Raw genomic sequence first — 288,358 nt, forward strand, 5'->3', positions numbered from 1 at the left:
AATACATGAAGCAATATATTAAAGTGTACTCAGGGACACAGTTATATTTACTACTTTTAAAGGGGTTGTCCACTTAACTTGTTTTGTTTTTTTCTGTTTTTGTTTTTTTTAAATGTGATTTCTAATATTAAATATAATGCCCTGATGCACTTTTATTTCCAAAGCTGTCCCTTCAGGTATGGCTTAGTCTTGACAGCTCCACTTCTGACTGGTCATGGAGACAGAAGTGTTTTCGGTGTCTACACGTGACCAATTGACCAATGCTGTGAGTGAAGGGGCTGGCTGATTGGGCTATATTTAACAGATAAGCCAACCACTTCTTCTTCTTTTTTTTTTTTTTTTTTTTTTTTTTTTTTTTTTTTACTATCGGGGTATCAGCAATGACTGAGAAGTTGGCTGGGTTAGCTACTGAAGTGAGCAGTCAGTTAGCGCCATAAAGCATTTCTCTAATGTGTGGATACTGAAGACTCCTGTGAAAAGCACAAATCAGAAGTGAAATCACTAACTTGGGATCATGTTGAGTATCTGAAAATGGTGACACATTTGGAAATAAAAGTATATTTGAATATTATATATAGTCATATTAGGAAGGTCTTCAAAAGCACAAATAGTTCATGGCCTACAAGCTTCAGCTGATGTCATCTTTGTCCTTTTCCAATGCAATGTAAATAATACAATAAATCTCAGCTGAGTATGTGTTGTCTAAATGTATTTGTGCTGCGATATGTTACAGGAATGCAGCATTATATGTATAATACTGAAGCAGAAAGAGCATTTTTAAAGGGGTTGTCCATTACTCAGACAACCACTTCTAAATCACTATCTCCCCATGGAAAATAACTATACTCCCATTTCAGAGGTGTCTGCATCTGCTCTCTCCAAGCACCTTGCAGCCGATCATCGTCCGCTTCATTCTCGCTTACTTGAGACGACACGGACGCCTGAAAGAAGGGAGCGTGTGCTGATGCGCTCTCTCTGGATGGCAATTGGTTCCGAAGGAGGTGATTGTAAAGCAGTTGCTGATTGCAGGGCGTTCCCAGCGTGTAGGCACTGATATCGCTATAACTGTGCCCGTAATGAAGGGTGTACTGTATAGCTGTTATTTTACATGGGAGAAATGGTGATTGAGGGGTTTTTCTGAGTATTGAATAGTCTTGGCAGCATGAAACACTAAAATTGAATTTGATTTAGTGTATTTCTAAAGCTTTGTCATTTTAGTACCAGTGAATACACCACAGAACAATTATTTGATAATTAAAGTGGCTATCCCATGAATACATATCAATTTGCACTTAGAATAATTTAAAACACAGGCTTATTTAATGTTTATATAATGCCTTTCCCCCCTCTCCATCTTGGGCCAGAGTGGAAAATCAGTGTGTGAACCTTCTTACCAGCCTGTCTGTAAATTGCATCTTCTGAGGGATTTGGCTGAAGTGTTGTGTGATGCCACGCTGCTGTTCTACCGGTCATTGGAAAGTGAGTTCACGCCAGTCAGTGCAATAGAAAGTGACTCTCCTGTAAATAATGAGCATCTGATGAAGAAACAGGGGAAGGGTCTTAGTGTTTCTGTAGGAGTTAAAAAAAAAAAAAAATCATTCTCCCTGATTCAGCATTCGATGTTTACGCCGATAAGGAATTAGGAGACTCCAACATGCTTCCTCATCAAGAAGAGGCGAACACCACTTAATGAATCAGGAGTATTTGACAAGTGGTATGTGCCTCCATGCACCTTGCCAAAAACTTTATAGCAAAAATGTTACTCTAGTAGTCCCTGACTGTAGTAAGAAACACCACAGTTCGTCATGAATTAGACAAGTTTTGGCGGAGTCAGGTGGAACTGGCGTGAAAACTGCAAGAAGTGAAATAATTTCATGAATCGGGACATATATATATTATCATTATTAATCTTTATCTTCAGAAAATAGCCTGATTAGTTTTATAAATGCCTATCAGGCTGATTGGGTCTGGAGACCTGCGGCAGATCTGTACATCGTGAATGCAAGTGAGGAATTGCAGAAAGAATATAGCTTCATTCATTCTCTGCGGCTGTGCTTTCAATTTGAATGCTGCACATTTAAAACAATATACCTCAAGATTGCGCTTAAATGTTGTTTTTCTCTTGGGGTTTTTTTTTAATATCCATTCTCTTTTTCAGCTGGTTTTACTTTTAATTGTTAATCAGGCTATGTGCGCACGTGTGTGCTCTGCACCGCACCTAAAAGGTGCGCTTCAGAGCGCAGCTGAAAAGCTCCGTTCTGAAGCGCATGGTGCCGGCAGAGAACGTGCGCTCTGAATGCTGCCTCTCCCTATAGACAGCATGCAAACCGCACGGAAGAAGTGACATGTCACTTCTTAGAACGCAGCGATTCGGGCAGCAGCCGAATCGCTGCGTTCTAATATGCCACGTGCGCACGGCTCCTGCACAATCTCCATAGACTGTGCAGGGGACGCAGGACGCATGCAGTTACGCTGCGCTGCAGATCGCAGCGTAACTGCATGTAATACGCACACGTGCGCACATAGCCTCAGACTGCATTTTATTTAACATGAAACAACCCAACGCATCTTGACTGATTAGCAAAAATCTGATAGAGAAATTACCGTATTTTTCGCTTTATAAGACGCACCGGATTATAAAACGCACCCCAAATTTACACGTAAAAAAAAGAAAAATGGGGTCAGTCTTCTACTCCGGTGTTCTCTTACCTTACGGTGGCAGCAGTGGTGGTGAAGCGGGGTCACAGGAGGCACAGGTTGTGCTGGCAGGCGCGGCGGGTCAGTGGCAGCGGATCTGTGGTGGTAGGAGCCGCGGGGTCCGTGGTGGCGGCAGCGGGTGAGTCGTGCAGCAGGCCGGTGCAGTGAGTGTCCCAGTGTTGGCGGTCCCGGTTCACATGATGGCTCAGTGGTGGCAGCGGCGGTGCCTTCTCAGTGGTGGAGCAGACCGAAGTCGTGTTTTCAGTATGTCCGCGGTTCCGATTCAAGTGATGTTGCCCGGAGCGGCGCATGCGCACATGGAGCTCTCATCCAAGGGCTCAATCTGCGAACGCGCTGACTCCCGGAGCAGCGCGTGTGCAGATGGAGCTCTCATCTAAGAGCTCCATCTGCGCACGCTCCCGCTCCCGGCGCCATCATTTGAAAGTGGGACCGCGGACAAACTGGGTAACTTGCTGCACAGCCGCCAGCCCCGCACGCACAGAGTGGCAGCCAGCAGGCTGCCCGCCCACACTGCATGCAAGCGGCCAGGTACATGTGCTTGCGTGCGGGCGGCAGCCAGGTGCCTGTGTGAGGGCGGCAGCCGTCTGCCGCCCGCACGGGCACCCGACCGCCGGCCGCACACAGCGCCCGGCCGCACACAGCCATGGCTACCCGGCCGCACACAGCGCCCGCACACAACCACGGGTACCCGGCCGCACACAGCCACGGGTACCCGGCTGCCACTGCACGCAAGCACAGGTACCCTGCCGCTTGCACGCAGCCACAGGCACCTGGCCGCCCGATCGCCGCACAGACAGGACCCCCAGGTACCGCTATATTCGGATTATAAGACGCACCCCCCCATTTTCCTCCCAAATTTTTTGGAGGAAAAGTGCGTCTTATAAGGCGAAAAATACCTTTTTACTATTTTCTGCCAACCTTTTGGTCTGGGGCCAGATCACACAGTTAAGCATGTTCACAGGCAGTTTGTTTCTACTGAAAATACCATGGTAAAGTCAAATTTGTAGCGCTTTTTTGTACTGTGTATTTTAGAAGTTTTTTTTCTCTTCATGCAGAAATGGCCCAAGAATTGATGTTACTGCTTTTTTCCACATCGAAAAGTTGTGAAAAAAACCCAAAACAGGCCTGTGTCCTTTCCCATTGAAATAAAAAGCATTCTGATACAAGGTCTTCGAAGTGGCTTTTCATGTGGATCAAAATCCATGTGAACCTTGAACCTGTGTTTTAATTGCTAAAAGTAGTGAGTGAGGAAAAGAGAAACCTAAATGAAATAATCATTTGGTGTCACCACCCTTTCATTTCATAACCGCATCAATTCTTGGATTTTGCAGTACTGGGCTACGTTCTAATGAGTAGTGATGGGTTGACTTGCAGGTACCCAGAATCGGCAGGTCCAACCGGGTTAAAAAAAAAAACAAAACCCTGTTTCGGCCCAGAATTGATCCCGGGTATTATGCCGGACGCCGCTTCCCATTAAAGTGTATGGGTACCCGAATCAGGCACTTTAACCCCTTAATGACCGCGGGCCGTAAAATTACGTCCTAGCGGTCATAACGTTACTGCCCACGGTCTCCTGGCAGCAGCATGCTGCGATCGGCGCACATCTCAGCTGATTTTCACAGCTGAGATGTGTGCCTGCTAGGCACGAGCAGAATCGTTATCTGCTCGTGCCGTTTAACCCCTGTAATGGCGCTGTCAATATGTGACAGCGCCATTATAAACGTGATCGCGGTAAAGTTTTACTTACCGCCCGATACCGGAAGTCACGTGTCATGATCACATGACTTCCGATGGTTGTCATGGTAGCACTGGGTCATGTGATGACTCCTGTGCTAGACATGAACTACTTTCACTTTCGCTTTCCACGGAGGCCAGGGAAACAGAAAGTGCACGTATCTGCTGTTTACAGCTGTGTAGCTGTGATCAGCAGATAGTGCAGAGCGATCAGATTGCTGATCGCAATAGCCCCCTAGGGGGACTAGTAAAATAAAAAAAATAAAGTTTTAAAAAAACCCCCAAAAAAACAGAAGTTCAAATCACCCCCCTTTCGCCCCATTGAAAATTAAAGGGTTAAAAAAATACACACATTTGGTATCGCCGCGTTCAGAAACGCCCGATCTATCAAAATATAAAATCAATTAATCTGATCAGTAAACTGCGTAGCGGCAAAAAAATTCCAAACACCAAAATGACTTTTTTTTTTTTTTTTTTTTTTTGTCGCCACAACTTTTGCGCAAAATGCAATAACAGGCGATCAAAACGTAGGATCTGCGCAAAAATGGTACAGTTAAAAACGTCAGCTCGAGTCGCAAAAAATAAGCAGTCACTGAGCTATAGATCCCGAAAAATGAGAACGCTACGGGTCACGGAATATGGCGTAAAACGTGCGCCACTTTTTTCAGACAAACTTCCGAATTTTTTTTAACCCCTTATATAAAAGTAAACCTTTAGGGCTGCTTCTCACTTGCAAGTTTCTCGCAGTAGAGCAATGCGAGAAACTCTCATTGGAATCGGACACATGTTAGTGAATTATTCAGCTCTCATCTGCGAATTTTTTTTTTTTTTTTTTTTTTTTTTTTTTTCAGTCCAAATCGGACTAAGAAAAAAATCGCAGCATGCTGCTTTTTTGCGAGTTTCTCACACCATTTGTCCCAATGATTTCCTATGGGAGGGGATTAAAAGTAGGATCACACACGCGCACCAGCATTCACATTTGCGAGTGTGGCAGTAACTTTGCTCATTAAATATTCAACAGATGAATGTGACATCACATTCCCAAAGGTAAATTAAATGACACATGTGTAATGTTGCATGAAACTAGCATCGCAAACGCGACACACACGCGAGCAAAAAGCATCGTACTTGCGTTGCACTCGCACCTAACGTGAACTAAAATCAGCCGAGTTTTTTTCAGCCCAGTCGGACCGATTTTACTCGCATAGATGTGTTTCCAGCCTTACATGTTTGGTGTCTACGAACTCGCACTGACCTGAGGCATGACACCCACACATCAGTTTTTACCATACAGTGAACACAGTGAATAAAATATCTCAAAAACAATAGTGCTATTGCACTTTTTTTGCAATTTTTCTGCATTTGGATATTTTTTGCCATTTTCCAGTACACTATATGGTAAAACTTATGGTTTCATTGAAAAGTACAGCTCGTTCCGCAAAAAATGAGCCCTCACATTACCATATTGACTGAAAAATAAAAAAGTTACGTCTTAGAATGGCAAAAAAAAAACGGGAAGCGAAAAATCGGCCGGTCGTGAAGGGGTTAAAATGGTGGTAGAAGGCATAGGGGTATTAGAGTAGGCGTGTTTTTATATTTAGTGTCCCGTGCGGCTGTAACCCTACTTCAGGGGCTGCTCATTTAATTTCATACATATGCACAGTTTCCCCAGCCCACAGGCAGGCCTGGCATCTTTTATTGCTTGCAGTCAGACATGCCCCGACCCTGTGGGACAGCATGTTTGACTGTTTCCAACCAGAGGCACTGTGTGCATGTGTATATTGGTGTAAAAATTGGTATTTGATGTGTGAACGTAGCCTAAGCAGTTTTTTTTTTTTCCATCAGGCAAAATCCGGAAAAAAAACGGATAACTGATCCGGTGCCGGATCCGTTTTATCCCCATTGATTTGTATTAGCGCCAGATGTTGACGGATCCGACGTAATTACTCAATGCAGCGGCCAGATGCGGCAAACAACGGATGCGGCCGCTGGATCCGTTTTTTTAAACTGAGCATGCTCCAATTTATTGTGAAAAAATGGATGCGCCGGATCCGTTTTTTGACAGATCCGGTATACCAGATCCGTCAAAAAAATGGATCTGGCGCATCTGTTTTTGCATATTCTGTGCCAGATCCGTTGCATCAGGCACACGCCGGATTGTGCCTGATGCCAAAAAACTGATCTGTGAACATAGCCTTATCTTTTAACTAAGTATGGAGAAAACAGAGTAGGCACTCACCGATTTTTGCTGTGTAGAAAAAAGCAGGCATTTATTCGTGCGCTGAAGTTACATATTGTGGCAAGCGGGGAGGGGGAGAGACAGGACAGCATGTTAGACGATGGCCGTTTCGCACACTATGGAAGTGCTTCTATGGGTTTATCTGTTAGACCCGTAGAAGCACTTCCATAGTGTGCGAAACGGCCGTCTTCTAACGTGCTGTCCTGTCTCTCTTCCCCCTCCCCGCTTGCCACAATATGTAACTTCAGCGCACGAATAAATGCCTGCTTTTTTCTACACAGCAAAAATCGGTGAGTGCCTACTCTGTTTTCTCCATACTTTAGTTATTGGATTTCTTGTCTGACTTTTGGAGGGAGCACCACGTAGCTGTAGTAGATTTTTCCTCAGCTGAGTCTTGCTGGTCATACCAGAATGCGGTAGGTAGCCGCTTTATGTGAATACTGACAGATTTCATAGTTGGAAGTAGTGCCCTGTATTTTTTCCTTCTTTACTCCTGCTTATAGCCTTATCTTTGCTGTGTATCAAAATAAGAGGAATTGCATGCGGCTTTTTATTTTGATACTCAGACATGATAAAGCAGACAGCTCGGAGGTGGTGTTCTCAGGCTAGGGAGGCCAATGCTAATTGCCCCCACCAACCAAGCCTACAAATAGCAGCCAGCAGCATCCAATGATTGTCACATCCATTAGATGTGACAATCCTGAAACTTTACTCGGCTCATCCCTATTGCCTTAGTGCGGAGGCAACCTGGTAATATAGGGTTAATACCAGCTCACAGCGTACTAATCTGAAAAGAAATATACAGAAAAAATCTTTTTTTTTTCCTTTCTTTAACACCCAGGTCTGACGTGATCCACACAAGATCCTAAGATGATTTGTAACTCTGCTACATTACTAAAGGCACAGCGCACAGGCATAGAACATGACCGCCCATTGTGGGAAGACAATTTTTTTTTATTTAAATTTTTTTTTATTTTTTTTTATTTACACCAATAGACATGTGCACACAGCGTCTCTGATTGAAAACATAGACACGCTGTCACACAGGGTGGGGGCGCTTCTCTCTGCAACCACAGACTCTGGGACTGCTGGTGGGTGGGGGAAGCGGTGCTTATGCATGAAGGATAATGAGCGATGAGTGGCCCAGAAACAGTGTACAACTACACAAGAGAATAAGCATAACAAGCCTACTCATTTATATTGTGAGACGAACAGCCAAAATCTGGTACAAAGCTGAGATCGTAGAAGACCGCTTTGTCACAGGTCATACACCATGGAAATACTTGGCACAGAAACAATACACAAGAAAGATATACTGCATCAGGTCTCTTCCAGGTAAAGATGTCAAAGCAGACTGGAGTTTCAAATATGGTCTGCGGACGCTCTTTTGAAGATGCACCAAGAAATGGATAACTTTAAAGATGGTGATTATGTGGTTAGTAAAATAAACTGTGCTTCTGGGGGATACTAATAATTCTTTTATTAAATGCCATGGCGATAAAGGTTTGTGTGATTATTCCGGATTGCAGGTAAACTGGGATAAGTATACTGATGCTAGTGGGTGAAATGTCACATGTCCAAGATAGAAGACACCTTTTGAGAGTGGGCAGAAAGTTTATCTAGGAATACAAATAACTTAACATTTACCAGCTTTGTGTCTTTGAACTTGAGGCCTTTGTATGCAAAATTTTGGCAAAAAAAATAACTCCTTGTGCAACCTACCATTAAATATGATAGGCTGTGCTAATCTGGTAAAGTTAAACAATTGAGATAAAGGAATCGGGTTTGATGCTGCGCTAAAAACCACAATATCCAAAGTTGTAAAAAAATCCTTTTCTTTATTTCCAAAGGTCTACGCGTTTCAAAGGCATGTCCGCCTTCTTCATCCGGACAAGGAAAAAATAAGAGGCTGTTCTTTTATTTTTTCCTTGTCCTGATGAAGAAGGCGGACATGCCTTTGAAACGCGTAGACCTTTGGAAATAAAGAAAAGGATTTTTTTACAACTTTGGATATTGTGGTTTTTAGCGCAGCATCAAACATGAATCCTTTATCTCAATTGTTTTTCTCCACGGCTTTATCGGGGCTGCAGCTTACCGCTTTCTTTACATTCAATTGTTTCGGCTTTCCCAGGAGTTGTGCCTGTCACAACCATAGCAGGTGAGTACCTGTCCTGTTGTTATATCTCCATTTATCATCGGATAAGACCCTATGTGCGCTTTTTTCCACAGTTCTTTTCTGACGTTCAAATCTGGTAAAGATGGCTTTAATGCCGCAATTGTTATATATTATACACAACGCTCCGGTTTTGCTTTGAAATGTTTTAACCCCTTCACCCCCGGCCACTAAAACACCCTAATGACGGGCCATTTTTTGCAATTCTGACCAGTGTCACTTTGACAGGTTATAACTCTGGAACGCTTCAACGGATCCTGGCGATTCTGAGATTGTTTTTTCGTGACATATTGTACTTCATGTCAGTGGTAAATTTAAACCAATAATTTTTGCGTTTATTTGTGAAAATTTAGGAAATTTTGCGAAAATTTCGCAATTTTCAAACTTTGAAAATTTATGCCCATAAATCTGAGAGATATGTCACACATAATAGTTACTAAATAAACTTTCCCACTTGTCTACTTTACATCAGCGCAATTTTCGAAACATTTTTTTTTTCGTTAGGAAGTTAGAAGGGGTCAAAGGTCATAAGCAATTTCTCATTTTTCCAACAAAATTTAGAAAATAATTTTTTTTAGGGACCACATCACATTTGAAGTGACTTTGAGAGACCTAGGTGACAGAAAATACCCAAAAGTGACCCCATTCTAAAAACTGCACCCCTCACTCTGCTCAAAACCACATCCAAGAAGTTTATTAACCCTTTAGGTGCTTCACAGGAACCAAAGCAATGTGGAAGGAAAAAATGAAAATTTTTCTTTTTAACACAAAAATGTTACTTTAGCCATAAAATTTTCATTTTCACAAGCGAGAAAAGAGAGAGTGCACTCCTACAATTTATTGTGCATTTTCTCCTGAGTACGCTGATACCTCATATGTGGTAAAAATTAATTGTTTGGGCGCACAGCGGAGTTCGGAAGGGAAGGCGCGCCATTTGAATTTTTGAACGCAAAATTAGCTGCACTCATTAGCGGACGCCATGTTGGGTTTGAAGACCCCCTGAGGTGCCTAAACAATGGAGCTCCCCACAAGTGACCCCATCTTGGAAGCCCTCAAATAATTTTTTCTAGATGTTTGGTGAGCACTTTGAACACCTGGGGGCTTCACAGAATTTTTATAACGTTGAGCTGTGAAAAGAAAATTTTTTTTTTTTTTTTTTTTTTTTTTTTTTTTACCACAAAACGGTTGCTTCAACTAGGTAGCTTTTTTTTCACAAGGGTATCAGGAAAAAATGCACCATAAAATGTATTGTGCATTTTCTCCTGAGTACGCAGATACCTCATATGTGGTGGAAATCAAATGTTTGGACACACGGCAAGGCTCGGAAGGCAAGGAGCGCCATTTGAATTTTTGAATGCAAAATTAGCTGCACTCATTAGCGGACGCCATGTCGCGTTTGAAGACCCCCTGAGGTGCCTAAACAATTGAGCTCCCCCACAAGTGACCCCATTTTGGAAACTAGAGCCCTCAAATAATTTTTCTAGATGTTTGGTGAGCACTTTGAACACCTGGGGGCTTCACAGAAGTTTAGAACGTTGAGCTGTGAAAAGAAAATTTTTTTATTTTTTTTTTTTTTTTACCACAAAACTGTTGCTTCAACTAGGTAGCTTTTTTTCACAAGGGTATCGGCAAAAAATTCACCATAAAATTTATAGTGCATTTTTTCCTGAGTACGGCGATACCTCATATGTGGTGGAAAGTAATTGTTTGGGCGCATGGCAGGGCTCAGAAGAGAAGGAACGGCCATTTGACAGCAAAATTGGTTGGAATCACTAGCGGACGCCATGTTACGTTTGGAGACCCCCTATGGTGCCTAAACAGTGGAGCTCCCTCAAGTGACCCCATTTTGGAAACTAGACCCCTCAAGGAGTTTATCTAGATGTTTAGCGAGCCCCAAGGGGCTCCACAGAAGTTGATAATGTTGAGCCATGAATACAATTTTTTTTTTTTACCACAAAACTGTCACTTCAACCAGGTAGCTTTTTTTTCCACAAGGGTATCAGGAAAAAATGTACCATAAAACGTATTGTGCAATTTCTCCTGAGTACGGAGATACCTCATATGTGGTGGAAAGTAATTGTTTGGGCGCATGGCGGGGCTCAGAAGAGAAGGAACGCCCATTTGACAGCAAAATTGGTTGGAATCATTAGCGGACGCCATGTCATGTTTAGGCACCATAGGGGGTCTCCAAACAGTGGAGCTCCCCCACAAATTACCCCATTTACCAAATTACCCCAACTAGACCCCTCAAGGAATTTATCTAGATATTTGGTGAGCCCCTTGTACCCCCAGGGGCTCCACAAAAGTTGATAACGTTGAACCGTGAAGATTATTTTTTTTTAACCATAAAATTTTTGTATCAACCAGGTAGCTTTTTTTTTTTTTTTTTTTTTAACGGTATCAGGAAAAAATGCACCATAAAACATATTGTGCAATTTTTCCTGAGTACGTAGATACCTCATATGTGGTGGAAAGTAATTTTTTGGGCACATGGTGGGGCTCCGAATAGAAGGAACGCCATTTAACTTTTCAAACGCACAGACGCGGTGCACTGATCGGCCGCTGCAGGACGCACGGTCGGATGAGATATAAAAAGCGTTGGGGATACGGAAAAAAAAAGTCACGCCAAAAATTGAGCAGGGATGCTGATCCGTTATGTGCATCCCTGATCAGCACTCGGCGGGACGCACAGACAGCTGCGATACAAAAAGCGCCGCGAATACAGAAAAAAGTCCCGCTGAAAACTGACCACGGATGCAGATCCGTTATCTGCATCCCTGATCAGCGCTTGGCGGGACGCACGGACGGATGAGGTGTAAAAATGGACAGATACAAGAAAAAAAAAAAAATTATACTCACAGTACCAAGAGGATCACTGACCAGAGGAACTGCAGAGGAACAAGAAGGCAGTGAGATGGACAGCTTTACACGAGCAGCAGGCAGGACGTTGGACAGATCAGCAGAAGGACCCAGCGATGGAGGCAGATGTGATCGGGCCAGTGAAGACCTCGGACGACCCGTGAAGGCAGGTAAGAGGACGTCGGGAGGGGGGTTGCAGAGAGGGATGTGGAGAGGGGGGGTACAGAGGGGGGGGCAGAGAGGGAGAGCAGAAGGGGCGGAGAAGCAAAGGCAGAAGGGAGGAACTTTGGAAGCAGAATAGAGATGACAGAGGAGGCAGGCAGATTGCGTGGGGAGCAGATTGGGATGCCGGGGGGTAGATCGGGGCGTAGGGGGGCAGATTGGGGGGGCACGGGCAGGTGCCTTCACGGGAGCGCGCAGGGGCCTTCACCGGAGCGCAATACTTACCATTGGAGCAGGCGCAATGACATCAAATTCGGTGTCTGCGGCAGCGTGGTACCAAAAGTACCAGCCAGAGCACGCTGCAGGCATGTTGGGGGAGGGTCCCCAGACCTGCACAGGCCTGGGGAGGGCGGCCACCTGCAGATCACACCGCCCCACTGCACACTGATTGGAGCGATCGTGCTATGACGCGCAATCGCTCCAATCAGTGCTGCAGGGGCTGGGGGCGACATGTTTGAGATCCATCTATGATCTGCTGTAGCTGCTACAATAGATCATAGCAGGATCTCACAGTATCGCACTAATTCGGGCATTATTTTTGCCGAAATTAGTGTGAACGATGTGGTTGGCGGTTCAGATTTGAACAGCCAATCACATCGATCGCCTATGGGGGGTGGCGATGCCACCCTCCCTGGGGTCAAGCAAAGGTCCCCTGCTGTAAGAAACAGCAGGGGATATCATTTGACAGCCGTTGCTATGGCCACGGCAATCAAATGAAGTTTAGGCAGTAAAATTACGTCCCTGGTCGTTAAGTCACGTTAAAATAGGACGTAATTTTACTGCCCGCGGTCGTGAAGGGGTTAAGCTATGTTCGGGGGACATTTTTGGGGAAGAAGGTATCTTGTATTATTACGTGACAAATAGGGGGGAATAAAAGAGGACAAAATAGATCTGTACAGGGAAATACAGCAGCTATACATCAAGATTACTAAGAGGGTACCACCATCATTCTGTTCTTAGAGGTGGGGTATAAAGCGAGACAATTGTGTGGGGTCCCCACAATAGTCATGATTAAGTGTTGGGAAAAGGCTAAACAACTATCTGACATAATGGGTACATTCCATTTACACCTACTGTATATAGCAGAACCCAGACCTCCTGGAAATATTTAGATTAGGCTTCAGCCCTTGGAAGAAGTCAGGCATTCTTTTTATTCACCAACTTCAGAGACTGAGTCTTTAAGAGCTTCCAACAATTTAGAGATGAATTCCTTTTATTACGTAAGTGTTTTTATCTATGTCTTCAAAGTCGTCATGTTTGGACTAAAGACAGAATTAAGTGTCTTAAGGTGAAGAATCAGTTAATATGATGATTTCGAACCAGACATACACAAAACGAGAAATCTCAAGATTTTATAGGCTATAAATACAATTCATGCTTAAACACCCGCTAAATGTTAAAGATAGATGAGAACTGGATATTGGTCACATTAGCCAAGTACATTGGGATTCAATAGTTCCTTCATTTCTGCAAGTAGTTACAAGTGAAGCTCATAGAGTATCACAATTTATTATAATTACATTGAGTTTATAGAACACCTAAATTTCTTCATAAGAGAGTACTGAGAGCAGATGATACGTGTCTCGGGTGTAGTTGGGCCAGCAGATACACTACATATGTCTTGGTCCCTTGACTCCCTTTGGAATTTTTGGAAACGCACAGCACACATTTGATATAGATATTTCTTTACAGCTATTAGTATGCGTTTTGGGATATGTAGATTGGATTCTTGAAGATGAGAAGCTAGCCATCAAAAGGATATTGTACCAAAAAGGAAAACTTAAGCCTCCGTCACATTTAGCGACTTACCAGCGATCCCAAAAACGATGCGACCTGATAAAGATCGCTGGTGAGATGTCACACAGTCAGACCTTACCAACGACTCAGTAACGATACAGGTTGCAGTAGCATCCTGTATAATGATCTCTGCTGTCATTGGGACCCTGTCACACAGTGTCAAACGTAGCGATGTGTCCTGCCCAGCAAGACATCGCCTTTGAAGAAAATAAACCAGAACAGTGAGTAACGATCAGCGATTTCACAGCAGGGGCCAGGTCGCTGCTTAGTGTCACACATAACGAGATCGCTGGTGAGACACCTATTACGTCACAAAACCTGTGACTCAGCAGCAATCTCGTTATGTGAGAAGTACCCCTTATAGCTTTTCCCTGACTAGATAACTCTCCTGCAAGATTTGGCGAGATTTTGGGGAAAAAAAAAATAAACTATTAGACTAGATGGTGTTTACAAAAAAAAAAAAAAAAGCCATTAGCAAATATGATAAGATATGGGACTGTTGGAGGGTATATCATGGTACATCAGTTCTGTCTATCTTAAATTTGACAGTCAAGGCGATAAGAATTCTGATAAGGAATTAGGCAAGAATGGTTCTTTAGTGGGAGTGATCTGTAGGTTGGTAATTGGTACTGTATTAACCCCTTAACGACCGCGGGCCGTAAAATTACGTCCTAAATGACATAATCTTACTGCCCGCGGTCCTCCGGCGGCAGCATGCCGCGATCGGCACACATCTCAGCTGATTTTCACAGCTGAGATGTGTGCCTGCTAGGCACGAGCAGAATCGTTATCTGCTCGTGCCGATTAACCCCTTATAATGGCGCTGTCAATACATGACAGCGCCATTATAAGCGCAATCGCGGTAAAGTTTTACTTACCGCCGAAACCGGAAGTCACGTGACGCGATCACGTGACTCCCGATAGTTGCCATGGTAGTACAGGGTCATGTGATGACTCCTGTACTACACATGAATTGGTTTCACTTTCGCTGTGCCCGGAGCACAGCAAAAGAGAAAGACAGCGTATCTGCTGTTTACAGCCTTCCAGCTGTGATCAGCAGATACTGCAGAGCGATCGGAATGCTGATCGCAATAGCCCCCTAGGGGGACTAGTAAAATAAAAAAAAAAAGTAAAAAAATAAGTTTTAAAAAATTAAAAAAAAACAAAAAAACCTAAAAGTTCAAATCACCCCCCATTCGCCCCATTAAAAATTAAAGGGTTAAAAAAATAAAAAATATACACACATTTGGTATCGCCGCGTTCAGAAACGCCCGATCTATCAAAATATAAAATCAATTAATCTGATCAGTAAACGGCGTAGCGGCAAAAAAATTCCAAACGCCAAAACGACGTTTTTTTGTCGCCACAACTTTTGCGCAAAATGCAATAAGAGGCGATCAAAACGTAGCATCTGCGCAAAAATGGTACCGTTAAAAACGTCAGCTCGAGACGCAAAAAATAAGCCGTCATTGAGCCTAAGATCCCGAAAAATGAGAACGCTACGGGTCACGGAATATGGCGTAAAATGTGCGCCACTTTTTTCGGACAAACTTCCGATTTTTTTTTAACCCCTTATATAAAAGTAAACCTATACATGTTTGGTGTCTACGAACTCGCACTGACCTGAGGCATCACACCCACACATCAGTTTTACCATATAGTGAACACAGTGAATAAAATATCTCAAAAACCATAGTGCTATCGCACTTTTTTTGCAATTTTTCAGCATTTGGAATTTTTTTGCCATTTTCTAGTACATAATATGGTAAAACTGATGGTTTCATTTAAAAGTACAGCTCGTTCCGCAAAAAATGAGCCCTCACATGACCATATTGACTGAAAAATAAAAAAGTTACGTCTCTCAGAAAAAGAATGGCGAAAAAAAAAAACGGAAAGCGAAAAATCGGCCGGTCGTGAAAGGGTTAATTGAATATGCTATCGCATTTCTTGAAGGGGTTGTTGAGCTGAAGCTTTATGGTTACATTTAAAAATACTATATAAATGTGGTATAACTGTAATTGTACTGACCTGAAGAATAAAGCGGTCTTAAAACTTTTACCACACGGTAAATGGTGTAAAAAAAAAATAAATATATAAATAATCCAGAATAGCTATATTTCTTGATTTTGCACCTCAAAAAGTGGAATAGAAAGCGATCAAAATATATTGTGGCCCAAAATGGTACCAATAAAAAATTCAACTAATCCCGCAAAAAAACAAGGCCTCCCTTGATTGTTGGCAGAAAAATAAAGCTATAGCCTTCAGTTCGGTGATGCAAAAAAAAAAAAATAAAATAGCATTTTTAGCGTGATAGTAGCCAAACCTAAAATAAAAAGATATAAGCCTGTAATCTCTAATTGCATTGAATGGAGGAATATGGCCTTCTAATCAATTATACCACATGATGTATGGCGTAAAAAATAGAGCTAATTCTTCTGCTTTCTAAGGTCACTGTACGAGCCAGCTCCTGTGCTCTATGCTGAGCGCTTACATTTGGGATTACCCTTAAATCTCTGAAAATCGTGACTGATAAAATTGGTAATGGAAAATTCACTATAATGAGGAAGAGGGAGTTACTTTGAAAGCCTTTCTGGCCTGTCGCCCAGCAGTGTCCATTTTTTTCACTCTTTTTCTTTTAGAAGTATACAAAAGTGCGGTCAACAACCGTTTTTTGTTCACCTTTGACAAGACAGACACCGCTGAACAGAAATGAAACTAAATCCCTAGTGACTCTGATGCCTCACTAGTGATGGATCCCTCCGGAGTTTCACCAGGATCACGTATTTTGGAGATTTATATGGGAACCCTGATGTAAGTGCTCTGCATAGAGCACAAGATAAATGTGAGCTGATCCAAAATGTTCTGTACCCCAAATTACCACCAAATGGCATTCAACTCAATCCACAAAAACACTCAATCCCCAAGTCCCCACTCAGGTCTGTCATCTGTTAACAGAAATATAGGGGGCTTTCATATTACTGGCAGCACAAAGGCTCTGTAAAAACGCTATAAATTGCAATAGAAAAAAAAAAATCAAATTCCCCCCCTCCCTTCTGAGCCCCACAATGTATCATAGTCAACATCCGCATGTTTGGAATTATTGTAGTGAGAAAGCGTGCTTAATTTATGGGAGGGTGTCTCCAAAAGCATGAGTTGGGAACAGTGTACGGGCACTATGTACTAGGATAGACCACGGCTTTATTTTCAGTTTTTAATCCTACAACATTCACTGCGTTTTACTCCATGGGTGTTTTCCAGAGACTTTATCGTCACTGCACCCATATATAAACTACCAGAGGGGTGTAATTAACAAAATCTGGTCACAATTACAGCTGGCAAGTACCAATGGTGGATGGGCTCTCATACAGAGATCTGCATCATCGTCAGGTCCCTCACCGATCCAGCTGCATTGCACTACAGGTCTCACAAAAAAGATCCGGGTACCAGTATGACTCTGCGTGAGTGATACTGCTTCCAGTCACCAGGAGCAGCCAACCACTGTAGAATGTAGGGGGACCTGACAGCGATGCAGTTGTATATATCTGATGGCAAATAAATGGGCTAACTCTTAATTGTTTGGGATCTGGTAAGTGTGATTCTTTTAGGGGGGTGTCAGCTTTCTTAACTGTACATAGAGAATAATTAATAAATTTAAGCAGGTAATTTTAAACCTTTTGTAAATATGGTATGTATCCACCGCTATGGGATTAGTTTTACGCCATGAGAATAGTAGATCAGATGATAAAATATAAATCCACAGGAGAAAGAACGCTGGTGGTGTCAGGACCCGACAAAGCGCCAAGGTGCACAAAACATTCGCTGTCGTTCCTTGTGTGCCCTGCGTCTTTGGACATATCCCGCATCCCCCTCCTGTATGTATTTTATGTTTTGAAGAAATTAAATAAAAGAAGATTTTACTAAAGGGTGAGTGCCACCAGATTTCTCTTTCTGCTCCTGTGGATTTGGATTGTGGAACTAATTTCCAGGTGAAGCACATCCCTGTTTTGTATGCCGATATTCTATGGACCCTGTCTTATAGTCTAAGAAATTCTGCGCTCCTTCCATCCTGAGCCCTACGGGATGGCCAAGCAGTACTGTACAGTCACGTGGGGTAATTGCCACATTCAGGAGAAATTGTGTACCATATTTTGGAGCTTTTTTTTTACCTATTCCACTTTAGAAAAACTCGAAATTTTCAAATTTAATTTTATACATCTATGAACCAGTTAGTCATGCTGTAAAAGATAAATAACATTTTCCCTATGTCTACTTTACAGCTACATTATCATTTTTCAGACGTCATTTTATTTTGTTAGGATGTTATGATTAAAATTTAGCAGCAATTTCAATTTAAGAAAATTTACACAACTTGTTTCTTTAGGGACCTATACAGATATCAATGGACTTTGATGGGCCTATACAGTGTGTCCACTCCACCCATATTCTGTCCACCGCCATTAACTTGAGAACAGCGGCAGCTATAGGCATAGAAGTGGTGTCTAGGTTTAGTAAAGTAGTCATGCGCTACGCAATGAAACCACCTATAGCGCCACCTGGTGGAAAACAGCGGAATTAGCATTTTTATTTCGAAAACAGAAAAAGTGAATTAAAAAATTGTAGGGCATCATCAATTCAATACGAATCGACACCTTGCATACAGAAATGCTATGATATGAAACCCAAGACCCCCCCCCCCCATAACATTGAATGGTGGTCACGCATATGGCGCGCTCATATAACTTTGATGCTCAAAGTGGCCACCATCAGCTGCACTGCACATCTGGACACTGGACAGCATACTATATCTTGCTGCACGTTGTGCAATATGGTAGGTGACACGTTTGCACAAGCATCTGGGATACGTCATCGTAGGTCCTGCAATGTTGGTGGAGGGGTCACATACACCTGCTGTTTGATGTGACCTCACAGAAAGTCCAATGGGGTCAGGTCAGGTGAGCGTGGAGGCCACTCCACACAGCCACCATATCCAATGACTTGTAGCAAGGTCTCCATGAGGTATCTCTTCACATCCACAGCCTTGTGAGTTTTACACCTTCAAATCATAGCATTTCTGTATGCAAGGTGTCGATTTGCATTGAATTGATGATGCCCTACAACTTTGTAATTCACTTTTTTCCTCTCTCGTTCCGTTTTTTAGATAAAAATGCTACCTCCGTTGTTTTCCACCAGGTGGCGCAATAGGTGGTTTCATTGCATAGCACATGGCTACTTTACTATACCTAGACACCACTTCTACGCCTATAGCTCTGCCGTTCTCAAGTTAATGGCGGTGGACAGGATATGGGTGGACACATTGTATATTAGAAACTGGTCAAATGTGATACCATTTTAAAAAACATACCCCTAAAATACTACAAAATTTGCTGTCAAGTTTTTTTTTTGTTTTTTTTTAACCCTTCAGGCGCTAAACATTAATGCAAAAAATAATTTTCCCTGTAAAATGTTGCTTTAACCCCAAATTTATTCACTTTTACAAAAAACAGCATGAGAAAATGGACAGCCCAATTTATCACCCAGTTTCTTCTGAGTGCGCCGATACCCCACAAGTGATCAGAAACCTACATTTGGACAAATTGCAGGGGTTAGAGGTAAATGAGCACCACTTCAAATTTGCAACACAAATTTGGCTGAAATAAAGTGTGGGCACCATGTCGCATTTGCAGGACCCTTAAGGGACTTTGACAGTAGAAACCCCCCACAAGTGACCCCGTTTTGTAAACTATACCTCACAAGTATTAACCCAGGGATATAGTAAGCATTTTAAACCCATAAGTAGTACACAGAATTTGATTAACATTAGGTCGTCATATTAAAAATTTACATTCCCTACTCCCTCCAAAAATAACAAAAAACTTTAGCTGGAAATGTTTCACTTTTGTAAGAACCAACATAAAAAAATGTACCCCACAGTTTGTTACCCTCTTTCTCCTGTAGTCAAAAGTTCTGTTAGTACACACAGCAGGGTTCGGAAGGGGAGAAGCAACATTTGGTGTCTGCAATCTATTCCAGTGAAATTTAGATTCCAGACACCATGTCTCATTTGCAAGGCCCCTAAGGGACCAAATCAGCCAGCAACCCCACAAGTGACACCATTTTGGAAACTAGACCCATCAAGGAATTCATCTAGGGGTGTGTTGAGAATGTTGAATCTCTAGATACTTCACACAATGTTTTAAAATGTGGATTTGAAAAGGAAAAATTCAAGGTGTTTTTTTTTTCCCCTAAAATGTTTTGGTCCCAAATTTTTAATATTTGCAATGAATAAATGCAGAGTCAGACTGAGGTGTCCATGGCCCACCAGTGGAATTGACTTTAGGGACCCACTCTATAGCTACCATAAACTGTTTTATTACATGTTCATTTTTTTGGCCTCTCTCACTAAAGTGTAGCTTTTACCAAACTATACAGTGTGCAAAAGAGCACTGTATTGTACCCTGCACTATAGCAAAGTGTTTCTTGTTAAAAGGGTGGGTCACCCATATTTTTTTATTTTCTAGATCGATATTATATTGAGAAACCATATTTCTCTCAAATACCTTATGTTGGCAATAGTGCCTGTGAGAGGCGCTATTTCAGACCGCTGTTCCCCATGCCTGACCCTCGGGCTCCGTGACCTCAGGGATTTGGTGACTTCACGTCAAGTTCCTGACACAGCGGCCGGCCGAAGTGTCCGTAAGTGATGGGCTGTGGGCGGCGTTTCACTGCTCGTCACAGCCCATCAGCTCCCTCCTCCCTCACAGCAGAGTGCTGCAAGCAGGAGACACACTCTGCTGTGACAAGCGGTGAAACACCGTCCACAGCCCAGTGCCTCAGGAAGACTGGGGTCGGCCGCAATGATGAGACGTGAGCAGGAACTTGACGTGACGTCATCCGATCCCGGTGGTCATAGAGGCAAGGGGACAGGCATGGGGAACAGCGGTCTGCAATAGCGCCTCTCACAAGCACTATTGCCAACATAAGGTATTTGAGAGAAACATTGTTTCTCAATATAATATCGATATAGAAAATAAAAAAATATGGGTGAACCACCCCTTTAAGAAACACTTTTTTTTTTTTTTATTGTAGTTAAGGGAATCTGTTATGTACAATCTAACTTATTTTTCCCCTCACATGGACATTCCTTGTCCTAGGTAAGCCAACCCAGTCCCTCAGCCAGCTTTAATATTTAAAGTGAAGCAAAATATGATCCAGCATCTTCAAATTTTAAAATTTTAACTAGAATGAATTCACCTATGTTACCATCTATCCAATTAGAGCGTCTTTCACAAGTTACTTGGGAAATACCCTAGAAGTCAATATGTGGTGGTGTAAAGCATAATCACGCCAATAAACGTTTCCATTTGGAGATGCAGGTGAACATTTTCTTCAATTTAGTCTGAAATTGATCAATTTTGTTTCTCTTACATTGTATTACTATAATGAATACAACTATGTTAACATTATTTGGGATCTGTATCATACAAATCCAAAATGAAGTCATGTGCCTAAACCTTCACACACTAACCATATGATATTCTACAGATACATAGAAAAGAAAATGTGATAAATTATTTTATTGCATAACCAAATGGGTGAAATAACATTAAATATTAAATGAAAATTTTCATCATGTTAAGCTACTAAAAGTAGTCACTAGAAACAAAGAGAAAAGAAATGACCAGAAAGCCCAATTGCAAAGGTGAATCTTTATTATGGTGTTTGGTGAGCGGCACAATAGCAAGAGGAACACTGACAACAGGGAATCCCGGATCAAACAATGTGATTATTCACCAAGTCTATGAGAATTAAATAATCCATATACACAGTATAGAAAGATGGTAAAACTATACCTAGTATAGGCACAATTGTCGATGATATCAATCAAGTATGGGTGAAACACAGCCATAAAAATCACAGGTATAAATACCAAAAAGCAATAAAAACTGAATAGTCAGAGAGTCTAACCATATAGAGAGCAGCAATGGGTGTTACATCCAAAGCCCAAAACCAAATGGTCAAAAGGGATCCAAAAGGCAAATGCCCATCATAGAGTATACATACCAGAAGAGATCTGGGGGAGACCGGGTGCCAGCGTCCACCCGACGGCTGTTTCGGCGAGAAAAGCCTTAGTCAGGAAATATACCTCAATGTTCAATATAATGAGGTAGTCCAACACTTCTTGTCCAATCAATGATCTCAATTGATTCTTTCGATTCTTTACTATTTTTTTAGTTTTGAAAACACTCACAAGAAACCTGAGTGCAAGCCAGTGTAAGTCATGCGTTGTAGACTGCCACAAGATTTGTGTATGCAGCAGAATGTAAGTTTTGATTGTATACGTCTATAAAAGAAAGGCAGTTTTCACAAGCTGCGTATCTTCCCTCACTGATGTCATCCTCACCGTCATTATCAGCTTCAATTATAGCTGCAGTAGCAGAGAATGTTTTTCTCAAGGCAGCATAGTTCTCTTGGAAGCTCAGTAGCTGAAGTTTAAGTTGTACAATATCCACATTTGCTAACTGAGCTACTGGTTTCAAAGACTTCGATAAAATGTCTGTGTGAATTTGACAAATCTTCTTGGGTGCAATTGTGATATATCATGGATGAGAGTTTCATTTTTGGAAAATTTTGCATTAATGCTGGTTATTGCTTGGTCTATGACAATATTAAATACTTGATACTGAAAGGCGTTAAAGGTGGCTTTACACGCTATGACATCGCTAAAGCGATCTCGTTGGGGTCACGGAATTTGTGACGCACATCCGGCCGCATTAGCGATGTCGTTGCGTGTGACACCTATTAGCAATTTTGAATAGTCGCAAAAACGTTCAAAATCGGTGACATGTCCCCCTCTTCCCAATTATTGTTGCTGCTGCAGTAGCGATGTTGTTCTTCGTTCCTGCGGCAGCACACATCGCTACGTGTGACGCCGCAGGAACGAGGAACCTCTCCTTACTTGCGTCCCGCCAGCAATGAGGAAGGAAGGAAGTGGGTGGGATGTTAGTCCCGCTCATCTCCGCCCCTCCACTTTGATTGGGCGGCCGCTTAGTGACGTCGCTGTGACGCTGAACGAACCGCCCCCTTAGAAAGGAGGCGGTTCGTGGGTCACAGCGACGTCACCAAGCAGGTATGTGCGTGTGACTCTGCCGTAGCGATTATGTTCGCTACGGCAGCGATGACCACATATCAGCCGTACAATGGGGGCTGGTGCTATCACGCTCGACATCGCTAGCATCGGCTAGCAATGTCGCAGCGTGTAAAGCCTGCTTAAGAGCGTCAGGAGGAGACTCCTCTTCGGCTAATTCACCAGGCATAGATTTTAACTTGCTGGTCTCCTTTGCGGTAAATTGTGTTCTACATCAGCCTTTTTAGATTGCTCACCAAAAACTGTTTCAATCAGTTTAATAAATTGATTTACCAACATTTTTAGAACTGAAAATTAATCCCTAAAGAAAAAAAAAAAAAAAATCAAACAAACTGTCCTTTTAGCATGCTCAATCACTTACCATGCATGTATAATATCCAAGTTTAATAACCAGATTTGGTGGCATTGCCTGCCCTGATCCTTGCAGTTGGGTGCCTGCTGTATTATACAGTCGGCACTTACAATGTATGGCGCACTGTCAGTGTAGCAGCCTGCTTCATGCATTCTCATCTCATTCATTTTTACTGTTTTCATGTTTTACTGAACAAGTCATTTGTTTTTTTGAGGGACAAGTTATACTTCTAAGGACACTATCTTATACTGTAATGGAAAATGGTCTTGCGTTTTGCTAATCAAGTTTTCATTATTACACACTTTGAATCTCCACTATTTTTTGTAATGTAATGGGAAGCTAGAAAAGAAATTGTCAATGGGGTAGAGTTGAGAAAAAAATCTGCCAGTTCGCCACAGCTTTAGGGGTTTAATTTTTAGGGTGTTCCCGGTAAAACTGTCCTGTTACCTTTTTAAGGCTAAGAACGCACTTTGTGTTCACCCACTTGCAGTTCTAAGCGCACGTTTTGGGCTTAATTGATTTGACCAAAGTTGCCTTTTTCAGAAATTTAGCGCTGAAACGCATGCGTATTTACCGCTTTTTGGATGCTTTTTCATCTGCATTTTGACAGATGCGTTTTGAACATCAAGACACTGCTAAATAAAGTTTAATATGTCAAACACAATGAAAAAAAAGAGAAAAAAAAGAAAACAGATTTTAAGAAATAATAAAGAAAATAGAAATATAGATTAAAATTATAGCGGTAATATACTATTTATTGCAAAAATAGCAAGAAATTATAATTTTTTAATTAATTGTCAGACTGTGTGTGTGTGTAAAGGGACATATGAAATCATTTTAATGTCCAAAAAGCATGCGTTTTGGAAGTCCAAAACGCATGTTTTCTGCACTGAAAAAGCAGGTAAAATGCAGGAATTTGAAGGAATCTTGGTTTTTGCCATTTCTCATTGACTTCAATGTTAGCAAAACGCACCCAAAATGGCAAAAACTGACATGTTGCTTCTTTGAACTCATGGTTTTTGCCACAAAATATGCAAATTAAACGCAGCGTTTAGAAACGCAAAGTGCGGTCTTAAAATCCCCCTTTTCCATAGACTTTGCTGGAAAATCAAAACGCAAGCCTTTTGGCATGAAAACGCTGCAGTTCAAAACGGACCTAAAAAGCACCTGAAATGCAGGTGAAAACGCAAAGTGCGATCTTGGCCTAATTCATTACGTCAGTCCAAATACAGCGATACTAGAGCCACAGGTATAAAGTTTCGTTTTTTAAATATTAAAAAAAAAATGCAGATAGTGCAGGACCACGATCTGACTTCCATAAATTGTTTTAATTCCACCTACTGAGCAGTGTGACTGAGCTCATTTTTTGATGAGTGACCTGGTGCTTTTATTGATACCATGTGTTGTGAAGTGTGGCAGGCTCTTCTGTTTAAGAAGAGCTGCACAGATTTCACAGGATCTGCAAATTTCCTGATGCAGCCAGATACTCCCATTGACTATAATGTAAGGCCACCTAAATCTACAAGCAAGCTGGCAAAACGGCTGGACATCAAATCTCAGCATGGTGTGGTTTTCAACTGCCTGTTTAGCTGGCGCGCGATCGCCCTCCCATTATAGTCAATGGGAGCATTTGACTGCATCAGGAAAGTTTTTTGGATTGTGTTAAATCCATCTAGCTCTTCCCAGATAGAGCCTGCCGGATTTCACAACGGAAGTGTGAAAGTAACCTAAAGAGTACTTTACATGCTGCGACTTCGCTAGCGATCTCGTTAGCGATGTGAAATTCTAGATCGCAAGTGCGATCTTTCGGGAGCGCACATAGGTCATTTTACGCATGTGCGATCTCGAAAGATCACACTTGCGCTCTAAAATTTCACATCGCTAACGAGATCGCTAGCGATGTCGCAGCATGTAAAGTACCCTTTAGGCTATGTGCGTGCTATGACGTTTTTGCACTTCTCCAAAACACTGCGTTTTTGGCCGCAAAAAAACGCACCCACGGCAAAAATGCAGAGCTTTTTTGGCTGCGTTTCTGATCACTGCACTTTGCTGTGTTTTTCCAATGCATTACATGGGTGGAAAACGCAGGAAAGAATTGACATGTCCATTTTTATTTTTAGCTCAAAAACGCAGCTAAAAGAAAACTTTGTGTGCGGATAGCAAAAATGAAAAGTCATAGACTTTGCAGGGGAAATTGAGTCCAAAAACGCACAAACGCTGTGAAAAACGTTCAGTGCGCACATAGCCTTAAAGTGTGAATGACTGTTGTTGCGGCAAGTTCAGATGCAACACCTGTCCGCGAAACATCACTTCAGTAACAAAACTACAACTCCCAGCAGGCGCTGAAGGTTTGACTCTGACAGGGCTTGCTGGGAGTTGTAATTTTCGGAGGGGAAAGCAGTACAATTTGAAATTATTATAATACATTTTTTTGCAGTATATACCAGGCTTTATAGATATAGTCTCTCAGTATGGGGGCAGTCCGGTTTGCTTCTTCCCTGTCTCCTCAGTTAGGAACACACGAGAGTGAAATCTAGCCGCCGTGATCTGCAGACTGGGGGCAGGCCACGGGGATCTTCACAATGCCTTGTGAGTAGCAAGAAGAGGAAAAAGTACACATCAGGAGGTGGTCCCAGAATTGAAGCGCGTGGAATCCACTGTACTGAGGCTGTCGCACTGTCAACGACGCAGGATGCCCAGCCGGCTCACGAAACTGAAGTGGCGAGATAACAACAGTGATCCCACCGTGAAGATCATCTCACCATTCGCAACTGTAATGTGCTGTTGGAAAAATGGTAGCAAGCAGGGTGGATAAAAATCAATGTTTTTTTTAAAAAAAATAAAAAAAAAAATCGATTTTTTTCAATAAACTGCTTTTTGAGGAAAATATTTTACCATCCAAAGGTTCTTCCATCATGAGATAAAGCTGAGTTGTTTAACTCAGTAGAATAAAGGCTGTATATGTGTAACATTCACAATGCCATGCTCTTCCAGAGGTTTCTGTAGGACTAGTGGGCAGTTTCTCTCCTATATTATCACAGACGCTCGCTTTACTAACGCAGTTCTCAAAACTGAATTTGACTCCGCAGAGGTCCCAGCCTCTTCTTCACGGCAAAAATATTACAACATGAACAGAGTTGAGAAAAATACCTTAATCCTATTGTTCTACAAACCTATGAATACAGAATCAACCCCTTCAGTGCCAAGTCCAAGAAGTTAGACAATATGTTTCTGATTGTTTGGAGTGGAATAGATCTGCACAACACAAGAAGAATGTGAATCTAAGTGTGAGGAGGAGGAAGGGCAAGCGGACAAGAAAATGAAAGTGAAACTTTGAGCACAATACTGCAGCATAGCCACAGACAAGTCTGGATCTGTTTGTGTGTACGATCTGAGGTTTATTACATTCTTTCCTTATAATGGCAGCAGGCCGTAAAAGAGACCCAGTTTGGGAATATTTTAATGAAGCTCCTTCGCCTATCTGTAAAGGTACCTTCACACATAACGACTTACCTGCGATCCCAAAAACGATGCGACCTGATAGGGATCGCAGGTAAGTCGCTGGGAGGTCGCAGGTGAGATGTCACACAGTGAGATCTTACCAGCGATGCAGAACAATACAGATCGCAGTAGCGACCTGTATAACGATCTCAGCAGTCACTGTGACCCTGTCACACAGTGTCAAACACAGCGATGTGTCCTGCCCAGCAGGACATCGCCTTTGAAGAAAATGGCCTGGACCGTTCTGCAACGACTAGAGATCTCACAGCAGGGGCCTGATCGCTAGTAAGTGTCACACATAACGAGATCGCTAACGGGATCGCAACTGCGTCACCAAAATGGTGACTCAGCTGCGATCTCGCTAGCGATCTCGTTATGTGTGACAGTACCTTTTAGGCAGGCATGCGTGCAAAATGCAAACGATGCAACAAAGAGATGCAAGGCCTGGTGGTGCGAATGAGGCAACATCATGAGAAGTGCGGTGATGAAGATGACCAAAGAAACACTTCTGAACGGGCAGGATCTTCAGGTTGGTAAACATTTTTATTGAATCCTATTTCTAAAGACTGAACTGTCATGTGTGAGAAAAATTATATTTCTTATTATTACTGCATGTTACTGTCATTTGGTACAGTTATGAAGAAAAACAAATATTCCTTTTGGGGCAGGGGCAGTGATGTGTTGTGTACAATAAGCAGAAATTGTATAATAAACAATAAAATAACAGCATTGACTTTTTTTGTTTAGGGGAATTCATGGATTCTGGAAACTATCCACCTCCAAGATCACCATCATCCTGTTCTACAGTTTCAGAGTTATCCATCCAGGATAGTGCTTCATTAGCAGCAGCATCATCATCATCATCATCAGACACCCACAGCCACATATCACCATCACCCAAAAGGAAGAAAAAACCTTTACCTCCTGGAACCACCATAGATAGGTTTGTGATAAGAACTAGCAGATTAGAAAAAGAGTTGATTGATGAAAAAATTGCCCAGTTTATTTATGCAACGAACTCTTCTTTCCGTCTGACTGAGAACCCACATTTCATTAATATGGTTCAGTCACTGAGACCAGGATACAGTCCACCCAGCAGAGCTGATGTTGCAGGGAAACTGCTGGATCAAGTGTATGACAGAGAAATGGAGCAATGTGCAACAGCTCTGGAGGGTAAAATTGTTAACCTAAGTATTGATGGGTGGAGTAATGTCCACAATGATCCTATTGTATGTGCTTGTATAACAACAGAAGAAGGTAAAGTCTTCCTTGCACAAACAACTGATACGTCAGGAAATGCACACACAGCAGAATACTTACAAGAAATGGCAGTAAAAGCTATAACGACATGTGAACAAAAATTCAAATGTCTAGTACGCAGTTTGGTCACTGACAATGCTGTAAACGTATCCAAGATGAGAAGAGATTTAGAAGAGCAGGGAGGGAATACAAAGCTGCTAATAACATATGGTTGCAGTGCTCATTTGCTGCACCTCTTAGCCAAAGACTTAAGTGTTCCAGAAATACGTAATTACTTACCGGTAATGTGTTTTTTCTGAACCCATGACGGCACCACGATGTAAGGGTGCCGTCATGGGTGCTGGAAAAATACGTAATTACTTACCGGTAATGTGTTTTTTCTGAACCCATGACGGCACCCTTACATCGTGGTGCCGTCATGGGTGCTGGAAAAATAAAGGCTAATGTTGTTGAAATTGCTAACTACTTCCGTAATAATCATTTTGCTGCAGCAGCTCTGAAAAGGATGGGTGGAACCAAACTAACGCTCCCACAAGATGTTAGATGGAACTCTGTGGTGGACTGTTTTGAGCAGTATATCAAAAACTGGCCTATTCTGATGACACTTTGTTAAGAAAATCGAGATAAAATAGATGGCACTGTCACAGCCAAAATCCTCAACATTGGGCTTAAGAGTTGAACATATGCTGACTTCCTGAAACCCATCTCTCAAGCTTTAAACAAAATACAGAAAAATAGCTGTTTTATTGCGGATGCTGTTGAAATTTGGAAGGAACTGAGTGAACACTTAAAAACAGAACTACACATGGACAGAATTAAATTACAAGCAGTAAACAAACGAATGGGACAAGCACTGACTCCAGCTCATTTTTTGGCAAATATTGTCAATATCCAATATCAGGGTCAAAAACTAAGTGCTGAGGAAGAGGAGTTAGCTATGACATGGGTATCCAGCAATCCTCCATCTTTAATGCCAACTATAATAAACTTCAGAGCTAAGGGGGAACCATTCAAGAAATATATGTTTGCTGAAGATATTTTAAGGAAGGTCACACCAGTAAATGGGTGGAAGTCACTTAAGCGCTTGGATTTAGAGACTGTTCAAGTAATGATTTCACTTTTAACAGCAGTAGCTTCTTCTGCAGGCGTTGAAAGAATATTCTCTTCCTTTGAACTCATTCATTCTAAATTGAGAAATCGGTTGGGACCCAATAAAGCAGGAAAGCTTGTTTTTCTTTTCCAGATTATGAATAGAAACAAAGAAGAAGATGATGATGATGATGATGATGAAGATGACGACAAGTGAGCTACAGAGGACAGCAGGGACAGTAGTATTTAAGTTTTTCATGTGTCGGCTGGGCTGACAGTCTAAGTTTCTTAAAATATATATATATTTTGTTTAGCCAAATTAGTTAACAAACATGGATGTTTGTTTAAGCAAATAACTTATGCTGTAATGTTGTTATTGTTTCAGTTGAATAAATCTATTTAAATTGTTAAGGTCAGGATTATTTTTCTCCTTCCTAAGTACAACAGAACAGTGGTGTCCAAATATGAATGATTAACCCATTAAACTGGGGAGAAAAAAAGTCATATAAAAAGTGATTCTAAAAATCTTCATCTACTTGCATGTTAAAGTAGCAAGAACTAGTTTAGGTAGAAACTTTGATTTAAATCACTGATTTTTAAATCAAGCCTTACTGACTAGTGATTTAAATCGTGATTTAAATCAGTTAGATTTAAATCAAATCCACCCTGGTAGCAAGCTTTTTATATCTAGGCAATACCAAAAGCTGATTCTGGGATGACTTTCTCATTTCACTCCAGTTTTTCCTCAGGCTGCTTTCACAAGTGGAATCCTAAGGCTATGTGCGCACTTACCGGATTTTGCCGCGGATTTTCCGCGGATTTGCTGCTTGTTTCGCTGCAGAAAATGTTCATAACATCTCTGCAGTGAATCACCAGCAAATCCTATGGAGAAAAAAAATCCTGTGCGCACTAGGCAGAATTTGACAGCTGCATGTTTTGCTGCGGAAATCCCGCAGCAAAAACAAGTGCATGTCACTTCTTTTCCGCAGGTAGCTGCGGGTTTTCCCTAATCTAATGTAAAAATCACGCAGGGAACAGCTTGCGGAAAAACCGCACCAAATCCGCACCAATTCCGCACCAAATCCGCAACAAAACGCGACAATCCGCATGCGGATTTTGGTGCGGATTTTTTCCGCAGGTGATAACATCTTTGAGAGCCTGCGGAATTTACGCAAGGAAATTTCATTTCCCAGTGCGCACATAGCCTAATAGCGTAAAAAGAAGAATGACATTTTTGGTGGGTGTCAATCACTGATTAAACACTAAAATATTTGAATAAATATATGTCAATGCACACACATAGTCTAGACCAGTGATCAATTTTCAGTATCTTTCAAACTTGCTGCTTTATTTCAATGTAAAACGTCTGCAGTATGTCTATACACTATGGTCACAACTGACACATTACTCCAGTGCAGTAACCACTGCAGCCAATCACAGGCCTGTAGTAGATGTGGAACTGTTAGGCTATGTCCGCACGTTGCTTTTTACCTGCTTTTTTGCTGCTTTTTCAACTGCAGCGTTTAATGCCAAAATGGTTGTGTTCTGCTTTTCAAGCAAAGTCTATGGGAATTTGGGTTTCTTGTCCGCACTTTGCAGTTCAAACTGCAGCCTTTTTGTTGCAGAACTTTGGTCAAAAACTCAGCTTTGCAGGGCAAAACCCAAATGGCAAAAACAATTCACATGTCAATTGTTTTTGCCATTTGGGTTTTGCACTGCAAAGCTGAGTTTTTGACCAAAGTTCTGCAACAAAAAGGCTGCAGTTTGAACAGCATAGTGCGGACAAGAAACCCAAATTCCCATAGACTTTGCTTGAAAAGCAGAACACAACCATTTTGGCATTAAACGCTGCAGTTGAAAAAGCAGGTAAAAAGCAACGTGCGGACATAGCCTAACCGTGCTGCTGAGTATCCAGTTATTCAGCAGCGTATAAAACTCTGCAGCAGCTTACTACATGCTTTAATTCTGGTTGAGTAACATACAACCCCAGAAGGTGAGCACATTCCCTTCTCACTCTTATATATCCATTGGGTAAAACCGTATTGCGCTTTTTCCCTTCAGCTTTTAATCACAGGCACAAGCAGTCAAATCAGCTAAGAATGAACCAACATCACTTCCGGTCCTGGCACAGACAACGTATAGGACCACTACTAGGACAACCCTTTCTCATTCACTGTTTGCCTCTGTTAAAATAAAAACGCTCCTACTTCCCTCCCGTGCATGTATCATTCCAGTAGAGTTGGCTCTCTTGTTCCCAGGTCTCACATGAGGTTATGGCGACAGGCAGGCCCGTCACCCAATCACCTCCAGCTTCTCTCTCCCTTCAGATGGAAGAATAATCAACAGGAAGTGATCAGCCACTCATTTCCTGTTAATTAAACATCTGAAGGCAGGGAGAGAGAACCCGGCAGTGCTTGGCACAGGGCCCGCGTGATGTTACAACCTCATGTGAGCCCTGGGAACAAGAGAGCCGACACTGCTGGAATGGAACGTGCATGGAAGGAGAGTATCAGCTTTTCTTTATGTTAATTGAATAAAATATGGGGAATGAGAAAGTGTTGTTCAAGTGGTGGACAACCCCTGTGCTTTATTACCAAGGTTTAGAGTGGGTAAGTTTGTCTCCGTTTATTGTTTTAAAAGGAGTCAGCAAAGAGTTAATGTTCAAATAAAGTACAAGCAATCGGTACATGGCAAGGCCAAACATTTACATGCACCTTCCCACCTATCTCTTCCCTTCTCATGCTCTGTGAAGCCAGAGCTGTCAATCAAAGAAGAATGGGGGAGGAGATAGATGAAAACCAAGCAGATGGGGAGGTGCACGTAAATGATTGGCCCCGCCATGATGCACAGAGCTCCTGGACTTGGTTTGAAGTCATTCTGTGTGGACAGAGTCCACTTAAAAGCATCACTATAGTTTCTAAATTAGTTTTAGAGTAGATCAAACCTTTACTAGTCCAGTTTATTCTGACATTACTGCATTTCTCTGCTTGTTTGAGCTATTTACCTGCTCATTGATTGTATCCAAATTCATGTATTTACTCTGCTACATACAGTAGGTCATAGCCTGTCCTGTTAATATTTGTTTCTGGTCAAGGAATCATGTTGTATACACTGTCAATGTATATTTACTAATCCGTATACTGTGGGATTGTGTGTTTCCTGCTGGGATACATTGATTAAAATACCCCCCTTTTTGGGCACTATGTTTAGATGCTTTTAAATAAATTTTTGTTAGTTTGTGTATTTTAAACCGTGTACATTAAAATTTATATCTTATTTACTGGTGATCCCAATTATTTTTATACACCGCTCTTTCTTCTTCTTGTCCATTGTATTTAGTGGTGTGTTACTTGGTTCAGATCCCAATATATATTTGTGGTGCCCTCAAAAAATTCCTAGTTCCTTTCAGCATCATATGTCCCACTCAGGCATCTCACTCCTCCAAATCCCATCACAGGCATCGCATGCCCCCTCAGGTGCCCTCCCAAGATTTGTACCGTACCACCCCCCCACCCCAAAATCAGGCATCAGCCCAACATCGTACACCCCCCTCAGCATTGTACACCTCCCCCAAATCCCACTAAAGGCACCACCCGAGTATCATATCTCCCCCTCAGGCATCCCTCCCCAGCATCATTCGCCCCCACCAGCATTGTATGGCCACCACAAGCATCTATGCCCCAGCATTGTACATCCCTCCTCCTCCTCAGGCATCCCTGCCCCAGCATTGTACATCCCTCCTCCTCCTCCTCAGGCATCCCTGCCCCAGCATTGTACATCCATCCCCTCCTCCTCAGGCATCCCTGCCCCAGCATTGTACATCCATCCCCTCCTCCTCAGGCATCCCTGCCCCAGCATTGTACATCCATCCCCTCCTCCTCAGGCATCCCTGCCCCAGCATTGTACATCCCTCCTCCTCCTCCTCAGGCATCCCTGCCCCAGCATTGTACATCCATCCCCTCCTCCTCAGGCATCCCTGCCCCAGCATTGTACATCCCTCCTCCTTCTCCTCAGGCATCCCTGCCCAAGCATTGTACATCCCTCCTCCTTCTCCTCAGGCATCCCTGCCCCAGTATTGTACATCCATCCTCTCCTCCTCAGGCATCCCTGCCCCAGCATTGTACATCCCTCCTCCTTCTCCTCAGGCATCCCTGCCCCAGCATTGTACATCCATCCCCTCCTCCTCAGGCATCCCTGCCCCAGCATTGTACATCCCTCCTCCTTCTCCTCAGGCATCCCTGCCCCAGCATTGTACATCCCTCCTCCTCAGGCATCCCTGCCCCAGCATTGTACATCCCTCCTCCTCCTCCGGCATCCCTGCCCCAGCATTATACATCCCTCCTCCTTCTCCTCAGGCATCCCTGCCCCAGCATTGTACATCCCTCCTCCTTCTCCTCAGGCATCCCTGCCCCAGCATTGTACATCCCTCCTCCTTCTCCTCAGGCATCCCTGCCCCAGCATTGTACATCCATCCCCTCCTCCTCAGGCATCCCTGCCCCAGCATTGTACATCCCTCCTCCTTCTCCTCAGGCATCCCTGCCCCAGCATTGTACATCCCTCCTCCTCAGGCATCCCTGCCCCAGCATTGTACATCCCTCCTCCTTCTCCTCAGGCATCCCTGCCCCAGCATTGTACATCCCTCCTCCTCAGGCATCCCTGCCCCAGCATTGTACATCCCTCCTCCTCCTCAGGCATCCCTGCCCCAGCATTGTACATCCCTCCTCCTTCTCCTCAGGCATCCCTGCCCCAGCATTGTACATCCCTCCTCCTTCTCCTCAGGCATCCCTGCCCCAGCATTGTACATCCATCCCCTCCTCCTCAGGCATCCCTGCCCCAGCATTGTACATCCCTCCTCCTTCTCCTCAGGCATCCCTGCCCCAGCATTGTACATCCCTCCTCCTTCTCCTCAGGCATCCCTGCCCCAGCATTGTACATCCATCCCCTCCTCCTCAGGCATCCCTGCCCCAGCATTGTACATCCCTCCTCCTTCTCCTCAGGCATCCCTGCCCCAGCATTGTACATCCCTCCTCCTTCTCCTCAGGCATCCCTGCCCCAGCATTGTACATCCCTCCTCCTTCTCCTCAGGCATCCCTGCCCCAGCATTGTACATCCCTCCTCCTTCTCCTCAGGCATCCCTGCCCCAGCATTGTACATCCCTCCTCCTCCTCAGGCATCCCTGCCCCAGCATTGTACATCCCTCCTCCTCCTCAGGCATCCATGCCCCAGCATTGTACATCCCTCCTCCTCCTCAGGCATCCATGCCCCAGCATTGTACATCCCTCCTCCTCGTCAGGCATCCCTGCCCCAGCATCATACGCCCCCTCAGACATCCCACCCCCAGCATTGTACTCCCCCCTCAAATCCGAGCACAGGCATCCCCCTCAGCATTGTACATGCCCCCTTAGGCATCATCTATCGGCATCATACGCTGCCCACAAGCATCCCCCCCAGCATTGTACACACACTCTAATAACACGATATGCATCCCCCCAGCATTGTTCGCCCCCTCAAATACCGGTATAGGCATCCTCCCTTTGAAGAAAATAAAAGAAATTTAAAAAAAAACCTATTGTGCTTTTGTCACCATTTTCTGAGACCTGTAGCGTTCTAATTTTTCAGGATCTGGGGCTCAGTGACAGATTAATTTTTGCATCATGAGCTGATGTATTTAATTATACCATTTTGGTGTAGATATCATGTTTTGATCACCTCTTATTGCATTTTATCACAATGTTGTAGCAACCAAAATAAACATAATTCTGGCTTTTTTTATTGATTTTTTTTTTCTCCTTTTTACTGATAATGAATTTATTTTATATTTTGATTGGGTATTTCTGAACTCCGCAAATGTGTTTTTTTTATGTATAGATTATAGGGTAAAAAGGGGAATGATTTTAACTTTCTTTTTTTCTTCATTGTTTTTTTAAAAAAAGTGAACACTTTGTATACACTAGTGCCTTAGAGGACTTGAAGATACCCCTCAGCATTGTACATGCCCCCTGGCATCATCTATCGGCATCATACGCTGCCCACAAGCATCCCCCCCAGCATTGTACACACACTCGAATACCACGATATGCATCCCCCCCAGCATTGTACACACACTCGAATACCACGATATGCATCCCCCCCAGCATTGTACACACACTCGAATACCACGATATGCATCCCCCCCAGCATTGTACACACACTCGAATACCACGATATGCATCCCCCCCAGCATTGTACACACACTCGAATACCACGATATGCATCCCCCCAGCATTGTACACACACTCGAATACCACGATATGCATCCCCCCAGCATTGTTCGCCCCCTCAAATACCGCCATAGGCATGCTTCCTTTGCATCGTGCGCCCCCTCAGGCATCATCCCAGCATTGTACAACTCCCCGCCCCAGAGTCGAATGCCCCCAAAATCCTACTACCACCACAAAACTACACAATGAGGACCACCTTTCGCCCCTCTTCATCTGCAGCGCATCAGTGAGGCTGGCGTCACACCTGCGGGACTCGGGCGAGGATCGCATTGTACTGACGGACAGGAGAGAACAGCTTCATGTATTCCTATGCAGCTGCACGCTCCTGTCAGGAGAGAAGCCAGCCCGTGCACAGTGCGCTGGGATGAGAGCCACGCACTACTCTCCTACCACGCTGTATAACACGCTGAACGTGAGAACACGCCCACAAGACATTACGGAAGTGACGTCACACCGGACAGGAGCCCATACAGTCTAGCATCTACCTTGGATTTAGCCTGTACCGGCCGTCGCTACGTTGCAGACCGAGTCCTGTAAGTTATCAGCCTTTATAGTCACCGCTCGGTATATCCCCAGTGAAAGCTATAGACGTCTTATGTGCTGGGCTGTCTATAGGTATTTGTATTTCTTTCCAGTGCAGGATCCCATCACTATACAGAATGTCGTCAGATGCCAAGAAGAGGAAGCCCAAGGTGATCCGGAGTGAGGAAGGGAAGCGGAGCCGCCATGAGGAGCAGGTAATGCCCACCGTCAGAGGCCCGCCTGTAACCCCTTCACCCCCGAGCGAGTTTCGGTTTCCATTTCTCTCCCCTGCTTCCAAGAGCCATAACTTTTTATTTTCCCTTTACTATAGCCATATGAGGTCTTGTTTTTTGTGGGACGAGTTGTAATTTTCAATGACACCATTCATTCTGTCCAATATTGTACTGGAGAATGGGGGGAAAATGCCAAGTGCGGTGCAATTGCAATTCCACAATGTTTAGTTGTTTGTTTTTTGTTTTTAATTTACTAAGTTCACTCCATGGTAAATCTGTCCGGGCAGTGTGACTCCCCAGGTCAGTATGAGTTCGTAGATACCAAACATGTACGTTTTTGTTGTTTTTTTTTTTTTTTATCTAAGGCTGGTTTCACACTACGTCTTTTTAACATCCGTTGAAAACGTTATTTTAGCGGAAGTACGGATCCAGTGCAAATGCGTTTTCATTTCAATGCATTTGCAATGGACTCGCGTTAACATCCGTTCACCTGCGTTCACCTGCGTTTGCGTGCGTTATAGTGCGGATCCGGTGACTTGCAGTTTTTTAACATGTTTCAAAAACGCTACTTGTAGCGTTTTTGAGCTGCGTCAAAATACTGCAAATTGCTGGATCCTGACTAAACAGCACGCAAACGCAGGTGAACGCTGGCGTGCTGATAGGCAGGATCCTGCTTTTGTACTGAGCATGCCCAGAAAGTACTGAGCATGCCCAGAACCAGTCTCGCGTGATCTGTCTCTCTCTCCTCCTCCCTCCCTCACCCTCTCTCTCTCTATCTATGTCTTTCCCCCTTCCTCCCCTTCCTCTCTCTCCCACCTGAGAGCTGCGGACACTCGTAACCAAGGTAAATATCGGGTAACCACTTCTCTTAGTTACCCGATGTTTACGTTGGTTACGCGTGCAGGCAGCCCTGCTCCTAGCAGCTGCAGACACTCGTAACCAAGATAAATATCGGGTATCCGAGGCCGATGTTTACCTTGGTTACCAGCGTCTGCAGCTGTCAGAAGCCGGCTCCCAGTCTAGTTCCCCTCACTCCCGATCACATGACTCCAATGCCCGCCCCTAAACATCCAGTGCAGGATCCTGCAAAATAACACATGCGTTTGCATACGTTATTTGCTGTAAAAGCAGGATCCGTACTTCCGCTAAAATAACGTTTTCAACGGATGTTAAAAAGACGTAGTGTGAAACCAGCCTAACTGGTGACAGAAAATAAGAAATAAAAAACAAACAACAATTGCGCTTTTGTCACCATTTTCTGAGACCTGTAGTGTTCTAATTTTTCAGGATCCGGGGCTCAATGACGGCTTATTTTTTGCATCTTGAGCTGATGTATTTAATTATACCATTTTGGTGTAGATATCATGTTTTGATCACCTCTTATTGCATTTTATCACAATGTTGTAGCAACCAAAATAAACATAATTCTGGCTTTTTTTATTGATTTTTTTTTTTTTTTTTTTCTCCTTTTTACTGATCATGAATTTATTTTATATTTTGATTGGGCATTTCTGAACTCCGCAAATGTGGTTTTTTATGTATAGATTATAGGGTAAAAAGGGGGATGATTTTAACTTTTTTTTTTTCTTCATTGTTTTTTATAAAAAAAAAAAAAGTGAACACTTTGTTTACACTAGTCCCTTAAGGTCCAGTCACACTAAGCAACTTACCAGCGATCCCAACAACGATAGGGATCGCTGGTAAGTTGCTAGAAGGTTGCTGGTGAGCTGTCACACTGCGACGCTCCAGCGATCCCACCAGCAACCTGACCTGGTAGGGATCGCTGGAGCGTGGCTACACGAGTTGCTGGTGAGCTCACCAGCAACCAGTGTCCAGCCCCCAGTCTCCTAGTTACAGCACACATCAGGTTAATTAACCCGATGTGTGCTGCAGCTAAATGTGCACAGAGCAGGGAGCAGCGCACAATGCTTAGTGCTGGCTCCTTGCTCTTCTAGTTACAGCACACATCGGGTTAATTACCTGATGTGTGCTGCAGCTACATGTGCACAGAGCAGGAGCCGGCACTGACAGTGAGAGCGGAGGAGGCTGGTATCAAAGGTAAATATCGGGTAACCAAGGACAGGGCTTCTTGGTTACCCGATGTTTACATTGGTTACCAGCCTCCGCAGAAGCTGGCTCCCTGCTCACTGCACATTAGTTGTTGCTGTCTTGCTGTCACACACAGCGATCTGTGCTTCACAGCGGGACAGCAACAACTAAAAAATGGCCCAGGACATTCAGCAACAACCAACGACCTCACAGCAGGGGCCAGGTTGTTGCTGGATGTCACACACAGCAACATCGCTAGCAACGTCACAAAAGTTGTTCGTTACCAGCGATGTTGCTAGCGATGTTGCTTAGTGTGACGGGGCCTTTAGGGGACTTAAAGATCACACAGTCTGATCACTTGTACTGTACAGAGCAATGCTTCAGCACCGCTCCGAACAGCAAAATTGCTGATCTCCTGTGAATGCCAGCGCTCACAGGAACTACGCCATGAAAGTGACAGGGGTCCTTCAGCTGTCATCACAACCCATCGGCATCTTATCATAGGGCTGCTGATGGTGTTAGGCAGTGGTGCGCTCCCCGCCAGAGAACATTAAATCCCGCTGTCAAAGATTAATAGTGCGATTTAACTAGTTAACAGACGCGGATGGGTATCTGATCCAACCGCACCTGTTAGCTGCATGTCAGCTGATCAGATCAATTGACATATGCGGGGAAATGTGGGCTTCCTGCGGGAGCCAGCATTAAAGGGACACACACAACCTTGGACGTACCAGTATGTCCATAGTCTTGAAGGGGTTAAAGGGAATCTCGACAGGTTTTTCCCACCTCACCTGAGAGCAGGTTAATGTACAGAAAGGGATCCTGATTCGAGCGATGTGTCACTTATTAGGCTGCTTGCTGTAGTTTTAATAAAAATCTATTATCAGCCGGAGATTATCACTAGAGGACTAGTAAACCTGCTGCCTTGTAGTCCTCCATATTCATGAGCTCTGCATAACCCATTTCTTCAGCGCTCTATTGGGAGACCCAGACGATTGGGGTATAGCTACTGCCCTCCGGAGGCCACACAAAGCACTACACTAAAAAGTGCTAGGCCCCTCCCCTTCTGGCTATACCCCCCCGTGGTATCACGGGTACTCCAGTTTTCAAGCTTTGTGCGAAGGAGGTCAGACATCCACGCATGGCTCCACAGATTTTAGTCAGCAGTAGCTGCTGACTATTTCGGATGGAAGAAAAGAGGGCCCATATAGGGCCCCCAGCATGCTCCCTTCTCACCCGTTGATGGTGTTGTAAGGTTGAGGTACCTATTGCTGGTACAGAGGCTGGAGCCCCACATGCTGTTTTCCTTCCACATCCCCTTGTAGGGCTCTGTGGAAGTGGGATCCTGCCGGCCACAAAGCTCTGACGCCGGGCTCCATCCACAGACCCATAGAACCTGGTGGATGCCGAGCAGGAGTACCATCAGGGACATGGCCCTGCATCATACAGGTACTCTGTGTCCCCGGCAGGCACAGACACACTCCGGGCTGGCTGGGTGTTGTAGTGCGCCGGGGACCGTAACGCTAGAGCTAGTGTTCCTACAGTTTAACTGGGGGACTTTTTTCTGTGTGTGGGAACGCAGCGCCGACCCCCACTGGATCGGGCGGCGCTGCTGTGACTTTTAGTTCGCCGGGGACACGCCGACCGCGCTTTTACGGCGGTGGCGTTTATAAATCTAGTCCCCGGCTTTTGCGGCCTAGGACGCCGGCAGCTCCGATTCGTTCCCGCCCCCCACCCTGTCAATCAGGGTAGGGGAGAGACGCTGTTTCACGGCAGCGACGAGGGCTGGAGCCTGATTTACATGCTCCAGCCCTCTCACTAGGCACAGAGGGAAGCAGGCTTCCCGCTCTTAGCCAGGAACGCCCAGGGCCCGCCCCCCCTCCTCTCTCAGGACGCCGGCAGCCATTACATGCATGTCTGGCTGGAGGAAGGACGCAAGGCTCTGGGAGACCTGGACTAGGGGGCTTTGGAGATCACACACCCGCTCTTAAGCGGGCGGTAAGCGGCTTTTCAGCTGGCCCCTCTAGTGCCTCAGTGTGTATTAGTGTACTGTGTCACTGGACATATATATATTTCCTTATTGCTTGCACTGTGAGGTCGCTTCCTGGCTGTATACCCAGATCACTCTGAGGAGGCAGCAACATGTCATCCGCAAAACGCAAGGCTGCCAAGGCTAGGGCTGTGTACACTGCGTGTGCTGCATGTGGGGCTGCTCTACCAGCAGGCTCCAAGGACCCCCATTGTGTGCAATGCTCAGATCCCGGTGCTGCTTCGCCAGCCGGAGTCAGGAGAGATAGTGACCCAGGCTGAGACGCCTGTAAGTCCTGCCCCGGTGTCAGGGACAGACTTTGCAGTTTTTGCGGGTAGTATGTCTGTGACTATGGCAAAAATCCTTGAAACTTTGCAATCCATGCCTGGGGCTCAGTCTATGGACACGGCGAGGTCTCTGTCCTCTAATCCCCCTCAGTTGGATTTAATCCAGACTGCAAGGGGGTCCCCGGCTTCACAGGCTGAGTATTATGACTCAGATGATAGCCCCAGCCACCCTAAGCGAGCTCGCTGGGAAAGACCCTCAACGTCATCACACTGCTCAGGGTCTCAGCGCAATCAGTCTCCCTGTGATGCGTCTGATGAGAGTGATCAGGAGTCTTATCCTGGAACCCCTCTCAATCTGGATACCCCGGATGGGGACGCCATGGTAAACGATCTTATCTCAGCCATCAATAGACTGTTAGATATTTCTCCCCCAGCCCCTTCAGCAGAGGAGGCAGCTGCAGAGCAGGAGAAGTTTCGTTTCCTCTATCCCAAGCGTAAATTAAGTGCTTTCTTGGATCACTCTGACTTCAGAGAGTCAATCCAGAAACACGACGCTCATCCAGAAAGGCGTTTCTCTAAACGTTCTAAGGATACACGTTTTCCTTTTCCCCCTGATGTGGTCAAGCGCTGGACCCAGTGTCCAAAAGTTGACCCCCCGATTTCCAAACTTGCAGCTAGATCCATAGTTGCAGTGGAGGATGGCGCTTCACTTAAGGATGCCAATGACAGACAGATGGACCTTTGGTTAAAATCTGTCTATGAAGCTATCGGCGCGTCGTTTGCTCCAGCATTCGCAGCCGTATGGGCACTCCAAGCTATTTCAGCTGGTTTAGCAAAAGTGGATGCTATCTTACATCCAGCGGTGCCGCAAGTGGCGTCCCTTACCTCGCAGATGTCCGCGTTCGCGTCTTACGCTATCAATGCGGTCCTAGAATCTACCAGCCGCACCTCAATGGCGTCCGCCAATTCGGTAGTTTTGCGCAGAGCCTTGTGGTTAAAGGACTGGAAAGCAGATGCTGGTTCCAAAAAATGTTTAACCAGCCTGCCTTTATCTAGAGATAGACTGTTTGGCGAACCATTGGCTGACATCATTAAACAGTCCAAGGGTAAAGACTCTTCTTTACCCCAGCCCAGAACAAGCAAACCTCAGCAGAAAAAGTGGCAGCAGAGGTTGCAGTCCTTTCGAGGTTCGGGCAAGACACAATTCTCCTCGTCCAAAGGGACTCAGAGGACGCAAAGAAGCTCAGATTCCTGGCGGGCTCACGCGCGCCCCAAGAAAGCAAATGGAGGAACCGCTTCCAAAGCGGCCACCTCATGACTTCCAGCTCCCCCCCTCCGCATCTCCGGTCGGGGGCAGGCTCTCCCGCTTTTCCGTCATTTGGATGTCACAGGTCAAAGACCGGTGGGTGACAGACATTTTGTCGCGCGGGTACAGAATCGAGTTCAGTTCTCGTCCTCCAGCTCGGTTCTTCAGAACCTCCCCACATCCAGACCGAGCAGATGCCCTGCTGCAGGCGGTGGACTCCCTAAGAGCGGAAGGAGTAGTGGTTCCTGTACCGCCTCAGGAACAAGGGCGAGGGTTTTACTCCAATCTCTTTGTGGTTCCAAAAAAGGACAGCTCGTTCCGTCCTGTTCTGGATCTAAAGCTGCTCAACAAACATGTGCACGCCAGGCGGTTCCGGATGGAAACCCTCCGCTCTGTCGTGGCCTCAATGTCTCAAGGAGACTTCCTTGCCTCAATAGACATCAAAGATGCTTATCTCCACGTGCCAATTGCTACAGAACATCAACGTTTTCTACGTTTTGTGATAGGAAACGAACATCTTCAGTTCGTAGCTCTGCCATTCGGTCTGGCGACAGCCCCACGGGTTTTCACCAAGGTCATGGCGGCAGTGGTAGCAGTCTTGCACTCTCAGGGACACTCGGTGATCCCTTACCTAGACGATCTACTTGTCAAGGCACCCTCTCAAGAGGCATGCCAACTCAGTCTACATGCTACACTGGAGACTCTACAGACGTTTGGATGGATCATCAACTTTCCAAAGTCGAATCTGTCTCCGACACAGTCACTAACGTATCTTGGCATGGAGTTCCATACTCGAGCAGCGAGAGTGAAGCTTCCGCTGAACAAGCAGCGGTCACTACAGACAGGGGTGCAATCCCTCCTTCAGGGCCAGTCGCACCCCTTACGGCGCCTCATGCACTTCCTCGGGAAGATGGTGGCAGCCATGGAAGCAGTTCCCTTTGCGCAGTTTCATCTGCGCCCACTTCAATGGGACATTCTCCGCCAATGGGACGGGAAGTCAACGTCCCTGGACAGGAAAGTCTCTCTTTCCCAGACGGCCAAGGACTCTCTACAATGGTGGCTCCTTCCCACCTCATTGTCTCAGGGAAGATCCTTCCTGCCCCCATCCTGGGCAGTGGTCACGACAGATGCGAGTCTGTCAGGGTGGGGAGCAGTGTTTCTCCACCACAGGGCTCAGGGGACGTGGACTCCGCAGGAGTCCACCCTTCAGATCAATGTTCTGGAAATCAGAGCAGTGTATCTTGCCCTACTAGCCTTCCAGCAGTGGCTGGAAGGAAGGCAGATCCGAATTCAGTCGGACAACTCCACAGCGGTGGCATACATCAACCACCAAGGGGGGACACGCAGTCGGCAAGCCTTCCAGGAAGTCCGGCGGATTCTGATGTGGGTGGAAGCCACGGCCTCCACCATATCCGCAGTTCACATCCCCGGCGTAGAAAACTGGGAAGCAGACTTCCTCAGTCGCCAGGGCATGGACGCAGGGGAATGGTCCCTTCACCCGGACGTGTTTCAGGAAATCTGTCGCCGATGGGGAGTGCCGGACGTCGACCTAATGGCGTCCCGGCACAACAACAAGGTCCCGGCATTCATGGCGAGGTCGCGCGATCAAAGAGCTCTGGCGGCAGACGCATTAGTTCAAGATTGGTCGCAGTTCCGGCTCCCATACGTCTTCCCACCTCTGGCACTCTTGCCCAGAGTGTTACGCAAGATCAGATCCGATTGCAGCCGCGTCATACTCGTCGCCCCAGACTGGCCGAGGAGATCGTGGTATCCGGATCTGTGGCATCTCACGGTCGGTCGACCGTGGTCACTGCCAGACCGACCAGACTTACTGTCCCAAGGGCCGTTTTTCCATCAGAATTCTGCGGCCCTGAACCTGACTGTGTGGCCATTGAGTCCTGGATCCTAGCGTCTGCAGGATTATCTCAAGGAGTCGTAGCCACAATGAGACAGGCTAGGAAGTCAACGTCTGCTAAGATCTACCACAGGACGTGGAAGATTTTCTTATCTTGGTGCTCTGCACAGAGAGTATCCCCTTGGCCATTTGCATTGCCCACCTTTCTTTCCTTCCTGCAATCGGGGTTGGAAAAGGGCTTGTCGCTCAGTTCCCTTAAAGGGCAAGTCTCGGCACTGTCTGTGTTTTTTCAGAAGCGTCTAGCACGTCTTCCTAAGGTGCGCACGTTCCTACAGGGGGTCTGTCATATTGTGCCCCCGTACAAGCGGCCGTTAGATCCATGGGATCTGAACAGAGTACTTGTTGCTCTGCAAAAGCCGCCCTTCGAGCCTCTAAAGGACGTTTCCTTTTCTCGACTGTCACAGAAAGTGGCGTTTCTTGTCGCGATCACATCGCTTCGGCGAGTGTCTGAGCTGGCAGCTTTGTCATCCAAGGCTCCTTTCCTGGTGTTCCACCAGGACAAGGTAGTGCTGCGCCCCATTCCGGAGTTTCTCCCTAAGGTCGTATCCTCGTTTCATCTTAATCAGGATATATCCTTGCCTTCCTTTTACCCTCATCCGGTTCACCGGTATGAAAAGGACTTACGTTTGCTAGATCTGGTGAGAGCACTCAGAATCTACATCTCCCGAACGGCGCCCATACGCCGTTCCGAGGCACTTTTTGTCCTTGTCGCTGGTCCGCGCAAGGGATTGCAGGCTTCTAAAGCCACCCTGGCTCGATGGATCAAAGAACCAATTCTAGAGGCCTACCGCTCTGCGGGGCTTCCGGTTCCTTCAGGGCTAAAAGCCCACTCAACCAGAGCCGTGGGTGCGTCCTGGGCATTACGTCACCAGGCTTCGGCTCAACAGGTGTGCCAGGCAGCAACCTGGTCCAGTCTGCACACTTTCACCAAGCATTATCAGGTGCATACCTATGCTTCGGCGGATGCCAGCTTAGGTAGAAGAGTCCTGCAGGCGGCAGTGACATCCCCGTAGGGGAGGGCTGTTTTTTTGCAGCTCTAACATGAGGTATTTCTTTACCCACCCAGGGACAGCTTTTGGACGTCCCAATCGTCTGGGTCTCCCAATAGAGCGCTGAAGAAGAAGGGAATTTTGTTACTTACCGTAAATTCCTTTTCTTCTAGCTCTTATTGGGAGACCCAGCACCCGCCCTGTTGTCCTTCGGGATTTTTTTGTTGTTTGCGGGTACACATGTTGTTCATGTTGAACGGTTTTTTCAGTTCTCCGATGTTTCTCGGAGTTAATTTGTTTAAACCAGTTATTGGCTTCCTCCTTCTTGCTTTGGCACTAAAACTGGAGTACCCGTGATACCACGGGGGGGTATAGCCAGAAGGGGAGGGGCCTAGCACTTTTTAGTGTAGTGCTTTGTGTGGCCTCCGGAGGGCAGTAGCTATACCCCAATCGTCTGGGTCTCCCAATAAGAGCTAGAAGAAAAGGAATTTACGGTAAGTAACAAAATTCCCTTCTTCCCACCACTGATTGTCAGCTTTCTTCCTATGGAAATTACAGCAAACAGCCCAGTAAAGGCTCCTTTACACACTGCAGCATCGCTAGCGATATCGCGGTAACGTCACCGGTTTTGTGACGTAATAGCGACCTCCCCAGCGACATTGCAGTGTGTGACACGCATCAGTGACCTGGCCCCCGCTGTGAGGTCGCTGATCACTACACATCTCTCAGGCACATTTTTTGGTCCTTTGTTTCCCGCTGCGCAGCAAGCATCGGTGTGTTTGACACCGTTACAACAACTTAGCGACTTAGAACCCAGCGTACTATATCGTCCCCTGCTGTGTGACACGTCCCCAACGACCAGCGAGGTCGTTCTGCAGGTCCGTATGGCTGCTGCGTCGTTGGCCAGATTTGCCTGTTTGACAGCTCACCAGAGACTTTCCAGCGATCCCGGCCAGGTCGGGATCGCTGGTGGGATCGCTAGAAAGTCTCAGTGTGTAACGGAGCCTTAAGTTATCACTGACATTGGGCTCTCCATCCTTACATCATGCTGTTCTCACATGGGTAATAAAAACCTGCTGACAGATCCCTTTAACCCCTTCAGCCCCGGGGCACTTTCCGTTTTTGCGTTTTTGTTTTTTGCTCCCCTTCTTCCGAGAGCCGTAACTTTTTTATTTTTCCGTCAATCTTGCCTTATGAGGGCTTGTTTATTGCGGGACAAGTTGTACTTTTAAATGAAACCATAAGTTTTACCATATAGTGTACTGGAAAACAGCAAAAAAATTCCAAATGTGGAAAAATTGCAAAAAAAGTGTGGTGGCACAATAGGTTTTGGAATGTTTTTATTCACGGTGTTCACTATATGGTAAAACTGATGTGTGGGTATGATGCCTGAGGTCGGTGCGAGCTTGTAGATACCATACGTATAGGTTTACTTGTATCTAAGGGGTTAAAAAAAATTCACAAGTTTGTCTAATAAAAGTGGCGCACGTTTTGCGCCATTTTCCGAAACACGTAGCGTTCTTATTTTTTGGGATCTATGGCTCAGTGACGGCTTATTTTTTGCGTCTCGAGCTGACGTTTCTAATGGTACCATTTTTGCGCAGATGCTACGTTTTGATCGCCTGTTAATGCATTTTGCGTAAAACATGCGGCGACCAAAAAACGTAATTTTGGCGTTTGGAATTTTTTTGCCACTACGTCGTTTACCAATAAGATTAATTGATTTTATATTTTGATCGGGCATTTCTGATCGCGGCGATACCAAATATGTGTATATTTATTTTTTAACCCTTTAATTTTCAATGGGGAGAAAGGGGGGTGATTTGAACTTTTAGGTTTTTTTTTTTTTTTTTTTTTTTTATTTTACTAGTCCCCCTAGGGGGCTATAGCGATCAGCAATCCGATCGCTCTTATCTATCTGCTGATCGCATCTATACCGCTGTAAACAGCTGCTCCGTGCTGAGGGAAAACGAAAGTGAAACATCATAGCTGCAGGCGTCATCACATGACCCTGTGCTACGATGGCAACCACCGATAGTCACGTGATCACGCACGTGACTTCCAGTGGGGGCGGCGGTAAGTAAAAAACATGGCCCAGCGCATATAGATCTTGCTGCCAGACTTTGGCAGCAAGATTTAAGGGGTTAATGGCCGCGGGTGGAAGCGATTCCACCCGCGGCTAGCAGGCACACATGTCAGCTGTTGAAAACAGCTGATGTGTGCCGACCGCCGCTGCCTGCCTGCGGCAGGGGGCGGGGCTTAACGGGACATGCTCCATGACGGATATATCCGTCCATGGTCGTGAAGGGGTTAAAGGGAACTTGTCACCTGAAATTTCGCTATGAAACTAAAAGAATCCCCTTCTGCAGGTCATGGGCTGCATTCTAGAAAGGTTCATCTTGCTACTGGCCCCCCTTTCACACCTAAATAAACACTTTATAAAATCTTACCTTTTGGTATGCTAATGAGGTTTTCTGGCCACGAGGGCGGGCTGTATTGTGTCCGTTATTCCCCCTCCTTCCGCTGTTCGCCGTCCCACAGTATTGATTGACAGATGACGCCGCCGCTCTCCTGTTACTCAGGGCTCCTGAAGTCTCGCGCATGTGCAGTGGCAGTATCGCGGGACTGAGCACAGTTTAAATTGCGAGCGACGGTGATCGTATTGCGCAGGCGCGAGATTATGGGCAGGTACTTGAATGACGCTGGTAATGACAATGTCATCGCCAGCATCATCCAAATAGCCGCCCATAATCTCGCGCATACCAAAAGGTAAGATTTTATAAAGTGTTTATTTAGGTTTGAAAGGGGGGGCCAGTAGCAAGATGAACCTTTCTAGAAAGCAGCCCAGGAGCTGCAGAAGGGGAATCTTTTAGTTTAATAGCGAAATTTCAGGTGACAGGTTCCCTTTAAATGAAGCCAAAAAGGAACTGTTAATTCAGGGGAGAGACTGCCCTCTTCTGAAGCTTCAGTGTAAAGAAAAGCAAGAAATAACACTATACTTGTGAAGGTATCCTGAGTTGGGATTCTCAGACACTTGTGGAGAGGGGGATCTACTTTTCTTTCCTCTTGCCCTTTTTGGATCCCTCCTACATATTGCTTGCCCCCCCAACCCTCCAGTCTTAGGGGCTTGTTTCCCCTATGAGCTGTTCTCTCCCTTTCGGTCAGCACCATGTTGTAGAACAGCGGGAGCAGAGCAGATCTATAAACAGTTTAGTGGAGATGCTTCAGTATACATTGTATTATTCATTTAGACAGTCTTAAATGGACGAAAATCCAGCATCATGGTGTGTGGATAGAATAGAAATGTATTGAAAGCCCATCAAAGGTAATATACAGACCTCAATGTCAATAGAAAAACTAAAAAAGAACTACGTTTCTAACAATAAACATTCTTACTCATGTAGTGTCAAGTTTTAGTTTGTAAAACCCTTTTTTGCCATTTATTTCCATTGGACAGGAAGGCCGATATTACAATGAAGATGCAGAGGTAGAGGTGCGAGACCCCAAAAGAGACTACCAGCTTTACAAAGAAACCTGTGAAGATCTGCAGAGACTCATGGCTGAAATTCAGGATCTTAAAAGCAAGGGCAGCAAAGACATGGTAACCATTTCCTGATAGTTACATCATTTTACAGATTTGATTTAAAGGGGTAATCCGTCTCTGCTCACTTCCACATCAGAAAGTGAGAAAGCCATTCGCGTCACATCCACCCGTCCTTTTCATTATCTGTAGGCTTGATGTCATCAGCCTCATTCGTTTCCCAGTGCGGTAATGGAGCTAGATTGCCCCTTTAAATTGTATTTACGTAATTTTTGAAGACTCTTTCCCTACAGAGTGTTTATAATATTTGACAGGAAAAATATCCATGACTGTAGTCCTAAATTATATGGGGAATATAAAATACCCAGTGGTTCAAAAGTAACTTAATTCACAAATCTGAGACTGGTCTATACCCAGATTAAAAGGAGCGACATAGTACTAAGTTTAAAAAGGAATTTTTATTAGGATATGTTAAATAAAAGAAGATTAAAAAAGATATCATTAGTGTCTACTAAAATTGTGGACGTGGACTGTATCTAGTAAGTATATTACAGTACAATTAGAATATAGAAGACATACAATTAACACCAGAAAATTCATAAATATAAATTGTCAAAATATAAAATTGTCAGTGTCTCAATAACTTGTCATGTGGCCTTGATCATCATTACAGTTTGACGACGACGTCTCCTGCTGCTCACAAGTAGTTATTGTCTGCTGAGGCATGGGATCCCACTCTTCTTGATGGGTGGCTCTCAGGTCATTGAGATTCTGGGATACAGAGTTACAAGCCTCTACATGGTGACTCAGCTGATTCCATAGGTTTTCTATAGGATTCAGGTCTGGAGAAAGTGCATGCCACTCCATTTGAGGTATCCCAGTATCCAGCAGCCATTCCCTAATGATGCAACTTCGATGAGCTGGAGCATTGTCGTCCATGAAGATGACGTTAGGCTCGTGGAGTTCATGCAGAGGCACAATGACTGGATTAATGAGGTTATTCTAGTAGTAGGGGCTTGTCACTGTTCCATTCACACAGTGTAGGGCAGTTCTGTATTGACTAGACACAACTGACAACAATGTAACACCATCACCACCAAAGGATCGTCTGGTGACTACAGTGGTTGATGCATAGCACTCTTCTTGACATCCCCAACATCGTTGGTGGCCATCATTTGTGTTCAGCGTGAATAGACTTTTGTTGGTGAACAGCACTGAGACCTACTAGTCCCTCGTCCAGGATAAATGCTCCCTGGCCCGTGCAAAACAATGAAGTCTGTACCTGGTGGTGTGGTCAGGTACCTTGCAGGTCATCTAGCACGCAGAACACGCTGATATAAATGGTTTCTAATAGTCAGAAGTGACACTTGGCTGCCTCTCGCCTCCCTTAAATATGTCTGGAGATGTATAACATTCATCATCCAGTTCCAAATGGCATTGTTCACAATAAAGCAGTCAACAGTGTGGGATTTGGCTAAAGGACGTCCACTTTTATGCCTTTCTGTGACTCTTCTGGTCTCACTGGATCTCTGTTGCAACCTGCAGATGACACTCTACGCTCAGTGGCCACTTCCATCTGAGGACATCTTGCTTGAAGCCTCGCAATGGAGAGGTATTGTTGATCAATTGTTAAGTGCCGTCTTGGTCCCATAATGTCAAAACATGAACAGCATGATGAGGAGGACAATTTAGATAGCAATTCTAATTCAACCACGAAATGCATTGAGCAATTCCCTTAATATTTCTTCAGTTTTTTGGTGTTAATTGTATGTATTCTATATCCTAATTATACTGTAATTTACTTGCTGGATATAATCCTCGTCTCCAGTCTTAGTAGACAACCATGCTGATATAGTTTTTAATCTTGCATTTTAACATATCCTTATAGTAATAAGTTTAAAAAGTATTTTTTTTATCTCACTTCTTTTAATCTGGGTATATACCATTCTCAGATTTGTGTATTAAATCCTCTTATAAGTCACTTGAGGTCTGCTGGGCATCGGTTGTATCTGTCCTACAATGGATCAAACACGCTGTTGTGTCTATAGTCATAACAAAAGCCGTAATGTGTATGTGTGCACTTCGCCTTCGTGCATCCAATAGTAGTATATGCCTTTTCAGTAAATATATCAGTTTTGACATCTTGTTTTCAAGGGAACCTGTCACGTCTGATAACTATTAATCTGCAGAAATGGGGTTAATCTGCAGGATAATAGCATTAGGAAGATGCCTGGGAGCCGCCGGCTTTCAGTTATACGAGTGTGCCAGAGCATCTACGTTTGCATCCTTTCAGCTGCTACTGCTGTAGTCTACGTAGTCTTAAAGCCGCTGCACACAATGCCGTTGGCGGTGTCTGTAGCTGCATCTGCACGCCTGTCTGACTGAAAGCTGGCATTTCCCAAGAGCAGTGCTTTCAGTGCTAATGCTATTAACATGCAGATTAATCCTGTATTTGCAGGTTACCAGATGTGACAGGTTCCATTTAATGAGAAAAAAAGTAATGCATAGCAAAATGTTCTTTTTCTAAATGACCAATTTATTTTCCCATTTGTCACCTTATTCTCCTTATTACCTGTCTCCTGCATCAGTCTGCCGAGATCGAGGAAAGACGTATCCAGAGCTGTGTACACTTCATGACCCTGAAAAAGCTGAATCGCCTAGCTCACATCCGACTAAAGAAGGCCAGAGATCAGACTCATGAGGTACATGGCTCTTAGCTGATTGTTTGTCCTTGTGATTTTAATATATTAACCCCATTACGACCGCGTTACGTTTTAAAACGGCACTAAAAAAGGGTACTTATTCCTTTCTGCCGTTTTAAAACGGCGGTCGGAAAAAAGGGTCTAGCGCCCCCCAGAGTCAGAAAATTTCCGGGGTCTCAGCTGCCGGGGGTAGCTGAGACCCTGGAGATCATGATTCGGGCCGGTTTTTCCGGTCCCCGCTCACCTGATGACCGGTATACACCGTATACCGATCATCAAGTTATAGTAAATGACCGCGCCGGTAAAAAATCATTTATCTCCCATCTGGCATAAACAAACATGCCAGATGGGAGATAAAAATCTTTTTCCCGGTTCCCTCCGGTCCCCCGGTATCCCCAAAGTGCCCCCCCCCGACCCCCAACCCCCTCCCGAAAATCCAAGATGGCCGCGCGCATCGGAGAGCACAGCAGCGCGCCGGCCGCATTTACAGTGTTCCTATGGTTTCTGTCGTATGTGCCATAACACATACGACAGAAACCTGCTCCCTAGGCCCTGCCGGGTCCCCCCCTACCCCCCCCTGGTGTCCCCCCGGTGTCCCCCGGTGTCATACATACCGGAGCGCTGATCCCCCGCGGCCCCCTCCTCCTTCTCTGCAGACGCCGGTCACATGTGCCGAGCAGATGACAGCTTCCTGTGTTCAGGACGCTGGCTGCTGATGCTGCTCAGCACTGTGCAGCTGTGACCCGGGGAGGGTGGGTGCAGCTTTTTGCACCCACTCTCCTCAAATGGAGGGTCTGCCCTCCTAGAAAATGGGGGATACGTTCCCTGAACGTGTCCCCCATATTCTAGAAGGTCCAGAGGCGACGTGGGACATCCAAATGGATTATAGTGGATTTTTTTTTTTCTTTTCAATAAATTGGTCAATCAGGGAATGTTTGGGGGAGTGTTTTTTCAAATAAATTTTTTTTTGTTGTCAATTTTTTTTCTTATTACTGTCAATTAGTTATGTCGGGTATCTGATAGACGCCGTGACATAACTAATTGCTGGGCTTGATGCCAGGTGACATTACACACCTGGTATCAACCCCATTCATTACCCCGTTAGCCAACGCACCAGGGCGCGGGATGAGCTGGGGCGAAGCGCCAGAATTGGCGCATCTAATGGATGCGCCACTTCTGGGGCGGCTGCGGCCTGCTATTTTTAGGCTGGGAAGAGTCCAATAACCATGGCTCTTCCCATCCTGAAAATACCAGACCCCAGCTGTCAGCTTCACCTTGGCTGGTGATCTAATTTGGGGGGACCCCACGTTTGTTTGTTTTTTTTTAATTATTTATTTATAAATAATTAAAAAAAAAAAAACAGCTTGGGGAGCCCTCCAAATTGATCACCAGACAAGATGAAGCTGTCAGCTGTGGTTTGCAGGCTACAGCTGTCTGCTTTACCCTAGCTGGCTATCAAAAATAGGGGGGACCCCACGTCATTTATTTTAATTTTTTTTTTTTTTTTTTGGGCTAAATACAAGGCTAGGCATCCTTTAGTGTCACATGAAAGGCACTAAAGGGCGCCAGCTTAGAATATGCAGGGGGGTGGGACGTTATATATGTTTGACATCTATCCATTCATCCACTGTAGCATTTTACGCTGTGTGCCCACAATCAGGGTTTGCAGCGTTTTGGGCGCAGAGTGTTTTCCTTGCGTCCATAACGCTGCGTTGTGCAGTAGAAGCACAGTGGCAGGATTTTTAGAAATCCCGTGCCCACTGTGTTTCTTTTCTCCGCAGCATAAACCGACCTGTGGCGCAGCTTCCCGAGCCTCAGCATGTCAATTTATGCTGCGGAGATGAGTGTTCTTTGCAGGTAGAATAAAACTAAAGTCCACAGCAGCCTGAACCCAAATCGTGGGCATGGGCAGCTGCGTTCTCCCGTGGACAACACTCACATTTCTGCAGGAGGCTGACACTGTGTACTAGACGCCGTGTCGCTGGATCATGGCCACATAGCCTAAAGGCTACTTTACACGCTGCGATATCGGTCCCGATATCGCTAGTGTGGGTACCCGCCCCCATCTGTTGTGCGACACGGGCAAATCGCTGCCCGTGCCGCACAACATCGCGCAGACGCATCACACATACTTACCTGCCCGGCGACGTCGCTGTGACCGGCGAACCGCCTCCTTTCTAAGGGGGCGGTCCGTGTGGCATCACAGTGACGTCACTGAGCGGCCGCCCAATAGAAGCGGAGGGGCGGAGATGAGTGGCCGGAACATCCCGCCCACCTTCTTCCTTCCTCATAGCGGCCGGGAGGCAGGTAAGGAGAGGTTCCTCGTTCCTGCGGCGTCACACATAGCGATGTGTGCTGCCGCAGGAGCGACGAACTACATCGTTACTGCTGCAGTAACGATAATCGAGAATGGACCCCCATGTCACCGATGAGCGATTTTGCACGTTTTTGCAACGATGCAAAATCGCTCATCGGTGTCACACGCAGCAACATCGCTAATGCGGCCGGATGTGCGTCACCAATTCCGTGACCCTAACGACTCCGCATTAGCGATGTCGCAGCGTGTAAAGCCCCCTTAACAGTGAGAAATTTGTTGCTACAGCAACATTTTTGTGAAGTACCTGTGGATTCAAAATGCTTACTATACTCCTGAATAAAATCCTTGAGGGGTCCAGTTTCCAAAATGAGGTCACTTGTGGGGGGTTTCTGATGTATAGGTACCCAAGGGGCCCTGCTAATGTGACATGGTGCGCGCAATTTACTTCAACTTTTCCAAAATTCAAATGGTGCTCCTTCCATTCCAAGCCCTCCCATTTATCCAAACAAAGGTTTTTGGCCACATGTGTGGTATCCCTGCGCTCACAAGAAATTAGATAACAACCTGTGGGGTACACGTTTTGTTGTTGCCTCTTGAAAAAGTGAAAAATGTGTCGCTAAATCAACATTTTTGTGAAAAAAATGAAAATTTCAATATGGCAACCTAAGCTTATCAAATTCTGTGAAGTATTCGTGGATTCAAAATGCTCAATATACACCTAGATTAAAGCCTTGAGGGGTCTTATTTCCAGAATGGGGTCACTTGTGGGGGACCTCCACTGCTTAGGCACCTCAGGGGCTCTCCTAATGCAACATGGCGTCCGCTATTGATTCCAGCCAATTTTGCAGTCAAACTGCACTCCTTCTCTTCTGAGCCCTGTAGTGTGCCCAAACAGTTGATTTCCACCACATACAAGATATCAACAAACTCAGGAGAAATTGCGCAATAAATTTCATGGTGATTTATTTCCTGTTACCCTTGTGAAAAAAAAAGCTACCTGGTTGAAGTAACAATTTTGTGGTAAAATTTTATTTTCTTTTTCGCTCCTAATTGGGAGACCCAGACAGTGGGTGTATAGCTACTGCCCTCTGGAGGCCGCACAAAGAACTACACTTAAAAGTGTAAGGCCCCTCCCCTTCTGGCTATACACCCTCCCGTAGGAGTACAGATTCCTCAGTTTTAGCTTTGTGCGCAAGGAGGTCAGACACGCACGCATAGCTCCATTGTTTTTAGTCAGCAGCAGCTGCTGACTATGTCGGATGGAAGAAAAGAGGGCCCATACAGGGCTCCCAGCATGCTCCCTTCTCACCCCACTGTATGTCGGAGGTGTTTGTAAGGTTGAGGTACCCATTGCGGGTACGGCGGCAGGAGCCCACATGCTGATTCCTTCCCCATCCCTTTTTACAGGGCTCTGGGTGAAGTGGGATTTACTGGTCTCCAGGCACTGAGACCGTGCTCCATCTACAGCCCCTGGAGAAGATGCTGGATGGAGCGGAGTACATCAGGGACATGGCCCTGCTTCCTCAAGGTACTCTGTGTCCCCGTGCATTTGGCGCTCACACCGCAGCATGCTGGGTGTTGTAGTGCGCCGGGGGACATCAGCGCTACGGCGCTTGTGCCATGGCCTCATTCAGCTTCGCTGAAGCAGGCACACTTCTAGGAATCGGTCGCGCCGGCCGCTGGGACTGCGGCGCGGCTGGCACTTGTGGTGCGCCGGGGACTTCAGCGCGGCCCGCGCTTTTACGGCGGCCGCGCTGATAACTCGAGTCCCCGGCTTTTGCGGCCTGCTTCCGTTCGTTCCCGCCCCCGGACCTGCCAGTCAGGAGAGGGGCGGGACGCTGGCCACGTCTAGGAATCGGTCATGCCGGCCGCTGGGACTGCGGCGCGGCTGGCACTTGTGGTGCGCCGGGGACTTCAGCGCGGCCCGCGCTTTTACGGCGGCCGCGCTGATAACTCGAGTCCCCGGCTTTTGCGGCCTGCTTCCGTTCGTTCCCGCCCCCAGACCTGCCAGTCAGGAGAGGGGCGGGACGCTGGCCAGGGCATCAGCGCTGAGGGCTGGAGTCGTTTTTACATACTCCAGCCCTCACAATCGGCACAGAGGGGACACTGTTTCCCGCACTTTTGTTTGGGAACTCCCACGGACCGCCCCTCTCCACAGACGCCGGCAGCCATTCCTGCTGACACGCTGAGCTGCAGAGGGGAGCCGGGGAGACCCAGACAAGGAATTCTGCAGCCTCTTACCCGCTATTCAGCGGGCGGTAAGCAGCCCTCAGGGCTCACCCCCTCTTGTGCCAGTAGTATTCTTAGTATTTTGTTTCTACAAATACTTTGTATTGCATAGCGCTGGTCGCCCTTTGGCTATAGACTCTCTCACATTGCAGAGAGCCAGCAGCATGTCGTCCGTAAAACGCAAGGGTGCCAAGGCACAGACATTATATGCTTCCTGCACCGCATGTGGGACTTTTCTACCGGCAGGCTCCACGGACCCCCATTGTGTGCAGTGCTCGGCCCCTGCGGCGCTTGCACAGTCGGGACCTCTGCTGGACGTGACCCAGGGTGTACCACCTGTGAATGCTGTCCAGGTGACAGGAACTGAGTTTGCAGCTTTTGCTGACAGAATGTCTCTCACTATGTCACAAATTCTTGACACATTGCGAGCTAGGCCTGTACTTCAGGCCACGGACACTGTGCAATCATTGCCCCCTGGTCCCCCTCAGCTCCAAGCTCCGGGACGGGCATATACACCTCAGGGTGAAGACTCTGACTCGGACGATGGCCCCGGGCAGCCTAAGCGGGCTCGCTATGACGGGCCTTCACATTCATCTCAATGGTCAGGATCCCAGCGAGATGAATCTATGGGTGATGAGGCGGACGTAACTGATCAGGATTCTGATCCTGGGACCGCTCTCAATCTAGATACACCAGATGGTGACGCCATAGTTAATGATCTTATATTTAACATCAATAAGATGTTAAATATTTCCCCACCAGCTCCTCTTGTGGAGGAGTCAGCTTCGCAGCACGAGAGAATCCATTTCAGATACCCTAAGCGTACTTTAAGCACTTTTCTGGACCACGCTGACTTTAGAGACGCAATCCAGAAACCCCACGCTTATCCTGAAAGGCGTTTTCCTAAACGGCTTAAAGATACACGCTATCCTTTTCCCCCTGAGGTGGTCAAGGGTTGGACCCAGTGTCCAAAAGTGGATCCTCCAATTTCCAGGCTTGCAGCTAGATCCTTGGTTGCAGTTGAAGATGGAGCGGCACTTAAAGATGCCACTGACAGGCAGATGGAGCTCTGGCTGAAATCCATCTATGAAGCGATTGGAGCGTCATTAGCGCCTTCTTTTGCAGCCGTATGGGCACTCCAAGCTATCTCAGCCGGGCTTGCGCGAGTTGACTCAGTCACACGTGCATTTGCCCCGCAGGTAGCACCATTGACCTCGCAAATGGCGGCATTCGCGTCGTACGCGATTAATGCTGTTCTTGACGCTACAAGCCGCACGGCAGTGGCGTCAGCCAACTCCGTTGTTTTGCGTAGGGCCCTTTGGTTGAGACATTGGAAAGCAGATTCTCATTCCAAGAAGTGCTTAACCAATTTGCCTTTTTCTCGTGACCGATTGTTTGGAGAGCGTTTGGATGAAATCATCAAACACTCCAAGGGTAAGGACTCATCCTTACCGCAACACAGACAAAACAGACCCCAACAGAGGAAGGGTCAGTCTGGTTATCGGTCCTTTCGAGGACCGGGCAGGTCCCAATTCGCCTCGTCAAAAAAGACTCAAAAAGACCAGAGACGCTCAGATTCTTGGAGGTCTCAGTCACGCCCAAAAAGGACAGCCGGAGGAACCGTTGCCAAGACGGCGTCCTCCTGACTTGCGGTCTCCGATTCCACACCCGCGGTCGGTGGGAGGCTTTCCCACTTTGGCGACATCTGGCTGTCACACGTCAAAGACCGTTGGGTGAGGGATATTCTGTCTCACGGGTACAGGATAGAGTTCAGTTCTCGTCCGCCAACTCGTTTCTTCAGAACTTCTCCACCACCAGACCGAGCCGATGCTCTGTTGCAGGCGGTGGCCGCTCTAAAGGCGGAAGGAGTGGTGACCTCCGTCCCTCTTCAGGAACAAGGTCACGGTTTTTACTCCAATCTGTTTGTGGTCCCAAAAAAGGACGGATCGTATCGGCCCGTCCTGGATCTAAAGTTGCTCAACAGACACGTAAAAGTCAGGAGGTTCCGGATGGAATCCCTACGCTCCGTCATAGCCTCAATGTCTCAAGGAGATTTTCTAGCATCAATAGATATCAAAGATGCGTATCTCCACGTGCCGATCGCACCAGAGCATCAGCGTTTCCTACGCTTCGTCATACACGACGAACACCTGCAGTTCGTAGCGTTACCTTTCGGTCTGGCAACAGCCCCCCGGGTCTTCACCAAGGTCATGGCAGCAGTAGTAGCTGTTCTGCACTCGCAGGGTCACTCGGTCATCCCGTATCTAGACGACCTGCTTATAAAGGCACCCTCTCAAGAGGCATGCCAACACAGTCTGAAGGTGGCACTAGACACTCTCCAGAGTTTCGGGTGGATTATCAACTTTCCAAAGTCTCATCTAACCCCGACCCAATCTCTGACTTATCTTGGCATGGAGTTTCATACTCTCTCAGCGATAGTGAAGCTTCCACTGGACAAGCAGTGCTCGCTACGGACTGGAGTGCAATCTCTCCTTCAGAGCCAGTCGCACTCACTGAGGCGCCTCATGCATTTCCTAGGAAAGATGGTAGCAGCAATGGAGGCAGTCCCGTTCGCGCAGTTTCATCTGCGCCCTCTACAATGGGACATTCTACGCCAATGGGACGGGAAATCGACGTCCCTCGACAGGACTGTCTCCCTCTCTCAGACTGCCAAGGACTCTCTGCGTTGGTGGCTTCTCCCCACCTCATTGTCACAGGGAAAGTCGTTCCTTCCCCCGTCCTGGGCAGTGGTCACGACGGATGCGAGCCTATCAGGGTGGGGAGCGGTGTATCTCCACCACAGGGCTCAGGGGATGTGGACTCTGGAAGAGTCCACCCTGCAGATCAATGTTCTGGAAATCAGAGCAATCTATCTTGCCCTGCGAGCCTTCCAACAATGGCTGGAAGGCAAGCAGATTCGGATTCAGTCGGACAATTCCACGGCGGTGGCGTACATCAACCACCAAGGGGGAACACGCAGTCGCCAAGCTTTTCAAGAAGTCCAACGGATTTTGACGTGGGTGGAAAGCAGAGCGTCCACCATATCCGCAGTTCACATCCCAGGCGTGGAAAACTGGGAAGCAGACTTTCTCAGTCGCCAGGGCATGGACGCAGGAGAATGGTCCCTTCACCCGGACGTGTTTCAGCAGATCTGTTGCCGCTGGGGGACGCCGGACGTCGATCTGATGGCGTCACGGCACAACAACAAGGTCCCAGTTTTCATGGCACGGTCTCACGATCACCGAGCACTGGCGGCAGACGCCTTGGTTCAGGATTGGTCGCAATTCCGACTCCCCTATGTGTTCCCACCTCTAGCATTGTTACCCAGAGTTCTCCGGAAAATCAGGTCCGACTGCCATCGAGCCATACTCGTCGCTCCAGATTGGCCAAGAAGGTCGTGGTACCCGGATCTGTGGCATCTCACGGTAGGCCAACCGTGGACACTACCAGACCGTCCAGATTTGCTGTCTCAAGGGCCGTTTTTCCATATGAATTCTGCGGCCCTGAACCTGACTGTGTGGCCATTGAGTCCTGGATCCTAGCGGCCTCAGGTTTATCTCATGAAGTTGTTGCCACAATGAGACAGGCTAGAAAACCATCCTCAGCTAAGATCTATCACAGAACGTGGAAGATATTCTTAGCGTGGTGCTTGGCTCAAGGGTTTTCTCCCTGGCCATTTGCATTGCCAATTTTTCTTTCCTTCCTGCAGTCTGGGTTGGAAAAAGGTTTGTCGCTTAGCTCTCTTAAGGGTCAAGTCTCCGCGCTATCCGTATTCTTTCAGAAGCGCTTGGCACAGCTTTCTAAAGTACGCACGTTTCTCCAAGGAGTTTGTCATATCGTTCCTCCTTACAGACGGCCATTGGAACCCTGGGATCTGAACAAGGTTCTCATTGCTCTCCAGAAGCCGCCTTTCGAGCCTTTGAAAGAGGTTCCCCTTTCTCGGCTTTCACAAAAGGTAGTTTTTCTTGTGGCGGTCACGTCTCTTCGAAGAGTGTCCGAGCTAGCGGCGTTATCTTGCAAATCTCCCTTCCTGGTGTTTCACCAAGACAAGGTAGTACTGCGTCCAATTCCAGAGTTTTCTCCCAAGGTGGTTTCTTCCTTTCATCTCAATCAGGATATCACTTTACCATCTTTGTGTCCGCATCCAGTTCACCAATTTGAAAAGGGTTTACATCTGTTGGACCTGGTGAGAGCACTCAGGATTTACATTTCTCGCACGGCGGCTCTACGCCGTTCTGATGCGCTCTTTGTCCTAGTCGCTGGTCAGCATAAGGGATCGCAAGCTTCCAAATCCACCCTGGCGCGGTGGATCAAGGAACCAATTCTTCACACATACCGTTCTGCTGGGCTTCCGATTCCATCTGGACTGAAGGCCCATTCTACCAGAGCCGTGGGTGCGTCCTGGGCATTGCGGCATCAGGCTACGGCTCAGCAAGTGTGCCAAGCGGCTACCTGGTCGAGTCTGCACACGTTTACCAAACACTATCAAGTGCATACCTACGCTTCGGCAGATGCCAGCCTAGGTAGACAGGTCCTTCAGGCGGCGGTGGCCCACCTGTAGGAAGAGGCTGTCTGACAGCCCGTTCATGTGGTATCTTTTTACCCACCCAGGGACTGCTTTTGGACGTCCCACTGTCTGGGTCTCCCAATTAGGAGCGAAAAAGAAGAAGGGAATTTTGTTTACTTACCGTAAATTCCTTTTCTTCTAGCTCCAATTGGGAGACCCAGCACCCGCCCTATTTGTTCTTAGGGTTTCGTTTTTCGGGTGCACATGTTGTTCATGTTGTTTCTTAAGTTCTCCGATCGTGTTATCGGATTGAATTTGTTTTTGAAACTGTTATTGGCTTTCCTCCTTCTTGCTTTGGTACTAAAACTGAGGAATCTGTACTCCTACGGGAGGGTGTATAGCCAGAAGGGGAGGGGCCTTACACTTTTAAGTGTAGTTCTTTGTGCGGCCTCCAGAGGGCAGTAGCTATACACCCACTGTCTGGGTCTCCCAATTGGAGCTAGAAGAAAAGGAATTTACGGTAAGTAAACAAAATTCCCTTCTTTTTATTTTCATGGCTCAACGTTATAAACTTCTGTAAAGCACCTGGAGGTTCAGGGTACTCACCAAACATCTAGATAAATTCCTTGAGGGGCCTAGTTTCCAATATGGGGTCACTTGTGGTGTTTTTTTGCTGTTTACGTACCTTAGGGGTCCTCCAAATGCGACATGGTGCCTGCAATCTTTTTCAGCCAAATTTCCTTTCCAAAATTCAAATATTGCTCCTTCCGTTCCAAGCCCTCCCATTTCTCCAAACAAAGGTTTCAGACCACAAGTGAGGTATCACCGCGCTCATAAAAAAGTGGGTAACAAACGTTGGGGTCAAATTTTTGGAATTACCTCTTGAAAAAGTGAAAAAATTGATGCTAAAGCAACATTTTTGAGAAAAAAATGAAAATTTTCAATGTGACAACGTAACGTTATCAAAATCTGTGAAGTACTTGTGGATCCAAAATGCTCACTATACCCCTAGATAGAAGCCTTAAGGGGTCTAGTTTCCAAAATGGTGTCACTTGTGAGGGGTTTCTGCTGTTTAGGTACCTTAGCGGACATGTAAATGCAACATGGTGCCCGCAATCTATTTCAGCCAAATTTGCTTTCCAAAATTCAAATATTGCTCCTTCTGTTCCGAGCCCTCCCATTTGTCCAAACAAAGGTTTCTGACCACATGTGGGGTATTGGCGCGCTCATAAGAAAGTGGGGAACAAGTTTTGGGGTTCATTTTGTTGTGTTATTTCTTCTAAAAGTGAATAAATTTGGGGTAGAGCAACATTTTAGGTAAAATTTTATTTTTTGCTTTTTTTCATTCCACTTTGCTTTAGTTCCTGTGAAGCACCTGAAGGGTTAATAAACTTCTTGGATGTGGTTTTGAGTACTTTGAGGGGTGCTGTTTTGAGAATGGTGTCACTTTTAGGTATTTTCTGTCACTTAGGCCTCTCAAAGTCACTTCAAATGTGATGTGGTCCCTAAAAAAATGGTTTTGTGAATTTTGTTGAAAAAATGGGAAATTGCAGATGAACTTTGACCCCTTCTAACTTCCTAACCCCAAAACATTTTGTTTCAGAAATTGCGCTAATGTAAAGTAGACATGTGGGAAATGTTATTTATTAACTGTTTTGTGTGACATAACTCTCTGGGTTAAGGGCATAAAAATTAAAAGTTTGAAAATTGCAAAATTTTCAAAATTTTCATCAAATTTCCGATTTTTTCACAAATAAAAGCAAAAAATATCGTTCTAAATTTATAACTATCATGAAGTACAATATGTCACGAAAAAACAATGTCAGAATCACCGGGATCCGTTGAAGCGTTCCAGAGTTATGACCTCATAAAGTGACACTGGTCAGAATTGCAAAAAATGGCCTGGGCATTAAGGACAAAACTGGCTTCGTCCTTAAGGGGTTAAATACTCAAACTGAAATATCAACACCAGGAAGGAAAACCAAACTGGCGTTACAATACTCTACAGTATATTATTAGTGTATACACTCCTCAACATTGAAATTGCAACATCAAGAAGAAATGTTCTGCATTTATGGAAATCACAGGCTGGATAGATATATTAATGATATGCAAATTGTGAAAAAATAACAACGACATTTTTAAAATGTCTCGATTTGCTCACTATCTGGTATGAGCACCACATGCAGAAATAAGGGCACTTATACACCTTGGCATGTTGTTATTAGGGAGGTTATTTATTAATGGTTGTCTGAAGAAAGTTCTGCTATGCTGAATGCACTGGGCCAAACAAATCAACAAGATCCACTGCTGGCCGCTACCCTTGCAATTTCCAACAAATGATGCGCTCGATGGGAGACAAGTCTGGAGACCCTGCAGGCCATGGTAGCTTTGTCGACCACCAACCGCTCACAGTAGCACAAGGTACTTGTGTTTTGGCGTTGTCATGTTGCAGAATAGCACCTAGATCAATTTTGAGAAATGGCCGTATCACTGTTTCCACTGTCAAATCAATCTAAGTGGAATGGAGTGGGACGGCTCTGGTGTTCCCTTGTGTATGCCACTATATGGCGTCCATGCGTCATCATATTTGAAGATTGGCGTGTATTCATTTTATATTGCAAATCAAATTGGATATCAGTAATGATGGGTGAGCATGCTTGGCACTGCTCGGTACTCGATCAACCATATGGGTACTCGTATTGCAGGTGCTCGAATGTATAGTTCGTGAAACAAGGAACACAAAGCACAGGCACGCTTCACTGAATGATGTGACACAGAATTTCTTAAAGAAAAAAACCCGTACCTACACACAGAAATCAGTAATGACCATTAGGTGCAATTCAATAATAGCTATGGTGTAGGGGTTTAAAAGGACCGATAAGACCATTCGGTATTAAACATTAAACCGAAAAAAGGAAAGCCGAACAAAATGTAAAAAAAAACTATCTTTATTAGATTTACATAAAAAATATATATTTCTTTGTCGCTCTATTGGGAGACCCAGACAATTGGGTTGTATAGGCTGTGCCTCCAGAGGCCGCACAAAGTACTACACTTAAAAGTGTTAAGTCCCTCCCCTTCTGCCTATACACCCCCCGTGCTCCCACGGACTCCTCAGTTTTTTGCTTTGTGCGAAGGAGGTCAGACACGCACAGCACAGCTCCACAGATTGGTCAGCAGCAGCTGCTGACCATGTCGGATGGAAGAAAAGTGGGCCCATATAGGGCCCCCAGCATGCTCCCTTCTCACCCCACTCTTGTCGGCGGTGTTGTTAAGGTTGAGGTATCCATTGCGGGTACGGAGGCTGGAGCCCACATGCTGCTTTCCTTCCCCATCCCCCTCAGGGCTCTGGGTGAAGTGGGATCCTATCGGTCTCCAGGCACTGAGACCGTGCTTCATCCACAACTCCTGTGGAGCCTGATGGATAGGAGCCGGGTACCGTTCAGGGACATGGCCCTGCTACGTGAAGGTACTCTGTATCCCTGTGGGGACCGCGCACGGCAACACCTCAGCTTTGCTGGATGTGCTAGTGCACCGGGCCGCGGCGCTGACCGGGTTAAATGTGCCATTACACACTCAGCGTCGCTGAGTGTGTTTATATGTAGGGGCTACCGCGCTAACCGCCGCTGCCATGGGAAACTGCGGCGCGGCTGGGACTTGTAGTTCGCCGGGGACTTCGGCGTGTGCCGCGCTTTTACGGCAGCCACGCTTATACTCGAGTCCTCGGCTTGCTTGCGGCCTAGTTTTCCCTTTCTCCCGCCCTCAGCCCTGACAGGCAGGGGGAAGGGCGGGACGCTGCACGGAACGAGCAGCACTGAGGGCTGGAGTATGATTTGCATACTCCACCCCCCCTCACTGTGCACAGTGCGGGCACCAGTTCCCGCACTTTCTCGGCCACGCCCACGGCTCCCTCCTCTCGTCAGGACGCCGCAGCCATTCCTGTCAGCTCCTCCGACGCTGCAGAGAGGGACAAACCCTGGGAGACCCAGACACGGTCTCTGGTGGCCTCACAACCGTTTTAAAGCGGGTGGTAAGCAGCACCTGTTGGTGCTAGCCCCAGGGTGCTGTAGTGTATTGATACATTATTTGTTTATAGTATATACTCTACACTGTATGAGCACAGTTCATTCTGGCTATATACCCTATTGTGTTACACAGGGAAAACAATAGCATGGCGCCCACAAAAGGCAGGGGTGCCAAAACACAGGCTTATTATGCTGCCTGCGCCGCATGTATGACCCCACTACCGGCAGGTTCCACTGACTCTTATTGTGTGCACTGTTCGGCCCCTGTGGCACTTATTCAGCCAGAGCCTCTGCTAAGAGGGGCCCAGGGGGAGCCACCTGTTGACACTGTCCAGGTGACGGGGACTGAGTTTGCAAAACTCTCTGAGACTATGGCTAAGATACTAGAAGCCTTGCAATCCAGGCCGGTATCTCAGCAAAGGGACTCTGTTGAATCATTGTCCCCTGACCCCCCTCAGTTGGTCCAACAATGTCCTCCCGGGGTATCTCATACATCCCAGGCTGAGGGTTATGACTTAGACCCCAGCCCCAGACCGAATAAGCGGGCTCGCTTAGAATTTCCCTCGACATCATATTGTTCAGGGTCTCAGCGGGGGGAATCTCTGGTTGATGATGCGGAGACAGCTGATCAGGATTCTGATCCTGAGGGCGCTCTCAATCTTAATACTCCAGACGGGGACGCCATAGTGAACGATCTTATTGCGTCCATCAATCAAATGCTGGATATCTCTCCCTCAGCTCCTCCGGCGGAGGAGTCAGTGTCTCAGCAGGAGAAATTCCGTTTCAGGTTCCCCAAGCGTACACCGAGTATGTTTCTAGACCACTCTGATTTCAGAGAGGCAGTCCAGAATCATCATGCTTGTCCAGATAAGCGTTTTTCTAAGCGCCTTAAGGATACACGTTATCCTTTTCCCCCTGACGTGGTTAAAGGTTGGACTCAGTGTCCCAAAGTGGATCCTCCAATCTCCAGACTGGCGGCTAGATCCATACTAGCAGTGGAAGATGGGGCCTCGCTCAAAGATGCCACTGACAGGCAGATGGAGCTCTGGTTGAAATCCATCTATGAAGCTATCGGAGCTTCTTTTGCCCCAGCATTCGCAGCCGTATGGGCGCTACAAACTATTTCAGCAGGTCAGGCGCAAATTGAAGCGGCCGCGCCACAAGTGGCATCCATTACCACCCAGACCTCGGCAATTGCGTCTTACGCTATTAATGCTGTCCTGGACTCTGCGAGCCGTACGGCGGTTGCGGCCGCCAATTCGGTGGTACTCCGCAGGGCCTTGTGGCTACGTTAATGGAAGGCAGATTCTGCTTCCAAAAAGCGCTTAACCAGTTTGCCAATTTCTGGTGACAGGCTGTTTGGCGAGCGTCTGGATGAAATCATCAAACAATCCAAGGGAAAGGATACATCCTTACCCCAGCCCAAACAGAACATACCCCAACAGAGGAGAGGGCAGTCGAGGTTTCGGTCCTTTCGGGGCGCGGGCAGGTCCCAATTCTCCTCGTCCAAAGGGTCTCAGAAGGAACAAAGGAACTCTGATGCATGGCGGTCTAAGTCACGTCCTAAAAAGACCACCGGAGGCGCCGCTAACAAAGCGGCTTCCTCATGACTTTCGACCTCCTCTAGTAGCATCCTCGGTCGGTGGCAGGCTCTCCCGCTTTTGCGACACCTGGCTGCCACAAATAAAAGACCGCTGGGTGAGAGACATTCTGTCTCACGGTTACAAGATAGAGTTCACCTCTCGTCCCCCGACTCGATTCTTCAGGTCATCCCCGCCTCCCGAGCGAGCCGAGGCTCTTCTGCAGGCGCTGGGCACTCTGAAGGCGGAAGGAGTGGTGGTCCCTGTTCCTCTTCAGCAACAGAGCCACGGTTTTTACTCCAACTTGTTTGTGGTCCCAAAGAAGGACGGGTCTTTCCGCCCGGTCCTGGACCTGAAACTGCTCAACAAACACGTAAAAACCCGACGGTTCAGGATGGAATCCCTCCGCTCCGTCATCGCCTCAATGTCCCAAGGAGATTTCCTGGCATCGATCGATATCAAAGATGCTTATCTCCACGTACCGATTGCTCCAGAGCACCAGCGCTTCTTGCGCTTCGCCATAGGAAACGAACACCTGCAATTTGTGGCACTGCCGTTCGGCCTGTCAACAGCCCCACGGGTTTTTACCAAGGTGATGGCTACTGTAGTAGCGCTCCTACACTCGCAGGGTCACTCGGTGATTCCGTATTTGGACGATCTGCTGATCAAGGCACCCTCTCAAGAGGCATGTCAACGCAGCCTCGACGCTACCCTGGAGACTCTCCAGGGTTTCGGGTGGATCATCAATTTTCCAAAGTCAAATCTGACACTGGCCCAATCGCTGACATATCTTGGCATGGAGTTTCATACCCTCTCAGCGATAGTGAAGCTTCCGCTGATCAAGCAGCAGTCACTACAGAAAGGGGTACAATCTCTCCTTCAAGGCCAGTCACACCCCTTGAGGCGCCTCATGCACTTCCTGGGGAAGATGGTGGCAGCAATGGAGGCAGTCCCTTTCGCGCAGTTTCACCTGCGTCCCCTTCAATGGGACATCCTACGCAAATGGGACAGGAAGCCGACGTCCCTCGACAGGACCGTCTCCCTCTCTCAGGCGACCAAAGCTTCCCTTCGGTGGTGGCTCCTTCCCACTTCATTATCGAAGGGGAAATCCTTCCTACCCCCATCCTGGGAAGTAGTCACGACGGACGCGAGTCTGTCAGGGTGGGGAGCGGTTTTTCTCCACCACAGGGCTCAGGGTACGTGGACCCAGCAAGAGTCCTCGCTTCAGATCAATGTTCTGGAAATACGGGCAGTGTATCTTGCCCTGAAAGCGTTCCAGCAGTGGTTGAAGGGCAAGCCGATCCGAATTCAGTCGGACAACTCCACAGCGGTGGCATACATCAACCACCAAGGCGGCACACGCAGCCGGCAAGCCTTCCAGGAAGTCCGGCGGATTTTGATGTGGGTGGAAGCCACGGCCTCCACCATATCCGCAGTTCACATCCCAGGCGTGGAAAACTGGGAAGCAGATTATCTCAGTCGCCAGGGCATGGACGCAGGGGAATGGTCCCTTCACCCGGACGTGTTTCAGGAGATCTGTTGCCGCTGGGGGGTGCCGGACGTCGACCTCATGGCGTCCCGGCACAACAACAAGGTACCAATGTTCATGGCACGGTCTCAAGATCCCAGAGCTCTGGCGGCAGACGCCTTAGTTCAGGATTGGTCGCAGTTTCAGCTCCCTTATGCGTTTCCTCCGCTGGCACTGTTGCCCAGAGTGTTACGCAAGATCAGGGCCGAATGCCGCCGCGTCATCCTCGTCGCTCCAGACTGGCCGAGGCGGTCGTGGTACCCGGATCTGTGGCATCTCACGTTCGGCCAACCGTGGGCACTACCAGACCTACCAGACTTGCTATCTCAAGGGCCGTTTTTCCATCTGAATTCTGCGGCCCTCAACCTGACTGTGTGGCCATTGAGTCCTGGATCCTAGCGTCTTCAGGGTTATCTCAAGACGTCATTGCCACTATGAGACAAGCTAGGAAACCAACGTCCGCTAAAATCTACCACAGGACGTGGAAAATTTTCCTGTCGTGGTGTTCTGCTCAGGGTATTTCTCCCTGGCCTTTTGCCTTGCCCGCTTTTCTGTCCTTCCGTCAATCTGGACTGGAAAAGGGTTTGTCGCTCGGCTCTCTTAAGGGACAAGTCTCAGCGCTCTCTGTGTTTTTCCAGAAGCGCCTAGCCAGACTTCCACAGGTACGCACGTTCCTGCAGGGGGTTTGTCACATCGTCCCTCCTTACAAGCGGCCGTTAGAACCCTGGGATCTGAACAGGGTGCTGATGGTTCTTCAGAAACCACCATTCGAGCCAATGAGGGATAATCCTCTCTCACGCCTTTCGCAGAAAGTGGTTTTTCTAGTAGCAGTCACTTCACTTCGGAGAGTGTCTGAGCTAGCAGCGCTTTCATGCAAAACCCCTTTCCTGGTGTTTCACCGGGACAAGGTGGTTCTACGTCCGGTTCCGGAATTTCTCCCTAAGGTGGTATCCACCTTTCATCTCAATCAGGATATCTCCTTACCTTCTTTTTGTCCTCATCCAGTTCACCAATGTGAAAAGGATTTGCACTTGTTAGATCTGGTGAGAGCACTCCGAATCTACATTTCTCGTACGGCGCCCCTGCGCCGCTCGGATGCACTCTTTGTCCTTGTCGCTGGCCAGCGTAAAGGGTCACAGGCTTCCAAATCAACCCTGGCTCGGTGGATCAAGGAGCCAATTATCGAAGCTTACCGTTCGGCTGGGCCTCCGGTTCCCTCAGGGCTGAAGGCCCATTCTACCAGAGCCGTGGGCGCGTCCTGGGCTTTGAGGCACCAGGCTACGGCTCAGCAGGTGTGTCAGGCGGCTACCTGGTCGAGTCTGCACACTTTCACGAAACACTATCAAGTGCATACCTATGCTTCGGCGGATGCCAGCCTAGGTAGACGAGTCCTTCAGGCGGCGGTTGCCCACCTGTAGGAAGAGGCCGTTTTACGGCTCTCTTACGAGGTATTATTTTACCCACCCAGGGACTGCTTTTGGACGTCCCAATTGTCTGGGTCTCCCAATAGAGCGACAAAGAAGAAGGGAATTTTGTTTACTTACCGTAAATTCCTTTTCTTCTAGCTCTAATTGGGAGACCCAGCACCCGCCCCTGTTTTTTTGTGTACACATGTTGTTCATGTTGAATGGTTTCAGTTCTCCGATATTCCTTCGGATTGAAGTTACTTTAAACCAGTTTATAATTCTTTTTCCTCCTTCTTGCTTTTGCACCAAAACTGAGGAGCCCGTGGGAGCACGGGGGGTGTATAGGCAGAAGGGGAGGGGCTTAACACTTTTGAGTGTAATACTTTGTGCGGCCTCCGGAGGCATAGCCTATACACCCAATTGTCTGGGTCTCCCAATTAGAGCTAGAAGAAAAGGAATTTACGGTAAGTAAACAAAATTCCCTTCTTCTTCATCGTTCCTTATGGGAGACCCAGACCATGGGTGTATAGCTTCTGCCTCCGGAGGACACACAAAGTACTACACTAAAAAGTGTAGCTCCTCCCTCCGAGCATATACACCCCCTGGATGACCACATCTAGCCAGTTCAATGCTTTGTGTTCAGGAGGTCACACACACATGCATTCTCATCTGATTTTTGATTTCAAAGAGTTGGAAGAAAAGCGGGTCCAAGCTGGACCCCCGGCATGTCCCTTCACACCCCACTGTTGCGGCGGTGCTGTTAAGGTTGATTTACAAGGCTGGAGCCTTACATGCCGCGCTCCTTCACCATCCCTCGGGCTCTGGCTTGAAGTGGGAGCCATCACAGTTCTCACTGCTTTGCAGGAGACCGGTCTCCATCCGCAGCCCTTTCAGGACCCTGCCGGACGGAGCGCTCACCCCTCAGGGACCTGGCCCTGCGTCTCATAAGCTAAGTATTGAGACGTTATTCAAGGGTCCCTTGTGCATTTATTGTGGGGAGAGTGTGTTATGTCACTGTGCTGTGATTTCCGTCCGGTTCTCTGGTTTTCTCCTGAGAAACGCGCCGAGGGTGCCTGCTCGTCGGCCGCATGGGAAAATTTAGGCCCCGGCTTCGGCTGCGGCCTAGTTTCGTTTTCACTGCCCCTGCATGTCAGTCATGCAGGGGGACAGTGCGGCGCCGCCCACCGGCCGTTCAGCAGAGGGGAGGACACTCCTCTCTGAGGAGATGTTTCCCTCCCCTGTATATCCCCTTGGCCCTCCGGTTCCCGCTCTTGGAGTAATCCTCCGCCCCCCCTCCTCACTCCGGCGCTATTTTATCAGCGTTCACACACTGATCGGCGCTGGCTGTTGCAGCTCTGCATCTGTCTGGGGGTTCAAGCTGTGGAATCCGGAGGGCACACAAAACGGTCTGGTAAGCCACAACCTCTGGTTGTGGACTTTCTTGTACTCTCTGGGGGTCATTCTGAAGGAGTGTGTTCTTTACTGCAGAACCTCCACCTCAGCAGCATGTCTCTCACTAGGAGCAAGGCTTTACTCTATATGCACTGCATGTCAGCTCATACTGCCTGAACCGAGCACATATCCACATTGTGATGCCTGCTTTAACATGGTGGTGCCTCAGCCTGGAGTCTCCCCAGGGGTCCCTCCGGCTGCTCCGGCCCCGGTGGCTGAACCCCCGGCTTGGGTAGCTTCGTTTTCTAAAGCTATCTCCCAGTCCCTTGCCGACTCCATGGGACAGCTGTCCCGGACTCTGCTGACCATGCATCAGCCCCCTTCTCAGGGCGCCTCTGCTGCTCCGACTCGCTCTGAGAGCTCACAGAGGATTTTTCATCTGTTCCCGTCCTCCTAAACGGAGACGCAGGGACTCTTCTCCTTCCTCGTCCAACGGCTCTGATTCACGAGCTGAATTGCAGAGCGAGGAGGATGCCTTTACTGTGGGCTCGGACGCTACCTCTATGTACCCCATTGATTTATCTGAAGGGGATGCGGATGTTAGTGACTTGATTGCGTCCATTAATTCCGTACTGGACCTCAATCCACCAGTGTCAGAGGAACAAGCCTCTCTGGTAGAAAAACACCAGTTTACCTCACCTAAGAGAGCAAGGAGTATGTTTTTTAACCACTCCAGTTTTCAGGCCACTGTGACCAAGCCCAGGGCCTGTCCTGACAAACTCTTCCCAAAGCGTAGTTCTGATGAACGTTTTCCCTTTCCACCAGAGGTGGTCAAGGAGTGGCATTCACCAAAGGTAGATCCTCCAGTGTCTAGAGCCCGGACAGTTGTATCTGTGGCCGATGGCACCTCACTTAAGGATCCCACTGACCGCCAGGTTGACCTTCTGGCCAAATCTGTATATGAGGCGGCAGGGGCCTCGTTCTCCCCGTCTTTTGCAGCGGTGTGGGCTCTTAAGGCCGTCTCTGCCTCTCTGGAGGAGATGCATTCCCTCACCAGGGACTCTATGCCGAAATGGTTGCCTTAATTTCCCAGGCTTCGGTTTTTTCATCCTATGCCATGTCTGCCATTCTGGAGGCTCCTCACCGCATGGCGGTGGCTTCCGCTAATTCCCTCGCGCTCCGCAGGATCTTGTGGCTTCGAGAGTGGAAAGCAGACGCTTCTTCTAAGAAGTACCTTGCTGGGCTCCCCTTTGCTGGGTCCCGGCTGTTCGGTGAACAACTGGATGAAATTATTAAGGAAGCTACTCATGGGAAGAGTATTTCCTTGCCACAAACTAAAACCAGGAAACCTGTCCAGGGCAGGAACCAGTCGAGGTTTCGTTCCTTTCGTTCCTCTAACTGGTCATCCTCTAAGCCCTCAGCCTCGTCCACTAACTCAGCCAAGGATCGAAAACCCAGCTGGCGCACGAAGCCGCGTCCTCAGAAAAGCGGAGGAGCCGCTGCCACTAAGGCAGTCTCCTCTTGACTATCTGGCTGCGCCAGCAACGTCCTTGGTCGGTGGCAGGCTCTCCCACTTTGGCGACGTGTGGTTCCAACTCGTCTCCGATCAGTGGGTGAGAGATATAATCTCTCACGGCTACAGGATAGAATTTTCTTCCAGCCCGCCAAACAGATTTTTTCTGTCGGCTCCCCCCTGCTCCAAAGCCGCCGCCTTCTCTCAGGCCGTGGCTTCCTTGCAGGCCAACGGAGTAATTGTACCGGTTCCCGCCCGGGAACGGTTCAGAGGTTTCTACTCAAACCTCTTCCTAGTCCCCAAGAAGGACGGTTCCTTCCGGCCCATCCTGGATCTCAAGCTTCTCAACAAGCATGTTCAGGTGCGGCACTTTCGCATGGAATCTCTGCGATCGGTCATTGCCGCAATTACCCAAGGAGATTTTCTAGCATCCATCGACATCAGAGATGCCTATCTGCATGTGCCAATTGCAGTTTCACACCAGCGTTGGCTACGTTTTGCAATCGGAGAGGAACATTTCCAATTCGTGGCTCTCCCCTTCGGGTTAGCCACGGCCCCTCGGGTATTCACCAAGGTCATGGCAGCAGTCCAGGGGTTGGCAGTGATTCCTTACCTGGACGACCTTCTAGTCAAGCCTTCATCCAGTGCAGACTGTCAGCGCAGTGTCTCGCTCACTCTCACCACTCTAGTCCAGTTCGGGTGGCTTGTCAATCTACCCAAGTCCACTCTGACCCTGACCCAGGAATTTACGTACCTAGGGATGCAATTCGAGACTGTGCCGGCACTTGTGAAGCTGCCCTTAGTCAAACAGCAGTCCCTTCATCTGGCGGTACGCTCTCTGCTGAGGCCCCGCCGTCATTCCATCAGGCACCTCATGCAGGTGCTGGGTCAGATGGTGGCGTCAATGGAAGCGGTTCCCTTTGCCCAGTTCCATCTGCGTCCCCTGCAGCTGGACATCCTCCGCTGTTGGGACAAGCGGACCTCTTCCTTGCACAGGCCAGTGGCTCTGTCGCCACAGACCAGGAGCTCTCTTCAGTGGTGGCTTTGGCCTCTCTCTCTGTCCCAGGGACGCTCCTTTCTGGCCCCGTCCTGGGTGATTCTCACCACGGACGCCAGTCTATCCGGCTGGGGAGCAGTGTTTCTCCACCACCGAGCACAGGGCACTTGGACTCCGTCCGAATCAGCCCTCTCGATCAATGTGCTGGAAATCAGAGCTGTGCTCCTAGCTCTCGTATTCTTTCACCACCTGTTGGCGGGCAAGCACATTCGAGTCCAGTCAGACAACGCGACAGCAGTTGCCTACATCAATCACCAGGGCGGGACACGCAGCCGCCTGGCAATGTTGGAAGTTCAACGTATCCTTCAGTGGACGGAAGACTCCAAGTCCACCATATCCGCAGTCCACATCCCAGGTGTAGAAAGCTGGGAGGCAGATTATCTCAGCCGTCAAACCGTGGACAGCGGCGAGTGGGCCCTGCATCCGGCAGTGTTCCGGTCAATCTGCCGCAAGTGGGGCACTCCGGAAGTGGATCTAATGGCATCCCGGCACAACATCAAGGTCCCGGTTTACGTGGCTCGCTCCCACGATCCTCAGGCCTTGGCGGCGGACGCGCTGGTTCAGGATTGGTCCCAGTTTCGTCTGTCTTACGTGTTTCCCCCTCTAGCTCTCTTGCCCAGAGTCCTGCGCAAGATCAGAATGGAGGGCCGTCGGGTCATAATCATTGCTCCAGACTGGCCCAGGCGAGCTTGGTACCCAGACCTGCTCCGTCTGTCCGTAGAGGTGCCGTGGCATCTCCCGGACCGCCCAGACCTTCTCTCACAAGGTCCGTTTTTCCGCCAGAATTCTGCGGCTCTCAGATTGACGGCGTGGCTCTTGAGTCCTGGATCCTGACGGCTTCAGGCATTCCTTCCGAGGTCATCTTCACTATGACTCAGGCTCGGAAGTCTTCCTCGGCCAGGATTTACCACAGGACTTGGAGAATTTTCCTGTCCTGGTGTCGCTCTTCCGGCCATGCTCCTTGGCCGTTTCCTTGCCGACCATCCTGTCCTTTCTACAGTCCGGTCTGCAGCTAGGACTATCCCTCAATTCCCTCAAGGGACAGGTCTCGGCTCTGTCTGTGTTGTTCCAGCGGCGTATCGCCCGACTGGCCCAGGTGCGCACCTTCATGCAGGGCGCATCTCTCATCATTCCGCCTTACCGGCGGCCTCTGGATCCCTGGGACCTCAATCTGGTCCTCACGGCCTTACAGAAACCCCCTTCGAGCCTCTTTGGGAGGTTTTCTTTGTTTTGTCTTTCACAGAAAGTGGTCTTTCTAGTGGCCATAACTTCTCTCAGGAGAGGCTCTGATTTGGCTGCGCTCTCTTCGGAGTCACCCTTTTTGGTTTTTCACCAAGGCAAGGTGGTTCTCCGTCCGACTCCGGACTTTCTCTCTAAGGTGGTGTCTCCTTTCCACCTTAACCAGGACATTTCATTGCCTTCCCTTTGTCCGGCCCCTGTGCATCGCTTTGAGAAAGCGTTGCATACTTTAGATTTGGTGCGGGCGCTCCGGATCTATGTGTCACGCACCGCTGCCCTTAGGCGGTGCACCTCTCTTTTCTGCACACCTTTTCGAAGCACTACCAGGTGCATGCTCATGCTTCGGCAAATGAGAGCTTGGGCAGACGCATCCTTCAGGCGGCTGTCGCCCATTTGTGAAGTTAGGTTTTGCCTACTTCTCAGTTTCTGTTTATTTCCCACCCATGGACTGCTTTGAGACGTCCCATGGTCTGGGTCTCCCATAAGGAACGATGAAGAAAAAGAGAATTTTGTTTACTTACAGTAAATTCTTTTTCTTATAGTTCCGACATGGGAGACCCAGCACCCTCCCTGTTGCCTGTTGGCAGTTCTTGTTCCGTGTGTTTTCACCGGCTGTTGTTGTAGACAGAGTAAAACCCGGAATAACCGGAACCTCTATCTCTACTTGTGGGTGGATGTCCTCCTTCAGCTTTTGCACTAAACTGGCTAGATGTGGTCATCCAGGGGGTGTATATGCTCGGAGGGAGGAGCTACACTTTTTAGTGTAATACTTTGTGTGTCCTCCGGAGGCAGAAGCTATACACCCATGGTCTGGGTCTCCCATGTCGGAACTATAAGAAAAAGAATTTACGGTAAGTAAACAAAATTCTCTTTATTTTGGGTTTTATAATGGCACAAGCAATTGGCTGGAATGAAAGGAGCGTCACAAATAGAAAAAACCTGCATGATGCACAATAGATGGGTACAATTTGCAATAATAAATATAAATAACCGCTATGTACAAAGGAATTGCAGAAAGTACCAATATTGATAAAAAAAAACTGAAAAAAGTGTCACATGCCAGGAGGTATTATTATTTGTAAACAAAATTATATATATATAATTAAACACACGAAATATAATTGCTACCATAGTAAGTAGCAATAATGAAACCACAAAGTAGTGGTAAGAGGCACTGGTACACTGTGCACCAACAATTACTGACTTCATGTAGTTGTGAGAAGTGAAATCATGTGCCAGCTACATGTAGTTCCAGGTGTGTAGCACAATGAAAGGCTCCTCCACTAGTCAAAGGGCACAGATAATGGCCGTAAGACAAAGAAGGGTGAATAAAGATAAACAGAGGGTATTTACCAGGATGTAGCAGGAGCACCAAGCCAAGGATGTGACACTCACCCTGATGCGCGCATGTTTCGGTGCAATCTTCTTCAGGAAGTTGAAGAAGATTGCACCAAAATGTGCGTGCGTCGGGGTGGGCGTCACATCCTTGGCTTTTCTTTGCTGGGGGAAGGAAATGCATGCATTTAGGTGCACCTTTGTGACCTCAAAAATGTACCAAAATTGCATTAAAGGATCCAGTGTGGGAACTTACCCTTACAGCTCAAGATTACATTGATTCATTCGGTAGGGGAACCAGTGGTACAGTCATTCCTCCAAAGTGTCCTGGTAATCGTTTTTCAACACTTTTATGTGAGGCTGCATGTTGCTTATGCTCCTGTGACTGGCCTAAACTTGCTTTGATTGGCTGCAGCATTTTTAGGCTTGTCTCTAATCAAACACATTTGGGACGTCCTTGGTCAGCAGTTACAAAGGCAGCTGCCAACAGCGGATCTTGATGATTTGTGTGCCCAACTGCATTCAGCGTGGCAGAACATTCCTCAGATAACCATTAATAACTGTGATGTTTGGAAAATTTTGTTTGCATTTTTTAATCTATCTATAGATTTTGTGTATAAATCCTGTGATTTCCACAATTTCACGACTTTTCCTTTTTGATGTAATTTCAATGTTGAAGAGTTCATACGATTAGTATATTGTTTAGTATTGTAATATTAGTTCATATGCATTAATAGACTCTATGATCCAATTATAGGATCGGTATCAACATTCACTACTCGTTACTTTTCTTTCCCTCTAAGCATTTCTCTCATGTTCCCAGTGGATGTGGTAGTCTGGTCTCTTCAGCCCAATCTTCATGTTTTCATTGATTTTGATGGATCATTCCATACACATAGCATTCCATTCTGTATTGATGTACTTCTCTGTTCTCTACTGGTGTACCAACAGTGATCTAAAATGTATTCCCCATCTTGTGTATAGGTGATGATTAGTAAAGAGGTAAGCGGGGTTTACACGCTGCGACATCGCTAGCATCGGCTACCAATGTTGAGCGCGATAGTCCCGCCCCCGTCGTACGTGCGATATTGTCTGATCGCTGCCGTAGCAAACATTATCGCTACGGCAGTGTCACACGCACATACCTGCTCTGCGACGTCGCTCTGGCCGGCGAACCGCCTCCTTTCTAAGAGGGCGGGTCGTGCGGCGTCACAGTGACGTCACACGGCAGGCGTCCAATAGAAGCGGAGGGGCAGAGATGAGCGGGACTTAACATCCCGCCCACCTCCTTCCTTCCGCATTGCCGGTGGAGGCAGGTAAGGAGATGTTCGTCGCTCCTGCGGTGTCGCACACAGCGATGTGTGGTGCCGCAGGAACGAGGAACAACATCGCTAATAAAAAGAAAACGTTTTTTGTTTCAGGACGACCTCTCCGCGGCAAACGATTTTGACCGCTTTTGCGATCGTTTAAGGTTGCTCATAAGTGTCACACGCTGCAATATCGTTAATGACGCCGGATGTGCGTCACAAACACCGTGACCCCGACGATAAAACATTAACGATATCGTAGCATGTAAACCCCGCTGTAGTCTGCTTTGTTGTTAGAAGCTCTAAACGATAAACTAATGGTCCGGTGTGCCATGGGTGGGAACCAGATCAAGATCCTTGGGGATGATACATCGAAAAAAAAGTTTTGTTATTACCACTTTGCCTTGTTCACTCCTACCATTTTGTGCCTGCATCTCTTATATAGACAGTGTCTTCATGATTACAGACCTCATACAGTGATACTCCCTTACATCTATCTGCTTTACAACATGCTTCCTACATAAAGCACTCAATTTAGAGGTTTTAATGACCCTCCTCCTTTTTTCTTTTTTTTTCACTCGTGTCAGTAACTTTTGCTTTGCTTTATTTAGCAATTACATATATATTTTTTGTATTTCCGTTTTTCACTTACCAGGCTAAACAGAAGGTGGATGCCTATCATCTGCAGCTGCAGAATTTGTTGTATGAAGTTATGCACCTCCAGAAGGAGATCACCAAATGTCTGGAGTTTAAGTAATCCTTCCCTGTCTATGAATACAAATACACATCTTTCAGTTTTTCAGGCCTTCATGTAATGATTTGCAACTCTACTTTCCTTCCAGATCCAAGCATGAGGAAATTGAACTTGTAGGTGTGGAAGAATTTTATCGAGAGGCTCCTCCAGAGATTAGCAAACCAGAGACCACATCAAGTGACCCACATCAGCAAACGTTATCTCGCCTGGACTGGGAGCTGGAACAGAGGAAGAGGTTAGATCCAGTTGTTCTGCGCTGATCCATCTTGCTACCGGCAGCTTGCTACCGGCAGCTTGCTACCGGCAGCTTGCTACCGGCAGCTTGTTACCGGCAGCTTGTTACCGGCAGCTTGCTACCAGCAGCTTTCTCATACATGTTGGGAACATTTATTTGTTATATTTGTCCATAATGTTGTCATTCTAGTCCATAATGCTCTTCGTATTTTGTAAAACCATCATTCATTTTTTATTCCTGGCCATTCTTAGGTTGGCAGAGAAGTATAAGGAGAGTTTGGCCAGCAAGGAGAAGATTCTAAAGGAGATTGAAGTTAAGAAGGAATATCTGAACAGCCTCCAGCCACAGCTACACAGCATTATGCAGGTTATTTGCCCAAATAACATCACAACATTGACTTTTCATATCCTTCTAGATTGTGCCGCCCTGCTCAGTTACTTTTAAAGGGAATCTGTCAGCTGGTTTTTGACACCTAATCTGAGAGTAGTGTAACTTGGGGGCAGAGACCCTGATTCCAGCAATGTATCCCATACTGAGCTACTTTTAGTGTAGTTTTGATAAAATCAGTGTAATCAGCAGTAGATTATCACTACAGGACTACTTGTTGTACTGCCAGGTAGTCCAGGATATTCATGAGCTCTGTGTAACTGCTAGATCTGCAGCAGAAAAAACATTGATTTCATCAAACAGCTCAGTAAGTGACACATCGCTGTAATCAGGGTCTCTATCTCTACATTATGCTGCTCTGATATGGGAGAGCAAAACCCTGGTGACAGATTCCCTTTAGTAACCTGCTCGCTGTTCCTCCCACTGCATTCCAGTTCTTTTACTACTTATTGCCTTTTTGCAGCCAAAATTAGCATTTGTCGCATAATACCTATTCCATAGACTTGGTTATCAGTCTATGATTGACTCATCTATGCTATTCACTGCTGAAAAATAGGAAACCCTCCCCATGTCACTTGCCTGTAGTTCAAGAACAATAAAAAAAAAAAATAATGGCTGACTTTGATATAATCGTTTTCCTACCTATCCCTTTCATATATCGTTCCAGTTATGGTGAAAGCTGTAATCCCATATCACAGTATTTCTATGGTCAGCAGATGTAGTTTAATAGATTAAAAGGGTTGTTCATTCCTGGTTTACTGTGTATGTTTTTATGTTTGACCTTTTCGTTTTATGCACCTGTTTGGTCTATGCTTATCTATGGGAACTGCTGCAGATGGGTCCGGAGGTCCCCGCTTGCTGCCCCCTGCTGTTACATATGTGTACTCACCCTTATGGCGAAGGAGGTTAATATAGTGGCCTGGAATGTGCGAGGATTGGGTGAAGCCACTAAAAGATGTGCAGTTTTTCTGTTTCTACAGCAGCTTAAGCCAGACATAATATTCTTATCAGAAACGCACTTGGTGAAGGAGCGGCTCCACTTGCTCCACAAAAAATGGATAGCCCATGAGTACCACTCTGTATATACCACACATTCCAGGGGGGTGAGTGTCCTGGTACACAGGACAGTGCCGTTTGAGTGTCTTAAAGCTTCTGTGGATCAGGAGGGTAGATTTGTATGTCTTTACTGTGTCCTTCATAATGTGCGCTGTGTTCTAGTTGCAATTTATATTCCGCCGCCATACACAGGGGAACCATTGAAACGTATCCTCAATTTTGTTGCTTCCCTCCCTGAGGTCCCCACCCTATTAGTAGGAGACTATAATAATTACTTGCACCCGTATTGGGATAAGTTACATACAGGGAATATCTCAGTGGGGGCGGCAGCTACATCCCTTGCCAGACTGATGGAGGAGGTGGGATATGTAGATATTTGGCGTATTAGAAACCCGCAGGTCCGGCAGTATTCATGCTATTCTAGTTCTCATCATTCACTGTCCCGGATTGACCTGGCCATTGGAAATGCTCAGCTGCTGCCTTGTGTAGCTTCAGTCACGTACCTGGCCAGGGGGGTGTCTGACCACTCCCCACTACAGGTCCGTCTAAGGCTTGGGGACCCGGACCGGCTGGCGGGGATACCTTGGCGGCTCAACCCTTTTTGGATACAACTGATAGGGGGCACTCTGACTGACACTATACGGGAATATTTTGTGACAAATGACGGTACGGCATCTAAACATATAGTGTGGGACACAATGAAGGCGTATGTTCGTGGGACATATATTAGGGAAATTTGCACCCGAAAGGCGAAAACAAGAGAGCGCACTAAGTATCTGACGGACACTTTAGGTGATGCAGAACGACTTCTTATATCTAACCCTACAGATGATGCCAAGCGGGACTTAGAGAGGGCACAGAGAGCTCTGAGAGACCATATGACTTCCTTGGCCACTAACAAACGCTTTTTCCTTAAGCAGCGGTACTTTACGGAGGGGGAGAGTGTGGGACATCTCTTGGCTACAATTGCTAGGGCGCAGGAGGGATTGACCTATATCACCAAATTGAAACTTGACACTGGAGAGGAGGTGAGGGACAGCGGGAGGATTGTGGAGGTCATGCAACAGTATTACACCCAATTATACTCCTCTAAATCGCATTATGGGGATGAGGAACTGCGGGACTTTGTGGAGGAGATCACTCTCCCCAGTCTGTCAGATAGTGAGAGAGAATCCCTGAATAGAGATATAGACCTGGAGGAGCTGGAGGAGGCGCTCGGTCAAATCCAAAATGAAAAGGCCCCAGGTGCGGACGGACTCCCGGGTGAATTCTACAAATTATATACCCATCTGCTGCTGCCAAGACTCTTGGATGTGTTCAGAGATGCTGAGGAGAAGGGATCCCTCCCTGCATCCATGAGGGAGGCTATTATTGTTCTGATTTTAAAACCCGGGAAAGATCCGACCGCGCCTGACTCCTATCGCCCAATCTCGCTGCTTACATTAGATATTAAATTAATCGCTAAAATTCTAGCTAACAGGTTGTCCCGGGTGATCACGTCAGTGATCCACGAGGATCAGACTGGATTCATCCCCAATAAATCTACTTCCATTAATTTGCGACGTTTATTCCTGGGGATACAGCTAAGTTCTGAGGGGAGAAACAAGGAGAGAGCAGTCCTGTCATTAGATGCAGCCAAAGCCTTTGACAGTATTGAATGGAATTTCCTATGGGTAGTTTTGGAGAAATTGGGTCTTGGCTCCAGATTTATTGGCTGGGTCAAATTGTTATATGCCTCTCCGCGGGCCAGGATTCGAGTTAATCGTTGTACCTCCTCGTCTTTTAATTTGGCCAGGGGCACGAGACAGGGCTGTCCTCTCTCTCCATTACTATTTGCAGCGGCAATTGAACCATTGGCGGCTATGCTTCGTGCATCCGCTGGCGTAAAGGGGTTTGAGATAGGCGGTCTGGAGCATAAGGTTTCCCTCTATGCGGACGATTTGTTGCTGTATCTCAGGGAGGTGGGGACATCGGTGGGCCCAGCAATAAATAATATTATAGAATTTGGTAGGCGCTCGGGACTCCTAATAAACTGGAAGAAATCGGCCCTGCTCCCTATAGATCCACTCCCATCTAATTTTAGTACTCTGGGGCTGCCAATTCCGACGGTGGATAAATTTAAATACCTGGGGATTGTGGTTAGTGCCCGACCGCGTGATTACTACTCTCAAAATCTGGAACCAGTGTTGGCTCAGTTTAGGAACAAGATAGATGCCTGGTGTCGACTCCCACTGTCCCTTATGGGCCGTGCTAATCTACTAAAAATGGTACTGATGCCCAAACTTCTGTATCTTCTCCACAACGCCCCAATATGGATCCACTGGAAATTTTTCCGTAAAATCAACACTTTGTTTCGGGAACTCTTGTGGCAAAAGCAGCAGGCTAGAATCCGCCTTGAGACCCTGCAGAGAGGGAAGGAGGATGGGGGTCTGGCAGTCCCCAACCCGTGGGTTTATTATGTTGCGGCACAGATGCAGCACTTCAGGGGGTGGGGAAAGGATGAGGCATATGACGCTGGGGGCAAATTGGTGAGGGGCCTTGCAGAATGGGGACACCCAGTGGCTTTTTTGGATGCAGGATACTCACCCAGAGGAGGAACATTATATCCAACATTATCATTGATGTACAAGGTGTGGGATAGAGGGAAGCAGTTGCTGGGAATATCAGGAATGACTGAGTACTGGCCCTTATGGCATAATCGTGGACTGGCGGAGCTGCAGAGACTCCCGGGTTGGAGAATGTGGGTGAGCAGGGGGGTGCATCAGGTGTCTCAGATTCTTCAGAATAATATACTTAAAAGATTTGACCAGCTTCAAGCTGAGTTTGGGATACCGCACAGTTCCTTTTACCAATACCTGCAGCTCCGTCATGCCTATGAGACACAGACACGTCGTATGGACATTAGGATAGAGCGGAATCACACTCTTACTGAATTGTTGACATCTGATCGCTCCGATGGTATTATTTCTAGGTTGTATACAGTGATGTTATCTAGACACCTCGACAAATTCCCTTTGCAGGCTAGAGAGAAGTGGGAGAGGGACCTAGGCCCTATGACAGAGGAACAGTGGGGTGAGGTCCTGTCTCAGACTCCAAGCCTTGCTGTATCTGAAGGCCAACGACTGTCGCAGCTATTCCTGTTACATAGAGTATATAGGACACCTAGTCTATTGCATAAGATGGGAGTTAGGATGGATGATCTGTGTCCTAGGTGCGGACAGGAAGGTGCGAATCTGATGCATATGATGTGGTCCTGTGGGAACATTGAAGATTACTGGAGGGCAGTACTAGATTTGGTTAGACAAGTTTTCAATATCCGTCTACAGCCAAGACCTATTATATGTATCCTGGGTCTACTGGAGGGGGGGGTGGACTTGAGTTCGCCGGTAATGGTCGGTATTACACGTCTCTTGTACCAGGCTAGGAAACTGTTGGCCTACCACTGGTTGGACCCAGCGCCTCCGGTCATCGGGGATTTTAGGGAAAGAGTAAACGCTATACTTCGACTGGAGAGAGGAGTATACCTTAAAAGAAATGCATTGAAAAAGTTCTATAAGATCTGGGGGGCATGGTTGGATACCCCAGGCCTTCCCTCCTCGGCGTTACTGCAGGACAGTGCGAGCGACCAGGTCCTTCTCCTTCTGACCGGTTAACAAATTTCCTCAAATAGGGTGATATGCGTACTGCTGGAAGGTGTGTGCATGTATATGTGTGTGCATGTATATGTGTGTGCGTGCGTGCGTGCGTGCGTGTATGTATATGTGTATATATATATAATGTCATAATGATGCTGGGTAAGCTATACTATGGAGAATATATTGGGAAATAATATGCACTTTGAGACCCATATTGAAATGAGACGTGGACTGCGGGTGCATTGTTTATTATGTTATTTGTGTGGTTTTTCTTATTGACTAAAGGTTTTTTCCCTTTCTGTGATATTTCTATGGAGGGAATTATTTTATGTGTTGTATAATTTTGATGTTAAATAAAAATGAACCTGATTTAAAAAAAAAAAAAAAAAAAAAAAAAAGGGTTGTTCATATTGATCTATGGTTCGGATAGATTGTCAGATTGATGGGGACAACACTCATCAACCCTGCTGTGACGGAAGAACACAGTGTATGTGGCCGGAACGCCCCAGCGTAGCGCACTGTGTAGTGGGCATATTAAGGCACTGCAGTTCAGCTCCCATTTACTTTAATAGAAGCAAAGCTGAAGTATTAGAGAATGGCCACTACTGAATTTACAGAACTGTGGTGGTCCTGCTCTATACAACATGTACGTTTGATCCTCACAGCACCATGTATCCGCTGACTAAACCCCCTCTTATCTAATATTGATACCCTATCTTCAGAATCCTGTTCCTGGACAACACCTTTAAGGTTCAGTGGGAGAAATGGATTGCCATCTCGGATCGTGATGGAATGGGAAAATACATTTTTGTTTAGATGTGATCTTGTACCACAGTATAGGGCTGTGCATTTTGCTTTGAAAGCTTGAAATGTTAATTTTCTCTCCTCAGGCCTCTTTGCCAGTGCAGGAATATCTATCAATGCCGTTTGACTGCATGCACAAACAGTATGAGATCGCACGGCATCTACCGGCACCCCTGTATGTGCTCTTTGTTCAGGCCAGCGCCTACAGTCAGGCATGTGGTAAGTGAGGCTTCCTAAAAGACTTTACTTTTTATGTTTTAAGGTCAGGTTATTATTTTAAAGTAAATCTGTCACCAGCTTTTTGCCACCTAATCTGAGAGCAGCATAATGTAGAGACAGAGACCCTTATTCCAGCAATGTGTCACTTACTGGGCTGCTTAGTGTGGTTATGATAAAATCACTGTTTAATTAGCAGAAGATTATCATTAGAGGACTACTTGGCCTCCAGCATATTCAGATCTCTGTATAACTGCTAGATCTGCAGCAGAGAAAACATTAATTTTATCAAAATGACAGCAAACAGCTCAGTAAGTGACACATCGCTGGAAACAGGGTCTTTGTTTACCTTTTGCTGCTCTCAGATAAGGTAGAAAAAAACCTGCTGACAGATTCCCTTTAAAGCCATGCATTTACTATAATTACATAATGTTTGTGTGGTAAAATTGAATTATGTTGCACGTGTATTTTGTATGAGCTTCAATAATGGAGATTATTAGCTGTCTGTCATGTTGTGTTATGTTATGAGCTTTACACTGTGAATGATTTCTCCACAATCTCAGTAATTGGGATACACAGGTTGGCCATTTTTCAGGTAAAGGGTTTGTGTAGTTCCTCTTTCCATTCCGCATGTGATATTCACACGCTCCTGTCTGACATCCGACAGACATTGTGTACTTGTTCTATTAGTTGGCTTACCAATTGTGCCATGCTATGGGCCACACCACAGGTCTTGTTTGCCGGCTGTGAGAACATGAGGCACTGCACAACCCCTATAACACTAAAGGAATAACATGACAATTTCTGCAAATACACATAAGATCTTCGATTTGTCTCCAGCTATGTGTACACAGGGGGTCTCCTACTGTAGCTCCACAAATGGAAAGTTCATCCTTTATATTTTTGTCTTTATTCTTTAAAAGGAATCTGTCATCACATTTGAGCTATTTAACCTATTAATATGGGTATACAGATTATAGACTGCTGAACAAAGTCATACCTGTATGTCTCATATCAGATGGCCTCTTGGTGAAAAATCAGCGCTTATTCCTTTATTTAAATGAGCTCTTCCAGGCTATGGGGCGGACGCGGCCAGGAAGATAACTCCGCCTCTGTGCTTGATTAGCTTAGCCATCTCCTCCTATCCGCGTCACTGTGTCCCAGTGACATCTGCTTCTTGTCCTGAAATCACTTATCTGCGCCTTGCAATTTCCGACGTTACACTTTATTGTTCCACCTTCCTATGGGTATAGGCCTTACGTTCCCTCTGTGCAGGTGCCGGAGATTACAGCTACTGGGAGTGGAAGTATCAGTGATCTCTGGCGCTTTACACGCTGCAATATCGCTAGCGTGTGTACCCGCCCCCATCGTTTGTGCGTCACGGGCAAATTGCTGCCCGTGCACAAAATCGTGCGGACCCGTCACACTACTTACCTGCCTAGCGACATCGCTGTGACCGGCGAACCGCCTCCTTTCTAAGGGGGCGGTTCTTTCAGCGTCACAGCAACGTCACTAAGCGGCCACCCAATCAGAGCGGAGGGGCGGAGATGAGCGGTGCGTAACATCCCGCCCAGCTCCTTCTTTCCTTCCTCATTGCGGGCGGCGGCAGGTAAGGTGAGGCTCCTCGTTCCTGCAGTGTCACACATAGTGATGTGTGCTGCCGCAGGAACGACAAACAACATCGTACCTGCAGCAGCAACGATAATTGGGAATGGACCCCCATGTCACCGATTTAGCGATTTTGAACGTTTTTGGGACGATTCAAAATCGCTCACAGGTGTCACACGCAAAGACATTGCTAACGCGGCCGCATGTGCGTCATGTGCGTCAAATTCCGTGACCCCAACGACATCGCTTTAGTGATGTCGCAGCGTGTAAAGCGGCCTTTAGTCTAATATGTATGACTAATTTGTTATAGCTTTTAAAATGTTAGGCCTCATTGTCTTGAGTTGCCATAAATGACCCACTTGTATATGGCAGATCCATTCAGTTCGTGCTAGTGATTTGTTCATAGGGCTTTTCTGACTGATTAGACTGCACACTAGTAATATAAGGCTCATCAGAAGAGCAATGGTACTATGTTACCTGTACTAGATTTTTTAGCTGGTGTTTTTTTCATTCTCTTGAGGCTTTGTACAAGAAACCCACTCTTCTTTGTCGCTCCATTGGGAGACACAGACAATTGGGTGTATAGCTTCTGCCTCCGGAGGCCACACAAAGTATTACACTTTAAAAAGTGTAACCCCTCCCCTCTGCCTATAAACCCTCCCGTGGACCACGGGCTCCTCAGTTTTATGCTTTGTGTGGAAGGAGGCACACATCCACTCATGCATTCTCATACTTAGTTATGTCGGTTGGAAGAAAAGAGGGCCCCCACGGGGCTCCCGGCATGTTCCCTTCTCTCCCCACTACGTCGGCGGTGTTGTTAAGGTTGAGGTACCCATTGCGGGTACAAAGGTTGGAGCCACATGACGTCTCCTTCACCATCCCTTAGCGGCTCTGGGAGAAGTGGGATCCTAAGCGGTCATCCATTTACTGGGACCGTGCTCCCTCCGCAGCCCCTGTGGGAACCTGCCGGACCGGAGCCTCTTCAACCTCAGGGACCGGGCCCTGCAACTCAAAGGTACTCTGTGTCCCCATTGGGGACTGTGCAGGGAGCGCACCGTCTTCCCGGAAGCTGCGGCAGCTGCTGAATTGAGAAGGCCGGGGGACTTCCGCGCCGACCGTGCCTGCTTGTCGGGCGCGGTCTCAAATTTAGTCCCCGGCTGTCAGGGGTAAGGGCGGGATTACCGACCTGACGTCGGATGTGAGGGCTGGAGCATCCTGCATGTTTTCCTCCCCCCTCACTGATCACTGTGGGGACCCCAGATTCCCGCACTTTCCTGGCGCCGCCCACGGCTCCACTCCTCCCCTGAGAGCTCCGGCAGCCATTTTTTGGGCATTCTGCCGGTGGAGGATTCTCAGTGAACAGCTCTGCAGCTCCGGGGGACCTAAGGCAGGGAATCTGGAGGACACACTCCGCTTGTTAGCGGTCGGTAAGCCACACCGGTCACCCGGTGCTGGTCCCCCTAGGGTGCCGGAATAGATACGTGTATATATATATATATATATATATATCTATCTCTATATCTATATCTATATCTGTTCGGTCGGGCTGTATACCCCTTCTTTCCCATATACCCTCAGTGATCACTCTCCTAGGAGACAACAGCATGTCGTCCACAAGGGGCAAAGCTGTTAAGGCACAGGGTTTTTTTGCGGCCTGTACCTCTTGTGGGGCTATGTTATCTGCGGGTTCCACCTACCCTCACTGTGAGCAATGCTCGACCCCTGTTTCGCTTGCTCAGCCGGAGCCTCGGTCACTAGTGGGCCCCTCAGCTCATGTAGACCCCCCCTGCTCCCCCTGTCCAGGCTGCAGGGACAGAGTTCGCCTCTTTTGCTGAGAAACTCTCTGAGTCACTTTCACAATCCATGGCTCAGTCTATGGACAAATGGTCTGCCAAGCTGCTAGAAGCTTTGCAGTCCAGACCGGTCCTTTCACAGGCCCCGGCCCCTGTTGGCTCGTCGCCTCCAGGCCCCTCTCGGTCCACGCCGCAGCGCGCTCCCAGGTTGGCCCCTAGGTCTCAGGCGGAGGACTCCTGCCCGGACCACAGTCCTAGACCGGCTAAGCGGGCTCGCTGGGAATCTTCCCCGACTTCTTCACGCTGCTCGGGTTCCCAGCTTGAGGACTCTCTGGAGGACGAGGCGGACGTCGCAGCTCAGGGCTCTGACCCTGACGTCGCCCTTAACCTTGATACACCTGAAGGGGACGCCTTAGTGAATGATCTTATCTCGTCCATCAACCAGGTGTTGGATCTCTCTCCCCCGCCTCCTACTGTAGAGGAGTCGGCGTCTCAGCAGGAGAAACACCAGTTTCGGTTCCCCAAACGTACACACAGTGCGTTTTTCGATCACTCTAACTTCAGAGACGCTGTCCAGAAGCCCAGAGCGGTCCCGGACAAGCGCTTTACTAAGCGCCTCACTGACACGCGTTACCCCTTCCCATCTGAAGTCGTTAAGGGTTGGGCTCACTGTCCCAAGGTGGATCCTCCAGTCTCTAGATTGGCGGCTAGATCTGTGGTATCGGTTGCAGATGGCTCATCGCTAAAGGATGCCACTGACAGGCAGATAGAGCTCCTGGTGAAGTCCATCTATGAGGCTACGGGCGCGTCTTTTGCCCCGGTCTTTGCAGCCGTGTGGGCACTCCAAGCTATCTCGGCTTGTCTGGCTGAGATTAATGCTGTCACACGTAATTCTGCTCCGCAAGTTGCGTCTTTGACCTCTCAAGCGTCAGCCTTTTCATCCTACGCCATGAACGCAGTCCTGGACTCTGCTAGCCGTAAATCCTCTTCATCCAGCAGGCCGGAGAAAGGCCAGAGGAACTCCTATGCGTGGCGGCCCAAGTCACGCCCCCAAAAGGCCGCAGGAGGCACTGCCTCCAAGACTGCCTCCTCATGACTCTCGGCCTCCCCTAGCCGCATCCTCGGTCGGTGGCAGGCTCTCCCGCTTTGGCGACGCCTGGTGGCCACATGTTCAAGACCGATGGGTGAGAGACATTCTGTCTCACGGTTACAGGATAGAGTTCAGCTCTCGTCCTGCAGCTCGTTTCTTCAGAACCTCTCCGCCCCCCGCTCAGGCCGACGCACTTTTTCAGGCAGTGGACGCTCTGAAGACAGAAGGAGTTGTGATCCCCGTTCCCCTTCAGGAACGTGGTCGCGGCTTTTACTCCAACTTGTTCGTGGTGCCAAGAAAGGACGGATCATTCCGTCCAGTTCTGGACCTCAAGCTACTCAACAGACATGTGAGAACCAGACGGTTTCGGATGGAATCTCTCCGCTCGGTCATCGCCTCGATGTCACAAGGAGACTTCCTAGCATCGATCGACATCAAGGATGCTTATCTCCACGTGCCGATCGCACCCGAACATCAACGTTTCTTGTGTTTCGCCATCGGGGACGAACACCTTCAGTTCGTGGCATTGCCTTTCGGCCTGGCGACAGCCCCACGGGTTTTCACCAAAGTCATGGCATCCGTCGTGGCGGTCCTGCACTCTCAGGGCCACTCGGTGATCCCCTACTTAGACGATCTCCTAGTCAGGGCCCCTTCTCGGGTGGCGTGTCAACAAAGCCTTACCGTCGCTCTGGCGACTCTCCAGCAGTTCGGGTGGATCATCAACTTCCCGAAATCCAAGTTGACACCGACCCAATCACTGACTTACCTCGGGATGGAGTTTCATACACAGCCAGCGGTAGTCAAGCTACCGCGGGACAAACAGCTTTCTCTGCAGGCAGGGGTGCAATCACTTCTTCGGAGTCAGTCACACCCCTTAAGGCGCCTCATGCACTTCCTGGGGAAGATGGTGGCAGCTATGGAGGCAGTGCCGTTCGCGCAATTCCATCTACGGCCACTCCAATGGGACATTCTCCGCAAATGGGACAGGAGGTCGGCTTCCCTCGACAGGAACGTCTCTCTTTCCCTTGCAACCAAGACGTCACTTCAGTGGTGGCTCCTTCCCAATTCTCTATCGCAGGGAAAATCCTTCCTACCCCCAACCTGGGCTGTGGTCACCACGGACGCGAGCCTGTCAGGGTGGGGAGCGGTTTTTCTCCACCACAGGGCTCAGGGAACCTGGACTCCGATAGTCTTGGCAAATCTTCTTATCCTGGTGCTCTGATAACGGTTTTCCTCCATGGCCGTTTGCCTTACCCACTTTTCTTTCATTCCTTCAATCCGGAATGGACAAGGGTTTGTCACTCGGCTCTCTCAAGGGCCAAGTATCGGCGCTCTCCGTATTTTTTCAAAAGCGCCTAGCCAGGCTTCCGCAGGTCCGCACGTTTCTGCAGGGAGTTTGCCACATAGTCCCACCTTACAAGCGTCCGCTGGAACCCTGGGATCTTAACAGGGTGCTAACGGCTCTTCAGAAACCACCTTTCGAGCCGCTGCGGGATGTCTCTCTATCACGTCTTTCGCAGAAGGTGGCCTTTCTAGTGGCAGTCACATCACTCCGGAGAGTGTCTGAGCTTGCAGCGCTGTCATGCAAAGCCCCCTTCCTGGTGTTTCACCAGGATAAGATGGTTCTGCGTCCGGTCCCGGAATTTCTCCCTAAGGTGGTATCCCCTTTTCATCTCAATCAGGATATCTCCTTGCCTTCATTTTGCCCTAATCCAATTCACCAATGTGAAAAGGATTTGCACTCTTTGGATCTGGTGAGAGCACTCCGGCTCTACGTGTCTCGCACGGCGCCCCTGCGTCGTTCAGATGCGCTTTTTGTCCTTGTCGCTGACCAGCGTAAGGGTTCGCAGGCTTCCAAGTCAACCTTGGCTAGGTGGATCAAGGAACCGATTCTCGAAGCCTACCGTTCTTCTGGGCTTCCGCTTCCTTCAGGGCTGAAAGCCCATTCTACCAGAGCCGTGGGTGCGTCCTGGGCATTGCGGCACCGGGCTACGGCTTAGCAGGTGTGTCAGGCAGCTACGTGGTCTAGTCTGCACACTTTCACGAAACACTATCAAGTGCATACCTATGCTTCGGCAGACGCCAGTCTAGGTAGGCGAGTCCTTCAGGCGGCGGTTGCCCACCTGTAAGAGGGGGCCGTTTTTTTTTTTCGGCTCTTGTTTATTGAGGTATTCTTTTACCCACCCAGGGACTGCTCTTGGACGTCCTAATTGTCTGGGTCTCCCAATGGAGCGACAAAGAAGAAGGGAATTTTGTTTACTTACCGTAAATTCCTTTTCTTCTAGCTCCTATTGGGAGACCCAGCACCCGCCCCTGTTCCCTTTGGGCTGGTTGTTCTTTTGTGTACACATGTTGTTCATGTTGAATTGTTCTTTTGGTTCATGGTTTCAGTTCTCCGAACATCCTTCGGATTGAATTTACCCTAGACCAATTTATAAGTTTTCTCCTTCCTGCTTTTGCACCAAAACTGAGGAGCCCGTGGTCCACGGGAGGGTGTATAGGCAGAGGGGAGGGGTTACACTTTTTAAAGCGTAATACTTTGTGTGGCCTCCGGAGGCAGAAGCTATACACCCAATTGTCTGGGTCTCCCAATAGGAGCTAGAAGAAAAGGAATTTACGGTAAGTAAACAAAATTCACTTCTTTTCTAGGAGGTTAACATCACACTTTTTTCCTTATGGTATGGACATCGCTTATCACACATCTATTCTTATTGGCATAGCACAAGATATCCCCACACTCTATTCTTTGCTGTCAGGGCACAGGATATCCCCACACTCTATTCTTTGCTGTCAGGGCACAGGATATCCCCACACTCTATTGCTTGCTGTCAGGGCACAGGATATCCCCACACTGTATTCTTTGCTGTCAGGGCACAGGATATCCCCACACTGTATTCCTTGCTGTCAGGGCACAGGATATCCCCACACTCTATTGCTTGCTGTCAGGGCAGAGGATATCCCCCACACTCTATTCCTTGCTGTCAGGGCACAGGCTATGCCCACACTCTATTCCTTGCTGTCAGAGCACAGGATATCCTCACACTGTATTCTTTGCTGTCAGGGCACAGGATATCCCCACACTGTATTCCTTGCTGTCAGGGCACAGGATATCCCCACACTCTATTGCTTGCTTGTCAGGGCACAGGATATCATCACAGTCTATCCTTTCTATCCCATCATACAATCTCTGGACCCTTTTTACTTTCTTAATTTATGTCTTGCTCTTTCTCTGTCTGTTTTCCCTCTTGCCCTGATGTCAGCCCACATGAAGAGTTACTCCCAGCCCTATCGGCAGGGTGAGTATATATAGCTTCTGTTCAGTGTCATTTTGCGTATGGTATGAAGGCTTTTGACTGTGAATGCAGTGACGGCGATGCTGTGGCGGTCGCACAGCTCGGGGGTGTCACTTTACTGTGTGCTGACTTTTGAGCTTTTGCTGTTTTATAAAATGTGCTTTTTGGTCTGGGGCTTAAAGCATTACCAGTGGTGATTGCATGACTCCTGCATGCCAGAATGTTCTTAGAAATAATTTTATCCAGAAAAATCAATATTGACTTGCTTCCTATATATATTAATGGCACCATTTTCTTAATTGGCACATGTATATCTACATTAGGGCTACACTAAATGCCATTTATTTGTATATACTGTACATTGATGGCATAAGTCACAGATTTTGCCTTTTGCTTCTCTTTGTATGTCTGATTGATGAATTCTCCCATCTTGTGTTGTAGACAAGAAGCTTGTGGTCAGCATTGAAGGGAGTGTTGAAGAAGCTAAGGCTTTATATAAACCACCTGAGGATTCTCAAGGTATGTGATCGAACATGGTATAATGTATGGTTGTCTTTTCTACGCAAGTGTTACTGTATTCTATCAACATTAAAAGAACTGCTATAAGAGTGCCCGCTATTCTAGCTAATATATCAAATCTGTTAATTCCCCTGCAGAGGCATTAAATTGCATGTGCATTTATGACTTTGCTACTAAGATATTGCACTGCTTGTTTATTTTGTACTTGGGTAATGCAGTTCTAAAGTGTGACAAGATAAGTCGCAATACAGACCCAGCCTTAATCATGTTACTCTTGGGGAATTCTGCATGTAAAATCCATTGTCTGAGGTCTTTTTTGCGGCTTATTTTATTCCCACTGCTCCCCTGAGTATTCCATGTTATGTTTTACATGTTTCCACCTTTCTTGAATCTGCTATATGGTTCCAGAGACATGGGTGTTTTTATATATTGATTCTCACAGGGTCATTCTGCAGACTTGACCCCAGAAGAGAGTCCTGTAAGTCAAAATCTCTTTTTAAAGACAATAAAAATTAGCAATAAATGAAAAGGCTATCTCTGGAGCTGTATAGCGGAGTGTAAAATCTTGCCACTTATGACCTAGTGACAAGTTTGCTTTAAATATTATATCTTTTGGTTTATAAGATGCAGCGGATTATAAGACGCACACCAAATGTAGCGGAAAAAAAAAGGGGGGGGTCCGTCTTATAATTTGGTGTCTTAAGGGGCGGGGGGCCCGCATCAGTGGCGGAGCAGGGTCACAGGGGGTGGTGGTGAACCAGGGCGATGCGGCGTTTGTCCCATATGCTGTCCCAGAATCTGGCGCCCAGAGTCATTGCATGCGTAGATTGATCTATCTGCTCAATTACATGCTGAGATCTCATCTGCGCACATGTCACCTCCGGGTGCCATTTTTCTTAACTTCGCTGCCGGGAGATCAGTAGGCCGGAGGCGGCGTGTGCACGGATGAGATCTTTAGCTGAGAGCTCCATCTGCGCATGTGCCGACTCCAAGCGCCATTATTTGAAGCCCGCAGCACAGCGCCCCCTGCATCTCCCCTATCTCCTGCTACCCCTCTCTGTCACCTCCCGTTAGCTACATTCAGATTATAAGATGCACCCCTCATTTTCCTCCTAAATTTAATGAAAGGGAATTACTGAGAAGTTGAATGGAAACTTTATATGTTTCTGATCACTTTAAGGGCTCGCTCATAGGAGCGTAGAAATTGGGCTAGTGCGTGACAAGTGAGAAACAATCGTCTAATTTCTGTGGATAAGAATGGGACTGATTAATTTGTTTATTTAACATGCTTGTGTGACCCCAGCCTACGCAAAATACGTCTGTTTCAAAGGCAAAAACGAACCGGCACAAAATGTATAGCAGTCCTGTTCTACGTTAGTGTAGGCATTCATATTGCGGCTCTGTTTTCTCGTAGATGATGAAAGCGATTCTGATGCCGAGGAGGAGCAGACAACGGTGAGAGATTTTATTTGTTTATTTATTTTAATAAACCTTCAGTAATAAGTAAGGGTTGCTGTTGACTGGTTTCAAGGCCAGTTTGGTCTTTTTTTGCGGTTAATTAGTTAACATAAAAATGTGTAAACTTTAAATACATATCCATTTTAAGGAATTGGGGAAAAAACGGTCTCTAGAGTAAAGAATTAGAATGAATAATAATGTTATGAGATAATACACGTGGCTAGTCAGGAAAAAGCCGGCCTGGGAGCTTCTTCTCAGGAGCTTGGTTATTTCAGGATAATGTGGTGGCTACGTCCTGGTTGCTTCTATGGGTTTCCTGTATGTCAGGTCTTAACTGTGCTGATGTTGCTTCCAGAGAGCCACATGTGAAAGTTTATAGTAAATGTAGAAAAGCTTTACTTGGGCTGATCTCAGAATTTGCCATACTTGGTGGCAGGGCTGTGGAGTCGAAGTCTGTGGTCATTTTGGTGGAGTCTGTGGTCATTTTGGTGGAGTCTGTGGTCATTTTGGTGGAGTCTGTGGTCATTTTGGTGGAGTCTGTGGTCATTTTGGTGGAGTCTGTGGTCATTTTGGTGGAGTCTGTGGTCATTTTGGTGGAGTCTGTGGTCATTTTGGTGGAGTCTGTGGTCATTTTGGTGGAGTCTGTGGTCATTTTGGTGGAGTCTGTGGTCATTTTGGTGGAGTCTGTGGTCATTTTGGTGGAGTCTGTGGTCATTTTGGTGGAGTCTGTGGTCATTTTGGTGGAGTCTGTGGTCATTTTGGTGGAGTCTGTGGTCATTTTGGTGGAGTCTGTGGTCATTTTGGTGGAGTCTGACGGTATAAAATGGACCAACTCTGACTCCTAAAATATATAATAAATTGGATACAGTAGTACAATGCAGAATTTGCTGAATATTTTTTCATAGGAATTTGGGAAAGTTATATGTCCTATAAATGGCTGTTCTATTCCTGATCTAAGGCTACATTCACACACAGCGTTTTTGCTGTGTTTTTTTGAGGATACGTTTTTCAGCTGCAAAAGCAGATCAGCTTTTTAAGAAAACCGCATCACCTGAAAGGTTTTTGAGCTCATAAATAATGCTTTCAATAGCAAATGCAGATTAGAAAACCGCCACAAACTGACATGCTCATTCTTTGTGAGGATCCTCACAAAACGATGTGTCTGAATGTCTTGAAACCCATTGACTTTGCTGGGATCCCAGAGTCACTGCATTTCACTTTAAAAAAACAGATCCGCAAAAATGCTGTGTGTGAATGTATGTAGCCTGAGGATCTAGGCTTTGTCTGAGTTAAGTCTGTGCTGCACTTGAGCACCAGTGAAGCTCCTCCTCTACAGGCAAGGGTAAAAAGGGGCCTAGGGGGTAGGCCCTGCATCCTTGTGGGGATGCAGAACCTTGTAACACCCTGATGGTTTCAGGGGTGCTACATACTTTTGGGAGGATAGCTTCTATACAATATACATACAATATACAGGGAAAATACAGCAACAGGATTGATGAGGACCTGTATAGAAGATAAAACATCAAGTTATTAGCTCTGTTATCAGTTTCTTTGTTCCTGGAGTATGATACACAACAAACTTGCTCCCTCCCTCCTCCCCTCTTCATAGACTGAAGCAATCTGATGTGAAACATTTAGTGAGCTGTACCTAAGAAAAGCCTGAGATTGGAAATTCAAAGTAAAGCTATCTAATGACATATTTCTTTGTCGCTCCATTGGGAGACCCAGACAATTGGGTGTATAGCTTCTGCCTCCGGAGGCCACACAAAGTATTACACTTTAAAAAGTGTAACCCCTCCCCTCTGCCTATACACCCTCCCGTGCATCACGGGCTCCTCAGTTTTTATGCTTTGTGTTGAAGGAGGCACACATTCACTCAAGCTCCCATTTTAGTCAGCAGCAGCTGCTGATTGTATCGGATGGAAGAAAACAGGGCCCCTAACAGGGGCCCCCGGCATGCTCCCTTCTCACCCCACTAAGTCGGCGGTGCTGTTAAGGTTGAGGTACCCATTGCGGGTACAAAGGCTGGAGCCACATGCCGTTTTCCTTCCCCATCCCTTAGAGGCTCTGGGAGAAGTGGGATCCTAACCGGTCATCCAGGCACTGGGACCGGGCTCCCTCCGCAGCCCCTGTGGGATTCTGACGGACAGGAGACTGAGTATCATAAGGAACAGGCCCTGCATCATAAAGGTACTCTGTGTCCCCTTGGGGACGGTGCATGGAGCACTTGGCCTCAGACGCTGCAGCGGCTGCTGTTTTTGTGTGACGACCGGGACTACCGCGCCGACCGTGCCTGCTTGCCGGCCGCGGTATTAAATTTAGTCCCCGGCTTTTGCGGCCTAGTGCATTAAACTCCCGCCCCCGGGCCTGCCAGTCAGGGGTAAGGGCGGGACGGTCGGCCTGACGTCGACAGTGAGGGCTGGAGCATACTTTAGTGTCCTCCTCCCCCCTCACTCATCACTCTGGGGCACCAGATTCCCGCACTTTATTAATCACGCCCACGGCTCCCTCCTCCCCTTAGAACGCCGGCAGCCATGTTTTAAACACATTCTGCCGGTGGAGGACTTCTGGCTGCAGCTCTGGGAGACCCAAGGCAGGGAATCTGGTGGACACACACCGCTCCGGGCGGTCGGTAAGCCACACCGGTCACCCGGTGCTGGTCCCCCTAGGGTGCCGAACTATATATATATATATATATATATATATATATATATATATATATATATATATATATATATATATATATATATATATATATATATATATATATATATATATATATATATATATATATTATATAATATATATATATTATATTATATTTGTATACATTTTCTAGGTTCGGCCGCAGTGTTTAGCCTTTGGCTATATACCCTCAGTGATTACTCTCCTAGGAGACAACAGCATGTCGTTCACAAGGAGCAAGGGTGCCAAGACACAGGGTTATTTTGCAACCTGTACCTCTTGTGCGGCTATGCTACCTGCAGGTTCCACCTACCCTCACTGTGAGCAATGCTCGGGCCCTGTGGCACTCACTCAGCCGGAGCCTCGGGCACTGGTGGGACCCTCGGCCCAGGTAGAACCGCCGGCCTCCCCTGTCCAGGTTGCAGGGACAAAGTTTGCAGTTTTAGCTGAGAAACTCTGAGTCACTTTCACAATCCATGGCTCAGTCTATGGACAAATGGTCTGCTAAGATACTAGAAGCCTTACAGTCCAGACCGGCCCTTACACAGGCCCCGGGCACTGCGGGGTCATCGCCCCCAGGCCCCTCTCGGTCTGCGCCGCAGCATGCTCCTGGGGTGGCCCCTAGGTATCACGTGGAGGACTCCGGCACGGACCGCAGTCCCAGACCGGCTAAGCGGGCTCGCTGGAAATCTTCCCCGACTTCATCACGCTATTCGGGGTCTCAGCTTGAGGACTCTCTGGAGGATGAGGCAGAGGTCGCAGCCCAGGGCTCTGACCCTGACGTTGCTCTCAATCTTGATACACCTGAACGGGACGCCATAGTAAATGACCTTATAGCGTCAATCAACCAGGTGCTAGATCTATCTCCCCCGCCTCCACCTGTGGAGGAGTCGGCTTCACAGCAGGAGAAACACCAGTTTAGGTTTCCCAAACGTACACGGAGTGCTTTTTTCGATCACTCTAACTTCAGAGATGCTGTCCAGAAGCACAGAGCTTTTCCGGACAAGCGCTTTTCTAAGCGCCTTAATGACACACGTTACCCCTTCCCCTCTGACGTAGTCAGGGGTTGGGCTCAATGTCCCAAGGTGGATCCTCCAGTCTCTAGACTGGCGGCTAGATCCGTAGTAGCAGTGGCTGACGGTTCATCGCTCAAGGATGCCACTGACAGGCAGATAGAGCTCCTAATGAACTCCATCTTTGAAGCCACAGGCGCGTCTTTTGCCCCGGCCTTTGCAGCCGTGTGGGCACTCCAAGCTATCTCAGCTTGTCTGTCTGAGATTAATGCGGTCACACGTACCTCTGCTCCACAAGTAGCGTCTTTGACTTCTCAGGCGTCAGCTTTTTCGTCCTACGCCATGAACGCCGTCCTGGACTCTGCTAGCCGTACAGCGGTAGCATCCGCCAATTCGGTGGCAGTCCGCAGGGCCATGTGGCTACGCGAATGGAAGGCAGACTCTGCTTCCAAGAAGTTCTTGACCGGTTTGCCTTTTTCTGGAGACCGATTGTTTGGCGAGCAATTGGATGAAATTATTAAGCAATCTAAGGGAAAGGACTCGTCCTTACCCTAATCCAAGCCAAAAAGACCTCAACAACGGAAAATTCAGGCGAGGTTTCAGTCCTTTCGGCCCTCAGCCAGATCCCAATCATCCTCGTCCAACAGGCCACAGAAGAGCCAGAGGAACTCTTCTGCATGGCGGTCTAAGTCACGTCCTCCAAAGACCGCCGGAGGCACCGTCTCCAAGGCGGCCGCCTCATGACTTTCGGCCTCCACAAACCGCATCCTCGGTCGGTGGCAGGCTCTCCCGCTTTGGCGACGCCTGGTGGCCACATGTCCAAGACCGATGGGTGAGAGACATTCTGTCTCACGGTTACAGGATAGAGTTCTGCTCTCGTCCTCCGACTCGTTTCTTCAGAACATCTCCGCCCCCCGAGCGAGCCGATGCACTTGCTCAGGCGGTGGACACTCTGAAGACAGAAGGAGTTGTGATCCCCGTTCCCCTTCAGGAACGTGGTCGCGGTTTTTACTCCAACCTGTTCGTGGTGCCAAAAAAGGACGGATCATTCCGTCCCGTTTTGGACCTCAAATTGCTCAACAGACATGTGAGAACCAGACGGTTTCGCATGGAATCCCTCCGCTCTGTCATCGCTTCGATGTCACAAGGAGACTTCCTAGCATCAATCGACATCAGGGATGCCTATCTCCATGTGCCGATCGCACCAGAGAATCAACGCTTCCTGCGTTTCGCCATTGGGGACGAACACCTTCAGTTTGTGGCACTGCCTTTCGGCCTGGCGACAGCCCCACGGGTCTTCACCAAAGTCATGGCATCCGTTGTGGCGGTCCTAAACTCTCAGGGCCACTCGGTGATCCCTTACTTAGACGATCTCCTGGTCAAGGCACCCTCCCGTGTGGCATGTCAACACAGCCTGGCCGTTGCTCTGGAGACTCTCCAGAGGTTCGGGTGGATCATCAATTTCCCAAAGTCAAAATTGACTCCGGCCCAATCACTGACTTACCTCGGGATGGAGTTTCATACTCTCTCAGCGATAGTCAAGCTTCCGCTGGACAAACAGCGTTCGCTGCAAGCTGGGGTGCACTCTCTCCTTCGGGCCCAGTCACACCCCTTGAGGCGCCTCATGCACTTCCTGGGGAAGATGGTGGCAGCAATGGAGGCAGTCCCCTTTGCGCAGTTTCATCTGCGTCCACTCCAATGGGACATTCTCCGCAAATGGGACAGGAGGTCGACGTCCCTAGACAGGAACGTCTCCCTTTCTCTGGCAACCAAAACCTCTCTTCAGTGGTGGCTTCTTCCCACTTCTCTGTCGAAGGGAAAATCCTTCCTGCCCCCATCCTGGGCTGTGGTCACGACGGACGCGAGTCTGTCAGGGTGGGGAGCGGTTTTTCTCCACCACAGGGCTCAGGGAACCTGGACTCCGACAGAGTCCTCCCTTCAGATCAATGTTCTGGAGATAAGGGCAGTGTACCTAGCCCTAAAGGCGTTCCATCGGTGGCTGGAGGGCAGGCAGATCCGCATACAGTCGGACAACGCCACGGCGGTCGCGTACATCAACCACCAGGGCGGCACGCGCAGCCGTCAAGCCTTCCAAGAAGTTCGGCGGATTCTGCTGTGGGCGGAGGCCACAGCCTCCACCATCTCCGCAGTTCACATCCCGGGCGTAGAAAACTGGGAAGCAGACTTTCTCAGTCGCCAGGGCATGGACGCAGGGGAATGGTCTCTTCACCCGGACGTGTTTCAAGAGATCTGTTGCCGCTGGGGGACGCCGGACGTCGACCTCATGGCGTCTCGGCACAACAACAAAGTCCCGGCATTCATGGCACGGTCTCAAGATCACAGAGCTCTGGCGGCGGACGCATTAGTTCAGGATTGGTCGCAGTTTCGACTGCCTTATGTATTTCCTCCTCTGGCAATGCTGCCCAGAGTGTTACGCAAGATCAAGTCCGACTGCCGCCGCGCCATCCTCGTCGCTCCAGACTGGCCGAGGAGGTCGTGGTACCCGGATCTGTGGCACCTCACGGTGGGTCAACCGTGGGCACTCCCAGACCGACCAGACTTGCTGTCTCAAGGGCCATTTTTCCATCTGAATTCTGCGGCCCTCAACCTGACTGTGTGGCCATTGAGTCCTGGCTACTAGCGTCCTCAGGCTTATCTCAAGATGTCATTGCCACTATGAGACAGGCCAGGAAACCATCGTCCGCCAAGATCTATCATAGGACTTGGAGGATCTTCTTATCCTGGTGCTCTGATCAGGGTTTTACCCCCTGGCCGTTTGCCTTACCCACTTTTTTCTTTCTTTCCTTCAATCCGGAATGGACAAGGGGTTGTCTCTCGACTCTCTCAAGGGACAAGTATCGGCGCTATCCGTATTTTTTCAAAAGCGTCTAGCCAGGCTTCCGCAGGTCCGCACGTTCCTGCAGGGAGTTTGCCACATAGTCCCACCTTACAAGAGGCCGCTGGAACCATGGGATCTTAACAGAGTGCTAAAGGCTCTTCAGAAACCACCTTTCGAGCCACTGCGGGATGTCTCCCTTTCACGTCTTTCGCAGAAGGTGGTCTTTCTAGTGGCAGTCACATCGCTCCGTAGAGTGTCGGAGTTGGCAGCGCTGTCATGCAAAGCCCCCTTCCTGGTTTTTCACCAGGATAAGGTGGTTCTGCGTCCGGTCCCGGAATTTCTCCCTAAGGTGGTATCCCCTTTTCATCTCAATCAGGATATCTCCTTACCTTCTTTTTGTCCTCATCCAGTTCACCAATGTGAAAAGGAGTTGCATTTGTTAGATCTAGTGAGAGCACTCCGGCTCTACATTTCTCGCACGGCGCCCCTGCGCCGTTCTGATGTGCTCTTTGTCCTTGTCGCTGGCCAGCGTAAGGGGTCGCAGGCTTCCAAGTCAACCTTGGCTCGGTGGATCAAGGAACCGATTCTTGAAGCCTACCGTTCTTCTGGGCTTCCGATTCCTGCAGGGCTGAAAGCCCATTCTACCAGAGCCGTGGGTGCATCCTGGGCATTGCGGCACCAGGCTACGGCTCAGCAGGTGTGTCAGGCGGCTACCTGGTCGAGTCTGCACACTTTCACGAAACACTATCAGGTGCATACCTATGCTTCGGCAGATGCCAGCCTAGGTAGGCGAGTCCTTCAGGCGGCGGTTGCCCACCTGTAAGAGGGAGCCGTTCTCGGCTCTTTTTATTGGGGTATTCTTTTACCCACCCAGGGACTGCTTTTGGACGTACCAATTGTCTGGGTCTCCCAATGGAGCGACAAAGAAGAAGGGAATTTTGTTTACTTACCGTAAATTCCTTTTCTTCTAGTTCCTATTGGGAGACCCAGCACCCGCCCCTGTTCCCTTCGGGCTGTTGTTCTTTTGTGTACACATGTTGTTCATGTTGAATTGTTCTTTTGGTTCATGGTTTCAGTTCTCCGAACATCCTTCGGATTGAATTTACCTTAGACCAATTTATAACTTTCCTCCTTCCTGCTTTTGCACCAAAACTGAGGAGCCCGTGATGCACGGGGAGGGTGTATAGGCAGAGGGGAGGGGTTACACTTTTTAAAGCGTAATACTTTGTGTGGCCTCCGGAGGCAGAAGCTATACACCCAATTGTCTGGGTCTCCTAATAGGAGCTAGAAGAAAAGGAATTTACGGTAAGTAAACAAAATTCCCTTCTTTACAATCTTTATATTTGTCATCTGTACTATTGATTTATGCAAAGTTTTTTTTTCTTTGTCGCTCCATTGGGAGACCCAGACAATTGGGTGTATAGCTTCTGCCTCTGGAGGCCACACAAAGTATTACACTTTAAAAAGTGTAACCCCTCCCCTCTGCCTATACACCCTCCCGTGGATCACGGGCTCCTCAGTTTTATGCTTTGTGTGGAAGGAGGCACACATCCACTCATGCATTCTCATACTTAGTTATGTCGGTTGGAAGAAAAGAGGGCCCCTACGGGGCCCCCGGCAGGTTCCCTTCTCACCCCACTATGTCGGCGGTGTTGTTAAGGTTGAAGTACCCATTGCGGGTACAGAGGCTGGAGCCACATGCCGTCTCCTTCACCATCCCTTAAGCGGCTCTGGGAGAAGTGGGATCCTAAGCGGTCATCCATTTACTGGGACCATGCTCCATCCGCAGCCCCTGTGGGAACCTGCCGGATTGGAGCCTCTTCAACCTCAGGGACCGGGCCCTGCAACTCAAAGGTACCTTCTTCCCGGAAGCCGCGGCGGCTGCTGAATTCAGGAGGCCGGTGGACTTCCGCGCCGACTGTGCCTGCTTGTCGGGCGCGGTCTCAAATTTAGTCCCCGGCTTCATCGCGGCCTAGTCGCAAAAATCCCGCCCCCGGTCCTGCCTGTCAGGGGTAAGGGCGGGATTACCGACCGGACGTCGGATGTGAGGGCTGGAGCATCCTGCATGTTTCCTCCCCCCTCACTGATCACTGTGGGGACCCCAGATTCCCGCACTTTGCTGGCGCCGCCCACGGCTCCACTCCTCCCCTGAGAGCTCCGGCAGCAATTTTTTGGCATTCTGCCGGTGGAGGATTCTCAGTGAACAGCTCTGCAGCTCCGGGGGATCCAAGGCAGGGAATCTGGATGACACACTCCGCTCGTTAGCGGTCGGTAAGCCACACCGATCACCCGGTGCTGGTCCCCCTAGGGTGCCGGATTAGATACGTATATATCTATATCTATCTGTTCGGTGGGCTGTATACCCCTTTCCCATATACCCTCAGTGATCACTCTCCTAGGAGACAACAGCATGTCGTCCACAAGGAGCAAAGCTGCTAAGGCACAGGGTTTTTTTTGCGGCCTGTACCTCTTGTGGGGCTATGTTACCTGCGATTTCCACCTACCCTCACTGTGAGCAATGCTCGACCCCTGTTTCGCTTGCTCAGCCGGAGCCTCGGACACTGGTGGGCCCCTCGGCTCATGTAGACCCCCCTGCTCCCCCTGACCAGGCTGCAGGGACAGAGTTCGCCTCTTTTGCTGAGAAAATCTCTGAGTCACTTTCACAATCCATTGCACAGTCTATGGACAAATGGTCTTCTAAGCTGCTAGAGGCTTTGCAGTCCAGACCGGACCCTTCACAGGCCCCGGCCCCTGTTGGCTCGTCGCCTCCAGGCCCCTCTCGGTCCGCGCCACAGCGCGCTCATAGGTTGGCCCCTCGGTCTCAGGCGGAAGACTCCTGCCCGGACCGTAATCCTAGACCGGCTAAGCGGCCTCGCTGGGACTCTTCCCCGACTTCCTCTCGCTGCTCGGGATCCCAGCTTGAGGACTCTCTGGAGGAAGAGGCGGACGTCGCAGCTCAGGGCTCTGACCCTGACGTTGCCCTTAACCTTGATACACCTGAGGGGGACGCCTTAGTAAATGATCTTATCTCGTCCATCAACCAGGTGTTAGATCTCTCTCCCCCGCCTCCTCCTGTAGAGGAGTCGGCGTCTCAGCAGGAGAAACACCAGTTTCGGTTCCCCAAACATACACGCAATACGTTTTTTGATCACTCTAACTTCAGGGACGCTATCCAGAAGCCCAGAGCGGTCCCGGACAAGCGCTTTACTAAGCGCCTCACTGACACGCGTTACCCCTTCCCATCTGAAGTCGTTAAGGGTTGGGCTCACTGTCCCAAGGTGGATCCTCCAGTCTCAAGATTGGCAGCTAGATCCGTGGTGTCGGTTGCAGATGGCTCATCTCTAAAAGATGCCACTGACAGATTGAGCTCCTGGTGAAGTTCATCTATGAGGCCACGGGCGCGTCTTTTGCCCCGGCCTTTGCAGCCGTGTGGGCTCTCCAAGCTATCTCTGCTTGTCTGACTGAGATTAATGCTGTCACACGTAATTCTGCTCCACAAGTTGCGTCTTTGACCTCTCAGGCGTCAGCCTTTTCATCCTACGCCATGAACGCCGTCCTGGACTCTGCTAGCCGTACAGCTGTAGCATCCGCTAACTCTGTGGCAGTCCGCAGGGCCATGTGGCTGCGCGAATGGAAGGCAGATTCGGCTTCCAAGAGGTTCTTAACCGGTTTGCCGTTTTCTGGCGACCGTTTGTTTGGCGAACGATTGGATGAGATTATTAAGGAATAAGGAAAGGATTCCTCCTTACCCCAGGCCAAACCTAAGAGACCTCAACAGCGAAAGGTTCAATCGAGATTTCGGTCCTTTCGTCCCTCCGCCAAGTCCCAATCCTCTTCGTCCAACAGGCCGGAGAAAGGCCAGAGGAACTCCTATGCGTGGCGATCCAGGGTGGCGTGTCAACAAAGTCTATCTGTCGCTCTGGCGACTCTCCAGCGGTTCGGGTGGATCATCAACTTCCCGAAATCCAAGTTGACACCGACCCAATTACTGACGTACCTTGGGATGGAGTTTCATACCCAGCAAGCGTTAGTCAAGCTTCCGAGAGACAAACAGCTTTCTCTGCAGGCAGGGGTGCAATCCCTTCTTCGGAGTCAGTTACACCCCTTAAGGCGCCTCATGCACTTCCTGGGGAAGATGGTGGCAGCTATAGAGGCAGTCCCGTTCGCGCAATTCCATCTTCGGCCACTCCAATGGGACATTCTCCGCAAATGGGACAGGAGGTCGGCTTCCCTCGACAGGAACGTCTCTCTTTCCCTTGCAACCAAGACGTCACTTCAGTGGTGGCTCCTTCCCAACTCTCTGTCGTAGGGAAAATCCTTCCTACCCCCAACCTGGGCTGTGGTCACCACGGACGCGAGCCTGTCAGGGTGGGGAGCGGTTTTTCTCCACCACAGGGCTCAGGGAACCTGGACTCCGATAGTCATCCCTTCAGATCAATATTCTGGAGATAAGGGCAGTGTATCTAGCCCTATTGGCTTTTCATCGGTGGCTGGAGGGCAGGCAGATCCGTATCCAGTCGGACAACGCCACTGCCGTCGCATACATCAACCACCAAGGCGGCACTCGCAGTCGTCAAGCCTTCCAGGAAGTCCGACGGATTCTGCAGTGGGTGGAAGCCACAGCTTCCACCATCTCCGCAGTTCACATCCCGGGCGTAGAAAACTGGGAAGCAGATTTACTCAGTCGTCAGGGCATGGACGCGGGGGAATGGTCTCTGCACCCAGACGTGTTTCGAGAGATCTGTCGCCGCTGGGGAACGCCGGACGTCGATCTCATGGCGTCACGGCACAACAACAAAGTCCCGGCATTCATGGCACGGTCTCAGGATCACAGAGCTCTGGCGGCGGACGCGTTAGTTCAGGATTGGTCGCAGTTTCGACTGCCTTATGTGTTTCCTCCTCTGGCGATGCTGCCCAGAGTGTTACGCAAGATCAGGTCCGACTGCCGTCGCGCCATTCTCGTCGCTCCAGACTGGCCGAGGCGGTCGTGGTACCCGGATCTGTGGCATCTCACGGTGGGTCAACCGTGGGCGCTTCCAGACCGCCCAGACTTGCTGTCACAAGGCCCGTTTTTCCATCTGAATTCTGTGGCCCTCAACCTGACTGTGTGGCCATTGAGTCCTGGCTCCTAGCGTCTTCAGGGTTATCTCAGGATGTCATTGCCACCATGAGACAGGCCAGGAAGCTTACGTCCGCCAAGATCTATTATAGGTCTTGGCAAATCTTCCTATCCTGGTGCGCTAATAACGGTTTTTCTCCATGGCCGTTTGCCTTACCCACTTTTCTTTCATTCCTTCAATCCGGAATGGACAAGGGTTTGTCACTTGGCTCTCTCAAGGGCCAAGTATCGGCGCTCTCCGTGTTTTTTCAAAAGCGCCTAGCCAGGCTTCCGCAGGTCCGCACGTTCCTGCAGGGAGTTTGCCACATAGTCCCACCTTACAAGCGTCCGCTGGAACCCTGGGATCTTAACAGGGTGCTAACGGCTCTTCAGAAACCACCTTTCGAGCCGCTGCGGGATGTCTCTCTATCACGTCTTTCGCAGAAGGTGGCCTTCCTAGTGGCAGTCACATCACTTCGGAGAGTGTCTGAGCTAGCAGCGCTGTCATGCAAAGCCCCCTTCCTGGTGTTTCACCAGGATAAGGTGGTTCTGCGTCCGGTCCCGGAATTTCTCCCTAAGGTGGTATCCCCTTTTCATCTCAATCAGGAATCTCCTTGCCTTCATTTTGCCCTAATCCAATTCTCCAGTGTGAAAAGGATTTGCACTCTTTGGATCTTGGGAGAGCACTCCGGCTCTACGTGTCTCGCACGGCGCCCCTGCGTCGTTCAGATGCGCTCTTTGTCATTGTCGCTGGCCAGCGTAAGGGCTCGCAGGCTTCCAAGTCAACCTTGGCTCGGTGGATCAAGGAACCGATTCTCGAAGCCTACCATTCTTCTGGGCTTCCGCTTCCTTCAGGGCTGAAAGCCCATTCTACCAGAGCCGTGGGTGCGTCCTGGGCATTGCGGCACCGGGCAACGGCTCAGCAGGTGTGTCAGGCAGCTACTTGGTCTAGTCTGCACACTTTCACGAAACACTATCAAGTGCATACCTATGCTTCGGCAGACGCCAGTCTAGGTAGGCGAGTCCTTCAGGCGGCGGTTGCCCACCTGTAAGAGGGGGCCGTTTTTTTCGGCTCGTTTTATTGAGGTATTCTTTTACCCACCCAGGGACTGCTCTTGGACGTCCCAATTGTCTGGGTCTCCCAATGGAGCGACAAAGAAGAAGGGAATTTTGTTTACTTACCGTAAATTCCTTTTCTTCTAGCTCCTATTGGGAGACCCAGCACCCGCCCCTGTACCCTTCGGGCTGGTTATTTTTTTGTGTACCCATGTTGTTCATGTTGAATTGTTCTTTTGGTTCATGGTTTGCAGTTCTCCGAACATCCTTCGGATTGCATTTACCCTAGAACAATTTATAAGTTTTCTCCTTCCTGCTTTTGCACCAAAACTGAGGAGCCCGTGATCCACGGGAGGGTGTATAGGCAGAGGGGAGGGTTTACACTTTTTAAAGTGTAATACTTTGTGTGGCCTCCGGAGGCAGAAGCTATACACCCAATTGTCTGGGTCTCCCAATAGGAGCTAGAAGAAAAGGAATTTACGGTAAGTAAACAAAATTCCCTTCTTTATTTCTATAAAAATGTACTATAATAAATTTTTCATTTAAATATAAGCAATATATGTCGGAGTCGGTGCAAGGGTAAATTGAGGAGTCGCAGGTTTGACTTGCTGACTCCACAGCCCTGCTTGGTGGATGATAAGACTGTAGTTTAGAACTGTTAAATGTTTGAGGTGTTGACCCTTATTTAGATAATATCGGTAATACAAATTTACCTGGCACCCCCAACAGTCCAGATCTACCAGCAGGATATATACAGAGTACAACTCCAGAACAGCACAGCTCCATGTACTCTGTAGTGGCCAATCTTTGGTACTGCAGCTTAACTCCTATTCACTTCAATGAGATCTGAGCTACATCACCTGGGTGCAGTCACTACACAATGTTTGGAGCTGTCTTGTTCCTTCACTGTGCATATATTCTGCCACCTAAGCTGCAACCAGTTCATTACTGATCTGCAATGACCTAAATATTGGAGAATCCACTACTACACCCACTGATCATGAACCCGATGTTCTTAGATCCCTGTATGTAATTGAGCCACTGTCACACATACACACTACTGCTGCTCTACTCATTATCTATGGAGTTGGTAGAAATTTGGAAGCGCTTGTCCCACAGACACTGGTTGTATGTTATTGCAGCTCAGCCCCGTTCACTTCAATGGAGCGAAGCTATATCATCACTCATTGTTCATTGTAGAGAGCAGCCTTGTTTTGCTTGTGTCACTTGGAGCATAGCACTCTGTCTGGGGCAATAGAGAATTTATTTTTTTTTTTTTGCTTTCAGGGTGATATGTAGAGGCATTCCAGATTTATTACCACATAACACGTCAGAATTGAAATATTTTTCCTATTCAGAATGATGAAAACTGATTTTGCCAGAAAAGGGTTAACGGTGACTTATTCCTCTTAATTCTTCTTTAAATGCTCTTGCAGAAGCGTCGGCGCCCCACGCTTGGCGTACAGCTGGATGATAAGAGGAAGGAGATGTTGAAGAGACATCCGCTCTGTGTTTCTCTTATAGTGAGATGCAAAGGTAATTTATTACTGACTTTTGGATGATAGCGGGATATTGCTGGATCTAGAATATTGCATGTCGTAGATAGGTTCCATTATTTTTAGAGAAATAAATTGCAGCTACTACTTTGACTTTTTCCAGTAAAAGTAGACCCTATGATGAAAATCTGACAGACCCCGCTATAGTTTGTGGTCCGTTACCTGCTTTAAATTCGTCCTTGGCATTCCATTTTTCTGTTCCTAATACACACCAGAAATATTGAATTCCTAATGTTGAACCTGTCCTTAGCTGGTAAAAATGTGTAATTTTCTAATTTACAGATAACAGCTTCTTGAATCTTACTTTCTACTTCCTTATGAATCTCAATATACTCACTGTGAAGGCAAAAGTGGTGCCAGTTTCTGAACTGGCGGGCGCCATCAGTGCTGGGTAAGTGGCCATAAGCCTATAGAACATGGATATTCAAGTCCGTTATTAAAAGGAGTCCATCAACAGTTTTTTGGTATGTAATTTGACAGCAGCATGATGTAGGGGCAGAGATCTTGATTCAAGTAATGTATTGCTTTATTTACTGGGTGCAGCAGTTGTGATAAACGAACAATTTTCTCAGAGCTTAACATTCAGAGCTCTGCTAGATCTGTGTAACCCCTAAGCAACTTTCTGTGTACATTTAGGCCCCAAGTCATCAAGTCCGGCAATTTTTTTGCCGGCATGGAGGAAGGCGCATGGTAGAGTCAGACACTCCTGAGTCATGAAGCGGTGCATGCCTTTTTTTGTATCAAATGTGTCTGAAGAGTGGTATGCGCCGCCAAGTGCTACGCCCGAAATCTTGGGGGTACTTTGCACGTTGTGACATCGCTATCCGATGGTAGCGACGCTGCAGCGATAGTACCCGCCCCCATCGCACATGCGATATCTTGTGATAGCTGCCGTAGCGAACATTATCGCTACGGCAGCTTCACACGCACTTACCTGCCCTACGACGTCGCTTTGGCCGGCGACCCGCCTCCTTCCTAAGGGGGCGGGTCGTGCGGCGTCACAGCGACGTCACACGGCAGGCGGCCAATAGAAGCGGAGGGGCGGAGATGAGCGGGACGTAAACTTCCCGCCCACCTCCTTCCTTCCTCATTGCAGGCGGGACGCAGGTAAGGAGATGTTCCTCGCTCCTGCGGCTTCATACACAGCGATGTGTGCTTCCGCAGGAACGAGGAACAACATCGTACCTGTCGGTGCAGCGAAATTATGGAAATGACCGACACTACACAGATCACCGATTTTCAACGGTTTTTGCTATCGTTTATCGGTGCTTCTAGGCGTTGCGACGTCGTTACCGGCGCCGGATGTGCGGCACTTTCGATTTGACCCCTACGAGATCGCAGTAGCGATGTTGCAACGTGCAAAAGTACCCCTTAATCTAGTCAGGGAATGGAGTGAGGTTTCTTGTCACGAATTAGAAGCGTTTTGGTGTCACACTACCTCCGTGCCTCATGTCTCGCCCCGGCTTCACTAAATTGGGGAGCTGAGGTGTAGAAACTTGCATAAAAGCAACAAAAGTTCAGGGTTGCACCAAAATATTGCAACTTTTCACACAGCCTAGTAATTCACACAGCTATAATCAGGGTCTCATGCCTTACATCATGATGCTCTTAGAATACATAGCAAAAACCTGCTGACCAGATTCCCTCAAGTATCTCTAATATCAGTCTCTGTTATATTTGCTTTACCAGTGAGCTACTCTGCCCTGACATAGTTCTTAGCTGCCTCTACCCTGGAGATGATGGGAAGAAAACTCCAAACCCGGCTAACCAGTATCAGTTCGATAAAGTGGGGTGAGTTATACCTAATTACTGAAGGATGTTGTAATTATAGTGAACCATCAGCAGTTATTCCAAATTTACATGCAGGACATCTTTTAAGTATATGGTTGATCAGACCGCTGTCTCCCTGTAATCTGCCTATAGACGGCAGTAAGTGCAATACTTGGTTGTCTCTTGTTTAAACCAGTTAACTGCCCTGTTAAATTTTGCGTTAACATTTTTCCCACTATCCTTACAGTATCCTGGATCTGAGTGACTATATATCAGAGCTTGGCCACCCCTATATGTGGGTACAAGCAATGGGGGGACTGCATTTTCCAACCGACCAACCACAGGTAAGATTATATAACCTATAGTGCCATTGCCTTTCTTGCCTATCGGCACGTGTAAACACATAATGTGCCTCTCCCACAGCAGTCAATCATCGCAGACAACACTCTAAGTGCCAGTCACATGGAGAAGACCATTAAGTTATTGAGGTCACGACTGACGTCTCGTTTATCCCTGCACAAACAGTTTGCTTCTTTGGGTAAGCGACCTAGGCCTTTTCCATCTCCTTTCCCCCAGATGTTGCACTTTGTGTTGTGACCATAGTGATTTATTTTACAGAACATGGAGTTATTCCAATTTCTGGTGAATGCCAGAATCTTTTTCCTGCAAAGGTCGTATCCCGTTTAACCAGATGGAGCATGATGCCGTATGAGGATTACGTGGTAAGTTGAAGTTTATCTAATATAGTAATTAAAAGTATATACAATTTGTATGTAGATTGTGGATATTATTAAGGTTCTGCAATATCACATGCTTCCTTATGCTAAGTAAAGTTAAACTATGTATTTTAGTTAATATTAAAAGGGTATTAGCAGCTGCAGATCCCACCAATTGATCCTGTATCTATCTCACGAATGGGACTTTGACATACATTTTTGGCAGCAGAAAGGTGGTCATTCATTTGTTTCAGAATTCCAGCCACCACTTCACTTCAAAGCTGCGTGTGACAGACCACCATTATAGAGACCAAAGTCTGTCCACTTGGTGGAATCCTTACCTATACACTGTGTGCAGACTTATTAGGCAAATTAATGAATACAATATTCATGGAAAAAGTGGGGGAAAGCATGTTAAAATCCATCATCAAGTGCTAGTGCACATATATTCCCCCATAACTGGAAATAGTAATAGGATCAACTCCTACAATAATATACAAAAATGTGAAAAACACACAATGGAGTGTAAAATCCACTTAATTTATTAAATATATATTACACAGACATACATTAGAGAAAGAACTCTATGAGTTAATACACAGTAAAAAAGGAAGCAAATAGCAGGGAGGTAGTAAACCTCAACAAGGTGGGGACCAAGTGACTACAATAATAATCATTATCTGGGGAGGTCTGGGGGAGCAAAAAGCAGTAAGAAACAAGTAGAGTGTGGACACTCATAAGCCCACCTTCCACAGACCAAAAATTTTCAGTAATATCCCACTAATAAACGGGGGCTATCCCCTTAAACTACTGCAGGTCCCTATCTCATACAATACATTGGCAGAATTTTCAGTAGTATTTACCTTAGGGACACACAGGATGAAATGTAAAAAGCCCTCCTGATAGATAAGCAGGATCACGTAGTCACTGGTCAGAGCCCGACGCGCGTTTCGTGGTCCTTCAAGGGCCACCACACGTAGGCAAATGAGTATTTTGATCATATGATACTTTCTTCATCGTTCCTTATGGGAGACCCAGACCATGGGTGTATAGCTTCTGCCTCCGGAGGACACACAAAGTACTACACTAAAAAGTGTAGCTCCTCCCTCCGAGCATATACACCCCCTGGATGACCACATCTAGCCAGTTCAATGCTTTGTGTTCAGGAGGTCACACACACATGCATTCTCATCTGATTTTTGATTTCAAAGAGTTGGAAGAAAAGCGGGTCCAAGCTGGACTCCCGGCATGTCCCTTCTCACCCCACTGTGTCGGCGGTGGTGTTAAGGTTGATTTACAAGGCTGGAGCCTTACATGCCGCGCTCCTTCACCATCCTTCGGGCTCTGGCTTGAAGTGGGAGCCAGCACGGTTCTCACTGCTTTGCAGGAGACCGGTCTCCATCCGCAGCCCTTTCAGGACCCTGCCGGACGGAGCGCTCACCCCTCAGGGACCTGGCCCTGCGTCTCATAAGCTAAGTATTGAGACGTTCTTGAAGGGTCCCTTGTGCATTTATTGTGGGGAGAGTGTGTTATGTCACTGTGCTGTGATTTCCGGCCGGTTCTCTGGTTTCTCCTGAGAACCGCGCCGAGGGTGCCTGCTCGTCGGCCGCATGAGAAAATTTAGGCCCCGGCTTCGGCTGCGGCCTAGTTTCGTTTTCACTGCCCCTGCATGTCAGTCATGCAGAGGGACAGTGCGGCGCCGCCCACCGGCCGTTCAGCTCAGGGGAGGACACTCCTCTCTGAGGAGATGTTTCCCTCCCCTGTATATCCCCTTGGCCCTCCGGTTCCCGCTCTTGGACTAAACCCCGCCCCCCCTCCTCACTCCGGCGCCATTTTATCAGCGTTTACACACTGATCAGCGCTGGCTGCTGCAGCTCTGCATCTGTCTGGGGGTCCAAGCTGTGGAATCCGGAGGGCACACAAAACGGTCTGGTAAGCCACAACCTCTGGTTGTGGACTTTATTATACGCTCTCTGGGGGTCATTCTGAGGGAGTGTGTTCTTTACTGCAGAGCCTCCACCTCAGCAGCATGTCTCTCACTAGGAGCAAGGCTGCAAAGCTTTACTCTATATGCACTGCATGTAAGCTCGTACTGCCTGAACCGAGCACATATCCACATTGTGATGCCTGCTCTAACATGGTGGTGCTTCAGCCTGGAGTCTCCCCAGGGGTCCCTCCGGCTGCTCCGGCCCCGGTGGCTGAACCCCCGGCTTGGGTAGCATCGTTTTCTAAAGCTATCTCCCAGTCCTTTGCCGACTCCATGGGAGAGCTTTCCCGGACTCTGCTGACCATGCATCAGCCCCCTTCTCAGGGCGCCTCTGCTGCTCTGCAGAGCTCACAGAGGATTTTTCATCTGTTCCCGGACCCCGTCCTCCTAAACGGAGACGCAGGGACTTTTCTCCTTCCTCGTCCCACGGCTCTGATTCACGAGCTGAATTGCAGGGCGAGGAGGATGCCTTTACTGTGGGCTCAGACACTACCTCTATGTACCCCATTGATTTATCTGAAGGGGATGCGGATGTTAGTGACTTGATTGCGTCCATTAATTCCGTACTGAACCTCAATCCACCAGTGTCAGAGGAACAAGCCTCTCTGGTAGAAAAACACCAGTTTACCTCACCTAAGAGAGCAAGGAGTATGTTTTTTAACCACTCCAGTTTTCAGGCCACTGTGACCAAGCCCAGGGCCTGTCCTGACAAACGCTTCCCAAAGCGTAGTTCTGATGAACGTTTTCCCTTTCCACCAGAGGTGGTCAAGGAGTGGGCTCATTCACCAAAGGTAGATCCTCCGGTGTCTAGAATCTCAGCCCGGACAGTTGTATCTGTGGTCGATGGCACCTCACTTAATGATCCCACTGACCGCCAGGTTGACCTTCTGGCCAAATCTGTATATGAGGCGGCAGGGGCCTCGTTCTCCCCGTCTTTTGCAGCGGTGTGGGCTCTTAAGGCCGTCTCTGCCTCTCTGGAGGAGATGCATTCCCTCACCAGGGACTCTATGCCCGAAATGGTTGCCTTAACTTCCCAGGCTTCGGCTTTTTCATCCTATGCCATGTCTGCCATTCTGGAGGCTTCTCACCGCACGGCGGTGGCTTCCGCTAATTCCCTCGCGATCCGCAGGATCTTGTGGCTTCGAGAGTGGAAAGCAGACGCTTCTTCTAAGAAGTACCTTGCTGGGCTCCCCTTTGCTGGGTCCCGGCTGTTCGGTGAACAACTGGATGAAATTATTAAGGAAGCTACTGGCGGGAAGAGTACTTCCTTGCCACAAACTAAAACCAGGAAACCTGTCCAGGGCAGGAACCAGTCGAGGTTTCGTTCCTTTAGTTCCTCTAACTGGTCATCCTCTAAGCCCTCAGCCTCGTCCACTAACTCAGCCAAGGATCGAAAACCCAGCTGGCGTCCTCAGAAGAGCGGAGGAGCCGCTGCCACTAAGGCAGCCTCCTCTTGACTATCTGGCTGCGCCAGCAACGTCCTTGGTCGGTGGCAGGCTCTCCCACTTTGGCGACGTGTGGTTCCAACACGTCTCCGATCAGTGGGTGCGGGATATCATCTCCCACGGCTACAGGATAGAATTTTCTTCCAGCCCGCCAAACAGATTTTTTCTGTCCACTCCCCCCTGCTCCAAAGCCGCCGCCTTCTCTCAGGCCGTGGCTTCCTTGCAGGCCAACGGAGTAATTGTACCGGTTCCCGCCCGGGAACGGTTCAGAGGTTTCTACTCAAACCTCTTCCTAGTCCCCAAGAAGGATGGTTCCTTCCGGCCCATCCTGGATCTCAAGCTTCTCAACAAGCATGTTCAGGTGCGGCACTTTCGCATGGAATCTCTGCGATCGGTCATTGCCTCAATGACCCAAGGAGATGTTCTAGCATCCATCGACATCAGAGATGCATATCTGCATGTGCCAATTGCAGTTTCACACCAGCGTTGGCTACGTTTTGCAATCGGAGAGGAACATTTCCAATTCGTGGCTCTCCCCTTCGGGTTAGCCACGGCCCCTCGGGTATTCACCAAGGTCATGGCAGCAGTGGTTGCGGTTCTGCACCTCCAGGGGTTGGCAGTGATTCCTTACCTGGACGACCTTCTAGTCAAGGCTTCATCCAGTGCAGACTGTCAGCGGAGTGTCTCGCTCACTCTCGCCACGCTTGTTCAATTCGGGTGGCTTGTCAATCTGCCCAAGTCCACTCTGACCCCGACCCAGGAACTTACGTACCTAGGGATGCAATTCGAGACTCTGCCGGCACTTGTGAAGCTGCCCTTAGTCAAACAGCAGTCCCTTCATCTGGCGGTACGCTCTCTGCTGAGGCCCCGCCGTCATTCCATCAGGCACCTCATGCAGGTGCTGGGTCAGATGGTGGCGTCAATGGAAGCGGTTCCCTTTGCCCAGTTCCATCTGCGTCCCCTGCAGCTGGACATTCTCCGCTGTTGGGACAAGCGGACCTCTTCCTTGCACAGGCTAGTGGCTCTGTCGCCACAGACCAGGAGCTCTCTTCAGTGGTGGCTTCGGCCCCTCTCTCTGTCCCAGGGACGCTCCTTTCTGGCCCCGTCCTGGGTGATTCTCACCACGGACGCCAGTCTATCCGGCTGGGGAGCAGTGTTTCTCCACCACCGAGCACAGGGCACTTGGACTCCGTCCGAATCAGCCCTCTCGATCAATGTGCTGGAAATCAGAGCTGTGCTCCTAGCTCTCGTAGTCTTTCACCACCTGTTGGCGGGCAAGCACATTCGAGTCCAGTCAGACAACGCGACAGCAGTTGCCTACATCAATCACCAGGGCGGGACTCGCAGCCGCCTGGCAATGTTGGAAGTTCAACGTATCCTTCAGTGGACGGAAGACTCCAAGTCCACCATATCCGCAGTCCACATCCCAGGCGTAGAAAACTGGGAGGCAGATTATCTCAGCCGTCAAACCGTGGACAGCGGCGAGTGGGCCCTGCATCCGGCAGTGTTCCGGTCAATCTGCCGCAAGTGGGGCACTCCGGAAGTGGATCTAATGGCATCCCGGCACAACAACAAGGTCCCGGTTTACGTGGCTTGCTCCCACAATCCTCAGGCCTTGGCGGCGGACGCGCTGGTTCAGGATTGGTCCCAGTTTCGTCTGGCCTACGTGTTTCCCCCTCTAGCTCTCTTGCCCAGAGTCCTGCGCAAGATCAGAATGGAGGGCCGTCGGGTCATAATCATTGCTCCAGACTGGCCCAGGCGAGCTTGGTACCCAGACCTGCTCCGTCTGTCCGTAGAGGTGCCGTGGCATCTCCCGGACCGCCCAGACCTTCTCTCACAAGGTCCGTTTTTCCGCCAGAATTCTGCGGCTCTCAGATTGACGGCGTGGCTCTTGAGCCTTGGATCCTTACGGCTTCAGGCATTCCTTCCGAGGTCATCTCCACTATGACTCAGGCTCGGAAGTCTTCCTCGGCCAGGATTTACCACAGGACTTGGAGAATTTTCCTGTCCTGGTGTCGCTCTTCCGGCCATGCTCCTTGGCCGTTTTCCTTGCCGACCATCCTGTCCTTTCTACAGTCCAGTCTGCAGCTAGGACTCTCCCTCAATTCCCTCAAGGGACAGGTCTCGGCTCTGTCTGTGTTGTTCCAGCGGCGTATCGCCCGACTGGCCCAGGTGCGCACCTTCATGCAGGGCGCATCTCACATCATTCCGCCTTACCGGCGGCCTCTGGATCCCTGGGACCTCAATCTGGTCCTCAAGGCCTTACAGAAACCCCCCTTTGAGCCTCTTAGGCAGGTTTCTTTGTTTCGTCTTTCACAGAAAGTGGTCTTTCTGGTGGCCATAACTTCTCTCAGGAGAGTCTCTGATTTGGCTGCGCTCTCTTCGGAGTCACCCTTTTTGGTTTTTCACCAAGACAAGGTGGTTCTCCGTCCGACTCCGGACTTTCTCCCTAAGGTGGTGTCGCCTTTCCACCTTAACCAGGACATTTCATTGCCTTCCCTTTGTCCGGCCCCTGTGCATCGCTTTGAGAAAGCGTTGCATACTTTAGATTTGGTGCGGGCGCTCCGGATCTATGTGTCACGCACCGCTGCTCTTAGGCGGTGCACCTCTCTTTTTGTGCTGACCACAGGTCAGCGCAAGGGTCTCTCGGCTTCTAAACCGACCCTAGCTCGTTGGATTAGGTCGGCCATATCCGATGCCTACCAATGTTCTAAGGTGCCCCCCCGCCGGGAATTAAGGCGCACTCGACCAGAGCTGTCTGTGCCTCTTGGGCTTTCATGCACCAGGCTACGGCTCAGCAGGTCTGTCAGGCTGCCACTTGGTCTTGTCTGCACACCTTTTCGAAGCACTACCAAGTGCATGCTCATGCTTCGGCAGATGCAAGCTTGGGCAGACGCATCCTTCAGGCGGCTGTCGCCCATTTGTGAAGTTAGGTTTTGCCTACTTCTCAGTTACTGTTTATTTCCCACCCATGGACTGCTTTGAGACGTCCCATGGTCTGGGTCTCCCATAAGGAACGATGAAGAAAAAGAGAATTTTGTTTACTTACCGTAAATTCTTTTTCTTATAGTTCCGACATGGGAGACCCAGCACCCTCCCTGTTGCCTGTTGGCAGTTCTTGTTCCGTGTGTTTTCACCGGCTGTTGTTGTAGACAGAGGTTCCGGTTATTCCGGGTTTTACTCTATCTCTACTTGTGGGTGGATGTCCTCCTTCAGCTTTTGCACTAAACTGGCTAGATGTGGTCATCCAGGGGGTGTATATGCTCGGAGGGAGGAGCTACACTTTTTAGTGTAGTACTTTGTGTGTCCTCCGGAGGCAGAAGCTATACACCCATGGTCTGGGTCTCCCATGTCGGAACTATAAGAAAAAGAATTTACGGTAAGTAAACAAAATTCTCTTTTTTTTTTATACATGTTGTCCTACTCCAAGCTGTATAGGCTTGAGAGCCAACTTACCAATTAAGTAAATCAGGTGATGTGCATCTCTGTAATGAGGAGGGGTTTGGTGTAATGACATCAACACCCTATAAAGGGGTGCATACTTATTAGGCAACTTCCTTTCCTTTGGCAAATGGGTCAGAAGAGAGATTTCACGGGCTCTGAAAAGTCCAAAATTGGGAGATGTCTTGCAGAGGGATGCAGCAGTCTTCAAATTGCCAAACTTTTGAAGCGTGATCACCGAACAATGAAGCGTTTCATGGCAAATAGCCAACAGGGTCATAAGAAGCGTGTTGGGCAAAAAAGGCACAAAATAACTGCCCATGAATTGAGGAAAATCTAGCGTGAAGCTGCCAAGATGCCATTTGCCACCAGTTTGGCCATATTTCAGAGCTACAATGTTACTGGAGTATCAAAAAGCACAAGGTGTGCCATATTCAGGGCCATGGCCAAGGTAAGAAAGGTTGAAAAATGACCACCTTTGAACAAGAAACATAAGATAAAACGTCAAGACTGGGCCAAGAAATATCTTAAGACTGATTTTTCAAAGGTTTTATGGACTGATGAAATGAGAGTGACTCTTGATGGGCCAGATGGATGGGCCAGAGGCTGGATCAGTAAAGGGTAGAGAACTCCACTTTGACTCAGATGCCAGCAAGGTGGAGGTGGGGTATTGGTATGGGCTGGTATCATCAAAGATGAATTGTGGGACCTTTTTGGGTTGAGGATTGAGTGAAGCTCAACTCCCAGACCTACTGCCAGTTTCTGGAAGATAACTTCTTCAAGCAGTGGTACAGGAAGAAGTTGGTATTGTTAAAAAAAAAAAAAAAAAAAAACAAACATGATTTTCATGCAGGACAATGCTCCATCACATGCATCCAACTACTCCACAGCGTGGCTGGCCAGTAAAGGTCTAGAAGATGAAAAAATAATGACATGGCCCACTTGTTCACCTGATATGAACCCCATAGAGAACCTGTGGTCTCTCGTAAAATGTAAGATCTGCAGGGAGGGAAAACAGTACACCTCTCTGAACAGTGTCTGGGAGGCTTGGGTAGCTGCTGCACGCAATGTTGATCGTAACTGACAGAATCTATGGATGGTAGGCTGTTGAGTGTCATCATAAAGAAAGGTGGCTATATTGGTCACTAATTTTTGGGGGGTTTTGTTTTTGCATGTCAGAAATGTTTATTTCTAAATTTTGTGCAGTTATATTGGTTTACCTGGTGAAAATAAACAAGTGAGATGGGAATATATTTGGTTTTTATTTAAGTTGCCTAATAATTATGCACAGTAAAAGTTACCTGCAGAAACAGATATCCCCCTAAGATAGCCAAATCTAAAAAAAAACCCACTCCAACTTCCAAAAATATTAAACTTTGATATTTGAGTCGTTTGGGTTGATTTAGAACATACGGTAGTTGTTGATCAATAATAAAAAAAATCCTCTAAAATACAACTTGCCTAATAAGTCTGCCCCCAGTGTACATTTATGGCATTAACGGTGGCTATAACATAGAGCGGGTGAAATATTTCAATAGGTTCTACTGACATGAAATTCTCACCAGATATTAGTATGATCCTATTCAAGCCACACATGCAAAGAAATCAAACCATAGATGTCCATGAATTATGTGTTATAATGAGAAATAACACAGGAAAAGAGTATTGACACATGTAGAAAGAGAGGTGCAAAAAGCCATATAAATTCATGACACCAGCTGAAATCTATCAGTAATTAGAAAGCAATGCTGCCAGTTAGTGAAAAATATTAGCCGGTTCAACTGATGTTAAAAAGGTGTCTCATTACTAAGGTGCTACACAAGAAACATCCCATGATGGGTGAAACCAGTGAGCACTGTTGGGGCCATAATCCGGAAGTGGAAAGAACATAATTTTACTATAAAACTGACCATGACCAGGTGCACCCCAAAAGATTTCAGACATAGGAGTGGTGAAAAGAATTATCAGAAGAGTTGCCAAAGACCACCTGTGGAGAGCTACAGAAACACCTAGAATCAGCAGGTACAATTGTTTCAAAGAAAAGAATAAGTAATGCACTCAACCTCCATGGCCTATATGCACACTCACCATGCAAGACTCCATTGCAGAACAAAAAGCATCTTCAAGGGCGTTTAAAGGTTGATCAACAACATTTACAAGCCAGTGAAATACTGGGAGAATATAGTCTGGTGATTATGGCACCAAAATTGAACCTCCCCCTGGACAAGGCGATCGCTCTTCAACAAGCGGTACGCTGCCTTCTACGTCCTACGTCTCGCTCCATTCGATTCAGCATGAAGGTACTCGGCAGGATGGTGGCGGCTATGGAAGCAGTACCCTTTGCTCAACTGCACCTCCGCCCACTGCAGCTAGCCCTACTAGCAGCCTGGGACAAGAGCCCCTTCTCCCTGGACAGACATCTTCACCTGACGCCTTCAGCCAGGTACGCACTCCGCTGGTGGCTTCGGTCCTCATCCCTATCGAATGGGAGATCTTTTCTCCCAGTGAACTGGCTGGTCCTGACCACGGACGCCAGCCTCCTAGGCTGGGGAGTAGTGTACCGGCACCACACTGCTCAAGGACGTTGGACGCCCCAGGAGTCTTCCCTACCCATAAACACCCTGGAAATCCGCGCGATCTTCCTCGCGCTCAAGGCGTTCTGCCCTCTGCTAGCGGGTCGTCAGATTCGAGTCCAATCGGACAATGCGACATCTGTAGCCTATATCAATCGGCAGGGTGGCACCCGCAGCAAAGCGGCTTATCTCGAGGCCCACCAGATCCTCAGCTGGGCCGAATCGACGGGATCAGTGATATCAGCGGTACACATACCAGGGGTAGAGAACTGGGCAGCAGACTTTCTAAGTCGCCAAGGCCTGGCCGCCGGAGAATGGTCTCTCCACCCAGAAGTGTTTCTACACATCTGCACTCGCTGGGGCACACCAGATGTGGATCTAATGGCCTCAAGGTTGAACGCAAAGGTACCCGCGTTCATAGCCAGTTCACGCGACCAGCAGTCATCGGTGCGGATGCTCTAGTCTGCTCCTGGCACCACTTCCGCCTGCCTTACATATTTCCACCTCTACCCCTGCTGCCGCGGGTAATCAGGAAGATCAAGGCAGAGGGAGTCCCGGTGATACTGATAGCACTGGACTGGCCCAGGCACGACTGGTACGCCGAATTAGTACAAATGCTCACAGACGCACCGTGGCGCCTTCCAGACATCCCAGACTTGCTGACCCAAGGGCCCATTTCCCATCAGAACTCCAGAGCCATGAAGCTGACGGCATGGCCATTGAGACCAGGGTATTAACAAGAGCGGGATTCTCCCCCGTGATTATTTCCACCATGATCGGCGCCCGAAAGCTTGCTTCATCCCGCATTTACCACCGTATGTGGAAAAATCTTCCTTTCATGGTGCAGGGAAATTAACGTGCAGCCTATGCCTCTGGCCATCCCCAGAATTCTCGACTTTCTACAGGTTGCTTGCAAGCGGGGTTGGCTCTCAGTTCCCTTAAAGGGCAGATCTCAGCGCTCTCAATCTTCTACCAATGCCGCCTGGCTCAAAAACCGCAAGTCAAGACCTTCCTCCAGGGCGTTTCCCATCTAGTTCCCCCGTACAAACGGCCGCTGGACCCATGGGACCTCAATCTCGTTCTGGACGGTCTCCAGAGGTCTCCCTTTGAACCTCTCAAGGAATCCTCCCTTGCTCTTCTGTCCTGGAAGGTAACATTCCTGGTGGCAATTGCGTCCATCAGACGGGTTTCGGAGCTGGCAGCACTCTCTTGCCGCGAGCCTTTTCTGATCTTTCACCAGGACAAGGTGGTTCTGCGTCCCCTTCCGGATTTCCTTCCAAAGGTTCTTACCCCGTTTCATTTGAACGAGGACACTGTTCTGCCTTCCTTTTGTCCACACCCAGTTCATAGGGTGGAAAGGTCTCTGCATTCGTTAGACCTCGTCAGAGCTCTCAGATATTACATATCCAGGACAGCCCCCTTTAGGAAAACGGACTCTTTGTTCGTCATTCCTGAGGGGCCTAAGAAGGGACAGGCAGCTTCAAAGGTGACTCTGGCTCGCTGGATTTGCTCTGCGATCCAGGAAGCCTACCGCTTGCAACTCAAGCCCATTCCTAGTGGGCTGCGGGCTCATTCTACGCGATCAGTTGGCGCTTCGTGGGCCATTCGGCATCAGGCTTCAGTGGAACAGGTGTGTAAGGCTGCGACCTGGTCTAGCCTACATACGTTTTCAAAGCATTACAGAGTCCATACCCAGGTTTCAACTGAGGCAAATCTGGGTAGGAAAATTCTGCAAACGGCAGTAGAGCACCTCTCTCAGTAGGTGCTCCAGACTGTCTGGGACTGGTTCCTAGTCCTTGCGTTGTGTTGTCTTCTTTTATGTTTCCCACCCATGGTCTGCTTTAGGACATCCCATGGTCCTGTGTCCCCCAATGAGGCGTCAGAGAAAAACGGATTTTTGTGTACTCATCGTAAAATCGTTTTCTCTTAGCCATCATTGGGGGACACAGCACCCACCCTGTTGCCCTGTTGGGCCTTGGTTCTCTCAGTACCTTATTTGGTTATGACTCTTCTTTTCTCATGTTCCTATGTTTAGAAGTTTTTACTGGTTTTTTTTTTCTCCTACTGCTTGTGTACTAAAACTGAGGTTGCCTGGCCCGGCCAGGGGGTGTATACTGCAGAGGAGGAGCTATGCTTTTGCATCTACTTAGTGTCCTCCTATGGATAGGCAGCATAACACCCATGGTCCTGTGTCCCCCAATGATGGCTAAGAGAAAACAATTTTACGGTGAGTACACAAAAATCCATTTTTTGCAAGCTGAAACCCTCCCAAATTTGGTTTAGGTTATGAAAATAAAGTTGCTGCAAAGCTGAAAATACTGATCATTTAATGAACACAGAAAGGTCAGATTTTGGCAAGACGAAAGTTTTGTCGCCTTGTCATATAATGCACCCAATCCTTGTTTAGATCCTCACCTGTGCTCACTAAATGGTTAATTAGTGGGTGTGTATAAAAAGAAACCCAGCACCCCAGACCTTCACTTGAACTGCAACTTGACCTCTGAAAACATGCCAAAAATCCACCCTGCAACCAAAGCCTTGATTATCAAGAGGCTGAAGACCAGATCCACTGCAGAGGTGGCTGGCACCTTTAATGTGTCTCAGCGTCAAGTACAAAGAATTAAAAAAGATTTGAAGAGACTGGTGATGTTTTTTGGCAAGCCCAGGCCCGGCAGACCCCGCAAGACAACTGCTCAGGAGGAACGTTTGTTGGTTAGAAAATCCAAAGCCAGCCCCTCTTCCACTGCAGCAGAGCTGCAACAGGCCTGGTCGCTTCAAGTCCCTGTGTCAACTAGAACAGTTTGTAGGATTCTGCCTCGAAGTGGCCTCCATGGTCGAATCAGTGCCCAGAAGCCAGCACTATACAAAAGGCAATTAAAAAAACGTGTGGCATTTGCCAAGTCCCACAGCCTGCTAAACAGATGGACGCTGGAAAAGTGGCAGAAGGTGGATTTCTCTGATGAATCTTCAGTTGAATTACACCACAGTCGCCGCAAATACTGCAGGAGACCTACTGGAGCCCGTATGGATCCAGAAAACAGTAAAGTTTGGTGGTGGAAAGATAATGGTCTGGGGTTACATTCAGTATGGGGGAGTGCAAAACATTTGCAAGGTGGAAAGCCATATCAATAGCTTAAAATATCAAGAAGTATTAGCTACCTCTTACATTCCCAATCATAAAAGGGGTCAAATTCTGCAGCAGGATGGTGCTCCATCTCATACATCCATCTCTACAACAAAGTTCCTCCTGACAAAGAAGATCAAGGTGCTGAAGGACTGGCCAGCTTAGTCACCAGACATGAACATCATCGCGCATGTTTGGGTAGGATGAAAGAGGAAGCTTTGAAGACAAAACCAAAGAATCTAGATGAACTCTGGGAGGCATGTAAAACTGCATTCTTTGCTATTCTTGATGACCTGATTCCGTACTTTCACCGCACTCTGACCCGCTCTTGCAGTCCACACAAACACACACAAGCACGCACAAAACACACACAAACAAACACGTACGCACACCCATACAGTATTATGCTCACCTTATCTTCCGTTCCATCGCCAGCCTCCTGGTTCTTGTAGTTCGCCGGTACATCGCGACGAGGGAGGAATCCTCGCGGCCAAGTACAAGACCCAGGAGGCCGGCGATGGAAGGTAAGGTGAGCATAATATGTATATCTTCCGTTCCATCGCCGGCCTCCTGGGTCCTGTAGTTCGCCACTCTAGGATGTGTATCCGCAAGCATTTCGACGAGGGAGGAACTTCCGCTGTCAGCCGCTACTCAAAGGCAGCGCGCTGACCAATCAGAGGCAAATGGCTCCTGCCTTTGACGTCAGCACTCTAGGTGCGGAAGTTCCTCCCTCGTCGTGATGGTTACCAGATACACAGCCCGTACTAGCGAACAGCAAGTAAAGGAGACCGGCGATTAAACGGAAGGTAAGGTGAGCATAATATGTGCGTGCGTGCTTGTGTGTTTGTGTGTGTTTGTGCATGTGTGGAATGGCACAATAGGGGACCAGGATGGGACATTTAACAAGTTGTGGAACGAATTGTCTGCATTGTAATGATTTCCTATGGGAAATCTTGCTTTGCTGAACGAGTAACTTGGTTAACAAGCACAGTCCCACAACGGATTGTTCTCGTTAACCTAGGTTCCACTGTGTGTAAAATATGTATGTATGTGTATGTGTGTGTATATTTTATAATATATTATACATACACAATGTGGGTGTTTGGGTTTACCAAATTTTACTCTTATCCTTCTTCATCATGAATTCCTTAGTTGCATATTATATACTTTTGATGTACATAAGTATTTACTGTGATTGCTTCTCTGTATTACAGATCCTCCCCTATACTAAGGAAATTGTAGAATGTGGGTTAACACAGGATACTCATCTGTATTACTCACTAATGATTGAAAGGGGCACCGGTAAGTATTAATGTTATAGTAAAATATCGTAAAGTGGTTATTGTGAGATCGTCACATGTGGCTGGTAGACTTCAGTATACGAGTTTCTCTACCGTTCTGTGCCAAATGAGCTTGTTAAGGAAAGACTGTACACACTAGCGCCGCAAGGTAAGGGATAAACATTCATGCCGGACATACATAGAAGATCGTGTGCGCACCAAAATAACAAAATCATTTAATGCCATGAAATATAAAAAATTGCAACACAACACTCAAAATGACTTGCTTTGCATATAGTCTGACTTTAACTTCTTTTTACCACTTTAGGCTATAAAAGTCATGAAGCGGCACTATAAAATATATATATTATGCGACGCTACGGGAAAACACCAGTGGTATTATCCTATAGCATCTTCTGCCTCAAATTATGTGTAGGTGCACCAGCGTCTACATATACCCTACTTGGCCAAAACCGCAGCATAATCATCCTGAATGGGGAATCCCACAATATAAGCATATCAGTCTGACCCATAATTGAGCAATGAGCTTGTAACAACCCAAACAGAGCAAATAGTAAGGTATCAAGCCAATAAAAGGTACTAGTAATTACACTTTACACTTTAAGAAAAATTTAAAAAAGTTTATTAAAAGTTTTTTTCTTCGGCGCTCCATTGGGAGACCCAGACGATTGGGTGTATAGCTACTGCCTCCGGAGGCCACACAAAGCATTACACTAAAAAGTGTAAGGCCCCTCCCCTTCTGGCTATACACCCCCCGTGGGATCACGGGCTGCTCAGTTTTCAAGCTTTGTGCGAAGGAGGTCAGACATCCACGCATAGCTCCACTGTTTAGTCAGCAGTAGCTGCTGACTATATCGGATGGAAGAAAAGAGGGCCCATATAGGGCCCCCAGCATGCTCCCTTCTCACCCCATTCCTATTGGCGGTGTTTGTTAAGGTTGAGGTACCCATTGCGGGTACGGAGGCTGGAGCCCACATGCTGCTTTCCTTCCCCATCCCCCTGAGGGGCTCTGAGGAAGTGGGATCTTACCGGCCCCCAAGCCCTGAGGCCGGGCTCCATCCACAGACCCATAGCACCTGCTGGATACGGAGCTGGGTACCGTTCAGGGACAAGGCCCTGCAACATTCAGGTACTCTGTGTCCCCGTATGGACAGGCCGCGCACACTCCAGACTTGCTGGGTGTGCTAGTGCGCCGGGGACAGTAGCGCTGCGCGCGGGGGTTACAGTCACTGCAGCTTCTCTGAGGGACTTTATGTGTTGGGGACCGCCGCGCCGGCCGCCCCTGGAGCGGCGGCGCGGCTGAGACTTGTGGTGCGCCGGGGACTTCGCGCCGACCGGACGGCGGCGCTTATAAATCTAGTCCCCGGCTTTTGCGGCCTAGCTCCGCTTCGTTCCCGCCCCCACCCTGTCAATCAGGGAAAGGGAGAGACGCTGTTCTATAGTCAGCGCCGAGGGCTGGAGTCTTCTTTACATACTCCAGCCCTCTCACTGGGCACAGTGGGACGCAAGTTTCCCGCTTTTCGTCTGAACACACCCAGGGCCCGCCCCTCTCCACAGGACGCCGGCAGCCATTCCTGCATGCAGTCTGGCTGGGGAACGGACACAGGCTCTGGGAGACCCAGACAAGGGATTCGGGCGACCACACACCCGCGTTAAGCGGGCGGTAAGCAGCACATTAGTGCTGGCCCCACTAGTGCCACAGTGTTATATTGGTGTATTTTTTTCTCTGTACCATATATATATATATATATATATATATATATATATATATATATATATATATATATATATATATATATATATATATATATATATATATATATATATATATATTGCACTGTAAGGTCGCTTCTTGGCTGTATACCCTATATTGCTCTGAGGAGACAACAACATGTCATCCGCAAAACGCAGGGGTGCCAAGACACAGGCTGTATACGCTGCTTGTGCCGCTTGTGGGGCTGATCTACCGGCAGGTTCCAATGACCCCCATTGTGTGCAATGTTCGGTCCCTGTGCCACTTCGGCAGCCGGAGTCTATGGTGGTAGTGGCCCAGGCAGAGTCACCGGTGAACCCTGTTCCGGTGACTGGGACAGAGTTTGCAGTTTTTGCTGACAAGATGTCTGTGACTATGACAAAAATCCTAGAGACCTTGCAGGCCAGGCCAGTTACTCAGACCATGGACACTGCTGTGTCAATGTTCCCCGGTCCCCCTCAGTTGGAGCTAATCCGTGCTTCTAGGGGGTCCCAGGCATCTCAGGCTGAAGGCTCTGACTCGGATGACAGTCCCAGGCAGCCTAAGCGAGCGCGCTGGGAGAGACCCTCCACGTCATCACGCTGGTCAGGGTCTCAGCGAGACGAGTCTCTGCATGATGAGACAGAGGAGGGTGGTCAGGAGTCTAATCCTGAGACCGCTCTCAATCTGGATACTCCTGATGGTGACGCCATGGTAAATGACCTTATAGCGGCCATCAATAGACTGTTGGATATTTCTCCCCCAGCCCCTTCAGCAGAAGAGGCAGCTGCACAGCAGGAGAAGTTCCATTTCAGGTATCCCAAGCGTAAACTGAGTACTTTTCTGGACCACGCTGACTTCAGAGAATCAGTCCAGAAACACCATGCTTATCCAGACAAGCGTTTCTCCAAACGTCTTAAGGATACACGTTATCCCTTTCCCCCTGACGTGGTCAAACGCTGGACCCAGTGTCCAAAGGTGGATCCCCCAATCTCCAGGCTTGCGACTAGATCCATAGTTGCAGTGGAGGATGGGGCTTCACTTAAAGATGCCAACGACAGACAGATGGACCTTTGGTTGAAATCTGTCTATGAAGCTATCGGCACGTCGTTTGCTCCAGCATTCGCAGCCGTGTGGGCACTCCAAGCTATTTCAGCTGGTCTGGCGCAGGTGGACTCTGTCATACGTCCATCAGTGCCGCACGTGGCGTCCTTGACCTCGCAAATGTCTGCGTTTGCGACTTACGCTTCAAGCAAACCTCAACAGAGGAGGTGTCAGTCGAGGTTTCGGTCCTTTCGAGGCTCGGGCAAGGCCCAATTCTCCTCGTCCAAAGGGACTCAGAAGGAGCAAAGGAGCTCAGATTCCTGGCGGCCTCAGTCACGCCCCAAGAAAGCAACCGGAGGAACCGCTTCCAAGGCGGCTGCCTCATGACTTTCGGCCTCCTCCCTCCGCATCCTCGGTCGGTGGCAGGCTCTCCCGCTTTGGCGACATTTGGCTGCCACAGGTCAAGGACCGGTGGGTAACAGACATTTTGTCTCACGGGTACAGGATAGAGTTCAGTTCTCGTCCTCCGCCTCGGTTCTTCAGAACTTCCCCACATCCCGACCGAGCAGATGCCCTTCTGCAGGCGGTGGGCTCTCTAAGAGCAGAAGGAGTGGTGATCCCTGTTCCTCTTCAGGAACAAGGGCAAGGTTTTTACTCCAATCTCTTTGTGGTTCCAAAAAAGGACGGCTCGTTCCGTCCTGTTCTGGACCTAAAACTGCTCAACAAGCATGTGAACGCCAGGCGGTTCCGGATGGAATCCCTCCGCTCCGTCATTGCCTCAATGTCTCAAGGAGATTTCCTTGCATCAATAGACATCAAAGATGCTTATCTCCACGTGCCGATTGCTACAGAACACCAACGTTTTCTACGTTTCGTGATAGGGGACGACCATCTTCAGTTCGTAGCTCTGCCATTTGGTCTGGCGACAGCCCCACGGGTTTTCACCAAGGTCATGGCGGCAGTGGTAGCAGTCTTGCACTCTCAGGGACACTCGGTGATCCCTTACTTGGACGATCTACTTGTCAAAGCACCCTCTCAAGAGGCATGCCAACTCAGCCTGAATGTTGCGCTGGAGACTCTCCAGACTTTCGGGTGGATCATCAACTTTTCAAAGTCAAATCTGTCACCGACTCAATCACTAACGTATCTTGGCATGGAGTTTCATACTCTCTCAGCGATAGTGAAGCTTCCGCTGGACAAGCAGCGGTCACTACAGACAGGGGTGCAGTCTCTCCTTCATGGTCAGTCGCACCCCTTAAGGCGCCTCATGCACTTCCTAGGGAAGATGGTGGCAGCAATGGAGGCAGTCCCGTTTGCGCAGTTTCATCTGCGCCCACTTCAATGGGACATTCTCCGCCAATGGGACGGGAAGTCAACTTCCCTGGACAGGAAAGTCTCCCTTTCCCAGACGGCCAAGGACTCTCTGCAATGGTGACTTCTTCCCACCTCATTATCACAGGGAAGATCCTTCCTACCCCCATCCTGGGCGGTGGTCACAACAGACGCGAGTCTGTCAGGGTGGGGAGCAGTTTTTCTCCACCACAGGGCTCAGGGTACATGGACTCAGCAGGAGTCCACCCTTCAGATCAATGTTCTGGAAATCAGGGCAGTGTATCTGGCCCTACTAGCCTTCCGGCAGTGGCTGGAAGGGAAGCAGATCCGAATTCAGTCGGACAACTCCACAGCGGTGGCATACATCAACCACCAAGGAGGGACACGCAGTCGGCAAGCCTTCCAGGAAGTCCGGCGGATTCTAATGTGGGTGGAAGACACGGCATCCACCATATCCGCAGTTCACATCCCGGGCGTAGAAAACTGGGAAGCAGACTTCCTCAGTCGCCAGGGTATGGACGCAGGGGAATGGTCCCTTCACCCGGACGTGTTTCAGGAAATTTGTCGCCGCTGGGGAATGCCGGACGTCGACCTAATGGCGTCTCGGCACAACAACAAGGTCCCGGCCTTCATGGCGCGGTCTCGCGATCAAAGAGCTCTGGCGGCAGACGCCTTAGTGCAAGATTGGTCGCAGTTCCGGCTCCCTTATGTGTTTCCACCTCTGGCACTCTTGCCCAGAGTGCTACGCAAGATCAGATCCGATTGCAGCCGCGTCATACTCGTCGCTCCAGACTGGCCGAGGAGGGCGTGGTACCCGGATCTGTGGCATCTCACGGTCGGCCAACCGTGGACACTACCAGACCGACCAGACTTACTGTCCCAAGGGCCGTTTTTCCATCGGAATTCTGCGGCCCTGAACCTGACTGTGTGGCCATTGAGTCCTGGATCCTAGCGTCTTCAGGATTATCCCAAGGGGTCGTTGCCACCATGAGACAGGCTAGGAAGTCCACTTCTGCTAAGATCTACCACAGAACGTGGAGGATTTTCTTATCCTGGTGCTCATCACAAGGAGTATCCCCCTGGCCATTCGCGTTACCTACTTTTCTTTCCTTCCTGCAATCTGGGTTGGAAAAGGGCTTGTCGCTCGGCTCCCTTAAAGGGCAAGTCTCGGCACTATCCGTGTTTTTTCAGAAGCGTCTAGCACGACTTTCTCAGGTGCGCACGTTCCTGCAGGGGGTTTGTCATATCGTCCCTCCGTACAGACGACCGTTAGATCCATGGGATCTAAACAGGGTACTAGTTGCTCTCCAGAAGACGCCTTTCGAGCCTCTGAGGGATGTTTCACTTTCTCGACTCTCACAGAAAGTGGCCTTTCTGGTAGCGGTCACGTCTCTTCGGAGAGTGTCTGAGCTAGCAGCGCTGTCATCCAAGGCTCCCTTCCTGGTGTTCCACCAGGACAAGGTAGTGCTGCGCCCCATTCAGGAGTTTCTCCCTAAGGTGGTATCCTCTTTTCATCTTAATCAGGATATTTCCTTACCTTCCTTTTATCCTCATCCAGTTCATCGATATGAAAAGGATTTGCATTTGCTAGATCTGGTGAGAGCACTCAGAATCTACATTTCCCGCACGGCGCCCCTGCGCCGCTCGGATGCACTCTTTGTCCTTGTCGCTGGTAAGCGCAAAGGGTCGCAGGCTTCCAAAGCCACCCTGGCTCGATGGATCAAAGAACCAATTCTTGAAGCCTACCGTTCTGCTGGGCTTCCGGTTCCATCAGGGCTGAAGGCCCACTCAACCAGAGCCGTGGGTGCGTCCTGGGCATTACGACACCAGGCTACGGCTCAACAGGTGTGCCAGGCAGCTACCTGGTCGAGTCTGCACACTTTCACCAAACATTATCAGGTGCATACCTATGCTTCGGCGGACGCCAGCCTAGGTAGAAGAGTCCTGCAGGCGGCAGTTGCCTCCCCGTAGGGGAGGGCTGTCTTTGCAGCTCTAACATGAGGTATTTCTTTACCCACCCAGGGACTGCTTTTGGACGTCCCAATCGTCTGGGTCTCCCAATGGAGCGCCGAAGAAGAAGGGAATTTTGTTACTTACCGTAAATTCCTTTTCTTCTAGCTCCTATTGGGAGACCCAGCACCCGCCCTGTTGTCCTTCGGGATTTTTGGTTGTTTTCGGGTACACATGTTGTTCATGTTGAACGGTTTTCAGTTCTCCGATGTTACTTCGGAGTGAATTTGTTTAAACCAGTTATTGGCTTTCCTCCTTCTTGCTTTAGCACTAAAACTGAGCAGCCCGTGATCCCACGGGGGGTGTATAGCCAGAAGGGGAGGGGCCTTACACTTTTTAGTGTAATGCTTTGTGTGGCCTCCGGAGGCAGTAGCTATACACCCAATCGTCTGGGTCTCCCAATAGGAGCTAGAAGAAAAGGAATTTACGGTAAGTAACAAAATTCCCTTCTTCTTTGTCGCTCCATTGGGAGACCCAGACAATTGGGTGTATAGGCTATGCCTCCGGAGGCCGCACAAAGTATTACACTTAAAAGTGTTAAGCCCCTCCCCTTCTGCCTATACACCCCCCGTGCTCCCACGGGCTCCTCAGTTTTTTGCTTTGTGCGAAGGAGGTCAGACACGCACGCACAGCTCCACAGATTGGTCAGCAGCAGCTGCTGACCATGTCGGATGGAAGAAAAGTGGGCCCATATAGAGCCCCCAGCATGCTCCCTTCTCACCCCACTCTTGTCGGTGGTGTTGTAAGGTTGAGGTATCCATTGCGGGTACGGAGGCTGGAGCCCACATGCTGTTTTTCCTTCCCCATCCCCCTTAGGGCTCTGGTGGAAGTGGGATCCTATCGGTCTCCAGGCACTGAGACCGCGCTTCATCCACAACTCCTGTGGAGCCTGCTGGATAGGAGCCGGGTATCGTTCAGGGACATGGCCCTGCTACTTGGAGGTACTCTGTATCCCGGTGGGGACCGCGCACAGCAACACTCCAGCTTTGCTGGGTGTGCTAGTGCATCGGGGACCACGGCGCTTTTACGGCGGCCGCGTTTATTACTAGAGTCCCCGGCTTTTTGCGGCCTAGTTTCCTTTCCTCCCGCCCACAGCCCTGACAGGCAGGGGAAGGGCGGGACGCTGCACAGAACGAGCAGCACTGAGGGCTGGAGCATGCTTTGCATACTCCACCCCCCTCACTGTGCACAGTGCGGGCACCAGTTCCCGCACTTTCTGGGTCACGCCCACGGCTCCCTCCTCTCCTCAGGACGCCGGCAGCCATTCCTGTCAGCTCCTCGGACGCAGCAGAGGGGGACAAAGTCTGGGAGACCCAGGCAGGGACTCTGGTGGCCTCACAACCGCTTTAGGCGGGTGGTAAGCAGCACCTGTGGTGCTAGCCCCATTGTGCAGTAGTGTAACATTATATGTTTATGGTATATATGTTTTACACTGTATGGTGCACAGTTGATTTCTGGCTATATACCCTATTGTGTTACTCAGGGAAGATAATAGCATGGCGTCCACGAAAGGCAGGGGTGCCAAAACACAGGCTTATTATGTTGCCTTAGCCGCATGTACGACCCCGCTACCGGCAGGTTCCACTGACCCTCATTGTGTGCACTGTTCGGCCCCTGTGGCACTTACTCAGCCGGAGCCTCTGCTAAGAGGGGCCCAGGGGGAGCCACCTGCTAACACTGTTCAGGTGACTGGGACGGAGTTTGCAAAACTCTCTGAGACTATGGCTAAGATACTAGAAGCCTTGCAGTCCAGGCCGGTATCTCAGCACAGGGACTCTGTTGAATCTTTGTTCCCTGGCCCACCTCAGCTGGACCAACAATGTCCTCCCGGGGTATCTCATGGATCCCAGGCTGAGGGTTCTGACACAGACCCCAGCCCCAGACCGACTAAGCGAGCTCGCTTAGATTTTCCCTCGACATCATCATATTGTGCAGGGTCTCAGAGGGGGGAATCTCTGGTTGATGATGCGGAGACAGCTGATCAGGATTCTGATCCTGAGGCCGCTCTCAATCTTGATACTCCGGACGGGGACGCCATAGTGAACGACCTTATTGCGTCCATCAATCGTATGTTGGATATTTCTCCCTCAGCTCCTCCGGTGGAGGAGTCAGCTTCTCAGCAGGAGAAATTCCGTTTCAGGTTTCCCAAGCGTACACCGAGTATGTTTCTGGACCACTCTGATTTCAGAGAGGCAGTCCAGAATCACCATGCTTGTCCAGATAAGCGTTTTTCTAAGCGCCTTAAGGATACACGTTATCCTTTTCCCCCTGACGTGGTCAAAAGTTGGGCTCAGTGTCCCAAAGTGGATCCTCCAATCTCCAGACTGGCAGCTAGATCCATACTTGCAGTGGAAGATGGGGCTTCACTCAAAGATGCCACTGACAGGCAGATGGAGCTCTGGTTGAAATCCATCTATGAAGCTATCGGCGCTTCTTTTGCCCCAGCGTTCGCAGCCGTATGGGCGCTACAAGCTATCTCAGCAGGTCAAGCGCAAATTGACGCAGCCACACGCACGTCCGCGCCACAGGTGGCGTCCATAACCACTCAGACGTCGGCATTTGCGTCTTACGCTATTAATGCTGTCCTGGACTCTGCGAGCCGTACGGCGGTTGCAGCCGCCAATTCGGTGGTACTCCGCAGGGCCTTGTGGCTTCGGGAATGGAAGGCAGATTCTGTTTCCAAAAAGCGCTTAACCAGTTTGCCAATTTCTGGCGACCGATTGTTTGGCGAGCGTTTGGATGAAATCATCAAACAATCCAAGGGAAAGGATACATCCTTACCCCAGCCCAAACCGAACATACCCCAACAGAGGAAGGGGCAGTCGAGGTTTCGGTCCTTTCGGGGCGCGGGCAGGTCCCAATTCTCCTCGTCCAAAAGGCCTCAGAAAGATCAAAGGAACTCTGACGCATGGCGGTCTAAGTCACGTCCTAAAAAGGCCACCGGAGGTGCCGCTACCAAAGCGGCTTCCTCATGACTTTCGGCCTCCTCACTCCGCATTTTCGGTCGGTGGCAGGCTCTCCCGCTTTTGCGACGCCTGGCTGCCACGGGTAAAAGACCGTTGGGTGAGAGACATTCTGTCTCACGGTTACAAGATAGAGTTCACCTCTCGTCCCCCGACTCGATTCTTCAGGTCATCCCCGCCTCCCGAGCGAGCCGAGGCTCTTCTGCAGGCGCTGGGCACTCTGAAGGCAGAAGGAGTGATGGTCCCTGTTCCTCTTCAGCAACAGGGCCACGGTTTTTACTCCAACTTGTTTGTGGTCCCAAAGAAGGACGGGTCTTTCCGTCCTGTCCTGGACCTGAAACTTCTCAACAAACACGTAAAGACCAGGCGGTTCCGGATGGAATCCCTCCGCTCCGTCATTGCCTCAATGTCCCAAGGAGATTTCCTTGCATCGATCGATATCAAAGATGCTTATCTCCACGTACCGATTGCTCCAGAGCACCAGCGCTTCTTGCGCTTCGCCATAGAAAACGAACACCCGCAGTTCGTGGCACTGCCGTTCGGCCTGGCAACAGCCCCACGGGTTTTCACCAAGGTTATGGCTACTGTAGTAGCGGTCCTCCACTCTCAGGGTCACTCGGTGATCCCTTACTTGGACGATCTCCTGATCAAGGCACCCTCTCAAGAGGCATGCCAACACAGCCTCGACGCTACCCTGGAGACTCTCCAGAGTTTCGGGTGGATCATCAATTTTCCAAAGTCAAATCTGACACTGGCCCAATCGCTCACATACCTTGGCATGGAGTTTCATACCCTCTCAGCGATAGTGAAGCTTCCGCTGATCAAGCAGCGGTCACTACAGACAGGGGTACAATCTCTCCTTCAAGGCCAGTCACACCCTTTGAGGCGCCTCATGCACTTCCTGGGGAAGATGGTGGCAGCAATGGAGGCAGTCCCTTTCGCGCAGTTTCACCTGCGTCCTCTTCAATGGGACATCCTACGCAAATGGGACAGGAAGCCGACGTCCCTCGACAGGAACGTCTCCCTCTCTCAGGCGACCAAAGCTTCCCTTCGGTGGTGGCTTCTTCCCACTTCATTATCGAAGGGGAAATCCTTCCTACCCCCATCCTGGGAGGTGGTCACGACGGACGCGAGTCTGTCAGGGTGGGGAGCGGTTTTTCTCCACCACAGGGCTCAGGGTACGTGGACCCAGCAAGAGTCCTCGCTTCAGATCAATGTTCTGGAAATACGGGCAGTGTATCTTGCCCTGAAAGCGTTCCAGCAGGGGCTGGAAGGCAAGCAGATCAGAATTCAGTCGGACAATTCCACAGCGGTGGCATATATCAACCACCAAGGCGGCACACGCAGTCAGCAAGCCTTCCAGGAAGTCCGGCGGATTTTGATGTGGGTGGAAGCCACGGCCTCCACCATCTCTGCAGTTCACATTCCAGGCGTGGAAAACTGGGAAGCAGATTATCTCAGTCGCCAGGGCATGGACGCAGGGGAATGGTCCCTTCACCCGGACGTGTTTCAGGAGATCTGTTGCCGCTGGGGGGTGCCGGACGTCGACCTCATGGCGTCCCGGCACAACAACAAGGTACCGACGTTCATGGCACGGTCTCAAGATCCCAGATCTCTGGCGGCAGACGCCTTAGTTCAGGATTGGTCGCAGTTTCAGCTCCCTTATGTGTTTCCTCCGCTGGCACTGTTGCCCAGAGTGTTACGCAAGATCAGGGCCGACTGCCACCGCGTCATCCTCGTCACTCCAGACTGGCCGAGGCGGTCGTGGTACCCGGATCTGTGGCATCTCACGGTCGGCCAACCGTGGGCACTACCAGACCGACCAGACTTGCTATCTCAAGGGCCGTTTTTCCATCTGAATTCTGCGGCCCTCAACCTGACTGTGTGGCCATTGAGTCCTGGATCCTAGCGTCTTCAGGGTTATCTCAAGACGTCATTGCCACTATGAGACAGGCTAGGAAACCAACGTCCGCCAAGATCTACCACAGGACGTGGAAAATTTTCCTGTCGTGGTGCTCTGCTCAGGGTTTTTCTCCCTGGCCTTTTGCCTTGCCCACTTTTCTGTCCTTCCTTCAATCTGGACTGGAAAAGGGTTTGTCGCTCGGCTCCCTTAAGGGTAGTCTCAGCGCTCTCTGTGTTTTTCCAGAAGCGCCTAGCCAGACTTCCACAGGTACGCACGTTCCTGCAGGGGGTTTGTCACATCGTTCCTCCTTACAAGCGGCCGTTAGAACCCTGGGATCTGAACAGGGTGCTGATGGTTCTTCAGAAACCACCATTCGAGCCAATGAGAGATATTTCTCTCTCACGCCTTTCGCAGAAAGTGTTTTTTCTAGTAGCAGTCACTTCACTTCGGAGAGTGTCTGAGCTAGCAGCGCTGTCATGCAAAGCCCCTTTCCTGGTTTTTCACCAGGACAAGGTGGTTCTGCGTCCGGTTCCGGAATTTCTCCCTAAGGTGGTATCCCCCTTTCATCTCAATCAGGATATCTCCTTACCTTCTTTTTGTCCTCATCTAGTTCACCAATGTGAAAAGGATTTGCACTTGTTAGATCTGGTGAGAGCACTCAGACTCTATATTTCTCGTACGGCGCCCCTGCGCTGCTCGGATGCACTCTTTGTCCTTGTCGCTGGCCAGCGTAAAGGGTCACAGGCTTCCAAATCAACCTTGGCTCGGTGGATCAAGGAGCCAATTCTCGAAGCCTACCGTTCGGCTGGGCTTCCGGTTCCCTCAGGGCTGAAGGCCCATTCTACCAGAGCCGTGGGCGCGTCCTGGGCTTTGAGGCACCAGGCTACGGCTCAGCAGGTGTGTCAGGCAGCTACCTGGTCGAGCCTGCACACTTTCACGAAACACTATCAGGTGCATACCTATGCTTCGGCGGATGCCAGCCTAGGTAGACGAGTCCTTCAGGCGGCGGTTGCCCACCTGTAGGAAGAGGCCGTTTTACGGCTCTCTTACGAGGTATTATTTTACCCACCCAGGGACTGCTTTTGGACGTCCCAATTGTCTTGGTCTCCCAATGGAGCGACAAAGAAGAAGGGAATTTTGTTTACTTACCGTAAATTCCTTTTCTTCTAGCTCCAATTGGGAGACCCAGCGCCGCCCCTGTTTTTTTGTGTACACATGTTGTTCATGTTGAATGGTTTCAGTTCTCCGATATTCCTTCGGATTGAAGTTACTTTAAACCAGTTTATAATTCTTTTTCCTCCTTCTTGCTTTTGCACCAAAACTGAGGAGCCTGTGGGAGCACAGGGGGTGTATAGGCAGAAGGGGAGGGGCTTAACACTTTTGAGTGTAATACTTTGTGCGGCCTCCGGAGGCATAGCCTATACACCCAATTGTCTGGGTCTCCCAATTGGAGCTAGAAGAAAAGGAATTTACGGTAAGTAAGCAAAATTCCCTTCATTAAATCGATGCACTTGGATGAAGCAAACTGTGTATTATAATCTCACTGTATTGGATATTGCTAAAACTTAACCTTTTAATGAGCAACAATTAAAACATTTTTGACTCTGTGTCAACTATTGCTTAATGCCTAATGACTATTTATTGAGACTAGGAATTAGTATCAACAAAACACACAAACCCATTGTTGTAGTATACCAGATTTTTCACAAAAAATTTCACAAAATGGTATCAACGCGTTTCGTTGTCGTAATAGCATCTCTTCAGGAGACCCAAAAAGAATTTATACTTGAAGACAGAAAAACCCTAAAATCATAAGAATGGGTCTGCACTCCATCAGCATACTGATCCTATAAAAATTAATTAGCGGGTGAAGCATTATTATAGATGGGGCATTAATATTAGTGAGTGCTGGGTTAGGGGCAATTTAAAGCTGTGTTGTTGAATTTTGGATTGGTGGCAATATGGGGTATATAGTGAAGTACTGTTGTGCGCCTTAAATAGTTCTGGAAGGGTGCCCCCATATATTAAATGTGTGTGCCACGTTAGTGGGTGTAACAGAGAATACGTAGACCCACTAATGGTTTTAGGGCTTTTTTTTAAGTATAAATTGTTTGTGTCTCCTGATGAGTTGCTATTACAGCAACGAAACACGTTTAGACCTCCGTTTTATTGTAAAAAATGAAGTATACTTAGGCTCTGTGCGCACTAGAAATGAGAAGTTTCTCAAGAAAATTTCTTGAGAAACTTCTGGGAGTGAAAGATTTCCGGACCTCCGGAAAAAATCCGCACCAAATCCGCATGCGGATTTGACGCGGATTTGCCGCGGAATAGCCGCGGAATTGCCGCGATTTTCCCGCGGTTGGTTCCCTGCGGATTTTTGCAGGCTGTACTGCCGAAATCCGCAGGGTACCTGCGGAAAAAATGGACATGTTCATTTTCTCAAAGTTTCTCGAGAAATTCTTCTCAAGGAAATTTCTTGAGAAAAATCCGCACCAGTGCGCACAGCTTTTTTTTTTTTACCATAGAATTTGCTGGGAAATGTCTGCACAAAGATTGCAGACATTTCTCAAGAAATTTCCGCGGGAAAAACGCACTAGTGCGCACATAGCCTTAGACGTTGGGTTTTTGTTTCTTTGTTCTGTTGATTCTAGTTCATGGTCTCAGGAAATCTTTATTAAGCAATAGTTGACACCGGGTCAAAAATATTTTATTGTAATTCATTAAAGGATAAGTTTTAATATCTCATACAGTGAGATTTTTAGGGGGTATCAGTGATTTCTACACTGAGTGTATTGACCGGTCTTCACGCACTTCTAGCCTGTTTCCTTATGTGTTTTCCAGTAGATTTCTGTTTCCCCGAAAATAAGCCCTAGCAGGAGTTTTCATAATGTTTGGCATAAGGCTTAAATTTAAGCCCTACCCTGAAAATAAGCCCTGGTCGCGGTTCAATAATGAAGTGTCCATGCAGCTAAAAAGGTGAAAGAATATTGCAGGACACTTCATTATAGAAAGCAGACACCCCCAAAAGAGAAAAGACAGAAGACCCTGTGATCATACTCACTAGATACCGAACGTGAGGACCTGCAGTGGATTGCACACCCAACCAGATTTCAGATCACACACCCACACACATCAGATCAGATCACACACTCACCAGATACAGCGATATCGATTTGCTTCTGCCCAGCATAAGGACCTGGGACGCAGTGCAGTGGAGCATGGAGGACTCGGCGGTGGAACACATCGATGTATTCCACTCGCAGATCATCGTGCTCCCAGGATTCTCTGCTGGCCGGAAGCAATCGCTGGATGTGGTATGTGTGTATCGGCCAGAAGCAGAGGACGGCGTGCAGAATGCCTGCTGGGAGCGCCAACCGAAGATCGCAGGAGGACCTGGCAGCTATTCAGATACCCGTGGTTTGGTAAGTAGGAAGGAAGAGGGGTTGTCTGCACTTTTTGAGGCAAATTTTCCCCCAACCGTGTTTCCCCAAGAATAAGCCCTACCCTGAGAATAAGCCCTATTTATGCTATTTTTATTCGGTGACACTACTGCCAGTTCTAATATGTGCAGACTGTTTCATCTTAATCTCACTGATGGTATTTGTCTCCCAGGCTTTTATGTTCACTATGAGATGAACTTATTAATTCTTTGTCTTGAGCAGTTTCATTCGTAGATAGACTTCTTAACCGTATTTAACTTCTATTGCAGCTAAACTACATGGAGCAGTCGTTCTTAACCCTAGTTATTGCTTGATCCCTCCATTGTTTAGTCTTTGCCTGAACTGGAAGGGTGAGCGTAGTTCCAGAAATGATGAGAACATCAGAGTAAGTAGACTGTTGTTGACGATTAGAAATATTGAGACTGTGTGACAGTGACATGATATATAGCGCCAACTAAATGTCCAAGTACTTAAAGGGGGTTTCCCACAAACAGTTAATTTTAATCAATAGATATTGGAAAAATAATAAGTTCCACAACCGGAAGTGTTTTAAAAAAAAAAAAAAAAAATGTTCCTGTGCTAAGATCTTATGTATGTGCTCCTGCTATGTGCTGTGTAATGGCTGTGTCTGACCGCACAGGGACATGACCTGATCATACCACATCTCCTGGGCAGAGGAGGGCATAAGAGCAAGTATAAAGACATAACAGCAGAGGATCACAGTGGATTCTTTTTGTGAGGTAATGCATTTCCCTGTCCGCTTTTTTTTTTAATATTAAATGTTTTACCTCAAAGAGAGAATTATTTGTGATCCCGTCCGTAATTTCTGTATACTTTATTACTTTCTCTCCTTTCCAGGAGAAGTGGTATGATTAGATCATGTCCCTGTACAGTCAGACACTGCCATTACACAGTACATAGCAGGGGCACATATATAAGATTATCTCAGCACAGGAACATTTTTTTTTTAACCTCATGCAGTTGTTGTTCCAGGATCTATTGATTGAAATAAACTTTGTTCGTGGGACAACCTCTTTAAAGGAATAGGATGAAATTACTTTGTGCAGTTTTTCATATGTTGGTCTTTAGCCAGAGTCCATTGGAATAAATTGTTAGAAATGTATCAAGAGGCTGGTTGTAGAGCAGCTATCACAGAGCCTCCAAACTGGAGCTCTGTAGTGCTCCTTCTCCCTGTAAAGTCCTTGTGAGAAGGGTGAGTGCGCAGTAACCCCGATCACAGTAGGACTAGTAACACTTACTGTAAATATTCACATCATTGTTCTAAAACCCATAGCCATTTAATATTTACATCAATTAGCCATATTATGAGGGTTTGAGTTGGTTTTTTTTTGAGATGTGTTGTATTTTTACATTTTAATTTATACACAATACTCATATTTTAATTTATTATATATATATATATATATATATATATATATTATGAAATATTATTATTTTTTTTATTTATGTAAATCATTTGGTTTTGGGGCACCATGTTGTGAGCTATATCTTTTTATTCTCCCGTAAGTGGAATTGTGTGAGGGCTTCTTCTTTTTTGTGGGATGAGTCTCTGGCGGGGTCTAATAGCACCCCTCTGTCGTGACGACACATTGGCACATGCTACATATCCTTCCCAGCATTCTAACCACTTGGGTGCTGTGATATTTATTGACAGCTGCATCTGAAGTGTTCAACAAAGGGACATTTTCACTGAATCCTGGAGTTTCAGCAACAGCTATTTGTTGGGCTCCTTCCTTGCGTCCAGAAGCATCACCTGCGAGATCTGTATAACCTATCTATTCATGAATCAGTCCGTATTAACTGCTGCTCATTTTTATGTATATATCTAATCTGATTATCCATTTCTTTAAAGGTTATGGAAAGTGAGATCAATGTCTTCTACAAGGAACTCAGTGGACCTTCCCCGGGTTTTCAGCTTCTGACAAATCAGCTTCAGCGATTGTGCATGTTGTTGGATGTCTACTTGGAGACTGAATGCCATGATAACAGTGTCGAGGGTCCACATGAATTTACTCCAGAGAAGATCTGTCTTCGTTTAGTCAGGTATCAATAACTGGCCTGATTCATAAAATATATTAAGCCAATGCTCTGGCATAAAAAGCTTTGACAAGTCACATAACTTTGGCGCAGTGGGTGATTATGCTATAATGATGTGGCTTTTGGTTTTCTTATGCCTTTTTCTTTTTCGCTCCTAATTGGGAGACCCAGACAGTGGTGTATAGCTACTGCCTCTGGAGGCCGCACAAAGAACTACACTTAAAAGTGTAAGGCCCCTCCCCTTCTGGCTATACACCCTCCCGTAGGAGTACAGATTCCTCAGTTTTAGCTTTGTGCGCAAGGAGGTCAGACACGCACGCATAGCTCCATTGTTTTTAGTCAGCAGCAGCTGCTGACTATGTCGGATGGAAGAAAAGAGGGCCCATACAGGGCTCCCAGCATGCTCCCTTCTCACCCCACTGTATGTCGGAGGTGTTTGTAAGGTTGAGGTACCCATTGCGGGTACGGCGGCAGGAGCCCACATGCTGATTCCTTCCCCATCCCTTTTTACAGGGCTCTGGGTGAAGTGGGATTTACTGGTCTCCAGGCACTGAGACCGTGCTCCATCTACAGCCCCTGGAGAAGATGCTGGATGGAGCGGAGTACATCAGGGACATGGCCCTGCTTCCTCAAGGTACTCTGTGTCCCCGTGCATTTGGCGCTCACACCGCAGCATGCTGGGTGTTGTAGTGCGCCGGGGGACATCAGCGCTACGGCGCTTGTGCCATGGCCTCATTCAGCTTCACTGAAGCAGGCACACTTCTAGGAATCGGTCGCGCCGGCCGCTGGGACTGCGGCGCGGCTGGCACTTGTGGTGCGCCGGGGACTTCAGCGCGGCCCGCGCTTTTACGGCGGCCGCGCTGATAACTCGAGTCCCCGGCTTTTGCGGCCTGCTTCCGTTCGTTCCCGCCCCCGGACCTGCCAGTCAGGAGAGGGGCGGGACGCTGGCCACGTCTAGGAATCGGTCACGCCGGCCGCTAGGACTGCGGCGCGGCTGGCACTTGTGGTGCGCCGGGGACTTCAGCGCGGCCCGCGCTTTTACGGCGGCCGCGCTGATAACTCGAGTCCCCGGCTTTTGCGGCCTGCTTCCGTTCGTTCCCGCCCCCAGACCTGCCAGTCAGGAGAGGGGCGGGACGCTGGCCAGTGCATCAGCGCCGAGGGCTGGAGTCGTTTTTACATACTCCAGCCCTCACAATCGGCACAGAGGGGACACTGTTTCCCGCACTTTTGTTTGGGAACTCCCACGGACCGCCCCTCTCCACAGACGCCGGCAGCCATTCCTGCTGACACGCTGAGCTGCAGAGGGGAGCCGGGGAGACCCAGACAAGGAATTCTGCAGCCTCTTACCCGCTATTCAGCGGGCGGTAAGCAGCCCTCAGGGCTCACCCCCTCTTGTGCCAGTAGTATTCTTAGTATTTTGTTTCTACAAATACTTTGTATTGCATAGCGCTGGTCGCCCTTTGGCTATAGACTCTCTCACATTGCAGAGAGCCAGCAGCATGTCGTCCGTAAAACGCAAGGGTGCCAAGGCACAGACATTATATGCTTCCTGCACCGCATGTGGGACTTTTCTACCGGCAGGCTCCACGGACCCCCATTGTGTGCAGTGCTCGGCCCCTGCGGCGCTTGCACAGTCGGGACCTCTGCTGGACGTGACCCAGGGTGTACCACCTGTGAATGCTGTCCAGGTGACAGGAACTGAGTTTGCAGCTTTTGCTGACAGAATGTCTCTCACTATGTCACAAATTCTTGACACATTGCGAGCTAGGCCTGTACTTCAGGCCACGGACACTGTGCAATCATTGCCCCCTGGTCCCCCTCAGCTCCAAGCTCCGGGACGGGCATATACACCTCAGGGTGAAGACTCTGACTCGGACGATGGCCCCGGGCAGCCTAAGCGGGCTCGCTATGACGGGCCTTCACATTCATCTCAATGGTCAGGATCCCAGCGAGATGAATCTATGGGTGATGAGGCGGACGTAACTGATCAGGATTCTGATCCTGGGACCGCTCTCAATCTAGATACACCAGAGGGTGACGCCATAGTTAATGATCTTATATTTAACATCAATAAGATGTTAAATATTTCCCCACCAGCTCCTCTTGTGGAGGAGTCAGCTTCGCAGCACGAGAGAATCCATTTCAGATACCCTAAGCGTACTTTAAGCACTTTTCTGGACCACGCTGACTTTAGAGACGCAATCCAGAAACCCCACGCTTATCCTGAAAGGCGTTTTCCTAAACGGCTTAAAGATACACGCTATCCTTTTCCCCCTGAGGTGGTCAAGGGTTGGACCCAGTGTCCAAAAGTGGATCCTCCAATTTCCAGGCTTGCAGCTAGATCCTTGGTTGCAGTTGAAGATGGAGCGGCACTTAAAGATGCCACTGACAGGCAGATGGAGCTCTGGCTGAAATCCATCTATGAAGCGATTGGAGCGTCATTAGCGCCTTCTTTTGCAGCCGTATGGGCACTCCAAGCTATCTCAGCCGGGCTTGCGCGAGTTGACTCCGTCACACGTGCATTTGCCCCGCAGGTAGCACCATTGACCTCGCAAATGGCGGCATTCGCGTCGTACGCGATTAATGCTGTTCTTGACGCTACAAGCCGCACGGCAGTGGCGTCAGCCAACTCCGTTGTTTTGCGTAGGGCCCTGTGGTTGAGACATTGGAAAGCAGATTCTCATTCCAAGAAGTGCTTAACCAATTTGCCTTTTTCTCGTGACCGATTGTTTGGAGAGCGTTTGGATGAAATCATCAAACACTCCAAGGGTAAGGACTCATCCTTACCGCAACACAGACAAAACAGACCCCAACAGAGGAAGGGTCAGTCTGGTTATCGGTCCTTTCGAGGACCGGGCAGGTCCCAATTCGCCTCGTCAAAAAAGACTCAAAAAGACCAGAGACGCTCAGATTCTTGGAGGTCTCAGTCACGCCCAAAAAGGACAGCCGGAGGAACCGTTGCCAAGACGGCGTCCTCCTGACTTGCGGTCTCCGATTCCCACACCCGCGGTCGGTGGGAGGCTTTCCCACTTTGGCGACATCTGGCTGTCACACGTCAAAGACCGTTGGGTGAGGGATATTCTGTCTCACGGGTACAGGATAGAGTTCAGTTCTCGTCCGCCAACTCGTTTCTTCAGAACTTCTCCACCACCAGACCGAGCCGATGCTCTGTTGCAGGCGGTGGCCGCTCTAAAGGCGGAAGGAGTGGTGACCTCCGTCCCTCTTCAGGAACAAGGTCACGGTTTTTACTCCAATCTGTTTGTGGTCCCAAAAAAGGACGGATCGTATCGGCCCGTCCTGGATCTAAAGTTGCTCAACAGACACGTAAAAGTCAGGAGGTTCCGGATGGAATCCCTACGCTCCGTCATAGCCTCAATGTCTCAAGGAGATTTTCTAGCATCAATAGATATCAAAGATGCGTATCTCCACGTGCCGATCGCACCAGAGCATCAGCGTTTCCTACGCTTCGTCATACACGACGAACACCTGCAGTTCGTAGCGTTACCTTTCGGTCTGGCAACAGCCCCCCGGGTCTTCACCAAAGTCATGGCAGCAGTAGTAGCTGTTCTGCACTCGCAGGGTCACTCGGTCATCCCGTATCTAGACGACCTGCTTATAAAGGCACCCTCTCAAGAGGCATGCCAACACAGTCTGAAGGTGGCACTAGACACTCTCCAGAGTTTCGGGTGGATTATCAACTTTCCAAAGTCTCATCTAACCCCGACCCAATCTCTGACTTATCTTGGCATGGAGTTTCATACTCTCTCAGCGATAGTGAAGCTTCCACTGGACAAGCAGTGCTCGCTACGGACTGGAGTGCAATCTCTCCTTCAGAGCCAGTCGCACTCACTGAGGCGCCTCATGCATTTCCTAGGAAAGATGGTAGCAGCAATGGAGGCAGTCCCGTTCGCGCAGTTTCATCTGCGCCCTCTACAATGGGACATTCTACGCCAATGGGACGGGAAATCGACGTCCCTCGACAGGACTGTCTCCCTCTCTCAGACTGCCAAGGACTCTCTGCGTTGGTGGCTTCTCCCCACCTCATTGTCACAGGGAAAGTCGTTCCTTCCCCCGTCCTGGGCAGTGGTCACGACGGATGCGAGCCTATCAGGGTGGGGAGCGGTGTATCTCCACCACAGGGCTCAGGGGATGTGGACTCTGGAAGAGTCCACCCTGCAGATCAATGTTCTGGAAATCAGAGCAATCTATCTTGCCCTGCGAGCCTTCCAACAATGGCTGGAAGGCAAGCAGATTCGGATTCAGTCGGACAATTCCACGGCGGTGGCGTACATCAACCACCAAGGGGGAACACGCAGTCGCCAAGCTTTTCAAGAAGTCCAACGGATTTTGACGTGGGTGGAAAGCAGAGCGTCCACCATATCCGCAGTTCACATCCCAGGCGTGGAAAACTGGGAAGCAGACTTTCTCAGTCGCCAGGGCATGGACGCAGGAGAATGGTCCCTTCACCCGGACGTGTTTCAGCAGATCTGTTGCCGCTGGGGGACGCCGGACGTCGATCTGATGGCGTCACGGCACAACAACAAGGTCCCAGTTTTCATGGCACGGTCTCACGATCACCGAGCACTGGCGGCAGACGCCTTGGTTCAGGATTGGTCGCAATTCCGACTCCCCTATGTGTTCCCACCTCTAGCATTGTTACCCAGAGTTCTCCGGAAAATCAGGTCCGACTGCCATCGAGCCATACTCGTCGCTCCAGATTGGCCAAGAAGGTCGTGGTACCCGGATCTGTGGCATCTCACGGTAGGCCAACCGTGGACACTACCAGACCGTCCAGATTTGCTGTCTCAAGGGCCGTTTTTCCATCTGAATTCTGCGGCCCTGAACCTGACTGTGTGGCCATTGAGTCCTGGATCCTAGCGGCCTCAGGTTTATCTCATGAAGTTGTTGCCACAATGAGACAGGCTAGAAAACCATCCTCAGCTAAGATCTATCACAGAACGTGGAAGATATTCTTAGCGTGGTGCTTGGCTCAAGGGTTTTCTCCCTGGCCATTTGCATTGCCAATTTTTCTTTCCTTCCTGCAGTCTGGGTTGGAAAAAGGTTTGTCGCTTAGCTCTCTTAAGGGTCAAGTCTCCGCGCTATCCGTATTCTTTCAGAAGCGCTTGGCACGGCTTTCTAAAGTACGCACGTTTCTCCAAGGAGTTTGTCATATCGTTCCTCCTTACAGACGGCCATTGGAACCCTGGGATCTGAACAAGGTTCTCATTGCTCTCCAGAAGCCGCCTTTCGAGCCTTTGAAAGAGGTTCCCCTTTCTCGGCTTTCACAAAAGGTAGTTTTTCTTGTGGCGGTCACGTCTCTTCGAAGAGTGTCCGAGCTAGCGGCGTTATCTTGCAAATCTCCCTTCCTGGTGTTTCACCAAGACAAGGTAGTACTGCGTCCAATTCCAGAGTTTTCTCCCAAGGTGGTTTCTTCCTTTCATCTCAATCAGGATATCACTTTACCATCTTTGTGTCCGCATCCAGTTCACCAATTTGAAAAGGGTTTACATCTGTTGGACCTGGTGAGAGCACTCAGGATTTACATTTCTCGCACGGCGGCTCTACGCCGTTCTGATGCGCTCTTTGTCCTAGTCGCTGGTCAGCATAAGGGATCGCAAGCTTCCAAATCCACCCTGGCGCGGTGGATCAAGGAACCAATTCTTCACACATACCGTTCTGCTGGGCTTCCGATTCCATCTGGACTGAAGGCCCATTCTACCAGAGCCGTGGGTGCGTCCTGGGCATTGCGGCATCAGGCTACGGCTCAGCAAGTGTGCCAAGCGGCTACCTGGTCGAGTCTGCACACGTTTACCAAACACTATCAAGTGCATACCTACGCTTCGGCAGATGCCAGCCTAGGTAGACAGGTCCTTCAGGCGGCGGTGGCCCACCTGTAGGAAGAGGCTGTCTGACAGCCCGTTCATGTGGTATCTTTTTACCCACCCAGGGACTGCTTTTGGACGTCCCACTGTCTGGGTCTCCCAATTAGGAGCGAAAAAGAAGAAGGGAATTTTGTTTACTTACCGTAAATTCCTTTTCTTCTAGCTCCAATTGGGAGACCCAGCACCCGCCCTATTTGTTCTTAGGGTTTCGTTTTTCGGGTGCACATGTTGTTCATGTTGTTTCTTAAGTTCTCCGATCGTGTTATCGGATTGAATTTGTTTTTGAAACTGTTATTGGCTTTCCTCCTTCTTGCTTTGGTACTAAAACTGAGGAATCTGTACTCCTACGGGAGGGTGTATAGCCAGAAGGGGAGGGGCCTTACACTTTTAAGTGTAGTTCTTTGTGCGGCCTCCAGAGGCAGTAGCTATACACCACTGTCTGGGTCTCCCAATTGGAGCTAGAAGAAAAGGAATTTACGGTAAGTAAACAAAATTCCCTTCTTTACCCAGCTCTGGCAAAGTGGGCTAAACTGGGACAGGGGCTTGTCAAATTCATGAGAAGTGGCAGTGTTCGCTACAGCACAAATCTTACTCTAACAGACACTGGAGTAGGAATTGTGGTGAGACTCACACAAAGGTGCACACTACCCGTCCGCGGTTCATCTCTTCATCAAGAATGGCATGAATAACATATGTCATATCAATTCTAGTTGATTTTTCTCATTACAAACTCTATCTATAGATAGTTTTGAATGAGGAAAATCAACTGGAATTGATATAGATCCAGCGGGCAGTGGCATAACTAGAGTCATAGGGCCCCCTGCAAAATTTGGACCTGCCCCCTTACCCTATGTATTGGTCAGATGCACGGGCCCTTGTAGCATTTTAAGTCCTATAAAGACATATGAGTTGCCGCCCTCCCTCTTCATTATGTAGTAATGTCCCCCATCCTGGGATACACCCTGGTAAATATGTCCCCCCCCCATTCTTGGCTACATCCTGGTAAATATGTCCCCCACCCTGGGCCACATCCTGGTATATATGTCCCCTATCCTGGGATATATTTTCCCCATCCTGGTATGTGTGTGCTCCATCCTGGAATATATGCCCCATCCTAGGTCCATTCTAGTGTATATGCTTTGCATCTTAGTGTATATATCAGCCTTCCTGGTGCATATGTCCCCCATTTTATTGTATATGTCCCTTATCCTTGGCCTTACTTGGTACATATATTCACTGTTCTGTCTCCAAATCATAAAATAAAATTTACTCTCCTTCCCTGGCTCCCACGTGGTGTCCTCTGTAGCTGGCGCAGAGGCTGGCAGCTGACATCTGCGTGCTTGCTATAGTAATGCATGATGTCACTTACATCCAGCTGAAGTAGGCGCTGAGGTCTGCAAGTCCCCTGCACCCCCGTTCCTGGTCGTGTTCGCGACCTCTGTGACCATGATTGTTACGCCTCTGCCCCAGGCCACATGGTGAGGTGGTGGACCAGATTTGGCCCTCGGGCCTTGAGTTTGACAAACCTGGTATGGAATTGACACTTGTTACAGCTGATCTCTAGGGTTTCAGGAAAGAGTAGGCACCTTGTAAACAACTTGTTGAACGATCTGTGTAGCAAAAATTGATTTATCAAGGGCACACATCTCCTTTTGATAATCAATTATTCAGGGGGAAATTAATATAATATGTTACTCCTTTTCCCAAGATCTAAAATATCCTTAACGTTCTATGATGATTAAAGTCTGGTTTTGGTAAAATGAAGGGTTTGAGTGTTGCCACTTTATGGCTATATACACACGCTGAGTATTTGGTGCAGACATTTTTGCACCAAATCTGCATCTCCTGGTAGAAAAAAAATGCTCTTACTTATTGAATTTTTTTTAAAAAAAATTTTCCCCTGTGATTTTCATGCATTTGAGGGGGAAAAATGCTGAAAGAATTCACATGCTGCAGTTTATCTGCTGCAAATCTGCAAGGGAAAAAAAGCAACATGTGCATAAAACTTCAGAATTCTCATTGGCTTTGCTGGCATAAGGTTTTGCATACAGTTTTGTGACAAAACTGCACTAAAAAAAACGCGTTAACGTTTTGTAATAAAGACTCACTGTGTGCACATAGCCTTATAGAGCTTTCCAGAACTGTCCTGTAGCGCTAATAAAAACAAAACCTAAATAAAGGAGCCCTTATTTGCTGAATGGGAATTAATTCTGCATTCTTCTCTTCATTCTCCTCTTTGTTTGCCACAGAGGACCGAGCCGTATGAAGCCTTTCAAGTATAATTATCCACAAGGATTTTTCAGCCACCGCTGAAACATTCATCCCAGTTTTTATTTGCATAGCAGTTTCTTTCCCAGCACCGCATTATTGGAAACCGTTCGCATAATAGTGTGAAATAAATAATGGACTAAACTCAAGTTGGAAAATGTTTTTAATGTTGCAATATTGGTGATTGACTGAAATGCCGAGCCTTTTATAAATTGCAATGATCCTCCAAAAAATGTGGAGTTTTCTTCCAATTATTTTGTTGTGCATACTTAGCTAAAAATAAAAATCTGACTTATAGTATGTATTAGTGTGGAGTCTTTATTTTGTAAGCTCGTCCATTCTTGCTCCAGACTTTCTTTAGTCTGTGACTCAAGAATCAGCCATTTTCTAACAGCCATAAGTTAATCTATTTTTCTTTGTCAGCAACGGTGACTTCTAGTCTGTAAGTACATTTTTCCCAGTCCCAAGACAGTACCACATAGAGAAAAAGAGGATCTGCCTCTCCTCCCCGCTTCAGTGGTTTCCAGTCCTTGGAAGAAGACCTACAGGCCTTTGTTAGACCAGGGGGTAGCTACCTACTTGGGAGACGTTGCTGCCGGGTTCTGTTTCAGGATGTTGGTAGTGTCAGTACAGACCTCGGGGGTGAGGGGGGGTTCTCTGAAGAATGTGTGACCACCAGAAGATTGCTCTGTGCAAGAGGGGTCTGTGTTCCTTTCTCGTCCCGAAAGGCGCGATGGGGGTATCTCAAGTGTGGCACAGAGAGAGCTTGGAATCACTTCCTGGAACAAGGCATTGTGAACATTCGTGTTCCAGGTATCTTCTGGGGTAGAGTGCTCATGCACTGATATGGCCCGAGGCTGGAGTATCTTAGATCTCTCTGAAACGCAGCATGGCGAGTGTGAGGGTTCCAGGAAACTGCAGGCTTTAGGGTGCTTTACACGCTGCGACGTCGCTAGCATCGGCTAGCGAGGTCGCGTGCGATAGCACCCGCCCCCGTCGGTGGCACGATATGTGGTGATTGCTGCCATAGCGAACATTTTCGCTACGTCAGCGTCACATGCACATTCCTTCTCTGCGACGTCGCTCTGGCCGGCGAACCGCCTTCTTTCTAAGGGGGGGGGGGGGGGCGCGGTTCGTTCAGCGTCACAGCGACGTCACAGCAGCGTCACTGAACCGCCGCCCAGTAGAAAAGGAGGGGAGGAGATGAGCGGCCGGAACATGCCGCCTACCTCCTTCCTTCCTCCTTTTCAGGTGAACGCAGGTAAGGAGATGTTTATCATTCCAGCGGTGTCACACATAGCGATGTGTGCTGCCGCAGGAACGACAAACAACATCGTACCTGCAACAGCAATGATAATTGGGAAGAGGGGGGCATGTCACCGATGAGCGATTTTGAACGTTTTTGCGACAATTCAAAATCACTCATAGCTGTCACACACAACGACATCGTTAAAGCGGCCGGATGTGCATCACAAATTCCGTGACCCCAACGACATCGCTTTAGCGATGTCGTAACGTGTAAAGCAGCCTTTAGTCACCCCGTAGCTTGGTTTTCACCTTCATGACGAGCCTTTTTTTTTTTTTCTCTTTTCAATTCTGACCAGTGTCACTTTGAGGTTATAACTCTGGACCACTTCAATGGATCCCAGTGACTTTGAGACTGTACTTCGTGATAGTGGTAAATTTAGGATATGTTTTGCGTTTTATTTCTGAAAATCCACAAAGAACTATATAAAAAAAACACCAAAAAGGAGCCAAGACAAATGATATGTGCACACACAGAATGTGGTGAGCCTTCCTCATAAAGATGGCTGCAGCCAAGGTGCAAGATGCTGATGTCACAGCCACTCAACCTCCACACTAGAGGGGAGGGGCGGCTGCGTTTTTCTCTACGTCCACATGTCCCGTTGTGGCATCCATCCGGACCGCCCTTCCCCCACTCTGCAAAGCGTGATCCGGACGCATACGCCCGACAGGGCCATTCACTGTTATGGAGCGCACTGCGTTAGCTTGTGCTCCGTTTTGTGCATATATACGTTTCTGCAGACTGACACCCGAACGTAGGTGGTCTACGTTCGGGTGTCCGTCTGCAGAAACGTATATGTGCACAAAATGACACAAAACGGAGCACACGCTAACACAGTGCGCTCCATAACAGTGAATGGCCCTGTCGGGTGCATGCGTCCGGAGCACACTTTGCATAGTGGGGGAGGGGCGGTCCGGACGGATGCCACAACGGGACCTGTGGACGTAGAGAAGAAAAACGCAATGTGAAAGGGGCCTAAGTCACATCTCCTTTCTGACAAAAAAAAAACCTGTTTAGTGAATACAAAAAAGTATCATGAATACTTAATAAACATGATGCAGGGAAATTAAGAGTTTTATGGTGTTTCCAGTGTAGAATATCTTGATCACCCATGGCTGTTCTTACCAGGACCACTTTTGGTAAATACTATCCACTTGGATCACAAGCTCTGCCATTTTGGAGAACGCTCGAAGGCTGAGTTCACATGTCCTGTAATCAGAACGTATCCTGCAGAGATCCGTTGGCAAAATATTGTCGTCTGGATCCATTTTTTTTTAAACATGACAGTCTATGGAGAACGGATTGGTTAAATGATTAACTGACTATTTAAATGGATCCTGTAAGAAAAAAAAATTATCACTTACAAATACAAGAATAACGGATGACTAAATAGTAATCCATTCTCTATAGACTCCTATGTTAAAAAATTAGATAATTCAGACATCAGTTTTTTAACAATGGATAAAAAAAAAGTTGTGTTTTCAGAACTTTTTTCCCAACAGATCTGTAGCATGATTACAGGACATGTGAACGCAGCCTTACCCAGTCATCCAGCCATCACAATTTTACCCTTGTCTAAATTGCTCAAATTCACTTTGCCATTTACACATCTTTCAACACATCAACATTAAGAGCTGATTGATCACTTTCCGTATAATATATTCCACCTCCACATCAGTGGTTCTAATACTCTGGCTGATTGATCTACTTGGATCAAATTTTGTAACTCAATAAAACAGGAAGATAAATTGAAGGCTTGACATGTATTTCTTGTGGATTGAACACATTCTGCACAGACATTGTATTGGGTCCCGCCTCACACACTGATACATTGTATGCACATGTTGGCACACACTGCTGGCAGCACACTATGCTATAATATTATAGAAACCTCCTCCCTAGAGAGAGTGACACACACACACACACACACACACACACATACACTAACACACACACACACTAACACACTAACACACGCTGCATATCACTCATACATTAAACACTTTATCCTACACACTTCGCAAACACTGATCGGAGTGCAAAACTCCAGCCCTCCATTGCCTTCTAGCTGAGAAGTAGAATATGGGCACCATCGGTATTAGCCGCTCCCGCTGTCTGGTTTGATCAGTACCCATGCAGTTGTGCTGCTAGAAGCTATTGAAAAGTTCAAGTAAAATTGATTGATTTTGTCTGTCCCTTGGACTTTGGTAGTAGAGATTGTTACATGCATTGGTTCCGAAACTGTAACGCCTGCCTGGATCAACAGACTCAGATGGGATGTAATGGACAGGCTAGAGGGAAGCCACTCACCAAGCAGGATCCCCAGAACCCTGAAACCCTTTAACCCCTATACAGGGATTTGGAATTACACAGGGCCCTGGAGATCACTACCTGTGGAAGGCTGCAGTCCGATGAGAGTAGTCGTCAGGCAGGGTCAAACCAGGAATAGCAGAACAGGGACAGAATCGGCAGGCAAGGACCTAATCAGAAAACATAGCAGAGGTCAAATCCGGATCGGGCAGCAAGGTACAAAAACAGCAGGCAGAAGGGTAGTCAGAAAACACGCAGAAGTCAGCACACAGGAATCACAAAACAGAATAGGGCAGATCAGGAGCCAAGAAATCAGAATTATCTCTGGCAGAGGTCAGCAGACAGGAGGCGAACTAAGAAAGGTGTGGTGTCTTCCCATTGGCTGTAGCTGAACGCTGGCAACTTCAGCTGGAAGACACACGCCACCCACAGTCAGCCAGTGGTACTGCAGATCCCAAGATAACCCAGCCCAGTGGATGATCGGAGCCTGCACCCACCGGTGCCGCTGGCATCGACTCCTCTCCCATCACCAGCACCATCCACGGCAGGAGCACGGCGTCGCCTAGCGATCGGAGCAGAAGTCGCTGGAGCGGACTCCGGTGATGACGTAACAGAAACGGACCAATTCATAATCTATTTGTGGTATTGGACGAATTCTAGAAATATTCAGTGAAGACTCTTTCCAAAAAAAAACAGATTACATGTCATACTTTGTAGAATAGTTTTATTAATATATATCTATATATTGCACAAATCGGTAAGCAAGATAATCGAGACTACAATAGTGCATTGGTAATCACATTTAAGCCATACATCTTACACCACAAACCATTTCAGCTGTTACTTCATGTCCTGCTGTTCCTTCTTCGTTGAAACAACCTGCACATAATTAGTGTCTACCTTCACTAGGAGTACCTGCAGTTACCTCTAATATCCCTCTATCACAGATATTGCACTCATAAGAATCTAAAATGTGAGAAAAAGGAAAACTGAAGAGTCTCCAGTTTGGAGCTGCAATAGATGGCAGGTGATTTTCTTAGCCTAAGGGTACGCTAAGGGGTACTTTACATGCTGCGAAATCGCAAGCCGATGCTTGAGAGGCCGAGCGCGATAGTACCCGCCCCCGTCGCAGGTGCGATATCCTGTGATTGCAGGCGTAGCGAATATTATCGCTATGGCAGCTTCACATGCACTCACCTGCCCTGCGACGTTGCTGTGGCCGGCGACCCACCTCCTTCCTAAGGGGGCGGGTCATGCGGCGTCATAGCGACGTCACACGGCAAGCGGCCAATAGCAGCGGAGGGGCGGGGATGAGCAGGATGTAAACATCCCGCCCACCTCCGTCCTTTCTCATTGCAGCCGGGACGCAGGTATAAATCGGACGAGTGCAATGCGAGAAAATCTCACATTGCACTCTACACCATGTAAGACAATGCTGCAGCTCAGATCAGCGATTTTTTTTTTTCTCAGCCCTAATCGGACTGAGGAAAAAATCGTAACATGCTGCGATTCTCTGCGAGAGCCATATCACTCACACCAATTCAAGTGAACGGGTGCGAGAGAAACATCGGATGCACTCGGATGTTATCCCAGTGCTGTGCGATATACGCACAGGCTGACAATGGAGGGGATGGGGGGATTAACCCCTCCCTCTCCTCCGCAGCGCCCACCCTCAGCCTCGCCGCTGTGACCCAATCTCAAGATCGGGTCACAGTCATATGACACTCGGCTCACGCTCGCACCAGAGCCTGAGCCGAGGGTCATTAGCTTATCGCATCTGTTGCTCTCGCATCGGATGCCATACACTAATGTGTCTGCAGCCTTAAGGTGCATTCTAACATTCGGGTGCTGCACAATTGTTTTTGTAACTGGACAGCACACTTGACCCATTTAATAAACTAGCTCTATTTAGACATCTGATAAAGGGAATCTGTCACCAGGTTTTTCCTGTGTAATCTCAGCAATGTATCCCTTTGCTGGTATGAATGCTGTCATTTTGATAAAATTAATGTTTTCTCTGTTGCAGATCTATCAGTGCTCTGACTGCTGTGCCATATATAACCTTGCCCATACCACTGATTGACAGATTTATGTGTATACTGTTCATAGGCACAAAGCTGCTAATCAGTGGTTACACAGAGCAGTTGATTAGGAGGTTTAAGACACCTTGTCGTATAATGATAATCTCCTGCTGATAAAACAGTAATTGTATTGAAATAGCAACATACCACCTAGTAATCACTGGAATTAGGCTCTCAGCCCTTACAATGTGCTGCTCTCAGATTACATAGTAAAACTCTGCTCACGGATTCCCTTTAAAATTACAGACCCAAGAATGAAATCCTTGAATCTAGAGCATGTCCTATGCTGATCTGAGTCTGAGAATCAGAATAGAACATATTTGAATGGATCTGTGTGCTGTCTAATAAAAAAAAAAATCAGACTGCACACTGACAATCAATAAGGATGTGTGAATACAACCTTATTAGCAAAGTTGCTCTATTGGGTATATTTTTCTCCATGAAGGGGGTCTCCAAGAATGAGATTAAAGGGATTCCCTGATATAATTCAAACTGCCGCCCCCCCAGTCATGTGTCAGTATGGGTTACAGTTTGAAGACTTACAATTTCCAAAACCTGAGGTTCATCTGAGAAGAGCTGTAGCACATATACCTCAGTCAGAGAGCAGGAGATGAGCTCTGATGTGTAAAGAAATGTTTTAACCAATATTGGGCTGGACAAGTAGATTTTCAGCTTCATCCTCTTCCATCAATCTGACAGCTTTATATCATTAAGGAGGATGACCCTGGAGACATCCCTGGAGATCATCCCTGCTGTGCTCAGCAGGAAAGTGACATAGTTCTTTACACTTGAAAGCCCTGCTGCATACTGACAGAGGTATAGTTGATATGGTTCTTAAGACTTGAAAGAAGCTGTATATCTTCAGTGTCAGCCCACACTGACACATGGCTAGGATGGGCTGCAGTTTAAATTATATCAGGGACTCCATTTTATCTCATTCTTGGAGAACCTCTTTAAGCAGCCCTTAAATGTATGTACTCTATCAAACAATGACCTAAATCTTAGCTTCCGGTACCCTCTTAATATGAGAAACAAAGAAAAAAATGATATCCGCTCACGTATAGCCGAGGGGGGACCCACCGCTTCCAGGACTCGTGCACGGAAAGGGAAAACCGCAAACCAGACTGTAGAAAAGGAGAATTCCAGCAACAAAGTCCAACGGATAGTAAAACCAAAAATCTTTATTAGTTCATATTAAAAATCCATAAAAGTATCCAAACAGGGTCCTGTGCAAACAGAGGACGCGTTTCAAACCGAATGGTTCTTAGTCAGTCTCTAGCAAAGACAATAACGATGAAGAGAAAACACTGAAAAATACGTTTCGTGTTGAATCAAAGAGGCTCTGTATGTCCAATAGTGAATTACGCGCTTAATGGATAGTATTAATCCAGGGAAAAGATGGTGAATCCTGTACTCTGGATCAAGGTGGAAGGAGCAAATGGCCCTGAGCAATGTGATACAGCGCCTGCAGTGGTGGCTGGAGTAAGGGTGAGAAGCGCTTCTCACCCTTACTCCAGCCACCACTGCAACACGAAACGTATTTTTCAGTGTTTTCTCTTCATCGTTATTGTCTTTGCTAGAGACTAACTAAGAACCATTCGGTTTGAAACGCGTCCTCTGTTTGCACAGGACCCTGTTTGGATACTTTTATGGATTTTTAATATGAACTAATTAGGATTTTTGGTTTTACTATCCGTTGGACTTTGTTGCTGGAATTCTTTTCTACCCTCTTGATATGAGAGTAAGATATTGAGGTTAACTGGGTAGGCCTAGTTTAAAACAAGTTACCACGAAGAAGGATGTGTGACTGGATCATGTGAAATGGTCACAATAAAAGCTCTGTAGTACTGTACCCATAGCTGACAAGAACAAAGAGTGCAAGTGTGTTTAAAGTGTCTACTTAATGACTGCTTTCATATGGCTGTTAAAATACACTTATATTACTTCCCTGAAGTTTGATATCACTACATTCATTATTTTTCTAAGAAGGCATCTTGTACTGGAAGAGTTTTCTGGCTCAGGTGTCTACAGGCAAGTGCGGTACATCTGTGAACTGATAGTAGGGGATGTGTCCTGTAGACGCAGAGCAGTTATACATGGCTTCTATGCTTGCATTAACTATCATATTCCATATGCTAAAATAGAAATTATTGCATGTGTCCCCTGACGCACTTAATTCAACCTTCCTGATCATGTATTATATAACTATTAAGGGTCTTGGTTATTATATTCTATTATACCCCCAAATCTTTGGTGTGTTTACTAGAACAATAGTCTGGAAACGTAATTGTTCCAATTGTTTACTGGTTTAATAAAATAAATCAAGTAGGGATTACTCTCCGTAAGAAGACTAGGTGAGATTGTTGAAAGGTGTTACAAAGAATCCTACATAGCCATATAACAGGATCTCCAAATGTGGTAAGATTTACCTCTAAATATCCCCTCACTATATCTTCATTAACATACCCATAATCCATTGTATGCATTACCTTACGTTTACTGTATATGCCTAATAAGATCAATTTCAAGTGTATTCCTACTATATCTTACTTTCAAGACTCTAATAGTTACTACAGTGGAAAAAAAAAAAAAGAATGCATTTGTCATATTGCTATTAACCCCTCTATGTGACCCTTGGGTTATACCTCTCAAGTGTATTCTACATGTTGAGTAGTACATAGTGTTACGGATTCTCAAGAATAGAACTGGACCACTGGACTAGAGGAACCTGCAGAGCTGCTATTGCTCCTGATCACTCTAGTAAGCGGCTGGCTTTTTGTCCATGTTCTGCTCAGCAGTACAGTGGGGTTCACCATCAAAGCAGTGTCTCTGAGATTGACAGTTCCAGAGCGACGTTCTTGGATCTCTTTTGACCTCTTTGGTGGTTCCTACCATCTGTGTGCGCTGGTGTTTTTATAAGCTAGTTTACTTTTCACTTTTCTTTGTTTCTCGAGAGGGCTCACTTGCTATCTGATCTGTACCAGAAGACTTCTCACTTTTTTCAGGCTTAGTTTTTGTACCTTGAGTAACACCTGCACTAGACTGCTTTGAAGTGCTTGTGTCTTTGACCTTTTTTGGTAATTTTGGACTATCTCCTTTTTCTTTCATCTCTTTAGTAGGTTGCTCTGTCTCTGGGGTTTTCACCTTTTTAGGCACCTTGTCTGTTTTTACCTCACTTATTTTTTTTACTTTTTCTTCTGCCTTAACAGGTCCATTTTCTTCTTTGACTAGCTGCTTTTCTGCTTCCTTGCTCAGCTTCTGTTCTAATTTAGATGCTTTTATATCATCTTCCTTAGCAGACTGTTTTTCCTCTGGTTTCTTCTCAGCCTTAGGTGTTTTTTTCTCTTCTGTCTTTGTCTTTTTTCCATCTTCCTTAACTGCTTCCTTAGTTGATTTATGCTCATCTTCATTTTGTTGTTTCTTTTCCTTCAATGGCTGCTTATCCTCTGACTTGTTGGTAACTGATAGCTTTTCATCTATTTTACTTGATTTCTTATCCTCTTTCACAGGTTGCTTTTCTTCTCCCTTAGTTGTTTTCTTTTCTGTTTTAACAGACTTTTTTTCCTCTTCCTTCACTGGCTGCTTCACTTCAGCCTCAGATTTTGTTTTCTCCTCTGCCATACTTGGTTTTTCTTCTTCTCCTTTTGATGATTGTTTCTCCTCTTTCTTAGTTGTTTTTTTTTCCTCTGCTTTAGGGGTTTTCTTTTCCACTTCCTTTACCTTCTGTGTTTCCTCTTTACTTGCTGGTTTCTTCTCTTCTTCTTTGGATGGTTTCTTTTCTACCTGTTTTTCTTTATCTCCTTCTTTAGTTGGTTTAACCTTTTCTTCTATATCTTGCTGATTTACTTCCGCCTTAGCTGGCTTTTTTCCCTCTTCCTTTATTGGCTGCTTTTCCTTAACTTGAGCTGGTTTCTTTTCTTCCACTTTAGATGGCTTCTGTTCCTCCTCTTTCACGGGCTGTTTTTCAGCAATCTTAGATAGTTTCTTTTCTTCCACATGTTTTTTTTCTTTCACAGGTTCTTTTTCCTTTTTTACCTCCTCTTTAGCTGGCTCCTTTTCCTCTTGTTTTCCTTTTGATTTTACCTCAACGGTAGGCGTTTTCTTCTCCTCCACTTTCGTTGGTTTCTTTTCCTCTTCTTTTACTTTTGGCTTTTCCTCGACCGTAGGAGATTTCTTCTCCTCTGATTTATTTGGTTTCTTTTCCTCTTCTTTTACTTTTGACTTCTCCTCAACCTCAGTCTGTTTCTTCTCTTCAACTTTAGTTGGTTTCTTGTCCTCTTTTTTTACTTTTGACTTTTCCTCCGCCTCAGTCAGTTTCTTGTCTTCCACTTTAGTTGGTTTCTTTTCCTCCTGTTTTACTTTTGATTTTTCTTCAACCGCAGGTGGTTTTTTTGCCTTTTCCTCAACCACAGGCAGTTTCTTCTCCATTTTAGTTGGTTTCTCTTCTTCGACCTCTACTTTTAGCTTTTCGGTGACCTTTGGTGGTTTCTTTTCATCTTCTTTTACTTTTGGCTTTTCCTCAACCATAGGTGGTTTCTTCTCCTCCACTTTAGTTGGTTTCTTTTCTTCTTCTTTTACTTTTGGCTTTTCCTCCATCTTAGGTGGTTTCTTTTCCTCTTCTTTTACTTTTAGCTTATCTTCAACTATAAGCGGTTTCTTATCCTCCACTTTAGTTGGTTTCTTTTCCTCTTCTTTTACTTTTGACTTCTCTTCAACCATTGGGGGTTTCTTCTCCGGTACTTTAGTTGGTTTTTTTTCTTCTTCTACTTTTTGCTTTTCTTCAACCTTTTGCAGTTTATTTTCCTCATCTTTTACTTCATGCTTTTCCTCCAACTTAATTGGTTTAGCTTCCTCTTTTACTTTTGGCTGTTCCTCAACCTTAGGAGGTTTCTTCTCCTCCAATTTGGATGGTTTCTTTTCTTCTTCCTTCATTGGATGCTTTTCTTCAACCTTAGTTGGTTTCTTCTCTTCTGTAGGTTGAACTTTGACTTTTTCCTTCACAGGGTCCTTTTTTTTCTCATCATCTTTAGTTTGCTCTTTTTCCTCTTCCTTATGTTGCTCCTTTTCTTCTGCCTTGGGTGGTCTCTTTTCCTTTGGTGGCTTTTCATCTTCAGTTACACTTTTAATTTTGTCTTGCCCATTATCAGGTTTTTCTTCTTTTTTTTTATTTTGATCTTCATCACCAGGTTTCTGTGCTGCTTTAGCGTCTTCTTTACTAACTGGCTTTTTATTTTCTTCCTTAGAAATATCACTGTCTTTACTTTTGATGTCAGTTGTTTTTTCTTCTGTTTTAATATACTCTCCCTTTTTTGTTGACTTTAATTTTTCTCCTTCCTTATCCTCTCCCTTCCCTTCGTTCTTGCTGACTATTTGCTTATCTTCCTTTTTTCCTGAATCTTGTTTTATTTTATCTTCTTTTTTATTAGTGTCTGTTTTTTCTTCATGGCTAACCATCTTTTTTTCCTCTTTCTTGTCTGTTGTTTTTTGTTCATTTTTAGGAAGTTCATCTTTTGGTTCTGGTTTTGCATTTTTCTTGGACGTTTTTTCATGTTCTTCACTTTGTTCATCTATTTCTTTTTTTGCTGCTCCAGGTTTCTCTTTGTCATCCTCTTCTTCATTTTTGATTGGTTTGCTTTTTTCTTGTTTCTTTTTAAGTTCATCTTCACTCTTCCCTAATTTTTCTTGTTCTTTGTCTGCAGATTTATCTTCTTGTTTCTTGAGGATAGTCTTATCTTTTTCATTTGTTTCACCTCCTTTGTCTGATATATGATTTTCTTCCTCCTTTCCTGGCTTACTATCTACTTCTTTTTCTTCATCTTCATGACTTTGTGTTACCTCATTTTCTTCATGTTCTCCTCCATCTTCTTCCTGGTCTTCTACTTCTTCCTCTTCTGTTACATCAGTTTCTGCTTTTTCTTCTGACAATTCATCAATTGTCTTCCCATCTTCGTCTTCTTCAGGCTCCTCAATTGGAGATGTGATCACTTCTTCCTCTGTCACCTCTTCAGTCACATGAGTTTCTTCTGTCTGTTTCTCTACAATTACTGTTTCTTTGTCTGACTTTTCCACAATCTTGATTTTTTCTTCCTTTTTCACTTTAATATGCTTGGGTGTGCTTGGCATCCTTGGGCTTCTTGCATCAAAAGGAAAATAGTCAAAACCTGTTCCAATACGACATTCTTCTCCTTCAAGTAGCTTTCTAACAACGAAAAAAAATATTTTTTTTAATTACTCAAAGAATAATGTTCTTGAAATTACCTTTTATTTGTTTCAACATGTATAAATAATGCAGCAGCAACAAATACTTTACATTATTTTTTGTACTGTAGTTGTCGATCAATCAATAAAAGAAGATTCATTGGTTATCATTTCCGTGGCTATGTTATGTTAAATATTCTAGAAAGTCTATCCAGACTTGTGCTTTAAGCGAAGAAATTTATAAATGTCAAAAATCTTATCTATAAGGTCTTATAAATCTCAAACTTATTTACAACATGCTAACTAAGGCTATGATCAACACAGGGCATTTTTGATCTGTTTTTTTTTAGCATGGTTTTTGCCTTGGTTTTATGCAAAACCATGCTAATAAAACTCTGCCTTAACAGTCGCAGCAAAGTCTATGAGATTCCAGAAATCTCATGCACACACAAACACCTGTGTTTTTTCCTGACTGTTTTGACAACCTCCTTAGTTTTGGCTATGTTTTTGAAAAAAATGATCATGTCAATTCTTTTCAGTGTTTTTGTCATGGTTTTTGACCTTACGAGTCATTGAGGAGGTGCAAAATACGCAGTAAAAAAAAGCAGCAAATACGCAGCAAAAACGCCATAAAAACCGCACCAAAGTCTGAACCAAAAAGGCAGAAAACCACCAGGAGACTTCATGTCACAAGAAAAGGTTTTGCTGCAGAAAAAAAACGCACTAAAAACGCCCTGTGTGAACATAGCCTTAAGGTCTCATTTATTTACTATAGAGATAGAATATATTGTTCCCTTGCATTTACAATTTCTTGTACATAACATAGTTTAAGGAGGAAATTATACAAATCTGATTAGATAGTGGTAAATTTTACTTTACTATTAGCTAATTACCAACTAAAGTATAATAAATTCACAGAAATGAGGGTTTTTTATTGTTTAAGTCTGTAAAGAAAATATGTTTCTTTAAACAGTACCTGTCCACTCTCGTACATAAAAAAAATACTTTAAAGGGAATCTGTCACCAGGTTTTTACTACCCATATAAAGACAGTGACCTTGATTCCAGCAATGTGTCATTTACTAGGCTGTTTGCTGTCATTTTGATAAAATCACTGTTTTCTCTGCTGCAGATCTAGCAGTAAGGGTACGCTCACACGAGCGTGAAAATCGGACGAGTGCAATGTGAGAAATTCTCGCATTGCACTCTGACCAATGTTAGGCAATGAGGTTGAGCTGTCGGTCAGCTTTTCTCGCATCCAGATTCTGGATGCGAGAAAAGCGGCAGCATGCTGCGTTTTGCTGCTACCGCCGTATCTCTCGCACCCATTCAAGTGAATGGATGCGAGAGATACATCGGACTGCACTCGGATGTTATCCCAGTGCAGTGCGATATACGCACAGGCTGACAGTGGAGGAGATGGGGGGATTAACCCCTCCCTCTCCTCCGCAGCGCCCACACACAGCTTCACAGCTGTGACCCGATCGCAAGATCGGGGTACAGTCGCATGACACTCGGCTCAGTCTCGCAGCAGAGCCTGAGCCAGGGGGCATTAGCATATCGCATCCGATGCTCTTGCATCAGATGCCATACGCTCGTGTGAGTCCAGCCTTATACACAGCTCATGAATATGCTGGACTACCTGGCAGCATGCCAAGTAGTCCACTAATGATAATCTACTGCTGATTAATCAGTGATTTTATCAAAACTACACTAAGTAGCCCAGTAAGTGACACATCGCTGGAATCCGGGTCTCTGTCTCTACATTACGCTGCTCTCAGATTACGTGGCAAAAACCTGGTGACAGATTCCCTTTAATGCCTCTTGAAAAAACATGTTTGAGCTATATTTTTTTTAATAGAATCCTGTGTTGTGCCATTCATCTGTTTTTCCTCCTAGAAATGTAATAAAATAAGGGAGAAGAAACAGCCAGGAGACCAGCGGGGTAGGGGGGGACATAGTGTAGAGTATGGAATGGTGGGGTTTTTTTCCCTTTACCCTTTTTTTTTCGCACCACTCTGGGCCCAATTGTAAATAGTGGACAACCCCTTTTATTTGTCCCATTTCTCTTTTCCCTACCTCTTGATCACTTATGGTACTGATAAAAATGCCAGGATTACCTACAAAACAGTTGTCTTCATAAGAATTTCCCATAATTTATATGAATGAAATATTATTTTTCATGATAAATTCTTAAAGACAAACTTTTTTTTTTTCCTTTTACTTTTTAGAAAAAAGTCAGTGGGAATTTTGAAGACACCAAATACGTATAATGGGTTTCTGGATTATAGTTAAATTGTGTAACCAGGACCACCCTTACCTATATGCAGCAATCTCAATATCCAGAGCCATCTTGACATTCAGCAAGTCTTGGTACTCTCGTATCTGAGCAGCCATTTCCCACTTGGTATTCCTTAGTTCATTTTCCAATTGATGTAAAGTTTCCTGGATTGAAGAAATGATTTTATGAGTTGATTACGATATTGGTAACAGTAATACAAGGTTATATCAGTAAAAAATTCCATAGTGAATACTCACAGGTGTCTTGTGCATAGTTGGATATGACTGTGACCTTACAAAGTCTGATATTTTGTTATGTCGGTCAGGCCACGTATTGTTAAAAAAAAAAGTGTAACAATAATAATGCCATGAGATTTGGCAAATGAGGTACCCTGATCTGCAATAAATAATTTTGTAGGCTAATTAAAAGCTAATTTATTTCTTTTTTTTGTGGTGGGGGTGAGCCATACAGTTGTATAGCTATTGCAGTACAACATTTGCCATGAATTTAGATTTAGAGATGGCTGTATTGGTGGACTTTTGGGTGAATTTTTTTTATACCATTTGGTCTACTGGTAGACAAGTGTCATGACCAAAAAGGTGATTTTGTACAAAAAAAAAGACATAACATCAGATATTTTGTTATAATTTTTGCTTAGAGTTGTTTTTTGTTTTGTTTTTTTTAACTTCCACATCCCAATCTGGACGGAAGAGACGTTGTGGGCAATTGCTCTGGATGGCACTGGTATTGTTTAGCCATAGATGCTAGTGTGGCTGGGAAATGTGGTGATGCCCAGTCAGGTAGGATATGTGGGTGGGTGTGCAGCTCAGCAGAAGCAATCATCTCCGAACTGTAGCCTATGGACAGTACTGCACCCTACATAAACCCCAGAATTCTGCTCAGAGTTGCCACTTAGTGTATTTTTACCTGACTTATTTGATCCCTGTTGCTGACTCTTTAACAGTTTACTAACTTAACCCTCTGTCTGATGATTCGACTGCTGATTCAATTTACCTGGTTCTGACCTTGGCTATCCTCCTGATCTCATCTCTGCATCATGATTTTGTCTAGGACCTGCCCTCTATGGTTTTGACACAACTAGTCAACTTTCCTTGCCAAGTTGTGCCACTGGCCAGCAGCTTCTCCGGTGAATACAACAAAGGCGTCCATGTTATAAGTTCAGATTGCTGTACAGGGAACTAGAGGCTGGGGTATCTCTGAGACTTGCTAAGTGCAGTCTGTTCATGGAAACCGTATTAAAAGTCTTGCACGAAGAGGTCACCTTTACAGTAAAATTATAGAAATAATATTGTTCTGTACAGGTAGTAGTCACGATGTGGCGGTATTATTTCAGCCTAGTTTCAGTATAGTTGTATCATTAGAAATGTTGGTCTTTTATAGAGTGTTTTTCTCATTAAAAAGTTATTCCCAACATCAAAGGATAAAGGATAACTTGCAGATCTTTGAGGGGTAGCAAATGCCTCCATGGAATGAAGGAATGTGTAGCACCAGCATCTCTGCAGAAACGCTGACTTACAGCCCCAGCTGAATCGTGTCCTCCCCACACTCCCCCAGCCAGCCACGTGTGCTGCTTTCTCCTTCCCCTCTCGGGCGCTGTACATGCCACCCATGGTGCAGCTAAGATGCGTGCACACCGGCCCTCCTCTTAAAGAGACGGCGTGCTATTTACAGAAAATGCACTGCTGAGAGGCACAGTCTATTTAAGGCATTCTCCCATTAGAAGAGGTGCTTGTGCAACACATTCAGTTAGTCAGTATACCAGTCTGCTAGCTAGTAGTCAGGTCCAGTTAACCCCGTGTCTGTCTCCAGTACCTGCCTTCCCATACCTGTGTAACGGGGGCAGGGGGCACCTCAGGGGGTGTAGTCGGGTCCCCTCGCCTTGTGGGCCGCAGGCTGAACCCCGGCCCGGCCGTTACTTGCAATACAGGTGTGTTGTTGGGGCAGAGTGTGGATGCATGGGGCCCATTCATGACAGCGTTCTTTCTGTGCTCTCCAGCTCCTTCTTCACTTTCAGGAAAGAGACAATTGCAGGCAGCGGGTAAACCAAACACCGTTTTATTAAACAAAGCTTCCATCTTTCTGTTTGCAGCAGGTTTACTTTAGTACATTACAAGTTACAAGTCCTTTTCTACAAAAACGGTTTCCTTTTTCTCTACGGGCACTTTCCTTTGCCTGCAGGGGCCAATTGTTATCCCCCTAGCAGTGGTACTCCTATCCCGATTTTAGTCCAGCCCTTTCCCAGGGATTTGTATTGAACTAGGGGACGGCTCCAGTACTCACTACCGGCTCCGGATTAGCTGCAACTTCTTCGCTCCACTGCCACAGCACCCACTCCTGCACTCTGCCCCGGCACTTCTGACTGAGCTTGCTTGCCTCTCACATCTCACTGCACACTGGACTCTGCATTCAGAACCCTTCCTTCCCCACCTAGGCTGCCCTGCCCCTTCCTTCCCTGCCACTGTTACCAGGGGAACCACTGCTCTACACTGGCACCTAGTGGGGAAACAGTTTATGACAGGTAACATTTTACCATCAACATTTACAATTTGCCACCATACTACTGTGGCGTCTTCAGGGGGGGAAAAACGCTCCTTCACTACCAGGGGTCTGACTACCCCTTACATTCCTCCCCTCTTTAACCTCAGCCTCCTGGCGAGGTTCGTACCTGCAAAACAACACATGTAGGAAAACACACAGACTGGCACACAAGTTTGGAGCCCGGAGTCCCTCCAGGGAAGCTCCCGGTCTTAGTCGCACATCTGCCCGGAGGCCCTCCTCAGGCGCTCCCGGTCTTAGCTGACCTTCTGCCCGGAGGCTATTTCCAAGCGCTCCCGGTCTTTGGGTGGGCAGAAAACAACAGGACAACAAGATTCCTTCTTAACAGTCACGGAAGGAGTCCACGCACAGTTCTGCATTAAGCTCCTCCCGGGCTCAGTACTTTTAACGTTACTGTAACTGGAAACATTCACCGCCTTTCAACAGTACCGGTTTTCAACGGCAAACAAATCACTCTCTTCCGGACGATTACCTCTGGTTCTGGGATATCTTGCCAGTACAGGGCCTTAACTCCTGAGGGGGGCAGAGGGCCTACCTTAACAGACGCGGGTGCCTCCGGAATCTGTACGGATGCTCCTGGTGGCCCGCTCCCCAGAGTCAGCCGGGACTTGTAGGTGGCCCGGACTTCCGTCGTCGTTTCCCCGGTAACGGCATCCCATGAGGTAAAAAACGTGACCTTTGCTGGTTTCTCCGAGACTCCAGTCACGGCCGGTATCATGCTTGCCGGCAACGTGATGGTGGGTAACTCTCCCACCGAGCTCTCCATCAGACGTTCTCTTCTGCGTCCTAGGGGCACCAGCGCGCCCGCTACGGCTTGCTTGTCTGTCCTGGCCTCCATTCTGTTTAGCGCAGGTAACTGGAACTGTTGCTTCTGCTGCTGGGATTGCAATGGCGCCGGGGAGGGTGGAGGCGGTTCTTCTTTTCCCGCTTTAGCACACACTCCGCCCCCGGCTTCACCCACCAGGTCTGCATAGCGTTGATGACGCCTTTTCTTTCTTGCGGCGCCGCCCACGTCTCTAGACCTCTGCAGCTTCTTGGGGCAGGTACCTCCCCTCTTTGGGCGGTGCACTCTGGGCTTCTTCCTCCCAGGCCAGCCCAGCGTTTTTCGTTTGGCGCCAACTTTTCGTGCCTCTGCTGAGTCCATGAGGACGGCCGCCATCTTGCCGCCATCTTGTGGCCTGTTCAGCACGTCAGGCACCACTTGATCTTTCTCACAGTCTCTGGTCAGGGTTTCTTGCATGCAGGCTTGATCCTGCCGACTACGCCAAAATGTAACGGGGGCAGGGGGCGCCTCAGGGAGTGTAGTCGGGTCCCCTCGCCTTGTGGGCCGCAGGCTGAACCCCGGCCCGGCCGTTACTTGCAATACAGGTGTGTTGTTGGGGCAGAGTGTGGATGCATGGGGCCCATTCATGACAGCCTTCTTTCTGTGCTCTCCAGCTCCTTCTTCACTTTCAGGAAAGAGACAATTGCAGGCAGCGGGTAAACCAAACACCGTTTTATTAAACAAAGCTTCCATCTTTCTGTTTGCAGCAGGTTTACTTTAGTACGTTACAAGTTACAAGTCCTTTTCTACAAAAACGGTTTCCTTTTTCTCTACGGGCACTTTCCTTTGCCTGCAGGGGCCAATTGTTATCCCCCTAGCAGTGGTACTCCTATCCCGATTTTAGTCCAGCCCTTTCCCAGGGATTTGTATTGAACTAGGGGACGGCTCCAGTACTCACTACCGGCTCCGGATTAGCTGCAACTTCTTCGCTCCACTGCCACAGCACCCACTCCTGCACTCTGCCCCGGCACTTCTGACTGAGCTTGCTTGCCTCTCACTGCACACTGGACTCTGCATTCAGAACCCTTCCTTCCCCACCTAGGCTGCCCTGCCCCTTCCTTCCCTGCCACTGTTACCAGGGGAACCACTGCTCTACACTGGCACCTAGTGGGGAAACAGTTTATGACAGGTAACATTTTACCATCAACATTTACAATTTGCCACCATACTACTGTGGCGTCTTCAGGGGGGGAAAAACGCTCCTTCACTACCAGGGGTCTGACTACCCCTTACACCTGTGTGCCCCTGCCATGCGCCCCATTCCTGTCTATACCTGCCTATCTAGCCTGCCTCAGTCACCCTGCCTGTATCCGTCTATTCCTGTGTCTGTCATCTGTCCTGGGGGTCAGCTGCCACGGTCCTGGTCACTGCCCTGGGAGTGGTACCGGGCGTCCACCTCGCAGTGGGCGCTTAGTTAAGCTCCCACTAAGGAGTAATCCCAGATCGTCCCTGTGGTCCAGTGGGTCCACTCATCCCGCTCACTGCCTCTACACCGGCCATGAGCATTACAGAATGACTCCTCACTCTATTTTTTCCTCTATGGCGCTTCAAGAGATCACTGAATATAACACTGTATCTCCAGCAGTACCCTAAAAAATGAATGGAACGGTAGTATGCATGCGCTTCCACAGCTCTGTGCTGATGGGATTTCAGAGCCCCGTTGTTGGGAACACTAAGGGTCTTAGTGAATGAACCTCATCCGATCCCCAAGTTATCACCTATACTATTTAGTAAATGTGTATATTCCTTCAACAGTATGAAAGTAACATTTAGTCATGGGTATTATTTTTTCTGAATGAGGACTGAGAGAATTCTAAGCTGTTTTTTGTACAGTCAGCTCCTTTTCTTCCTGCTGGCAGTGTCATTTCTGGGGGATGCTGTGTTTCTGGAGTGGTCTCTAGAGATTCTGCATTAATTCCTGACTAGGCGTAATAGCTGCAGAGTCAAATAACAGCCTACTGTCCCACCCCTGTGAGCTTCAAGATCATTCATGGTTTCAGGGGCTTGCAATGCACTAGACAAAGAGATAAAGAGGATTCTGCTTTTTGTCAATGAAAATACAATAAAAACTTGATCTTTCACTGTTCTGTCCCACACTCTTCTCTGATGGACCAACTTGTCATCTGGACAACAGCTAGACATTACAGTACAAGTTGTGATGGCATGACCTACATGAAGATGCTGTAAAAGCCGTAAGACAACAGCGGTACACTTAGAGGCACTATGCTGTATGTGTGTCCAGTATATGGGGATATTAATTGTTTGCAAATTAAAAAGATTTTTTTTATCACCAAACTATAAAATCCATATCCGTGATTTCCATGGGTGACACAGAAGACTGCGGGTATAGGCTACTGCTATGGGCAGGGACAGACAAGACTAGTGTGGGGAAGAAAAAAATCATAGTGCACCTGGAAGGCTGGTAAAGTGCAGAACAGTGCTTGAGGAGCATCAGAGAATGGAGAAAATGTAATGTCTAAAGAAAAGAGGAGAGCTGAGAGTTGGAGAAAGAGTCTTGCCGTCTTGCCTCTAGTGCAGTGCATCAATCAACTAACCATGTGGATCAGGAGGATGAAAGATATGTTGGACAGATTTGAAGAGCTGTAACCATATGGTATGGGTAAATTTCAATGAATACATAGTTGAAGGAGAATTGCAAGTCATAATAAAGGACAAAAGAGATAAGCAGCAGATATAAAATGTCAACTGAATCACCATTTGGATGACAGCCACCAAAGAAGGCTTCGTACCAGAAAGAATTTGAGGAAAAAAGACTGCATTGATCACAGACGAGATTGAGGTCTTAGCGATTTATTGGGAGATGATAAGTCAAGCTGGTTGGCCAACTGATTGAAGAAAATTCTGCACATTAGGCTCAAAGTTCAAAGATCACGAAAAAAAAATGCTTTTGCTGAGATTTCAGGACTGTGGTTAAAGACTTAGCGAAGCAGATAATGGAAGACCGAGCCCTTAGGAAGTACCTTGACTTCAAGGAACAAGGCCAATTCAGTGGCCAATTGGATTTGTAGTATGCCCGCTGCCTTAAACTTCCTGACTAAATCTAAAGGGAAGAGACAAAGGAAGGACATAGATAGAGGGTTCAACTAAGACAGGTGTTGATCTACTTGTGTCTACTGCTAAGTCAAAGGATATTAGTACCAGTCTCCTGGGTCCAGATGTTTTATGCTGTCTAGTCTGTTCACTCCTAGGCTATGAACAGCTATCAAATATCACCACACAGTAGAGACCTGGCTACTTTTCACAACCCTACTGGGTAGCATGTTTCATTTTGGTTCAAGTCGACAACTGCAGTGGGATTTGTCTGTTCCATAGCAGAACACCTGTCAACTACAAAAGCCGGCTGGGGGTGGTGCCGGATTTGTCTCATCTCTGGTTATGGTCCCTGGATCCATTCTCAAACTATAACATAACCTCTCTATAAAGCTGGAGGGTTTCAAAGAAAAATATACTCTACAATTGTGTAGTCACGCTCTAATTCATGCTGCCCGTGTTTGGGCAGCATGAATCGTATCACAGGTTCCCTTTCAGTGGAATCTAGAGTGATTCTTGGCCTACAGCAATAAGACTTCCCACTATGAAAACCAGAAAACCAAGCCTGTTAGTTGCAGCATCCAGGGTACACACACTTAGTTTAGCTATAACTGCATAATAATGTCATTTACAGGGTCTTACATTAGCACAATTACTCGCTTTATGAAAAGAGATAATTTAACTGTTTGGTGTTGGCAGTCACTAGGCAGCCATGAGATTACACATGGGAACGATGGTAAACTGCAATAAGAGTTTCTATAGTTATATAATAATGTACAGGTATAGCTCAGAGTAAAAGGAAAGAATGCCAGGTTGGTCCGATTACAGCTGCAAGAAGAGGCAATTTAGTAACCACTGAAACAGAAATGTGGAGACAGGCTTCCACCACCCATGGAAGGCAATAATTAAAACTACCTATTATAACAATGTGCCAAAGGGGAAGGAGGAAGGCAGACTGAGGCTGTGCAGATGAAAGGAGAGAAAATAAAACATTTACTTTCCTTCTCCAAACAAATCCTTTGTAGGCTGCAAATGAGATGGTGCTTAATTAAAAAGCACTACCAGGCTTCGTTATTATGTGCCTTGACTTTTAATAAGGCACTATGGAGCTGACACCTATGGGAGGGGTTGAGGCAGAGTGCAGTTTGACAGGCTACTATGACCCGAAGCCTAAATTTGATCGTTGGGTCTTTTTTTTTTGAACTGGCAAAAGGGGAGGGTGTAGCCTAGTAGGCCTCAAAAAGCTGGAAGCTAAATTTTGCCAACGTTATAGGTGGACCTAGCCTGGAGAAAAAGGAAGAAGCTGCCCAGAAGAAGAGGGCAGCTGTGGAGGATGAAGGTAGCTTGAAGGCCAAACAAAAAAGTGAAAAGAAGAATGGTAGGGTGGGTTGTATGGGGGAGACACAACAGAGGATGCATCAATGAGCCATGGAGTGGTAAAGGAAGGGAGGACCGGTCTGTAAGAGGTCCTCTCTTTCCTCCAATGCCAAAAGCAATACATTTATATATACAGTTTATGGAGGTATAATTTGTACAGATACATATGACTATGTACTGTACATGTACAACTTATATAAACCCTTACTTTTTGGTTTGATCCTAGATGAAAGGAGGGGGCTCTGTGTAAAGTCTGCTTGGCCTTGTTTCTTTGTACTTTAGAAATGCAATTCCTACCCAATTCTACTCAAAATGGATAACCCCAGCTGCCAGGGTATACCCGAGTGTTTCATAAATCTCTATTGTATAAAGCAATGCTCTTAAATGTGAAAAGAAGCAAAGGTTTCTAAATTGAGACATGATGATTACACTGCAGAGGAGAGTAACAAAAGCCGTCACGAGTGATGGATGAGCGGTTGTTAAAGCTTAGTACCTAGTGATGCTGTAATAGAACAAGAATTTATTACACATCCTATAAGCCATATGTTGGATCTGATCAGCAAAGTATATTTTATTTATAACACATGGTTGAAATTCAGACATCTATAAGGCGCAGTAGCAAAGTTGGCCAACACTACCCTTAGGCCCTGTGTGCATTAGACATTTTTGCTGTGTTTTTTGCGGCGTTACCGTGTTTTTCTGCTGAAAACGCTGTGACATTGCTTCCCCAGCAATGTCTATGGGTTTTTAGAAGTGCTATCCGCACACAGCGTTTTTTTGTAGCTGCGTTTTTGTGGTGACCACAAAAACACAGCATGTCAATTATTTCTGCGTTTTTCACTGCGTTTTTCACTCATTGAATGCAGTGCACAAAAACGCAGCCAAAAACGCAGTAAAAATGCGTGTGTGTTTTTTGCGTTTTTGTGCGTTTTTGCGGACAAAAACGCACATAAAACGCAGCGTGAAAAAACGCCTAGTGCGCACATAGCCTTTTAGTTTACACTCAGTATTTTTCATTTATCACTGTTCATTTTCACTATTGAAAACTGATATTAAATTGCTGCAAACAGCCCTCCATCTGCAAAAAGCATGAAAAAAATTCAGAGTAAATGATTTTGTCTGTAATTATCTAAGTTTTTCTAATAGTCTTTGAATAACATCATTATAACAGCTGTATATGTTTCAGTTGATATGGAGATCCATCCATAGGTCAGATCCACGTCTTAACCAAAGTAATAGAATTGTAAAAGAGCATGGTGGGTACCAAATACATGGTGTGTGTTGATCCAGCTAGATCTTGCCAAAAGCAGTAGACTGTTTCTTCAGAACACATCGGCTTAAAGTTGACTAGCCTTTTAATTTTCTTGGCAAGTAATGATTACTTAATAAGCCAATATCTATAGCATTGTCAGGGGCTCAATAGTGACAGCCCAAACTGGACCCTAGGCTGCCATTAAACAAATTATTAGATTTCCGCAATTGCCAATGAGATAGGGACACCCCTCCTCTCTCTAGTCTCACCAATTAGGCTGTGTGCCCACACTGCGTTTTTACTGCTCTTTTAATGCGTTTTTTTTCTTGCAGATTTTAATTAATACTTCTAGGAAAACCCATCCCAGCAAAGTCTATGAGAATCCTCACTTGCTGTGCACATGTTGCAGACTTCTTCTTTGCAGATTTTGGTGCAGAAAAAAATCTGCATCATGCCTTTTTTTTCCTGTGTCTGATATAATCCACTGCAATGCTTGTGCTCAGATCTGTCTGTGCTGCACTCGCAGCACCAACACTTCGCCTCACACATCATGCAGGCGGCATGGTCTGTGAGGCCGTCCATAACCCAAGTAACCCGGGATTGTCATGGTGACGACCCAGGGTTGTCATAGCAGTGATCGGGTCCCTGTGACCGCATTATAGGGACCCAATCGCCTGGGAAAGGTAAGCGATTGCTCTCCCTGCCTCCGGAATGCTGCGATCTCATTGATCACAGTATTCAGGGGGTTAACACTAGAACTACTGGACTCGTGACACCTATATAGAAATACATGGTGCAAAGTAGTCAAAATGACTACCTCAGTAGTTCTAGTGTTAAACTGCCAGGCACCGCTCCAGACAGTGAGAGCTGGGTCTCAACTGCAACATCAGCTGGAGACCCAGTGACGATCGTGGGGGTACAGCACAGGAACCCCCATCATTGCTATGACGTAAAAAAAAACATGAATGCATAAAAAAACCCCTAAAAAACAGTGGGATTTTCCTGCTCTGTTTTTCCTGCAAAAAAATAAAGTTTTGGGTGGAGGAAATCTGCACACAAATCTGCTACGTGGGCACATAGCCTTAGATGCCACGGTTGATGCCCACCTGACACATTGGAGCTAAACCTCTGCAATTAGATCTAGAACCTGTCAATGCTATTACTATCAGCATTCTACTGAGTTCTGCTGTGTCTATACAGACAATGTTGGAAGAAGTGGGTCGATGACAGGCAGCTGGTTGGGCCTTTTGGTCATAGCCATAAAGTGGCCAGTCATCATTGCCATTGTTGGCAGAATGTCTCAGCTTCCAGTTCTGTCATCTATCAATAACAACTCTTTTCATCTCACACTATAGCTACAAGCCATAGTAAAATGCAGCCCCGGAGTGTGATACAATTCCACGGTGAGAATGAAGTGATGTGCCAGGGAGGCCTTTGGCTGTGTAGTCGTGGCTTCAAGGCACATCCCTGGTTCCATCACTCCTTTCATGTTGGGGGCTAGCTTGCTGAGACAATGGAGATCAGTATCTTCGTCGGAGAGTGTACAAACAGTCCTCAGGCAGAAGTTGCTTGCAATAAAAGATAACATTTATTGGCACCATACAAATCCGGACAGCAAATACGGCAGTTTTCTGTGGAGCTGGGGACAACCTGTCCAAACGCGCCCTCTAGTGGGGATATGCCCTGGGTACTCCTCTTCTCCGGGCTCCCACTCCTAGGTCAAGCACACACCGGACCCACACCAGCGGAATCAGACCTCTGAGGTTGCGTACTCCTCCGTTACTCCGGCGTCCCCTGATGTTCCGCTCATACACACTGCCACCGATGGTCACACACTGCTGTCCCGGATCCGACTCTCTTCCACACACACAGACCTTCCCTAGTCATACAGCCGACTCCTCCTCCCCGGTGGCAACAGCCGTCCCACCCGGCCACTAGGGGGTGCCCTAACATTAAAATACAATACAATACAATATAAAAGAATATAACACTTTTAATAATAACGTTTCCGGGATAACTATGCTTTCTTTTGCAGGGGGTCTGCTCACCCACTGCATACCTCCCCTCTTAAAACCCGAGCCTCCCGGCAAGGCTCTTAAGTATAAACACACATTAAAACAAAAACCTGTTAGGTTAGTCCACAACAACAGCGGCACCAGTTCAGCGGCGCTCCCGGTCCTTGGGGCGCTCGGAGGCGCAGCAGCGCTCCCGGTCTCTAGGTAGCGCCCGGAGGCTCAACAGCACTCCCGGTCTTAGATGGCGCCCGGAGGCTTCAACAGCGCTCCCGGTCTTTAGGTGGCGCCCGGAGGCTCAACAGCGCTCCCGGTCTTACGATGGCGCCCGGAGACGCAACAGGAATAACAACTTTGCAACAGAACTTCTGCCGGTCAAACAACAGCACCGGACTTCAACAACAGGTGGACGGTAGGGACTTACTCTGGGGGCCAGGCCCGCTTCCACTCCTCCGCTTGTGCCTGGATGTAAGCTCCCAGAGACTGTCCCGGCTGGCGGCGGATCCTCCGAAAGGACACGGGGGCAAACGGTGGCTCCGCTGACGCAGCTGCTTCTGCTCCCGGTGGTGGTGGTGGCGTCGCTGCCCGGGGTGGTTGTGGTGCAGGTGGCGGCACATCTAAAACGATGACCGGCTTGTTGGTTACACTTTGGGTCACCGCTACCACTGGGGGAACCTTCTCCGGGTCAGCGGCCGGGCCGGATGATGTCTCCGGGGCAGCGGACAAGGTGCGCCGGGGTTGAGAGGGTGCGGACGGGACCGGTCTTGGATGGCTCCGGCGCCGCTCCTGCAGTTCCTCCCACTCCAGCTCCTGCTGCCACTGTTCCGCTTCCTGGGCGGTCGGCATTCGGGAGACGCCCACAGCAAACAGGCCGCGGCTTCCTGCGTCCGGCAAGAACTGAACTTTCTCGCCCGGCCAAAGAGTATGGAGTCGTTTGGGCAATCCTTCCACGTCCAGATGAACTCTGTTATAGAAGTAGTCATCTCCGGTCTCTACTTCTCGGATAAACCCATATCCCTCCTGCTGGTTGAACTTTACGACCACTCCGGTGGTCATCTGTAGAGCCAGCTCTTCTCCGCCGGGACCGGCCAACATCTCCCGGAATGTGGTTTCGGCCACCAGACGTTCCCGGACAGGGTCAGGCACCGGGGACGGAGCTCTGGGGTAGGGTACGGAGGGTGGAACGATGACCGGCTCCCAGACAAAGCCCAGGTGGTCCACTTCCAACTGCTCAGCGAGCTCTTCGGCCGGCACTCCATATGAGGTGGTTGGAGTAGCAGCGGCGGCACCCGGTTGTGGAGGATCCCAAGGGGCGTGCGTCGCATATGTGGCCCGGACCTCCGTGATGGTGCCCCCGGTCTTTGCATCCCACGTTGTTTTCCAGGATACTTTCTCAGGCTGTGTGGAACCTCCCGGTCCGATTGGCAGGTCCACAAGAGAAGCTTCGCTTGCAGCCGCAAACCTAGGCCGTCCCCGGCCTAGGCTGACCAGAGCCATGGTGGTGGCCAGCTCCTCTGGTTGCCCCGACATGTTCATCTCTGTCTCCTGTATGTCCAGTAGCGACGGAGTCGATGCTGAGTCTGAGGAAAGAGGAGGCGGGCTTTCGTTTCCCGCTCTTAAACAGAATCCTCCCCCAGCCTCACGCATCATCTTGACTCCTCCGCGGCGGTACTTCTTTTTCTTCCGAACACCGCCCACTTCGTATGTCTTCAATGCCCTGGAACTGGCGCCTCCCCTCTTTGGGCGGAGTACTCCGTGCCTCTTCCTCGGCACCGGCCAGCCCCAGGCTCTTCTTTTGGCGCCAACTTTTCGCGCCTTTTCTTCCACTTCACAGATAACGGCCCTTTCGCCGCCATCTTGTACCCGGTCCAACGCCTTGGGTACTTCTTCATCCCACCATGGGACTGGAAATCTTCGCTCATAGCCCGGATACGGTACACTCGGCACCACTTGATCTCCGGCTTCTTGGGTCCCAGGCAGGGGAATCGCATCCTGCCGACTACGCCACATGAAGTGATGTGCCAGGGAGGCCTTTGGCTGTGTAGTCGTGGCTTCAAGGCACATCCCTGGTTCCATCACTCCTTTCATGTTGGGGGCTAGCTTGCTGAGACAATGGAGATCAGTATCTTCGTCGGAGAGTGTACAAACAGTCCTCAGGCAGAGGTTGCTTGCAATAAAAGATAACATTTATTGGCACCATACAAATCCGGACAGCAAATACGGCAGTTTTCTGTGGAGCTGGGGACAACCTGTCCAAACGCGCCCTCTAGTGGGGATATGCCCTGGGTACTCTTCTTCTCCGGGCTCCCACTCCTAGGTCAAGCACACACCGGACCCACACCAGCGGAATCAGACCTCTGAGGTTGCGTACTCCTCCGTTACTCCGGCGTCCCCTGATGTTCCGCTCATACACACTGCCACCGATGGTCACACACTGCTGTCCCGGATCCGACTCTCTTCCACACACACAGACCTTCCCTAGTCATACAGCCGACTACTCCTCCCCGGTGGCAACAGCCGTCCCACCCGGCCACTAGGGGGTGCCCTAACATTAAAATACAATACAATACAATATAAAAGAATATAACACTTTTAATAATAACGTTTCCGGGATAACTATGCTTTCTTTTGCAGGGGGTCTGCTCACCCACTGCAAGAAGAATGTCAGTATTTTATTTTTAATTCGTCTTATTAAGGCAATTACTGTTTGTATTAGCTCAGTGATCAGCCTAGTCCACTATTGTTACCGCTCAGTAAAGCTGCCTCTGCCGTACATTTTTCTGCATTCTGGCAAATTAAATAAATAGCCAACCATATAATTCATGGACCTGCACGGTCCTTCAGAGAAAAGACTGGAATACGGAATGAGGCAATGCACTTAAATCACAGTTAATTATTTCTCCTTAATATATTTGTGTTTTCTCCTTTTTTTGTACTAGCATGGATTATGTCTTTCTAAGGCAGGGGTCTCAAACTCGGCTGGGTGTATGGACCGCACAGAGGAAAAAAAATAATTTGGGGAGCCGCATTCTTTGCAGGACAAAGTGTCATTTTTATTGGTACCATATATATTTATTTTTATTACACACCTTTGGATCACTGATTTTGAACATTTTTCATTTGTTTATTATAACAAATGTACACATTCTTTGTTTAAATATAAAAAAAAATTTGATGCTAAAAAAATGTCATCTCTTATTTTGTTTTGTTTTTTTGTTTTTTTTTTACATTTTATCCCTTTTTTGTAACTGATAGTGTTTCAATTATCACTATATAGAAATTTTGGCCAACATCTTTTAGTAATGTTCCCCATCTTGTTGTAATGTGCCCACCCTTTTCCCCTTGTAGTATTGTGCCCCATCCTACAGTAATGTGCCCATCCTGGTCCCCTTGTAGTATTGTGCCCCATCCTATAGTAATGTTCCCCATCCTTGTCCCCATCTTGTAGTAATGTGTCTCATCCTTGTCCCCATCCTATAGTGATGCGTCAACCTTGTCCCCATCCTATAGTAATGTCCCTATCCCACAGTAATGTGCCAACCTTGTCCCCATCCTATAGTAATGTCCCCAGCCTTGTCCCCATTCTATAGTAATGTCCCCATCCAATAGTATTGTGCCCATCCTTGTAATGCCCCCATCCTTTAGTAATGTCCCCAGCCTTGTCCCCATTCTATAGTAATGTGCCCACCTTGTCCCCATTCTATAGTAATGTGCCCACCTTGTCCCCATTCTATAGTAATGTCCCCATCCAATAGTATTGTTCCTATCCTTGTAATGTCCCCATCCTTTAGTAATGTCCCCAGCCTTGTCCCCATTCTATAGTAATGTCCCCAGCCTTGACCCCATCCTATAGTAATGTGCCCATCCTATAGTAATGTGCCCACCTTGTCCCTATCCTATAGTAATGTGCTCACCTTGTCCCCATCCTGTAGCAATGGGTGGGAGGGCAGTGGCGGCGGCTGAAAGGAGGCAGTGGCGCTATAACTTACCGAGCGCTCTCCTCAGCTTCCACAGACGCCGGAGGAAAGCTGAGGGGAGCGGTCTCCGGCCCCAGATCCACAGTGATTGGAGAGATCGGTCACGAGGCTGGTCTCTTCAATCAGAGCTGGGGGCAGGTGAAACAGAGGTCACCCAGCTCAAGCCAATGATCAGTGCTACAGCTGCACTGATCATGGCTGCATTTCAATGTTTTAGCCATTTTCAATAGCTGAAACATTACAGTGGCTGTGATTGGCTGAGTGGCGTTTGTCAGCCAATCACAGCCTCCGTAGGTCCGGGGAGGAGACACCACCCCTCCTGAAGTCAGGCAGAGGTCCCCTTCTCCCCGAATCTAAGGTATTTGCAAAGCGATGGCAGCAGCCACCGGGGCTCCGGGGCTGCGATTTCGCCATGATGTACTGGGTACGTCATGGGTCCTTAAGTACCAGGGAGCCATGACATATCCAGTACGTCATAGGTCGCTAAGGGGCCATGCTTCACATACACATACACAAAAAAAAATCACCATTCTTCTCACCTGTCCCGCGTTCCCTCGGCTGCCTCATCTCTGCTTCTTCATGTCTGCAGGCCCGTGCCCCCGTTGAGTATCGCGGCAGCTGCAGGGGCCATCAGCGATTTATGTCAGATGATTGTTTTGCCGGGGCTGCGAGCGCAGAGTAAAGCTCTCTGTGCACAACGTTTCCTATGCAGCCGTAGTGGTTCGCCAATCAGAGGTAAGCAGCTGAGGTCAAGCAGTTTCCATTGGAGGAATAGTTGTGCACCGAGCGCTGTACTCTGAGAGCGCAGCGCCGGCAAAACAATCATCTGACATAAAGCGCAGACAGTGACAGCGGCCCCCGCACCTGCCGCGATAGTCAACAGGGCCACATGAAGCAGTCCGAAGGGCTGCATGCGGCCCGCGGGCCGCGTGTTTGAGACCTCTGTTCTAAGGCCTTGGTTCCACTTGCGATTAACATAGACAAGTGCAATCAGATAAAACATCGGATTGTACTCGCACCAATGCAAAACTATGGGGCAGTGTCCATCTGCGATTGATTTCTCTTGCCATAGCGGCATGTGGCTGAATCGCAGCATGCTGCGTTTTCGCAGCGAGTCTCGGCTCACACACCCCCATACAAGCCTATGGGAGCATGTGAAATATCACACTGCACTCGCATGTCATTCGACTACAGTGCAATGTACACAGACTCAGGCAGCAGAGGAGATGGGGAGAAAGTGCTCCCTCCCTCTCCTCCGCAGCTGTGATCTGATTGCAAGATCGGATCACAGTCGCATGACCCTCAGCTGACACTCACAGCAGAGAGTCATTAGCATATCACTTCCGATGCTCTCACTTTGGAAGCTATGCGTAAGTGGAATCGAAGCCTAAAGCAGAATCTAGATGACGTGTCTCCACCTGGAAATTAAACCAGTATTAGAGATTGTAATTTATTTTAATTTTTAACTTTTTTTTTGTCAATTCAAGTCTTATGATGAACCCCAGTTATTGTTTAGGTTTAGAGGGAAACGTGTTGGACATGCCACAAAATTGAGGGACTCTATAAATACAGTTGATAACTGTGCTCTGTTTTATAATGGAAATGGACATTATGATATTTATGTTAACAAAGTTTGTAATTTTTTCAATTCACGCTGTACATAGGGTACCATGCTTCGCAGGTGAGGACTATAGGGTTTCCTAGGATATGATATATAAACATTTAGCCTTTCACTTCTTCTGATAACGATCTTATTGATTTGTTTTTATACCATTACTATTTTTAAGGGCCTTAATAGACCTCATTACTATATTGTGCAAATAGCTATAATGACTCAATTAATATATTAATGCATTTGTAGTTATACTGGCCATATAGTTTTGGCCTAAATTATGATATTAGAGAATTATTTAATGATTACCATAGTACATCATTAATAAATGACTGTATGCTCACTTGTGGCATCCCTTATCCTGTCCCGCTATTATTGCGGGTTATATCTGGATATATCTAATAAATATCTCTGCCGACTAATTCAGCGTATTTTAATGCTAGTGTGGCTAGATTGATGGACCCTAACGGCAGTCCCATAGGATATGATAACATTTTTAGACTAAAGGCCCCGTCACACTAAGCAACATCGCTAGCAACATCGCTGCTAACGAACAACTTTTGTGAAGTTGCTAGCGATGTTGCTGTGTGTGACATCCAGCAACAACCTGGCCCCTGCTGTGAGGTCGTTGGTTGTTGCTGAATGTCCTGGGCCATTTTTTAGTTGTTGCTGTCCCGCTGTCAAGCACAGATCGCTGTGTGTGACAGCGAGACAGCAACAACTAAATGTGCAGGCAGCAGGAGCCGGCTTCTGCGGAGGCTGGTAACCAATGTAAACATCGGGTAACCAAGAAGCCCTGTCCTTGGTTACCCGATATTTACCTTTGATACCAGCCTCCTCCGCTCTCACTGTCAGTGCCGGCTCCTGCTCTGTGCACATGTAGCTGCAGCACACATCGGGTTAATTAACCCGATGTGTGCTGTAACTAGGAGAGCAAGGAGCCAGCGCTAAGCATTGTGCGCTGCTCCCTGCTCTGTGCACATTTAGCTGCAGCACACATCGGGTAATTAACCCGATGTGTGCTGTAACTAGGAGAGCAGGGAGCCAGCGCTCAGTTTGCGCTGCTCCCTGCTCTCTGCACGTGTAGCTGCGTGCGCTGGTAACCAAGGTAAATATCGGGTTGGTTACCCGATATTTACCTTAGTTACCAAGCAGCATCTTCCACGCGGCGCTGGGGGCTGGTCACTGGTTGCTGGTGAGCTCACCAGCAACTTGTGTAGCGACGCTCCAGCGATCCCTGCCAGGTCAGGTTGCTGGTGGGATCGCTGGAGCGTCGCAGTGTGACATCTCACCAGCAACCTCCTAGCAACTTACCAGCGATCCCTATCGTTGTTGGGATCGCTGGTAAGTTGCTTAGTGTGACTGGACCTTTACATTATTATCTTGGGTTTAAGAAATTAATACTTAATAAAGATCTTTGTTTTAATTGGTTGTAATTGGGTTTTCTAGTGTGTAACTAAAAGCCGATCTAAAGCATCATGAATGATATTATTCCTGATGTTTCAATCTTCCAATTTTATATTGTATCTGCTTGCTTTTCCTTTTGTTGTTAATATAAAAAGGTTTTCAGTCATATTTCCTGATCCTCCATTCTTCATTACTTCTCCTAAGGGCTCTACACATTTGTCTCATTAATTCCCTTTAATCCCTCCATCAAACGTCCATCTTTCATGTGTATATTGTAAAAGTGCTTTTCATAGATAGACAACAATCCCATTACGGACAGTCTACAGTTCTTTTCACACGTATATGTTTATTCTTTTTTTTTCAGGACCATGTGTCTGTACAAAATCTAATAGACTTGTCCATTTATGATCCGAAACAGATCAAAATTCCCCATATAAGTCTACGGGTGCATGAAAATGAAAAAAAAAAATATAAATAAATATGATGAAAATCAGATGTCTGAAGTTACACAGGATAAGTTGTAGCATTGAATATTATATCTATTTGTGAAACAATTCATACAAGTAGAAGGAAAAAAGTTTGCAGTACTATTAAAGTGAACCTGTCAGGTCCCCAGTGCAATCCCTGCCTAACTGTCCCAGCATTTACTAGCACACATAAACAGATCATTAGAAAAAGTATTTCAAAATATCGTTTATGAGATGCTAATGAGGCCAGGGACTAGTTGCAGAAGCGTTAGTTCCCCTGGCTAGTTGGCCCACTTAGCATGTTATCACACCCCTGTGAGCGTGATGACATACTTTACAATGCCCAGCGTAATCTGCAGCGTCATGGCAGTGCGATGCAAAGCCGCGCATGCGTGCAGCTTTGTAAGTTTTAGCATTGAGCGTCTCTGAACGTATGTGTCCCGACTTCAGAGAGGAGTAGTGTGCATGTGTAGCACCCCTGAAAGCCTCAGAGCACTACAAGGAACTGCATTCTCTAGGTGATGCAGGACCTACCCCCTGGGACCTGGAGTACCAGTGCCTTTTCCACCTACATACATCTAAATCCTAGTTCTCCTCTCCACACTGGGCATAGAGGGTTAACCATGTAAGGGGATGGTCGCCATGGGAACGAGTCCCTGGGTATAGCCAGCCTGGTGAGAGGGGTCAGTCAGTTAGTGGCAGTCAGAGGAGTTGGGAGCACACAAGAAAGGTGTGCGGGCGTGGGTGAGCTAGGTCTGTGTAACAGTGACCCTGGGACACAGGAGAGAGGTCGCCAGGATGGGTACCGAGATATCGCTGGGACCAGAGCATGCACGGGGCACAGGGCCCTAGGTCAAATGTCAAGTTTCAGTGGTTTGATAAATACCTGCACGGTGAGGACACCTTCACGGACCTCATTGAACCAAATAATCTGGGGGCATAAGCAGTAAACTAGGATCGGGGTTCGGACACTTACCTCTCCGCAGAGTCCGCACTGTTCGCAGTATGGAGGAGACTGTACCCCAAAGGGACAGTCGGGGTTCCCAAATGCTTCACGCTACGGGGACTCAATCTACAGAGAGTGCTGGGGATAGAGCAATCTGGGTCACTACATTGGCACTGATACTCCTGGGACCAGAACCAGCAAGCCGAGGGTCCATGTGAGTAGAGACTGTTAAAGTTACCATCATTATACACCATACACTCCCAGGCACAGCCCTACCTGCGGAGGACCTACCACCATAGCTGACACTACCACCATCCCTGGGAGTACCCACATTGAGCAGCGGCGGTTCTCCATTCTTAACCGCAATCCGCAGGTGGCGTCATGAACATTAACTCATTATCCCCTTTAAATACCCCCTTTTATTAAGTGTCCCCAGGGCACGGGACCGGGCAACGGCTAACTGAAGTGACATTCCCATTTGCAACCGCCCAGGACTGAGTACCCCCTTCCCTGGGCGACACACATACCGGCAATGTGGACGACTTTCAATCATGGGCAGTGAGCCTCTCTGAAGCCAAGGTGCATGCACCTGACATTCAGAGACGTTCAATGCAAAGAGGTACAAAGCCGTGCGCATGTGCGCTTTTTATCACCCTCCCATGATGCTGCAGATGACGCTGGGCATTGTAAAGCATGTTATCATGCCCACAGGGGCCTGATAACATGCTAAGTGGGCTGACTAGCCAGGGAACTAACTCCCCCTGCGACTAGTCAGAACCCTCATTAGCATCTCATAAACGATCTTTAGAAATACTTTTTCTAAAGATCTGTCTATGTATACTACGGTAGTATATGCTGGGACAGTTAGGGAGGAATTCTAGATATGCACACAGAACTGGTAGTGGTTCTGGGTGCACTGGGGACCTGACAGGTTCTCTTTAATAGCAACTGCACAATGTATGAAGCTGTAGCACATCTCATGCTCTACGGCACCTTACATGAGCTGATCACTGGAGGTACTGGAAGTCAAACGCCATAAATTTGATATTGATGATCAATCCCAAAGACAGGTCTTCAATCTTAAAGGGAATCTATTACTAAGATCAACCATCCTAATCCATCTATATGGACACGTAGGTCATAAGAAGCTAAATAAAATTATATTTTGATATCTACCATCCGATGTTTTATTCCAGAGAAATGTTTTTCGTATATGTAAATGAGCTGTTCCAGACTATGGGCCGGACACTGATCTTGAGAATCTTCCTACAGATATCATTTTAATTAAAAGGGGTGTTACCAGTGTGATGTGTGATGGCCGCTCTCTGCTCTCCTGATCTCTCTGCAGAGCTGTGTGTGATTATGGCTATGTGCGCACATTGCGTATTTTCCCACGTTTACGCAGCGTTTAAAACAGCAGCGTAAATGCATGCGTTGTGCTTCCCCAGCAAAGTCTATGAGAAGTCGGTAAATTCCATGCACATGTTGCTTTTTTAAACGCAGCGTTTTGGATGCCAAGTATTTGACAAAATCGATGCGTTTGAAAAAGCTGCATGTCACTTCTTTTGTGCGTTTTGGTTGCATTTTCCACCCATTGAAATCAATGAGTTGTGTCAAAACACAACCAAAATGTGCTTGCACTGCATTTTTGTTGCGTTCTGCTTGCTTTTTTGACAAACAGAACGCAGGTCTTTCGGTCTCTCGCTCTCTGTCGATGTCGGTCTCTCTCTCAGTCCATGTCAGTCTCTCCCTCTCCCTCCCTCTCTCATACTCACTGATCACTGACCGATCACCGGTGCGGCGCTGTACGGCTGTCACAAAGCTCCGGCGGCTTCTCCTGCTTTTGAAATGCCGGCCGCTCATTATTCCATCTCGTATTCACTGCTTCCCTTGCCCACTGACACCTATGATTGGTTGAATTCAGACGAGCCCCCACACTGAGTGACAGCTGTCTCACTGCAACCAATCACAGCCGCCGGTGGGCGGGTCTATGTAGTGTAGTAAAATAAATTAATAAATAAATAATACAAAAAAAAAAAACGGCATGATGTCCCCCCCAATTTTGATACCAACGAGGTAAAGCCACACGGCTGAAGGCTGGTATTTTCAGGGCGGGGAGCCCCACGTTATGGGGAACCCCCCAGCCTATATCAGCAAGCAGCCACCCGGAATTGCCACATTCATTACATGTGACAGTACCGGGACTCTACCCGGCTCATCCTGAGTTGCCCTGGTGCGGTTGCAATCGGGGTAATAAGGAGTTAATGGCAGCCCATAGCTGCCACTAAGCCCTAGCTTAGTGATGGCAGGAGTCTATGAGATACCCACATCACTAAACGGTACTGTACAAAAAAAACCACCCTCTTTTACCACTTTATTAATCCCTCAAACACATGTAATCCACACAAGGTCTCACGCCGTTTAGCACTGCTACATCGGAAGATGACAGAAGCGGCCAGAGAATGACTGCTCTCTGTCAGCTCCAGGGGGCAACTGAAGTGAGTCGCGCTATCAGCGGTGATGTCACTCAGGTTACCCGCGGCCACAGCTCTCAGGTGAAGGACTCCAGCTGGCAGCTGACAGCACCGCTGATCGTGTGGCTCCCTTTAGTCACTCAGGAGATTTGCGATCACAGGTGAGTCTTTCACTTGTGATCGCAAATCATCCCACGACACAGAGACAGACTTGTTTGAAGTTCATCCGAGTTCATTCTCATCGCGCGGCTCTCTGTGTCTGCTGTCAGCGGGCATGTAACAGAGCTGAATCTCCGTGGGACGCACTGTCAAAAATGCATCCAAAACGCATGCACAACGCATCCAAAATGCATGCGTTTTGGTTGAATTATTTTTGGCAAACGCATTGTCCAGTCTGCCAGAGGGTGTGTTTTTTTTCTGCACCTCACAGAACGCAACGTGCGCATATAGCCTATAACTGACACACCTGCAGGTTCCTCTCAGCTTCCATCTCACAGGCAGACAGTGCTGCAATATTTGTGCAATACAGCAGAGTTGTGAGAGATGCAGCAAATGTGCTTGTAAGAAGACAAAGTTCAGTTCTTCTGTCCTGGGTTAGTTTCATAGCACACAAGTAACAAATGCTCTCATTTAAAATAATCGCAGGAGGCAGATTCCCAAGGAGATAAGTGTCCGGCCCATAGCTCTTTACAGCTCTTTTACATATAAGAAAAACATGGATTTCACTGGAATAAGCACATTGGGTCGCAAATATCAATGTATCGTTTTTACAGCTTTCTATGACCTACATGCCCGTACAAACAGCTTAAGAGGATTGGTCCTCCTGATAGATTACCTTTAAAATTCTGGAAACCCTTTTAAGAAATAAAGGTAATTGAATATCTCAAATCTTTCCTGATATGTTATAAACCACAGTGACATTGATACTGCATACTCATCAGTATATCCTACATATTTTGGGCAATAACTAGAATATACAATGTGTCCACCCATATCCTGTACACCGCCATTAACTTGAGAATGGCGGCAGCTATAGGCATAGAAGTGGTATCTAGGTATAGTAAAGTAGCCATGTGCTACACAATGAAACCACCTAGAGCGCCACTTGGTTGAAAACAACAGAGTTAGCATTTTTATCTCAAAAACGAAACGAGACAGAGAAAAAAAGTGAATTACAAAGTTGTAGGGCATTATCAATTCAATACGAATCGATACCTTGCATACAGAAATGCTATGATTAGAACGTGTAAAACTCACAAGGCTGCGGACGTGAAGCAATACCTCATGGAGACCTTCCTACAAGTCATTGGGTATGGTGGCTGTGTGGAGTGGCCTCCACGCTCACCTGATCTGACCCCATTGGACTTCTTTCTGGGAGGTCACATCAAACAGCAGGTGTATGCAACTCCACCAAAATTGCAGGACCTACGACGACGTGATTTACGACCTAGTAATAATATGTTACCTGGTAAGATGTCAGCTCTGCTTGGTGCCGATCCTCTAAATCCATGCATTGTCTCTCCAAAGACTGCTGAGATCCTTTCAGAACTTCAAGCTGGGTGATTTTACTTTGAAGTTGATGTCGATAGCTAGTTATTTCATCACTAGCAGAGCGAATAGCTTGGGTATTCACATTGGAAGCCTCATTTAGTTTTTCCAGCTGAACTGTTTATAGAAATGAAGAGAAACTCTATGTAAAAATATATAGTAATGTAAGATTTTAGAACCTATAGTATATCACAAGAGTGAGTTACACCCCTCACATTTTTATAAATATTTTATTATATCTTCCATGGGACAACACTGAAGATATGACACTTTGATACAATGTAAAGTAGTCAGTGTCCCGCTTTATAACAGTGTAAGTTTGGTGCCCTCTAAATAACTCATCACAGCCATTAATGTCTAATCTGCTGGCAACAAAAGTGAGTACACTCCTAAATGAAAATTTCCAAATTGTGTCCAATTAGCCATTTTACCTCCCCGTGTCATGTGACTCATTAGTGATACAAGGTCTCAGGTGTGAATGGAGAGCAGGTGTGTTACATTTGGTGTTATCGCTCACACACTCTCTCATACTGGTTACTGGAAGTTTAATATGACACCTCATGTGAAAGAATTATGTGAGGATCTGAAAAAAAATAATTATTGCTTTACATAAAGATGGCCTAGGCCTAAGATGGTTGCCAACACCCTGAAACTGAGCTGCAGCATGATGGCCAAAACCATACAGCAGTTTAACAAGACAGGGTTCACTCAGAACAGGCCTCACAATGGTTGACCAAAGAAGTTGAGTGCACATGCTCAGCGTCATATCCAGAGGTTGTCTTTTTAAAACAGATGTTTGAGTGCTACCAGCATTGCTGTAGAGGTTAAAGGTGGGGGGGGCAGCCTGTCAGTATTTAGACCATATGCCACACACTGCATCAAATTGGTCTGCATGGTTGTTGAGCCAGAAAGAATCCTCTTCTAAAGATGGTGCACAAAAAATTCAGCCACCAGTTTGCCGAAGACAAGGAGACTAAGGACATGGATTACTGGAACCATGTCCTGGGGTCTGATGAGACTAGAATAAACTTATTTTGTTCAGATGGTGTCAAGTGGCAACCAAGTGAGAAGAACAAAGACAAGTGTGTCTTGCCTACAGTCAAGCATGGTGGTGGGAGTGTCATGGTTTTGGCTGCATAATTTCTGCCAGCTATGAGGAGCTATAGTTCATTGGGGGAATCATGAATACTAACTTGTACTGTGACATACTAAAGTAGAGCATGAACACCTTCTTTGAGAAATGGCTGCAGAGCAGTAGTCCAAAATAATGACCCCAAACACCTCCAAGACGACCACTGCCTTGCTAAAGAAACTGAGGGTAAAGGTGCTGAACTGGCTAAGCATGTCTCCAGACCTAAATCCTAATTAAGCATCTGTCGGGCATCCTCAAATGAAAGGTGGAGGAGTGCAAGATCTCTAACATCCACTGTCACCGTGATGCCAATGTGACGCCCTGGCCTATCAGGTCATCACAAGGGTGCCGTTAAAATCTGCCCTTCTGCATGGTACCCGCTCCTCCTTGGTTACGGGTCCTGTCAATTTGGCGTTGCTACAAACAGGTATACCTAAATCCTGAGGACCACTCTGCACCACACCCACCAAACAAGCATTGGGCAGCCATCATCGAGTCCCGGGACACCACTCCCCCTGCCCACTCCCCCTGCCCACGAAGGGGTTAACATCTCGAGCTGCCACCACATCGTCCCCGGGCTCCCCCCCTCACGTTACCACACACCCTTGGTGGCGTCACGAACAGGGCCGGATTATAGGCGGGGCAAGCGGGGCTCCAGCCCAGGGGCCCCCACCAAAAGAGCTTCTAAGGGGGCCCCCACCACCAGGGCCATACTTGTCAGCATTTTTTTTTTCTTCACACCCTCTCCCCCTCCGTAAAGACAGTCTAATAAATCAGCTGTGTTTTCGGAGGGGGGGGCGGTGCACTGGCATTTATTTGTATCTGCGTCTTTAAGACGCAAAAACAAACTGCGGGCACAGGACGCTGAATGACCCCGGAAGTACCAGCGATTGTACTTCCGGGGTCAGAGGTGTGCCAATGAGCTTCCTGCTATGTGCTGTGGCCGTCATGGGCGTACCCAGCGAGGGGCACCTAACCCCCCCTTCCTAGAAGCAGGGGCACGGTGTAATGGGCCACTGTATATGCAGCCACGCTCCTCCGCAGTGTGTGCATGCAGGCCCGACATACTAGCTGCAGCAGGAGGCAGCGCTGTGCTGTGCCGGCTCTGCTGTGTGCTGTGTGCCCGGCATGCACACAATGCAGAGCGCAGCGGAGCCGGAGCCAGTGCTCGCAGCTTCCTCCTTCTTCCTGTTCAAATGTATTTGCGTCTTTCAGACGTAAATACATTTGAACAGCGCGCCGGGACTGGGCCCCGCCCCCGACGTGCAGCAACGTGATGAGATCAGCACCTTGCTGACGTCATCACAGTGCTGCGGGCGCCGGCACACAGGGGAGATCAGATGGTAAGCGCTCCATGAAGGAGCTGAAGAGACAGGTTTAATTAATGATGATGAGTGGGGAGGGACTGAGGACACATAAAGGGGAACATCTGTGAAGGAGCCACAGCTTTGTGACAGGCAGAGGGGGAGTACTGTATTCCGAGGGAGGGGGTAGGCAGGAGTGTGTAGGGATGGGGCAGTGTGATTTGTGTGTGTAGGGGGTGATGAGGGTTGCATTGTATTGTGTGTGGGGGGAGGGGTAATGGGGGGTGCATTGTGTGTGTGTGTGTGTGTGTGTAGGGGGTGATGGGTGGGTGCATTGTATTTGTGTGTGTAGGGAGGAATGGTGGGTGCATTGTATTTGAGTGTGTGTGTGTGTGTGTGTGTGTGTGTGTGTGGGGTGATGGGGAGATGCATTGTGTGTGTGTGTGTAGGGGGTGATGGGTGGGTGCATTGTGTGTGTGTGTGTGTGTGTGTGTGTAGGGGGTGATGGGTGGGTGCATTGTATGTGTGTTTTGTGTGGGGGGAGTAATGGGGGGTGCATTGTATTTGTGTGTGTGTGTAGTGAGGAATGGTGGGTGCATTGTATTTGAGTGTGTGTGTGTGTGTGTAGGGGGTGATGGGGAGATGCATTGTGTGTGTGTGTAGGGGGTGATGGGTGGGTGCATTGTGTCTGTGTGTGTCTGTGTGTGTGTGTGTGTGTAGGGGGTGATGGGTGGGTGCATTGTGTGTGTCAGAGCTGTGTGTGTCAGAGCTGTGTGTGTATGTGTGTCAGAGATGTGTGTGTGTCAGAGATGTGTGTGTGTGTGTGTGTCAGAGCTGTGTGTGTGTGTGTGTCAGAGCTGTGTGTGTGTGTGTGTCAGAGCTGTGTGTGTCAGAGCTGTGTGTCAGAGCTGTGTGTGTGTGTGTGTGTGTGTCAGCTGTGTGTGTATGTGTCAGAGCTGTGTGTGTGTGTGTGTCAGAGCTGTGTGTGTGTGTGTCAGAGCTGTGTGTGTGTCAGAGCTGTGTGTGTGTGTCAGAGCTGTGTGTGTGTGTCAGAGCTGTGTGTGTGTGTGTCAGAGCTGTGCGTGTGTGTGTCAGAGCTGTGTGTGTGTGTCAGAGCTGTGTGTGTGTGTGTGTGTGTGTCAGAGCTGTGTGTGTGTGTCAGAGCTGTGTGTGTGTGTGTCAGAGCTGTGTGTGTGTCAGAGCTGTGTGTGTGTGTGTGTGTCAGAGCTGTGTGTGTGTGTCAGAGCTGTGTGTGTGTGTCAGAGCTGTGTGTGTGTCAGAGCTGTGTGTCTGTGTGTGTCAGAGCTGTGTGTGTGTGTGTGTGTGTGTCAGAGCTGTGTGTGTGTGTGTCAGAGCTGTGTGTGTGTGTGTCAGAGCTGTGTGTGTGTCAGAGCTGTGTGTGTGTGTGTCAGAGCTGTGTGTGTGTGTGTCAGAGCTGTGTGTGTAAGAAGCAGTCTGTGCAGCCCCCCAGAACTATATGGTTCCCCCAGAGCGCTATGTCACCCATCCCAGTAATGAGCACACCACCAGAGCTGTTTGCCACTCCAGTAACGTCTATGCCCCCTGCCCCTCCTGTAATGTATATATTGTAGCCCCTAGCCCCTCCTGTGATGTATATACAGCAGTGCAGTCAGTGTGCAGTCATGTCTGTTAGTGACAGCCATCGTGAAACACAGCCACATGTACTGAAGGAGCTGGACGGAAACAAGCGGGAGAGGTGAGTGAGGCTGCTGGCGATTTCCCCATATTAATACCTGTAAGGGCTCATGCACACGTAACTACTGAATATTCTGCAGCGATTTGACAGCACATGTGCGCGTCAAATCGCTGCAGAAACACTGCATAATGGATGCAGTTTTTCTTTACAAAAAAAGCCGATTTCATGCGCTCTGGCTGCTTCCCCCACCATAGACAGAGCGGGAGCTGCATCCATAGCGCACGGAATAATTGACATGCTCATTTTATGAACTCACAGATTTGGGTCAACATTTTAGCACCCAAATCGCTGCGTTCATAAAAGCAACGTGCGCACGTCTCATGCACAATCTACATAGCTTGTATAGGGGACGCAGGACGCATGCATTTACACTGCAGTGCTATACGCAGCATAAATGCATAGAATTACGCAACGTGCGCACGAGCCCTAATGCGTCTGTGTCTGCATGTATGTCAGTGTATATGACCGTGCATATATTTGTCTGTTTATATGTATTTTTCAGAATTTGTCTTCAAATATGTATATATACGTATGCCTGTGTGTGTATGTGCGTGTCTGTGTGTGGATGGGGCCCACTGAGACTCTTTCACCCGGAGGCCACAAAAACCTGGAGCCGGCCCTCGCTGCCTTAACATTGGGATCAATAAAAAATATGTGAGTAAGGTTCTGTACGCATGTTGCGTATTTGCATGCAGTTACACTGCGATCTGCACCGCAGCGTAACTGCATGCGTCCTGCGTCCCCAGCACAATCTATGAAGATTATGCAGGAGCCGTGCGCACGTGGCATATTAGAGTGTAGCGATTCGGCTGCTGCCTGAAGTGCTGCGTTCTAAGAAGTGACGTGTCACTTCTTTCATGTGCTTTGGATGCAGCCCCTGCTGTCTATGGGAGGGGCTGCACTCAGAGCGCATGAAATTGGCTTTTCATTACAGACTCTTTCTGTAGCGATTTGAAGCGCATGTGTGCTGTTCAAATTGCTGCAGAAATTTCTGCAGAGACAAACGCAACGTGCGCACATAGCCTAACACTACTTTCTGTGTATAAGTGACTGCTGTGAGTTATCCTGGACTGTGTCCGTATTGTACTGTGTGTATAAGTGACTGCTGTGAGTGATCCTGGACTGTGTCTGTATTGTAGTACTGTAAATCTGAATGTGGCAGAACAGGATGAGATAAATGTTCATTGGATTTAAATCTAAATGCTACGGTTCGCGCTCTACTGTTATAGCTAAAAATGTTAACGTTATGGGGCTCCCACCAGATTTTCTGCCCAGGGGCCCCCACCAACCTTAATCCGGCCCTGGTCACGAACATTATCCCATTGACCACCCAAAACATTCCCCCCTTTTTATTCCGGGTAGCCGCGCGACCCCGTCTCGGATCCGGAGACCCCTCGAGCCACTGTGGATCCGGGTCCGAGCAGCCCGTCTGTTGGCTGTTGCAGGGGCGGCACACCGTCATGGAGGAATGAAGCGTTTGTGCAGCTTTAGTGAACTCCTTGCGTTAAGGCAATGCTTGAAAATAATGGTGGCCACACAAAATATTTACACTTTGAGCACAATTTGTTCATTTTCACTTAGGGGTGTGCTCACTTTTGCTGCCAATGGTTTAGACATTATTTGCTGTCGGAGTTGTTTAGAGGGCACCAAACTTAAGGCCGCTTTACACGCTGTAACATCGCTAGCATCGGCTAGCGATGTCAAGTGTGATAACACCCGCCCCCATCGGTGGCACGATATGTGGCGATCGCTGCCGTAGCGAACATTATCGCTACGGCAGCGTCACACGCACATACCTTCCCTGCGACGTCACAGCAGCGTCACAGAACCGCCGCCCAATAGAAAAGGAGGGGAGGAGATGAGCGGCCGGAACATGCCACCCACCTCCTTCCTTCCTCCTTTTCCGGTGGACGCAGGTAAAGAGATGTTTGTCGTTCCAGTGGCGTCACACATAGCGATGTTTGCTGCCGCAGGAACGACAAACAACATCGTTACTGCAGCAGCAACGATAATTGGGAAGAGGGGGGCATGTCACCGATGAGCGATTTTGAATGTTTTTGCGACGACTCAAAATCGCTCATAGATGTCACACACAACGACATCGCTAAAGCGGCCAGATGTGCGTCACAAATTCCGTGACCCCAACGAGATAGATTTAGTGATGTCGTAGCGTGTAAAGCCACCTTTACACTCTTATACAAGCTGTAGACTGAGTAATTGACATTGTATCAAAGTGTCAAATCTTCAGTGTTGTCCCATGAAAATATATAATAAAAAGTTTACAAAAATGGGAGGGGTGTATTGTACTCACTTTTGTGATTTATTGTATATTTGGTACTGCTCTAGTGTAATAATTGCTGCAGAGGGACAAGCAGAAACAATGGTGGATTGTCCATATTATAAAAATTGAGGTGCCATTTTTTTTTTACATATTATCTTTATCTTTTTGTCCTAATTAAAAAAAAATACCAATGAGGTGGAATGCTAAGCTGGGAGACACTTTGTGACCATTTATCTCCAAATGATCCTACTAACGAGTGGAGATTATCCATGGTGATGAAACCTTTGAAGGATGAGTGCAATGCTTTTAATATATGTGTGTGTGTGTGTGTGTGTGTGTGTGTGTGTGTGTGTGTGTATATAATATATATAAAATATATATATATATATGTATATATATATATCAGAAAAAAGGGGAACAGTCGCACACTGTTTAGTGTAGGACCCAGCAAAGGAGAGTGCTGTGAAGGGGCGCTGGGCTAGTGTTACAATAGCCATTATAATATTCCAAATACCTCCATTTATGTTTTAAGGTAGAATTTATTTTGTTTTTTTTCACAGTGCGCGACTGTTCCCCTTTTTTGACTTATATTTACACATCACCCAGATACGCACCGGATACGCACGTGTCCACAATTGTAAAGGTGCTGCCAGTCTGGTTTGAAGTCAGGTTAGTACCAGCGTGGGAAACCAGCAAGGGAACCCCTGTTTCATTCGGGTTTTTTTCATATTGTATATATAATATATATATATATATATATATATATATATATATATATACATATGATTACCTTGGCTAATATAGATTTTGTAGTCTAACAAGTAAAATGCACAGATAAAAATACCACAAAAATATCTACTAGGAATAAGGCCAGTTCTCAACAGCTAAAATAGCAATATTATTAGTATATATACAGTATGTACTACATATATGAATTTTAGGATTGCGTTAATGATTGGAAATTAGCATCAATGTGGTCTATTGTAGCACACGAAAGGACAGAGAACAAGAAGACGTGCAGAGACTAATATGGAAACCAAACATGACTCAGGAATTTCAAGTGCTAGGACGTAACCTCTTCCTAGCCAGAAGGTAAGATTGCATCCCTTGAATTATAATTGTTATCTACTGGAATATAACCTATGAACCACAGACTAAACAGCACATTAGATGAGTTCAATATACATCATGCAGTCATATGTTTGGCAATAAGAAAATAATATTTTTCTAGCCCCAATCAATATGTAATGAAAGTTATAGTGATACATGCAATGTAATACAATGAAGTTATATAAAAATAATGTATGTACGTGTTTGGTATCAGTCGATGCTGCTAATTTTAAGACTAATGAATGTCAGATTGATGTAGATGTCTGGTATGATATATTCTTACCTTGGAACCAGTCTTGGGTCTGTACGTTATTTCTTCCTATATGGCCTTCCAACTGAGATCTGATTTCCTTCAGAGCAGATGCCAGGTCCACTCCAGGCATTTCTCCAAATTGCTGTGTTGACACTTGACTGCTTTGTATCTGCCTAAGCATCTCTTCCACATCTTCTTGGTGACTTTTGCACAGGTGGCTTACTTCATCCTGCAGAGCCTGGACCTTCCTCCCAATCTGTTCGCTTTCTAGGGTACAGTCCTGTAGGTATTGCCTAAGTGCCCTCTCAGCAGACACAGCTTCTTCCTTCGTTCTCTCCTCTTCTTGTGTCTTTAACCTCAGTAACTCAATGTCCTCATTAAGTCGATTTGCTTCCAACTGTTCTTGACCATTTTCAGAGTTTATTTTCAGGAGCTGATTGCGAATGTCCTTTATCTCTCTTTGATACAACTGTCCAATAGCCGAGATGCCAGCCTGCTGCTTCCTTAGGGCTGCTGCCTCTTGTTGTAAACTCTGGTTCTGTTCTTCCAGTCTCCGAACCTTGTCTATGTAGCCAGCAAATCTTTCGTTTAGCCCATGCAAGGCCTCCCTTTCATCCCTTGGTCCATTCAGGGCCTCAGGACTTTCACTGTAAGATGGACCACTTCTACGACTCCGAGACTGAGATTGAAAACTACTGCTGCCACTTTGGGTTAGAGAAACAGAACTTGATCTAAGGTAGCCATCCGTAGGTCTTCTGTAGGTAACAGGACCTACTGATCGATCCATACCGAAGCTGAGCATGATGAAGTAACAGAATCAGGCAGCTGGAAGGTACAGAGAGAAGAAGAAATGCAAAGAGTCAAAAATGTCACATGCAATGGAAATGGGAACAGATAGGCAGGCAACAGAATCACACAGAGTGTCGACTCATGCACAGAATGGAAGATTATGTAGATGTATGGAGCTCTCCGCGGCCTAGAAGCACACACTAGGAGAGGGATGCAGGGCACTGCGGCAGATAGAGGACAGCATCAGCTTTTATACTGCAGCAAAGTTCTCAACTCAGCAAAGCAGAGACACCACCCCTGCATCACACTCATCATCTTACACGCTGACTCCGAGCGAGCACAGCATTACAGACTGTCACTACCCTACACCAACATATCCTATATACAGCACTGTGCAGGGAGAGATGGCTACATATGTACATTTCATATTAACTCAGGGATAAATGCTTTCACTTACAGAATATAGAATGCATAATAATACACACAGAATGCTGATGACAGCTATGGGGCAATATTACATGCTACGCCGCATAACAATATATCCTAGCATAAGACCGTGCTTGAAAAATAAAACTGCACAGTGCAGTAAAATATTGAAAGTCTGATACTGACCATTTATATTTTGTGTAATATATTATGTCCTCCCCAGGGTAATGCAGTCAGTGATTTAGGTTTATTTATTACAATACGGGCTACAAATACTAACAAGAGAGAGTTTATGGATTTTCTTAAATTCTACAATCTCTACTCTTAGTATTAGAAAGCATCAATAACCTGCATGCTTGAGATTAAACTTATTTTTTTAGTCACCCATTATCCAGTTTGTATCTTTAACAAATTTACATTTAAAATGAGTTAGCAGGATGTGACAAAAGTAAAAAAAAACGTATGTTAAGTCTTGTGTCTGCTACTAACATTAGTGAAACTGGAAGGTACCAATAATTACCAAACAGTGAATAGACTGAAGAGCAAAAGGGTAACAATGTTTTGAACTTTTCTCTTTCAGGCTCCATGTCTCACCACCCACTACAACTTTGAAAGTGAAACTACCATCATTTTATAGACAATCATCTTGGTTATCTCATACATAAATTTTACCTGCAACTATTTAGCATATGATTAGTTATGCTGATTCTTGTCATGTCACTGCATTGTTACTGGTTTGCTCTAAAAATCTAAATTTTATTATTTAGTTAGTATTTTGTAAATCCACTTTTGGCTTTCAACACTGCCTGAATCCTTCTGGGCATCTCTCAATCACTTTCAAGCATGTCTCAACCAAAAACTGATCCCAGGTTTCATCTACACGTTCCCAGTGTTGGTACATACTGGTCAACTCACTTGGGTATGTATACAGCTTTTTCATCAACTCTGCCCACAAGTGTTCAATTGGGTTGAGGTCTGGAGACTGTGGGGGCCAATCTAGCAACTCTACTTCATTGTAATTGAACAATTTATTTGCCAAACTCAACGTATGCTTCGGATCGTTGTCCTGCTGGAACACTGTCTTCCTTTTCATACCCATAGTACTCGAGTGTTCGAAGTAACTTGTCTTGTAGGATACCCTCATATAGCTCAGCATTGAGATCACCTGTGGTCAAGTATCCAACACCTTTAGCTGTGAAACAACATCATATCATCAGTTTTGTTTCACCAAACTTGTCAGTTGCTTCAATTTCTCAATTCCTTAGCCCTATTTTTCCAGACCCATTTGGTCCCATCAGAACCTAGTCTATTGACTTTCATCTCATTGCTCCAAATAACCCATTTCTAATCTTCTATTGTCCACTTTTTGTACTTTTTTGTAAACTCAAGCCAACAATTTTTATGATGATATTGAAATATTGAAGTTGAGGCTTCTTCAACTTTTTTGTAACTTCTGTAATGTGCGTTGCACGGTGCTTGCATGGACGTCTGTGATCTCACTAGTATGAAGCATATGAGCCACCTCCACTGCCGTGTTTGTCGTGCCAGAACTGATAGACCTTGTGATGAGCCGACTTGTTGACTCCGATATTTAGCCTGGACATCCACCCGTTGGCTTTTGAATGGATGAACGGACTTCATTTTGTACTCTTCCAACTGTCATGGCACTCACATGATGCAATTTAGCAATTTTCTTAGCTGAGAAACCGCTATCAATGTCCTGGATGATTCTGTTTCTCTTTCCTTGGGAAATCTTCTTCATGGCTGCTCCTTGATTATAACCAGTGAGTTTTCACTTAGGAATCAACCTAATAACACACTGAGCTGTAAAGTAATGTGAGAACAGGTTGTAATTTGTTGTATACAGGAAGATAAAGATTCTTCCACCACCAGGAGCAAAACAGTAACAATGCAGTGACATGACAAGAATATGCATAACTAATCATATGCTAAATAGTTGCAAGTCAAATTTATATAAGAGATAGCCAAGATGCATTTCTATAAAATGAAGGTAGTCTCACGTTCGAAGCTGTAGTGGATGGTAAGGTATGGAGACTGAAAATCAAAAGTTCAGAACATTGGTAATTTAATTTCATACATTTTTGCTTGTAAATGTATAACTATAAAACTGGGAAGTTGTACAGAATAATGGTGTATTTACACAAATCGAACTTTATGGACATGATGCAAATTATTTAACAAATTAATAAAAAGTTAGTTTGTCAAGTGATTAGATTGTTTATGCCAGCATAACAAAAAAAAAATTGTTATCAGGAGGATGTTCTACAGTTGGTATGACGCAGAACACATGGTAGTGTTCACCTTTTCTTTTTTCGGGCAGTCATTCTTCCAGTTGTCCAAAAAGTCTGAAGGGAACTTCTTCAGGAGTCCTCTTCAGTCCAAATCTTTTAATTCCTGCAAAGTTATATCTTGAAGAAACCTCCTTCAGACTGTCTTGGACATCTGGAAGAATGACTGGAGAAGAAAAGGTGAGCTCTACCATGAGTCCTGTGTCATGCCAACAGTAACACATTCTCAGACTTTCACATCTAGGGATGCTTTTCATCCAAGGGAGTGCGCTCAAGTTTGCCTAAAAACACTTTCATGAATAAAGATGGTTTCTAAACATCTTCCAAAAGAAACTTCTCCGTAAGATCCAGGAGAAATTTGCTAATTAATAATGCATTTCCTAACATGACGCAGCACCAATTCACAGGGCAATTGTAATAACTAAGTGGCTCAGTGATTAAAATGCTGACACTTTTCTGTCCATAGCTGGGAAACTTCCCAGATGTCAATCCCATTGAGAACCTGTGGTCAATCCTCAAAAAGTGTGTGGATAAACAACATCACAGAAATTGTAATAAACTCCAAGCACTGACTAGTATGGAGTGCCATCATTCAGAATTTGGCCCAGAAGCCGATACCAACCATGTCAGGGCGAAGGGCAGAAGTCATGAAAAATGAGGGCCAACAATGTAAATATCGATTCTTTACATAAAGTTGATGTATTTATCAATAAAAGTCCAAAAACGTATGAATTACTTATAATTGCATTTCAGTAACAATAGAAATATCTGACTAAAATTCTAAAAATTCTGAAGCAGCAAACTTTGTGGAAATTAAAATGTGTGTCAATCTCAAAAATTTCGGCGATGACTGTACAATAATTTTTAGTGATTACTGTAGTTCATGCATAAAAAAGCCTGTTTGAATGCTGGTCATAAATGCTTGAAAAAACTGTCCAGGTGACTAGCAAGTGAGGGATTCAGAAATGCTATCATTTTCATAAAAGACATGACATATGTAATGCAGATGTGAATCTGTATCTGCATATTTATGCAAAGAAAATAAGAATATAATCTGTATGTTTATTTGTCATGCTAGGTACGGGGACAAACCAAGCAAACGGCAAAAGGGAAGGGAAACCCTGTGTCTAGGGAACAGAGAGATATGACTCCTGACCAAGCCTACCGCTGGACCCTGGGTTCCCTCACTGCCCTAGATATGTTCCGCACCTATGCACCAAGCTGGATACCTGGCCCTAGGCTGACCCTGATCTGGGCCCTAGGAAGGAAGTGCCACCCCAAAATAGGTTCTGCACCTAGGCACTAAGCTAGATACCTGGTCCTAGGCTAACCCTGATCTGGGCCCTAGGAAGGAAGCGCCACCCCAAAATAGCTTCTGCACCTAGGCGCCAAGCTGGATACCTGGTCCTAGGCTAACCCTGATATGGGCCGCAGGTAGAGAGTGGATGGAATGAGCTCTTCGTCAACTCCACTAGGCACTAAAGGACAAAAAGGGATAGCAAAAAAGGGAAAACAATAAACAACTTATCTCCAGTTGACTCAGACAGTCAAACTGCAACAACCACCAAGATTCTCCAGATATATACAAAACGACTACGTGCAATGAAGACTAGATAAAGGCATATAAAGTATCACCAGCACGAGTAATAGGAAGTGAAGGTATATAAAGACACAAGAGAAGTACTGATGAACAGCACCTGACAGCCTGAGGAACTCCGCAGGGTCCGAAAGGGAAAGGGATGAAAACCAAGCAGAAATAATAGAAGGTCAGAGAGTAGTTTGCACAGCCAAATTCTGTGACATTCTATAGTCGGACACCACAGGAATGTCTGACACCCATGACACACCCGTGACATTATTTCTTCATGGTATCTACTTTTAGAAAGTAGGTACTTTAACATTTGTTTGCTGTCATATAAAAGAACAAAACCAGACAGTACCCTCTCCTGATTCCTTGCCGCTCCTCTGGAATCTGTCTTTTGGCTGCAGCTGCGACGTGATGACTACCGCATACATCGCCGCTGCAGCCAATGATTGAGCTCATCACTCAGCCGGGTGATTGGCTGCAACGATGATACACACTGTAGTTGTGACGTCAAAAACAGAGACCTTGAGCAACAGTGGGAAGCCAGCACTAGACTGACAGAGGGAAAGTACTATCTGTCTCTGTTATTTTAAATGTCCATAAATGTTTGGGGACTACTTTTCTTAAAGTGGAAAACTGCCTTTAAGGCCTGTTGCAGACATCAGTGATTCTGGTACATATGTGTTAGTTTTTATACGTACCAGAATCACGGACATACGCAGACCCATTATAATCAATGCGTCTGCGCACACATCAGTAATTTTTCACTAACTGTGTCTCCGTGCGGCGTACACACGTGTCCGTGATTGCCGCACAGAGACGTGTCCGTTTCTCTCTGGCATCACTGATGTCCCACGGGCCACACTATGGTGTGATCTGTGAAACACGTACCAGACAAACACATAGATAGAAAATAAAAAACATTTTTAACTCACCTTCTCCAGCCCTGCTTGTCTCCGGCCTCTGCTGCCTCTGCTTCAGAGTCGGCTCATTACTGCATGCATACTCATGTATGCACGGAACAGCCGATCTGGAAGTAGATGTAGCGGAGGTCAGCGCCGGCCGTAAATCTCAGCAGAGCCGGAGAGATCAGCACCACGGACAGCAGGAGCGGGGACTGGTGAGCAGCGTCAGACTAGCTACCAGAGCAATCTCCAGTAATGCCAGGCTTGGATTCAGGTACCTGCATTGCACTGCGGAGCTCTCACCTGAGCTCCGGAGTGCAGCCTAGACTGTACCGCGAGCGCCGAGTGATTGATTTCGAGCGCTTGCGGTTCAGTTCATGACAACTGCAGACAAGCCGGGCTGATCTGCGGAGTTCAGGTGAGAGCACAGGAGATCACCCCAGCCTGTCTGAAGCTAACATGGACTGAACCGCAAGCACCGGGGAAGTCTAGGCTGCACTCCGGAGCTCAGGTGAGAGTTCCAGAGTGCAATGCAGGTATCTGAATCCAGGCCTGGCATTACTGGAGATTGCTCCGGTAGCCAGTCCGATGCTGCTCACCTGTCCATGTGCAATCACGGATAACGGAGCATGTATCATGGATTGCACATGGACAACCCATGTGTGCTGTGAATCACGGCACACGGAGGAACATATGCATTTTTTACACGTCAGTGAAAAACATCTGTGTTTTTCAGTGACGTGTGAAACAGGCCTAAGAGGTATGTTGAAATCTTACCGCTTTAACTAGAAAAGCAAATAGGCAGAGAAGGTACGTTGATATTTATCTTGTGCTGTGGTAGAGCTAAGGTGGTAATATACATACAGTAACTGTCTGCTAACAGCTTGTTGTATTGCTTCCCAAAAGGAAACCTGACAGCTATAAAATCGAAGGCAGCATGTATCAGGCACTGCCTGGATTATGCCAGGTAAGTATGTTTGACTCTGAAATGCTGCGGCGTTTCAGAGAAAAGCATATTTTAATAGTTGGATTAAAGACTTTTTGAACAGACGGGCCGCCAACAACTTCTCCATGCCCTATGACAGTGACTGATAGGTCTCTGCCTATGTGCACGTATGGTGCATAGTGATCAGTATGGTGGTATTATCACTGCTGTATATACTAGCAATATTAGGTTATGGTCTGGTGGTATTATTTGTATATTACACTTCTCAACATTGAAATTGCAGCAGGAAGAAGGAAATTATGAAAATCACAGAATGAGTGGACATATTTTTTATATGCAAATTATAATAAAATGGACTAAAACTCATCTAAATGTATTCATTATTGAGAATAAGGACCAAGTGGAGAAATACATTCTATTGGCATATTATCAATGAGGTTGTTAATGCTTGTCTGGGGAATGTTCTGCCACGCTGAATGCACTCTAGCATGCATATCATCAAGATTCACTGCTGGCAGTTCCCGCTGCAATAGCTAATCAATGACATCCCAGGTATGCTCGATGGGAGACAAGTTCCGAGACACTACAGGCCATAGTAGTACGTTAAGGTCATGTAGACTGCTCACAGTACCACGAGCAACGTGGCATGGAGATGTATTGAAAAAGTCTTTGACACTATTGAAAATTTGCAATATCATTGGTTCAATGATTGATCCATTCTGTATTACAAGGTAAATTGGACGTTACTTACAAAGCCTAAAGCGTCAGTGTCTACACAACCAATCCAAAGGCGTTTGCATGACATTGGGCTATGAGCCCGATATCCAGTAACAGGTTCTATTGAGCTCAAGCCACTGCTACCAAAGACTATCATGATTAAGGCAAGATGGCAATTGAGGCTTGGAGGCTATCCTCTTTAGCGATGAGTCCCACTTTTGTCTTGGTCGCAAGGATAGCCAATGATTTGGTCTGGAAACCACATGCTGATGCTACTGTGAGTTGACTGCATAACATGTTACCTTGGTCTGCAGTGGTTCTGAACTTGCCTCCCATTGAGCATGTCTGGGATGTAATTAGTTGGCAATTGCAAAGGGGTTCCAGCAGCAGATCTTGATGATTTGCATGCCCAAATGCATTCAGTAGTGCAGAAAATTCCTCAGATAAGCACTGAAACTTAAATGTTAAGGAGTTTATAGTGCAGCATTGATGTCAATATTGGTTTTGGTAAAGTCATGTTGTTTAAAGAGTTGTACACTTCTGAGTACCATACATTTTTGGCAAGCAGTGCAACTTGCCGAATCCTATTTGTATGTAACATATACACTGTTAGGATTCATGTGACTGCAAGTATAACTGACCAGACACGTTCAGCTTCAGTTAATAGAAGAGAATTGAGAAAAGTCAGATAAGTCTAGTTGGCATGTGACTGCAGTTATGCAAATCACATATATAAGGTTCTATGACTTCAACATTCAGCTTGAGGATCTTGTGTCATTGCAGCACCTATTTTGCACAAATGTCTACAACACAGATTTTTCCAAGCCTTAATAAAAAGAAGGGTTACCATTAGGGATGATTGAATACCTCAAATATTCGGCTTCGCGGATATTTGCCGAATAGGTCGCCGCTATTCGACTATTCGCAAATATTTGATGCGCAATGTAAGTCTATGGGAAACCCGAATAACAACTATTCGGAACTATTCGGGCATCCCATAGACTTACATTGCGCATCGAATATTCGCATAGCGGCGACCTATTCGTCGGATATTCGTGAAGCTGAATATTTGCGGTATTCGATCATCCCTAGTTACCATTGTAGAAATGTGGGCTTGTTTGTGGTTTCCATGGCAGATTATTTTGACAGAAAATTTGAGTCATAAACTCTTTGTAAACATATACTTTTTTTAACCAAGATTCCAGTTTTGGCTTCTCCTCCAGACAAGCCCTTAAAATTAAGGCAGCACCAGCTGGCCTTAACGAGTAGAAAAAGTCATCTGAACCTGCATATATGATGGCTGGTTAATATGCCTGACCCAAGCATTGATTTTTTTTTTTGTATTTGTTTTTATTGAAGATTGAAGAACAGCATTCAATAATATACATGTACATAACAAAGCACTTTGCAGTATAAATTATAAATACAATGTCAGTATAGGATATGAAAAACAAACATATGGACAATGTAAGTGTCTAAAACTTTAACCCCTTACCAACTGATGACATATTGCCATCATCGGCCCCTGTCTGTCAGCAGGTTTTTACTATGTAATTTGAAGACAGTAGGAGATAGAGGCTGATACACAGAGCTCAACTATTTATTACCCTTCTGCGCTGTTGTTTACTTATAGTGAAGGTTTTTAGCACCTAGGGTTGTCATTGCCTGGACTACACTACTCCAACCATGCCCCCTCCCCCTTTGATTAGCACCTCTCTGTCTATAGACTTTGTACATAGAAAAATATTTAAAAAAACCTCTCAAGAATAGACAATAGGCAAGATGCCATTTACAAGAGTAAAACACCATTGAGCATAGAAATTTAAAAACATAATTTATATTTATAAAGATTAAAATATTTTTATAAACAAATTTCCTGTTATAGTTACTGGGAACAATATACGCATAAAGACAGGGTCACTCCAATAAGGCAGGAACAGATGTACTTAGTAAATAAATGACCACTGAAGGCAATAAATAGCTACTTATTAGGCTATATAAGAGTAGTTAAATGCAAACAACAAAAAAAATGAAGAAATGGAAAAACATAAATGCCCATAAAGTGCTTATCTAGAAAGGTGCATTTTTGTTCCAATGATAATAATTTATAGTGTATATTTTAATGAACAAACTTATGCCCTAAATGACAGGTATCAATAAGATAACAGTGTAATAGTGGTTTGAAAGAACAGCAGGCCGAATGTCACCGGCTTGAACACTAAACCATAATCCACTAGGTGAAGCAATTAAAAGGATGGTAAAATACCTTATACCGAATCTGTAAGGTCCATCCGCCTTCTTCTTGACGCGTGTTTCGTCATCTATCTGTCTTCCTCGGGAGGGTAGTGTGACGACATGGACTCTGTCAGTGCCTAGCATGGGTTAAGTTTCTTAAAATTCAGCCAGACATGATGATAGTTTGTTTATAAACGGGGGATAAGCCACTCGTTGTTTCTACAAGACTCTTAGGAGTGTTAAGGCCCCTTTACACACTGCAACATCATTAGCGATATCGCTGTAACGTCACCGGTTTTATGACGTAATGGCGACCTCCCCAGTGACATTGCAGTATGTGACACGCATCAGAGACCAGGCCCCCGCTGTGAGGTCGCTGATCGCTACAAATCTTTCAGGACCATTTTTTGTCCCTTTGTTTCCCGCTGCGCAGCATGCATCGGTGTGTTTGACACCGATACAACAACATCGTTAGTGACTTAGAACCCAGCCCGTAGGCGTGCTATAGCGTTCCCTTTCTCACCCCTGCTGTGTGACAGGTCCCCAACGACCAGCAAGGTCGTTCTGCAGGTCCGTATCGCTGCTGCGTCGTTGGCCAGATCTGCCTGTTTGACAGCTCACCAGTGACTTTCCAGCAATCCTGGCCAGGTCGGGATCGCTGGTGGGATTGCTAGAAAGTCTTAGTGTGTAAAGGGGCCTTTAAAGTTCTTGTTGACTCATGTAATTGCCTTGGCCAGTGAAGGTCAGATACCCAGACAAATCAAGTATGCCAACCTCCCATTGCATTACTATGTGTATTGCTAGATGTGATGTAACTTAGCTGTCTCTCCCTCATCTCTGCCAGAGACCATTACTACTAGGGATCTTTTGTATACAGCTTGAAATCTAGCCAATAAGAGCCCAGTCTTATCCACCAATCGTGAAGACACCAATGGTCTGAATGGAGAGATCAGGGGTATAAGAAGGAGGACTGTCCATTGCCCAGGTAGACTCTTGCTACATGATACCAATCTAGGATCTGCGGATCCGATTGGCAAGCCATAATCGAACCTGGATTATAATACTACATGGACATCAGCATCGAATGCAAGGATTCGGCTGAGATCTGAAGGACTACCTAAGGAAGGAATCCAGCTTGGGACAATCCAGTCACCTGACTACAGGCTTTGTGGTCCTCAGCCAGCTTCCTAAATCCGGCGTTATTCCATTCTCAGTGGGTGCCCGCCGAAAGTGGGGTGCTGCTGGTTTGGAGTAAGTAGCCCTGGAAGCTCTGAGGCATGAACATTCTAATCCCTGGTGAGCCAGGGGAAGGGTGAGAAACTGTTGCCGGTTACATTCTGTGGTTTTGCTGGTTATGTGTCATATGCCGTTAATTATTTGGGGATTCAATAAAGTCTTAATATTGTGATTCCCTCATCCTGTGTTGTCTGAGTAGTGTTCCGCCCACGATTAACTAGCTCGGGCGTTCAGTTGGAATGAGCCGTGGGCCATGCTGTCTTTCTAAAGGCGGCCGGATCAGCGGACGAGAGCACCCACTGACCCCCGTGTCTCCACAGGTAGTATAAGAAGTCTCATACTACATATGTTCTGATTCTTGTGAGATATTATCGCTCCGACAGTTAATTTCATCACAACAAACTGTTTGCCAATTGCAGATTCAGTCTTCCCAGCCTGGTGCAGGGTTACAATTTTTTTTCTGGTGTCCTTCGACAGCTCTTTGGTCTTCACCATAGTGGAGTTTGGAGTGTGACTGTTTAAGGATGTGGACAGGTGTCTTTTATACTGATAATAAGTTTAAACAGGTGTCATTACTACAGGTAATGAGTGGAGGACAGAGGAGCCTCTTAAAGAAAAAGTTACAGGTCTGTGAGAGGCAGAAATTTTGCATGTTTTTAGGTGACTAAATACTTATTTTCCTCCATAATTTTCAAATAAAATCTTGTCAAATCAGACAAGGTGATTTTTCTGGATTTCTTTTCTCATTTTGTCTCTCACAGTTGTGGTCTACCTATGGTGTCAATTACAGGCCTCTATCATCATTTTAAGTGGGAGAACTTGCACAGTTGGTGGCTGACTAAATACTTTTTCCCCCCCACTGTATATTGAAAGCGTGAAAAATTAAAAGTTGTAAATTAAAGCATGCAGGTAAAGTGCCAGAAGTGCAAAAGACAGTCCCGCCAGGAATGATGGTTGTTAGACAGGCGTGGTGTCACTTGCAATCTGTAAGGACCTTAAATTGTCTAGACCTTTAACAGGGCATGTGCGAGCGTCCCGGGCACCCAAAACACAGACGTGATGATGTGAGACACTGCGCGCATGAAGGGGAGCGGGGACGTGTCTCCATGGCTCCTGATAATGCACACATTTGACGATTAGATGTCACATCCGCCTCCGCCCACGCATGCGCACTGCACCCTCAATGGATAGCTCATAGAGAAAGCATAAAAATGTAGTTTCCAACCACTAGGGGCATAATATTTTCTTCAACCAGACCAGGAAAATCCATAAACATAGTAACCAAATATCTCTTTATCTGCAATGAGGCTGCATAGCAGCTCCGAAATTCAGGCAAAAGGATGGTGGCAGGCATTCAGTATTCATGGTTACAGGACATTGAGGGTGAAATAAAGTGCAAACCATTAGAAATGGATATAAAAGCAAAGAAAAATGGGGAAGACTGGAAAAAAGGAGAAGGGGAAAAAAGGAAGATAGTAAAAACAAAATGGTGAGGGCCTACTACAAGAAAGATGTGAAACTCAAAGACTCATTATGGCAATGAGGAGTCATGGTCCTCAGAGCGACAATCCACTTTTCTCCCTCTGTGTCTGTACTTGTAGAAATTCTGGCTGGTGGCCGGTCCATGCAGCTGTACTTGAATCCCCTACTATTCTACTTCTACATAACACAACTGATGGTCCCAACCCCATTTATAAGGCAAGAAAGATCATCAAGAGAATGTCAAAAGTGTGCAGAGCAGTAATCAAAGCAAAAGGTGGCTACTTTTAAGAATCTAGAATATAAGACATATTTTCAGTTATTTCACACTTTTTTGGTATTTCATTCCACATGTGTTAATTCATAGTTTTGATCCCTTCAATGTGAATCTACAATTTTCAGAGTCATAAAATAAAGAAAACCCTTTGAATGAGAAGGTGTGTTTGTACTGTATACATTCATTTAGGCCTTGTAAACTAGGGTCTCCATTCCTGTATGGTACACTTATATAGTGCTGGGCAGCCTGCCTAGTCTAATAGTATGGGTGTCATCAATAGGCTGTAAGCCAGACATTGTGCACCTACATGTGTAAACGGCGCCCGATACAAGCCATTTGTGTGCAATTTTAATATTAAGCAATCACCCCTCTATAGTATGGCAGTGTGTGAGTGGTTTTCCCATCAGTGTTTTGCACCTGTTGCCTCCATCTTTATTAAAGGGTTTTTCTGCATCCTGTGAGTGCATTTGTTTCTGTGGCCCGGGCAAGTTAGGCTACTTTCACACATCCGGTTTTTGCTCTGCGGCACAATACAACGCTCTGCAGAAAAACCGCAACCGTTTTTTTTTCCGCCGGTTGCGTTTTTTTTTTTTGCATAGACTTACATTAGTGCCGTATTGTGCCGCAGGGGCTTGCGTTCGGTCCGGTTTTTGCCACATTGCGGCAGATTTAGCCGATGCCGCGGCCGGATGGAACGTTGCCTGCAACATCTTTTGCTCCGGCAAAAAAAAACGCATCGCGCCGCATTCGGCCGCTGCGGAGCATTGTTCAATGCATGCCTATGGACGCCGGATGCGGCGCGATGCGGAAAATAACGCATACGGCCGCCGCATGCGGTTTCTTCCACTGCACATGCTCAGTAGCGTGCCGCAACCGGAAAAAAACGGACGGGTCGCATGTAAAAACTTATGCAAAGGATGCGGTGTTTTCGCCGCATCCGTTGCATAGGTTTCACAGCCGGATTGAGCCGCACTGCTCAAACCGGATGTGTGAAAGTAGCCTAAACATTATTGCTCTTTCTTGGTGTGAATTTTTGTATTTATAATTTAGTCTGATTTGCAGTTATCATTAAGTGTAGATCAGAATAGACTTATTTATAGTTTTATCTGACAAGTCAGGATTTGGTGAATCCAGAATGTAGGAAGCCAACAAATGCTATTAGAATAAGATAGTTATCTTTATTGGTTTACAATGAAAATAATATAAATAAAATTACAATTTCAGCAATAGTGTCAGATGACAGGAGACATGGTGTGAGTGCAAAGCACTATGATATAACAGGTAAAGTGGCAATGTAACACTAGTCCATACAAATATTGCAAAATATAGTATCCTATATATCACAAACACAGAGGTAGAAGGTTATAAATACTGGAAGGTAATAAATACAGGTGCGTATGAAAAGTAACATCGATATAGTTATTGCATATTGCTCTTGGAGTTGTCAATATCATACACTGATGTAAGGGACAAAAGAATTGTTTCCTACCCCTATAAAAAAAAAAAAAACTTTAGGAGGAAGCAACTGATTGAAACACATATAGTAAAAAATATGTATTATTGCACATTTCCAACTGGAGTAGTAATAAAATAAGAAGTAATAAAATGAAGTGATGTTAAAGTCAAAATTACCTGATATTAGAGAGATAATGATGTGCTGAGTACTGATGGGTGAACCTGAACTGTAAAGCTCTGGGTCCGTACTGGACACCGAACATGGGCTTTTCAAGGATGACTATGCTACTGTTCAGGTTTTTAGACCCAGATAATGATAGAAGTTAAAAATTAAAAAAGGAAAAAGAGAGAAAATAAGTAATAAAGCAGAACCTTTACACTTTCCGACCTTCCCCGCAGCTGCAACACTACTTCCGGGTCTGATCCTTAGCTCTCATACATATTCACTGCTTCCCCCGCCACCATCAGTCCCAGCGTTTGATTGATTGCAGTAAGACAGCACCCCCACCCTGCGTGACAGCGTCTGTGATTGGTTGGGATCACACACGCTGTCTGCATCCCTATAGTGGTGTACAAATAAATAAATAATAAAAATGGCATAGGGACCCTCCAAATTGTGATACCCACTGCAGATAAAGCAGATGGCTACAGGCTGCAGCCCCATGCTGTGTGCTTACCTTGCCTGTGTATCAAAATAAGAGGGACTCTATGAGGCTTATTTTTAATTATTTAAATAAATAATAAAAAAACTCTATTTTGATACCCAGCCAAGATAAAGCCAACAGATGGTGGCTGGTATTCTCAGGCTGGGGAGGCCCATGGTTATTGGGGCCTCCCAGGCTAAAAATAGCATTCCAAAGCTGCTCAGAATTGTCACATCCATTAGATCTGACAATTCTGGCACTTTACTTCTCATCCTGATTGTCATGGTGTAGTAGCAATTGGAATAATATAAGGGATTAATGAAAGTTCACAGCTGCCACTGGGTGCTAGAGTAGTCATGGCTAGGAGACTATGAGACCCCCCCATTACTAATCCTGTAAGTGAAAAGAAATAAACAAACACTGAAAAATGTTTTATTTTGAAATAAAATGCAAAAAAACATTCTCTTTCTCCAATTTATTAACCCCCCAAACACCCAAGTCTGACGTAATTCACATGAGGTCCCACGACGATCCCGGCTCTTCTACATACTGAAGTCGCAGTGGAGGGGCACATTAGAGAACATGACCACTCGCTGCGGCTTCAGGCAGACACTGACTGAGCCGCAACTGTGAGCAGTGACATCACTGAGTTTACCTGCGGTCACAGCTGAAGGTTCCCACGGTACCACACCTGTGACCACAGGAAAACTCACCTCAGGTGAACTCATTGAACTCAGTGACTTCACCTAAGGTGTGAGGAGATGTAGATTTGGTGCAAACATTTCTGCACCAAATCTGTATCTCCTGACAGAAAAATATGTTTTTTGCCAAAGATGCACATTTAGTGATGGAATTTTTACTCCAAATTCCTGCAGCAATACTGCATCTCCTGGCAAAAAAAAATAATTAAAACGCGATGTGATTTTGATGTGTTTTTTTTGCCAGGAGATGCAAATTTGCTACTGAAATTTACATACCAAATTCCTGCACCAAATCTGCATCTTCTGGCAAAAAAAATGCATCAAAACGTTACTTTGTTAGCAGTCCCTTCAATTTTGCATGTCACCTTCTACGTTCGTATAATGCACTGATTGCATTTTATGTGTTTCTCTTTGTCACTATTAATTTTCTGCAAAGTTAATATACATTCAGTTTTGCAAACTATTACTTCCCATCATGAATTGATATTTTATTTATGGCTATTAGTATACTCAGATTGTAATCTGCCATTTAATATGCATAAGTGTTCAGTTATTGTGCTGTTTGTGCTATATTGCTATCTTGTGACCCTTTTTTTGCATACCTCCTCCAGCTTTGCTGTGCCCCTCAGTTATCTTGATCACTTTTGTCTACCTTGAATTTTATTTTTTCCAATAAGGATTTAATGTTTTATCATCTCATTTCTTTTCATTATCCCTATTTTAGATTGGTTCTCATGCTTTCATTTAGATATAGTGGAGCCTTGGTTAACGAGAACAATCCTTTCTGGGACTGTGCTTGTTAACCAAGTTACTCGTTCAGCAAAGCAAGATTTCCCATAGGAAATCATTGCAATGCAGACAATTCGTTCCACAACTTGTTAAATGTCCCATCCTAGTCCCCTATTTTGTCATTCCACACACGTACAAACACACACACACACACACACACACAAACACACACACAAGCACGCACGCACACGCACATATTATGCTCACCTTACCTTCCGTTCCATTGCCGGCCTCCTGGGTCCTGTAGTTCGCCGCAAGGATTCCTGAACTACAAGAACCATAAGACCGGCGATGGAACGGAAGGTAAGGTGAGCATAATACAGTATGTGTGTGCGTGTGTGTTTGTGTGTGTTTGTGCGTGCTTGTGTGTGTTTGTGTGGACTGCAAGAGCGGGTCAGAGCGCGGTGGATGTATGGAACCGGAAGTGTGTGCGGTGAGTATTTTGCTCGTACAGCAAAGCTTTCTCGTAAACCGAGTTACAAATTTATAGAAAGCTTTGCTTGTTAAGCGAAATTCTCGTTAACTGGGTTACTCGTTAAGCGAGGTTTCCCTTTATAGCCTTTCACTTAATGTATTATGCTTGGGTGCAGGAATAATCATTACATACTATTAATTATCAGCACCTGGTTTGGCGCATAATTGTTTGTCATTAGGAGAGAATTAGAATTACCTCCTGTTTAGGTATTAACTTCCAAACTTCTGGGGCTGTCCTGAATATCTCTCTGAGATGGTTGCAGTTCCATCTTTGTAACATTTTTGCATCACTTTTGCTACAATATTCTGACTGATAAGTAAAGCTTTGCTGATCTTTTTATAGCCTTCACCTTTCCTGCCCAAATAAATTATTTTATTCTCAGGTCTAGTAAAATTTCTTTTCCATGTGGTTCCATTGCTGACAGTATGAAATGGAAAGCGGTTTTCTTTGTTAAGTCAACTGTCTGCTGCACACCTGTTTGATCAATAATTAGACTTCCCTGTGATTGAACTTTTTGTTAGTTAGAATTTCGTAGTTTAAACTTTAGCTTTACTCCTAAGACTTTTTTTGATGTGCAAAATAACAAATCTTGTTTGCAATCAGTCATCAACACTTGTGGAAGTATTTTGCGGTATGGTATCCCACATAAAATGTTGATTCAGAAAAGAAATTAAAGGTTTTCTAACAAATCTGTTGGAGTGTACTCATTTATGCTAAGAACTGAATATGATAACCGTTATTCACTATTAACATATGTAATCTCTCACATATGATTACATTGGACTTTTGGTAGTCTCCTGCAGAGGATTTAGGCGGGCTTTGCACGTTGCGACATCGCAAGCCGATGCTGCGATGTCGCACGCGATAGTCCCCGTCGCAGGTACGATATCTTGTGATAGCTGGCGTAGCGAAAATTATCGCTACGCCAGCTTCACATGCACTCACCTGCCCTGCGACCGTCGCTCTGGCCGGCGACCCGCCTCCTTCCTAAGGGGGTGGGTCGTGCGGCGTCATAGCGACGTCACACGGCAGGTGGCCAATAGCGGCGGAGGGGCGGAGATCAGAAGGATGTAAACATCCCGCCCACCTCCTTCCTTCCGTATAGCCGCCGGCGGCAGGTAAGGAGATGTTCCTCGCTCCTGCGGCTTCATACACAGCGATGTGTGCTGCCGCAGGAACGAGGAACAGCATCGTACCTGTCGCGGCAGCGTAACTATGAAAAAGTCGGAGCCTGCACCGATGATACGATAATGACGCTTTTGCGCTCGTTAATCGTATCATCTAGGATTTACACACAACGATGTCGAAAGTGACGCCGGATGTGCGTCACTTTCGATTTGACACCACCTACATCGCACGTGCGATGTTGCAACGTGCAAAGCCGCCCTTAGGCTATGTTTACTTTTGCATTGTGGCTTCCATTTATTCTGGCAACTACAATGATCAGCGAGAGCTGGTGCAGGATGGAGACACCTTTTTAGCTGTAATATCTTACACTTAAGAGACCAAATAGTTTTAAACCAAGTATACAATAGTAATAATAATAAATTGCTACTTGGATAAAGACCTGTATCATGCCTGTCCTCAGGATGTCAGTTGCTGCAGATGTCTGCATACCAGCATTTTTCCTTGCTATAGTGACTTTGAACGTCTTTGAACAATGCACAATATTAAGCAGTATTTGAACCCTTTCCTTTATGCTGTCACACAAAATTGATTATATCCGGTCTTTCTGCCTGATGTATTATGTTATGTAGCCTAAAATATGAATGTACAAAGTCTTCTGCAGAGTCCATTCTTCTGCAGAAGTGCAATTCTGTCCTATTTCACATTGTAAATTGTGATTGGTCCTTAGAAGGCTGAATGGTTGGATATGAGGGGGAAACATTCCCCTTAGGCCATTTAGGCCTCACTCAAAAGTCAATAAATTGTTCCTGTTTGTATAAAAAAAAAAGTCTGCTTTTCCATCAATGTTTTGGATCAGATTTAATCAGTACTGTATTAGGCTATGTGCGCACAAGAAAGTGACTTTTTCTTAAGAAAAAAACGGACCCTCTGAAAGAATCCCGCACCCGCGGTAAAAACCGTGGGAAAACTGCACCGGATTTCCCGCAGGTTGGTCCTTGCGGATTTTTACCATTGTCTATGGCAAAAAACGCAGGTACCTTCAGAAAAGAAGTGACATGCTCATTAATTCCGCAGTGGAAATTCCGTAGGTACATCCGGGGGTATAAAAAAACGCAGTGTGCAAACAGCATTTTTTAAGACCCATAGGATTTGCTGGGGAATGACTGCAGCAATGTTAGACACATTATCTGCAGCAAATCCGTGGCAAATCAGCGGCAAAATCTGCGGTAACGTGCGCACAGGGCCTTAGACCTCTTTTACACATACGTGTATCATCCATGTCATATCATCCGTGTGATCTTGTGACACGCCCATGTGACATCCGTGTGACCCATACTTGAAAACCACATGATACGGAAAGTAATGTTTTTTTCATGTGTAAAAGATGTGCAACGCCAGAAAAATTATAGATAAATGCTAGATTGATCGACAGACAGACAGATACAGCTATTTAGCAGAGTTAATAAATAATGTAAGAAAAAAATTACTTGGGGACCCCCTTAATTTTCATAACCAACTCTCAGGTACAGCAGCAGGTTTCTGCCAGCTGTTTTTTTTCTACCTCATCTGAAAGTAGCATGATGTAGACAAATAGATCCTGAATCCAACGATGTATCTGTAATGCTGCCACCAAGGGGAGCCAGAGCTCTGTAGCATAATACACTACACAGAGCAATGAGAACCAGGAAGTGAATTCACAGCGTTCTCATACATTACCTCAAAGCACAGCTGAGAAGCAGAGCTGCAGAGCATGCAAGGAATAGTCAGACAGGCTGGGTCAAACAGTGTACGGGCAGAAGCAGGACCGGAGGAACGAGCAAAAGCGGAGTCAAAGTCAGGCCAAGGTCAGTACCGGAGGAAGCAACCAAGTGGGGAAATAGGAGAGGGGACAGAGGACAGGAGGGACGACCAGGGGATGGAACACAGACAAGGGCACGGGGGCACAGGAACAGACAGATCAGGATATCACTCACAGGACCAGCAATCACAGGCAAAGCAGTGCTAAGCTTATAGCCGGCACTGGTTCACTGGAAATGCCAGCTTTTAAGGCATCCAGGGTCTGGAAGTGAGGCTCGAGAGAAGGCTCCACCCCCTAGCCATGTGGACAGGGAGGCGAACCATGACAGTATCACTTAGATTACTGGGTGCAGCAGTTCTGACACAATCAGAACTTTTAGATTTAACCATGTAGCAGCGCTGAGACAGCTGCCCCCGGCCACATCAGATTCTCTATAGAGACTATATATTGACAGTGAGGTGTCAATTACAGGAGGGACGTGCCGGATTGCTATGCTTGTGACATTGTAGTCTGAGCAATGATAAGTCCTGCTGCTTAAACAAACATAGCAAATAAATAGCAGATCGGATCTTGACAAGACAGGCATCCATGAATTCTCAGTTTTAAGGTACCGTCACACATAACGAGATCGCTAGCGAGATCGCAGCTGAGTTACGGTTTCTATGACGCAGTAGCGATCCAGTTAGCGATCTTGTTATGTGTGACACCTACCAGCGATCAGGCCCCTGCTGTGAGATCTCTAGTCGTTGCCGAATGGTCCAGGCCATTTTCTTCAAAGGCGATGTCCTGCTGGGCAGGACACATTGCTGTGTTTGACACTGTTTGACAGGGTCACAGTGACTGCTGAGATCGTAATACAGGTAACCTGTATTGTTCCCCATCGTTGGTAAGGTGTGACTGTGTGACATCTCACCAGCGACCTCCCAGCGACTTACCAGCGATCCCTATCAGGTCACATCATTTTCGGGATCGCTGGTAAGTCGTTGTGTGTGACTGGGCCTTTAGCCCTTGCAGCATGGGATCTACAAATTAACATAACAAAAACCTGCTGACAGATTCCCTTTAGCCTATTGTTGCAGGAAAGAGGCTAAAACATATTCCTTATCATCCCAGGTAGGACTACATTATCAGGTAAACATTCACAGCTTGTAACACAGGATCTGTCATCCACAATATGTGATGTTACACCTGAGCCTTCTTTTCACAATCACTAGTGATGGGCAGACCCGGACTGTAGATGTCCTGATCAGCGTGATTTCCAACGTAATCGAGTGCCGAACCCGTGTCCAGAGTTCTCAGGGAATTCCAGCTAATGTCATCGTAGGACCTCGTGTCGATTACGTCTGACCTGCAGGGGTGTTTTGGGGGTCAATATAGTGGTGAAAGAGAGTGCTTTTTTGGGTTTTATTTCAAACTAGCTGTAGTACCCGGGCGTTGCCCGGGATAGTAACTGTCTTTCTGTCTCTCTCCCAGTCTCTGTCTGTGTGTCGCTGTGTGTCTTTCTCTCTGTCTGTCTCTTTCCTTGTCTATCTGTGTCTATGTCTCTGTCTGACTATTTCTATCTCTGTCTGTATTTGTATCAGTCTATCGGTCTCCATCTCTGTGTCTGTCTGTTTCTCTCTATCTCTGTGTCTGTCTCTATGTGTGTGTGTCTGTCTCTTTCCCTGTCTGTCTCTTTTCCTGTCTGTCTCTTTCCCCGTCTGTCTCTTTCCCCGTCTGTCTCTTTCCCAGTCTGTCTCTTTCCCGGTCTGTCTCTTTCCCGGTCTGTCTCTTTCCCTGTCTGTCTCTTTTCCCATCTGTCTCTTTCCCCGTCTGTCTCGTTCCTCAGCTGTCTCTTTCCAGGTCTGTCTCTTTCCAGGTCTGTCTCGCTCCAGGTCTGTCTCTTTGCCTGTCTGTCTCTTTTCCCATCTGTCTCTTTCCCGGTCTGTCTCTTTCCCCATCTGTCTCTTTTCCCGTCTGTCTCGTTCCTCAGCTGTCTCTTTCCAGGTCTGTCTCTTTCCAGGTCTGTCTCGTTCCAGGTCTGTCTCGTTCCAGGTCTGTCTTTTTCCCCTTCTGTCTCCTTCCCCGGCTGTCTCTTTCCAGGTCTGTCTCTTTCCCTGTCTGTCTCTTTTCCTGTCTGTCTCTTTCCCCGTCTGTCTCTTTCCCTGTCTGTCTCTTTCCCGGTCTGTCTCTTTCCCGGTCTGTCTCTTTCCCTGTCTGTCTCTTTTCCCATCTGTCTCTTTCCCCGTCTGTCTCTTTCCAGGTCTGTCTCGCTCCAGGTCTGTCTCTTTGCCTGTCTGTCTCTTTTCCCATCTGTCTCTTTCCCGGTCTGTCTCTTTCCCCGTCTGTCTCTTTCCCCATCTGTCTCTTTTCCCGTCTGTCTCGTTCCTCAGCTGTCTCTTTCCAGGTCTGTCTCTTTCCAGGTCTGTCTCGTTCCAGGTCTGTCTTTTTCCCCTTCTGTCTCCTTCCCCGGCTGTCTCTTTCCAGGTCTGTCTCTTTGCCTGTCTGTCTCTTTCCCCGTCTGTCTCTTTCCCCATCTGTCTCTTTTCCCATCTGACTCTTTTCCCGTCTGTCTCTTTCCCCGTCTGTCTCTTTCCCCATCTGTCTCTTTCCCCATCTGTCTCTTTTCCCGTCTGACTCTTTTCCCGTCTGTCTCTTTTCCCGTCTGTCTCTTTTCCCGTCTGTCTCTTTCCCCGGCTGTCTCTTTCCCCGGCTGTCTCTTTCCCCATCTGTCTCTTTCCCCATCTGTCTCTTTCCCCGTCTGTCTCTTTTCCCGTCTGACTCTTTTCCCGTCTGTCTCTTTCCCCGGCTGTCTCTTTCCCCGGCTGTCTCTTTCCAGGTCTGTCTCGCTCCAGGTCTGTCTCGCTCCAGGTCTGTCTCTTTGCCTGTCTGTCTCTTTTCCCATCTGTCTCTTTCCCGGTCTGTCTCTTTCCCCGTCTGTCTCTTTCCCCATCTGTCTCTTTTCCCGTCTGTCTCGTTCCTCAGCTGTCTCTTTCCAGGTCTGTCTCTTTCCAGGTCTGTCTCGTTCCAGGTCTGTCTTTTTCCCCTTCTGTCTCCTTCCCCGGCTGTCTCTTTCCAGGTCTGTCTCTTTGCCTGTCTGTCTCTTTCCCCGTCTGTCTCTTTCCCCATCTGTCTCTTTTCCCATCTGACTCTTTTCCCGTCTGTCTCTTTCCCCGTCTGTCTCTTTCCCCATCTGTCTCTTTCCCCATCTGTCTCTTTTCCCGTCTGACTCTTTTCCCGTCTGTCTCTTTTCCCGTCTGTCTCTTTCCCCGGCTGTCTCTTTCCCCGGCTGTCTCTTTCCCCATCTGTCTCTTTCCCCATCTGTCTCTTTCCCCGTCTGTCTCTTTTCCCGTCTGACTCTTTTCCCGTCTGTCTCTTTCCCCGGCTGTCTCTTTCCCCGGCTGTCTCTTTCCAGGTCTGTCTCGTTCCAGGTCTGTCTCGATCCAGGTCTGTCTCTTTCCCTGTCTGTCTCTTTCCCCGTCTGTCTCTTTCCCCGTCTGTCTCTTTCCCCGTCTGTCTCTTTCCCTGTCTGTCTCTTTCCCCGTCTGTCTCTTTTCCTGTCTGTCTCTTTTCCCGTCTGTCTCTTTTCCCGTCTGTCTCTTTCCCCGGCTGTCTCTTTCCCCGGCTGTCTCTTTCCAGGTTTTTCTCTTTGCCTGTCTGTCTCTTTCCCCCTCTGTCTCTTTCCCCGTCTGTCTCTTTCCCCGGCTGTCTCTTTCCAGGTCTGTACAGGTGCTAGAGGTGGGGAGACAGAAGGCGCAAATAGGGTCTTACCCGGTATGACTGGAGATGACAGAAATAAGAGTACACTCACCTGATCTGGTTGTGCCAGTCACAACTCCTGAGATCGCATGTGAGTGTCAGATTGGTTTGAAAGCAGCGGCCCCGTGGCTAGCAATTGTCAAATATATAGAAATAGGAAGACGGGTTTTAGCCGCGCTGAAAAACCACTGGTACAGGATTAATGAAGAGGTTTCTTTTTATTTCAGCATTTCCAACGCGTTTCAGAGACTGGAACCGTCTCCTTCCTCAGGGAAAAAAGAAATCATGCAGCTGTCTAACAGTCAAATGTTATAAAGGAGGATGAAGACTGCCACGTTGACAGCCATGACGTCATCCACCCACTCTGTTGCAGGGCAATGACTCATAGACACGTGGAGAACATACAGGAAAAAATCACAATCAAATACATCGAATTATTGTAAAACACAAATAACTGCATGAGATAAAAATAAAAATTATTTAAAAGTTGTTAAAAAAAGTTTTTTGTGGTCCATTTGTGACATATAAAGTTTTAGATTTGCAGGTATAATTTATAAAAAAAGACTAAAAAGAGAATGGAGAGGTGCGAACCTGTGAACAGTTACTAGTATGCGGGGGATTAGCCACCGTACCATTCCTCCAAATACATCTAGTGAACTTGGTAGAAATGGGGATGGGATGTCATAAAGTGACTCAGAAGGATCAGTTAATAAAGGCAATCGCTCTCCAAGAGACGTGAAAATTTAATAAATATTTGTATATATATAAAATATAGATCTGTGCAAGTGCATGTACATGATAAATATTAAATCCATTAACCGTATCAAGTTTTACTGTTTAGAAAAATAAATTATCAAATGAAAACCAAAGCGAACAATTTGGGTGAATCAAAGAGGGGCTAGTGTGGGATAACTGAACGTAAGGTGAAAAAGAACCGCATCTATGAAAGAAGGAAGCGAGTGCCAGTGGGGACGGGGTGAAATAAGTTCAGACCGTGGGAAAAAAATAGACTGCGCAAGCGCATAGGGAAAGTAAAACCCTCCTGGGGTGACGAAAGTTCAGACCGCAAGGAAATGTGCTCAGTGGCATAGAGTAATGGGTGAATACACAAGTGAAAGTGCACTGTGCAGGGCTGAAGGGTGATCGAAACTAGTGATTATACTGATAAAAATATCAGGATGACTAATGGGTGCCTGGAAAAACAAGGGGAGAGAAATAACTTGTGGATTTAAAACCACTTTAAGAAGGGCTATTAAACTGAGATAACAACAAAACAAATGTGTACCATGCGGAGATAAGAAGTGTACGGGACTAGCGTTAATCCCGACAACATATCTAAAGAAGAGAAATAAGAGAGGGACCAAATGTGTTTATAATTATAAAATATTTAAAATTATAAAATGATAACAATAAAAAGGTATCCATTAATACCAATCATTATTATCATTTAATATTCTTGGAAGGGGAAGATATTGGATATTTATTGATACCTTACAATCAGGGCCAGATTAAGGTTGGTGGGGGCCCCTGGGCAGAAAATCTGGTGGGGGCCCCATAATGTTAACATTTTTAGCCGTAACAGTAGAGCACGAACTGTAGCATTTAGATATAAATCCACTGAGCATGGATCGTATCCTGTTCTGCCACATTCAGATTTACACTTATACACAGAAAATAAAGTTACTCATATTTTTTTATTGATCCCAATGTTAAGACAGCCAAGTAATAGTAAAAATAAAGGGAAAGTTCTCACTGGCAGCAATGGTTGCTGAAAATCACAATGTGCTCTCTATTGTATTGTCTCCGGAGTAGTACATAGCAGCTGATGTCTGTACACAGTATACCATACACAGTATCAGAGGTGGATCTAGGTTTTCCTGTCCATGGAGTAGGAGTTCAGTTTGGCGCCCCCTTCTATACACGGCTTATGCGGTTTGAGTAGTTGTCATGTGACCGCTCATACGCCATTTTCACACGTGCCGATGAGCTGCTCTTCCTAATTCTCTCGATGTTCAGTGAAATACTACAGCCCATAAAGAGAAGCAGGAAGAGAAGCTAATTGTGACTCAAAGTATTAAAATGACCTGCAAGTGGTCATGTGACCACTTCTAAAATTAGCAAGCAGAGCTGAATCCTTACATTGAGTATATTACAGGTTGTTGGGTTGGGCATGCTACGGGGCTTACTTTTATTATTAAAGGGGTTGTCCAGCTCAACAAGGAAAATTTGTAGTTATATGACTGCAGACTTCTGAATTCTCACAGCTTGCGGACTGCACACTGTCATGATTTTCCCGTGCCATGAGCAAGTAGTCATGGGACTGCAAGTATGCGATTTGCTTACTTCCGGCCACATTCAAATTAGACGTCTGCAGCCTCACTCAATAGTTACATGCCCTCAAGCTCTCACTGCTGGCATCGGAGATTCCTGACTGTGTGCAGTGTGCACACTGAGGATTCAGAAGTCTGCAGTCACATAGAAACTTTCATCACAAACCTGGACAACCCCTTTAATGCTACTAACATAATGTAGAAACCCTTGCGGTCATGTAATTTTACAAATCATGGCTTGCTACATGTGTACAGGATCAGAATCAGTAAAATGTACATAAATACACTGTGTGCAGAATTATTAGACAATTGAGTATTTTGCTCACATGATACTTTTATACATGTTGTCCTACTCCAAGCTGTATAGGCTGAGAGCCAACTACCAATTAAGTAAATCAGGTGATGTGCCTCTCTGTAATGAGGAGGGGTGCGGTGTAATGACATCAACACCTTATATAAGGCGTGCTTAATTATTAGGCAACTTCCTTTCCTTTGGCAAAATGGGTCAGAAGAGAGATTTGACGGGCTCTGAAAAGTCCAAAATTGTGAGATGTCTTGCAGAGGGATGCAGCAGTCTTGAAATTGCCAAACTTTTGAAGCGTGATCACTAAACAATCAAGCGTTTCATGGCAAATAGCTAACAGGGTCGCAAGAAGTGTGTTGGGCAAAAAAGGCGCAAAATAACTGCCCATAAACTGAGAAAAATCAAGCATGAAGCTGCCAAGATGTCATTTACCACCAGTTTGGACATATTTCAGAGCTGCAACATTACTAGAGTATCAAAAAGCACAAGGTGTGCCATACTCAGGGACATGGCCAAGGTAAGGAAGGCAGAAAAACCACCACCTCTGACCAAGAGACATAAGATAAAACCTCAAGACTGGGCCAAGAAATATCTGAAGACTGATGTTTCAAAGGTTTTATGGACTGATGAAATGAGAGTGACTCTTGATGGCCAGATGGATGGGCCAGAGGCTGGATCAGTAAAGGGCAGAGAGCTCTACTCCGACTCAGACGCCAGCAAGGTGGAGGTGGGTACTGGTATGGGCTAGGATCAGCAAAGATCAACTTGTGGGACCTTTTCTGGTTGAGGATGGAGTGAAGCTCAACTCCCAGACCTACTGCCAGTTTCTGGAAGACAACTTCTTCAAGCAGTGGTAGAGGAAGAAGTCGGTATCGTTCAAGAAAAACATGATTTTCATGCAGGACAATGCTCCATCACGTGCATCCAACTACTCCACAGCGTGGCTGGCCAGTAAAGGTCTAAAACATGAAAAAATAATGACATGGCCCCCTTGTTCACCTGATCTGAACCCCATAGAGAACCTGTGGTCCCTCATAAAATGTGAGATCTACAGGAAGGGAAAACAGTCACCTCTGGGAGCAGTGTCTGGAGGCTGTGGTGGCTGCTGCACGCAATGTGGATCGTAAACAGATCAAGCACTGACAGAATCTATGGATGGTGGCTGCTGAGTGTCATCAGAAAGAAAGGGGGCGATATTGGGCACTCATTTTTTGGGGTTTTGTTTTTGCATGTCAGAAATGTTTATTTCTAAATTTTGTGCAGTTATATTGGTTTACCTGGTGAAAATAAACAAGTGAGATGGGAATAGATTTGCTTTTTATTAAGTTGCCTAATAATTCTGCACAGTAATAGTTACCTGCACAGACAGATATCCTCCTAAGATAGCCAAATCTAAAAAAAACCCCACCCCAACTTCCAAAAATATTAAGATTTGATATTTATGAGTCTTTTGGGCTAATTGAGAACATAGTTGTTGATCAATAATAAAAAAAAATCCTCTAAAATACAAAATGCCTAAAAATTATGCACACGGTGTACAGCACCAGAACCAAAAGCAATACCAAAATACATCACTAGCACCCTCATCAGTAAACGAATATATCACCAGAACCACCAATACATGACTACAGTACCAAATTTACTACAACAATATATTGTAATGTCACATCCCCATATACATTTGTATCACATGAATTAACAACTCCCAGTATGTCCTTAACAATTGTGAGAAAATGCAGGGCATTGTTATCAGTATTTATCAGACTTTGGACCATACAGGAACCACAGTCCTGATGAGAAGCATTGAGTATCACACACATACATTCAGGTACCTTGTAGGTGACATCTTCCCTTATCGGAGTCATCTTATTCTTTCTTCTCCATCTTGTCCAGACGTCATGATGACTATTCACATCCACAGCTCCTCTCTGCAGACCTCCCGGGCCTTCTGCAGCACATCTCGACATTATGCCCTTAAAATAAATAGCAGAATGATTATAATGCTCCTAAATATAAATATATGACCTACGCTGTGCGCCTGAATAAATAATTGCCCCTCACTGTGCTCCCTGCACAAAATGACCCACACAATGTCATTCTTATGGTACATGGCCTCTTCTTTCAGTACTGTGCCCCCTCTTCACACCGTCCTGTACAATGTGTACCCACTATACTTCCAAATGTCTATACTGTGCCCCCTCCTCACACTCCCCCTCCTGAGCTGTGCCCTCACAATGTCCCCCATGCTATCTCCTCTCTATACTGCCCTCACCCTCAGTACCAAAATCACTGAAAGTGCAACTCAATCTCACATTCCCCCTCCTCAGCATACTGTGCCTCCATACTGTGCCCTCACACTGGCTACCATGCTGCCCCTTCTCTATACTGCCTACCTCCTTCACTATACAGTCACTATACCGCACCTCAGTCTCACATTCCCCCTCCTCAGCATACTGTGCCCTCACACTGGCTACCATGCTGCCTCTTCTCTATACCGCACCTCAGTCTCATATTCCCCTCCTCAGCATACTGTGCCCTCACACTGGCCACCATGCTGCCCCTTCTCTATACTGCTTACCTCCTTCACTATACAGTCACTATACCGCACCTCAGTCTCACATCCCCCCTCCTCAGCATACTGTGCCCTCCATACTGTGCCCTCACACTGGCCACCATGCTGCCCCTTCTCTATACTGCCTACCTCCTTCACTATACAGTCACTATACCGCACCTCAGTCTCACATTCCCCCTCCTCAGCATACTGTGTCCTCACACTGGCCACCATGCCGCCCCTTCTCTATACTGCCTACCTCCTTCACTATACAGTCACTATACCGCACCTCAGTCTCACATTCCCCCTCCTCAGCATACTGTGCCCTCACACTGGCCACCATGCTGCCCCTTCTCTATACTGCTTACCTCCTTCACTATACAGTCACTATACCGCACCTCAGTCTCACATCCCCCCTCCTCAGCATACTGTGCCCTCCATACTGTGCCCTCACACTGGCCACCATGCTGCCCCTTCTCTATACTGCCTACCTCCTTCACTATACAGTCACTATACCGCACCTCAGTCTCACATTCCCCCTCCTCAGCATACTGTGTCCTCACACTGGCCACCATGCCGCCCCTTCTCTATACTGCCTACCTCCTTCACTATACAGTCACTATACCGCACCTCAGTCTCACATTCCCCCTCCTCAGCATACTGTGCCCTCACACTGGCCACCATGCTGCCCCTTCTCTATACTGCCTACCTCCTTCACTATACAGTCACTATACCGCACCTCAGTCTCACATTCCCCCTCCTCAGCATACTGTGTCCTCACACTGGCCACCATGCTGCCCCTTCTCTATACTGCCTACCTCCTTCACTATACAGTCACTATACCGCACCTCAGTCTCACATTCCCCCTCCTCAGCATACTGTGCCCTCACACTGGCTACCATGCTGCCTCTTCTCTATACCGCACCTCAGTCTCATATTCCCCTCCTCAGCATACTGTGCCCTCACACTGGCCACCATGCTGCCCCTTCTCTATACTGCTTACCTCCTTCACTATACAGTCACTATACCGCACCTCAGTCTCACATCCCCCCTCCTCAGCATACTGTGCCCTCCATACTGTGCCCTCACACTGGCCACCATGCTGCCCCTTCTCTATACTGCCTACCTCCTTCACTATACAGTCACTATACCGCACCTCAGTCTCACATTCCCCCTCCTCAGCATACTGTGTCCTCACACTGGCCACCATGCCGCCCCTTCTCTATACTGCCTACCTCCTTCACTATACAGTCACTATACCGCACCTCAGTCTCACATTCCCCCTCCTCAGCATACTGTGTCCTCACACTGGCCACCATGCCGCCCCTTCTCTATACTGCCTACCTCCTTCACTATACAGTCACTATACCGCACCTCAGTCTCACATTCCCCCTCCTCAGCATACTGTGCCCTCACACTGGCCACCATGCCGCCCCTTCTCTATACTGCCTACCTCCTTCACTATACAGTCACTATACCGCACCTCAGTCTCACATTCCCCCTCCTCAGCATACTGTGTCCTCACAATGGCCACCATGCCGCCCCTTCTCTATACTGCCTACCTCCTTCACTATACAGTCACTATACCGCACCTCAGTCTCACATTCCCCCTCCTCAGCATACTGTGTCCTCACACTGGCCACCATGCTGCCCCTTCTCTATACTGCCTACCTCCTTCACTATACAGTCACTATACCGCACCTCAGTCTCACATTCCCCCTCCTCAGCATACTGTGCCCTCACACTGGCCACCATGCCGCCCCTTCTCTATACTGCCTACCTCCTTCACTATACAGTCACTATACCGCACCTCAGTCTCACATTCCCCCTCCTCAGCATACTGTGCCCTCACACTGGCCACCATGCCGCCCCTTCTCTATACTGCCTACCTCCTTCACTATACAGTCACTATACCGCACCTCAGTCTCACATTTCCCCTCCTCAGCATACTGTGTCCTCACACTGGCCACCATGCTGCCCCTTCTCTATACTGCCTACCTCCTTCACTATACAGTCACTATACCGCACCTCAGTCTCACATTCCCCCTCCTCAGCATACTGTGTCCTCACACTGGCCACCATGCTGCCCCTTCTCTATACTGCCTACCTCCTTCACTATACAGTCACTATACCGCACCTCAGTCTCACATTCCCCCTCCTCAGCATACTGTGCCCTCACACTGGCCACCATGCCGCCCCTTCTCTATACTGCCTACCTCCTTCACTATACAGTCACTATACCGCACCTCAGTCTCACATTCCCCCTCCTCAGCATACTGTGCCCTCACACTGGCCACCATGCCGCCCCTTCTCTATACTGCCTACCTCCTTCACTATACAGTCACTATACCGCACCTCAGTCTCACATTCCCCCTCCTCAGCATACTGTGCCCTCACACTGGCCACCATGCCGCCCCTTCTCTATACTGCCTACCTCCTTCACTATACAGTCACTATACCGCACCTCAGTCTCACATTTCCCCTCCTCAGCATACTGTGTCCTCACACTGGCCACCATGCTGCCCCTTCTCTATACTGCTTATGTTCCCCACTACCCAGTCTCTATTCTATGCCCCTCACACTTTTCTCCACCAATACTCTCCACTTACAATTTTCTCCCACCATACTGCTGCCTCACACTTTTTAATGGTGCCCCCCTGATTGCCGTGCAGGGGAACATATGCCGCATGCCCCCCAAAGGTACGCCCCTGTACAGTGTACAGGAGAATACATAACTGGTACACAATATACTGTGATACAGACATCAGAGGTTATACAATATACACATTATTATATACCATCTGATGTGTATCACACTACTCTCTCTGTACGCTGGATGTGGTATTCCATGTGCACAGATATACAATCCCCTGCACTGATCACACCTGGGCCTACAGGACAGGATGTAACATATTCTATATGTAATATGGGCCATATAGTGTAATGTGTGCTGCAGGCTCAGATGTGATCACTGCAGGATTCTGTGTAGTGATGTTTGTGCTGGAGATCAGTGTGAGTTATTGCAGGGGAGGGATGAGGCCGATGACCCGGCACTGACAGCCCGACCTGATCTGCAGCAGCTCACACTCCTGCAATAACTCACACTGATAGCAGAGTGGCCGCTGACACTATGGAATCCGGTCTGGAGTTATCAGCGGCGTCCTGCTCCCTCCTCACTGCAGTCTCCTGCCCGGCCGGCACCATGATTAATACCTCCGGTCCTCCCACAAGCTCCTCTACGGCAGGAAGAAACAGCAGCGCGGTGACGTCATCCTGGCAGACGCAGCCCACACAGCGTGCAGTGGGCGTGTCTGCAGTGTACAGTAATGGCCGGGATTGAAATACCTTAAAGGTACAGAGCGATCTTGAACCACTGTGGCATTCATAAAATGGCGGACACACAGATGGTGGTGGGGGCCCCCTTAGAGGCTCTTGTGGTGGGGGCCCCTGGGCTGAAGCCCCGTCTGCCCCGCCTATAATCCGGCCCTGCTTACAATTAAAATGGAAACAACGCTGGATAAGAAAGCAACTAATAAATCATGTAAAACAAATAAAATCATGTAAAAAATCGTGCCAAAGGACACTTAAGGAGATTAACTCCCCTTTGCACATAGGAAAGAACATTTGCCTCTTTTTGTATTTCAACTTTACCATTCAAAGGGCTGCACCATAAGAGGTTTTTAAAAAATGTATGACAATTTTGCCCATAACAATGGGTCACAAAAATCTAGGGCAGCGTACATTGCCCGGGCTATGAAGGACTTGAAAAGGACCATAAAACACTGATTTTAAATTAGGCTAAAAAGACACTGACATCGGACATAAGTGAATTAAAACAATAAATTGGCATAAAAATAGGCTAATAAAATAAATCAGAGACTTCATTAAGGCCAAAAGGTTTCAGGGTATTCAATTTATATATCCAGAAAGTCTCTTTCCTGCTGAGAGTTTCAGCCCAGGTCAATCTGTTCAATCGGTGTGATTTTAAAATCAGGATTTTTATTATGCTGTAGAACACAGTGTTTAGAAAGGCCATGTAAAAGAAAGCCCGTTTTTATATTGTGGCGATGCGAATTCAATCTGTTATGCAGTGCTTGGCTTGTTCTACCTACATACTGTTTGCCGCATATACAATCCACCAGATATATAACAAAATTTGATTGGCATGTCAAATGATTTTTTATCTTAAACAATTCCTTCCCATTGGACGCGCTTAATGAAGTTCTTCCATGGTGAATGATTTTGCAGCACAAACAGTTCCTAGAACCACATCTAAATACACCCACTGGGGCTGAAAGAAAGTTATTTGGGGTGGGCTTTGTCCTTAATTTACTGGGGGCTGATTCACCCAAATTGTTCGCTTTGGTTTTCATTTGATAATTTATTTTTCTAAACAGTAAAACTTGATACGGTTAATGGATTTAATATTTATCATGTACATGCACTTGCACAGATCTATATTTTATATATATACAAATATTTATTAAATTTTCACGTCTCTTGGAGAGCGATTGCCTTTATTAACTGATCCTTCTGAGTCACTTTATGACATCCCATCCCCATTTCTACCAAGTTCACTAGATGTATTTGGAGGAATGGTACGGTGGCTAATCCCCCGCATACTAGTAACTGTTCACAGGTTCGCACCTCTCCATTCTCTTTTTAGTCTTTTTTTATAAATTATACCTGCAAATCTAAAACTTTATATGTCACAAATGGACCACAAAAAACTTTTTTTAACAACTTTTAAATAATTTTTATTTTTATCTCATGCAGTTATTTGTGTTTTACAATAATTCGATGTATTTGATTGTGATTTTTTCCTGTATGTTCTCCACGTGTCTATGAGTCATTGCCCTGCAACAGAGTGGGTGGATGACGTCATGGCTGTCAACGTGGCAGTCTTCATCCTCCTTTATAACATTTGACTGTTAGACAGCTGCATGATTTCTTTTTTCCCTGAGGAAGGAGACGGTTCCAGTCTCTGAAACGCGTTGGAAATGCTGAAATAAAAAAGAAACCTCTTCATTAATCCTGTACCAGTGGTTTTTCAGCGCGGCTAAAACCCGTCTTCCTATTTCTATATCTTTCCAGGTCTGTCTCTTTCCAGGTCTGTCTCTTTCCCTGTCTGTCTCTTTGCCCGTCTTTCTTTTTGCCCGTCTGTCTCTTTCCAGGGCTGTCTCTTTCCAGGGCTGTCTTTTTCCAGGCCTGTCTCTTTCTCCATCTGTCTCTTTCCCCGTCTGTCTCTTTCCAGGGCTCTCTCTTTCCAGGTCTGTCTCTTTGCCCGGCTGACTCTTTTCAGGGCTGTCTCTTTCCCCGTCGGTCTCTTTCCCCGTCGGTCTCTTTCCCCGTCTCTTTCCCCGTCTGCCTCTTTCCCCGTCTGTCTCTTTCCAGGGCTGACTCTTTCCCCAGCTGTCTCTTTCCCCGGCTGACTCTTTCCCTGTCTGTCTCTTTCCCTGTCTGTCTCTTTCCCTGTCTGTCTCTTTCCAGGTCTGTCTCTTTCCAGGTCTGTCTCTTTCCAGGTCTGTCTCTTTGCCCATCTGTCTCTTTGCCCATATGTCTCTTTGCCCGTCTGTCTCTTTGTCCGTCTGTCTCTTTGCCCGTCTGTCTTTTTGCCCGTTTGTCTCTTTCCAGGGCTGTCTCTTTCCAGGGCTGTCTCTTTCCCCATCTGTCTCTGTGTCTGTCTGTCTTTTTCTGTCTCTCTATCTATGTCTCCACCGACATCATATAACCTCACGCATAAGCTTCAACTAACAGTTTATTTTGTTCCTATAGCAACCACTGACAGTTGCTATTAATAACCTATAGCTCCCACCTCCATTCAGTTTAATGGCAGCAGGATTTTAGAGACTAACTGTAAAGCACGGGGTTAAATTTTTCTGTCAAAACATAGTCTAAGACGCTCCCTGGGTCACATGAGGCGCCTGTGCAAAATTTCGTGATTGTAAATGCGACGGTGCGGATTCCTTTAGCGGACATACATACACACACACACACACACACACATACACTCAGCTTTATATATTAGATAAAGGATTTTTTGGGTGTTTGTGTTTATTTTTTTTCACTTACAGATTAGTAATGGAAGGGGTCTTATAGACGCCTCCCATTACTAATCTAGGGCTTAGTGGCAGGTGTGAGCTGACATTAACCACTTATTACCCCAATTGCCACCACTCCAGGGCAGTTGGGAAGAGCTGGGTAAAGTGCCGGCATTGTCTTATCTAATGGATGAGGCAATTCTGAATGGCTGCTGGCTGCTCTTTTTAGGCTGGGTGGGCCCCAATAAACAAGAGTCTCCCAAGCCTGAGAATACCAGCCTCCATCTGTCGGGCTTTATCATGGCTGGGTATCAAAATTTGGGGGACCGCACACTGGTTTTTTAAATTATTTAATTTTTTTTTTTTTTAAATAAAACCCGCATGCGGTTCCTCTTATTTTGATACACAGCCAAGATAAGAGCACAACGTGCGGTTGCAGCCTGTAGCTGTGTGCTTTATCTGTGCTGGGTATCATAATATGGGAGAAACTGCACCATTTTTAATTTATTTATTTTTACGCCACTCTACCGTCACCCGCAGACAGGGCCTCTGATTGGTTGCAGTCAGACGCACTCACACAGGCTGGGGGCGCGTCTGACTGCAACCAATCACAGACGTCAGGAGTGCTGGTGGGCATGAGAAGCAGAGAATATGGATGAGCAATTATCAGTGGCCCCAGAAGAAGAATGAGCGGCCGCGGGAGCACTTACAGCAGCGCCAGAGACTCAGTCAGTATGAAGTGCTTGCTCCAATTCCCCTATCCCTTCTACCACCATTTTTATGCGCCGGATTCTGGTCCCCATAGACTATCCAGATATCTAGATATCCGGGATCAATTCCAGGCTGAAAGCAGATTTTTTTTTTAATCCAGTTAGGTCCGCCGATCCCAGTTATCTGGGAGTCCACCCATCATTAACAATGACCTTTGCCCATGATCCTTAGAAGCTTGGAGCATGTCTAATGCTATTAGTTTACATGTGACTTTCATGTAAGAACAGGAAGTTAGAGTCTAAAATAGCCAGTTTGAAAACTGCAAGATTTCTTTTTTTTATTTTTAAGACAAATCTTAATATGGTAGAAAAAAAAACAATAGAAAAGAGAAAAAATAAATTGACACAAAATCTGGTATTAAACAATAGGTCATTTTTATATAACAGATTCCCTATAAGGATGCAGCTATTTTGGGCCTTGATGATAAACGTATTTTCTTAAAGGTACCATATGGGGGAACATATTATATTTGGAAAATGTATAATTCTGCTATTTAATTTCACAATGTTCACTGCAGAAATAAACATGACTTGATAGTAACCGTATTTTATTGGTCAGTACGATTACGGTAATGCATAATTTATAAAGTGTTTCAAACATTAAAATATATCTTTTTTTTGGGGGGGCATCTATTGATTAAAAATAATAAACAAATGCATATTAATCTTCCAGCACCCCTGTGGATCCAGTGCAGGCCTCTCTAGATGGAAGTAGCTGGCTCCCACTAGTTGCTGCCAGATCTGAGCTGATGGCACTGCTAAACATCTTCCACTTTTGAAGGGAAAAAGCATGATTTGACTTTCAGTTGCAGAATAAACTTGGCCAACCACGGTATCTGCAGTCCTCAATGTTGCTCATTTCCTGGAGCCTCTTCAAAAGAACCTAAACAACACCTCTTGAAACCCCAGTCTGATATGCAATCTTTGTCTGGGAGAGACCTTGCTGATGCAGTATAACTGCCTTGTGTTTTGCTTCTGTGCTCAGTCCATGTTATATTACAGTTGGCAATAAACTCTTTTCCATAACCTCACCCTGGTTGCAGAGTTTGGACTGTTCCTCACCCAGTTTTGAGCCTCCTACACTGCTTTCTATATTGGTTAATGGCTGTGTTTCAAACTACATATGAAAATGATGATCATTATCACCTATCTGGTTTAATATAGCTGTATATTTATTTTTTCAGTATCTTATGTAAGATGTTGGCAGTATATACAGTCATATCCAAAAGTTTTGAGAATGACACCAAAATTATTTTTTCACATGATCTGTTGCCCTCTGGTTTTTAATTGTGTTTGTCTGATGTTTACATCACATACAGAAATATAATTGTAATCATATTATGAGTACCAAAAGGTTATATTGACAGAATGAGTTAATGCAGCAAGTCAATATTTGCAGTGTTGACCCTTCTTCTTCAGGACCTTTGCAATTCTCCCTGGCATGCTCTCAATCAACTTCTGGACTAAATCCTGACTGATAGTTGTCCATTCTTGCATAATCAATGCTTGCATTTTGCCAGAATTTGTTGGTTTTTGTTTGTCCACCCGTCTCTTGATGATTGCCCACAAGTTCTCAATGGGATTAAGATCTGGGGAGTTTCCAGGCCATGGACCCAAAATCTCTATGTTTTGTTCCATGAGCCATTTAGTGATCACCCTTGCTTTATGGCAAGGTGCTCCATCATGCTGGAAAAGGCATTGTTGGGCGCTCTTGGACAGTTGGGAGAAGTTGCTCTTGGAGGACATTCTGGTACCATTCTTTATTCATGGCTGTGTTTTTAGGCAATACTGTGAGTGAGCCAATTCCCTTGGTTGAGAAGCAACCCCACACATGAATCGTTTCAGGGTGCTTAACAGTTGGCATGAGACAAGACTGGTGGTAGCGCTCACCTCTTCTTCTCCTAATAAGCTATTTTCCAGATGTCCCAAACAATCGAAAAGGGGATTCATCTGAGAAAATGACTTTACCCCAGTCCTCAGCAGTCCACTCCCTGTACCTTTTGCAGAATATCAGTCGGTCCCTGATGTTTTTTATGGAGAGAAGTGGCTTCTTTGCTGCCCTCCTTGAAACCAGGCCTTGCTCAAAGAGTCTCCGCCTCACAGTGCGTGCAGAAGCACTCACACCAGCCTGCTGCCATTGCTGAGCTAGTTCGGCACTGCTGGTAGTCCGATCCCGCAGCTTAAACAGTTTTAAGATACGGTCCTGGCGTTTGCTGGTCCTTCTTGGGCGCCCTGGAGCCTTTTTGGCAACAATGGAAGCTCTCTCCTTGAAGTTCTTGATGATGCGATAGATTGTTGACTGAAGTGCAATCTTTGTAGCTGTGATACTCTTCCCTGTTAGGCCATTTCTGTGCAAAGCAATGATGGCTGCACGTGTTTCTTTAGAGATAACCATGGTTAACTGAAGAGAAACAATGATACCAGGCACCAGCCTCCTTTTAAAGTGTCCAGTGGTGTCATTCTTACTTAATCATTACTGATTGATCGCCAGCCCTGTCCTCATCAACACCCACACCTGTGTTAATGGAACAATCACTAAAACAATGTTAGCTGCTCCTTTTAAGGCAGGAATGCAATGATGTTGAAATGTGTTTTGGGGGTTAAAGTTCATTTTCTTAGCCAATATTGACTTTGCAAGTAATTGCTGTTAAGCTGATCACTCTCTATGACATTCTGCAGTATATGCAAATTGCCATTGGAAAAACTTAAGCAGTAGACTTTGTAAAAATTAATATTTGTAGCATTCTCAAAACTTTTGGCCATGACTGTATAATAACACGTGATTTTTTAATAGGATTTGGCCATTTATTTCGTTAACAGTTTAGCAACATATAAGGACCATGCTGGACTTTATCTATGTGTTAGGGCCAGGTGGACGGGCAGACCCAGGATGTGGATCCACTGGGCTGAACACCTCACCGAAGGCAAGGTGTCCGGTAGCCGGAGCACTACAGGTAGCAGGACAGTCCGTTGAAAGGGGTGGAGTGTAGAAGTCCCTGGGACCACGGAGTCACTGAAGGTAGTCCGGGTGACGGAGCTCAGGTTCGGAGGCCGAGATGTTGTCAGGCAGAGTCCGGAACCGACGGAGCGAGAAGACGGGTCACCACAGGGATCAGAGATGATATGTACTGACGGGATGGCGGACAGTCACCGTTCGGGGTTTGGGAATCGTCAGGACCGGATGGCGAGGCAGGAGCGGCTCTAGGAGAGAGATAGGTAAGTATACCAGAAGACACAAGGAGACCTGACTCCTAGCTTAGCAAAACACGAAGAACAGGCCCCGTCCACTTGGAAAGGATCCCCCTATATACCCAGTACCTGATCCTTCAATATCCTGTTGGAGGACACTGGCCCTTTAAGAAAGGGTCAATGACCGCGCGCGCCCTAATGCGCATGCGCGAGGCCCGGGTGCCAGAAGCCAGGGCAGGGAGCGGTGAACAGGAGGCAGGAGAGCCGGGCTGGAGCAAAGCTGCCGACTGGCGCCGGGAGCGGGGACCGGGCCGCCTGGGGACTGCAGGTGATGGGGCCTGGAAGCTGTGGAGCGGTGGACGCCTGACAGAGGAACTGGGGAGCGAGGCAGGGAAGCCGGGGAGCGTGGCAGGGGAGCCGGGGAGCGAGGCAGGGGAGCCGGGGAGCGTGACACTATGTGAGAAAACAATGTAGCATTGGTGATATCTATTTCAATGTTTTGCCCTACATCATGAAGCTTTGACTTTTCCCCTAATCATTTTACTCTTTCCTATACTTATCTGCACAAAAAGTAACTTGATAGTGTTATTTAGGATTTCACCATTTTCTATCAAGTCATCATTTAAACAGTTGAGCTCAAACAAAGGTCAGTATTTTTAATTAGCTATATTTTAAAATATTTCTATTGGATCTAATTAAAAAAAAGAGTTGTTACTGTGATTACGTCTGTTGCTTTCCAAATCTGAATATTTATCAGGGTGCCCAATGCCTCTCATTATTGAGAAGGGTTAAATTATGCTTTGTTTAAAAACAGCGCCACACATGTCTACAGGTTGTGCCTGGTATTGCAGTTCACCTCTATAGAAGTTAATAATACTGAACTGTAACAACAGTAAACTGTTGAGCCAACAGATGGATCATTCTGTGAAGGTAGAATGAGTTAATATTTGGTAAATCATTCTCTGTGACTTATCGCCGATTTCAGTTTAGGCTGGTACAGGACTATTGGCACGCTACCGGATAAATTACATTTCATAAAACCTCTGCCTGCATCATACAAGAAGATTATTTGTATATGTAGAAATGAGAAAGTCCTTGTATCTACTGAGAGCATTAAATGAAATAGAAATATTTCATTTATATGTAAATAATATTCTACCCGCATCTGAGGACGGATCAGTGTACATAGACTACTGAGTATGTAGGTCCAAGATTTGACAACTCAAAACGAGCGATTATTTTTATAGCTCTACATAGACAACAAGAAAAAAAGAAAAAACTGAATCTCCAAATAAAACATAGCAAATGTGAACAGGTGCCAATTGCTATAACTACACAAAACATAAACAAAAGGATACAGCAGTACTCTGTAAGTGCCAAGACATATAGAATATATGAAATTTAAACTGCATTAATGCTATATAGAATATACTAAGAAAAATGACAGTTCCTAGTGCAAAAACCTGAGAGTTATTGTATGCCCATCAACCGTGGCAAGGTGACCTTTCTTTGATGGTACCCACAGTCAGACAGAATAGGAGGCTGTCTACATCTCCAATGTATACTGAAAAAACAACAACCTGCATCTCCAAGTAAAACATAGCAAATGTGAATAGATGCCAAATTCTATAACTACACGAAACACAAAAGAATACAGCAGCACTCTGTGAGCGCTAAGACATATGGAAACATAGAATATATGAAATGTAAACTGAATTAATGCTATATAGAATATACTTAGAAAAATTAAGGTTTTTTTGCTCAAAAATTTGCCATTTCTTCTGTGTCCGTCAACCAAAGCAAGGTGACATTTCTTTGATGGGACTCTATACTAGTGTCATGTCTCTCCTGAACTAAAAGTCTACAAATATAGTGCCCAGGAGAGAAGGGCCATAAAATCTTTGAAAACCAGCAAAGAAATCATCATTAAACCTGCAGACAAGGGGGTGACGGGGGTGCAATAGTCATGATGAACAAATCAGACTACATGAAGGAAGCACACAGACAACTGATGGACACACGCCACTATAAAAAATTGGAGTCTGACCCTACACAGGACTATTACAAGGAACTTAACAAGTTTGTCTCTTGTCTGCCTGACATATCCTCAACAGCTGATGAACTGATACCGGTAAGTCCAAGAATAGGCACATTCTACATGCTTCACAAAATTCACAAATCTGGAAACCCAGGAAGACCCATCATTTCATGTGTGGGCACCCTCACTGAACAAGTCTCTGGATGGGTAGAGGGTTTCCTTTAACCCTTGGTAAGGGATACAACCAACTACATCCAGGACACTACTGACCTATAGAAAAAATTATCAGCAATAGGTCCTCTACCAGAGGGAACCATCCTTGCCACCATGGATTTGGAATCCTTGTGCTCGAAAATTCCACATCATGGATTGAATGCCTGCAAAGTCTTCCTGGAAAATACAGGAACTGATGCCGATTCTGTAGTGAAGCTTACAAAATTCATCCTCACCCATAATTACTTTACATTTGACAATAACATATATCTACAGGAGACTGGGACTGCAATGGAAAGCAAAATGGCACCACAATATGCAAATCTTTTCATGGCCAAGCTTGAGAGTGACTTTTTATCCTCTTGTCCTATCAGGCCTCTGTCCTACTATCGTTACATTGACGATATTTTAATCATCTGGACAGAGACTGAGGAGCAGCTGAAGACCTTCCATGAACACTTTAATCAGTTTCATCCCACCATCAACCTAACACTCCTGCACTGAAATCAACTTCTTGGACACTATCATTAACCTACGGAACAATGAAATAGAGATATCCCTGTATAAGAAGCCAATTGACCATCCAACATACCTGAAATGGGACAGTTTTCATCCAAAACACATAAAAAACTCTATTGTATACAGTCAGGCCATCAGGTACAATCGGATATGTTCCAACAGTACACATAGAGACAATCACCTTGAAGGCCTCAGAAAGACCTTTCTGAATCAAGGCTACCACCCAAGAACAATTGAAAACCAGATTACAAGAGCCACCAGAATATCAAGAAACCATCTCCTACATTATAATACTAAAGAAGAAAACAACCGGGTCCCTCTTGTAATCACCTACAATCCACATCTGGAGGTGTTAAGAGGAGCTACACGGAAACTACATCCATTACTGCAAAAAGATGCCCGGTTAAAATCTATTTTTCCAGACCCCCCACTTCTGTGTTTTAGACAGCTCCCAAATATAAGAAGCATCATTGTCAGAAGCTCCCTGTCCCCTCCAACAACAAGAGGAACACTTCCCTGCAACCAGAAAAAATGTAAGACCTGTCCATTTACCGTATTTTTCGGACCATAAGACGCACTTGTTTCCCCCCAAATGTTGGGGGAAAGTTGGGGGTGCGTCTTATGGTCTGACTGTGGCTGCGGGGAATGAGGTGCTGCGGTGGAGCGGGTCATCGGGGGCACAAGCAGGCTATGGCAGCCTGCTCGTGACCACGTGAGCCCGCTCATTACATATGCACGCCCATCCTCCCGCCCATTTCTCAGCGCAGAAGCCGGCGCTGACAGGTGGGCGGGAGGACGAGCGGGGACGCGCGCATAGTAAAGAGCCGACCCGCATGATCACCCCTGGGAATTACAGCCTGGAGTGATCATGTGCGGCTGTATTCACTGCCCCCCGCGCGTCATCATCAGCGCGGGGTGCAGTGAATCAGTGCACTCACCCGTCCCAGTGTGTGGAGCTGTTCCCCTGCAGCACGCAATGTCTTCCTGTCTGTGCCGGTCAGGTGATCTGTGCTGGTCAGCTGATCAGCACAGACAGGAAGACATCGCATGCTGCAGGGGAACGGCTCCACACACACAGGTCAGTGGTGCAGAGAGGAAGATGATCGGCTGCAGGGAGTGAGGAAAAGGTGAGTATAAACGTTTGTTTTTTTTTCTCTGTGCTATAGGATACAGGCCATATACCAGGATGGTATATGAGCACGATGGGGGCATATAGCAGGATGGGGGGTATATGATCAGGATGGGGGTATATGAACAGGATGGCAGTATATGAACAGGATGGATGGGGGAATATGAACAGGATGGATGGGGGGTATATGAACAGGATGGGGGTATATGAACAGGATGGGGTATATGAACAGGATGGATGGTGGAATATGAACAGGATGGGGGTATATGAACAAGATGGCAGTATATGAACAGGATGGATGGGGGAATATGAACAGGATGGGGGTATATGAACAGGATGGATGGGGGGTATATGAACAGGATGGGGGTATATGAACAGGATAGGAGTATATGAGCAGGATGGCAGTATATGAACAGGATGGATGGGGAATATGAACAGGATGGGGGTATATGAACAGGATGGCAGTATATGAACAGGATGGATGGGGGTATATCAACAGGATGGGGGTATATGAACAGGATGGGAGTATATGAGAAGGATGGATGGGGTATATGAACAGGATGGGGGTATATGAACAGGATGGGGGTATATGAATAGGATGGGGGAATATGAGCAGGATGGATGGGGGAATATGAGCAGGATGGATGGGGGAATATGAGCAGGATGGATGGGGGGTATATCAATAGGATGGGGGTATATGAACAGGATGGGGGAATATGAGCAGGATGCTGGTATATAAGCAGGATGGGGTATATGAGCAGGATGGGGGTTTATAGCAGGATCATATACAAGGCAGGAGGATCATTACCAGGATGGGGTACCTTAGTAGAGAATTTGGGGACATTACCCCCATAATAGTGTCAGCAGCAGATCCTCGCCCCATAACAGTGTGTCATGACCACATTTTTTTGCTTAAAGTTTTTTTTCCTATTTTCCTCCTCTAAAACCAGGGTGCGTCTTATAGTCCGGTGCGTCTTATAGTCCGAAAAATACGGTATATTGACAACGGACAAGATAAAGATTCCCAGATCACATAAGGACTACAAGATCCCAGGTACCTTCAGCTGCACCACAACTAATGTGGTGTACTTAATTATATGTACTTAATGTCCAACTGGGGGTTTGTATGTAGGGAAGACAGGACAACAGCTCAGGATAAGGATGAATTCTCACCGCCACACAATTAGAGAAAAAAGGATAGATCTATCTGTGGCCAAACATTTTTGTAACCCAGACCACAGCATCATGGACATTAAATTTCTGGTATTGAAAGGAAATTTCAAGTCCCAGAGAGATAGGAGACTATGGGAGTACAAACTTATGATGACCTTTGACACATTCAGAGCAGGAATGAATGTGTCACATAGATTCATGTCTTTTTACATCAATTAAGAGATGTGCTCCTCAAACCATCTGGAGGCATCACAGCTCTGGACCAGACCCTAATCAGAGGACAATAAAACTTTCACACTGAACTGTAGCAATATTTATGGCCACAACAGTTTGTCCTCTTGCCATAGTGATAGTTCTGCTTCACATAACTTGTTTTATTTATTGCCCCATTCTATGTGCTGTTGTGTATAAATATGTGACTCTTCAGATTTTGTGTTATATTGAGCCTGAAAAAGAGACCTGAGTAGTCTCGAAAGCTTGCTATTATTACCATCTTTTCAGTTAGCCATTAAAAGGTATCAACCACTGAGGACTTCAGTTCTTTTAAACAATTTTTTTACAAATATATAGGCAGATAGAATCTGGCTCTAATGGGCGGAGAGCACAGTCAGAATAGGAGGCTGTCTATGCCTCCAATATATACTGCAAAAAAAAAACAACAACTGCATCAACTAAAGCAAAGCAAGTGTGAACAGGTGTCAACTTCTATAACTACTCGAAACACAAACCAAAGAATAGGAAAATATATACTGCAAAAAAACCACCATCTCAAAATAAAACACGGTCCAAGATTTGAAAAGTCAGTAGGAGCTACTATTTTTATAGGACTACATACAATAGGAGTTGTGTAATAATAACCAATGACATCTATAAAAGGTCCCCCTTCTGCTCTATGTAATGTATAATACTGTTGTTCTCTTATATGGCAGAGTGGCCTTTGAGTCTCCTTGGCCATTGAAGGTCAGGGTGCGAATTTTACCTTCGATCCCCTCTGGTTCCTCCAAGCAAACGTTTCTCCCACCATAACAGGACACGATGGTCTAGTTTGTTACCTTAGCCCTATAGAAGTCGCCCAATACTTTCTTATTTGGAAAGGTATAACCCTCAGAGAGATTGACGATATCTGTGCTGGGACCCACTCTGTCACATCAGATGCATGGGCTGCCCTTCACCATACACAAGCAAGGTCATATACTTGAAGTTACCTATAAATATTAGTTGTAATGTTCTGTACTAAGATTTGCCTTGTGTCCAGCATTGCAATGACTCGTTATTTTCTCATGTGCACACTCCGATTAGCAATGCTTCCTCAGTTACTGATTCCCTTGTGACTATACAAAGTCAGTCAATGATTTCTAAGGCACATGTTTCTGTTTCCAAGTGAATACCAATTCTTGGCACAGTTCTATTTTAAGATTCTTGTATCTACCTTATCCATTCACATCCCCTGACTTCTAAGGTGCTGTGATGCATAATGTCCTCCTCCTCCCCTAATCCTGCAGCTGTCCTACTCTCTGCATCACCACTGCAGCATTCTCATCACATACACACCCATCCTGCGTCCTGGCCTCTCATCTTCGTGGAGCTCCTCTTATTCTAACTCGTCAAAAGATGCTTTTGCGGCATGTCAGTCTTGTTTCACTAACGCAGAAAACCTACACAGGGATAGGTCTGCTTGTTATGCAATATTGCAACGTCTCCCTGTGGAAGGCAGAACCTTGATCATTTCTCATGGTGTCATTATTTTTTCACATTAACCCCTTGACTATCAGATGAGACAGTAATTTGTTCCATAATATTTAGCATGCCCATTTACTAAAATACATAGGAAAGTTTGAAGTTGGCCATTCTCCATGTCATTGCCAATTAGGATGACATTGCACCATAAATCTCCGCATCCTGTAGTGGATATTAAATCAATGTGTCACATTTGATTTTTGCTGGTCATTTCATGCCCGCGATATAAACCACAAAAAAAAAATTCAGCAGCACAATGTTAATGGTTAAGTGATATTCGATACCAGGTAGAACCTCTTGACTACAGATTTTCCCTTGTCATTCGAAGATCTACAGGGTGGTGGAGAAATACTAAAATGATATGGTAGAGAATGTAGTAGAAAGCATTTCTGTTGTTATACTGTATAAAATAGGTGATACATAAAAGCTTGCTTATAATGCAATGCATAAAAGAAAGCAGATGTCACACAGTTTCAGACTTGACAAGTACCAGCATGGAAAACGAAAAGAATGAAACAGCATTGTACGTAATGTATCCAGTGTATTCACATCCAAGATGCAACTTTTCGGCTACATTTCAGTACAGCCTTCATCAAGCATGATGGACAGTCAGGACTGTGGTCTGTCAGGTTGCTTGTGCCCTATTTTTTCATAGGAGGACTAGTAGTGCTGTTCTTCTTTTTTCTTTAAGTACCAGTATGGGAAACTGGCGGGGAATATCTGGTTCCGTTGACATCTCCATAGAAGACAAGACTTATCATCATCATAGTTTTTAAGGTTGAAGGGAGACTCTAAGTCCATCTAGTTCAACCCGTAGCCTAACATGTTGATCCAGAGGAAGGCAAAAAAACCCCAATGTGGCAAACAAGTTCCAATGGGGAAAAAATTTCCTTCCTGACTCCACATCCGTCAATCAGACTAGTTCCCTGGATCAATACCCTGTTATAAAATCTAATATACATAACTGGTAATATTAAATTTTTCAAGAAAGGCGTCCAGGCTCTGCTTAAATGTTAGTAGTGAATCACTCATTACAACATCATGCGGCAGAGAGTTCCATAGTCTCACTGCTCGTACAGTAAAGAATCCTCGTCTGTGATTATGATTAAACCTTCTTTCCTCAAGACGTAGCGGATGCCCCCGTGTTCCAGTCGCAGGCCTAGGTGTAAAAAGATCTTTGGAAAGGTCTCTGTACTGTCCCCTCATATATTTATACATTGTGATTAGATCTCCCCTAAGCCTTCGTTTTTCCAGACTAAATAACCCCAAGTTTAATAATCTGTCTTGGTATTGCAGCCCACCCATTCCTCTAATAATCTTGGTCGCTCTTCTCTGCACCCTCTCCAGTTCAGCTATGTCCTTCTTATATATCGGTGACCAGAATTGTACACAGTATTCTAAGTGCGGTCGCACTAGTGACTTGTACAGAGGTAGAACTATATTTTTTTCATGAACACTTATACCTCTTTTAATACATCCCATTATTTTATTAGCCCTGGCAGCAGTTGCCTGACACTGTCCACTAAAGTGAAGTTTACCATCCACCCATACACCCAAGTCTTTTTTTGTGTCTGTTTTACCCAGTGTTCTACAATTAAGTACATAATCATAAATGTTATTTCCTCTACCCAAGTGCATGACCTTACATTTATCTACATTAAACTTCAATTGCCACTTCTCAGCCCAATCCTCCAATTTACATAAATCTCCCTGTAATATAAAATTATCCTCCTCTGTATTGATTACCCTGCAGAGTTTAGTATCATCTGCAAATATTGAAATTCTACTCCGCATGCCCCCAACAAGGTCATTTATAAATATGTTGAAAAGAAGCGGGCCCAATACTGACCCCTGTGGTACCCTACTATGAACTGAGACCCAGTCCGAGTACGTACCATTAATAACCACCCTTTGTTTCCTATCACTGAGCCAGTTTTTAACCCAGTTACACATATTTTCCCCTATCCCCATTATTCTCATTTTATGTACCAACCTTTTGTGTGGCACCATATCAAAAGCTTTTGAAAAGTCCATATACACAACATCCACTGCATTTCCCTGGTCCAGGCTTGAACTTACCTCTTCATAGAAGCTGATCAAATTAGTTTGACAGGATCGATCCCTCATAAATCCATGTTGATACTCTGTCATAAGGTTATTTTTCTTGAGATACTCCAGTATAGCATCTCTCAAGAAACCCTCAAGGATTTTACCAACCGTAGAGGTTAAACTTACCGGCCTATAATTTCCCGGCTCAGTTTTTGTCCCCTTTTTGAATATTGGCACCACATTTTCTATGAGCCAGTCCTGCGATACCGACCCTGTTATTAAGGAATCTGAGAAGATTCAAAATAATGGTCTATCTATCACAGAACTCAATTCCTGTAGTACTCTGGGGTGTATGCCATCCGGGCCCGGAGATTTGTCAACCTTAGTGATTTCGAGGCGGCGGCGTACTTCCTGCTGGGTTAAGCAGGTAATATTCAAGGGTGAATTTATGGCATCACTGGTCATGTCATTTGCCATGGCATTTTCTTGTATAAAAACCGTAGAAAAAAAGTCATTCAGCAGGTTGGCTTTACCCTCATCCCCTTCCACCATTTCACCAAGACTATTTTTAAGGGGGCCAACACTATCACTTTTCAGTTTTTTACTGCTTATGTAGTTAAAGAATATTTTAGGATTATTTTTACTTTCTCTCGCAATGAGTCTCTCTGTCTCAAACTTAGCTAACTTAATTTGCTTTTTACATATTTTATTTAATTTTCTATAATTATATAATGCCTCATCACTACCTACCCTCTTTAATTCTTTTAAGGCTTTCTGTTTTTCTTTTATTGCTTCCCTTACAGCTCTATTTAGCCATAGGGGTTTCCTCCTATTTCTAGAATGTTTGAGATTCTAGAAATCTCAATGGGACTTATTGAGCCAGTGGACAAATCTCAATGGGACTTATTTCCCATGAGAACTTTTAATCTGTGGAGTACCTTACCTCAGAACCTGGTGACAGCGAAAAAGTCTTAAATGTTTTTCTAGAAGAAAATATCATAAATGATTATGTAAATTTATACATTTCTTTTCTGAATATTTGAGCTAGTGAATCGACAATTGAGATTAGGAGGGAAAGATTACCTTTTCTGGAGCAGACCATATCATGCAGTGTGGTTCTACATATATCCTTTCCTTTTATCCTTTCACATCCCTCAGAAGAACTTCATGGAAATTTGCCCTCTTTCAACCATATAAAGAAAAAAAATAAAATATGTATATATTAAACTCTTCAATTATTGTGCACTCACTACCGATCGAGCACATACTCTTAAGGGCAGATATGAGGTCAACCTCTACCTGCTGGGAGGCACGATCACCGCCTGCAATACATTATGGTACCACGACATACAACAAATAAGGTACGGGCACCTTGATATTTGAGTATGTAAGCCTTCCAACCACTATCACACCATCTTCTGTAAGACCAACTGCTTTGGAAGATGCCTATACGGTACTCACCCAACAAGAAAAGAGGCTGCTCGACACTATCATGAATACATGAAAGGAAAATGCCCAACCGAATATCATGGGGTGGACGCAATCTGGTCTGATCAAGATAGCATTGTCCCTTTGTAGTTGCTGGTGTCTCGAAAACATACCAGTTCTGGCTCAGATTTATCCTCAATAACTATACATTTATCGTGCACCACCCTCAACATAATATCTGACCACACTTAAATGAGCTCAGGGAAGAAAGTTAGCAATCTCTCAAAAGTCAGATGTTACAAGTCAACAGCTTCCCCATTCACTGAAAGTATAAGTCAAACATCCCCTACCCTGGCCAAAAATATATGTTTTGAACCATCTAACCTGCAAGCGGATAGTTTTATTGTCCAATTTCAAAGACCCTTAAAGAATAACCCACTAGAGCAATTTACAAAAGGGGTAAAGAACCTCTTAAACTCTAAGGGCCCTAAAAAATGCCCGACAGCTCCCAAAAAGAGAGTTGCATAAAATGGTGACAAAGCCAGTGGCATGTAAAAGTTTGGGCACCCTTGGTCAAAATTACTGTTATTGTGAAAAGAGAAGCAAGTTGAAGATGAAATGATCTCTAAAAGGCATGAAGTTAAAGAAGACACAATTAATTTGTATTTTTGAAAAAAAAAAAATCTTTAATCTTTTACATTTTTAAATTAACAAAAAAGGAAAATGGGCCGATGCAAAAGTTTGGGCACCCAGCATGGTTAGTACCTAGTAGCACCCTCTTTGGCACGTATTACAGCTTGTAAACACTTTGTGTAGCCAGGCAAGAGTCTTTCCATTCTTGATTGAGAGATTTTCATCCATTCTTCCTTGCAAAAGTCTTCCAGGTGTGTGAGATTCCTGAGTCGTCTTCCATGCACTGCTCTTTTGAGGTCTAGCTACAGATTTTCAATTATGTTCAGATCAGAGTACTGTAAGAGCTATTGTAAAACCTTCACCTTGTCCTTTTTGAGGTAGTCTGTTGTGAATTTTACTGTGTTTAAGATCCTTATTAGAGATGGAACTCAAATGCTCGGGTGCTCATTACTCGAGTCGAGCAGGTCAGACGCTCTGAAAGGGCTCAACTCAAGTAACGAGTATAATGGAAGTCAATGATTGGCTCTACGCCCACATACAGCCAGCCATATACAGAGATTAAATTTGGGGAGGGCTGTGTTTTTTTTTTATTTTGGACACTACATCCAAAAACATTGTTTTAACCCCCAGTGCAAGAGCCATTCAAAGACTGCAAATAGCTCACACTGGGGTGCCTGCTCACATTATGCAGTGAAGCAAGCCTGTGCTTTGTGTTCGTTTTTTCCAAGCACCCTTGATATTTTGCTGAGCACCCCGACACTCAATCGAGTGTCCAGCAGTGGTGAGCATGCTCACCCATCATTAATCATTATCCACTTGTAGAACCTTTAAATCTTCAGCTTTTTTACAGATGGTGTTTGCATCAAGAATTTGTTGAAATTTCATTGAATCCATTCTTCTTCCCTCTACCTGTGAAATGTTCCCCATGCCATTGGCTAATTGGCTACAACACAACCCCAAAGCATGATTGATCCACCCCCATGCTTAACGGTCAGCGAAATGTTCTTTTCCTGAAATTCTGTGCCCTTTTTTCTCTATATTGTGGCCAAAGAGTTCTATTTTAACCTCATCGATCCACAGAACTTATTTACAAAATGCATCAGGCTTGTTTAGATATTCTTTTGCATGCTTATGATGCTGGTTTTTATGGTGAGGAAGCAGGAAAGGTTTTCTTTTGATGACTTTTCTATGAAGGCCATATTTGTGCAGATGTCTCTGGATAGTAGAACAATGTACCACAACTCTAGAGTCTGTTAAATCTTCCTGAAGTGTTTTTTTGCAGTCAAGAGGGGGTTCTGGTTTGCCTCTCTAGTAATCCTATGAGCAGCTCTCACAGAAATTTTGCTTGGTCTTCCAGACCTTATCCTGACCTCCGCTGTTCCTGTTAACTTCCATTTCTTAATTACATCTTGAGCTGGGGAAAGAACAACTTGAAACCACTTTGCTATATTCCTATAGCTTTTTCCTGATTTGTGGTCCTCGACAATTTTCATTATCAGAGTGCTAGGCAGCTGCTTAGAAGAACCAATGGCTGCTGTTTTGTGGCACAAGGTTAAAGGAGGCGGAGTTTTATAAAGCTGTGAAATTAGCCTCACCTGGCCTTTCCTAATAATGATAGTGAACAAGTCATAATCCTAACAGGCTAATTAAGGTCCGAAACCTTGGTCAAAGTTATATGAGCACAGAAATCTCCAAGGGTGCCCAAACGTTTGCATTAGCCCATTTTTATTTTTTTTTATTTTTAAAATGTAAAAGATTAATTTTTATATTTTTTTGCCTAAAATAGAAAGGAAATGTGTTATCATGTAGCCTTAACATTGCATGCTATGAAGTCCTTAGAAAGATTAGTGCTTGCTCACTTGAGTCCTAGGGCAAGGGCTTTTGCGGACCCCCTACAGTTTGCTTACCGGAATACATTGGGGATGGACGATGCTGTTATGTCTCTGTTACTTACAGTACAATAATTTTTGGACAATGATGGAACCACTGTGATTGCAATGTTCTTTGATTTCTCGATTGCATTTAACATTCTACAGCCACTCTTACTACGCAAAAAGATGAAAGATATGAATATGGAGGAGGGGATGAGAAATCGGATAACTGACTACCTGTCAGACAGGCCACAGTTTGTGCACATGGGAGTGGCACTGTCACGTAGATTATTGAGCAGTGTTGGTGCCCCTCAGGGAACGGTTTTGATGTCCTTTCTAGTCACGCTGTATACAGCAGATTTTCAGTATAAATCTGACTTTTGCCATCTTCAGACATTCTCGGATGACTCCATGGTAGTTATGTATTAAGAGGGACCTGGGTGATGAGGAATATAGAACAGTGGTGACGGGTTTTGTGGACTGGTACCATGCAAACTATTTACAGCTAAACATAAAGAAAACTAAGGAGTTGGTGGTGAACTATAGCAGGAGAAAGATGGAATGTTTACCTGTCACTATTGGTGGTTACAAATTTTTGGGGGTCCACCTGGACAGCAAATTAGATTGGAGGTGCCGTACAGAGAGGGTCTACAAGAAGGGGATGAGCAAACTGTGCTTTCTAAGTAAACTAAGGTCATTTAATGTGTGAGGCAAAATGTTAGAAATTTCTACCAGTCTGTAGTAGCAAGTGCCATCTTTTTTGTAATTTCATACTGGGGAAGTAGTGTGTCTGATGCTAATAATCTCAATAAGCTCATCAACAAGGCAAAGTCGGCAGTGGGACGCCATCTTGACACTTTTGAGGAGGTAGTGAAGAAAAAAGTCTGAAGAAATGTATGGTGGTAATGAACAATAATGCCATTATTATATGACCTGTTCATGAGACACAGGAGCACAGTAACCGTCTAATCCTTCTAAGGTGTAAGGAAAGATACAGGAAATCGATTGTGCCGACTGCTATGGGAATGTACAACAATTGCCTAAGTGTGAATTCATCAAAATGAATGTTGTTTTATTAGTTTACCAATGGCGTATGACATGTAATGTATAATATTGTTATGTCAACTCTACCGTCTTGTTTTGTTAATTAAGTAATTCATGTTCTGGTTTATGTTGTGCAGCTGTGATACTATAATTTCCCTCGAGATTAATAAAGTGTATTGAATCGAATCGTATCTTTAACTTCATGCTTTTTAGAGATCATTTCATCTTCCACTTGCTTAACTCTTCACAATAACCGTAATTTTGACCAGGGGTGCCCAAACTTTTACATGTCACTGTATATACAGTATATCACAAAAGTTAATATACCCCTCACATTTTTGTAAATATTTTATTATATCGTTTCATGGGACAACACTGAAGAGGTGACCCCTTGATACAATGTAAAGTAGTCAGTGTCCAACTTGTATAACAGTGTAAATTGGGTGCCCTCTAAATAACTAAATACACAGCCATTACTATCTAAACCACTGGCCACAAAAGTGAGTACACCCCTAAGTAAAAATGGACAAATTGTGCCCAAAATAGCACTTTTTTCTCCCCGGTGTCATGTGACTCAATGCTGCTACAAGGTCTCAGGTGTGAATGGGGAGCAGGTGTGTTACATTTGATGTTATCTCCATTACACAGTTTGAGGGCTACTGTGGGACCATCGTACAGCAAGAGGGCCATTGTACAATATGATAGGCATGTGGGGCCATTATAAAGTTTGAAGTTTACCTTGCGGGGCCATCCTATATTGTGGTGACTACCGTAGTGTCCATTATATAATATGGGAGCTTATGCGGGGGCCATTAAACAGTATGAAGGCTACTGTGGGTGCTATTGTACAGTGTTGTGGTCATCACATTGTGCGTTGACTACTGTAAGGTCATTAGACTGTGTTTTGAGGAGCTATGGGCTCACCATACTATGTATAAGGGAGGTGTGGCCCCATAAACCTGCATGAAGGGGCGCTGTGGGGAAATCATACTGTGTATTGGGTGAACATTTAAGAAGCATTATTGCTATAGTATTGTGAAGGTCAACGGTGCACAGGAGCATTATTATTTTTCAGTGGAAAAATGTGGGTACAGTTTTCTAGGGCACTTGCACAAGTCATTAATATTTTTGGAAAACTTTTACCATCTAGGGGACACAAAGGAGGAATTTTACTATATAAGAGCAGTGATGGGCATTATTATGTGGGACAAGAGGAGCACTGTTATTGTACCACACACAGGTGCAGTAATATGGGCACATACAACAGCAGTAACTCAATATTCGGTAGCAGCAGGATGAGGAGTTTGTGCAGGTTGGTAATTGATGGGGACGGTGCTGAAAATTTGAAAACTCAAATGTGTCTTTGTTGTAATCTCTGCAGATCATTTGTGGCCAGAGAAGTTGTCATGTCGATCTGGGCCAGATGAAAGAAATGGGAAAAGTGAACAACTCCATCAGATAAAACATCAGTTCTAATCATCTATAACTGTAATGCAATCACTTACATGTTTTGCAGCACTAATATCCACCACTACATGGTCAGCATATAGCGGAATTTGTATACAGATCTATTTCCAGTAACAGCATTGTCATCTGCTGAGGTTCACCTATATCTATAGTTAGGCTGCGCCACCATAGCTGTGATCAGAGTTACCTGGTTAAGGACCCACTCAGATGTTCCCAAAGTGTTTGTACAGCCATTTTTCATCATTGAAATTGCAATATGAAGATCACAATATCAATATTTTACACCTGTTAGGCAAGTTTCACACTTGCGTTGAACGGTATCCGTTGCATTGCGTTGTGGGACGGATGCAACGGATGTGTTGCATATAGTGGCACAACGGATGCAATGGATGCTGCAAAACAACGCAATTCGTTTTGTTTTTTTACAGTTTTACCGTCGGCAGACTACTGTGAACGATCAGCTGATCACTAACAGTAGTCGGCCGCCGGGTGATCAGCCGATCACTCACAGTAGCCGGCCGCCGGGTAATCAGCCGATCACTTACAGTAGCCGGCCGCCGGGTGATCAGCCGATCACTCACAGTAGCCGGCCACCGGGTGATCAGCCGATCACTCACAGTAGCCGGCCGACGGGTGATCAGCCGATCACTCACAGTAGCCGGCCGCCGGGTGATCAGCCGATCACTCACAGTAGCCGGCCGCCGGGTGATCAGCCGATCACTCACAGTAGCCGGCCGCCGGGTGATCAGCCGATCACTCACAGTAGCCGGCCGCCGGGTGATCAGCCGATCACTCACAGTAGCCGGCCGCCGGGTGATCAGCCGATCACTCACAGTAGCCGGCCGCCGGGTGATCAGCCAATCACTCACAGTAGCCAGCCGCCGGGTGATCAGCTGATCGTTCGGTCGCCGACAATGTGTGCGGGGGGCGGGGGCAGAGTGCGAAGTGGGTGGAGCCGAGCGGGGCCATGGCTGAGGACGTCAGTGCCGCGGGGACTGCATCGCTGGGGGACAGGTGAGAGTGTGTGTGTGTGTTTTGTGTGTGTTGTGTGTGAGGGAGGGAGCGGAGCGGGGAAGTGTCGGGCTCCCGGCACACGTAACCAGGGTTCCTTGGTTACCCGATGTGTACCCTGGTTACGGGTGGAGGGAGCCAGAGAGAGCATGCGCAGTGAAATCCAAAGGATTCCGCTGCTTAAAAAAAGTTACATGCTGCGTTCCTTCCGCCCGACGCAGCGTCAAAATAACGACGCTGCGTCGTCCGGCGGATGCAACGCTGACACTTGCGTTACAGTGCGTCATCCATACAAGTCTATGGAGAATAGCGCAGTGCGTTAACGGACTGCGCTATTCTCCATAGTGACGGACTCCGCTGAACGCAAGTGTGAAACTAGCCTTAATGATGTGTAAATGATGAAAATATGGAAACAAACTTTTCAACAATTCTTGATTAATTCAGTGTCATGTAGAATGTCATGTGCAGAAATACATTCCGTTACACGCCTTGGCATGTTATCACAAGTTATTAATGGTTGACTGTGGAATGTTCTGCCATGCTGAATGAACTTGTGCACATAAATAATCAAGATCCTCCGTTGGCAGCTCCCTTTGCAACTGCCAAACAATGACATCCCAGATGTGCTCGATTTGAGACACGTTAGGAAGATATATTCACGAGGGAACGTTACATCAGTCCTACTCCCGGGATTATAGTGTGGTGTGACTTAGTGTACTGTACCTGGACCCCTTTAGTCTTCATTTCAGGAACACTGATGGTTCAGCATTACATTGATTTGGTCATGGAATCAGAAGTATGGCCGTTTCTCCAAAGTGTTCTAAAAGTTGCTCTTCAACACAACAACAGGCCGCATGTTGCTTGTACTACTGTGATCATCCTGCTTGGCTTAAAAGTACTACCTTGGCTGCAGAGTCTCCGGACTTGTTTCCCATCGAACACATTTGATGACTTGCATGCCGAAGTGAATTCAGCATGGCAGAACATTCCTTAACTATTAATTTCATTTCAGCTGTACGTGTGTGTGTATCTATATGTTATTAATGGAGGAAGGAAGAGGGGTCAGTCTTTTTTATCACCTAATGTGGAGCTTTACTGTCTGCCCCATGGAGTTTTTGCCATTCTCTGAATCAACATATTAGGCTATAGGTTGAATTCAATGGACTTAAAGGGGGCTTTACACGCAACGACATATCTAACGATATGTCGTCGGGGTCACGGAATTCGTGACGCACATCCGGTGTCGTTAGCGATGTTGTTGCGTGTAACAGCTCTGAGCGACTGTTAACGATCAAAAATACTCACCTTATCGTTGATCGTTGACACGTTGTTCATTTTCAAAATCTCGTTGGTTGTTGTGGACGTAGGTTGTTCGTCGTTCCTGAGGCAGCATACATCGCTACGTGTGAGACCCCGGGAACGACGAACAACAGCTTACCTGCGTCCTCGGCAACAAGGTGGGCGTGTCGATAATGCGGCTGCTCTCCGCCTCTCCGCTTCTATTGGACGCCTGCCGTGTGACGTCGCTGTGACGCCGCATGAACCAACCCCTTAGAAAAGAGGCGGTTTGCCGTCCACAGCCACGTCGCTGGGAAGGTAAGTCCGTGTGATGGGGCCTAGCGATATTGTGTGCCACGGGCAACGATTTGCCCGTGACGCACAAACGACGGGGGCGGGTGCTTTCACGAGCGACATTGCTAGCGATGTCACTGCGTGTAAAGCAGCCTTTAGTCTACCTTCAACCTTAAAAATTATGACACTATGAATTAATTTCTATTCCAGAGTTAAATGGAAGGTGCCAGCCCCCCCAAAAAAATGTTTTCCAGCAATTGTTGTTTTTATTTCTTTTAAATATTATTGGTTTAATAGAAAAAAAAAAAATAAATATATATATATATATATATATATACACACACACACACACACACACACACACAGAGTATATTAGCATTTAAAAAATAAATAGAAATATTTAATATTTTCGACTTTTAAACACTAGGGGGAGCAGCTGCTGAAATTTACCATGAAAACAGTGTGCGACTAAACTGAATTCCGAAAACAGTAAATGTAAGCTGCATCTGCTGACGTGACCAATGTCTCGTCCTCTCCCCTTCTGGGGTTTTGCAAAAGGATAAGGGAGGATGAAGTTTAGGATCACAGTGCAGAGCCATTTCATTGGTGACTGCAAAATGAAATGAATATGTGGAAGGTGTCACCGAGGACAGTTAGCAGAGCCGATTCTGTTAGTTGGTGCTGCTCGCTGTATTATGTACTGGGGATAGATATGCAGAGTGTATCATGTGCTGCGATAATATAAGCGGACAGTAACAAGCTGGGATTACATACAGGGCTCAATGTATCACACAATGGGATTAGATACGCAGTATCTAATGTATGTAATGTGTGACACCGCTCTATCTACTTCTATGGGAGCAATGGTGTAATGTGCGCAAGTGGTGAAATATGTGACCCCATGCTCCATTCACATCTATGGGAGCAGTAGTGTAATGTATGACACCACTCCATCCACTTCTATGGGAGCAATGGTGTAATCTGTGACCCACGCTCCATCCATTTCTATGGAAGCAGTGGTGTAATCTGTGACACCGCTCCATCCACTTCAATGGGAGCAGTAGTGAAATGTATGACCCTGCTCTGTCTGTTTCTATGGAAGCAGTAATGTATTGTGTAACACCGCTCCATCCATTTCTATTGGAGCAGCGGTTTAATGTCCACCCCCTTCCATCTATTTCTATAGGAGCAATGGTGTAATCTGTGCCCCCGCTCCGTCCACTTCTATGGGATCAACGGTGTTGCAATTAGATATCAGGAAGTAGCACACGTTGGAATTACATACAGTGCTCAGCGGAGTTTATCACATGGTGGGATTAGATACACAGTATATAATGTACTTAATGTGTGACACCGCTCTATCCACTTCTATGGGAGCAGTAGTGTAATGTGTGACCCAATGCTCCATCCACTTCTTTGGGAGTAGTAGTGTAATATGTCACCCTGCTTCATCCACTTCTATGGGAGTAGTGGTGTAATATGTGACACTCTCCTTCCACTTCTATGGAACCAGTGGTGTACTCTGTGATCCCGCTCCATCAATTTCTATGGGAGCAGGGGGGTAATGTGTGACCTCACTCCCTCTATTTCTATGGGAGCAGTGGTGTAATGTGATGGACATTAGATACATGTTTCTGGGATATATCACAGATGGTGGGCATTAGATCCACATCTCTAAAGGCCCCGTTACACGCAACGACGTATCTAACGATATATCACCGGGGTCACGGATTACGTGACTCACATCCGGCATCGTTAGCGACTTTGTTGCGTGTGACACCAACGAGCGAGTATTAACAATGGAAAATACTCACCTTATCGTCCATCGTTGACACGTCGTTCATTTTCAAAAAATCATTGATTGTTCGAGGACGCAGGTTGTTCGTCGTTCCCGAGGCAGCACACATCGCTACGTGTGACACCTCGGGAACGACAAACTACAGCTTACCTGCGTCCGCCGGCAATGAGGAAGGAAGGAGGTGGGCGGGATGTTTCGGGCGCTCATCTCCGCTTCTATTGGGCGGCCGCTTAGTGACGCCGCACGAACCGCCCCCCTTAGAAAGGAGGCGGTTCGCTGGCCATAGCGACGTCGCTATGCAGGTAAGTCCGTGTGACGGCTCCTAACAATATTGTGCGCCTCGGGCAGCGATTTGCCCGTGACGCACGAACGACGGGGGTGGGTACGCTCGCTAGCGATATCGTGGCGTGTAAAGCCCCCTTAAGTTGTATCAGAGATGGTGGGCATTAAATAGCATTAAATACATGGCTCTGGGCATACAACAGTGGTATTAGAAACATGGTTCTGGGCGTATCACGCATGATTAGTATTAAATATATAACTCTTAGGGGGTATTACACATGATTGGCATTAGATACATGTCTTTGGGTGTATCACGCATGATCGCTATTAGATACATGGCTGTTGCATATTACCTATAACCACAAGTTCAATGTAAGAGGTAGTAATTAATCCAAAAAACCACCTGATTCAACTACTCTCGTAAAAATACACTTTATTCATTAAATGCTTAAAAACAGAACAATTGGAATGTTCTCTCTTTTTTATCCTAAAAACCACATATAGGACAAAGACAGTTTGTGCAAGTGTCAGTCAGTGTTCAACCCACGCCAAAGGTTAGCTCAGGACAAATGGTTCGTAAGGGAGAACAGGGTTCAGAGGTTTCTAAGATAGATATCAGGGTGATCCTGAGTCACATATGTCCTAGTTATTTACCCCCTGTGCATTCTCCCAGGGTCCTCAACCTCTGTTCCTATAATACACTCACCCTCACTCTCCTGGTAGCTTAGGCGGGGGTGACCATCACCAGAAGTGAGAACATGTAGTGCAGGACAGAACCACAATTAATCAAACAACATAAATCATGCGTTAGTTATCAAGGTTCTTCATTGGGACATGGTATCCCTAGTATGAGTATAGATCTGTTAGGTAAGAGTCAAGAGGCCCACTTAGCTCATGGACCCCCTTAGACTCTCCCGACGCGTTTCACCCCCCCTAGCGCAATACAGGGGATCATCAGGAGACCAATTCTGATTCACTTCATAAATTATCACACACAGGGACCTATTCTTGATTTTCAAGCCAATCAATAATAATTAATCCTTATTTGATGTGTAGACCTGTCCGTTACTACTGACTAGTCCCTGAGCTAGGATGTCATAAAATATTTGTGCACGCAGTGGTGGTTGGGTTGTCTAGACGGACGAGCTTATGTCCACTCTAAAATCCAGCAAATGAGGCTGAGAGTCCTGTCAAGGGAGTCAGGCAACATACACGGAACAACTTTTCAATTCTAATAACGTGTCTGTGCATCTCCTCATTGACCTGGATAATGCATGGCCATAATTAATCCCTGTAAAGGAAACCATATGCAGAAGAGGAGGAAATAGCTCGTATTCACGGGTAGTGAACTCCACTATATCTGCTACTCTATGACGCTGGGAGTTCACAACTGATTCCTCCAGGGTACAGTGTAGCGTGGTCAGAGCGCGGCCATTATCCAGATAGCACACGGAGAACACACGTGTGCCATACACACAGCTCACCGAGGACAATCCGCATCTTTGACACGTCCGTGAAACACGTGCGTGATTTTCACGGGCGTGTGACAGAGGTCTTAGGCCTCTTTCACACGTCCGTGAAAATCACGCACGCTTTTCACGGACGTGTCAAAGTTGCGTATTGCCCTCCGTGAGCCATGTTTATGGCCTACATGTGTTCTCCGTGTGCTATCCGTGATAACACACGGAGAACGGAAACTTTCTTCTCACCTGTCCCTGGCTACGCTGTCCGTGGTGCTGATCTTCGGTCTCCGCCCCTGCCGACTCCCCGCTGCTGCCGGCCCGCAGTGGAGTGAATATGCAATGAGCATAATGAGCGGCGGTTGGAAGTGACTGCAGCGGCAGAGACAGCAGGGCTGCAGAAGGTTAGTAAAGTTTTGGGTTTGTTTTTTTTCCAAACATGTGTTTTCTCCGGTGCGTGTCACACGGATCACCTCCGTGTGGTCCGTTTGCGTTCCGTGTGACTCCCGTGATGCTGGAGAAAAACGGATATGTCTACGTGTGGAGCACAGGGGCACACGTATGCTCCACACGTACACACGGTCCATAGCAAAACATGCACGTGTGCGCAGTCCCATTGATTTTAATGGGTCTACATGTGCCCGTGTCTCCAGCACGTGAGGAAACAGACCAAACACGTACCGGAGACATGGACGTGTGAAGGAGGCCTTAATCGGCATTAGATACACAGCTCTAGGCAGATCATGCATTAGATACGTGACTCTGAGCATGTCATGGATAAGGCCTCTATCACACATCCGTGAAAATCACGCACGTTCTTCATGGACGTGTCAGAGGTGCGTATTGTTCTCTGCGTGCCGATTTTATGGCACACGTGTGTTCTCTATGTGTTACACGGAGAACGGGAACTTTCTACTCACCCGTCCCTGGCGTTGCTGTCTGTGGTGCTGATCTTCGGTCTCCGGTCCTGCCGACTCACCGCTGCTGCTGCATCCGGCCCGCAGTGAAGTGAATATGCAATGAGCATAATGAGCGGCGGTCGGCAGCAAGTGACAGCAACGGCAGAGACTGCAGGGCTGGAGAAGGTGAGTAAAGTTTTGTTTTTTCTCCGCAGACATGTGTGTTTTCTCCGGTGCATGTCACACGGAACACATCCGTGTGGTCCGTTTGTGTTCCGTGTTACCCGTTTGTGTTCTGTGTGACACCCGTGATGCCGGAGAAAAACAGACATGTCTACGTGTGGAGCACAGGTACACACGGTCCATGGCAGAATACGCACGTGAGCGCAGACCCATTGATTTTAATGGGTCTATGTGTGCCCGTGTCTCCGGTACGTGAGGAAACGGACCAAACACGTAACGGAGACACGGATGTGTGAAAGAGGCCTAATTGGCATTAGATACACGGCTCTGGGCGTTTCACACATCATCCATAGATATATGGCTCTGGGGGTATCACACATGGTGGTCACTAGATACATGGCTCTTAAGGGGTATCACACATGATCGGCATTAGATACACAGCTCTGGGGGGTATCACACATGATTAGCATTGGATACGTGGCTCTGGGGGGTATCACACAAGATCAGCATTGGATACATGGCTCTGGGGGGTATTACACATGATCAGCATTGGATACATGGCTCTGGGGGGTATTACACATGATCAGCATTGGATACATGGCTCTGGAGGGTATTACACATGATCAGCATTGGATACATGGCTCTGGGGGGTATTACACATGATCAGCATTGGATACATGGCTCTGGGGGGTATTACACATGATCAGCATTGGATACATGGCTCTGGGGGGTATTACACATGATCAGCATTGGATACATGGCTCTGGGGGGTATTACACATGATCAGCATTGGATACATGGCTCTGGAGGGTATTACACATGATCAGCATTGGATACATGGCTCTGGGGGGTATTACACATGATCAGCATTGGATACATGGCTCTGGGGGGTATTACACATGATCAGCATTGGATACATGGCTCTGGAGGGTATTACACATGATCAGCATTGGATACATGGCTCTGGGGGGTATTACACATGATCAGCATTGGATACATGGCTCTGGGGGGGTATCACACATGATCAGCATTGGATACATGGCTCTGGAGGGTATTACACATGATCAGCATTGGATACATGGCTCTGGGGGGTATTACACATGATCAGCATTGGATACATGGCTCTGGGGGGTATTACACATGATCAGCATTGGATACATGGCTCTGGGGGGTATTACACATGATCAGCATTGGATACATGGCTCTGGAGGGTATTACACATGATCGGTATTAGATACATGGCTCTGGGGGGTATCACACATGATCGGTATTAGATACAGCTCTGGGCATATCACATATGATTGGCATTCGTTACATTGGGTTATCATGTGAGCTTCCGGCAGCCACTGCACAGGCACAACTCTGTGCCCACGTGATTGCCAGGACATTCCGGTAAGGTTGGTAAGTCCCAGCCAAAAAGGATGTCCCGGTACGTCTCAGGTGGTGAAGGGGTTAATATTGAGCAGGATAGTTTCAGCCTATTGGTTCGGCCTCCACACCAGTCACGGTCTCCCGTGGCCCTTCCAGATAATGAATTGCCCCCTGCTCCAGCCATTCTGTAGTGAGGAGACTAGAATGGAGAGTCTATGAGCAGCTCCTGCCGTCATCTCCATTTTCGCCCCCTCAGCACGGAACTGTCTACATTGGAGTTGCTGTATGGAGGGCATCACAGGAACCACTCCATTCTAGACGTGACCCGTCATCTTTGCCTCTGTTTCCAGGTTTCCATAGGAACTGCAGCTCCTAGACGTGGATACCGGATGTCCCTCCTGTCGTCACTTCCGGGATCAGGTGACGGCCATCTTTACGTTGATCTGCCGGGAGGAGGAGGAAGATCCGCATACGCCTGACATCTAAGTAGCCTACAGCCCAGGACCGGTCACCGCGTCCTTCACACAGGTCAGACTCTCCGCCATCCGTATACCGTGCGGCCGGAAGGGGGCGACAAGCTGACGACTGACAGGGGCAGAGCTTCCGGGGGAGAAGAGGTTAATGACAGCTCCGAGCGGGGGATGTGGGGTGCACTGACTGCCTGCCCCGGGCACCCCGGCTGTGACTGTCTCCCCATGTCTACATGCTGGGAGTTGTAGTGCAGAGCGGCTGCAGTCCCCCTGTGTGCAGGGAGAGTGCTGGCGGCCATCTGTATAGCGCTCTGTAGGGTCGGGTCACCTGTCACCTGTGTTGGTGTGCTGCGGCATCCTGACAGATTTCATGGGAATGGGGCTTATGCAGCATCTGTCAAAGTGACTGACACCTCGTGAACCCCATCACGAATCGGGGAGGTCTGTGTGACACGGTGACTCAGTGACAGCGGGGTCTGTGACTGTGGTCTATGAGTGGGGGTCTGTGACGGAGGAGACTGATCGAGGGGATCTGTGTGACATGGTCTATGAGTGGGGGTCTGTGACGGGGAGGTCTGTGTGACACGGTGGCTCAGTGAGGGTGGGGTGTGGGTCTGTGACGGGGGAGACTGTGACATGGGGGGTCAGTGTGACACGGTGGCTTAGTGATGACGGGGTCTGTGATGGAGGAGACTGACATGGGGGGTCAGTGTGACACATAGTCGGTCTATGAGGGGGGTCTGTGTGGCATGGTGTATGAGTGGGGGGGGTCTGTGACGTGATGTGGGTCTGTGACCATGGTCTATGAGTGGGGGTTTGTGCCAGAGGAAACTGTGACATGGGGGTCTGTGTGACGGAATCGGTCTATGACGGGGGGGGTCTGTGACGGGGAGGTCTGTGTGACACAGTGGCTCAGTGACGGTGGGGTTTGTGACTGTGGTCTATGAGTGGGGCTCTGTGACAGAGGAAACTGTGACATGGGGGTCTGTGTGACGGAATCTGTCTATGACGGGGGGGGGTCTGTGACGGGGAGGTCTGTGTGACACGGTGGCTCAGTGTCGGTGGGGTTTGTGACTGTGGTCTATGAGTGGGGCTCTGTGACAGAGGAAACTGTGACCGTGGGTCTGTATGACTGTGGGGGTTTCTGTGATGCAGGAAACTGACACAGGGGGGTCTGTGATCTTGGTCGGTCTAGGAGTGGGGGCTTTATTACCGGGGGTCTGTAACCAGCAGTGATACATGGCCCCCACACACCACTTTTTCTTCCTATGGGGGACACTGCATTCTCCAGTAATAATTCCCCCATACTCTCCCTCTTGCACGCTCAGGGTTTTCATAGTGCCCACTCTGCTGCAGTCTCTCAGTGGTGAAATAGTGGGGCCACATAATCCCTTTCATTTGGTGGCAGTCTGTAGGATACATTTGCTTTCCTTCATTTAAGCTGCACTCTCACACTTGAGGCCACATCACAGCTTCTTTTTAAGAGGAAGACACATGACAAACGTAATGGACCCTATCATAGTCACAGGGGTCTTCTGGGCTCAGTTTGCATAAACTTATTTCCCCCCTATAACAGAAATCGATATGCTAATGATGTGAGCCCAGCTTTAGTATCCAGGGGTTGGAAATATTAGAATTCCTTCCACTTTTCATTCATTTTTATTTTTACTGTAGCTCCAACATATCCCCATACATAGAATATAATGCCTCAGCTCAGGCCCATGGGGTTCACAAACAAATTCCTCTGGAGCTACCAGGTACCATATCACTTGTACCTTTTGGAGTGCAACTTCCTTTTTTTTTTATGGGAGTTAAAGGGGTTGTCTGGTGAAAACAAGTCCGCTCCTATCCTCAGGACAGGTGACAACTTGCTGATCACTGGGTGCCCCCCCGCTAGGCCCTGCTCCGATCTTATTGATCACTGGGTGCCCCCCGCTAGGCCCTGCTCCGATCTTGCTGATCACTGGGTGCCCCCCGCTAGGCCCTGCTCCGATCTTGCTGATCACTGGGTGCCCCCCGCTAGGCCCTGCTCCGATCTTGCTGATCACTGGGTGCCCCCCGCTAGGCCCTGCTCCGATCTTGCTGATCACTGGGTGCCCCCCCGCTAGGCCTTGCTCCGATCTTGCTGATCATTGGGTGCCCCCCCGCTAGGCCTTGCTCCGATCTTGCTGATCACTGGATGCCACCCCGCTAGGCGCTGCTCCGATCTTGCTGATCACTGGGTGCCCCCCCGCTAGGCCCTGCTCCGATCTTGCTGATCACTGCGTGCCCCCCCCCCCCGCTAGGCCCTGCTCCGATCTTGCTGATCACTGGGTTCCCCCCCCCCGCTAGGCCCTTCTCCGATCTTGCTGATCACTGGGTGCCCCCCCGCTAGGCCCTTCTCCGATCTTGCTGATCACTGGGTGCCCCCCCGCTAGGCCCTTCTCCGATCTTGCTGATCACTGGGTGCCCCCCGCTAGGCCCTTCTCCGATCTTGCTGATCACTGGGTGCCCCCCCGCTAGGCCCTTCTCCGATCTTGCTGATCACTGGGTGCCCCCCCGCTAGGCCCTTCTCCGATCTTGCTGATCACTGGGTGCCCCCCCGCTAGGCCCTTCTCCGATCTTGCTGATCACTGGGTGCCCCCCCGCTAGGCCCTTCTCCGATCTTGCTGATCACTGGGTGCCCCCCCGCTAGGCCCTTCTCCGATCTTGCTGATCACTGGGTGCCCCCCCGCTAGGCCCTGCTCCGATCTTGCTGATCACTGGGTGCCCCCCCGCTAGGCCCTGCTCCGATCTTGCTGATCACTGGGTGCCCCCCCCCACTGGATCTTCCTCCGATCAGCAGAATGGAACATTTTCATCCATGTTATTGAATGGAGTAGTAGGTTGGACCCCTCACCGCCACTGCATTTTTTTCTCTATGGGGTGCCAAAAAAGCAGAGCACAGCGCTCAGCAGCCCCATAGGGAAAGAATGGAACAGCGGTAGAGCATGTGCCCTGCCGGCCCGTTCCATAATGAGTATAATAGTGCCCTGTTCTAGTCCCAGTAGTCTGACCCCACCGATCAACAACTTATCACCTGTCTTGTGGACAAACCCTTTAAGGAAATAAGATAGAGCAACTGCGCTCAGCTATTTTTCTAGCCCTGATTCTGGTCACCATTCCCATCTCCGCTGTGAAGGGCACTAATAGGTATAACCCTTTAAGAGGCCAGTGCCTGAAAATAAACTTTCTTAAAACCCTCTCCCCCACCCTATGTCATCCTTGTGCCTGATTTTTCTGTGGGTTTTTTGTTTGTACCCAAGTCATTATCCTGCTTGCGCCTTTCTTGAAGTCTTTAATTTGTGCTCACCTCTTAGTACATCTCCACAGGGGCGTACTAACATGCTAAGGGGCCGACTAGCCAAGGGAAATCACACCCTTGTGACTAGTCCCCTCGCTCATTAGCATATGATGAAAGATCTTTACAAATACTTTTTCTAAAGATCCCTTTCTCTACGCTAGTGTATACAGGGACAGTTAGGCAGGAATTAGCAATATGCACCCAGAACTGCTCGTAGTTATGGGTGCATATTGGACCTGACAGGTTCCCTTTAAGTAAAAACACAAATGATAACTCGTGGCCATAGTTTCCTTTCCTTTGGCTGTGAGTTAGCTATGCCAGTCTTGGCTCGTGGCTGCTCTGTGCTTGCCCTGGTATCGCTCTTCCATTCATTAGTACGTGCTTGCTCTAGACGTCCCTGGTGAGGCAGTGGTGCTGTGCCCACGTCTTCCCTGTATCTTGTGACCCGGCTTATACATTACTGTAGACTTTCTAGTGACAGAGCACAGACATGGAGTGTGATCACTGACCTGTCAGACACGTGGCATCAAATCTGCACTTTTCGTTTATTTAAAGGGCATGATCACTTTTTGATCTCCAGTTTCCAGGCTGTGTAAGCAGTCGTCTATATTAATGGACCAGATGATTTATTGAAAGCTCCCCATACACCATAGGCCTTGTTCACATGTATCGTGAATGTTGTGTTGTCTGATTCTTACTTGCATGCTTTCTGTGTGCACTTGCACCAAAAACCTCAATATTCTCCCATTGCATTTTTTTGTTGCCTTTTTTTCCTTGTATTTGATGTTTTTGGTGCAAAGTTGAAGCAGGGTTTTTGAGTTGTTGGTTTTTTTATTTATTAGTACAAAAAAAATCTTTTATTCTGCACTTATAAAATGCAGCTGATTTTCATGTCTTTTTCAAGCTCCCCATAGAGAAAAAACACCAAAAATACAAAAGTCCATGATGTGTTTCAAGCACAGTAGCCATGAGTTTTCATTATCTCACATCCACTTTTCTGGAATAGTTAAATTCAATATATCTTCTGCATAGGAAATGCCCCAGAAAAAACCACCCCACGGTAGTAAAATGTACGTGTGAACACTGCCTTCCAATATATTTTCTTATTAAAATGAACAAATAGTATTGTAGAAAACAAAAATGAGTACATCATCTTTTCAATTCCTTTCTGGTTATATTGCTGCACTGTGTTGTACTGTATGGAAAGGTGACCACTGAGGTCAGTCACACCTGTGTCACCACTGCAGCCAGTCACTGACCACTGCATTTAGTTGCACACTGGTGACTGATGTGCAGCTGGTCACAGTCTGCTGATGTCTGATGGGCGCCATTCAATCATCTGAGTATAATGGAAGTCAATTAGGGACTGGAGCATTTTTCTTGGAAACCTTTTTAAAAAATGCTCAAGTCCCCCATTGACTTCCATTATACTCGGGTACTCAAGTCGTGCCCATCCGATCATCCAACTGCGTGTACCAAGCATAGTAGTGCTACCTCACGTGAGTCCCGGCACTGCGAGTGCTGACAGCGCTGGAATGGCACCAGCACCAGGTGTGAATATAAGGTGTTTTTTTTTATTTTAACTGGGGAAAATATGAGGAATGAGAAGGGGTTGTCAAGTAGTGGATGGTGTCCTACTCTGACAAGGCTCTAAAATGCTGCACCTAGGAGGAAAACCTGTAGGACAGGTCCAGCCACTTGTCCATGTATACCATTTTGGTGTAATGTACTGATAAGTATATACCAGGGCGCATTGTGGGGTTAGTCTTGCAGCACTGAATATATAAGATCTCATCGAGCCAGTGTGCCCCAGAGTATGGCAGCAGTGCACCCCCTGATAGCCGTCATCCGAGACCGGCAGACCAGGAAGGTGCATGTCCCTATTGCCTGTGATACATGGAGGCTGTGCATGGTTACAGGTGGGGGTTTGTGGATTGCTGGTACTGTGGTAGGAGGTATATGGGGGAGCCTTTGCCATCTGTACTAGCCCCATGCTACAGTCCTCAATGTATCATGCCCCTGCTGGTAGTTGGGCACATCTGTTCAGTGGCAGGTTTCACTGTAATACGTCTCTCCCTGTGTGGGGAAACATGGCACCAGATTGCATATGTACGGGGCATTGAGGCTTAGTACCGTAGGGTAAATCCAGCTTCACGGACATGTCGTCTCTATTGGTACATGTTAAAATTCCTCCAAACACCCATATCAGCCTAGAACAATAAAAGCCACTGATGCGTTTCTGGAGCGTTCGGCTCCTTATAGTCCTGAGGCTTAGTGTGCTGCCGCTCGGCCCCTTTAATACTCCGCTATGTAGGGATCAGTCTGTCGGATCTGGGATCTCCTTACTTTATTACCTCTACCTGTGACTTGGAGGTGGAATGCCATTATACTGTTAGGATAGAGAGCCCGTGCTCTGTGTAATCTATTCTGCAGCTCGGTGCTCACATCATTGTAATCACATCAGTCCGTGTCCCTAGTGGGGCTCACAATCTCATTTCCGTAAGTCGGACATACATGTAATTAGACTACTATCATAGGAAGCCAATTAACCCATGTCCCTGTATTCTCCAGCCGGGATTTGGTGCTGCTTCATTCCTCCCCTCTGACCTTCTCCTCGCCTCCTTTCCTGTCGGAGGGGGTGGTCCATCCTCGTTCCTTCCTGCAGTCTTTGCTGATAGCCCTGTGGAAATATTCTCTTCTCACTCACTGACCTACTATTTCTCTTCTCCTTACAGCTAAGAGTGAAATCCTTGTGCAAATATGACGGACTCAAAGTATTTCACCACCACCAAGAAAGGTAAGAGGTGGAGATGTCGGGGGCCTCTCGCCACCCGCCGCCTTGTTACATACCGGTGCTAGAGCTATTCTTGTATTTCACACCTACAGGTGAGATCTTTGAGCTAAAAGCAGAGCTGAACAGTGACAAGAAGGAGAAGAAGAAGGAAGCTGTGAAGAAAGTCATTGCCTCCATGACTGTTGGGAAGGATGTTAGGTGAGCGGGTTGGCACGTTGCGATGTGATTGGCGATGGCTGATTCTGGAAAGCCTTCACATACTGACTAGCTGACTTGGCTTGTTTTGGTGCCCGGAAGTTATCAGTCATCATATAATGCTAGTTCAGCTCTTTTAGAAAACCCCGTGATCTGCAATCCTGTTATTTTGCTCTTCCAATATTGTTTTTTTTATTTTATTGTCACGTTTGTAGAGTAATTAACCCCTTCTCACATTAGGATGGGAATTAACATCCTGAGAAGTTTTCTGCTTGTGTGAAGGGGGCTCAAGAACAGAACCCCCCCCCCCCCCCATGCAAGCGTCTTATGCTGATTATAATACATTGCTGACACTTGTCTCTAACAATTGTTAGAGAACCGACCAGCAGGGCTCTCCTCAACACAGGTTCTTCACATATAGAGTACAGGCAGTGCCATACTGGTGCTAGGATGGAGAATCAATTCCTACCTTTTGTTTAGATTGGAGGCTTGATTTCAGGAAATCCTCTATCAAAGCTTCAGAAATGACGTCATTGGTGCAGTGGCTTGAGCATCGGAGCGGTACTATGTGGGTCGGGTCCTCTGGAACGCTTCCTCCTCCTGGCTTGCCTCCTGTTTTTTATTTAAATTTTGTGCCACCGTTGCTAATATTGGCGCCCCCCTGCACATTGGTAGTGTGATGTTGTCTCCAATAAAATGGCTCCAGAATCTGCACATACCGTGATCTGCGGCACCATTTTATTGAAGACACTGTGGAGACGAATATGAGCAGCGACACATGAACAGATTGAATTTTATTTTTCATCAGCGCATGTGCCACTGCTCATAGTTATTTCCACAGTCTCTTCAGTAAAATGGCGCCGGAGATCGCAGTACACACATGCGCCGATTCATTTTTTTAAACATCACACTACCAATGCATGTGCACCATCAACATCAGCAATAGTGGAGGTGGTTTGAAATTTATATAAAGTAAAGGAGGCAAGCCAGGAGGAGGAAGCATTCCAGAAGACCCGACCCACATCGTACTGCTCCGATGCTCAAGCCACGGCACCAATAACGTCATTTCTGAAGCTTTGATGAAAGATTTTTCTGCAATCAAGGCTCCAATCTCTAACCTGAAGGTAGGATTTGAATCCGCATCCAGCGCTAGTATGCTGACCGTACCTTTGCTTTCTCCTGAGCACCTGATTAAGGTGATGCTAGCTCCTCTTTCTCTATTCAGCGCTAGTATGCCTCTGCCTGTACTTTATGTGGGAAAAACCTGCTGGTTGGTTTCCTTTAACTATATTGATAGCACTGTCAATACCCACCAGTGGCATTTAAATGGAACGCGCACAGTGCTTTCATCGCCTCCCACCCCCTCTTCCCCCAAAACACGATTGGTTCCTGATACGCTACTATGGCAGCCTGGGGCCTAATGTAGGTAGTCGGAAAAGCCATCTTGGTGCTTCTATGAAGGTAATTCATAGGCTGAGCTCCATAACAGACTGAGATTTTCACTATATACTGTAATAGTGTTGCATTGCAGTATATAGTATAAGCAATCAAATATCATCGCTTTAAGTCGCCTAAGAAAAACTTTTAAAATATTTAAAGAAGAAATTCAAAGCTATAACAATATAGAATTAAAGGGAACCTGTCACCAGATTTGACAACTATAAGCTGCGGCCACCACCAGTGGGCTCTTATATACAGCATTCTAACATGCTGTATATAAGAGCCCAGGCCGTACTGTATAACGTAAAAATCACTTTATAATACTCACCTAATGGACGGTGCGGTACAGATTGGTTGGATTGGTGTCTCCGTTACCGGTGCCTCCTCTTTCGGCCATCTTTGTCCTTATTCTTCTGAAACCTGGGTGCATGACATGTCCCACGTCATGCACACTAGTCAGTATTGAGGTCCCGAGTAGGCACACTACAATGCTTTCATCTGCCCTGCTCCGGGCAGATCAAAGTGCACCTGTACAAGACTTCAGTGTTGGCCACGGTGGATGACGTAGGACATGTCATGCACACAGGCTTCAGAAGAAGGAGGACAAAGATGGCCGAAAGAGAAGGCACCGGTAACGGAGAACGGAGACACACATCCGACCAGTCTGCACTGGAGCGACCGTTTAGGTGAGTATTATAAAGTGATTTTTACGTTGTACACAGCAGCCTGCGCTCTTATATACAGCATGTTAGAATACTGTATATAAGAGCCCACTGGTGGTGGCCGCAGCTATAGTCAGCACATTTGGTGATGGGTTCCCTTTTATTAAAGTCTTTAGTAAACACCATAAAGAGGAAAAAAATCAAATTGCCAGAATTGCGCTGTTTTGCTACCCTCATGTACCTCGAAAAATTGAACAAAAAGAAATCACAATGTCATATACCTCAGATTGGTATCGATAAAAACGTCAGCTCACCACGCGCAAAACAACCACTCACTCAACTCCGATATATTAAAGGGATTGAAAAAAAAAAAAAAGTTGCAGGTCTCAGAAAATGACGACACAAAGCAAATAAAACATTTTTGTTGCCAAAACTCAGAATTTTGTTTTCTTTGGTGCTCCATTGGGAGACCCAGACAATTGGGTGTATAGGCTATGCCTCCGGAGGCCGCACAAAGTATTACACTAAAAGTGTAAAGCCCCTCCCCTTCTGCGTATACACCCCCCGTGCTCCCACGGGCTCCTCAGTTTTTTTGCTTTGTGCGAAGGAGGCAGACATGCACGCATAGCTCCACAGCTTAGTCAGCAGCAGCTGCTGACTATGTCGGATGGAAGAAAAGAGGGCCCATAACAGGGCCCCCAGCATGCTCCCTTCTCACCCCACTCTTGTCGGCGGTGTTGTTAAGGTTGAGGTATCCATTGCGGGTACGGAGGCTGGAGCCCACATGCTGTTTTCCTTCCCTATCCCCCTTAGGGCTCTGGGTGAAGTGGGATCCTATCGGTCTCCAGGCACATGAGACCGTGCTCCATCCACAGCTCCTGAGGACTCTGCTGGATAGGAGCCGAGTATCGTTCAGGGACATGGCCCTGCTACGTTGAGGTACTCTGTGTCCCCGTAGGGACCGCGCACAGCAACACTCCAGCATTGCTGGGTGTGCTAGTACACCGGGGACCGCGGCGCTTACTGCGTTTGTGCCATTACACACTGCAGCGTCGCTGAGTGTGTTAGTGTATGGGGACTGCCGCGCTGACCGCCGCTGCCATTGTTATCACTGCGGCGCGGCTGGGACTGTTAGTGCGCCGGGGACTTCCGCGCCGACCGCGCTTATACGGCGGCCGCGCTTTTAACTCGAGTCCCCGGCTTTTGCGGCCTAGTCTCTTTTTCTTCCCGCCCCCAGCCCTGCCAGTCAGGTGAAGGGCGGGACGCTGTACAGGACGGCAGCACTGAGGGCTGGAGCATGCTTTGCATACTCCACCCCCCTCACTGTGCACAGGGGGGCACCAGTTCCCGCACTTTCTGGGTCACGCCCACGGCTCCCTCCTCTCCTCAGGACGCTGGCAGCCATTCCTGTCAGCTCCCCTGACGCTGCAGAGGGGAGACAAGCTCTGGGGGACCCAGGCAGGGATGCTGATGGCCACACAACCGCTTTAAGCGGGCGGTAATCAGCACCTGAGGTGCTGGCCCCACTTGTGCAGAAGTGTAATTATAGATTATATGTTTATAGGCTATACTTTACACTGTATGGTGCACGGTGGATTTCTGGCTATATTCCCTATTGTGTTACTCAGGGGAAACAACAGCATGGCACCCACAAGAGGCAGGGGTGCCAAAACACAGGCTTACTATGCTGCCTGCGCCGCATGTACGACCTCGCTACCGGCAGGTTCCACTGACCCCCATTGTGTGCACTGCTCGGCCCCTGTGGCACTTGCTCAGCCAGAGCCTCTGCTAAGGGGGGCCCAGGGGGGAACCACCAGCTAACACTGTCCAGGTGACAGGGACGGAATTTGCAGTTTTTACTGACAGACTTTCTGAAACTATAGCTAAGATTCTAGAAGCTTTGCAGTCCAGACCGGTATCTCAGACCATGGGCACTGTGGAATCATTGCCCCCTGGTTCCCCTCAGCTGGAACAACAATGTTCCCCCGGGGTGTCTCATAGATCCCAGGGTGAGGTCTCTGACACGGACCGCAGCCCCAGACCGCCTAAGCGAGCTCGCTGGGAAATCCCCTCGACCTCATCACATTGTTCAGGGTCTCAGAAGGAGGACTCTCTGTATGATGAAGCGGAGGTAGCTGATCAGGATTCGGATCCTGAGGCCGCTCTCAACCTTGATACTCCTGATGGTGACGCCATAGTGAATGATCTTATCGCGTCCATACATCAAATGTTGGATATTTCTCCCTCGGCTCCTCCAGTGGAGGAGTCAGCCTCTCAGCAGGAGAAATTCCGTTTCAGGTTCCCCAAGCGTACAACGAGTATGTTTCTGGATCACTCCGACTTCAGAGAGACAGTCCAGAAACACCGAGTTTGTCCAGATAAGCGTTTTTTCCAAACGCCTTAAGGATACACGTTATCCCTTCCCCCCGGACGTGGTCAAGGGCGGGACTCAGGGTCCCAAGGTGGATCCTCCAATCTCCAGACTGGCGGCTAGATCCATAGTTGCTGTTGAAGATGGGGCTTCACTCAAGGATGCCACTGACAGACAGATGGAGCTCTGGTTGAAATCCATCTATGAAGCTATCGGCGCGTCTTTTGCTCCAGCATTCGCAGCCGTATGGGCACTCCAAGCTATTGCAGCGGGTCAAGCGCAAATTGACGCACTCACACGTACGTCTGCGCCGCAGGGGGCGTCCATAACCTCTCAAACGTCGGCATTTGCGTCCTACGCTATTAATGCTGTCCTGGACTCTGGGAGCCTACGACGGTTGCAGCCGACAATTCGGTGGCAATACGCAGAGCCTTGTGGCTACGGGAATGGAAGGCAGATTCGGCTTCCAAAAAGTGCTTAACCGGTTTGCCATTTTCTGGCGACCGTTTGGTTGGTGAGAGGCTGGATGAAATCATCAAACAATCCATGGGAAAGGAAACATCCTTACCCCAGGCCAAACCAAAATTACCCCAACAGAGGAGGGGACAGTCGAGGTTTCGGTCCTTTCGGGGTGCGGGCAGGTCCCAATTCTCCTCGTACAAAAGGCCTCAGAAGGATCAGAGGAACTCCGATCCATGGCGGTCTAAGTCAGAGACATTCTGTCTCACGGTTACAGGATAGAGTTCGGCTCTCGTCCTCCGACTCGATTTTTCAGAACATCTCCGCCTCCCGAGCGAGCCGATGCTCTTCTGCAGGCGCTGGGCACTCTGAAGACAGAAGTAGTGGTGGTCCCTGTTCCTCTTCAGCAACAGGGTCACGGTTTTTACTCCAACCGGTTTGTGGTTCCAAAGAAGGACGGGTCTTTCCGTCCTGTCCTGGACCTAAAACTGCTCAACAAACACGTAAAGACCAGGCGGTTCCGGATGGAATCCCTCCGCTCCGTCATCGCCTCAATGTCCCAAGGAGATTTCCTTGCATCGATCGATATCAAAGATGCTTATCTCCACGTACCGATTGCTCCAGAGCATCAGCGCTTCCTGCGCTTCGCCATAGGAGACGAACACCTGCAGTTCGTGGCACTGCCGTTCGGCCTGGCGACAGCCCCACGGGTTTTCACCAAGGCCATGGCTGCAGTAGTTGCGGTCCTCCACTCTCAGGGTCACTCGGTGATCCCTTACTTAGACGATCTGCTGGTCAAGGCTCCCTCTCAAGAGGCATGCCAGCACAGCCTCACCGCGACTCTGGAGACTCTCCAGAGTTTCGGGTGGATCATCAATTTTCCAAAGTCAAATCTGACACCGGCCCAATCGCTGGCATATCTTGGCATGGAGTTTCATACCCTCTCAGCGATAGTGAAGCTTCCGCTGAACAAGCAGCGCTCACTGCAGACGGGGGTGCAATCTCTCCTTCAAGGTCAATCACACCCCTTGAGGCGCCTCATGCACTTCCTGGGGAAGATGGTGGCAGCAATGGAGGCAGTCCCGTTCGCGCAGTTTCACCTACGTCCTCTTCAATGGGACATCCTACGCAAATGGGACAGGAAGCAGACGTCCCTCGACAGGAACGTCTCCCTCTCTCAGGCAACCAAAGCTTCCCTTCGGTGGTGACTTCATCCCACTTCATTATCGAAGGGGAAATCCTTCCTACCCCCATCCTGGGTGGTGGTCACGACGGACGCGAGTCTGTCAGGGTGGGGAGCAGTTTTTCTCCACCACAGGGCTCAGGGTACGTGGACTCGGCAAGAGTCCTCACTTCAGATCAATGTTCTGGAGATCAGGGCAGTGTATCTAGCCCTAAAAGCGTTCCAGCAGTGGCTGGAAGGCAAGCAGATCCGAATTCAGTCGGACAATTCCACAGCGGTGGCTTACATCAACCACCAATGAGGAACACGCAGTCGGCAAGCCTTCCAGGAGGTCCGGCGGATTTTGATGTGGGTGGAAGCCACGGCCTCCACCATCTCCGCAGTTCACATCCCGGGCGTGGAAAACTGGGAAGCAGATTTTCTCAGTCGCCAGGGCATAGACGCAGGGGAATGGTCCCTTCACCCGGACGTGTTTCAGGAGATCTGTTGCCGCTGGGGGATGCCGGACGTCGACCTAATGGCGTCCCGGCACAACAACAAGGTCACGGCATTCATGGCACGTTCTCACGATCACAGAGCTCTGGCGGCAGACGCCTTAGTTCAGGATTGGTCGCAGTTTCAACTCCCTTATGTGTTTCCTCCGCTGGCACTGTTGCCCAGAGTGTTACGCAAGATCAGGACCGACTGCCGCCGCGCCATCCTCGTCGCTCCAGACTGGCCGAGGAGGTCGTGGTACCCGGATCGGTGGCATCTCACGGTCGGCCAACCGTGGGCACTAAGGGCCGTTTTTCCATCTGAATTGTGCGGCCCTCAACCTGACTGTGTAGCCATTGAGTCCTGGATCTTAGCGTCTTCAGGATTATCTCAAGAGGTCATTGCCACTATGAGACAGGCTAGGAAACCAACGTCCGCCAAGATCTACCACAGGACGTGGAAAATATTCCTGTCATGGTGCTCGGATCAGGGTCCTTCTCCCTGGCCATTTGCCTTGCCCACTTTTCTGTCCTTTCTTCAGTCCGGATTGGAAAAGGGTTTGTCGCTTGGCTCCCTTAAGGGACAAGTCTCTGCGCTCTCTGTGTTTTTTTTTTTTTCAGAAGCGCTTGGCCAGAATTCCACAGGTACATTCCTGCAGGGGGTTTGTCACATCGTCCCTCCTTACAAACGTCCGTTGGAACCCTGGGATCTGAACAGGGTGCTGATGGTTCTTCAAAAACCACCGTTCGAGCCAATAAGGGATATTTCTCTCACACGCCTTTCGCAGAAAGTGGTTTTCCTAGTAGCAGTCACTTCACTTCGGAGAGTGTCTGAGCTAGCAGCATTGTCATGCAAAGCCCCTTTCCTGGTGTTTCACCAGGACAAGGTGGTTCTGCGTCCGGTTCCGGAATTTTTACCTAAGGTGGTATTCCCTTTTCATCTCAATCAGGATATCTCCTTACCCTCTTTTTGCCCTCATCCAATTCACCAATGTGAAAAGGATTTGCACTTGTTAGATCTGGTGAGAGCACTCAGACTCTACATTTCTCGTACGGCGCCCCTGCGCCGCTCGGATGCACTCTTTGTCCTTGTCGCTAGCCAGCGTAAAGGGTCACAGGCTTCCAAATCAACCCTGGCTCGGTGGATCAAGGAACCAATTCTCGAGGCTTACCGTTCTGCTAGGCTTCCGGTTCCCTTAGGGCTGAAGGCCCATTCTACCAGAGCCGTGGGTGCGTCCTGGGCTTTGAGGCACCAGGCTACGGCTCAACAGGTGTGTCAGGCGGCTACCTGGTCGAGCCTGCACACTTTCACGAAACACTATCAGGTGCATACCTATGCTTCGGCGGATGCCAGCCTAGGTAGGCGAGTCCTTCAGGAGGCGGTTGCCCACCTGTAGGACGGAGCCGTTACGGCTCTATTATGAGGTATTATTTACCCACCCAGGGACTGCTTTTGGACGTCCCAATTGTCTGGGTCTCCCAATGGAGCGCCAAAGAAGAAGGGAATTTTGTTTACTTACCGTAAATTCCTTTTCTTCTAGCTCCAATTGGGAGACCCAGCACCCGCCCCTGTTTTTTTGTGTACACATGTTGTTCATGTTGAATGGTTTCAGTTCTCCGATATTCCTTCGGATTGAATTTACTTTAAACCAGTTTATAATTTTTTTTCCTCCTTCTTGCTTTTGCACCAAAACTGAGGAGCCCGTGGGAGCACGGGGGGTGTATACGCAGAAGGGGAGGGGCTTTACACTTTTAGTGTAATACTTTGTGCGGCCTCCGGAGGCATAGCCTATACGCCCAATTGTCTGGGTCTCCCAATTGGAGCTAGAAGAAAAGGAATTTACGGTAAGTAAACAAAATTCCCTTCTTTCATTGCTTGAACACAAAAAAATGATGTAAGTTTAGCATCGCCGTAATTGGACTGATCTGGGTGATCGCGTCTCCAGATCATTTTTATCACAAAATGAACAGTATAAAAAGAAAAATGGAAAAAAAAAAGAGTTTTGCATGAAAATGTTTTCCAATTTTTTATTACATTACTATAACTACAACTTGTTCTGCAAAAAAACAAACTCTCATATTGCTATATCGATGGAAAAATAAAAGTTATAGCTCTTGAAAGAAGGGGAGAGAGAAACACATGAGAAAATGTCATGGTCCTTAAAGGGTTAATCCCTTTTGCCAGTAGTAGCGGGCATGTGAATGGATGGCATTGTGTGTCACCTTGTAACTAAATCTCCGATTTGTGACAGCGCCTTGTTTCCGGATGTGGTGAACTGTATGCAGACTGATAACCTGGAACTGAAGAAGCTGGTGTACTTATACCTGATGAACTACGCCAAGAGCCAGCCCGACATGGCCATCATGGCTGTAAACACGTTTGTTAAGGTGGGTGATGACATGAAGAGGCAGCAGAGAATGTTATTATTGCAGACTGTTAAAGGGGTTAAATCTGAGCAAAAAAGCTAAAAATACATGAAATGAATAACAACATTCACCTGTGAACTGTTCGGGAGTGATGACATTCTGACCACGCAGAAGTGACAGGCATCAGCGGTGACCGTAGCATGGCTGACACAAGACTGCTAAGGCCAGTGATTGGCTGCAGAGGTCATTCACAAACACCAGAGGGATCGGCACGGGAATTAGCTGGTGGCATTTTATTATTTTGAAACATTGTATGCTTTGAGCCCACTTTTAACAAATGTTGGACATCCCCTTTAAAATAAGGAAATGTACAGTATGATGTGAGGACTACAAAGCAGTTTTCATATAGAATTATATGCTATTTAATTTCTTTCACAATGGTCATGTAAGATGCTTGGTAAATACCGTCATCTGCTACATATGGGCCATTCCATGGTAACTTACGCTACAGTCACAAGCCAAAAACTTGAGTTAATAATGGCTTCAGACTGTTCCTGAAGGCAGGCACAAGAATGAGTGAATGTATATTGTACATTGAACTATTCTCAATACATTTCAACACAGTTTGATTTTTCAACAATACAAATTAAATACAAAATACAATGTGATTACTTGGTAACTTACAGGTTTTTTGTGTAACGTAAGTTACCAAGTAATCACATTGTGTGTTGTATTTAATTTGTATTGTTGAAAAATCAAACTGTGTTGAAATGTATTGAGAATAGTTCAATGTACAATATACATTCGCTCATTTTTGTGCCTGCCTTCAGAGAACAGTCTGTAGCCATTATTAACTCTTTGGCTTGTGACTGTAACGTAAGTTACCATGGAATGACCCAGATGACCTACTATCTTTTTGCTGCATATATAGCTAATCATTATAAAACCTTCCCTGAAGACTTGATATTGTGGCACCATATTGCAGCCACCCTGACATCCAGATAACGTTGGCCGTCTTTCAGCAGATGGATGTCTCAGATATCACGGTGGTTACTTTGCTCTTGTGGGAAGGAAGCCACAACCTGATCATTTACTTTATGATATGAATTAATAAAAGCTGGCCTGGCGCACTGTACTCACTCAGCACTCATTTTACGCAGGCTACTAAATACCTGTAGTTCTGTATGTTCTATTCATTGCTTATGTATACATTTGTTGACTTGTCCTCTTATTCAGGACTGTGAAGACCCAAACCCCCTGATCCGCGCTCTAGCGGTGCGCACCATGGGCTGCATCCGCGTGGACAAGATCACAGAGTATCTCTGCGAGCCACTGCGCAAGTGCCTGAAGGACGAGGACCCATACGTGCGCAAGACAGCAGCAGTTTGTGTTGCCAAACTGCATGACATTAATGCTCAGCTAGTGGAAGATCAGGGCTTTCTTGATACATTGAAAGATCTCATTTCTGACTCAAATCCAATGGTAAGGAAATTGCTTTTGTCTTATTATACCGGGTACTGTAAGTGGACCAGCCAGCTGTCAGATCCTGCCTTGTTACTATGTTACCTTGTTACTGTTTAGGACCCTTTGTTAAGATTCATCACTAGAAATGCCTAAAGACTATACAAGTCATGAAGACTGTTGGGCTTGCTGTCTGACCGTCAAGTAATCTATCTGTATCTGTTCTTCATACCTTTTCACTCTAGGTCGTGGCTAATGCTGTAGCAGCTCTATCAGAGATTGCAGAATCCCACCCAAATAGTAACCTCTTGGACTTGAATCCACAGTCAATCAATAAGTTGCTTACTGCTCTTAATGAGTGTACAGAGTGGGGTCAGATCTTCATTCTTGACTGTTTGGCCAACTATATTCCCAAAGATGACCGGGAAGCTCAAAGGTAAGTTGAAAGTATATATATCTGCACAAGATGACTGTTCAAACCAAGCACTGGCTCCTGCTGCACCCTTGATATGTCCAGGCACTTTAGTGCACCTTGTAACCTCTATGATTTGCATATATCGCTGTAGATGGAAATGAAGCAGGTGGTTACATGTACTGACTCGTCCAATTTTGCCAGGAGTTCACCCAACTCCTGTGCCTGGTTTGAATAGTCATTTTGTGCTAACAGATTGTGCTTAAAATGGATATTATTCATGAGGATTTTTTTAGACACCATATTTGATGCACTTGTTCTGTCCACAGTGTATGTGAACGTGTTACGCCACGTCTTTCACATGCCAATTCAGCTGTGGTCCTCTCGGCGGTGAAGGTTCTTATGAAACTTATGGAACTGCTATCCAAAGATTTGGATTACTATGGGACACTGTTAAAGAAGCTGGCGCCCCCTCTTGTCACTTTGCTCTCCGCTGAGCCCGAATTGCAGTATGTGGCACTGCGCAACATCAACTTAATTGTGCAGAAACGGTAAGGTTTTCATTTCCATAATGACCTGCTTTACCAATGCTCTGTGTCCCCTGGTCACTGTCACTTATTCTTCATGCCTTATCTTCCAGGCCAGAGATCTTGAAGCATGAGATGAAAGTTTTCTTTGTGAAATATAATGACCCAATCTACGTTAAACTTGAAAAGCTTGACATCATGATCAGACTGGCATCCCCTGCCAATATTGCCCAGGTTAGTATTGGAAGGAATGCAACTTTCTTTATCGTTCCTTTGGGAGACCCAGACCTTGGGTGTTTAGCTTCTGCCTCCGGAGGACACACAAAGTACTACACCTAAGAGGTGTAGCTCCTCCCTCTGAGCCTATACACCCCCTGGTGAACCAGTCACAGCCAGTTTATCGCTTTGTGTTCAGGAGGCATACATCCACACATGCATTCTCATATGATTTTTCCTTTTTCTTTTTTTTTTGGAAGAAGATTGAAGAAAAGCGGGTCCACGTCTGGACTCCCGGCATATCCCTTCTCACCCCACTGTGTCGGTGGTGTTGTAAGGTTGATTTCCAAGGCTGGAACCTTACATGCCGTGCTCCTTCACCATCCCTCCTGGGCTCTGGATTGAAGTGGGAGCCAGCACGGTCTCCATGCCTGGCAGGAGACCTGTCTCCGTCCACAGCCCCTTGAGAACCCTGCTGGACCGGAGCACTCACCCCCAGGGACCTGGCCCTGCGTCTCAGCAGCTAAGTACCTTGAGACGTTCATATGTTGGGGGTCCCTGTCCTTTGTGTGGGGAGAGTGTGTTTGCTGTGTTTTTTTGGCATTTCCGGCGGGTCCTCTGGCTTTTCGCCCGAGAACCGCGCCGATGGTGCCTGCGCGTCGGCCTCGCTGCTCAAATTTAGGCCCCGGCTTCGCCGGAGGCCTAGTTTCTGTTACCTGCACTCGCATGTCACTCATGCAGAGGGACAGGCATGGCCCCTCCCGGCGGCCGTCCTGCACAGGGGAGGGACACTCCCCACTGCTTGTGCGCGACCCCCCCCCCACCCCCCCCCCTGCAGGCCTGTATGGCCCTCCAGATTCCGAGGGACGCCCCCGTCCGCCCACTCTCTTCGCTCCGGCGGCCATTTTCTTGGGCAGGGTTCACTCTGCTCTGGGCCATCCTGCACTTTGCATCCCTGCTGAGGTGCTGTGCATTGGGGGTCCGGGCTTCGGGATCTGGAGGGCACGCGACACCGCTTCCAGCGGTCTGGTATGCCACAGCCGGTCTCCGGTTGTGGACCTCTGCTATATACTCCCTGGGGTTCATTCTCTTTGTAGAAGCTGTTTCCCCCACTCAAGCAGCATGTCTCACACGAGGAGCAAGGCTCCAAAGCTTTATGCTGCATGCGCTGCATGTAAGCTCCTGCTGCCTGAAGCGAGCACCTATCCACATTGTGATGTCTGCTCTAACTTGGAGGTGCCACGGCCTGGAGTCTCGGCCGCAGTGGTCTCTCAGGCTGCTCCTGCACCTGTGGCTGAACCCCCGGCCTGGGTAGAGTCCTTCTCTAGGTCTATCTCCTAGTCATTTGCTGAGTCCATGGGACTTCTGTCCAGGACTTTGATGAATATGCATAAGGCCCCTTCACAGGGTGCTTCTAATGCTCTTGCTAAGGGTCCTTTAGGATCCCTATCCTCTGACCTCCGTGCACTGGAGCTCACAGAGGATTCATCATCAGGGCACAGGCCCCGTCCTCCTAAGAGGCTCCGCAGGGTTCCCTCTCCCTCCTCATCCCGTGGATCTGATTCAAGGGCTGAGGACTCGCAGGATGAGGAGGATGCCTATACAGGGGGCTCGGAGGCTAACTCCATGTGCGCCATTGATCCTTCCGAGGGTGACTCGGACCTTAGTGACTAGATTGCTTCCATTAATTCTGTACTGGATCTCAATCCGCCAGTATCAAAGGAGCAACCCTCTCTGGCAGAAAAGCACCAGTTTACCTCGCCTAAGAGGACAAAGAGTGTGTTCTTTAACCACTCCAGTTTTCAGGCCGCTGTGACCAAACCCAGGGTCTGTCCTGACAAACGCTTCCCAAAGCGTGGTTCTGATGACCGTTTCCCTTTCCACCTGAGGTGGTCAAGGAGTGGGCTCACTCTCCAAAGGTAGACCCTCCGGTGTCTAGGCTCTCAGCCCGGACCGTTGTGTCGGTGGCTGATGGCACTTCCTTAAGGATGCCACTGACCGTCAGATTGACCTTCTGGCCATATCCGTGTATGAAGCGGTGGGGGCCGCGTTTTCCCCAACTTTTGCAGCAGTGTGGGCCCTCAAAGCCATCTCTGCTAGTCTGGAGGAGATGCATTCCCTCACCAGGGAATCTATGCCCGAGATGGTTGCCTTAACTTCTCAAGCTTCAGCTTTTTCTTCCTATGCCATGTCTGCCATGCTAGAGGCTTCTCACTGCGGTGGCTTCGGCTAATTCCCTCGTTATCCGCAGGATCTCGTGGCTTCAAGAGTGGAAGGCACATGCTTCTTGGGCTCCCTTTTGCTGGTTCCCGGCTGTTCGGTGAACAGCTGGATGAAATTATTAAAGAGGCTACTGGCGGGAAGAGTACTTCCATGCCACAAACCAAGACCAGGAAACCTTCCCAGGGTAGGATTCAGTCGAGGTTTCGTTCCTTTCGTTCCTCCAACTGGTCGTCCTCTAAGCCGTCCGCCTCGTCCGCTAACTCAGCCGAGGACCAGAAATCCCACTGGCGCTCTAGAGCGCGTCCGCAGAAGACCGCAGGAGGTCCTGCCACTAAGGCAGTCTCCTCGTGACTCTCGGCCCGCTCCAGCCACGTCCTTAGTCGGTGGCAGGCTCTCCCACTTTGGCGGCGCTTGGTTTCAACAAGTCTCCGATCAGTGGGTGAGAGATATCATCTCTCACGGCTACAGGATAGAATTCTCTTCCAGCCCGCCAAACAGATTTTTTTCTCTCAACTCCCCCCTGCTCCAGGGCTGCCGCCTTCTCGCAGGCCGTGGCAGCCTTGCAGGCCAACGGCGTAATTGTACCAGTTCCCGCCCGGGAACGGTTCAGAGGTTTTTACTCAAACCTCTTCCTAGTTCCCAAAAAGAACGGTACCTTCAGACCCATCCTGGATCTCAAGCTTCTCAACAAGCATGTTCGGGTGCGGCACTTTCGCATGGAGTCCCTGCGATCAGTCATTGCCTCAATGACCCAAGGGGATTTCCTGGCGTCCATCGACATCAGAGATGCCTATCTGCATGTGCCAATTGCAGTTTCACACCAGCATTGGCTACGCTTTGCAATAGGAAACGATCACTTCCAATTCGTGGCTCTCCCCTTCGGGTTAGCCACGGCCCCTCGGGTATTCACCAAGGTCATGGCAGCAGTGATTGCGGTTCTGCACCTCCAGGAGTTGGCAGTGCTCCCTTACATGGACGACCTTCTAGTCAAGGCTCCATCCAGCGCAGACTGTCAGCGGAGTGTCTCGCTCACTCTCAGCACTCTAGCCCAATTCGGGTGGCTTGTCAATCTTCCCAAATCCACTTTGACTCCGACCCAGAGTCTCACGTACCTAGGGATGCAGTTCGAGACTCTGCCGGCACTTGTGAAGTTGCCCTTAGTCAAACAGCTGTCACTCCAGTTAGCGGTGCGCTCTCTCCTGAGGCCCCGCCGTTATACCCTCAGGCGTCTGATGCAGGTGCTGGGTCAAATGGTGGCGTCCATGGAGGCTGTTCCCTTTGCCCAGTTCCATCTGCGCCCCCTGCAGCTGGACATTCTCCGCTGTTGGGACAAGCGGCCTCCCTCCTTACACAAGTCAGTGGCTCTGTCGCCACGGACCAAGAGCTGTCTTCAGTGGTGGCTTCGGCCCCTCTCCCTGTCCCAAGGGCATTCCTTCCTGGCCCCGTCCTGGGTGATTCTCACCACGGATGCCAGTCTATCCGGCTGGGGAGCGGTATGTCTCCACCACAGAGCACAGGGCACTTGGACTCCGTCCGAGTCAGCCTTTTCAATCAATGTGCTGGAAATCAGAGCCGTACTTGTAGCTCTCCTAGCATTTCACCATCTGCTGGCGGGCAGGCACATTCGAGTCCAGTCAGACAACGCGACAGCGGTTGCCTACATCAACCATTAAGGCGGGACACACAGCCGCCTGGCAATGATGGAGGTACAACGCATTCTTCAATGGGCGGAGGACTCCAGGTCCACCATATCCGCAGTCCATATCCCAGGCGTGGACAACTGGGAGGCAGATTATCTCAGCCGTCAAAGCGTGGACGGTGGCGAGTGGTCCCTGCACCTGGTAGTATTTCAGTCGATCTGCCGCAAATGGGGCACTCCGGACGTGGACCTAATGGCATCCTGTCACAACAACAAAGTTCCTGTCTACGTGGCTCGCTCCCGCGATCCTCAGGCCTTCGCCGCGGACGCTCTGGTTCAGGACTGGTCCCAGTTTCGTCTGTCCTACGTGTTTCCCCCTCTAGCCCTCTTGCCCAGAGTCCTGCGCAAGATCAGAATGGAGGGTCGTCGAGTCATCCTCATTGCACCGGACTGGCCCAGGCGAGCTTGGTATCCGGACCTGCTCCAACTGTCCGTAGAGATGCCGTGGCCTCTCCCGGACCGTCCAGACCTACTCTCGCAAGGTCCGTTCTTCCGCCCGAATTCTGCGGCCCTCAAATTGACGGCGTGGTTCTTGAGTCCTGGATTTTGATGGCTTCTGGTATTCCCCCTGAAGTCATCTCCACTATGACTTGGGCCCGTAAGTCTTCGTCCACTAAGATCTATCACAGGACTTGGAAAATTTTCCTGTCCTGGTGTCGCTCTACCGGCCATTCTCCTTGCCGACCCTTCTGTCTTTTCTACAGTCCGGTCTGCAGCTAGGTCTGTCCCTCAACTCGCTCAAGGGACAGGGTTCGGCCCTGTCAGTCCTGTTCCAGTGGCGTCTCACTCGGCTGGCTCAGGTCCGCACCTTCATGCAGGGCGCGTCTCACATCATCCCGCCTTACCGGCGGCCCTTGGACCTCTGGGACCTTAACTTGGTTCTCACAGTCTTGCAGAAACACCCCTTTGAGCCCCTTAGGGAGGTTTCTTTGTACCGTCTCTCACAGAAAGTGGCCTTTCTGGTTGCTATAACTTCTCTCAGGAGAGTTTCTGATTTGGCTGCGCTCTCATCGGAGTCGCCTTTTTTAGTCTTTCATCAAGACAAGGTGGTTCTCCGTCCGACTCCGGACTTTCTTCCTAAGGTGGTCTCTCCCTTCCACCTTATCCAGGACATTACCTTACCTTCCTTCTGTCCGGCCCCTGTTCATCGCTTTGAAAAAGCTCTACATACTCTAGATCTGGTGCGTGCTCTCCGGATCTATGTGTCTCGCACCGCTGCGCTTAGGCGATGCACCTCTCTTTTTGTGCTAACCACAGGTCGGCGCAAGGGCCTCCCTGCTTCTAAGCCGACCTTAGCCCGTTGGATTAGGTCGACCATCTCGGACGCCTACCATAGTACGCAGGCGCCTCCCCCGCCGAGGATCAAAGCACACTCGACCAGAGCTGTCTGTGCCTCTTGGGCTTTTAGGCACCAGGCTACGGCTCAACAAGTCTGTCAGGCTGCCACTTGGGTTAGCCTGCATAACTTTTCGAAGCACTACCAAGTGCATGATCATGCTTCGGCAGATGCGAGCTTGGGCAGACGCATCCTTCAGGCGGCGGTCGCCCATTTGTGAAGTTAGGTTTCTGCCTACTTCTTAATTTTTATGTTTATTTCCCACCCAGGGACTGCTTTGGAACGTCCCAAGGTCTGGGTCTCCCAAAGGAACGATAAAGAAAAAGAGAATTTTGTTTACTTACCGTAAATTCTTTTTCTTATAGTTCCGTCTTGGGAGACCCAGCACCCTCCCTGTTGCCTGTTGGCAATTTCCTTGTGCCGTGTGTTTTCACATGCTGTTGTCGTGGACAGAGTCTCCGGTTGTTCCGGCTCTTGCTCTGTTCTACTTGTGGGTGGCTATTCTCCTTCAGCTTTTGCTCTAAACTGGCTGTGACTGGTTCACCAGGGGGTGTATAGGGTCAGAGGGAGGAGCTACACCTTTTAGGTGTAGTACTTTGTGTGTCCTCCGGAGGCAGAAGCTAAACACCCAAGGTCTGGGTCTCCCAAGACGGAACTATAAGAAAAAGAATTTACGGTAAGTAAACAAAATTCTCTTTTTCTTTGTCGCTCCTAATTGGGAGACCCAGACAATTGGGTGTATAGCTACTGCCTCCGGAGGCCACACAAAGTATTACACTAAAAAGTGTAAGGCCCCTCCCCTTCTGGCTATACACCCCCCCGTGGGATCACGGGCTCCTCAGTTTTATGCTTTGTGCGAAGGAGGTCAGACATCCACGCATAGCTCCACTGTTTAGTCAGCAGCAGCTGCTGACTATGTCGGATGGAAGAAAAGAGGGCCCATACTAGGGCCCCCAGCATGCTCCCTTCTCACCCCACTTTCTGTCGGCGGTGTTTGTTAAGGTTGAGGTACCCATTGCGGGTACGGAGGCTGGAGCCCACATGCTGATTCCTTCCCCATCCCCATTAGGGCTCTGGGTGAAGTGGGACTTTACCGGTCTCCAGGCACTGAGACCGTGCTCCTTCCACAGCCCCCGGAGAATCGGCTGGATATGGAGCTGAGTATCGTCAGGGACAGGGCCCTGCTTCGTTAAGGTACTCTGTGTCCCCGGGCATACCGCGCGCACACCGCAGCATGCTGGGCGTGTTAGTGCGCCGGGGACATCAGCGCTGCTGCGCTTGTGCCATTCCTCACTACAGCGCTGCTGAGTGAGTAGACTTAGTACGAACGGCCGCGCCGGCCGCTGGGGTCAGTTTTCACTGCGACGCGGCTGGGACTTGTGGTGCGCCGGGGACTTCCGCGCTAGCCGTGCATGTATGACGGCCGCGCTTATTCCTACAGTCCCCGGCTTTTGCGGCCTAGTTCGTTTCGTTCCCGCCCCCAGACCTGCCAGTCAGGGGGAGGGCGGGACGCTGTACAGACCATCAGCGCTGAGGGCTGGAGTCTGCTTTACATACTCCAGCCCTCACACTGGGCACAGTGGGACGCCAGTTTCCCGCACTTTGTTTGTGGCACGCCCACGGTCCGCCCCTCCTCACAGGACGCCGGCAGCCATTCCTGTCTGCACGCTGAGCTGGAGAGGGGAGACTGGGAGACCCAGACACGGGATTCTGCGACCTCACACCCGCTTTTCAGCGGGCGGTAAGCAGCCCTCAAGGGCTCACCCCCACTTGTGCCGAAGTGTACTTTGTATTTTTGTGCTTGCATGCTATACATTACACTGTACGGTCGCTGCTGACTCTCTGCTATATACCCTCCTAGGTTACTCAAGGCAGACAACAGCATGTCGTCCGCAAAAAGCAAACGTGCCAAGGCACAGACTTTATATGCGGCTTGTACCGCATGTGGGGCTGCTCTACCGGCAGGTTCCACTGACCCCCATTGTGTGCAGTGCTCGGCCCCTGTGGCACTTGCTCAGCCGGGGCCGCTGCTAGAGGTGACCCAGGGAGAACCACCTGTGAATGCTGTCCAGGTGACAGGGACGGAGTTTGCAGTTTTTGCTGACAGATTGTCTATGACTATGTCTAAAATTCTTGAAACATTGCAGTCTAGACCAGTAACTCAGACCATGGGTACTGTTGAATCATTGCTCCCTGGTCCCCCTCAGCTGGAACACTCCCGAGCTCAGGAGGTGTCGCATGCACCCCAGGGTGACGACTCTGACTCGGACGACAGTCCCAGACGGCCTAAGCGGGCTCGCTGTGAGCGGCCCTCAACTTCATCACACTGGTCAGGGTCCCAGCTGGACGACTCTGTGTGATGAGGCGGATGTGGCGGATCAGGATTCTGATCCTGGGACCGTTCTCAATCTGGATACACCTGATGGTGACGCCATAGTGAATGATCTTATAGCGTCCATCAATAGAATGTTAGATATTTCTCCACCAGCTCCTCCTGCGGAGGAGTCAGCCTCACAGCAGGAGAAATTCCATTTCAGGTATCCCAAGCGTAAATTGAGCACTTTTCTGGACCACTCTGACTTTAGAGACGCTATCCAGAAACACCACGCTTATCCAGATAAGCGTTTCTCCAAACGGCTTAAAGATACACGATATCCTTTTCCCCCTGACGTGGTCAAGGGCTGGACCCAGTGTCCCAAGGTGGACCCTCCAATCTCCAGGCTTGCAGCTAGATCCTTAGTTGCAGTGGAAGATGGGGCGGCACTTAAAGATGCCACTGACAGACAGATGGAGCTCTGGTTGAAATCCATCTATGAAGCTATTGGAGCGTCGTTGGCGCCAGCATTCGCAGCCGTATGGGCACTCCAAGCTATTTCAGCTGGGCTTACACAGGTCGACACGGTCACACGTACATCTGCTCCGCAGGTGGCGCCCTTGACCTCTCAAATATCTGCATTCGCGTCTTACGCGATTAATGCTGTCCTAGACTCTACGAGCCGTACGGCAGTGGCGTCTGCCAACTCCGTGGTTTTACGTAGAGCCTTGTGGTTGAGAGAATGGAAGGCAGATTCTGCTTCCAAGAAGTGCTTAACCAGTTTGCCTTTTTCTCGTGACCGACTGTTTGGTGAGCGTTTGGATGAAATCATTAAACACTCCAAGGCTAAGGATTCATCCTTACCTCAACCCAGACAAAACAAACCCCAACAGAGGAGGGGACAGTCTGGTTTTCGGTCCTTTCGAGGCTCAGGCAGGTCCCAATTCTCCTCGTCCAAAAGAACTCAAAAGGATCAGAGGGGCTCAGATTCTTGGCGGACTCAATCACGACCAAAAAAGACAGCCGGAAGAACCGTTACCAAGACGGCTTCCTCATGACTTTCAGCCTCCTCTCTCCGCATCCTCGGTCGGTGGCAGGCTCTCCCGCTTTGGCGACATTTGGCTGTCACAGGTCAAAGACCGTTGGGTGAGAGACATTCTGTCTCACGGGTACAGGATAGAGTTCAGTTCTCGTCCTCCAACTCGCTTCTTCAGAACTTCTCCACCTCCCGACCGAGCAGATGCTCTTCTGCAAGCGGTGTCCGCCCTAAAGGCGGAAGGAGTGGTGACTCCCGTTCCTCTTCAGGAACGAGGTCGCGGTTTTTACTCCAATTTGTTTGTGGTGCCAAAGAAGGACGGGTCGTTCCGTCCCGTCCTGGATCTAAAGCTGCTCAACAAACACGTGAAAACCAGGCGGTTCCGGATGGAATCCCTCCGCTCCGTCATCGCCTCAATGTCTCAAGGAGATTTCCTAGCATCAATAGACATCAAGGATGCTTATCTCCACGTGCCGATTGCGCCAGAGCATCAGCGTTTTCTACGCTTCGTTGTAGGAAGCGAACACCTGCAGTTCGTAGCTCTACCTTTCGGGCTGGCGACAGCCCCTCGGGTCTTTACCAAGGTTATGGCAGCAGTAGTGGCACTCCTGCACTCGCAAGGTCACTCTGTGATTCCGTATTTGGACGATCTACTTATCAAGGCACCCTCTCAAGAGGCATGCCAGCACAGCCTGAACGTGGCACTGAAGACTCTCCAGGGTTTCGGGTGGATTATCAACTTTTCAAAGTCAAATCTAACCCCGACCCAATCACTAACATATCTTGGCATGGAGTTTCATACTCTCTCAGCGATAGTGAAACTTCCACTGGACAAACAGTGTTCACTACAGACAGGGGTGCAATCTCTCCTTCAGGGCCAGTCGCACCCCTTGAGGCGCGTCATGCACTTCCTAGGGAAGATGGTAGCAGCAATGGAAGCAGTTCCTTTCGCGCAGTTTCATCTGCGTCCACTTCAATGGGACATTCTCCGCCAATGGGACGGGAAGTCGACATCCCTCGACAGGGATGTCTCCCTCTCTCAGACAGCCAAGGACTCTCTCCGGTGGTGGCTTCTTCCCACCTCATTGTCGAAAGGAAAGTCGTTCCTACCCCCATCCTGGGCGGTGGTCACGACAGACGCGAGCCTGTCAGGGTGGGGAGCAGTGTTTCTCCACCACAGGGCTCACGGTACGTGGACTCGGAAAGAGTCCACCCTTCAAATCAATGTTCTGGAAATCAGAGCAGTCTATCTTGCCCTACAAGCCTTCCAGCAGTGGCTAGCAGGCAAGCAGATCCGAATTCAGTCGGACAACTCCACAGCGGTGGCATACATCAACCACCAAGGGGGAACACGCAGTCGGCAGGCCTTCCAGGAAGTCCGGCGGATTCTGACGTGGGTGGAAGACACGGCATCCACCATATCCGCAGTTCACATACCAGGCGTGGAAAACTGGGAAGCAGACTTTCTCAGTCGCCAGGGCATGGACGCAGGGGAATGGTCCCTTCACCCGGACGTGTTTCAGGAGATCTGTCGCCGCTGGGGGATGCCGGACGTCGACCTGATGGCGTCACGGCACAACAACAAGGTCTCGGTTTTCATGGCGCGATCCCACGATTACCGAGCTCTGGCGGCAGACGCCCTAGTTCAGGATTGGTCGCAGTTCAGGCTACCTTATGTGTTCCCACCTCTGGCGTTGTTGCCCAGGGTGCTGCACAAGATCAGGGCCGACTGCCGCCGCGCCATCCTCGTCGCTCCAGACTGGCCAAGGTCGTCGTGGTACCCGGATCTGTGGCACCTCACGGTAGGCCAACCGTGGGCTCTGCCAGACCGTCCAGACTTGCTGTCTCAAGGGCCGTTTTTCCATCTGAATTCTGCGGCCCTGAACCTGACTGTGTGGCCATTGAGTCCTGGATCCTAGCGGCCTCAGGTTTATCTCATGAAGTGGTTGCCACCATGAGACAGGCTAGGAAACCATCCTCCGCCAAGATCTACCACAGGACGTGGAAGATATTCTTATCTTGGTGCTCTGCTCAGGGAGTTTCTCCCTGGCCATTTGCATTGCCTATTTTTCTTTCCTTCCTGCAGTCTGGGTTGGAAAAAGGTTTGTCGCTCGGCTCCCTTAAAGGTCAAGTCTCCGCGCTATCCGTATTTTTTCAGAAGCGCCTAGCGCGACTTCCTCAGGTACGCACGTTCCTGCAAGGGGTTTGTCATATCGTCCCCCCTTACAAGCGGCCGTTGGAGCCCTGGGATCTGAACAAGGTCCTAATTGCTCTCCAGAAGCCGCCTTTCGAGCCTTTGAAGGATGTTTCCCTTTCTCGTCTTTCACAGAAAGTGGCCTTTCTAGTGGCGGTCACGTCTCTTCGGAGAGTGTCCGAGCTGGCGGCGTTATCATGCAGATCTCCCTTCCTAGTATTTCACCAGGACAAGGTAGTTCTGCGTCCAATTCCAGAATTTCTTCCTAAGGTGGTATCCTCCTTTCATCTCAACCAGGATATCACTTTACCGTCTTTGTGTCCGCATCCAGTTCACCAATTTGAAAAAGGTTTGCATTTATTGGATCTGGTGAGAGCACTCAGGATCTACATTTCATGCACGGCGCCCCTGCGCCGCTCGGATGCACTCTTTATCCTTGTCGCTGGTCAGCGTAAGGGGTCGCAAGCTTCCAAATCCACCCTGGCGCGGTGGATCAAGGAACCAATTCTTCACACCTACCGTTCTGCTGGGCTTCCGATTCCATCAGGACTGAAGGCCCATTCTACCAGAGCCGTGGGTGCGTCCTGGGCATTACGGCACCAGGCTACGGCTCAGCAGGTGTGCCAGGCGGCTACCTGGTCGAGTCTGCACACTTTTACCAAGCATTATCAGGTGCATACCTACGCTTCGGCGGATGCCAGCCTAGGTAGACAAGTCCTTCAGGCGGCGGTGGCCCACCTGTAGGAAAGGGCTGTTTGACGGCCCTATCACGAGGTATTCTTTTACCCACCCAGGGACTGCTTTTGGACGTCCCAATTGTCTGGGTCTCCCAATTAGGAGCGACAAAGAAGAAGGGAATTTTGTTTACTTACCGTAAATTCCTTTTCTTCTAGCTCCAATTGGGAGACCCAGCACCCACCCTGTTTTCTTAGGGATTTTGTTTTTTCGGGTGCACATGTTGTTCATGTTGAAGAGTTCAATTCTCCGATGTTGTTCCTCGGATTGAATTTGTCTTTAAAACAGTTATTGGCTTTCCTCCTTCTTGCTTTTGCACTAAAACTGAGGAGCCCGTGATCCCACGGGGGGGTGTATAGCCAGAAGGGGAGGGGCCTTACACTTTTTAGTGTAATACTTTGTGTGGCCTCCGGAGGCAGTAGCTATACACCCAATTGTCTGGGTCTCCCAATTGGAGCTAGAAGAAAAGGAATTTACGGTAAGTAAACAAAATTCCCTTCTTTGTCAGGGTGTTGAAAACCACGTAGTCAGGATTTCTGTAATTCAATATAATTCTCTTTATATTTATATTTAGGTCCTGGCTGAACTGAAGGAATACGCCACAGAGGTGGACGTGGATTTTGTACGGAAGGCTGTTAGAGCAATTGGACGCTGTGCCATTAAAGTGGAGGTATGAAAGGCCTTCTAATGTACACTTTCACCGACTTAAAGGGATAGTCCAGGCAGAAGGATTATTACCGATCTAAAAAATACTATATTATTGAGGGTCTGACCACTTTTACCTGTCATCAATAAATGAGACCCCAGTTACTTGTTCTGCCCACGACTAGCAGAAGGATAAACAGACTGCCGCTCGAGCATGCGCCTTGGCGCTTGATTTAAAAAAGGTAATAAATAGTGATGAGTGAGCACTACCGTGCTCGGATGCTTGGTATTCGTACTGAGCAGTTGGATGCTCGGATGCGCTCAGCTTGTGTACTGAGTGTAATGGAAGTCAATGGTGAACTCGAGCATTTTTCTGTGAGATCTTTTCTGGCTAGAAAACCCCCTTTAAGTATCGTGAAGTCAATAATTGACTTGAAATTGTGATTTTCTTCCCTTTTAGCAATCTGCCGAGCGCTGTGTGAGCACCCTGCTGGATCTCATTCAGACCAAGGTGAACTATGTGGTCCAGGAAGCCATTGTGGTGATAAAGGACATTTTCAGAAAGTACCCAAACAAGTAAGCGTCACTCTGCATTGTAACCTATAGTACAGACGGTCAGGTGATGTGTGTCTCCGGGTGTCCTCATCAATCATAATCACATGTGGGATTTATAGTGTGATGTCCATTTATGCATAATCATTTCCTGGCATGTCACAATATGGCAGCGAAAAACAGTGCAAAGTTTGATATTCATTAATCCATCACTAGATATGAGAGCGTCATCTCCACTCTATGCGAGAACCTGGACTCTCTTGATGAACCGGAGGCACGGGCGGCCATGATTTGGATAGTAGGAGAGTATGCTGAGCGCATAGATAATGCAGATGAGCTGCTGGAAAGCTTCTTAGAGGGCTTCCACGATGAGAGCACACAGGTGAGTGTCTGCACTGTGCCCAGCTAGTTTGCTTGGGTTTGAGTTATTGACTTACTAAAATACGTCCTTTAGATTTTGTGGAATACCTTTAATGGTTTAAGTTCCATCTGTTTAAATAATTTCTTCCAATTTTAGGTGCAACTACAACTTCTTACGGCTATTGTGAAGCTGTTTTTGAAGAAGCCAACAGAGACCCAGGAGCTGGTACAGCAAGTACTTAGCTTGGCAACGCAGGTGAATGCCCATATGGTTACTGT

At 47.1% G+C, this 288,358-nt stretch overlaps 3 protein-coding genes across 7 annotated transcripts in view; 2 read left to right on the forward strand and 1 right to left on the reverse strand.

The window, feature by feature from the left end:
• Positions 1-35,775: 35,775 nt before the first annotated feature.
• THOC5 (THO complex subunit 5) lies at positions 35,776-148,744 on the forward strand. Of its 5 annotated transcripts, none has more exons than XM_075319972.1 (21): positions 35,776-35,882; positions 35,985-36,086; positions 48,137-48,280; positions 50,809-50,922; positions 77,016-77,113; positions 77,203-77,349; positions 77,601-77,715; positions 83,318-83,450; positions 91,199-91,234; positions 91,673-91,750; positions 93,165-93,205; positions 107,336-107,435; positions 107,738-107,846; positions 109,145-109,246; positions 109,473-109,569; positions 109,649-109,763; positions 109,844-109,947; positions 123,726-123,813; positions 138,506-138,621; positions 140,110-140,300; positions 148,426-148,744. In XM_075319972.1, exons 2-21 carry the CDS (start codon positions 36,009-36,011, stop codon positions 148,487-148,489), a joined length of 2,070 nt encoding a protein of 689 aa, XP_075176087.1. In that variant the 5' UTR covers positions 35,776-35,882; positions 35,985-36,008; the 3' UTR covers positions 148,490-148,744. The 5 variants fall into 5 exon arrangements, with proteins under 5 accessions (XP_075176087.1, XP_075176088.1, XP_075176089.1 ...); XM_075319973.1 differs by having other exon boundaries at positions 109,652-109,763; XM_075319976.1 differs by having other exon boundaries at positions 35,779-35,882; positions 35,990-36,086.
• Positions 148,745-155,804: 7,060 nt separating this feature from the next.
• Positions 155,805-194,967, reverse strand: NEFH (neurofilament heavy chain). The gene is made up of 4 exons (XM_075319977.1): positions 193,970-194,967; positions 186,060-186,259; positions 162,659-162,783; positions 155,805-160,340 (listed from the first exon to the last, which is right to left on the reverse strand). Exons 1-4 carry the CDS (start codon positions 194,739-194,741, stop codon positions 157,067-157,069), a joined length of 4,371 nt encoding a protein of 1,456 aa, XP_075176092.1. The 5' UTR covers positions 194,742-194,967; the 3' UTR covers positions 155,805-157,066.
• Positions 194,968-257,031: 62,064 nt separating this feature from the next.
• AP1B1 (adaptor related protein complex 1 subunit beta 1) overlaps positions 257,032-288,358 on the forward strand; it is a 108,676-nt gene continuing 77,349 nt past the window's right edge. The window contains exons 1-12 of the mRNA XM_075319978.1: positions 257,032-257,161; positions 263,161-263,222; positions 263,312-263,417; positions 272,255-272,390; positions 273,606-273,851; positions 274,076-274,266; positions 274,572-274,793; positions 274,883-275,003; positions 287,097-287,192; positions 287,628-287,743; positions 287,936-288,101; positions 288,237-288,335. Of these exons, the coding sequence (XP_075176093.1) occupies positions 263,186-263,222; positions 263,312-263,417; positions 272,255-272,390; positions 273,606-273,851; positions 274,076-274,266; positions 274,572-274,793; positions 274,883-275,003; positions 287,097-287,192; positions 287,628-287,743; positions 287,936-288,101; positions 288,237-288,335 (1,536 nt within the window). The 5' untranslated portion in view covers positions 257,032-257,161; positions 263,161-263,185. The remainder of the gene's footprint in view (positions 257,162-263,160; positions 263,223-263,311; positions 263,418-272,254; positions 272,391-273,605; positions 273,852-274,075; positions 274,267-274,571; positions 274,794-274,882; positions 275,004-287,096; positions 287,193-287,627; positions 287,744-287,935; positions 288,102-288,236; positions 288,336-288,358) is intronic.

The sequence above is a fragment of the Anomaloglossus baeobatrachus genome, chromosome 1, assembly GCF_048569485.1.
Source record: "Anomaloglossus baeobatrachus isolate aAnoBae1 chromosome 1, aAnoBae1.hap1, whole genome shotgun sequence".
NCBI classification, from domain to species: domain Eukaryota; kingdom Metazoa; phylum Chordata; class Amphibia; order Anura; family Aromobatidae; genus Anomaloglossus; species Anomaloglossus baeobatrachus.

Coding starts and splice junctions, on each gene's coding strand:
- THOC5 (XM_075319972.1), top strand. CDS start 36,009: ATGTCGTCAGATGCCAAGAAGAGGAAGCCCAAGGTGATCCGGAGTGAG. Junction 77,350..77,600: donor GAGCTGGAACAGAGGAAGAG/GTTAGATCCAGT, acceptor GGCCATTCTTAG/GTTGGCAGAGAAGTATAAGG. Junction 83,451..91,198: donor CGCCTACAGTCAGGCATGTG/GTAAGTGAGGCT, acceptor CCCTGATGTCAG/CCCACATGAAGAGTTACTCC.
- NEFH (XM_075319977.1), bottom strand. CDS start 194,741: ATGCTCAGCTTCGGTATGGATCGATCAGTAGGTCCTGTTACCTACAGA. Junction 162,784..186,059: donor CAGAGCTGACATCTTACCAG/GTAACATATTAT, acceptor TCTTCAATCCAG/GAAACTTTACATCAATTGGA. Junction 160,341..162,658: donor ATTGAGATTGCTGCATATAG/GTAAGGGTGGTC, acceptor TTTCGTTGTTAG/AAAGCTACTTGAAGGAGAAG.